The sequence below is a fragment of the Stigmatopora nigra genome, chromosome 16 (genome assembly GCF_051989575.1).
Source record: "Stigmatopora nigra isolate UIUO_SnigA chromosome 16, RoL_Snig_1.1, whole genome shotgun sequence".
Lineage (NCBI taxonomy): Eukaryota > Metazoa > Chordata > Actinopteri > Syngnathiformes > Syngnathidae > Stigmatopora > Stigmatopora nigra.
This window is the reverse complement of record NC_135523.1, coordinates 8069882-8358239: the sequence shown is the minus strand read 5'-3', so window position 1 is coordinate 8358239 and position 288358 is coordinate 8069882. Positions and strand designations below refer to the sequence as shown.

General features: G+C 37.4%; 18 protein-coding genes, 1 long non-coding RNA gene and 5 other non-coding genes across 35 annotated transcripts in view; 9 read left to right on the top strand and 15 right to left on the bottom strand.

Annotated features, from left to right (window-relative positions):
* The window catches only part of ctnnd2a (catenin (cadherin-associated protein), delta 2a), a 182764-nt gene extending 129775 nt beyond the window's left edge, over positions 1-52989 (bottom strand). For all 4 annotated transcript variants that reach the window (XM_077735923.1, XM_077735920.1, XM_077735921.1 and 1 more), the window contains exons 1-2: positions 52624-52989; positions 25167-25297 (exon numbers count right to left, since the gene is read on the bottom strand). In XM_077735923.1, the coding sequence (XP_077592049.1) occupies positions 25167-25295 (129 nt within the window). In that variant the 5' untranslated portion in view covers positions 25296-25297; positions 52624-52989. The remainder of the gene's footprint in view (positions 1-25166; positions 25298-52623) is intronic.
* Positions 52990-59784: 6795 nt separating this feature from the next.
* On the top strand, positions 59785-63718 carry LOC144209881 (uncharacterized). Its single transcript, XM_077736428.1, has 5 exons — positions 59785-59910; positions 61673-61801; positions 62468-62554; positions 62727-62846; positions 63184-63718. Exons 1-5 carry the CDS (start codon positions 59908-59910, stop codon positions 63373-63375), a joined length of 531 nt encoding a protein of 176 aa, XP_077592554.1. The 5' UTR covers positions 59785-59907; the 3' UTR covers positions 63376-63718.
* Positions 63719-65196: 1478 nt separating this feature from the next.
* On the bottom strand, positions 65197-73324 carry zc2hc1a (zinc finger, C2HC-type containing 1A). Of its 2 annotated transcripts, XM_077736387.1 has the most exons (10): positions 73194-73324; positions 72200-72273; positions 71963-72079; positions 70377-70400; positions 69944-70085; positions 68995-69134; positions 68010-68112; positions 67655-67730; positions 67463-67573; positions 65197-66707 (listed from the first exon to the last, which is right to left on the bottom strand). In XM_077736387.1, exons 1-10 carry the CDS (start codon positions 73207-73209, stop codon positions 66572-66574), a joined length of 939 nt encoding a protein of 312 aa, XP_077592513.1. In that variant the 5' UTR covers positions 73210-73324; the 3' UTR covers positions 65197-66571. The 2 variants fall into 2 exon arrangements, with proteins under 2 accessions (XP_077592513.1, XP_077592514.1); XM_077736388.1 differs by lacking the exon at positions 70377-70400.
* Positions 73325-78696: 5372 nt separating this feature from the next.
* On the top strand, positions 78697-79839 carry LOC144209693 (uncharacterized). Its single transcript, XR_013329203.1, has 2 exons — positions 78697-78955; positions 79036-79839. It is a non-coding gene; the product is annotated as an uncharacterized LOC144209693 (long non-coding RNA).
* A 361-nt stretch (positions 79840-80200) lies between these two features.
* On the bottom strand, positions 80201-89157 carry ercc3 (excision repair cross-complementation group 3). Its single transcript, XM_077736142.1, has 15 exons — positions 89013-89157; positions 88480-88682; positions 87623-87859; positions 86797-86846; positions 86585-86720; positions 85515-85685; positions 85200-85404; positions 83899-84213; positions 82937-83121; positions 82652-82854; positions 82475-82571; positions 81809-81926; positions 81601-81719; positions 80769-80918; positions 80201-80666 (listed from the first exon to the last, which is right to left on the bottom strand). The coding sequence occupies exons 1-15, from the start codon at positions 89038-89040 to the stop codon at positions 80532-80534; spliced, it is 2352 nt and encodes a 783-aa protein (XP_077592268.1). The 5' UTR covers positions 89041-89157; the 3' UTR covers positions 80201-80531.
* A 788-nt stretch (positions 89158-89945) lies between these two features.
* On the top strand, positions 89946-90110 carry LOC144210015 (U1 spliceosomal RNA). The gene has a single exon (XR_013329310.1). It is a non-coding gene; the product is annotated as a U1 spliceosomal RNA (small nuclear RNA).
* A 516-nt stretch (positions 90111-90626) lies between these two features.
* LOC144210017 (U2 spliceosomal RNA) lies at positions 90627-90817 on the top strand. Its single transcript, XR_013329312.1, has one exon. It is a non-coding gene; the product is annotated as a U2 spliceosomal RNA (small nuclear RNA).
* Positions 90818-92282: 1465 nt separating this feature from the next.
* LOC144210008 (U5 spliceosomal RNA) lies at positions 92283-92396 on the bottom strand. Its single transcript, XR_013329303.1, has one exon. It is a non-coding gene; the product is annotated as a U5 spliceosomal RNA (small nuclear RNA).
* Positions 92397-92823: 427 nt separating this feature from the next.
* LOC144210016 (U2 spliceosomal RNA) lies at positions 92824-93014 on the bottom strand. Its single transcript, XR_013329311.1, has one exon. It is a non-coding gene; the product is annotated as a U2 spliceosomal RNA (small nuclear RNA).
* A 516-nt stretch (positions 93015-93530) lies between these two features.
* On the bottom strand, positions 93531-93695 carry LOC144210014 (U1 spliceosomal RNA). The gene has a single exon (XR_013329309.1). It is a non-coding gene; the product is annotated as a U1 spliceosomal RNA (small nuclear RNA).
* An 801-nt stretch (positions 93696-94496) lies between these two features.
* On the bottom strand, positions 94497-98989 carry nsmce4a (NSE4A component of SMC5/6 complex). Of its 3 annotated transcripts, none has more exons than XM_077736085.1 (11): positions 98933-98989; positions 97912-98115; positions 97748-97828; positions 97329-97459; positions 97071-97219; positions 96438-96537; positions 96172-96262; positions 96009-96103; positions 95886-95934; positions 95711-95796; positions 94497-94704 (listed from the first exon to the last, which is right to left on the bottom strand). In XM_077736085.1, exons 2-11 carry the CDS (start codon positions 98105-98107, stop codon positions 94630-94632), a joined length of 1053 nt encoding a protein of 350 aa, XP_077592211.1. In that variant the 5' UTR covers positions 98108-98115; positions 98933-98989; the 3' UTR covers positions 94497-94629. The 3 variants fall into 3 exon arrangements, with proteins under 3 accessions (XP_077592211.1, XP_077592209.1, XP_077592210.1); XM_077736083.1 differs by having other exon boundaries at positions 97912-98149; positions 98795-98942; XM_077736084.1 differs by having other exon boundaries at positions 98795-98938.
* A 519-nt stretch (positions 98990-99508) lies between these two features.
* Positions 99509-105979, bottom strand: bco1 (beta-carotene oxygenase 1). Its single transcript, XM_077736024.1, has 11 exons — positions 105724-105979; positions 105481-105609; positions 105268-105397; positions 104762-104909; positions 104527-104677; positions 103204-103424; positions 102868-103125; positions 101877-101982; positions 101703-101797; positions 100218-100329; positions 99509-99829 (listed from the first exon to the last, which is right to left on the bottom strand). Exons 1-11 carry the CDS (start codon positions 105779-105781, stop codon positions 99675-99677), a joined length of 1563 nt encoding a protein of 520 aa, XP_077592150.1. The 5' UTR covers positions 105782-105979; the 3' UTR covers positions 99509-99674.
* A 3733-nt stretch (positions 105980-109712) lies between these two features.
* Positions 109713-122035, bottom strand: ppp1r16a (protein phosphatase 1, regulatory subunit 16A). The gene is made up of 11 exons (XM_077736463.1): positions 121867-122035; positions 116109-116921; positions 115107-115177; positions 113772-113917; positions 113547-113650; positions 113314-113438; positions 113106-113231; positions 112202-112277; positions 112007-112136; positions 111770-111923; positions 109713-110624 (listed from the first exon to the last, which is right to left on the bottom strand). The coding sequence occupies exons 2-11, from the start codon at positions 116350-116352 to the stop codon at positions 110109-110111; spliced, it is 1692 nt and encodes a 563-aa protein (XP_077592589.1). The 5' UTR covers positions 116353-116921; positions 121867-122035; the 3' UTR covers positions 109713-110108.
* A 2648-nt stretch (positions 122036-124683) lies between these two features.
* foxh1 (forkhead box H1) lies at positions 124684-128250 on the top strand. Its single transcript, XM_077735849.1, has 3 exons — positions 124684-125208; positions 125608-125712; positions 126743-128250. The coding sequence occupies exons 1-3, from the start codon at positions 124798-124800 to the stop codon at positions 127712-127714; spliced, it is 1488 nt and encodes a 495-aa protein (XP_077591975.1). The 5' UTR covers positions 124684-124797; the 3' UTR covers positions 127715-128250.
* Positions 128251-129444: 1194 nt separating this feature from the next.
* On the bottom strand, positions 129445-145703 carry oplah (5-oxoprolinase, ATP-hydrolysing). Its single transcript, XM_077735845.1, has 28 exons — positions 145174-145703; positions 143682-143870; positions 143157-143348; positions 142287-142401; positions 141280-141403; positions 140590-140785; positions 139571-139736; positions 139327-139465; positions 139055-139122; positions 138427-138602; positions 138009-138149; positions 137822-137934; positions 137528-137698; positions 137296-137433; positions 137089-137227; positions 136647-136759; positions 136111-136262; positions 135863-136023; positions 135689-135790; positions 135440-135614; positions 134776-134960; positions 134560-134706; positions 133846-133980; positions 133611-133760; positions 133371-133528; positions 131179-131339; positions 130993-131090; positions 129445-130211 (listed from the first exon to the last, which is right to left on the bottom strand). Exons 2-28 carry the CDS (start codon positions 143850-143852, stop codon positions 130059-130061), a joined length of 3939 nt encoding a protein of 1312 aa, XP_077591971.1. The 5' UTR covers positions 143853-143870; positions 145174-145703; the 3' UTR covers positions 129445-130058.
* A 477-nt stretch (positions 145704-146180) lies between these two features.
* shrprbck1r (sharpin and rbck1 related) lies at positions 146181-156697 on the bottom strand. Of its 2 annotated transcripts, none has more exons than XM_077735846.1 (14): positions 156101-156697; positions 155149-155323; positions 154513-154578; positions 154085-154226; positions 153155-153245; positions 152775-153066; positions 152616-152695; positions 151445-151615; positions 149776-149936; positions 149589-149700; positions 148756-148935; positions 148541-148639; positions 147553-147696; positions 146181-147116 (listed from the first exon to the last, which is right to left on the bottom strand). In XM_077735846.1, exons 1-14 carry the CDS (start codon positions 156377-156379, stop codon positions 147036-147038), a joined length of 2073 nt encoding a protein of 690 aa, XP_077591972.1. In that variant the 5' UTR covers positions 156380-156697; the 3' UTR covers positions 146181-147035. The 2 variants fall into 2 exon arrangements, with proteins under 2 accessions (XP_077591972.1, XP_077591973.1); XM_077735847.1 differs by having other exon boundaries at positions 152775-153033.
* A 3337-nt stretch (positions 156698-160034) lies between these two features.
* prlh2 (prolactin releasing hormone 2) lies at positions 160035-161438 on the top strand. Its single transcript, XM_077735869.1, has 3 exons — positions 160035-160073; positions 160767-160948; positions 161131-161438. Exons 2-3 carry the CDS (start codon positions 160789-160791, stop codon positions 161328-161330), a joined length of 360 nt encoding a protein of 119 aa, XP_077591995.1. The 5' UTR covers positions 160035-160073; positions 160767-160788; the 3' UTR covers positions 161331-161438.
* A 109-nt stretch (positions 161439-161547) lies between these two features.
* myripb (myosin VIIA and Rab interacting protein b) lies at positions 161548-252908 on the bottom strand. 3 transcript variants are annotated; one of them, XM_077735864.1, is made up of 19 exons: positions 252558-252908; positions 248585-248685; positions 235101-235239; positions 222600-222823; positions 200330-200551; positions 183029-183165; positions 175254-175340; positions 174371-174468; positions 173955-174035; positions 172416-172577; positions 170900-171068; positions 169765-170291; positions 168982-169116; positions 168072-168761; positions 166712-166900; positions 166466-166627; positions 165433-165528; positions 165273-165346; positions 161548-163300 (listed from the first exon to the last, which is right to left on the bottom strand). In XM_077735864.1, exons 4-18 carry the CDS (start codon positions 222707-222709, stop codon positions 165275-165277), a joined length of 2937 nt encoding a protein of 978 aa, XP_077591990.1. In that variant the 5' UTR covers positions 222710-222823; positions 235101-235239; positions 248585-248685; positions 252558-252908; the 3' UTR covers positions 161548-163300; positions 165273-165274. The 3 variants fall into 3 exon arrangements, with proteins under 3 accessions (XP_077591990.1, XP_077591989.1, XP_077591991.1); XM_077735863.1 differs by lacking the exons at positions 235101-235239; positions 248585-248685; positions 252558-252908 and adding an exon at positions 230621-230733; XM_077735865.1 differs by lacking the exons at positions 235101-235239; positions 248585-248685; positions 252558-252908 and adding an exon at positions 230036-230052.
* On the top strand, positions 239766-245293 carry LOC144209779 (uncharacterized). Its single transcript, XM_077736282.1, has 6 exons — positions 239766-239979; positions 242196-242243; positions 243588-243698; positions 244459-244575; positions 244756-244848; positions 244922-245293. Exons 1-6 carry the CDS (start codon positions 239857-239859, stop codon positions 244970-244972), a joined length of 543 nt encoding a protein of 180 aa, XP_077592408.1. The 5' UTR covers positions 239766-239856; the 3' UTR covers positions 244973-245293.
* LOC144209509 (sperm-associated antigen 16 protein-like) lies at positions 250572-252230 on the bottom strand. Its single transcript, XM_077735867.1, has one exon. It carries the CDS (start codon positions 251994-251996, stop codon positions 251046-251048), a length of 951 nt encoding a protein of 316 aa, XP_077591993.1. The 5' UTR covers positions 251997-252230; the 3' UTR covers positions 250572-251045.
* ndufb4 (NADH:ubiquinone oxidoreductase subunit B4) lies at positions 252548-254232 on the top strand. Its single transcript, XM_077735868.1, has 3 exons — positions 252548-252763; positions 253579-253722; positions 254092-254232. The coding sequence occupies exons 1-3, from the start codon at positions 252587-252589 to the stop codon at positions 254152-254154; spliced, it is 384 nt and encodes a 127-aa protein (XP_077591994.1). The 5' UTR covers positions 252548-252586; the 3' UTR covers positions 254155-254232.
* On the bottom strand, positions 254166-261589 carry hgd (homogentisate 1,2-dioxygenase). The gene is made up of 14 exons (XM_077735866.1): positions 261466-261589; positions 260482-260553; positions 260318-260406; positions 260150-260255; positions 259764-259823; positions 259589-259680; positions 259125-259159; positions 258922-259001; positions 258144-258243; positions 257916-258040; positions 256399-256503; positions 256181-256307; positions 254606-254787; positions 254166-254538 (listed from the first exon to the last, which is right to left on the bottom strand). The coding sequence occupies exons 1-14, from the start codon at positions 261478-261480 to the stop codon at positions 254395-254397; spliced, it is 1332 nt and encodes a 443-aa protein (XP_077591992.1). The 5' UTR covers positions 261481-261589; the 3' UTR covers positions 254166-254394.
* An 11353-nt stretch (positions 261590-272942) lies between these two features.
* Positions 272943-280769, top strand: arxa (aristaless related homeobox a). The gene is made up of 5 exons (XM_077736002.1): positions 272943-273289; positions 274112-274622; positions 275299-275344; positions 277691-278013; positions 278434-280769. The coding sequence occupies exons 1-5, from the start codon at positions 273112-273114 to the stop codon at positions 278693-278695; spliced, it is 1320 nt and encodes a 439-aa protein (XP_077592128.1). The 5' UTR covers positions 272943-273111; the 3' UTR covers positions 278696-280769.
* A 4159-nt stretch (positions 280770-284928) lies between these two features.
* Positions 284929-288358, bottom strand: part of pola1 (polymerase (DNA directed), alpha 1) — a 46005-nt gene continuing 42575 nt past the window's right edge. For all 3 annotated transcript variants that reach the window (XM_077736380.1, XM_077736381.1, XM_077736383.1), the window contains one exon: positions 284929-285667. In XM_077736380.1, the coding sequence (XP_077592506.1) occupies positions 285531-285667 (137 nt within the window). In that variant the 3' untranslated portion in view covers positions 284929-285530. The remainder of the gene's footprint in view (positions 285668-288358) is intronic.

The following is a 288358-nucleotide window of genomic DNA, read 5'->3' as shown; positions in this document are numbered from 1 at the left end:
GGCAGTCTGGGTTCGATCCTCACTTGAACGACAGTGTGATTATGAGAGTGAGTGATCATCTGGCTTACTGTGTACCCCTGCAACCCTTTTGAGACTGGGCGGTATGGGAGATGAATGAATAAATAAATAAATCCTGTAGAAGCCTATCAATGAAGTGTTTATTGTCTACTGGCCTATGGGACATTCTCAAAGGGCATCATGTCGAATGCGATCTAATTTAATGTTTGAAATTGATGGGTAATAAGTCTGCAGGTTTGTTTTTAACATAAAAATTAGCTCATTATAGTAAATCATATCATTTGTCTTCCATGACCGTGTTAAATTAGCAAAAGATGACGTGAAAGGTATTTAACTGCCTGACAGCACATATTGATTCAATTAAATTCTTTATATGGAGCAAGAAACTGAGCAGTATTGAAAAGACGAACAGTACTGTCCATTGCTAAAAACGATAGTAAGGTCTTCAAGGTCAAAACTCTTGAGGTATTTGATCAATGAAATTGTGTTTTAAAAGGTACGAGAAATTTCTACACTGGATTAAGGGGGGATCGATCGCGGTCTATTGCCCTTGGTCAATCGGGGGGAAATCACCGGCAGATCTACATCTATAGTATTTCACGGCAGCGTTACGGTTCATGCTCCCCGAATATGGATTCGGCCGCAGACAAAATGTCATTTGGAAAATGTCAACGCCTAAATGCCATTGCGGCTATGTATGTGTCCAAATTTGTGTCTCGGGGAGTGTGGCTGTGGGGGTGATCTCTCATACAATCACACGTACAGATAGCAGCACCCAGTGATGCATCCAGAATACGGCTATCATTTCTGCAGAAATGATTGGCTGCCAAGGACAGAAGGAACGGAGTGTCCAGAGAGCAAAGGGGTCTCAGTGAGAAGTTTAATTATTGAAGAATTAGCCAGTTTGATGAGTAAAGAGAAATTTAGTTATATTAGGGTAGGTAGGTTACTAATTTGGGGAGTTAGGAAAGGCCAGTGATGCGTAAGTAGACAAATATATGTTGCATGGGGTGAGATAGATAAGTTGACAGGGGAAAGTAAGGTATGATGGTGTTGAAAAAGATATAAATGTACATAGGTCGGCCGTACAGATGGGCATTTTACTAGTTATAAAGATTCAGTGGATAACTAAGTAACCAGATGTTTAGATAAATGACTGACAGGTAAGAAAGTTTTGAAAGTGAGTTGGTCGAATACATGTCTGGATGGTTGGGTAAGTCAGATATATTGAGGTATACTGAGAATGTTGTAAACATGGCCAACAGTTTCCATTGCCAATATGGCAGAAATGAACAGTTTGCACACAGCATGGCAGCGACAACCATAATAGTGCCATCACACAGGCTGTACTACATAATTATACTGAATTGAGTGGCGTGAAAGAGAGCATGTAAACAGTTCCCAACTTGCTTTTTGTGCAAACAGTAGGAAATTATGGTACCTTCTACTGGTACTACTTCCTTAGTTAAAAGCCAAAACAAATTTGAATAACTGGAATTGAGAGAAATTTTGTGGCACTTGGCAAGAAACATTGCATGGCTTGGTGGCTGCTGGAAGACAAGACACAATGAGGGAAAAATCCTGAACATAGCAGGGAACAATAAATAGTCCTAGTCCTTCATCTCTATGCTCTGATGTCATAGGACACTCTAGTTGCCCAAAAGGTCATTCATCCTCTGGTAATCAAAAGCACTCTTCTTGACAGATTAGCAATGGCCATAAAAACCACTGCCTGCAAATGCACTACAGTAAACATACTGTAGGGAAATGAAAATACTTTCTCAGCAAAAAAGTAATAAAATGATGGCTATTGAGTGGACTCTAAGCAGCAAATATGTAGTTTGAGCATGCTTGAAGGCTGCAATTAAATTGTGTCTAATATAAAAGCAGGACTTCAAAAAATGTGTAGGGATTCAAAGAGACAAGCCAATGGCAAACTTCTCTTGTTTGTAGGGCTGTGGAAATTGAGAACACACTCCAAAACTAACACGGCTCTGTTTGCTTTGAAAAGAAGAGGTCAAAGACAATGCAGGTTTAGAGTTGATCGTGTTAGTGCATGTATCTGTATAAATCTCAAGGTAACTGGTAGCTTGCAACCACTTTGCCCTCCGAGACACCCAGCCTTTGGCGAAACTTCCAATTGCGAGCATTTACTCTATCTGCTGTATGTTAAACTACTGCATATTTGCTTTGTGAGACAAGGCGGGCCATGTTGGTAAGTCTCCGCTCATGTGTGCTAGAGATATTATGCAGGTCCCCAAATCTAAACAAGAGCGACAGCTATGACAATGATAGAATTGCAGACAGGCCCTTCGGCGCAGCTTTCTATGATCGGTAAAGGGCTTAACAAGCATCCCTGCCAGCTCCTTTCTTTACAGTTCATTCACATTATTCAAATAAAGCATTCATGATTCACAAACAGGGATTTCTGAATGTATGTGTGTGGCCAACTCACCATAAAGCAAATCATCAAAATAGTAAATGCAAACAGATCAGAACAGTCTTTACCTGCAGATTCTGAAAAAACAGCTAAATTTCGACAATTACCACCATGTCCTGAGCAAACAAATAAAAAAAAAACACCCCCCCCTAATGCATAGATGACATATAATGTAAATGATCATAATAGTTTTACATATGAGCCAACCCAGTTAAAAATTTAATTTGTAATAAACACTGGAAAATATGTCAATTTAATTGCCATTTTTCCCATATGACAACACAGAGGATTAGAAAAAATAGAATGCAATATCACTAGACATTCATCTAAAATACAAATAGATAGATAGATTTAACTAATCAACAATTAATGATTGTAAAATTAATCAACAATTGACATTGATATTCAATGAACAATTTACAGAATTGTTCAGATTAGTTTAGATTGACATGTACATTCAACTCATGATTTACCAAATAGTTTCTATATTAAAAAAAAACCCTCCTCTTAGCCTTATTACAGAAAATATTTCTGATTTATGCAGTCATCAATGATAGAAGACTGACTACTCTTTTATATATATATATATATATATATATATATATATATATATATATATATATATATATATATATATATATATATATATATATATATTTTATATATATATATATATATATATATATATATATATTTTATATATATATATATATATATATATATATATATATATATATATATATATATATATATATATATATATATATATATATATATATATATATATATATATATAAAAGAGTAGTATGTATATGTATATGTATATATATATATATATATATATATATATATATATATATATATATATATATATATATATATATATATATATATATATATATATATATATATATATATATATATATATATATATATATATAAAATTGTATGTGTTTTATGGTTCGAGAGATTAGTACTGTCAGAGCATCAGGAATTGTACACAGTGTATTATTAACAAAGGTAACCTAAACGAAATTGACCTTAACAGTATAAAATCATGGTCCATTTAACATGTTTCCTAATCGTAGATCAAAAGCTTTAAACAATAGTAAAATTGCTGTTGTTAACTTGAATGGATAAATGTTTGCGAAACACAAGGAGACATTGTTGATGCTCAAAATGGAATAGTCTTTGAAATGCAACAGAGTAAACACAATTAATGCCCACAAATACATACATACACAGCATAGCTTTTCATAAACCATATGTACGCACTATATAATGTACAACAGTTGATGATAGTGCCGGCCTTTGAACGACGCGTCTCATTAGCAGGTTGTATCCACAAACAGATTTAATCTCTAAAGGCAAATAGAAATCTGGCGACTGTGCACTAATTGGCAAAAGAGAGGCTGTCGCCAAGTGGAAGGAAAACACTGTAACCATTTCATCTCATTAGAGAGTGAGAGTGCGAGAGAGAGAACAAACTGAAGAGATATTTTGACGAGAATGCCAGAAGAGAGGATGGATCTGAACTGGGGGAAGGCTGGAACGATAAGATAATGAAGAGAAAATGTGTATGCAAATTAATGGCGTACACAAAATCACAGACACAATCTGATGACAGCCTGTATGCATGATGGAAGTGTTGTATGGCATTTTGAATTAAGCAGTGGATGTTCACGACTGAACTGATTTTAACATACGTGTTAATTCCTCATCTTTGTTGTGTGCATCTAAAACCTCCACAGAAAAACCTTTATTTAATTACCTTACAGTCACATAAACCAAAACTAAGTATGTTTCACTCTCTTACGAAATTAATAGAATTCATATTGATGTTCATAACATTAGATAATAATCGTCGCTGAAGGGGGGTTACTTTTCGTCACAGCAAGTGAGTGAGTTCAATTGTATTATCATACATTGTTAACCACATTTTGCTTTTAATTACAATTCTTTGGCTGAATCATTTATTGCAGCTTGGCAAGTTTGGCTGTGCACTCCCTTGTTGTTTGGCACATTTCAATCAGACCTTTAATTATATAACACTTTTAATGCACATTTTTTTGTTTTTACATTGATGCATACATCATGGTTTATGTTTTGGGTTCTGATCATTCTTGTTTGTTCGTATGTCATGTTTGGGGGAGTGATTTGGTTTCATTCAGTTTTGTGTATCAGTGTGTCTCATCCTTGTATCCCTCAATTCATTTCAGATGTTGTTGCCTGCCTGTTGTTGTTGTTTTGACCAGTCAGATCATGTTACAATCTCCCACTACCCCCAGTGTAGCGGTTAATCCACTCCTGACTTTGGTGTGGGCATCATAAAATCATTTCCTGCTCATTGGCGCCATATTTTTGTGCAAATGGTTGTCGTCCCTGAATGTACGCACAACCAATGCCTGGCAACCAGTTTAGAGAGTAGTCGGCCTTCTACCGATGTCAGCTGGGATATAAGATCCAGTGCTCTGAAACCCTAAACAGGAGAAGTTGAGTTGAAAATGTATGAATAAATGGATTTACAAGTACCGTCTTTTTGGGGAAGGTTTTTTTTAAATAATATTATCTTTTTGGCGTTTACTTACACAATACATACTAAATATTTTTTACCTAGTGTTTTATAGTAGAAATACAGCAATAAAGCATGATCAAATTTAATTTGATAAGTCGCATTGAGTGTTTTATAATAGATATAATTCATAACCATTGTTAAAATGTGCATGATATATTATTCATTCATTTATCATCTGAATGACACATTCTCACAAGGATTGGAGGGGTTGCTGGAGCTTATTCTAGCAGACTTCAGATGAAAGGCTGACTAGAACCTAGACTGGTCGCCATTCACACGGCCAATCACATCACCACCAAGCAGGAATCGATCCCATGCTTGCCCGCACCAAGAGACAGGTGAGTGAACCACTACACCATCAGTTGGACATCAAACTTGAAGGATGATTAATAATCTACAAATATTTGAGAACAATTCAATGAGTCTGACATTATTTGTAAACCAGAGTAAACAGAGTTTCAATGCGCAATGCAAGTAATGATTAGCGGAATACAAAACATAGATTCATGGAAAATAAAAAATGCCATAAATAGCATCAGTCAAATTCTATTTTTGCTTAGCAAGATTGTATATCGCTCCAGTGTATGCTCAGTTTTATTTGGCATATACACGTGTGTGCGCGGGTGTTTGTGTATGTGTTTCTGTGTGCTTGTGAATGAGAAGTTCTTATCTGTCAAGTCATCTCATCCCTCCTGGCAATGCATCATTAGGCAAAAACGTGACACCTATACTGAATTATAGGACAGCAGGAGAAATAATGTGGGAAGAAAAAATGAGGTAGGGAGGGGAGAATATGGTTGGAAACATGCCTTGTGTGAATAAGAAGATATCATATGGGCTTTATGAAGCGAAATGAAGGGAAGCGAAGGGGAAGAAATAAGATTAGATCAACTAAACTCTAATGTCTGTGTAAAGGCATGGTTTTTAACGCATATTACATTTAACTTTTATTAGAGTCCAGTATCATTGTCGACAGAGTCTACAGAAGTGAAGTGTGCGATAGGGGTTACAGAAGGGATTGGTGTTAAAGTGGGATTGTACCAGGTCAGATGCGAGCCACTTTTTGTTAGCCATGGTGATAGACAGACTGATTGATGAAGTGAGACAGGAAGCTCCTTGGAATATGATGTTTGGAGATGATATTGAGATCTGCAGTGAGATCAGAGAGCAGGTAGAGGAAAACTTAGAGAAGTAGAGATCTGCTCTAGAAAAAAAAAAGATTGAAGGTGAGAAGGAACAGAATATGTCGGTGTAAATGAGAAAACCGCCATGTTACAAAGATGAGATTTTAAGCAGGTAGAGAACTTTAAGTATCCATGGTCAACAGTGCAGGCGGATGGAAAATCTGGATAGGAAGTGAACAACTGTGTGCAGGCAGGTTTGAACAGCTGGAAGAAAGTATCAGGTGGGTATATGATAAGAGATTCTCAGAGACAATGAAAGGAAAGGCCTACATCAGTGGTCTCCAAACTCCACCAGTTCACGAGTCACCTGGTGCCAGTCCGTTAGAGAGATAAATATTAAGCCTTTCAATCTCTACTTGAAATGAGAGAAGTTGTTATAATAATAATAATAATAATAATAATAATTAATAATTATATTTGAGACCTGTTTTTGTTTGTTTGATTTGGCGTCGTGGACGTCTTTTGTGCACCCTGCACAATGTTGTCTTAAATTGTCACCCTCCCCATTAGCCGATCTGGGAGAAAAAAAGAAAGATATTTACCGGTCCGCGGTGAGAAAAAGGTTGGAGACCGCCTGTCCCCAGGATAATGGGGTGGCCAGCTATGATGTATAGCTTGCAGACAGTAGCTCTAAAGAAAGGACAGGAGGTGGACCTAAAGGATGCGGTTGAGGTTCTCATTAGGAGTGACCAGGTTGAATGCGATTAGAAATGAGACAATAATTGGGAGAGGGAAGATTAAACATCTTGGAGAGAAGGTCAGCGAGACCAGACTTGGTTTGGACATGTCCAGAGAGATAGGGAGACCACCCCTCCCCTGAATGGCCAATGTGTAGTAGTAGAGTCTAGTTGTAGGATGCAATTATAATGGAAATACTATACACACAGTAGCATTTTGACCTTTTGTTGTATTGTATTGTAACATTTTTCAATTATAGTGTACTGTATACAGCGAGTGCCACACATAGTTGTGCAAATGCTTAATGTTGGTGGGTAAGCGGCTGTATTCAAGACAGCTACAGAATGAGTCAGAGAGTATTTAAAAGTGTTTTGTTGGCTGATTTAACCTGCAGGAATATACTACAGTTGGTTTAATGTGCACTGCTGCCAAGAAGGACAAAAATCCTCTCTGTGTCTCGTTTTTGGAAAGGCACCAAGGACTGACTCATTTGACTGTGCCAAGAATCACTGCTGTCAACGGCAATCAGGACCACAACTAAACTATCTCATGGCCCGCAATGTCTGAGAAAATAACTGTGTAAGGAGCTTGATTGTCTGGATTAAAATGGGTGCGAGCATTACCGGATATACAGTCTCGTCAACTGTTTAAAAGTTCAAGTGATGTATAAAACGCTGATTCTTAGCCAGTGGCGGGGAGAACCCTGAATCACATTTAGATATCATAGCATTGACCAATATGTTGGCCACATTAAATAAAAGGATCTGGCCTGGAAAAAAAATATGTACCTGATCAAATGTCTTTTTTTTTTAAGTAATGCCAATGGAGCAAACTTGACTAATGTCTATTTTTTTTAACTCTGAGTAATATTGCTTAAAGCCAAGCAAAACATCATATTACCTTGCAAGACCTAAGTTCATCTGGAATGGCTCCATTAAAACAGTCAAATTATTGAAATATACTTTATATTGCTTTTACACAGACAGTTGAGTCTTTGCAGTGACTTCTTGCACATCAAGTGTGAAATTGAACAACCAAGTAATTTGTTAAGTGCTTATTTCCGACAGTGAGTAAGCCAATCCATTGCAGGTGTCCATATAATTTACATAATCACTGACACACAATCAATTCCTCTCACCATGACTTGGTGGTCAAGTTCCTAATATGTCATTGATGAAAGATGTATACATATCAGCATTGGAACATACAGAGGAGCTTTCATGTCGAGACCATTTGCCAAGGTGGCAAAGACTTGTTTTAACAAACATTCAGTATTTACTTCTCATAACCATCACATACGTGTTGATATTTGGCATATTTGTGTGTGCGCAGTTTGACGTGCTTATCGACCAAAGGCCAATTTATACTTATGTTGATTCAAACCAGTAAATGTTCGTATTTATTGATGTTTTGTTCTATATGTAAAATATCTAAACAATAACTGCATGTAAAATACCCACCAACAGTTAGGTTTTACATGTAAATTATATCTTATGTGATCTTATGTCATACTTTTGTTCAGGGAAAACGAATACTAACTCGGCAATGACCTAAACATACAGAGATGTTTCACTGAGTGAAGAGCAAGGCAAGATATGCGTTAAAGAAGGATCGTGAGGTGTTGTTGAAGGGTAGCGTACAAAAAATGCCAATGCTGGATACAATGTGTCCCCTAGATTTGCCATGTGACACCATCCTTTATACTCAGCAGTTTAAAATGCTGAGCTCGCTTTATCCTCTCCACAATACACAGATACAAACTGACCATGAAATGCTATAAAATGCTCATGATACATCTAGCAACTGGCAGAATTGATACTTTCATTAAACCAAAATCTCACCAGTCCCAATGTACCCGCAGGCCAGAATAAACGGGCTGTGCAGCGAGCAGATGCTAAGACATGTGTGCAACAATCACAACAAATGTGATGTAAACCACAGTGCACATGTGCAGTTCCATTTCTGTATTTAATCTAGCCTGAGGCTACCTGAGCATGCAAAGCAGCATATATTACTGTGGCTCTTTCCCTAAACACAAATTAAATATTTCTTATGGGGGAAAAAATAACAACTGAGGAAACTAAAAATAAGCTACCAAAATCATTACTCTCTTAAATGCCTCACATTACAATGTAATCCAGAAATAGTGGACATCATCAGGCAAAAAATGTCAACACATCACCTTTGTGATTTGTGGAACTTGTTTTACGGCGCCTCATACGTCAAGAGACTGGCCGTTAGTTATTAGAGTATGTTCGTTATCGATCTGTGCTGTCAGACGATTAGTGGAAAATTATGGCTGGGGAATGAGCTTTTCAGTTCAAAACAGATTCCTCACAGCTTCAGGTCCGCTAACAAAACAAATACCACATAATTCCCAGATAAAAATACTATATTTTGAAGACAAGTCGCAGGAGCCAAAAAATACACAATGAAGAGAACTGTAGCCTAAACCTGACAAGGTCAAGCGGTGTTGAAAATGGATAGTTCTTAGTAAATATAAGCTGAATTGACAACTATATAAAATAGGAATAAAATATAATACCACTGCAATTCCTAAAAGGATAGTATGTTTTTCCTTTATAATTACTGTAAAAGAAGTCTTAAGACAAAGGGCCCAAATACAAGGAGTATGCATTACTAATATGAATTACAGGATGATGGATAATGGAAACTTAAAATGCATGAAAGCGCCCCAGTTCACTGCCAGGCCTGTTTTGGCATATTTTAAGTGACAGGAAAGGAACTCTAAGATGATAATCATATACTGTGATCCTTCACCACTTGGCGGCTTCAGTACATCACAATTTGTTTTTGCATTAAGAATAAAAAAAAGAAAATGAATGACATTCACATTGTTGTTTGGACAGAGCATAGCCTGTTTATATTCTACATAGTTATAATTTGCAATAGATATAATAATTTCCAAATGAAAGTATTATTAGAGGCTTGATTATGTTTGCCCACAGTTCTGCTTTTCACACTTATCTTCCCAATCCCATGTTACTGGAGGTGCCACAAGCAGCATCCATTCAGCCTGCTGTTATCTAATTGAGAGCTGGGCAGAAAGCATTGTAGCGTTTTGGCATTTGTTGCAAAGCAAGGGAAGAGGGCATGAGGGACAGACGTGTTAGTGAGCGATAGCATGGATAATAAAAGGCATATGGATATCTCATTTGAGTGAATCCAAGTATCCTAAAATTAGAAAACGTGACAACCTGTTCCAATACCTTCTCTTTTTGAGACAACAGTCTTTCTATCCGATATTATTTCTCCATATAGTGACTTTCTATTTTTGTCACTTCAGTCTTCTTATAAATCATTTTTGAACTTCCTGCCACCTTAGACCCGCGTTTCCTTTCATCCGTCCACTCATTTAGAGTCTCTTCTTTCTCTTTCACACGTAGCAACCTTCCATCAGAGCTTTTTTCATACCACCGGAGGCCTTTGACGCGTGTGCGTGTGGGTGTGTGTATGTTCAACACCACTCTGGGGAGAATCATGAGCGATAAAAGTCAGTATTCATTGGGGTGTGACAAGGAAGGAGAGGAAGTGAGGAAGATGACATGCAACAGATCTGCTTTTACACGCACACAGATGACTGTATTAGCATCGCCTTGAACTCAAGTACCTCAAGCTCAAAGCTAAAGGATAAAAGGAAGGACAGAAATGTCAAGACTTTGATAACAAATTTTATCCAGGTATTATAGCAACCTGTAAGCTCAAAGTGCAGTCAAGTAAGGCAAGAGAAACAAACAAACCGAAAATAACAAAAGAAAAAAAAAGGTTTGGAGCTGCTGTCTTACACAATTAAGTTGCCTGTGTGGCTGATTAAGATGTAGAGTGACATTTTGTACCATCTGGTGGTTTACCTGCAGCCACTTGAGCCTACATGCCAAACACTCACTCCTCCACAGTCACTCTGTCATCATCTCATCTTCCTCAATTATACGCACAATAACAGGATTCCCCTGGTGTTGCCTTACATTAGTCACGTTTCAGAGTATATCAATTGTGTTTCTCCTCATACATGTGATTTACTATGCGAAATGTTTAACAAAATTATTTTTTTCCAAATGTATTAGTCTTGTAAGCATAGGGACACTTATTTCTAAGTATAATGTGCCCTCTGTTGAGTTAATGTAATTTGAGTGACACTTGAGGCATTTTTAACAATGTCCTCAATGAAAATTAGATCTGTCTACAACAGAAGTGTTTTGAATTCATTGCTGAGACATTTTATTTTTAAAATTGTACTATCAGAAAAGCCGTCACAAGGTATAGTGGTTCACTCTGAATGTATTGAGTTGATGTTCTTTTCTTAAATTAAGCAACAACTTTAGAGTGTACATATACTGTACTTAGAGTGCAGGAACACAAACACTCAGTCCTTTCAAATGTAGCTTATCACCAATTTAGACAGGAACACCCAAGCCATCCACATTAGGAGCTACCACACAGGGACACGGACCCATTCTCTCCGAAGTGGAGAAAAAGCTGTGCAGACATTTCTCGTGATTTATCATGAGGAGGAATTGTGGCTAGGCACTCACAATTCTCCTGACAAAAATGTTGTGCACAATATAACCCGTTGTTCAACACTGCTAGCCATTTGGAATTCTTGAAGACAACCAATACCTCTTTGCAAGAACACAAGCCAGAACAAGTGCCCTTTAAACGTCTTCCTTCGCCATGAAAAGCTTTGTGGTAAAAAGTCTCGAGTGTCATTTAACATCCAAAGGTTTGCTGGAACATTCAGCAACTTTGTTCATTGTGGTGACTATGACAGACAGAGTTGTACCAGATGGTTTTCTTTCATGGTGATGAAACAGATGTCCATCATGAGTTGTACCGACTCACAAAGATGACAATGAAACTTGCCAAGATAAGAAAAGTTTGAATAATATTTGAACAATTAAGCTATGCCGAGTTTCTAGATCAGAAATTGGATGGTGGGCCATTTTCTTAATTTACACAATAGCTTCACAAATTACATTTTGTTTTGTCACATCATTAAGCTGCACTTTAAATTACTCCGCTACCATAAAAAAAATGTTATCCCAAGGAATGATGATGATAACAGAACCAGGACAGATAAATTTGGGTAATTTCTACAAGGGCATTAAACATGGTTTGCTAACATGGTTAAAATAGGAAAAAACCCTGGAGCAACTGACAATCAAAACTGAAAAAGCAGAAGTTGTTTCATAACCTCTCAAATCTTTTTGACACTTAAAATATCTCTCACCAAAAGGAAGTGTGATTAATACACTGACAAATATATGCAGTTTAAATGTGTTATTTTGTACGAGGGAAGAAAAATAAAGAAATGCCAGAATTTCTAGAAATTGGCAACTCATAGAACAGACAATATAAAAATGGTGGTATGGTGTTGTAGCCAATCCAATGTGTATTCCAGATTGCCTGTTCCACCTCAGGAAACTGGTAGTACCCATTGTCCAATGCACCTGTGGTAGAGTTTATCTGTGCGTGGGTTTAACTGACGTCAAAGTCATTACAGGGATAGCGCATTTATAAGCAGTGGCTGAAGCCCTGTCAAGTTGTCACTCAGTTGTTGCTATTGCTTTTCTTCTTGTGTACAATAATTTTGAAGTACTACTCCTCCATTGTTTCTGAACCAATCATCTTAAAACCTGATAGGTAATATGTAACATGAACAAAACCCTCACAGGCCCGGGTAGAACATGCAAACTCCACACAGGTAGAGTGACCTGGATTTAAACCCACGACACCAGAACTGTGAGGCAGACACGCTAACCACTCACCCCCTGAAAGCACATCCCTTATTCAAAACAATGTGTGAGTAAGCATGTGTAAATGCCTCGATGGATGTGCATGTTTACAAGTTTGAGACCATGTGGTGAAAATATGGACTTCTTGCTCTAATTGGATTTATTGTCCAGTGTGCTGGGGGAATGTCAAGTAAAATTCTTTCAGGGTGTTAATTAACAGAAATGCTTCAGTGACAGGGCTCTTCCCACAGCTGGCACATTAGCTGAGCATGCCAAGTGCACACCGTCTAACTAAAAACCTCATTCTGCATGATTTGTAAAAACGGGGGTACAATATGCATTGGTATGCTAACTAGAAGGCAATGGCAAGATACAAATATTTAATATAAATCTTCCAAAAGGTCAATCATGTAGTTTTATCCATCGCACATCAGTGGCTGTATGCCAAATGGAAAATAAATGCAAAAAATTAAGCTGGGTATCAAAGTGATTTAAATGATGTCCCTTGTTTATTTCTTAATTAAATTATCCAATTACTTTGTTGAATTCTTTCAATTGATCGATTTTTTATACAACATATGTACTGATAAACAAGAGTTCAATGTTTGATTGGATTATTGTGAGATTCTTGTTATTCTGACCGATTCTGTCAGCGTGTCAGGAGATTTGTGGTGGAACCAAAACAAGAAATCAATGCAGTTACGCTGCTTGTTAATACACAGATTTATTTGCTGAGCTGAAATTACGTACAAAAGAGGCAATCTTCTACCAATGCCTGATTAGGGGAATCAAGCAGTTTGTAGGCATGTATACGATTCATTTTCATCAATATGCTGGAATTATTTGTATTCATTATTCGCTCTGCTCAGCTTTCCTTTTTAGATAAATTGACCAATGGGCAAAAGCAAACTGCATATTTATCTGTCGTCAATGGTATCCAATTGCGCATCATTATTGTTATCTAATCATTAAAATGTATTAATCATAAAGACTGGAATGATTAGTTCAGTGAAGAATATTATAGGTCAAAGTGGGGCAAATAAAAGATACTGGGAGGCAATAGGGGTACACAAAATGACAGCAAAGTGTTGCAATTTTATGGGAAACATGAAGGGAGCAGAGGGAATAAAAGTTATAAAAAGGCAGTTCAACACAGAGTTTGTGAGGAAAGAAGACAAATTCCAGAAACAACAAGTACAAAAAGCAGATAGAATAAAAATGAGGTTAACTAAGAGGAAAAATAAGGGAAAGTGACAGACAAGTTACTGGGAGCTCACTCGAGTAGTAGTTCTAAAGATGACAGCAACATGGGGAGCAAAAGTTCTTTAGAAAGTTGTGGAAAAAGATAGAGAATGAATAAAATGTAAACTAACAAAAATAACAGCTCTAGAGAGAGCTCAAGGGCCAATGAAACAAGTGTACAGAAGAATGTTGAAACGGTAGATAATAAAAACAAGTTATTCAGAAAAATAAATAACAGAAAAGTGTGGAAAATGATTTTTTTCGGAGAAAGTCTGACAGTTTGAACTGGTTCTCGATGAATATAGAAAATATGTTTGAAAAGTTTTAACATGGAATAAAGTGAAGTTACCCATGATGTTCTTGATCAAAGGTCAGGATCTTTTGGCTGAGAGAACCATATGTGATTCATATTTGTAAAATTAGAAGTATTTTTGTCTGCATGATTTTGGTGCTTTTGGTGCAATTTTACAAAAAGATTTGTAATTCTTAAATAATATTGTTACACTGTTCTGAGCATCAATGAGTATGCATGCTCAAGGGACTGTAATCGATTTAAAAAAAATTATATGATTAAAGCGGCGCTCGAGGTAGTGTTGACTTAGCAGTGATGTGCCAACACGACATTCCTATTGGTGCATTCGGGATTCAGCTCTCTCATCAGTGATTTCTACATTTAACTTAGAAGTTAGGAAGTTATGCAGCCATTAAAATAGCCATTGGTCTCCTACCCCTGCTCTGGATGATGGAATCATTACACCTTAAATGAAGGAAGGAAAATATGTCTAAAAAGATATACTTTTGTATGGATGTGAAATATCATATTTTTTCTTCCATCAGGAAAAAGACTTTTTCCATGTAATGCAGGCCGCAAACAAAACCAATAACCAACAATAAGTGACAAAAACTAAATGTTATGAAATAACATTAATCAGCAGCCTGGTGGGCGAGTGGATAGCGTGTCGGCCACACAGCTCTGGGTCCTGGGTTCAAATACAGGTTGGTCCACCTGTGTGGAATTTGCACGTTCTCTCGGGCCTGCGTGGGTTTCCTCCGGGTATACCAGTCTCCTCCCACATTTCAAAAACAGGCATAGTAAGCTGATTGGACACTCTAAATTGCCCCTAGTTATGATTGAGCGAAAATGGTTGTCTTTCTCCTTGAGCCACCAATTCAGGGTGCCCGCCGCCTCTGGCCTGGAGTCAGCAGGGTTAGGTTCCAGCACCCCCCACGACCCTAATTAGTATAAAGCGGTTCATAAAATGAGATGAGATTAGATTAATCAACATTGCCTCCAAGCTACTGATGGTGATGGATTTCTACGCAGCGTAAAAATGGGCAAATGTATTTGAGACAATCACCATAGCGTAGCAATGACTTCACAGTAAACAACAAACTGAGCTCATTAACACTGGTTAGATGCGCATCTCTAGCAGGGCTGCGGCATGGTGCTTTCTCTGTGGGAATGTGTTATTAATTTAATAGAGTCAGAATACAGTGAGAAGTTGAATGATGAGTGGAGGGACAACATGGGAATTAAACAAGAAAGTGAAGGAAAACAAAAACTTGTTGCAAAAGAAAAAGATTGCCTGATCTCTTGTTTATTTCCCAGAAAAGTTAAATGACAGAAACATTCTTCATCAGCTAGTGTCTATGCTGTGAAGATGTCAACAGAGGCGGCCAGGCAAGTACATGTGAGCAATTTATCTATTTAGAATGCCAAAGGGAGCATATAAGCTATGGGCAGTATAAAATAGAAACAAAACAAGAAGGCAGTGATGGAATACCCAAATTCACCTTGAACCATGACACTATAGTTCAATTACTCTTTGCTATTTTACAAACAATTAAATAAAATTTACTGTAGTTTGTGCAATTAGGATTTGGGTTGTTTGCCAAGATGGAAAATCCCGATCTTCGGGTAAGAGAGCCAATGAGTCACACATGAAGCACACAAACAAAAAGAAAACAAAAAACTATTCAGAGCAACATTGTCCAAAAATAGTCGGTTTGTACTCGTGAGATGGTCAAGGTGTCATCACCAGCTGACTATAATTTCAGGAAGTGTATTCTTTATTCGCAGCTCAATACATGCTGGCCAAAATTGTGGCAAAATGTGTATTTTCTCCATTTTAACTAGTGGATTAAATTCAATGCAGTCTGGTTTTTCCCATTTAGTATGAAATAATAATGAAAAATAAATTGCAATCAAAATAAAAGGATGTATATTATACTAGTATGTTACCTTTAAAACAATTAAAAGAGGTTTGAAGCTTAATATTAAATCTTACGGAAAAAAAGAATGCTAAAACGGGCAAAACAAACTTGTAATTGAGAGCATGCTGTTTCTCAGCAGTTTAGTTTTTTCCGGAAGCAAAAATCAATAAAAAATCCAAACTTTGTCACAAAAACTCAGATTAAAATACATTCACTGACACAACCTATTGAGATCCACTACACGAGCTGCACAGTTTAGTTTGGATTTACACCTACATTCATTGCATATGTAAATTTTCATTTTTAACACGCAGTTCCTGAATTGGTGGTAACCTTATTTTTACGCCCTCTTTGGAACTTTCGAGCATCTCTCCTCCGAAAAATGTTGCTACACAATGAGCACATTTCTGCAAAACATGATTCTGCCCACATAAACCATCTATAATAACACTCGGGATAAATAAGTTTGCAGAGGCAAGCAGATGGCATGGCAAATATATTTCCTTAATGGCACTTTCCATCATAGCAACGTCTATCCATTTTGTCATTTTGGAATCAATAGGGAGAATGACAAGTCAATTTTGTAGTTTAAGTACTTGGTAAAGTTAGGATGTTTAGTATTTATGTTTGCGACTTTGGTGGAATAGGGAGCAGATGAAAATTCAAGATGTTCCAACCAGGCTCTGGGAATAAAAATAATTCACGTATGAAATTTATATTTTACAGATAATGCAAACCAGACATGGCCACGATAATCGAAAAACTGCAAAGACCACCCCTATTTTTACTAACATAGTACATGTTTTCTACTACAATTATCATAAAGTATATTTATTACATATTACAGTTATACACGTGAAAATAATGTAATATAAAAATATATCAATAATATATATAATTTAAAAGTTTGCATTATTCGCCACATCATTATTCTTTGACATTGCAACTTTGCTTCTTCCTCTGTGCCATTTAACCGATGAATTCCAAACTCGAATTCTAAATAAGTCAAATCGATATAAATTCGTATCTCTAGCTGTCATCTGCATGAAACATCTCTTGACTTTCTCATTCTGGCATCCAAACATGATTTAATTCCAGATTCTTTACGAAGGCTTTTCAGTACAACAAGTCAGTTAGACATTATCAGTAATCCTGCTCTTTGTCGGACTTAGGATTCGACTCATTTCAATTCTGTTGTTCTTACAAAGTTGATCAACAAGGGCTGGTATAGCGTCAGCGTTCAGACGGATGCAAGAATAAAGGTGGAGGCTAAGTGATTAGAAGAGTGATTGCTTCACAGGAGTCATGTGTAGCCCTAGAGCAGACCTGGGCAATTAATTCCACAAAGGGCCACAGTGGGTGCAGTTTTTCGTTCCAACCCATAAGAGGAAACCTTTCCACCAATCCAGTATCTTAGAAGTGCAATCAGTAGATTGCAGTCAGTTGCTTCTTGTTTCAGCAGAAATCTAATAATAGTTAAATTGTCTGGGCTGGATCGGTTGGAACAAAAACCTGCACCCACAGCGGCCCTCGAGAACCGGCTTTCCCAGGTCTGCCCTAGAGGCTAATAAGACAAAACCAGGTGGGGAAGCAATGCTAACCCACTGATAACACACAGTCAGACTTGCACTAGAATCATGCAGAGTTACATAATCGCACAGCTCTGTTTCACCTCCATGCAGACATATGGACACACAGTTGGCTTCAATTATGGCAAAAGTAATCACAGGTACACATCCTCCATCCCGCACATATTGTAACTTAGGGAGTTGTTTACAAGGAGCTTTTCCCAGGTCTTTGTGATTAAAACGGCCACAAAGCACTCCTGACACTCCATTACCCGGCATGCCTTGGGTAAAGCAATAGTGTACATATTGATTTCATGCCTCATTACATTTTCATGTCATAGTTCAGGCGAGTTCTACAGGATGCAATATCATTCGGCGATGACGAAGCATGAATGTGGGGGAGACGGCTGACAAATAACGAATGAATACCTTATTAATGCGTTTGGGACTGTTGCAGCATCATGCCTGGCAAGTTGTGCAGTGCTCTTGACCCAATTTATGCTTGCTTGAGGCTCCAGTGGAAATTGTAACCATTTTTTTCCACAAATAAATACTCTCATTTCAAACACCCAAACTTCAAACCTTACTTCAGCAAGTGAAGAATGACTATGTAATCTCAGAAAAATGCATATACTTGTTCCAAGTAAAATGTTACCTTTCTGTTTTTAGTTGAGTTTGCGTTCAACCAGATTGCCGCTTTAAATGTTAGGGTGCATTTCAGTTTAAAAATATTTCTGTCATCAGATTTGAGAAATTATCTTTGCCCTGTATATTGATGCTTAGCACAACATCGAAGACCAAACAAAAGTACCCAATTATTTTTTTCTGATAGCCTTACAATAAATACTACAAATTTAGTATATTAACTATATTAACAGAAGTATTTGCATCAGTGTGGGGAAATGTGTGATTTCTTTCTAAATGACTAGGTTTCTCAGACTGAAGGATATATTTTCAATGCAATCTGGGAAACATCTTATTCAAAATTCATAAAAAAAATAAGCACAAGCCTATAAGTGCTTGCCCACCTTTGTTTTAATGAGATCACAGATCACGCAAGAACATCTCTGCCCTAAAGGCTTGTTTTTATGCAGCTGGTTAGTAAAATAGAATCTGTATGTGATACTCTGTTTTAAATTTTAAGAAAAGGGTGTGTCACAGGTATAAAAAAATATATATAATAAAATCCTTGCGTGGACCAGACTCAACAAAACCCTGTCATTATCGTGGTGTAGGCCGTGTCATGCTTATTTAAACTGTTAGCAATGGCAGAAAAGGGGGACTAACGAAACTAACGAAAGCCTACCACCTACGCATTCTTATTCTGACTGTATGGTGTACAAACACATTTTGCTCATTCTGTTTTTGTTTTTTTTCTTCTTTAGAAAGTTTGTTTGAGAGCTTCTCAGCTAGCTTTTCCTGTACTGGGTCATTTATTTTTGCCGGAGAGTGTACAAACAGAAATGTGCTGGCATTCCATATTCACTTCAAAAAGTAAAGGGCAAGATTCATGTAGTTGGATTCAGACTTTAGCAGCTTTCTTTCTCTAGACTTCTTTAATTTATCTTCTCCATCATTATCTTTACTTCTATACACTGCATTTAGAGTGTCTTCGCCCACAGTTTGTTTAATTCAACTATGCTTTTGTTTAGGTAAAATAACATGTGAAGTGCCACTCTTAGTTCATTTAGTAGGAACCACATTGCTTTTTCACTGAGCAAAAAGATGTGAGAAGATATTGCTGTGGCACAGCTCATGCGTGAAAAACCATTACAAGTCACCTTGGCAGCATTTGTGTTGTTTAAAAGCCACTCAGTCTCGACCTGGGTTACTTCCCCAGCAATAGAATTGCGGCCAACGTTTATCAATGTATCGTGTGTCCTGAAAGCTTAGGGGAACACGCTGAAAGAAATAAAGTTTCTTCACTGCCATTGTAGCAGGTTTGACTACACAGTGAAAGCAAGAAATGTACATCTAGTATCTACTAATGTAACGGTAACCCTCTTCAACTATAGTGTATGGTCATTTTAAATAAAGAACTGACAATCAGCAGTCAAGAGAGTTGTTGTTGTGAGAGTTTGTGGAATAGGAAAGAATATATATTTCATTTAAAAGGCTAAACTGCAACAACAGAGACAGCCAAAAGACCAAGCAGCAATCTCAAGTACAGAATGTATGAGCTTGTGTGCACTGAACAAGACCTTGCTTCTGTCACTTACACAAACTCCAATCATTGGAGCCCCTTTGATGGTGGATTTGTGGATTATAGAAACTATCAGATCACATGCAACAAGCTTAGCAAGGAAATGAACCCAAGTGCGGTTTTAGTCATATGCAATAACAAAGACAAAATGCAGTTGTATAAAATATTCTGCAGTAGAATTTGTGAAACAACAACTGCAAATTAAAATAAGCCATGCAGGAATTAACTTATGACCACTATAACTAATTAAGTCTCGAAGAATTACAGTTGAGATAAAGTGTGCTCCTTCAGATTCTTCAATTGAGCAGATCATGTAATCAGCAAAGTGTCATAAAAACAGGAACATTTAACATACCTTACCAAACTATCAATGATTTTTCCTACCATCAATAAAGAACTAGTCAACAAAGTTTCATCACTCCAGCTTTCAACTACCAGTCACCTCACATTATTCTTATCTTCTTCTTTGGTGAGGATGGCCTTTAACAAAACACACTGATGATCATTGCAATCATAATTTGGTGTGAGTGAGGTTTTTGTGTGTCACAGGTTTCCAAAAATGTCACAATACTTTCTCACTAAAGCACTCTAATTTTGGGATAAATACCACAGCTAAGGCGTTTCCCCCTGTCCTTTGATGTCTTTGATTCCAATGACATTGTAACCACACAAATTGATCCACATTACCAAGATGCAATTAATCACTATTAAACACTTCATGGGTAATGTCATAAACATCCTAGTATGCAGCAATAAATTTGAAGGTGATAAAAGCACATCACCTTATCACTGAAAAACTTTCGGGGAAGAAGCCCTGCAGCATGTTAAGGAACACAGCTTTCTTTTCCAACTGATCATAACATTGGATAAAAAATCCATGCAGCATTACAATAAAGCAGGTTAGCAGCAGTTGGTCTGCTGGGGTTCCCCTGGGGCAACCTGAGAGCTGATGCAACATCCTGCAAAGCATCTCAAGAATCTAAATTGATTACAAACAGGATGAATGGGATAAGTTCACGGTGGACATTTTAGTTACAAATTTACAGATTAGATAAGGGGTCCAATAAAACGCTCACTAACCTATTTTCACCGGTATTGGAGCACTAAAAACTCAAAAATGGTAAACGGTGCCTAATAATGCAGCGCTGCGTACATCAAATTCTACCCTCTGGAAGTGATGTCAAAACAAGTGGCACTTTACCTGCCAGTCATCCTGTGAGTATAAGAGGAGCTTGCATCTGCCTGCACTGTAGTAAGATGAGTGAACCTCTACACCAGGGGTGGCCAACCAGTCAGAGACCAAGAGCCACATTTTTTACCGTGTTACCGCAAAGAGCCACATCACACAGATTTATTGTAAATGTCACACACCAGAATAGTAATGACATAAATTGACTCCTACAGTACTAACAGCACAGGCCAGTCATTATCAACAATGAACATTGTGTGCACTGTCTCACAAAGACAAACTCTCAGTTCAACCAAGTCCACAAACAAAAATATAATAATTTACAATAGCGTTTTTCTTTTACTATGCATGTTACTTAGTGGGACTTCTGTCATAAAATCAGAGCCTATTTTTGCGCAACATTCGCTCCTTGTGAGCTGTCATTTATTATGAATGGCTTTTAACTAGCGCGCCCACCACGTGGGTGTACACCTCGCTCTCCTATTGGCTGCTCCCGGCTGAGCACTCTCGCCTTGGTCTGCCTCGCAGGGGGTGTGGCTTTTTCAGCCGACGCTCGATCTTTGGGATACTTTTTGTGTGCGCGACGCCGTTCATTGTCGCTTCTGGTTCACGGGAGCTCTCCCACTCTGTTAAAAACGTTTACTCAAATGACCTTGCTCCTACTGGGAAACTTTGAGGTGTTTTCATCCCAAGCACATGCGCATTTGACGAAAATACCGTATTGAACTCAAGCGAAGCGCACACGCAAATAAAACACAAATACAAACTTTGATATGGACGTAAGAGCCGCATGAAACCGGGCAAAGAGCCGCATGCGGCTCGCGAGCCGCGGGTTGGCCACCCCTGCTCTACACCACAAGGTGGCCTAGTGGATAATTTATGTATATAAAAAAAAAAAAAAGGTAAAAGAGGGTAGTTGCATCTTAAAGTCACATTCTTAATTGTTGTTTTTAACTTTGAAAATCAGCTCCGAAACAGACAAGCTTACACTTTTAAGTCAGCACAAATTCTATGGCGTCTTTAAAGAAGATTTTTTTTTAAATATGGATTAGACGTATTTCTAAATGAGACTCCCTTTCACCACAACATAGTTTGCATTAATAATCAGAAACTGTTAATCTAATGGTAAGTACAAAATGTGATGATAAGTGTCATCATATTCTGATGGATGGGAATACATGAATTAAACATTAGATTGTGAAATTGATTGCTGATTAATCCTGTCGTGAAGAAATTGAGTGTATGTGTGTGTGTGTTTGTATATATATATATATATATATATATATATATATATATATATATATATATATATATATATATATATATATATATATATATATATATATATATATATATATATTTATTTATTTATTTATTTAGATAGATATTTAAATAGATATATATCATCTATCAACTGGGGTATGCTTCATTTGCCTGCAACCCTATAAAAGACATGCAATACATAAAATGGATGGATAGTTCCACTATATTTTCATATATTTTTAATCATCCTATCAGGTGCCCAAGGAAAGGCTTTCAAATGGGCATTCTCAATGTACATCAAGCAATTTGTGGTAAGTGCGCTAGCACAAGTCAGAGTAAATTGGATATTACTTCATGGTTTAATTAGAGTAAAAACATTTATTCCCTTTGAAGTTTTTATGCGGTGTATGCCAATTACTGAAACAGCATTCAGCTATACAATGAATGAGTCCAAGGCAAAGCACCAATCAACTAGTGCAATTAGTGCAAAAGCAACGTTTTTGTTTTTCCAGAGTGCAATTTAGGATTGTCAAATGCCTTTCGTTTCTAGCTCCTTGGTGTCTCAGAATGTTGCTTTTCCTCTTAAATTAGTTTTTTTAATTAATAAAAAATTCACACACACCAACACGCCGCTAAATGCCATAGTTGTTGACTTTTGCAGTACTCTCTTTCTAACCCATTCTGCCTCTTCCCAGGCACCACAAACCAACCTTGCCACTTGTCACGTTCCAGCTAGTTGGAAAAAGAATCACATGGAGTAATTACCTCGTTTTTATCGACTATTTCAATTATTGCTTGGCAACAGCTGGAGCCCAGTGTTTCCATCCATTATACTTGCACACTTCTTCAGCACATTTCAATCTTTATGTTCTTTCATGCACAGCAGTTCCTTAAATAACCATAATAAAATTATTGGTGTAACTATTTAGAAGGCATAAAGGTAAGATAAAATCAAGATCGCCTTATTTGGGGAATTTTGCAAAAGCCACACCACATACCAATGAGTGCTAAAGTACTACAATATCAAGCGGACCTGGATAATCTTAAAGTGGCACTAAAGTCTCTTTGTTATCATTATTATTATTATTACATAATTTTTCCTAACCTTGGATGCCACTTTACCAGGTTTTTGCTACAATCTATGTTCTAAGTGCACTAAATGTCATTTCCTAACCAAATTTAGTTGGTTCTTTTTTAAGCCCTTCTGCAAAAACAACTTTTTCATTAATATGCAGCTGACTGGAGGTAATTAGTATTCTACTTCTTGATCTAATTAGCCATTGTTGGAATAGATGTGCTGGTGGAAAACCTGTGGACGTATAAAGTGCGTAGTGACCGACACAGACGCAGACTGCATTCATCTTAAAAATGACAGCAAACATTTCTATTTTATGATTATCCAAAAATAACATTTTCCCTTCAGCGAGGTTTTGTACATGCGTGCACACAGATGGGTGTGTTAATTCAGGAGGCAAGCTATTGATTGTTATGACTTTCTGGTTACAAGAGTCTTACTTCTACTTAAAACATTCACTCACTTGACACCAACATCTTGCAGACGTCCAGAGCCTAAGGCCAGACAGCAAATAGCGGTACAGGGGTGGAGGTCATGGAAGAAAAATATGACAGTGACAGGAACTGGTCAAATGACCAAAGCATTGTAGCAAACCACAGCAAATGCACATGTATAGATTTAATAATGCTTCATTTCTAGTACGCTTAATGGCACACATCTTAGAACCAGGAAGTGACGACATCCTTTCTCAGTGCCCTCTTTGTCCATGCTCCACACCCACCAATATTGAAATGAAATTCAATTATTGGTGGGCGTGGAGGAAAACAGTCAGCTACATGCATACTAAAGCACAGTGTGATGCCACAAAGTGCCAAGTTTCAAAACCTACCATGTGCAAAATGAATTGGCAAAAGCAATCGAAATTTTAAAAAAAAATGTAGACCGATAATATGCTTCAACCTTGGTATACTCTCATTTTGACCTACACTAACCTGTGCATTAAATATGGAAAAAAATGGTAAATATGTTACATACTTTATATTCTCTCAAGATGGAACAACAAGCAAACAGAAGAAGCACGCCTTTGCTTCTCTTCACGCCCCATTACTACATATTCACTAAACTCAGACTGTGCGCTATTGCGTCTCACTTTTACCCAGGAAAAGACAGTCTTGACTGATGTGGTGATCATTATTCATGAAAACAGGAACAATGCATCAACCGCAAACACCCAAAGTTCTACACAAGACTGGCAGTTATGTTGGAACCTTTATCTATGATTTTATACATTTGTATAAATATTTCCTTAACTATAAATTATGGTTGTCGCATGACTGTGAAAATTAAAGTTTCTTTAACATTTTGACCATACAATTGTATAGTAATGACTTTGGTGGAGTTGGTACAGAAATAACTGAAGAATCAATAGGAGAAAACTGTTAAAGTGTTTTTGGGAAAGACACTGAGCCCTACCTTTCTCCAATCACACATTGCATGGCAGTCCACTGCACAGGAGTATGAGTGTCAATCTGAAAATGTAAGACTCAAAAAAGGTACGTGTAGCTAACTTAATATAAGATAAATAAGAAAATAAAAGATTTATGAAGAACAAAATCCAATTATTTTCGCTCAGCCATATCAACAGACAGCAAAATAAGCCTCTCACCATACATGTTTAAAGAATTTAGTCATTTTCTATTTTTTTGTGATTGACAACAACATTCAAGTTAGGGACCATATTTTCAGATTTAGACCAAAGTGTTTCATTTCCAGTGTAAATGCCTTATGAGGCCCAGTGTTGTGTATAACAGGAACTTGTACTACCTGCTCTTTGACTGATGCCAGGATGGAGGAGGTTGTCTCAGTCTCTGACCTGTCTCCATTAGAGGCAGACATCACCGGGGGAACCATGGCCCCCTTCTCCTGCTCGGTGGGTTGATCTGGCACCGGCATGGCTGAAATGATCAAAAAACATTAAAAGGTGCAGTTTAGAAAAATAAATAGATCATTAAGTGCATGTATTTGGATTGGTAAAAGGTAATGACTTTTCAGAGCTAAAGCAAGAGTAATTACTATAGGTAGCACCATTACTTTACCATGTTATCTTAATGATAACACCATAATGCAGATAAGGTACATTTCTATATTCAGCATAATGGTGTGTTCCATGATGTTTAAAATAGAAACCAAAGCCCCAAGTAATTGTAAAAACATAATTCAATAGTACTTTATCAATTTTTGGTTTGAATAAAATAATTAGTTCACAATCCAAATTAAGTAAGCTTAAAAAGGTTAAAAGGACATTTTTAAATCATTCTGTACCACCAAATCTCAAATCCTGACTGAATGTCATTAGTGTTCCTTGACTCGTAAAAATAAGATGGATGTATGACCATTTTAATGACTTGTGACAGTTATTCATTTTTAAAAAATGTAATGAATGATTACTAATCTTAAATCCTCAACCAGTGAGTGGATGGTGCAGTGGTTGCTTTTTCTGATCTTTGGTGTGGGCATCTTGGGATTGATTACCACTGGCAGTGTGATTGTCAGTACGAATGGTTGTGCTTCTCAATGTTTTCCCTGCGACTGACTGGAAACCAGTCTATTGTCGTTCTCCCGTGTGAACTGGGATAGGCTCCAGCACCCTCCTGCGACCCTTGTGTGAATAGGCAGAATGGAAAATGAATGATTTATTAGTCCTATTTTTTCCAGGTAAAAAAAATTGAGCTGCCAATAAAGCAGGCAGAAATATTTGACATGCAAGAAACACTGACATCTCACAAGTATAGAATTAGACGTTACCGGAAATCATATATTTTGCAAACTCCCTCCTATGTATTTCTCATGTATTCAAACATAAGGCTTCAAATTCAGATTGAATACCCATCTGACATTCACTAAATTATTTAGCTCATATTCAGCCACATCGTGCACGTGGATTTTCACGAACTGGTGAGTTTGTCATGTTTTAAAATTAGATTAGATTAGAATAGAACTTTATTTCATCCCGCATTCGGAAAATTTCTTGGTTGCAGTAGCAAGACACATACAACTCACACAAGATATTGTAGAGCTTGGTAAAAAAAAAAAACTGGAGCCCCACACAAGAAGTCCACAAGATGGGCTAAGTGGTCTTAAGTCGGCTATGGCAAAGTTGAACCCAGGATGCAGGGAAGAAAATTGCTGGAGCAAAACATGGGCTTTTAATGACAAAAACTATATATCCAGGTGACAAAATAAACAGGGGAAGAAACACAAACTGACAAAAGGCAAAAACATGACTTACTGGACGGTACACACAAATAAACTCAACACAGCTGGCTACGAGGAGAGGAAAACATACATACACAAACCTCCACACAAAAACCCAACAGAACGTGACAGAGCAATCAATTCATATTTTTGGAACTTCAGCCAAATCCCTGATTAAACACAGAAGACAAAGACAATACTGAGAGATAATTGTTACAATAGCTTGACGTCATTAGAATTCTAGGCTTTTTCCACACTTCAATATTAGAAAATGGAATGTGGTTTAAAACAGCACTAATTGGAAAGAACTGGCATTTATATTTAATGTTCTTTAAAAGCTTAATACAAACAATAAAAAAATTGGGAAGTAGGACAGCAAGTTTTACAGCAAAGAGGGGAGGAGTGGATATTGTCAATAGAGCAGAGTAAATAATGAGCCAGGTAAGTGCAGTCTTCCTGGGAGACTCATCAGTCCAATTACAATGTCTAATCTTGATTTTCAAGCCTGTGCCTACTTTTTGAGCAGAAATTGTTGGACTGTGTATTTTAAAGACAGTTTACACTTATTATTACAGTAAAAACACTTTTTAGCTTTTTAAAATGAAAAATACTGGTCGATGCACCAGCCACTCGGTCACCGAGCCGTGCAATGTCTAAATGTATGACAACTAGGACTTGCACCTATTTGACCTATTTCTGTGCACTTAGTACATTATTTTCCATCTCTTAACATGTTTTCTATGATTTCCTGACAACTCACGTCAGATATGAGGAAATATTTGTTCTGAATCTTCATGTTTTGTCTCATAACATGTTTTGTTTTGTCTGGTTGCTCATTTACTCGATATTTTAATAAAAACTCCCAGTAGAAAGGAGAAAAATACATTTCTGGCTTCCATTTTAGAGTGGCAGTGGGGCTCCTCTGTATTTATCTTGCTTTATCAGTTTTTTTCTCAAGTTGGCTATATCTTCTGTTTTGTTTCCAGGATCTGTCTTGTGTTGGCTGAAAGTCGATGCTTAATAGTTGAAGTAGTTTACTAAGGTCACATGGGACAGTTTAAACACCAGGTGATGTGTGCATGTTCCGCCTAACACATAACAACTCATGTGAAAGCTTTAATAAAAGCAACCGTTCAAATTTTGAATGTTGCAAGCTTTCCGTTTGGACTGTAGATCAGGCGCCATGTGGAATAGGCTTTGGATCTGGAATAAGACCGCAGTACGCCAATTAGTGACATCTAGTCAAGTTGTTTTGGGTTGATTGAAACCAAATTAACAAAGTTTATTTTTCTTTTTTTCCAATTATTTTATTAAAAGACTGAAAGAATCGGGGAATATAAATAGTAATACTTTCCATAATACTGTTCTTTAACTCACTCACTGCCAAACATCACGTTACAAGCTCCTTCTTTCAAGCGCAATAAATATTGTGATCCATTGGGACAGAATTTACATATGGTAAGATTAGATTCCCAACTTTCATCACAAGAAAATGTTTTCCACCATTTTAAATTCTTTAGTTATGAGGATTTGAACATCAGAAACAACACTGTTATATCTTTGGTAGTGAATGTGTTGACAAGCCAAGGCGCTGATAGTGAATAAACTGGATTTTTGGAACATTCAGCTAAGAAATGTATAATCAACAGTCCATTCCACATAGTGATTCACGTGAAGCAATTACTTATATCGAAAAATATAATTAGCTTAAGTAATAGTTCGATAGGCAGTGTGACATAATTTGCACCAGTTGATTCGATCTTCATTGAAGGAAAGTAATCCATTAACATAAACAACTCAAAAGGATTATAAGTCAAACATTGAGTCTATCTGTCAGGTAGTTTGCTAGCCATTGGATAGAGACAGCAGGCGAGGCAGGGTAGTGTCTGTAAATAAAAGATGCTGCTGAGGCAGCCTGCAGATGGATATTTTCACTCTGGCTGACAAACAGCGCTTCTGAGCTTGGCATCTCTACTCTATAAGAGGAAATGAGACACCACACTTTGGATCCTGAGCAAGCAAGACCCGGGCAAAGACAACACATGAGCAGAGGAGCGTCTCGGTGCTCAGCTGTTTATTAAACACATTCGCGAAGGAGTGGGACTTTTACTGACATTGAGTAACCACATTTTGAATAGCATGACTCATGGATATCTATTATAGCTCGAGTTTATCATCATGACACACCAACAACAGATGCAATTGCATGCAAACACACCGAATTGTCCAATTTCATCTCTTTGCAAAAGCGTTTACATCTAATAATGCACAGCATTGTGGGAAGTGATTATTTATTGAAAACTGTTGTGGTTGAAGCACTGACCAATATTGTTGCAAAAATTGCAAAGCTGGCATTTACAGAGGGGAAAAATGCAGTAACACATTTCCAATAAAGTGTCTCAATGCTGTGGTTTCCCAGAATGCTTCATACGACTACTATTGTCAGTACCTTCAACAAAATGGATGCACCATTTTCTGAGGAATACAATACAACAGGGCTTCATTTGAAACGAGGTTTGGGGCATATATAATTGCACTTGTGGAAATGTGTTGCTTCTTGTTAATCTGAACAGTGAATAGGCTTTAATAGAGGGCAGTGAGGGAGGGTTTAAGTAAATGCCATGGCGTTTTATGGCCAATGCAAAGTACCATTTTGATCGGCATTTGTTAGCCTGATAATGCAAGCAAAAAAGTACTGTTTTCCGGACTATAAATCAGAGTTTTTTTTAAGTTTTGCTGGTCCAACGACTTAAATACAGTAATATACCTTGATTTACGAGTGTGTGACTTCAGTGCAGGGAGGCTCAATTCCCGCTGGCAGCGGTACGATTGAGTGTGAATGGTCATCTGTCTGTCTGGGTGCCCTTTGGCTGACTGGCGACCAGTCTAGGATGTAACCTACATTTCGTAAACTGGGATAGGCTCAAGCAACCTGTCACAACCCACCACCCATAATTTCAAAGGAGATAATTCTATGAAAATTATTTGTTAATGCAATGCTTCTCAGTCATCATCTTGGTGTTTTTAACAATTAATAATAACTGTCTATTTTTGACTGTTGAGGAATTATTTTTTAATATTACCTGCAATGCTTCAGTCATTTTTTGTCTTTGTCTTAATTATAACTGCGTCTATCATTGACTGGTGAGGGTTTTTTTTAAATATTACCTGCGTTTAATACGGACTTCAACATCCTCAAGAGCTTACAATAATTATTGCTAACAAATGGATGATATGTTTGCAGCTTCAAAATGAAGCAACAATCCCTTTCATTTTAACAGCCAATTTTGCCAGCCAATCACTCGTGGTACCAAAGACTGTTGCTTTTCTCAAATGCTCCCATGACAACTGAGGCATACAAATGCCTCCCATGATTGATGGCTCTAATTTACCTCCATGTAATGTCTCATATTAAACCCTGAATAATGCATCATTTAGTTTGCACTCTGCAGAGATGAAGTGGGTGCACAATTGTATGCATGTGTAGGCAAGGACATAATATGCATGCTCTTCCATGCCAAAAGCTATAAATAGAATTTGGTATGACAAACTTACAGGAACAAGTGAAGCTCTGACAATGTGGTAGTGTTCTAAATTATATTCATTCATTCATTCATTTTCTGAACCATGTATCCTGAAATGGGTCACAGGGGTGCTGGAGCCAATCCCAGCTAACTACGGGCACCAGACAGGGGACAACCTGAATCAGTGGCCAGCCAATCGGAAGGTTCTAAATTATGATGAAACACATTTTCTGTGCATGGCAACCATGAGCTCTACCATAATAGGGAGGTAGCCTGCAGCACGCCCCCCACAACCCTTGAAGACAAGTGGTTCAGAAAAAGAATGTAATTATTGACCAAGACCTGAAATCTAACAACCATAAACAGATTATTACAAACTCTACTTATTACCACCGAAAAGCAAAAAATTAAGGGGCTTCCGGCTAAACAAGCTATGAAAAAATATTACATGCAATTATTTTTACCAGATTGAATTATTGCAAGAATTTAACACACAAACAAACAAAAAATCAATTAATTCAATTGCAGCTAACACAGAATACTGCTGGCAGAGTCCTCATCAATACAAGGAAAATTGACTGTATTATACCAGACATGAAATCACTTCACTGGCTTCTGGTAAGTCATTGACTATAAAATTTACAGCTGCTCTACAAAAGACTTGTTAACCTTGTACCAAAATACATCCTGGAATTGACTGATACCAGCCAGACACTTTAGCTCAGATGGAACTGATTTGTTGTGTGTTCCAAGAACAAATAATATTCAATTATTAGCCTTCTCAACGTTAGAACAAATTATCTGAAGATCCAAAATGTCCTCAAACGGTTATTTCCTTAAGAACTAAAAAAGAAGTTGGTTACTAGAGCATATCCCTAATTGCCCATACTGTTAAAATCGGCTACGCACAACTACTGCAGTTTCCTATTTTAATTGATTTTGTTTTTATCTCATCTGCATTTTTACTGGCCAGGCAAATTTTCTAACAGTCTGCTGAGGCATTCACAGCAGTTTGCCCACTTTGTCCTTTGTGTGATTTAATGTCTGGCTTGTATAGTGCAAAGTGGTCTGAGTAACGTAGCAAAGTCACTGCGACATTTTAGAGAATGTATAAGTGAAAGTGTCAGTTAACCCAAGATTGAGATTCTATCCTACACTGATCTCTGTCCTCACAGCAATGAAACTTGAATAAACAATTGGCCCCACAATGAAAGGAGAAAATAAAGATTAGAGTCGTCCCTCGATCATCGCGACTTTGATTATCACAAATTGTCGACAATCTTAACCCGGGAAAACATATTATTTTTCAAGTGAAAACCCTGCCACCAATTGAATGCCATAATTTAATAAACACAGAAGTCCCATGACAATCAGTCAAGTGCATATCTGTATCTTAATGTTTGTTTTTGTAATCACAGAGCTTTCTTGTTTTCATTTCCTTTCTCTGTTCAAATTGGAGCTGAAAGGTAACATAATATAATACAATTATAATAGACTATCGGTTTATTCATTTTACGTTCAGCTTAACCTCACACGCATTGTGGGGTGCTGGAGCCTTTCCCAGCCAACTATGGGCAGTAAGCGGCCGCCACTCTGAATTGGTCACCAGTTAATCAGACTGAAATAGAAGAATAGTTTACAGATACTAACCCAGTGCTACTTTGCTGCATATGGCAGAGACTGGGTGGCAATTGGCTAGACCAGGTCTGCAATTAATTACATGGTGCCTTCATTACCCCGCCAAAAAATGTGTCTTGTGTACTGTGGCTGTTTTAGTATTGTAGTATACCTTTGTAGAGTTCTATGCAACCTGTGCAAACAAGATACCCCAGACACATAACAATGTGGAAACAGAAATATAAGCAGGGATCTCCCTGTGTAGATGTTGAAAATGCATGTCAGGTTTTACAATCCCTCTGGAGGTGCGATAAGTCAGAGTAGAGCCCAGAAGAAACCCAAGGATGAGACTGGAGGTGGACGTGGCTCACGTCTCCTGCGGCCTTATATACTCATTGAGGAGGCGGCTCACACGCGGCTAAGATCTCATGCCTGAGGCCTGCTCCTCTTCTACGGCCTCAAAGCCGCACAACTTTCATTCGTCCAATCAATACCTGCAGCTACTACGGTCCTGTGATATGTTCAACTTTATTACTCTGAAGCCCAATGTTTATCAGAAGTCAACCAGTGCAAAATAGTAACGTTCAATTGCTTTCAGTACTGTGAAAATGCATATATTGTCTCTCACAGCCTTGAGTGTTCAATGTGCAACACAACGCATTTGCAGGCACAATGTGCTGCTTTCTGTGAAGCAGGTTGACCTAGATTGGGGTGTGCATTCACTGACAAGCTGGAGAAAGCATCAGCATAAAATGTCAGAAATATATTCCCCCACAGTCAAAAGCAGTAAAAATAATTCAAAACTTTCTTGTCCTTGTCAGAGAGCCCATTGTTAACATGCCTCCCAAAAGGATTTCCCCCACAATGTCACTTATTTTGACACTGGAGATATAAAGCAAAGAAATGTCTAGACAGACAGCATTGTGACTAGATTCTAAAACTGCATCCTCATAAAGACGGAATCCCTAAAACTTTTTTTTGCACTTGGGGAACGACCACACGTACATGAAAACAGTTACTATATATCACAGTGAGTAAGAAGTTGGTAAGAATGAATCCCTTGCATATTTTTCTTCTAAGAGTGGCTCCAGTTTTTTTACCTAGGTCTACAATGTCTTGTGTCTGTCTTGTTACTGCAACCAAGAAATTTCCCAAACATGGAATGAAATAAAATTCTATACTAATCTAAAATAAAAGCATCTAATGTGCATGAAATGATAAGGAATAAAACATGTCAATCAAGTAATTGAAAAATGAATTCTTTCATGTTAGAAGACAGACAACAGTTGTTTTTTTCTGTACTAATGCTTTTAATGTTGCCTGACCAACAATTCAGGGTGTCTCTCGCAAAATGCCCATCGTTCGCAAGAACAAGCTCCAGCACCCCCTGTGACTTTAATGAGGATAAGAGGTTCACAAAATGAATCAATGTTTTTAATGATACACTCCACAAAGTAAGCCAGTGATGAAAACAAAATGCTATATTATGAAGTACCATATATATTGGATGATTGGTTGGGACAAAAATAACCTGGATTGGAACCCAGAACCCCAAAGCTGTGAGGCCGACGTGCTAACCACTTGCACCATGTCAATTAAAAAAACATTTTGCTTCTTGACATTATGATAAATTATAAGTCTGCTAAGAGTTGAATTAAGAGTTGCAAGCATTAGTACCACTCAAGATCATATTTCTAAAGGCGCCCTTATACAAGGGCACAATAGGATAAAGCCCAGGAAGACATATCTGAAGCTCAGTTATCATGAAATGTGAATTTCAATCTGCTTCATTCAAAAATACATGAAAAGCTTGTACTGAACTCTATGGACCATTGTAAAAGCCAAATTGTTTCACACATAATTGTTATCTCCTTGTTTTGTTTCTAAAATCATCCTACAATCCAGTGCGCAGTTGGGAATAGGGGCTGCAGGGTCTCACGGATGTAATTGATCAGGTAAAAGGCAGTCTCTAAGTACCCATTTCACTATCAGGCCAGAGTAAAGCCCAGAAGAAACCCTGCTGCTGATGATGATGATGATGATCTGCCGAGTAATGCTGCTCATACCAAGTGTGTCAACGTTCCAAAGAGTAAACCTGTTCCATAGTCTGTCATGTAGAAGACGAGATGTGCCAAAAAAACACGTATTTGCAATGTCTGTTACAGATTTTTTTTTTGAAAAGGCTACTTATTAATTTGGATGGCCCAGTGGAGTTTATATATTCTCCCCTGGCGCCCTACGAATGGCTTGCTACCAATTCAGGGTGTCCCCCGCATAGTGCCCATATTTCGCTGAAATAGCCTACAGGAAAATGAAATAATATTAGTTTGCAAGGTAGAAACATTTCCAAACCTACTTTTGTGTTTTTGCTGCTTTTCTTTTTTAATGATTTGATTTGGTGATTCTTGTTGTGCAATTTATAACTATGCATTCCCTGTATCTGAATTCTCACCCTCTTGCTACTGTCACAATGAAATTTCCCGAATACGGGATGAATAAAGTTATCCAGTTCAACTCATTTGTCTATAGCTTGTCTTTGAAATGACCAAAATCGTATAAAACACACCATCAGTCTTCACTCATGGTGGTCTGAAATTTGAAAAAATAAAATTAAGTACCCACTACTGTCCATAGTTCTAAATAGACCAACAGGGAAACATTTATCGCCAACAATAATCCAATCACAGGGCACAATGAACCAGACAACCACTCACGTTTACAATCAATCCGCCAACAAGTGGGAATCAAACCCAAACTGCACGCCCCAAAATCAGGCACATGTCCCACTGCACTAATGTCTTGCTTATACAATAATTTGCAATACTTATTTAGTGAATAAACTATGAACTTCAATTGTATTTTTGTTCAAAACAAGAGCGTGATGTCAGCTGACGTGTCATTCCAGTGAACTGTCCAAGGTGCTGAACTTGTCTCCACTCTCCCTTTCCCTCTGAAATATCACTGCTTCGAGGCACATCAAGTGACAGTAGCCTCTTATGATACCCTCCAACACTTACACACCATAATATTTCATATTGGAGGGAATATATAAACAGCAAAAAACTGTTGCAATGCAAGTAAAAAATGAATATGACAATGAAAATAGCTTATTTCTTTGTAACACTTGAGCAGCAATTGAGGGTGCCTTGCCCCAGGCTTTCATAAACTGAACGCAGGAGTGGAGAAAGAAGTACAGCTTATTTCCTCCCGTTACCCTTATGGGATCCCCGAGGCCACATTTCCAAACCATCCTTGTCTTAACAAGAAAAGGTAACGGCATTCAAAATGGAAACTACTTTTGTATATCCTCGGTATTTAACCAGCAGGAAAACTGCTTTCCATTTTGAGTTTTTTTCCCCTGCTTTCCTATTACCAATTCAACCAACAAAAACATGTCTCACACAAATCCAACCAGCCTTCTTTGAACAGTTTCTGCCTCTGTTTTGTATAACACTTCTTATTCCTCCTCAAATTTCACCCTCCAATCTAGAATGTGATGTCACTCGCCGCCTCCACTAAATAAGTAGGGCAGCTCCTTGTACAGGGGGTGATCAGAACTGACAGGTCATTCTCCTAAACAAGCTGCATTAAAGAAGAAACTGGTTTGAACAAGCTGGAAAGTAAAATAGGGACAAGAAACTGAAAGGATGAATAGAAAATATTTCACTCACTGCTCCAGTTTACATCATCTTACCTATGAATATGCATCTCTTAACACACTGTTTCTAAATTCTTCACATAACAGTTGTTTAAAACACCAGTAAGGATGAAAACAACATCTAAGTGATGCCTTATTAGTTTTAATTGCAGGGAATCCAAAATAAATATTCATAAATTACAGTATAATCCACATTTAATGGATACAATACTTTAGTGGGCGAACCGCCAGATCGTTTCAATAATTATCACGTGTAATTCACCTGAGACATTTTTCAAATTTCAGTTTGCTTAAATGTGAAATTGATACTCCCGTTTATAGTTCATATGTGGCTTGTGTGAAATGTATCCTGGCAGTTTGTCAGTCGTGGAAGATGGGAGGGGCAGAGGCAGAATACCCCCGCTGTAAGCTCTGTGGGAGACACGCACATTTCATCCCTTACAGCCTTTGACATTTATAATACAAGCGTGATGAACACCTTGCATGACAGCACTCGCAAACACAGCAATCACAACCTGTTAAATGCAATTAAATACTATATGTAGGTAAGACTGCTAGAGGAATGATTTAAAAGTTCAAACCGTTGGGGTCCACAATTCATTTTTATCCATTCAATCTTCCTCCATCTATTTTTTAAACTTGCTTTTCCAACTGGGATTTATGAAAATGTATTGTACAACTAAAATACCAAATACTTACTTCATTTGCAAATTCTATTTCGGTGCCGTGACTCTAAATTTAGCCAAAAATGACATTTTATCTTAATATAAAGTTGGGAACATTTGTGTAGCTGATTATATAGATACAGCTTTCAATAAAAGGTTCATGATTACAATTATTTCACTGTACGACAATACAACAATTATCAATACATAAGACCAGTATATCAATCTACAATATTATATGCTACAAATATTAAATAGAAATAGATTTTTCTAGATGGAAAATATAATACAAATATTTTTTGCGCAGTTTCATTGACACATTTTGCCAAAAACTGTCTTTCTCACATAGCGTGCTAATATTTCAGTATTGAAACAATACACAGTAATCCCTCGAATATCACTGTTAATGTAGAGACATGGCCGCAATAATAGAAAAATTGTGAAGTAGAGTCACCCCTATAACTTATTTTTCTCATGAGTGCTGAATCTTAGTAGCAAGAGTGGAGGGGAGTTTCACCAAGTATTTTCACATTTTTAATAACCTTTTTTATTTAAACATTTTTATAAAATTGCGAAGAAGTGAATTTGCAATAATCGAAGGAAGCTGTATTGCAACATTTGTCAAAACAAATGAGTCTTTCTTAAAAGACACACATTTAGATTGCCATTTTTCAATAGCGAACTATTGTTTCCTATATTAAACAATGATAGTCTTAAAAGACTATCAAAAGTGATACCTAGTGGAGATATCAAAATATTCATTTATTTGTCTTCGAAACGCGCATCCTTGTTAGGGTTGTGGGGGTTGTGTCACACACTTTGAAAAATCCTCAATCTGAGGCAGATGCTTTCCATAATTTGGCCATCTCGCATACTATAGCTAACTAAAGCAACTAGAGTATTTGATATTTAACAAGGGACAAGCGACAGTAATTGATGGTGCATGTGATACCTAGAGCAAAGAATGTTGACAAGAGCACAGTGCATGTTGATGTTATTGCTACGCTTCTCCAGCTGCTCAGAGCACAAAATCTTCCTGCTGCTAGTGTTTGATCGCACCAAGGTGCCTTACATCTGGCAGAGGAGGGGAGGGAAGTGGTCCCAATGAAACCCTACCTCATCCTCACCCCCTCGCTCACTTGCTCATTTTATTTTCATGCTCCTTCCTCCTGCTGTGCAATGGTTCTCTTTATTTCTTTTTCCATTCTTTTTAAGTTCAGCCATCCTCTATTCCATGGAAACTGTTCTTAAGAGTATGTGCACTGAAATATATATGTGAGCGTGTCAGAGACTGGATGCTACTGGGCAGCCATTTCTGTTCTAATGCGGCCGCCCTTATCAGCTACTGAACACATCCTTCCAGAAGAGTCAGCAGCTGACTATGTGCGCTTGTGCGCAAGTGTGTGCGTCTGGTTGAATCGTAATTGCGACTGTTTGTTTGGCAACTCCTGAATAGATGTGTAACATCATGTGCAAGTATGTATGTGTCTGTCAGGGGCACTGTGAAACAGAGAGGGCGAGGGAGGAAGAACGACATGATTAAAGTCTCTCACTTTCCAGTCTCTGTCAGTCTGTCTGGGTTGAAAGCCCCTGGGTGTCAGTGGCATCTTCTGTGTTAATCTTTGTGTAATAACTGAATCATGGGCAAAACAATGGAGTTCTTTGACCATTGTCACAATCCAAAAGGCCTTGGGGCAGATGGTTTGACAATCGAACTGTTGAAGGAGTAAATGTGTTTTTGTACACACACTAACAGATGCTTCAAAGTGGAAGTCAGAAGCACGATGCAGAATATGATTGGACTAACAGGAGAGAGGATAGTCAGATGTGCCAGAGTCATGTTTAATCAACAAGTTGTCATTTAAATAAAGACCAGAAGATGAATAAGACCAAGATTAAAAGGACTTTTCTATAAGTTAACTTCTAGTAGTCCGGCTTTGCTTGGTTTAAAGCAGAAGAGGTTCCACAATTTGTGGTGGTCAATAATGTTTTCACATTGTGCACTTCATTCCATTCCATCTTTTCCAATTCCTACTAAAACTCATGGTTTATTGGTATGGTTATTGCAGAAAAACCTCAATCACACAAACATATGTTGAGACTGTACGGGAGTCAATTTCAATCTTCCTCTCCTAAGAAACTATGGTAAGCCAGTTAAAAGAATCAGCATGGATGTTCATGCTGTACTCACAGAAAAGTGTGAGAAAAAGTTCCAATAAGACTAATATCTGCAAAAGTCAGGCAGTTGTAGAGCTGGAAAAGTTGGTGTGGAGCCCAATGCTCAAAGGACTTTCACATAGTACTGTACATCACATTCTTGCTTTTCTTTCCTAAAACACTGAATGTGGATTTTTCCTCTGTCGATCTCTGCTCCTCAGGGAGGTAATGATGCTTTTAGTCTAGGTTATTACCACAAGAGGCATATGAGACCTTAGTGAGCTGTAAAGCTTCCTGATTTGACGCTGACCACCAGCAATGTGTCTAAGGTTTGCCTCTAAGAGATAGAAGGTAAAAGAGAAAGACATGAAAAGAAAAATGGATCAAGATGCAATGGATTATGACCTCAGTTAAATATTTAACTTCTATTTTTACTCGATAATTTAAAAAATAGTATGAAAAGAATTGAAGAAAAAACGTCGTGGTCACCAAACTGATTCATTTAATTGGACTTGTTCAGGGCCACATACAGCACTACTGATGATAAGACTTGCAGGTATTTTCACCCAAGCTCTCCTAACAAGATTTTTTGAACTCCAGATAGATCTCACACTGTTGATGGCATGCCACAGGAGCCAGCTTTAAGCCGATTTTCCCAGCTAATTCCACAGCTGTAGCCCAAAACCAACTCTGCGCACTCTTACGAAATTTGATATGATGTTCTTTTTCTAATTCTGCTCATTTGTTGACATAACTTTGTGTGTCAGACGGACACCCATCTTTTCTCGCCTCAATGACATTGCTGCCTCCTGAGGTCAAAAAATGCTGATCCTTCGTGATTTCACGTAGAATCCTATTCTTTTTTTCCCTGTTTATTTGACCTTTTTTAATATTTAAAAAAATAAATACATTTGCCCGAAGTCCAGGTGGGTTATTTTACTCTTGTGAATAGTGAGCATGCAAATTTAGGTTTATCCTATCTTACTGACAAAATAGTCACCGCAATATTTTTTCATTCTGTTGATAAAATACCCACAAATAACTCCTACTGTCATTAACTCGACATGAATAATACACAATAAACCCACGCAAAATTACACTTCAATTACATCTACAACACAGTCTCATTTGTGAGTGACAAATATCTCATTTATGTCCTCAGACTGCGGTTTGGACTGTAATTGGCTAGAGTGACATGAGACTGATTATTAGTAGCTTGTGTTGTTGTCCAATTTGTGCAGAGCTTGGTAATAAAATTCAAACAGGCGCAGCACAGTGGACTGAAGGCACCTTATTAACCTTGTGTTTGCAGGCTAACACTGGCACCCTGGCATATAATAACAACACTATTGATTGGGGTTTGACCAACAAAAGCGCCTGAGAGAATGAAGCAAGATGGGGATCATAGGTCACCACTATGTGTATACTGGCCTGTCATCCCCTCGCCACTCATGTATGACGGGGTGCTGCTATTCAATTAGCATTTCAAACATCCCCTTGAGAGGTCACTGTTCTGTAAAGATAGATCAGCTCCTTCCCCTGGAGGGCAACGTTAATTAGATCTCTCACACACTACCTTTTTGGTCCCCCTAAATTTATGGATTGTTTAATAGTGGCCAACTTTGGAGGGGGGCAGCTTCAGACTGAATTCATTCTTCACCTTCATCGATCACAATCAATATCTGCTGGCGTTATTATAAACTTGAGCTCCTGATCTTTGAGTTGCCATGGCAACAAGAGTGAACTTGCAAGTAGTTACCATGGATTCTGATCTAGGACTACAGGGCATTGATGGAACAATGGACTCTTATTGGGAACCTCTGACCCTCAATGTAGCCGAAAGTACATATAATAAAGACCAGAGAGAAATAGTGGGAGTACATTTTGCAGGGTGATTTCAGCCTTCACATTTGGGAAAGTCATTGGGTGTTACAAAGTTATAGGGCAAGCTTGCCCTGATCTTTGGAATTGTGCTATTAATTAAGAAATATCAATTTAACTATTGTAAGAACTAATGTCACTTATAGTATAGTGGTTTAGTTTCCACTCAGTGAAGTGGCTGGAAGTGACTAGCGACGAATCCAGAGTGGGTCAGCCTTTTGCCTAAAGTTGGTTGGAGTAGGCCAGTGTTTCCCAAACTTTTTTGACCTGCGGCACACTTTTTGCATTGAAAAAATCTCAAGGCACAGCACTAGGTGAAAATCTTCTAATTTAAAGCTATGTATCTATCTATTTCCCATGACACACCAAGCATCGCTCACAGCACACCTGGTTGGAAAACACTGGAGTAGGCTACAGCTCTCAACAACTACGAGAGGGTAGGGGATATAAAAAAATAAATGGACGGACAGATAACCACAAAATTTAGGCTGTTGGCAAATCTATGGATGTGTTGCATGTGAAGGCAAATCATGAGGAAAGGTTCTCTTTTTCTCTGTGGCCCACCAAAATAGAAATCTTCAAAAACAATGTGATGCAGTGTTCTCTCCCGCCTTTAAGACATGCGCATGATGTAAGACTTTGAAACACATGATGGCAGCCAAACACTTCCTGGTGCTCACGTTTGACTAGTAAATTTAGAATGCCCACAATATCAAAGTACGATACTCCCATCAGCTGTTATACACTTTGAACATTTGAGTCTGCAATAGAACAACAAACTTGCAATGCATACAGATGTACAAGATGTCTCACTGATGCATTCCATGACAACAATGCATTCACTTATAATTGCCTCTGGTATATTAACACAAGGTTTTGCAATTGTGGCATAAATTAGTATTAGCAACAGGGCTCAACAAGACCACCTTGCTGCCACATAACACGTAGCAGGATGACAGCAAAGCAAACCTGGGGCAAACAAATAATGGTTTATTTTATTTCCTGCCTTGTGCTAAATGAACCAATAATGGAACAGTTAAAGCTTACTTGGTTTTTCAATTATGATTTGGGAAAGTAAGATGATTTTTTTTCATTGACTCCCATAAAACAAAACACAGAAATAGGCTATTTTTGGTTTGCCTTTCATTATTCTTTTAAGTGGGACAAAAAATAATGGTTAAAAGGTACAAATGTCTATGTCACTGCACCTTTTGTCTTCAAATCGCAGTGTATTTTATTCGCAATTTAAAATGATGTCGAGATTGAGTGTTTAACAGCAAAAATTGACAATATGAACGGCAAACAGCCTACTGTTGAAATATTAAAGCCAAGCCTAGCCACACCAACAAGTGGTCATAAATGTTCATATTTTTTGCAGTCGGAATTTAACTTTGTTTTTAACTAATTCAAATTGCACAGCCCCAACATCGGGCATGTTTTAAGCAAATTAAGTAATATAACAAGTTTACCAGTTGTGTTCTCTGTGAAAAAGTTGTCACTGTTAAAAAGTGTTCTCCCATTATAAAACAGTGAAGATATTGTTAAAAAATATATAAATATGTTCCCACTTGAAATGAAAATTTGCTAGTGCTGAAAACAAATCAATCTTAATGTCGCCTCACATAATCGAATGTGTGCAACCATGGACAGAGACATCTCTGTTTGAGGGATTTGTTTCATCTATTTTTCACTTTCAGAATTCCAGTCTGCCATACTAAAGCCTCCACATTGTACATCTAATTGGCCTAAACAACAATGTGAGGTACAGCTGGCCTTGTGTTGAAAGCTAGTATTTTGTCAAGATATTTTCTATACAACTATCATTGATAGCCGTGTGGCTATAAAAGAACAAAATTAATTAGCTAAGACAAATCAAGCCCATTCATTCCTCGCCAAAAGAAACATAATAATAAGAAAAAATCATTTACCAAGTGATATTCAAAAAGTCGCTATGTTTTTTCAAAATTATATCAAGCTTTTTGTTTGCGTGACCAACAGAGTTAAGTAGGCTGATTGGACACTCTAAATTGCCCCTAGGTATGGGTGAGTGTGAATGGTTGTCCACCCAGCGAGAGTGGCTCAAGCACCCCCCTGTAACCCAAGTGAGGATAATGTGGTTTAAAAAATTGAGATATTTATATATAAATTCCTTCATATATTTATCTTTATATTTTTTATTTTTTTTGGAACTCCTATGCTTGCATTACAAAAGAGCTTAGTCTTTAGCCCGTACAATAGGTTTTTAAAATTCATGAGCTTTATAACTCGTAAGTTAAATGATATGCACATATCCACATGGTGATTGTGGTCAAAATTATAAATTATACAGTATAAACAAACAAGACACATATGCGTGAAATCAATGTTCACATTCCATCTTAGACCCAAGCAATTTTGGAAATATCACACGCAGTCAAGAGGCAATATCAAATATAATTTGGGAGACAGAAAGATGCTAAGTTCGTGACCACCGCTTTTTGCTTGGCACACAAACTGTCTAAAGTTGTCAAATTCTCACGGAATGTTGCACATCAGGATTGGGGTTGTCAACAGGAATTAGACAACTGTTCCTCATATGTCTAAAATAATTAGCAAGAATATAATGGTATACAATTCCATCCTTTACAACATTTCTTTTTTTTTTAAATGCCTCGTATATACATGAGCACAAAGAGCAGACCTTATTGAAAGGACATTAAACCACTGTCTTAATTTGAAGACAGCCTCCAATATCTTTCTTATTGGATATCAAGGTGGTGTCCTAAGACGCCCTATCTAGGGTGTAGTCTGCCTTTCGTCCGAAGACAGTTGGCTTAGTCTCTAGCAACCCCCGCAACTCTTTTGAGGATGGGTGATATAGAAGATGAATGAATGAATTAATGATATGAAGGTGTTTCCCCATGGTATGTTAAGGTTCTGAAACTGTTACAAAAATCTTGTTATCTTGGGTCAAAATGGTTCATCCAACTTTTTTTCAATAAATATGTGAGGTAAATGTACACTGTTTCTTTTAGCGAGGCTAAAAATAGAAACCGTGGATGACCAAGCAGGTGCAATCACTCCTCCAAGCCCGTGATGCAGGCTTCAGATCCGGCGACTTTACATTTAAAAGAGATGAGGCTTTATGAAATAATGATGTATTCTGTTTTTGGTTCCAGCCCACGCGTTTTTTTTACTTTTGGTTTCCTGCCCCTAGAATGATATGGAGAACCTGGCCTGCTGACTCTCATTTATGAATGAGGAAAAATGTGTATGGCGAATAACATGGAAGTGCTCTGACCACTGAAAACCAGAAGCAAATGGCTGGCTAACGATGATCACCAGGGGTTTGTCTAGTTCATTTTTACAGTCAATGCAAGATGTACCCAGCCTCCTGCTCAAGGCAATCTGGGCAGTACTCAAGCATCCCCACAACCCTCATGAGAAAAACTGAATGGATAATGAATGGAGGAAAACTTACATTCTCCAGCATCCATAGCACTGCACCCAAGCTTTGTCCTAAGGCTTTTGTAATATATAATTCAACACACACCAAGCATACCACAGTAAAACATGTACACTACCAGCATCAATATAAAAGTGAATGTCTTCATAACTCATTGCAACACAAAGGTTGAGACCAGAAGTAACCCACTTGCATTGTAAAACCAATCTGGCTGCACCATTCTTCAATTCTAACTCTTTTAAAAATAAATAAATAAATAAATACTTTGAATGACACTTGAAAAATAAACCATCAGCATTGAGCAATGGCGGCAAAACATGGCAGTATTTACATGATGGAGCATGACACCGCCTTTGTTAGCTCAGAGAAAATGAAATCAAATGGTGCCGACAGCAAGGGCCAAAACGGGCTGAAGCAGTAGACCAACGTCAACAGACATCAGTAAATAAATAACCTAATAAAACACTCAGCGGTGAAACATTGTTTTGCTGCTCTTTTCGCAGAGATGCAGACAACACTCTGGGCTAAATTACTTTCTCCTATAAGTAGTGGCCATTTTCCTTTTTTTGTCATTTGTTTCGTCAAGACGTATTCAGACTTGAGTATACAGCAAACATATATCTAACATCACAAGTGGAATTTCCTTAGGTTGTCAGTGGTTGACAATTGAAGAGGACTAGGAGTCAAAAGTGTGTAAAATAGCTAAACGAATTCAAAGCAGTGAAAGAGTGGTGAACATGTCTGCCTTGGAGTTCTGATGCCTCGGCTTTAAATTTTGCCAGCAAACAGTACACATTAATTATGTATGTATTGTTTGTGGCTGTGCACAAAGTAGGTGTCGCATCGAATAGGAAAGGTCGTTGAAGAGAAATTTCACACAGCAAAAGATTTTGGCAGACGTGCAGTAAACGGATGCTAGGGTAAAATAACAGCCCGGTATCTTAGCAACCTATGCAAAATTTGAGCAAGCTCGCAACCACCAAATTTTGTGTGATAAGGGCTTAAGATGCCCACAAGTATATAAGAAAGTCTGAATTATTCTTAATCTACACACATGTCCGATTTATTTCTATACGGTTTTGACAAGTTATGGTTGCAGTTTTTTTTTTTTTTTGGTAAGTATTAAAGATAGAAATTGTTAAATACTCACCAACAAATTACAGAGCACTAATTGGAGGAAAATCAATTTAGGGAAGTGTTTAAAGTCAGATGTGGTCTACACTTACAAAGAGTCACTATCAAGAACACCGTTCGCAGCAAAAAATAGTAACTCTCATGAAAAAACAACCTTAATAAACATTCCGGACGTAAAGTTCACTTGTTTTCAATGCGGCACACTGAAAAAACTATAATCTAATGGACCCATGCAAACAGACTGTTGCATCTTGTGTTTAACTAGGTCTACAATGTCTTGTGTGTCTTGTGTCTGTCTTGCTACTGCAACCAAGAAATATCCCGAATACAGGATAAAATAAAGTTCCAACCAACCAGCTAATCACTGACCATGAATAAAAAGACTGACCACTCTCACAAAGGCAGCTAAATTATAAGGATGACGATAATAAGTCATACATTTTAAGCACCATTCTACTCTTTTATTCTGCCAGGGAGAAGAAGTGCGAGCAACTGCCTTACAGGGATCCAAATGTTCTGTGTCTTCTCTATCTAAGGCCTTACTTTGATGCTAAATTAACTCAGGCACACCTGCTCACTGAGCCATTTATTAATGCAGCTCAGAAAGTCCGGTACGTGAGGACCAGATGTGACGCCGTGGCTGGAATAAAAACAGATACAATGTTCCATCTCACTGCAGTTCATGAATCTATGCGTTTTCAACACACCATATTCTGCTTTTCAAAGCATCCTTCTTTCCGATTGACGAGTGTTGCGTTTTTTCCATCGCAGTCTCTCTATTTTCCACCTCTGTGTCTTTCACTTTACACTCCATCTCCCCCATTATTTTCGCCTGTGAATTCCCTCTTCTGTCAGTTGCATCCTTAACCCAGTGTACCTTCACACTGTTTTGTCACTTCACATATTCCCCACCTCGCTCACCTTATTTTATTACGACCCTTTCTTTACTTCTTATTTTTTTGTTTCCTGGCTGATAGGTAGAGCTATAGGGAGGGTGAGAAGGGATGACAGGAGTCTGAGGCTAACTAAGAAAAGGATAGAGAATAAATTGTAGAAAATACAGCATCCTTGTCACTCTTCTGGAACCGTTCCAATGCTGACACACCGCTATATCCAAATACTATTGTCATTTATCACCACCATAAACAACACAATTTGAATACCATGAGGTTTTACAAACCTCCCCCACTGTAAAATTACCCCAATGGCTGAAATACAAAATAAAATGAAATAGTTTTTGGCCAAAGCATGATCATTTACACAAACCCGTTCTTTTAAAAATGACAAAAGAGTCCATTGCATTTGGAATGGGAAGCTTAAAAGCTCAAGGGCACTCAAAAGCACAAGAAAAGAAAAATCCCACTTAAGCTTACTTTTGACCAGCACATGAAATACGTAACACATGATTGAAGGGATTTAAAATTGTCTTATCCATCTTGAACACCTCCACCCCCCACCCATTTTACCTGTGACTTGATTCATAAATCCTATTTGGCATGTTATCTGCAGCCTCTGCAGTGTCAAGGCAAAATCTTTCATCGTTACATTTTGCGTGCCTATTTCTCAGGATAAGGATGACACATGTTAGAGTTGTAAAAAGTTTCACTACCCTTTTTGATTTTCACTGTGAAGTCGGCATATGTTGAGGTTACACTAAGATGCAACAGAATCTCCACTTTGGGCTGAACAATAGGTGAGCTAAAAAACTATCTTAGTGTTAGGGAACGTGTAAATAATTGCAAGATGTTAAAACATTGATATTAAATCATTCCCTGGTGATGCACAATGGCAGTTTAAACTTAAAATACAACAATTTGTTAGATTATCCAGCAAACATTATACTGTATAAAAGCATTTATAAGAAACAAGCAGAAATGCAGTAGTATTACAAGTAGAAAAACTTCGTAATTAATGGGTTTAGGGTTATTTTTTTGGTTTTAAAATAACTATTTCATGATATTTTTAAGAAGTTAGCATATATGTTTTTTTAAAATATTGTTTTAACTTGCGAGCCACAGTTTGAACATTGACACTGTTGAACGATTGAATATAGGAACATTCATTCGCAACACCGCTTGTCGCCGTCAGGGTCATGGGGCGCTGGAGCCTATCCTAGCTGACTTCGCACAAAAGGCAGACTACAACCTAAACCAGCTGCTAGTCAGTCGTCAATCTCACAGAAAAAGAAACATTCCCAATCACACTGCCACTGAGTGGAATCGATCCGACGCTGCCTACACCAAAGTCAGGCAAATGAACCATTACACCATTAAGTGGAGAAAATAGGAAGATTAAAACAGTAATAAATAAGAATTCAATTAACTTCTACTACACTTAAGAGTACCATGAAAACCGCATCCAAATGAATTATTGAAAAAAAACTGTTAAATACAAAATTGAAACACAAAGGAAAATACAACTGATACACCATTGTTGTCCTGTACTGTCACAGAGAGCGGCGGGTGAGCGGGGAAGGTGCCAAATAGCAGGAAAACAGGGAAGCCAAGGCAGGGTAGCGGTAACTCAAAACATTTAATTAAAGAAGCCACAAAACAAAGTGCAAACAAAGGCAGGGATCCAAAAATACAACGGTAAACCAAAAGCTAAGAAAACCAAGGAACCGTGGTAAGGCTTGGACGCACACCTAACACTGAAGACACAACGGGAATGTGACAACAAGTAAAAGGAATGGAGAATCACAACGACCAGTGAAACATGGGGAAAAATATAATAATAATATGTAATAGAATGAATCCAAACAAAATAAACCCCATAGGAACACTAACCTAACAAGTACTGTAAGGAAAAATATGAACGCTCTAGGCACCCTGTGCCATTTTTTGTGCATTAATCTAACTTTTTTTGGTGATAATAGAATCACAACATAATATAGCTGATAAAGAAAGGAAGCGGCCCAGTAAACGAGAGGATAGTGCGTTTGTAAAATGAATGAATGAAAGAAACTGTCTAGATACCTGTTATAAATAATAAAACCACTTTTCTTAATAATATTGGTTATTATGAACAGATGAATTTATTTTTCTTATTTGCACCTTTTAACCTACGCACTTCTATTGATCAAAAGCCCAGTGACAAGTTGACCATCCTTGTGTGGTGTAAACGATTCCTCTTGTCACTCAAAGGTGTTCCATGTACTTTAAACTTAAGCCCTTGAACTTAAAATTGAGAAGCCCAAAACTAATCATACCATCACTCTTGGAATACAACTCATCTCAAAATTGTACTGATCAAAGTGGATGTGAAAATTGGGATTTACCCGCCAGTATATTTACAGAAATCAGCTTTAACTTTGGGTCTTGCCTAATTATAATTTGGAACATCACAAAAGTACAGATGATCAAGCTTGAGTGGTTACTTTTAAAATGTGCTAATCAAAGAGACCTGTAGTACTTTCATTATATTTAATAAAGTATTCCTGTCATCATCATTTACAAAGAAACCACTAATGATTGCACATTAGTGACTCAAATGGCCACAATTACAAACAAGAGAGCCTATTATTAAAATCTGGGCCTATAGGACTGCCATGAAATATGCCTTATCGTGCAGAAAGGGGGAAAGAAGAATGATCGTACGGGTTTAATGACACGTAACGTGCTTAATCTTGTAAGATTTCTATTCTCACAGGAAACATTGTAAAAGTGTCCATTAGCAAGTGTACATTGTGTGTTTATTTTAAAAATGTCATCAAGCCAGCTGATCGTGCACCATTCATGACAAAAATGGTGAATAAGTGATGAGCATAGGAGGGCTGTCAACACATCAAAATACAATCAAAGCAACGGACAGGTTCACAGCTAGTGTCACTCCAATGTGGTCTACCTCTGACATTTGCTCAGATGAAAGAGAGAATATCAAATCTTAAATGGCCCACTTTGGGTTTTTCATCTTTTCTTTTGAACTATAAAGTCACAGTCATTCTGTAAATGCAGAAAAGAGGAGTGGCAATTTTGTAGAGTGAGTGAACGCTGAGATTCAATATTTCACATTCAAGTTAAAGTGCATTAAAACCTTGTATATTCATTCTTTTATAGCACTTAATGCTTTTCAGTGTAGCAAGGAGTGAAAAGCAGGCAAGAGCCTGGACAATTATCAACAACGGAATATTAGTTTACTGCAATTTCCAGGTGTTCAGGCGTTAAAATTACAAGGTATAAAAAACATTCGAGTGCATTGTTATTCCCTTCCAAAAAATCTAATCAATTTACAAGTGGTGAGGAACTTGGGCGATAACCATTCACATTTATCTTGTTTTTTTTTGTTGCAAAACATCAGTCATCTTTTAGATATACTATTTGGTTAAAAAGAATGATTATCATTCAAATTTCTTGTAGGTTTTAGAAAAAAAATGTGACCACAATTGAGTTGGATTTTGTATTGTTTTAGAAATGTAACTGATTGGGATATATTTGTACATAATTTCATACTAAATCAATTGAGGCACTGCCAATGGAATTAGATAGTAGTAGACTTTGCAATATCTGCAAATATTGTGTCAAACATTTATATTGTATTGTATATTGTCTTAAAACTGTCCCCCAAGCATAGAGCATTGCAGAATTGTTAACTACAATCAAACAACCAAGCATAAATAAGTGCTCTTTTTCCAAATTAATAACTTAACCATATACTAGTTTCTTTTTTAGCACCAAGAAGTAATTTAAAACATATTTGTTTGTAATAAATTTAAAACTGCATGAAAATAATATAATGCAGTACGATGATATTGGAATAAACTGTCACAATTCTCTGAAACAAACTATTTTTCATAGTTTTCATTTGATAAGAATACATTTGTGTACCTTGCCGCACACCTCCAAAATATCCAATAATAATAATAATAATAATAATAGCCTGGTTTTGCAGTCTTTGGTAATACCCGGTTGATGAAAACAGGAAATTAATACATAAAAAGAGATATCATGTTCTAATCTGTATTTTAAAAATATAGCCAAAATATAGCCATGCAGATCAAATATTACCTGTAATTACATGAATACTAATCAACACTAAAGAGCTATAAATCTAAACCAGACTAAAAGCACACACCATTAAAAGTCATATAAAATGATATATTAAAGGGGTATCCACTATTAAATAAACCGAATAACTGCCAGTGGCAGCTAGTGAAGTCACGGTGATCTGAACCTTAATTATCCTGGGTACTCCTTGGATTGGTTGCCAGCCAATCATTTAGGCATAAACGCTGCCCTTCACACGTAAGGACAATTTAGAGTCATTAAAGAACCTGACACACATGTTTTTTTTAAATATATGCTCACTACTCAGCCATTCCCTCATTTCTATAAAATAATGAAATAGATGATTCTGTACTTCTGAATTCTGACTGGCATTATTTGCAATTTGGGACATTGTGCCTGTGTATTACATCACGTTTCACCTGATATGTACATGTATAGACAGAAAAAAATCATAATTGGAATTGTCAGTGTTAGTTCCACATGATTGATTCTGGACCTCAGAGGGCAATCATTTCTGCAGATACCGTTTAATAACGGCGTATGTTGACTTTGTGCTGGAATGATGAGGAAAATGGGATGGAAATTTGGTCTGTAAAATAATAAGTACTCTTTACAAAGGAAAAATGAATTAGTCTTGTTCCCTTAAAAGGAAGGTCAAAACAGTCTCACTCCTCGCTCATTCTTCCATCTTACTTTCTCAATAATTCCCATGAAGAAAAAGACAGAAAGCAGTGTAATCTCATTTTGGCGCCAAGTCTTGACAGCTTCATGACAATAAGACCAAGTATGAAACACTCCCCATCTAAAGTATATAGCTCCAGGCAGACTAACTATTGATGCAAACTCCTCCCTGGTCATCAGCATCCTTCTTCCAGAGCCAGCTCATCATGGCTGCTTTTGGACTGTCGTCAGCACTCTATCCTTGTGGACGCCAGCCAGCAGCCGTGCTGGCGGATCAATAGGCCCTGGCGGCTAGCTTTGCCCCACCCCCTGTCTGAACTACAACACTATAAAGACTGCTGTATTGTGCCGCCACTGGATGGTGATTAAACATCCCACGCTGCTGTGTGAATTAGCCTAATCTATGTGTCCACAACGAAAGGACGTAGCTTCAAATGCCCACTGGAGAATGAATTGCTGGACTGAAGAGAAGCTCATTTTTAGGAAATTTACAATGGGGAGTTTCTGGGAAGGCTGTTGGATTAATGAGAAATAACAGTAAAATATGGATGCAAAACTTAAAGGGGACACCATTTTGGTTTTAGCTCATCCACTCATTAAAAGACAAGGATGAGCAAGTGACTAGTTCACATGTGTCAAAGTGGTGGCCCCGGGGCCAAATCTGGCCCGCTGCATTATTTTGTGTGGGCCGGGAAAGTAAATCCAGCGCCGGCTTTCTGTTTCAGGATCAAATTAAAATGCAGAGTATTTATGTATATTACATTTCCTGATTTTCCCCCTTTTCAATCAATAATTGTAATTTTTTAAATCATTTTTTCTGTTTTTAGTTCAAAAATCATTTAGTAAAATCTAAAAATACATTTTAAAAAAGCTAAAATAAACTTTGTTTTACATCTATAAAACAACTGAATATTTAGGGCTTTTAATTCAGTTATTTTAATCTATTTATTGAAAAAAATCTAAATGTTATATCTAAAATGGTCCGGCCCATGTGAAATCAAGTTGACGTTAAAGCGCCCCGCGAACCAACCCAAGTCTGACACCCTTGGACTAGTCTATCCCAGGTGATTTTGGGTGAGAAGCCATGGCGTGGCTAATCTTGGACATTTTGTAAGATTTGTTGAAAAAACTTCCGAATTTGACTGGAGTCATGCATTTAGTAAAAAAAAAATCTTATAAGAGCTCGGCGGGCATCAAAAGATACATTTTAGGCCAATGTTATGCTTTTTGAAACTCTTGAAAAAATGGAGCACTGTCACACGACATGCTGCTAGACCTACCATGACAAATGCAACATCATAACCTTGCAAGTTTGGCACATAGACAATGCAAAGAAATGCAATCAATGCTGATTTTAAGAAAATAAACCAATTTTCTCACAGACTAAAATTCATAGTTAAGTAACCCTACAATTGTGCATTTAACCCATGTTAGCCAAAACCACCCATATGCTTCCATTACATTTCCTAAATTGTAAAACCAGAGCATCTCAGAATGCATTTTTTGACCTTCAAGGATCCATTGTACTGCTAGACGTCCCTCAACAATTATTTTATGCAGCAGGGGAATAGAAATATCAAGAATTAGTCTCTATGCAAGTAGTACCACGCTCCATCCCATTTTTTGATGTTCAAAACACTTTTGCACTTCTCTTCCCAGCATGAACTTGACAGAGTTGAGTTCAATGCCATAGTGAGACCTTGGTGTATATAATCAAACCTTTTTCCCCTGCTTCCTGTATGATGATGCTGTCCATCATGCACCTGTCAAAGTGCTGACATGTAGTCGGTTGTGCATGTACCCACATCATGTCTAATAACACCACCTCCTCTGCTCCTACTCTTCCTCCAGCTCATCAGCAGATCTATTGCACGCCCTTGACAAACTGCCAGTGCAATCCTTCTCGTGCAAAATGTCTATTTATCATCCCAACTAAGGCAAAAGATGAGGGGGAAAAATCACTTCCTTCACCCATATAACTTAATGAATGCATGCAGAATGTTTAAATCCCAACTTCACTTTGTTTTAACAGCATCATCCAAATGTTCTTGCTTATTTTCTCTTGCTTAAAGCACCTTTACATACATTAAGTGACAATAGTTTGATGGAAGTATACATGTCATCACAGGATAATCCCATTTTTTTAATTATATATATTTTTAAATCATAAAAAGCTGCTTAATTAAATCCCACACCCTGCAAACCCCATTGTTCAAGGCGTTAACATACCTCCATATTCGCTTTTTCACGCAAATACTTACTTCAACGGGATCCTGGCCACCGGCGTCTCCTCGTGTCTCCTCCCGCCCCAGGTGAGCCTTTCCTCGGCGTCCAAAGGACAGCGTACTCGGCTCAAATCTAGGAGGAAACGCACGTGCGGTCGCCTCGTCCTTCTTCCGGGGCTTTGGTGACCGAAGCAGCGGGCATTTGTCTTCTACGAAAGGACTGGACCATTCACGGGGCACGGGTAGAAAAAGACGGGAGATCTGATGAAGAAAAGGCAGGTAGCTCGAGGTGGATCGGGCGGCGGAGAGCGGCGAAACACTGCGGCGACGGGCAGCTCGGGTAAGGAGGCACACAGCCGCTTTCTATCTCGCTCGTCCACTCACTGACGAGCGGACGCAATTACTCCAACCCTTTCAACCAGGTGGTGTGGTGCTCCTCCTGCAGGTTACATCTTAGTACTACAGGCAGGGTGTTTCCCCCCCCCCCCCGCCTGTCCGCGTTTGTTCATTGTTCGACACCGTGTGTGGGAGGCATCGTCCCGTGGGAGCATAACAGTGCTATTTCTGTAGGTATGGACTATCCTCTATTATTTTCTTCCTTTTCTTTTTTTTCATTAATTATGTGTTAACAGGAGGGATGCATTTCGGTGCAATTTGAAAAACGAAAGATCGTATTTATATTGCCCACATGGAGAATTGAATGACATCATCGTTTGTGCATTCATTCATTCATTTTCTGAATTGCTTATCTACACAAGGGTCGCGGGGGGTGCTGGAGCATATCCTAGTTTACTACAAGCACAGGGCAGGGGAAACCCTGAATCGATGACCAGCAAGGAGAGAGACTACCACTCATGCATACCTCATATTAGAGTACCTGGAGAAAACCCACCTAAGCCAGGGGAAAACCGACCTGGGATCGAACCTTCGAGCCTAGAACTGTGAGGCCACTCTGTTGTCAGCCCGTCCAACAATTATCGTTCGTGCATCAGCAATTAAATCCAAGTGCCTTTTCTGATATAAGGTCATTTTATTGGTCTAATTTGGAATGTGTTATATCAGAAAACATGGCAGATTACTGACATCAGTGATAATTAATTTGGTTTCCACCTTATTGTTATTTCTGCCTTTATTTTCTTGATTTCAACCACCTTTTTATTCTGACAAGTGTCGTGGGGGTGCTGGAGCCCATGCCATCTGACTTTGGGCATAGAGGTGGGGGACTCCCTAAATTGGTTGGCCAGCCAATCACAGGGCAAGAGGAGACATGCTCACACTCAAGGGCAATTACGAGTGTCCAATCAGCCTATGATGCATGTTTTTGAAATGTTGAAAGAAAACTGGAGTACCTGGAGAAAACCCATGCAGGCCCACGGAGTACATGCAAACTTCATACTAGTGGACTGACCTGGATTCGAACCCAGGACCCCAGAACTGTGACGTCCACATGTTAACCACTCATCTCTGGGACCATTAAGTCCTTTGTCTTCTTTTCATCCATTGTTTTGGTGCAAATGTTAGTTTTTGTTTTGTTTTAAATATTAGGGTCCCTGATGATGCAGTGGTTCTTCCCCGTGACTTTAGTGCAAGGCAGTATGGGTTCAATTCCCACTCAGTGGAAGTGTGATTGTGACTGAGGCATACTTAATTTTTTTTGTTGTGTTTTGGAGAGTGTTTTTAATGTGATTTCTGGAATGGTGGTCTTAAACTTTTGATCATTTGAAAAACTGCCTCGTTATATTCAATCAATTTGTTTTTCACTGTGCTTTTTTTGTCACATCCCCCTTCAGGCTTTTGCATATTTTAGCTCTACTTAAAACCTCATTTTAATCCAGACATACTATTGGTAAAATCTAGCTATTTTTCAGACACCCTTTAGATTTTGATCAGGACTTTTTGTACTATTATATATAATAATTTTTTGCATGCATGTATTCCATGGACAATACATGGTACACATAGTACAATAGCATATCACATATATCTTCAATTTCATTTAAAACGTGAGAGAATAATGTTCCACCCATGAACTCCTGTGAGGATAAGCAGCACATAAAATGAATATAAATCCATCAGAGGCGTATTTTAAAAGGATGTGAACTGATTAAAAAAGTTCAATTATTTCATCTTTTCCATTCATACATTTTCAGTGAACACAACCATTTAATCGTTGATGATAATTGATTTAACAACAAATGCATATGAAATCTGATAGCAATTTTGTCTTAAAAAAAGAGAATAACACTCAAATAAATTTGGTACAGTATTTGCAATCGAGGAGGTAGAATACAAATTGAAGCATTTATACCTCTTTAGCAGTTTTGTAGTCATTAAATAACTTTTTAGTTATGATAGTGCAAACGGTTGCATTGTTGCAAAATACTCGCTAGAGAGCGCTGCCTGTCTGAAATTCATTTGAGATGAAGTAGGCCTGTAGGAGACCTTTCATTCCTTTTCTGTACCACTTATAAGGCGTCACAAGTGTCGCGGGGGTGCTGGAGCCTATCCCAACTGACACTGAATTGGTGGCCAGCCAAGGAAGGCAGTCAAGCATTCACGCTCACACTCCGACCTAGGTGCATTTTGGAGTGTTTTGGGGATGTGGAAGGAAGCCGGAGTATCCGTAGAAAACCCACGCAAGCTCAGGGAGAACATGCAAACTCCACACAGAAAGGTTCAGACCCTGGGGTTGAACTCGTGACCTCAGAACTGTGACTCCAAAGTGCTAAACACGCCCACTGCACACAAATGAGACTGTCATCATACCAACTGCAATCTCTCATGGGGTTTTTATTATATAATTTGTGTAATACCACGCCTTTGAGAAACAGTAAATAGAGTACAGATGTTTGTATGTAGTGATGTCAAATATGTCCCTTATTTTCTTTGAATAGTTTGTTTTACATTAAAAAAGGAAACACAGAAATTGCATTCTAGAAAATGTATTTAATTTTCATTCACATTAAAAAATAAAACATTGAAAAGACAGAGGATAAATTAATTTCTATCCAACATAGTTTTATGCAAGTCATTAAAATCTGGATCAAACCTGTTCTTGCCCCAAAACAATAAATGAATAAAAATTAAAGAAAAAAAACACACCAGCATCTCCAGCTAAGAAATATTGCCTGATTTACTTACTGCACACATCAGAAAAGCTCACAAAAGTATTGCTGAGTCTTGATGTAAACCAGCCAGATTAAAAAAAAATGCCATTAAAAAGTGGGCCTTCTGATCCATTGCTCCTCTTACAATGAATAAAAGTTTCATGGGAAAACATTGAAACATTTTTTTCTTCCTTTTTTAAATGCTGCACATCAGAAGTTTGAAAAGAGACTAAAAATTTCTGTGGACAGATGAAAGCAAAGTTGAGCTACTTGGAATTAAAACTGCTATTCCAGGAAGAAAAGTGGCATGGCGACATGAAAACCTGATCCCAACTATGATTCATCTTAACGTGCCTTTCTGATCAGCACCAGGAATCCGTAGTCGCCTTTACTGCCAAAGGAAAGTTAATCATTCATATAAATTCCCCCTTACTTTTGCCCCTTGCACATAATTAGTGTGCTTTGTAATAAATAAAAAAACATTTGTTTGGATTGTATTGTTTTTGATAGATCACAATATTTGTCATGGGCAATTTACGCAAATGATTAAATGTTTTATTTACTTTGTTGTCCTCCACCACACACACACACACACACACACACACACACACACACACACACACACACACACACTGTAAGAAATGTTCAATGAACCCTTTAAAACAGGGGTGTCAGACTCGGGTTGGTTCGCGGGCCGTTGTTAATGTTAACTCAATTTCATGTGGGCCGGAAAATTTTAGATATAATATTTAGATTTTTTTATAAATAGATTAAAAGAACTGGATTAAAAACCCTGAATATTCAGTTTTTTTATAGATGTAAATCAAAGTTTATTTTAGCTTTTTTTTTAAATGTATTTTTCGATTTTACTAAATGATTTTTGAACTAAAAACTGAAAAAAATGATTTAAAAAATTACAATTATTGATTTGAAAGGGAGGAAATCACGAAATTTAATACACATCAATACTCTTCATTTTAATTTGTTCCTAAAACAGAAAGTCGGCACTCATGATTTACTTTTCCGGGCCACACAAAATGATGTGGCAGGCCAGATTTGGCCCCCGGGCCGCCACTTTGACACAGGTGGACTAGTCACTTGCTCATTCTTGTCTGAGTGGACAGACTGAATTCCAAATTGTGTCCCCTTTAAGTTTTGCATCCGTATTTTACTGTCATTTCTCATTAATCCAACAGCCTTATCAGAAACTCCCCATTGTGCTTTAAAATGTTTTGGGAAGGTTAGGGAAAATAACAAACAAAGTTATGTGCATTAAAAAAAAATATCCCAGTAAAGTAGACTAAAAACAATGGTCCTAAAGAATCAAGAACATTAGAGTCATTTAACGAGCAAACACCCACAAACAAGTTAGAAAATGACTATGTATAGCTATTTGGCCTTTACCAATATGTGTACACTGACTATTTTGGATACACATCATTTGACAAAGGGTATTATTCCTAGTTGAAAAAAAGGGGTTGAAAAAAATGTCATTGACGGGAAATACAATTCGGTAAATGGTCCGATTTTACAGGTATGTCGCAACTCCACTTTTGGGAAATAAACTCAGTATTGTAGCTTTCACTTACACATGCCGTGTTAGGCAATAAACAATTCCAGGATATGTGTTTTAAGTCCCACCCTTATGCCTATGTGTATGCATGTAGTGTGTGTAAGATTTGTATATTGATGACACCATTTTTTTTCCAGTCATTATAACACAACTCTAGGAAAAAAAATAATTTTGCTAAGACACAGAGGAAATTGTGTCTAAAGACCGCAACATAAACAATATGACGATGACTTCATTTTAAACAGGATATGTGGAAAATAAACAATCTTCTTAATGCTCTGGCACTTAAATAGGGGTGTCATTAAACAATGGAAAAATGAAACTATAAGCATTGACAATTGAATCAATCATCTACTATGAATGTCCTGCTAAGACACATCTCCACATAGTGTTGAAATGAATCATCACCTCATAATGTGCGTGAGGAAAGAATCAGGTGTGTTTGGCTATCAACATGGTAGCCTTCACATTATGAAGGATGTCATCAATTACATCACAAATAAGTCATAAAGCAAGAGTGTGTAATCGGAATGGTTCGCCGGCCGCTTTAACGTCAACATGATTTCACGTGGGCTGGACCATTTTGGATATAATATTTCATTTTTTTCTATAAATGGATTAAAAGAACTAGATTAAAAGTCCTGAATATTCAGTGTTTATTTTAGCTTTTCTAATCTATTTTTAAATTTTACAAAATGATTTTTGAACTAAAAACAGAAAAAAAAAAGATTAAAAAATGACAATCATTGATTTAAAAGGGGCAAAATCAGGACATGTAATATACATGTATACTCTTCATTTTAATTCGATCCTAAAACAGAAAGTCGGCACTCATGATTTACGTTCCCGGGCCACACAAAATGATGTGGCGGGCCAGATTGAGAGTCTGTGACTAATTTGTGATTTTACGCCACACTTGTAGGCCATACAAAAGTGTTCCGTAAAGTGATCCATTCATCATTAATAATACATAGTTGGCAACAAAATTATGAGCCCAACATTATGTCCCACGCTCTTGCCCGGAGTCAGCTGGGATAGGCTCCAGCTAATAAACAACCCCCCTTGGTTGCAGTAGGAAGACAGACACAGAAGACATTGTAGACCTAGGTAAAAAAAAAAAAAAAAAACTGGAGCCACACACAGGAAGTCCACAAGGTGGGGACCTTCTGCAGAATGACTGAGACAGGTTAAATGTGCAGAATTACTATTATTTCATCTTACAATCACCTAATATAATCACTTTACATTGTAAAGTGATTATATCAGGTGATTGTAAGATGAAATAATAGTAAAGTTGTAAAGTTTACAAGGTCAAATTAATTAACAAAGGACTTTAAATACCAATTTTCTAGTACATTTTAAACAACCCGATGTTTATTTATTTTATTTTTTTTATGGGGAAGCACAAATAAAATATGGTGCCTTCTCACAAGTGTGCAAATACCATCCAAAACACTGCACGGCCTGGGACCTCGAGAAATTTAGTTTTGTAAGAAGTGGGGGGAAAAAAGCATGGGTCAAAGGTGCCAATTCTTAAAAAAAAACCTGATCGTGGGGGGTTGTGATCCCAGCAACAATGAACATCAATGGGAAATCAGAGCGCATCCAATAGAAGAAGTGCTGGACGAGTGAAAATATGCTCTTTAGTGGATTAGGATACAACATTTACGGCCAAGGAAACTTTGGTAGGAGGAAGGTTAAAGGGTTATACTTTCCGAAAATGGTCAGAGTCATTTCCTGTGTCTGACTTCCTCCTCCTCCTGTCTGCCCCTTTCTGCCCTTTGGAGGGAATGTGATATACACCATTTTCATTTATCTGTATTATCAGTTGGGGACGTATTTGCATGATACAAGCGACTTTTATCACCATTTCTGGACCTACCTAAAATTCCTGTTTAGCTCCTAGTATTTCCAAGATGCCCTTGAATCAGGGGTTTCTAACTCTATTTTTAGGGCACATTGCAGTAATACCAACCCGAGTCTGACACCCCTGTTCTAGGGTGTAGAGCTGGGTTAAGCTCCGGCAACCCCTGCAAACCTTTCAAGGATGGGCTTTATGGGAGATGAATGAATGCATTAATGAATAATTAATAAGGCGAGCAATTAGCTAAGGTTGACAGGTATGCAAGACTAAATGTAAAAAAGAAAACATGTCTCTCAGAATGTCAGCTGGGATAGGCTCCAGCACCCCCCGCGAACCCTTATCATTCGGAAAATGAGTGAATCACTTGTAATGAAGCGTGCATCTTGTGACGCCATGTCACCTGTGCTATCTCGAACACTTGATAGGGGGCACAGGACTTGAAATATCTCCTTCCGAGAAGACATCCAAAACTGAAGGGCATTGAGAACATGACAATTTGTCATCTGTGATGTGTTTGCGGAGATTGCAATATGAGCACCAAGTGGAAACCGTGGCCGCGGAAGTAAAAAAAAAAATCACAAGCACAAGACGTGTTTGGAGCGTGAGGATTAAAAAAAAAGATCTCCCAAGCAAAGAAGAACGGGTCGTTCTCCGGATGGTGCAGCCAGAGGAAGCCACCTCTACCTGTCTTGGAGGAGGTACACTGACAACACGTGTGGACCGCAAGCTTCGACTTTTTTAAATAAACCGCGGTGAACATGAATGAAGAATGACCAATGGTAAGTTGAGGAGTGCAACTCACCGAGTGACTTTTTAAACTGGGAAAAAAACGACAAACTTTAGTAGCTCCAGCGCGACTGCCTGATCTCTTCAAGTGATTTGCGTTGACTGGAATGCCTCGTTTAGGACTGCCCATATGCCATTCAGAAGGAAAGTGAAATTAAATTTGCGCTTTATGTGTATTAGTAGATCACAAAAAAAACAGGTCTCGTTATGAATCATATTTAACCGAGACATAAACAGTATTTTTATCATACACAATGTTAGTACACTTTTATTATTATTATTACTCATCCCATCTCATTTTCTGAACCGCTTTATCCTCACTAGGGTCGCGGGGGTGCTGGAGCTTATCCCAGCTGACTTCAGGCCAGAGGTGAGGGACGCCCAAGCAATTGCAGGGCACAAGCAGACGGACATACATTCATACTCACACTGATACCTATGACTAATTTAGAGTGTCCAATCAGCCTACCATGCATGTTTCTGGAATGTGGGAGGAAACCAGAGTACCCAGAGAAAACCTAAACAGGCCCAGGAAGAACATGCAAACTCCATACAGGTGGACCAATCTGGATTTGAACCCAGGTGAAACCCACTGTGAAACCAATATGCTAACCACTCAACCACCAGGCCACCCTATTTTGAACACTACATCGTCAAAATATATGCTGGTGTGAAAATACACTATATTTATAAAAATGTGGTTCATTTTGAACCGCTTTCACTGGCCTCATACTAGTTAGGTAATACCTGCACAGACATTGGTCAAAAAGTTAGTAATAATGCTGAGTGTTGAATTTGAAATTGAATGTATTACTTTTATATCATGATTACCTGTTTAGAAGCAACTAATCCAACAAGGTGCTGCTGTATTTGTTTTGGAAGGGGGAGAACAGGGTTTGTTGTCCCATTGGTTAGTAGCTACATTTGCTACAACTCAAACACTAAATGGCGGTAAACACAATATCAGTATTGAAATTATCATGTTTGTAAACAAAAAAAAAGATCAAATGTGGAACCTTCTGGTGAAAAAGCTGCATCCCAAATGCACCAATAAGGATGTTGCATTGCCACACTGCTGTGGCGCCGACACTCCCTCTAGCGATGTTATAAAAAATGGGACCTCTCTTCCCTACTGTTTGTGTTGGTAAATGCACCAACATATCTGGATTTTCTATCTAGATAGGGAGCAATTTGAAAAATATTTCGACTCAACTTCCTCTTTTTGGTGATTAAAATTAGCTTTCGGATTCCAAAATTGCAAAAAATGTATGTCCTTTCATATTTAATTGAGGGTATTGATAACTCATTTTTATATGAAAGAAGCACATAGTAGGTAGTGAATTTTTTACATTTTCCCCAAAAAAGGGGATGCCACTACAGTAGTTTAAAAAAAATTGACATGGACATTCTTATTCACCAAAAAATAACTAGTTAAAAACCGATTTCAAATGTAAAACAACAACAAAAAATACTATTATGTTTTTTTTTCCAAAACTTTGTGAGAGGAACAATAACATGTGCGTAAATGCATTAAATGTGTGTATAAGTATCCTTTTTTTACATTTTGGGATTGCTTGTCACAGTATATCTCTGCTAGTTTTTTTTTAAATATATTTTAATCCATAGGTAGTAAATCCTCTTTAATTCATGGCAGGAAAATAAAAATAAAAAATGACAAAGGTTACGTACACCCGGTCTAAACAGGTTTTTGCCCACTGGATTAAAAAAAATATATATGTTTGTATCTCCTCCAAGCCTCTTCTGCACATCCCTCTTCTGCTTCTCCTGCTTCCACCATTGGCCACAAGCTGCAATAGCCAAAGGCCTCTTGCAGAACTTGCAGACGAGTACAGGGGAGTTGTGCGAACAGATCTCAACAACACGGTAAGAAAAATGTACAAAATAAATGTGCAAAACATTTTAGGAAGAGTGCATTGCACCAGTCATGTAGATATAAGAATGTTAACGTAAATATATACTTTGATAACTCGGATTGCTCCACTATTAGATTAGTTTTCTCCATTGATATTACTTGAAGACTGCAAATTACTTGCTTGCTAATAAGTCAAATTTTGCCAATCATTAATAAGGGGAGCATTTAGCCGAAATGGACAGGTATGTGAGAGATAATCTTGAAACATGGATAGTGGTTGTTGTGAGACAGCCAATTGAATTAACTTGAATGCTATTATTGTCATTATCTGAGATAGAATGGAAAGCTATAAAATGAAAGCCTAGTAGAGGGTAGCGATGTTCTAAAGTGAGAATCAATGCATTATTTTCAAAATAAAATAACGGATAAGGAAATACAACTTTTGGGGATTTCGTAACTTGGATCATTTTCGTATATTGAGCCATTTGTAAGTAGAGGTATGACTGTATATACACGTAATGTAATTTGTGGACTAATAATAGCCCACAACTAATGAATAACCCACGGAAACTACTTAGATATATGCATGCAATTCTTAAATATGTGCAATGGGAGATTACTGCATAAAGAACGCATTTAAAAATTAACATGACTGCTCTTTGTTTGTTCACAATAAGAGAGGAAGAATCTCTACTTGGGAGCGAAACGTGTCGTGCATTGAGGAGACACAAAGAGTGCAAAGCTGTACGACAAGAAACAACACAGTGAGTCACAGCTGGGAGTTGAAGTGAGATAAGATTCATGGTAGTCATCACTGTTTTATCCAAACACTCAAATTAACCAAAACGGTGATATAACTTAAACTATGCTTGCATTGTACTTGTTTTCATAATCATGACAAACTACTAATTACTCTCGTATACTTCTATTCTGCAGAATTTTGTTGCCACCTTACACAATTTGACCTGCGAAATGATGTCCATAAGACGTTTTTCTACACGGCAACTGGTCGAATCTATCCTTAACTCAATAGACTGCACTTGCTCATTAGAACTCGTAAGTCCAGATTCATTTCAATTTTGAATGTATTTTCAGTGAAATTAACAGTGTCGCTTAGATTGTTTCACAAGTAGAAATATCGATAGGAACCAAGGGAACTGTATTTATAATACACATTATTTTTAAGATAAAAATATTTCAATGTACAAGTCTAAAGAGGGTTAATTCTGAGTGTTATGCAAAATTGCAATGTTATGAGAATAGAGAGGGGTGATATTCAAAGAATAAATTTATGAGAATAAATACCGTGATGATGTTGGAATAATAGTGATTAAAGAATTGTAGAAACAATATTATTATATTATTACAAAGCTTATTGTATTGTGTTTTCCAGAGTGAAGATCATAAAAGAAAGAAAAAAAGGAGGACAGCAATGAAACAAAATGAAAGGCAGAAGAAAAAAAATAACAGGCAGACCCAAAGACATACAAGCTTGCAAAATTTCAAAACTTGCAAACTTTCTGCAATTCTATCAAGCATGACAAAGTGCTATGAGATGCTGAATTCACTGTTAGGGGACACCTGACAATAATGCTTGGGTTATTTTTAATACGAGTGACGTTTTCTCTACTTTTGGGTTTTTGTGCTCATGTATGGAAAACAACCGTTGTGAGCTACATAGATAACTTGGTGAAAAGTTCAAAGGCCATATATAATGGGTTGTTTTATGATCCAAAATGATTCTATTTGAACACTGACTAACTTGCTATCTAAATTATGAAACCACATTCCAATATAGTGGACGTGCAGGAAAAAGCTTATCAATGACAGCTGTTTAAGCAGTGCACAATCTGTTGCCAAAAACACGTTTACTCGACAGGTTTATCTAGCCAAATAGCCATTTAATTTTAGAGAATCCTCACGGTTTGTCAAACAAAAATGTGATAAAATTGACTGCAACTGTGTGAAATTTGGTGTTTTTTTTATAATGTAATTATATATATACATTAAATTAAATTATATATATAAATTTATATATAATTTAATAAACTATTTAATAGAAGAAAATAATTGCTCTGCTTCTCATGATGCATTACAGACAGAGATAAAAAGATAATAATTTCCCAATAATAGTGGCATGGCAATTTAGTAGGAAACCCATATTCCCAATAATGTGTATGACTGAAGTTTTTAAAAGCTAATTTTCCACGAATGGCTGCGTTTTAAAAGAGGCCCGAGTCTGTTCAGTGGTCAACATCGGCAAGGAGTTCTCATTTGATGTCTTCCTGATCGCTTCAGTTATGTCCAATTGTTCATTTACCGCATACTGTCTTGTACAATGTTGGGAATGATTTTTGGTTTGCTCACAAAAGTACTATAAGCACTATTTGTCTTAAAATATATATTTATAACAAACACCTTTTCTTTTTTTCTGCTTTCTTCAACAGACAATTTCAAACTGATGATTGCATAAAGGTTTATTTTGCAGGCCACACATAAAATAAGCTGCACAAAAATGAGCCTTTTGTAATCAGTATGTGCCCCCACATTAATGGCAATTTCATCATCAGCGCATGAAGAATGGAAATGGTCCTTATCAGTTACCTATGCAGTAAAAATGACTGTTACATCATTTTAGGTCAATGCCATTCTGTGGTCCACGTGCCTTTGACTGGAGTGTAACAGTAAAACAAGCAGCTGAGGCAGGAAATATGCACGTTGTGTCAAACCTAAAGCAAGAATTTGGGTTTACAAAGCAGTTCAAATGCATCAAAAGGTACATATCAAGCAATGTTAGAAGGTGCCGTTTAATACACAGGGTGACCAATAATAGTTCAATATTGATTGACAACCTTTCATAGTTTTGTTTCATTTGAAATTGGTAGGATTCCACTCAAAACATAATTTTCAGTGCAGTATATCCATCTTTGTAGTGTACTTTTGCACATAAAGCCAACAAACCATGTTACCGATAATTATGTACTTCATTTGAAACACTTTATAGTCGTTAGGTTAATACAGGGTGACCCCCCCCCCCCCCAAAAAAATACAAAATAAAATAAAACAAAAAACAGTAACCTTGTGCAAGTAAACATTCTGCCATTTTAGTAACCAGGGAAAATTTGGGACGAAATTGACACTAGGCCAGTTGAGATGTTGCAGGCATCAATGAGGAATGTTAACAGCAGATTTTAAGAATACATTTATACAGGAAGACAGTTTCAGAATATAATTTTGAACAACTGAAAATTCAATCGTTTCTTAAATGGAACATTTAAAAGGTTTCATTTACTATGAATCCATCACTCTTGGTTTTATTGGATTGTTTAAAAGTTCCTGTATTCTTATTTCTGTGTCGCCCTAACGCAACCTATGGGGGACAAGTCACCCCCCCCCCCCCAAAAAAAAAAAAAAAAAACATAAAAAAACAGTGCAAAATGTTTCGGTACAGATGGAAAAATAGGACATTCAATACAAAATGATCAGACTCACAACTAATCAGTAAAAAGGGGAGAAATAAATAAGTTAGAAAAGCAAAGTATTGGACACAGAGAATGCTACATTTTGGGGAATTTAACAGCATTAAAGGAAAAAAACAGACTTGATATCAGTCTATAAATTAAAAGTAATAAGAAAAAAACACAAAAATATGTATTGCAATTCCTCATGTATCAATCATATTGCCCCTATTGCGAGGAAAAAACTCCTGTGTGTAACGAGAGAAGGAATTATGACTGTTTACCACTATGCATGACTGAGGATTCAGCTTCAGGAAGTTCACAGCAGACATTATTTTTGCAAGAATCGATGTATCATTAGGCTATTCTTGTCGTCATCTTTTTGCTGTACTCATTCTAATGACATATTTTTCCATTGCAACCACTCAGTAGATATTGATAAATAAGAGTATGTGCTAACCAGTCTCACAGTTCTGTTCTTTAGATACTAGTTAATTTTGTGTGCATTTCTGGAGTGGATACCCCTCTTAGCATAAACATGCAGTGCCGTGAAAAAGAAATACTTTTAATTACCATATTTTCTCCCATATAAGCCGTATTTTTTTTTAAAAAAAGTGAATGATTTCCCTTAAGAATTTCCCTTCAAAGTAACACATTTGTACTCCCTATTAAAACCATTAATATGAAGGTCAAAATTGTCAGGGGCGGCTTATCCGCGAAAAATTGAAATTTTAAGGTTGAGGCTTATATGCGGGTATGGCTTTTATGCGAGTAAATACGGTATTCATCACCAATTTTCTAAAATGCTTGATTTTAGTTACTAGTGCTGTGTCTGGCATAACTTGTCAGCGTGAAGGGGGCAGTTGCTTTTTCACATACAGGCAAGATATGTATAGATTTATTTATATTTTTGCATTTTTTTTATTTCCTTGGGTTGTCTGTGCAAACTAAAATTGGTTTGATATAAACCTGTTTGCAATACATATGCAAAAAAAAACCAAAACAAAAGCGGCAAATACTTTTTCATGGCACTGTATATTAATGCACTATGACGTCAAAGCCAATAGATATAAGTAATTGAATAGCGCACAAAAGGAAAAATTGAGATCTGACACAAAGACCCCAATGATAGTCCATAACCACAACTGCAGTACTCTTGTTAAGTCAATTTGACAAATGTGTTAGCTGTTGAGTTTGGTTTTACATTATCACTTTGAATTATGGATGAAAATGTATGGAATGGACAAGTGATAACATGAATACATTTTCCCATACCTTAAATACTATGATCGACATATACATGTCATCTAATACATGTATATGTCACACACACAACCTTCGGATACCACACTCGCAGCAGAACTTTGCAGATTCTATGGGATATCTGGTCCCGCATGAGTGGCAAAACTTGCTTTTTATTTCCCCGTTGCCCACATCATTATTGCCATCAATGTCATTCCTGGAGATGTAAACAAAGCTAGATTAGAAACAATCTAAATCTACCTATTTAGGGTTATTGAGCATTTTGTCATTCATTCATTTTTTTGAACCGCTTATCCTCACAAGGGTCGCGGAGGATGCTGGAACCCATCCCAACTGACTTTGAGAATAGCTAGCGGGAATTGTGTCCAATTAGCCTATCATGCATGTTTTTGGAATGTGGGAGGAAACCGGAGTACCTGCAGGAAACCCACACAGGCCCAGGGAGAACATGCAAATTCCATACCGGTGGACCGACCTGGATTCGAACCCAGGACTGTGAGACCAAGCCGCCAATCCACTAATCTGCCAGGCTATCGTTATTGAACACCATATTTGAAAATTGTACTTCAAGTAATAAATATATTTACAAGCCGAGTTTACATCTGGTATGGACACAAAAAAAAATCTTAATATTTTGCATTATTGTCAAAAACTGGCAGGTTTCAACATCTTAGTGTCTGTCACTCAGTTGGGATAGGCTCCAGCACTCCCACGCCCTTTGTGAGGATATGTGGTTCAGAAAATGAATGCATTTTTAATACACAAATGTACTGATCACACAGGCACGAGAAGTTGAAAAATGACTTGAGTGTCACATTTCCAATTCATCTTTTAGGCTGAAATGTTTGCTTCTCTTTGAAACATATGTAACAGATATTAACACATGTAATACGGCACAATAACACAAGAGCAAAGTATAGTGCACCATTTGCTTCTGTGGAGTTGGCTCACCTCGTTATGCAATCATCTTCTTGTTTCTTCTTGTTAAGCGGAACTCTTCCGGGTATAGTGTTTCTCAAAGGATTGTATCCAGAACTCGCTACTCGGCTCCTATTTCCCACACTGGTGTATCGTAGTAGAGAAATGTAAGAAGAATAAAGTAAGGATGATTCCATATTTGAATTCTTCCATCAGTTTACTCACCCAGAAGCAGGGCTAATAATCCCAGATGGATTAGCTCTCACAGACGATGAAGGGGAAACCTTAGCAGAAGGCACTCCTAGAATAGGAAGAATGTTTAATTCTGTCCCATCTTATGCTACACTAGCTAATTACCTAGCTCCACTGAAATGCAACATTATAAGGCAGACCCGTTCAAATGCTCATTAACACAAGTTTTGAATCAATCATGTGACAGCAATCCAATCTATTTAGGTAGGTAGAAAAGTGAAGGCAAAGGGAGGCCCAACCCAATATTAGCAAGGTGTACCTAATAAAGAAGCCAGTGAGGGTATAACTAACTCAAACAGTGAGGGAAGAATCATATTGCATATTTTACCAGTTGTCGGGGCAAGGCTTGATTTCTGAGGTAGGCGGGATGAGGGTGAAGGGATCGTTGACACTGCAGAGTTGCCCTTTTTGATTGGAGTGGGTGGCTTGTACTGAAGAACCAGTTTGTATAAGGACATATTTCAGTTAAAAGGTACACACCCGTCCTTTTGATGCAATATTTGTAAATACTGGAGATACGCATGTTTGAAGATGAGTGGTATGTATTTTTATTTTATATATATATATATATATATATATATATATATATATATATATATATATATATATATATATATATATATATATATATATATATATATATATATATATATATATATATATATATATATATATATATATATATATATATATATATATATATATATATATATATATATATATATATATATATATATATATATATATATATATATATATATATATATATATATATATATATATATATATATATATATATATATATATATATATATATATATATATATATATATATATATATATATATATATATATATATATATATATATATATATATATATATATATATATATATATTTCTTTGAGTTTCCTAGATCTTTAAATTGCATTTTACAATCAGTCTAAAGACAGTCGTCAACTTACAACTTTTGCTAGTAACGTCTTTTCTACTTTATGACCACAAAAGTCATGAAGCATGATTTATGGCAGTCCAGCGCACTCCACGTTTTATCTTACAGGCTAGCGAAGAGCCATATGTACCCATCAAAAGATACATATGGCTCGTGAGCCATAGGTTCCTGACCGCTGAAAAAGCAGGTGATAAAGCATGTAAAACTTTACTACACAGTACAATATCTATAACACAGATCAACATGCGACCGGACTGTCGTGACCAAATGTAAGTTGACGGCTGATGATCATGAAACCTCTATATCTCCTGTTCTTTGGTTGCATTCAAAAAATAAACTTCACTCTCACTTGTTAAACCATACCTGTGTGCGAGTAGGTTTCTTCACATCAGCCAACTTGTTCCTGTTACCCATTCTGGCAGCCTGATCCCGGCAAAACTTGATGTGTCCTTGAGCTGCAGATTCGTTGAACCTCCTCTGACAATAAGGGCACTGGACTAGGTCTTAAAAGAGATTGAGATAAAAGCTGCATTTTTACCGTGTCATGGCAATCCAAAGTACATTTTAGTAGAATTTTAGCCAAGTTGCTATTTGGTTGCGATACTTATGGCCAATTATGATCTTTTTGGTAAATATTTATTCATTTTCCGCACCGCTTATCCAGCCATACCTTCGATCTTAGAACTGTCGGTTACGTGCCGCCCCTCTAGCAATTATATTTAAAAACTTGTATAGTGGTTACGATGTTTCATACTAAAATAAGACATTATTCAGTACAGTGCGCGCAGGGAAGAGAGAGAGAAAGAAAAAAAGACAATTCTTGGACGGCAACGCGTTCGTAACATAACACATAAACATAAATTTAACTTAAATGGTGGTGTTTAAGGTCCCCTTTTTCAGATGCTTGCTTTGCTTTCAAATTCATGTAAATTCTGCTATATTATCGACTCGGTCACGCTATCTCCCGCTAACTGTTTATCTTTTATCCTTATTAAAAGAAGGCTCTCCATCTCGTTATGAAAGTCACTGTGCAGCTTGGCAATTATGGTTAGTCTTTGGAAGAAAGGAAGTTATTTGTTACTTTGAAAATAGATGGCAAATTTAAACAAATAAAAATGTTTTTCCAATCCAATATCCTGTTTTGGGTGTTTTTTTCAGAGGGTTGGAACAAATTAATTTGTTTTTAATTCATTTTTATCGGAAACGTTCATTTGAGTTAAGAGAAAATCAACATATACGAGCTCAGAAAGCTCGTATCTCGGAGGTACCACTGTATGTCACAAGCGTTTCCAATGTGTAAGAAAGTACTTACCAGGGTCATATGAAGGAGGGGGCGGTGGGGGCAAAGGGGCACCTTCCTTTAAGGCCTTCATGCTGACTTTAGATGCCTTGATGGCCGTGAGTAAGTCCTCATGTTTCTTGCGCCAATTGGACGGCTTTTTTGGTGGCTCTGCCTGGAGGAGGCAACACAAAAGAGACGGTGACCACAGACAACAGCTTTCAAGTCTCACAATCTCTATTAATGATTACCCAACCATCAAAATTCCATTTGTTTGCATGGGAGCAGATCATAAACAAGGAAAGGCGTGTTTGTGGCACAGTAAGAATTTTCGATTCATGCAGCGGGAGAATTAAGCAAGCTTAAAGGAGCTACGAAAGAACGGAGGTCTTAAAAATGGTGAAGAAGTACAGCTTGGGGTGTTATTGTAATTTTAAACAAAACAACTAAAAGGAAATCAACTTACTTTCTTAGAAGATGAACTTTGTAACTGAAAATATAAAGTGTATTTGATGCAGTGTAGCAAGGAATTTCATGTTAAATATACATTTGACGCGGAGTTACATCAAGTGATGTTATTTTTTTCACCAAAACAATATTGTAACAAGTTCAGATATTTTTAGGAAACTGAACAATAAAGTGTAAATATTTTGCCAACATATTTTTCTTTGGTGGAGATCAGAATTATGCTAATTTATGATTAAAAGTTTTAGTTTAGTAAATCCATACTATTTTGTGGTTTATATTCACCTCATATTATCTTGCTGATTTCAAGAAGCAGACATTCAGTACATTTTACATACTGAAGAAAAAGAATATGTTTATGTCTAAATTTGGCAGTATATTGGACTATAATAATAGGGATGAATAAAGTTATCCAAACCAATCCAATCATGGGTTCAGACGTATTGTACTTTAAAGCACAGGTGTCAAAGTGGCGGCCCAGGGGCCAAATCTGGCCCGCCCCATCATTTTGTGTGGCCCGGCAAAGTAAATGATGAGTGCTGACTTTCTGTTTTAGGATCTAATTAAAATGAAGACTATAGATCTATATTAAATTTACTGATTTACCCCCTTTGAAATCAATAATTGCATTTTTTAATCAATTTCTTCTGTATTTTTATTTCAAAAATCATTTTTGTAAAAGCTAAAAAAAAACATTGTTTTGATCAATAAAAAACTGAATATTCAGAGTTTTTAATCCTGTTATAAAAAAAAATTACAAATATTATATCTAAAATGGTCTGGCCCACATGAAACAGAGTTGACGTTAATGCGGCCCGCAAACCAACCCGAGTCTGACAGCCTTGGGTTAGCGCGTCAACCTCGTGGTCCTGAAATTGAGGGTTCAATCCCAGGTTCGGACACACCTGTATGGAGTTTCCAGGTACTCCGTTTTCCTCCCACATTCCAAAAACATGCACAATAGGCTGGTTGAACAATCAAAATTGCCCCTGTGCATAAGTGTGAGCATGATCGTCTGTCTCTTTGTGCCTTTGGTTGGCTGGCATAGGCTCCAGCACCCCCAACCATTGTAAGGATAATCGAGATGGAAAATGAACAAATGAATAAAAATGGTTTATAGCTCTCGGTCAAAAAGGTTCCAGACCGCTGATTTATATCATTATCTCAGGTGTAACCATCACCATGGGAACGACATTTAAAAAAACATCACCAGCAACGTGACTTTCGTTGGTTCTGGCAAATTATAACTCTCACAATATGTTTTTAATCACTCACTTTATACAGTAGGTGATTGTTTTGGATAAAAAACATTCTTAACGACTTGATTTGTCAGATTTGTAATAACAAACATTGGTTTAAATTTATAAAGAAAGCAAATCATATTGATAAAAATGCCAAATATAGTCACATGTAATTTGTAGAATAATGACGCATGTGTTACACCATAGAAGAAAGAGTCATTAAAAAATGACTCCCTCCAGGGTGGTGAACACTGCAGTTTCTTGTTAAAGGTTATTTGGAGAGAATACTGTAGGAATCGAATTTTAAAAGTGTAATGTAGACTAATACCGCCAAGTTTGATCTTACCACTGGTTTTAGAGGTTTGAGAGTTGGGATTTCGGTGCCTGCTGCTCTCTGCCTGCTGGAATCAAAAACCTTCCTCCGTTTAGAAGTTGACTTCTGGCAGATTTTGGAATGCTTCTCCTGGAGAAACAAGACTATAAGCACACAAAACACCAAAACACCGCAACTTCCTCAACAAAATACCCATTACTATTATTATTATTTCGCATTTAGATCTTTTTGCAGCAATGGTGACTTTACCAAGACTTTCGGGAAGAACGTTCTTTTACAGGTGGCACACTGTGACCGTTCTTCAAGAGGGCTTGCCTCATCATCTGTGAATGAATAAAAGTGGATAAGAGTCAAATATCATTAAAAAAAAGACATTTCTTTTGCTGAGTCAAAAGCAACACTGTAATACACAATCACCAAAACCAACAAAGCTTCACAAGTTCTATTCCTCTATCTATTTCCTATACAGTGGTGTCAAACATATGGCTGTGGCCCACTAGGGGGTCCGATCCACCCTTAGGTTTGTTCTGACAGGCACTTTTTAGCTCGAATATACTATAATAATATGTAGTATGAATATACTGTACATAGGGTGGCCCGACGGCTGAGTGGTTAGCCCGTCAGCCTCACAGTAGGGCACCTGGGTTCAAATCCAGGTCGGCCTGCCTGGGTTTTCTCTGGGTACTCCGGTTTCCTCCCACATTCCAAAGACATGCATGGCAGGCTGATTGAACACTCTAAATTGCCCCTAGGCATGAGTGTGAGCATGAATGGTTGTTTTCCTCCTTGTGCCCTGCGACTGGCTGGCCACCAATACAGGGTGTCCCCCGCCTCTGGCCCAAAGTCAGCTGGGATAGGCCCTAGCACACCCCGCGACCCTAATGAGGATAAAGCGGTTCAGAAAATGAGTTGAGATCAGATGATTATAGCCCCATCTAAACACTAGTGCAAAAATGGTATTTTGATGACATATTAATATCATTTATTTATAATATTGTTGGCTGCGCTGAGCCTTGATCATTTGCTGATGTATAGAATTATAGTTGCTAAGAGTGGAAACTAGGGGCGCTCACCAATACAAACCCCGCAGCTAACGTTATACACGCAAAACGTCACCTAGCTTGGACAGGGGCGAGACACAAACAAAAAGATGTCCCTGACAAAAAGCAATTGAAGTATAAACCCAAACTTGCATACTGGATTTTAACATATAGGACAGACCAGGCGTCGTCATTTCGCTTACCACCGAATTCGGCCATCCTTAACGTTTGGTTAGTTGTTGTCAGATGCTTTTCTGATGTCCCAAAGCCAAGAGTGTGGTACTCGACGGGTGATGTAAAACGAAGATATCACATAGAGAGTGCTAGATGTAAAAGGTCGGAAGTCGGCAGCATAAGTAACAGAGGGCCGTCTTAAATCAGTAAATTTCTTGGGCAGAATATGATTTCTGCCTAGAAATACTGTTACTTTGCGAAATAACAACCAATTTTTGAACATTTGTATGTCGTTAAATTCCCAATCCATGTCTATTTCTATTTACACAGTCAGTTGACAAATGTTAGTGCATTTATTGAATGGCACTGACACAAAATGGCTAATAATAAAATACGTTTGATCTGGTGTGTTTACAGTGTGCGTCACGCATCTACCGCCCTATGGCTGCCATATATCTTTAATCCAAAATTGTTAACCCCTGATTGATTTGAATTTATTATCAAGATATCATTTTATTTAGAAGCCTCCTCTGTCCAAAATTCTTGCAACACTGCCAACGCATCAATGCGTTCAATCAAAAATCCTATTCATAGTGAAAAATATTGAACAAATGAGCTTTTTTACTCCTTGATGTTGTAATTTTAAATATGACATTTGACCCAACCCAAACATCTCCGTGGCAAAAATATAACTTTAAATACTATCTTCTAAAGGAAACAAAACTAAATTATTACTAGTTTGCTTTCACCACTCAACAAAATGCCAAGCATATTAAAAGACCATCGTCGGAATGAAAATGGTGAACTATCTTGACCCTATTGATCTTTGGACCGCCATCGGCAACTGGTTTGTACTCATGTATAATGCAACATAACCAGCAGAGGGGGCATAGGAGGCAACTCATCTTGCCGAGAAAAAAAATCATCTGTACGTATTCATTTTTGTGTGTCAAACAAACTTATGCCTGCAGTATGCTATCTTTTCTCTCCTCGTGAATGAGTACACAGATAATCCATTGTTTCTCTGTTTGGCATATTGTACACATATGTGTCTTGTGAATTGAGTGAGTAAGCAGCAGCTGCTATGAGAAGCTGTGGCATAACAACAGATCCACTGTTCTACCTAACTCACACGAAAAGAAACACGGACTCATGTACACTATATCCGTGAGAGGCGACAAGTAGTCTTTATTTTGAAACCTAAACCGGAAACACGTGTATTGCTGCACTGTCACCGTTACTTGACGCTAATTTACCTATTTCTAGAGCGTAACGAGAAATACGGAGGAATCTCGCCCGTCCACCTGATGTATTTCAACCTCCTTGCAAATATCTGGACGCCTTATTAAACTTAACAGGTAACCAATAATATTTTAAAATGTTTATCCGACGCAAAATCCCTCGACGTAAACAACGCAGGCTGTGTTTACTGGTTCTGCAAAGGGCCTTAACATTGCATACATGTCGGTATATTATTGCAATCAAAGTGCGCACAACTTATAATTATTGGCATGCACACGTTCATGTTTTAACATTTTAAATCTCTATTACGTTATTCTGCAACCACTTTGGAGAACAAAATGCTCAGGGTCTTGTTTCTTTTTTCAAATTCTTGCAAACAACAACAACAGCTGTTGAATGGTTCAATCAGTGTTTGTCCGTAAAATATTTAATAATATTTTTGTGTCTAAAAGTGTATTCTTACCGTATATGTGCTTACCAGTGTGTAATTTAAATTTCTTATATTTTGACATATTTATCTTGCCACAAATTTGATACATATTTAATTTAATCTTCACCTGTATCCTGAACATGCAAACAGCATTAAGTGTCAAATATTAAACATGCATATGTAAATCATAGTTGATTAAAGAAAGTTTGTTTTACTAAAGAGATCCTTTCCCACCTCTGTTTTAAAAATGTGCAAAAATTGAGTTAAAAACAGGAAAAAAAATGATGAGCTAATGTCCTATTTTTATTTCAGCATGCTTGGAGAATTCGATATGGAAGATCTACTTCACAGCGAACATTTTTAATTAAGTACAAAAGAGATTAGAAGCCGCGAGACCCTCTCCCATGCCAAGCATCCATCTTCTATAGAACCTTTCTTCATTAGAACTGCAGGAGAGCTAGAGATTTCTTTACAGTTGATGGCTTGAGCCTATTAGTAGACACAGATTCCCACACTCCAACATCTGGTAAATTGTCTTCCCATAAGGGTGGAAAGCTATTCTTGCAATATCTTTCAGGGACGTCAATTAATAGAGGTCATGAGCATAAAAAAGCTCTTATATTTCTAATAGGTTGAGGGGAAACTAAAGCATAAAATATATTTTGGAAAGGCAGCCTTTTTCTTAGGCGGCCTGGCGTTTGAGTGGTTAGCGCGTCGACCTCACAGTGGGGGATTTGGGTTCAAATCTAGGTTGGTCCACCTGTGTGGAGTTTATATGTTCTCCCCGGGTCTGTGTGGGTTTTCTCCGGGTACTCCGGTTTCCTCCCAAATTCCAAAGACATGCATTATAGGCTGATTCGAGGTGTCAGACATCAACTCGATTTCACGTGGGCCGGACCATTTCAGATATATTTATATATATATATATTTTTTTATAAATGGATTAAAATCCCTGAATATTCAGTTTTTTATAGATCTAAAACAATGTTTATTTTACCTTTTTTATATATATATTTTTAGATTTTACAAAATGATTTTTGAACTAAAAACAATGATGAAAAAAATGATTTAAAAATTACAATTATTGATTTAAAAGGGGGGAAATCAGGACATTTAATATGCATCTATACTCTTGATTTTAATTTGATTCTAAAACAGAAAGTCGGCACTCATGATTTACTTTCTCGGGCCACACAAAATAATGTGGCGGGCCAGATTTGGCCCCCGGGCCGCTACTTTGACACCTTTGCTCTAAATTGTCCCTAGGTATGATCGTGAACTTGATCTTTTGTCGTCTCCTCATGCCCTGCAATTGGTTGACCACCAATTGAAGGTGCCGTCCCTCTCGTGCCTGAAATTCAGCTGGGATGGTCTCCAGCACCCCCCGTGACCCTTGTGTGGATGAAGTGGTTTAGAAAATGAGATGAGAAAAATCCTCTTTTCTTTACTTTATCTTATCTTATTACTGACACGACCTCTGCGTCAAATTCTAACCAGCCCAGTTCTGCTTCTATACAAGCTGACAAGCCTCGTCACGAGTGCAAGCAGGTTTGAATTATGAAAACTTCCAAATGAATATTACATCGAGCACACCAGTAGCAAACGCACCAAGATGTCATCCACATCCAGAAAGGGCTTCATCCTAATATCATTTAAATAATCCTTCCATTGCTTCATTAACAAATTGAGCCTCTTATAAAAAAAAGTGCTACATATGCTGTAATATAATGTGACTACTCCTTATTCAACATCTAAGTGGTCTCATCCAATTTGATGCCAGTCAAAGTGTGGCAGCTGCGTGGGTCTCATTGCTCACTCATATGTTGAAAGAAAGAGCTGAAAATAGATGTCAATGCTTGTAGGTTGGTTTCAGTAGGCTGCAGACCTGTAAATGGCAAAAGAATGAGACAAACCCTATCGAGCATCTTTGTTTTTTTGCATAGGTTAAACCCAAGTCTACTGACTCACCACAAAGACACATCAGGGAGTAATTGAATGTCAACAAGTGGTGACACGACACTAACCATGCCTCATGCTAATTCCAAGTTTAAACACATTTTTCCTTGGGCATTTGGTTATCAGCTAAAGAACACTGATTGGTTCCCTTTTTAAAACAGTGTTTATTTTCCAGATCCCTTTTAGACTGATCTTTAAAGAGATTAATGGCAGATTAAGTCCTATAAAAAGAGATGGGTGGCCTCTATTAAGAGATTTTCTTTGCACAATGACAAAAGACGCGTCTCTATGACATCTGTCTTTCTTTTCTATTTGACAAGTTTGTGTAGGACCTGCCATGGTGAGGTGTGGCAGAGATGACGGATGTGGAGGCGACCTATGAGGACTTTATCACTTCTCGACGGTCCGGCCGAAGGAACGCCATTCACGACATCCCACCAGACTCCGGGGCGCCGGGACCCGCGGACCTGTCGACCAGCCTGGGACAGCTCAACATCAATAAACCAGGTAAAAGGGAAGAAAATAAATTTACAGCCTACATACAAATACACAGCTTTGATTGGTACTGTCAAAAAAGTATTTTTTTAAAGGGGATTTGTAGTTTTATCAGTCATTTTATTTTTCACAAATTAGTAGGTTTGGTCGCCTTTTTATTTTTATTTATCTATTTTAGAAATTACAGACTAGTCTTAATGTGTTGAAAATAACTTCAGAGCAGATTTCTTAACAATAATTTAATCACACTTTCCCTGTTTTATATCACCTATCATGCTTTGCTATCACATCATCAGAACTAAAAAAAAAACTCATCAAAAAGATTAATTAGTTAAGATTCTAATTGCCAAAAGTGGAACCTCTACTTACAAAATTATTTGGTTCCAGAACTTGTTTCGTAACTTGGATTATTTGTAATTTGAGCAATATATTATATGTAAATTTTCTAATTCATTCCACAGTGCCTAAATAAACTACCAACTAAACCTTTTGAAAATCAGCAGTGTCCCAATTAATATGAAACAGAAGCCTGCAAAAATTTGAGAAAATTATGAGAAACTGATGTATTAATGTTTTAAAATGAATAACACGCATGCAAAAACCTTTTCTATTGTGTAAGAAGGAAGCTAGTGTTAAGCAACAAACCAACCACATGAATACACATCAACAATTTCAAATTCTCATCTCATTTTCTGAACCTTGGATCTTGTTTTCGTATATTGGAACAATAATTTGGATACCAAAGGGTTTCATAACCTGGAAGTTTCGTATCTAAAAGTTAAATACCACTGCATGTATTAGAAGCATTTAATTTTGGAGTTTCCACAATAATTAAAAATTTGGATGTGTTGAATCTCATTAGATTGCACAGTTGTAACAAAAAGGCATATTAGTAGTTTACTATTAAAAACAAATGCAAGGGTGGGGCTTGGTTTCCTTCAAGAATAAGTCACAAGACATTCATGTGTCAGTTTCAACATCAATTGTGACTATAATTGTAGTCGACCCACAAATGCACTATCAATCAGAAATTCAGAATGACGTGTTTTGACATGCCGTTGCATATACAGTGAGTTTACTAAATATTTGAACACCTCATTATTTTGCAAGTTCCCCCACTTTCCCATTTTCATCATTGGTCCATTTCCACTATGAGAGATAATCTGAAAAGAAAAATAGAGAAATCACTGTCAGATTTTTTAAACAATTTTATTTGTGTGATACAGTTGCAAATACGTATTTGAACACCTGTCTCTCAGCTAGGATTCTGACCCTGTTAGTCCGCCTTTTAAAGTCCACCTCATGTATCATGAGATTGACAAGTCAATTTCCTTCTGTTATGCAGGTGATGAAGGTGAAGAAGACGCGGAAAAAACTAAGTCTTCTTCCCAAGAGGCAGGCCAATGAGAAGGCTGCTTCTTGAAAAAAAGATCTGCAGCAGCCTCTAAACTCATCGGGCTCCCCTGAAAGCACACATATTGCGTTTCATGGAGATACCCAGACAAAACGCTCTCTCCTGCCAACATCCTTCCATGAGCGCATTATTGCCATGGAGAGCTCTGCCTCAACTCTTCTCTGCATTCAGGCACGCTCCCATTTCCTTAAAAGGCCCCATTACCTAGCTCACCTTTCCTTCAGAGGCCTGTGGAGTCCTGTTAAAAGAAAACTGTAAGGGATATGGAAGGGAAAGGTAAGAAAGGTCTTGGGCCATTAAAGGTTACTAAGGGGATGCCTTAATCCCCTTTCAGGAAGGACTACACCTCTGCAGTGTTGAGGATTCCAATGCTGTTCTTATGAAGAAAACACTACAAGATGTTTACCCTAAAATACTTTGGAGTTTGTAGAGTAGTGTTCACCCCCACCCTACCTTTAAAAAAAAAAACACTGCCTGTTTGTTCTTGAATACACTCTCACTCATCCTTATTTCCTCTACTTAAGTAATCATTTACAGATCCATTTGGTTGACAAGGTGCATGATCTATTCCCGCTTTACATTTTGTAACTCATTCCCTGGTTTTCTGTCATTTTAAATTATGCAAATTGTAGCTTTTGGTACGTTCGTGTTTTTTTTTCTACTATTCCTTTAATGTGTTAGTGCTTTATTTGGACGAATCCAAAATGACACACTGCCGTTTAGCATTTATTGACATATCTCTGTATTTATATATATGGTGGTTAGAATAATGTGGAATACTGTCTGCACTTCAATTCACTTGTGTGCTGTTCTGTATATTTGTATAATCTACACATTATTTCCATTTTTTTTTTTGTTATTGAGGTTATTAACTGTGAAATTATCCTCAGAAACAACTGCCCAGGGATGTATTGTTGATGCATTCTCTCAAAATGGTTTACTAACAAACAATACCCATCAATCTGTGTTGAATTTACAATATATTTGTCAATATTTATTGATATGGTCTCAAGTAAATTTTCTCATTTTCCTTTTACCACATTATTATGGATGGTTTACCAACTACAATTTTGTAATTTTGTTTCAATGAACTCATAAATCTAATTAAAACAATACATTTTGAACAATGTAAATATGATATTTTTTGAGTCTGTAAATAATTCAAAGGAAAAGGATTGGTTTATTTTTTATTTTATCTCCCTTTTGAAACTGAAGAAAAACAATGGTGTCATCTTTGTTTCAAACAATGTCAATGTTGCCCTCTAGTGCTTACAATGATTCTAGTAGTATTACTTTTCACTGACAATTCAATTTGATATTTTAAACAAAACTATGATTTACGTTTGGGCATCTTTATTTTAGTTTTTAGAACCGGGGGGCCAAATGTCATATTGACCAGCACGTAAATAACATAAGTAAAATTAGAATTACTGCATAATTGATAATCTTATTGTAAGTTTTTAAAACCCGAGGATCTTCAATTCCAACAACATAATTTCAACAACATAATTTCAAGCAAAGCATTTCTTTCTGCCTCAGTTCATTTCAACTAACAGACTAACTTTGATTCCCATTAAGACTGACACCTACTGGCAAGTCAGTCTTAATTGAGGAAACATTAAAAAAAAAAAAACATGTCGAAAATGTCAAAGGAAGCCGAACTCGCCGCAGAAAACTGACACGAGTAAATGCACATCTCGGCAAGAGGGCTAAAGCACAGATTTCAACCACCAAACCTCAAAACTGTGAAGTACTGTGCTAACTACTGCATCTTCTTCACACCATTACCAAGAGGCAAAAGGTCAATTGTTGAATTTCTGGCCTGCCTATTTACTTCCTAAATCGCTTGAAAAGTGGATGAATGCCCTTGCCAAGCGATGGTGCTTTGCCTTTGCCCTGATATTCCATATAAACTGCGTCATCTGCACCAGACATGGAGCTCATGGTCCCTGTTCGCCTTGAGAACTAGGTTGAAAAGAAACAACAACAACAAAACAGTAAGAATGCATAGTAATGTAGTTATTACTAAGCTATATCACAGACATGTAATGTTTTGTCAGCACCCACCAGTGACTTTGATCCAACATCCCCTGACACATTTTCCTCCTCAGCATCCAAATCTGATGCAGACAAGACCTTTTGGAGGAGCTGTTGTTGCTCCTCCCTGGTGGAGAACATCAAATCTTCTTCCTCCATTCCTGCCAATTGTGTGATCACCTAAAAATGCAATAGAGTACTGTTAGACGGGATGAATGAACATTTGACATGACATTTTCCTTTCCAAAGTGGAACAATATATTATTTCATGCCACACATGGTAGTTATCTCCAATTTGCATAGGGGGCACAGCACCAACAACATTGAAAATGACAACACGACATTATTTACATGGAAAATGTATTAAAGCACCATAAAACCAGTACTCGGGTATATATAGTGATGTATTTTATGACTTGCTAATTGTTACCAATGCCTAACTTCTAGTCTTATAAAATGAATTTTAGAAAAAACCTTCAGTACTGGACAACCTCTGGCCTCAAAACAGTTTTGTGCTGTACACTGACCCTCCATTCTAATTTTTTTTATCATGAAAATAAACCTGTTTAGACTACAGTGACATCTATGCTTCGTGAAAACTGCAAGAATGATTTTGTATCAAAATCGTTAGGTTCCGATCTATCTACAGTAATCCCTCGAATATGGTGGCTTCAATTTTTGCGGCTTCATTAAATTGCAGATTTATATATTTTTTAAAGTTCATAAAATTGTAAAAGCCATGCTAAAATTCACATGTGGAAGCCACTCACTCTCCTGTCCTCCGCTTGCTACTAGGATTTAACACTGAAGTAAAAAAATAATAATAATAATTCAAATTTTGTGTTTTTTTCGATAACTGTACCTTAAAGCTGTAGCCTTGGTCCACTAAAAACCGTTGCCTCTTGGTAGAATAGGCCATTTCCTGGGTGTCCTGAGACACCAGTGAATAAAAAAAAGCATTGTATTCTTCTGCAACCATTCCTAAAAGGGCAGATAGGTGATGTAAGAGGTGAACTTTACTTGCATTTATGCATTGAAATGTATTCTTTCAGACAGTAAAATAAACAAACCTTTCTTGGCTCTTAAGACTCGTCCAAGTCTCTGGGCTTCCTGCCTTCTTGACCCACCATGAGAAGAGATTTGGATCAGAACATTGGCTTCTGGTAAGTCAAATGAAGTGTCGCCAACCTGTGGTGGTTAAGATACATTAATTAAATTAGTGGCGACATATAAAGCAAAATATTAGAAATGGTTATTCTCGACCACAAGTAGGGAACCTATGACTCGGGAGCCATGTGTGGCTCTTCGCTAACCTAAATTAGATTAAATTACATTTTAATATTTGTTAATACATTCATTTTTACTTTACTATGTACTTTAAACTTTTTACTTCAATAATGAGTGATGAGTATGTTAATACTTATGTCCTTTTTTTCTGTTTATAATTCATATTACTGTTAACGGATGCAGTTTTTTATATGTATCGTATCTTGGGCTGAACGGCCCATCTGTCAAATTTTTAAAGTCAATGTGGCCCCCGGGCCGAAAAGTTTTCCCACCCCTGACGTAGAGGCACTGATTCGTAAGTAGAGGTATGACCGTATGAATTGTTTATGGCTCTCTGTGTCAAAAAGGTTACCAACCCCTGTTCTAGATACATCATCAAAACATCTTACTTTAGATAATTGGTTGCATAAAGTTGCTGATTAAGACTTGAAATTATTGTACTGAATTACCTTGGAAATGAAAATAGTGTTAATCTTGGGGTTGTGTTTAAAGTTCTGCAAGATCTGCATACGTTCCCCTTGAGAAGTTGGACCATAGATGTAAGGCCTTGAGGAGACAAATACAGTGAGAAATATTTCAAAAACTGTATCACAAAAGTCATCTTTCTTTGGGCGGAAAATACATACTTGTTAAGACGAATTGCATATTCTTTCAAGGCAAAAACGTTATCCGCAAAGACAATGATCTTGTCATTCCGCCGCTCATGAAAGCGGATGAGGAACTGGCAAGCCCGGAACTTATTGGGATTCATAGTATAGAGCAAGATTCGCTTCTTTGTTTTGATGGCCACATATTCTCTGTAGAACTCTGGAGACATTGGGCACCAAACCTGTGACATCAACAGTATGTTGGTCATGATTTGGCTTGTATACATCATATGAAGCTCCTGCAAGTTGTTTGACTTTGTTTACCTCTGCACACTGGACTTTAGCTATGTATCCATTACTCTGCAACTCCATCCAGTTAGCTTCATAAAGCTTTGGCCCAATTAGGAAGTTGAGGTCCACAATCTTGTCATCCTCTCGAACTAAGGTTGCAGTAAGTCCCAGTTTGCAGTGTGCTTGCACGATAGTCAAGACACTTCGAAACATTTTGGCTAAGTGGGGCATATTTAAAGAAAAAAAACAGATCAGAAAATCAAATGAAATACAGGGGTTTTTTTTATGCTTGCCTACTAGAGCTGCAAGTAACGATAATTAATCTTATTAAATAATTGGACGATAATTTCAATGATTAATCGAGTGATCGGATAAATGGCACTTTTTTTGCAATTACCTTTCACAATTGAATACTAGTAATAAGCAATAATAAATCATGAAGAAGTTGTTTCAAGTAAAAATGAAGCCAAAATGAATGACTACTTCTTTCAGAAAAAAATGTTCTAATACATTAATACATTACAATAATTCTAAGTGTTAAATTAAATAAAAGTTGAGCATTTGTAACAAAAAATATCGCAGGCAAATCATACAAAATCTTTTGACTTCAAATTTCAAAAAGTGCTTTTCTTAAAACCAAGAAGGTAGCGGCAGTAAAAAAACATATAAATAAAATAAACTCAATGAAAAAAGTGCATGCATTACGTGGAACACTTAAAAATAACTAAATGCTCTCTAAATGAGGTCATTACGTGTCATTAGGCAACAATTTCAAAGTTTATTCAAACAGAGGAAAAATAGCATCGCCACATTTTGATTGACGGCAGATTGAAAGCAACAATTTGGCTTAAGATTCCCCCCTCGTGCATTTGAGTACATTAAGTGCATCCGCAAATAGTTAAAGCCAATAAGCAAATTAATTGGCAAAAAATGTAATTATATTTTTTATCGATTTTTATCGATCAGTTGTTGCAAGCTAATTGTTTAAAACTTACCTGGAATAGTGTGCACTTCATCAAGAATAATGAGCCCCCATTCTTGGCTTCTCATCCACTCCATCACCCTCTCAGCTTCCCAGGAACGCTTAGTAGTGTGCCCCAACATTGAGTAGGTGCTGATAGCCACTGAACAACCGATAGGCTTGTCCTTAGCATCGGAGGTAAAGCGGCAGATTTGGGAGTCATCGATAGTGGACCACATCTTGAACTGGGCTTTCCACTGTTCAACGGACACAGAAGAGTTACCTAACACTAGGCAACGTTTGCGTACTGTGCATGCTGCTGTCACGCCCACTAAAGATTTGCCTGCCCCTGGAAAACAGAGATGCAAACTAAATGAATTAGTGATTATTTCCTCTTTCCAAATAATACCATATTTTCCTGACGACAAGTTACACTTTTTTTCGAAGTTTAGCTGGGCCTGCTCCTAATACTTAAGTGCAACTTATATATGTTTCTTTTGATTATAGTTATTTGTTAACTGCTGTGTTAACAGATCCCTATTTAGCCTGTTGTTCTCCATGTCCTATAACATGTTTGTTCTTGGTTTCTGATTGAAAATGGAAAATTACCCTCCCAAAAGTGTGACTAAAGTTTAGTCTTTTGTGTATTTTTTGGCTTGTGTGACTTTTACTAAGGGGCGACTTATAGCTTGAAAAAAAAAAACAACAGAATGACTGATCTGTGGGTTCGGATAAATTCACTCCCATGGGCTTGTAAGTAGCATGCTGCCATTACCTCACCTGTAAAATGGATCCCAAATCAAAGTGAGAATGTAGAGTACAGCAATCCCTCGTTTATCACGGTTAATGTAGACAAGACATAAACGAAAAACGAAAAAACGAAAAATACGGTCACGCCTAATTTTACTGGACAGGGGAGTGGCTTCCGCTTGCTAGTTTCAGTGTGGATTTTCACATTTTTAGGAACTTTAAAAAATATATATATTTTATTTTTTACTTTACTAAAATCCACACTGTAGTGAGGGATTACTGTACATACGTTTCACTCATATCTTAATATGACATATTTACACTATCTACTGAATATATAATTGACAAATACGGACCGTCCATTCAAATTACTTATAATATATAATATACTATAATAAAATGCCATCAAATACATTGGCGGCCATAATAAAATGCCATCTAATATATTGGAGGCCACTTAATTAGTCAGTCTGATGCCTATTGTATGTATCAGTACGCAAAACACATTCAATTTAAAATTGTTGCACATGACAGAATTCTACATCATTCCATCCTTTCTTACTAACAGTAAATCTGTATTCTTACCACAGGGCAGCACGATAACTCCAGAGCGGGCGCGTCCATTGCCAAACATTTTGCGTAGACTTTTTTCCTGGTAGGGTCGCAGTACAGCAGTAGGTTTCAAGTCTATATTTATATCTGGGTTGACAGTATCATTCCTAAAGTCATACTCTGCAAGAAGCGGGTATTCCAGCTCAATGCAGCGCTTTTGTAGTGCTTCAATCATTTCCTAGCCAAAACCAAGATGATAATATTGTCAAATAACACTTACTGTGTTCAGATATAAACAAAGAAAAAAACAACAATGATCAGCTTTAACAGTTAAAATGTAAATGGCACCTGTTGAATCTCAAAAGACACTGTTTGCGTCTCTTCCTCCTCCTCCTCGTCCTTATCCATCTGCTCATAGTAGCTGAAAATGTCCTCGGGGACCTGTTGGTTTAAAGGTTGTCCATCTGTAGGCTGTTGCGATGTAGAAGCACCTCGTTTGTCGTCAATGGTCTTGGAGATCTATTGAAGAAATATGATAGTGTTAAGTATAAAAAACTATTAACTCAAACTTGGATGGGACAACATACATACTGTGGTACCTCGACATACAAGTGCCCCGACATAGGAGCAATTTAACAATACAAGTAACATTTAAAAATTTTTTTAACTTGAGATAAGAGACAGATTTTGATATACGAGCATACAGCGGATACGAGAGGCTGCTCATTGCATTTTATCAGTGTTTTTTTTTCCCGCCGCTAATACGAGAGGAGTACTACTTCCCGGACAAGTTGGCAAGTGGTTGTGCGTTATTCTATTGTGAGGACATTTGTGTGCATCCTTTTTCAGAATATTTTGATGGGAATACAAAAGCAAACTACCCTCGATAGGTTGCATCTGATAGTCAGGGTGGAGGCGGGGCAAATAGAGTCAACCCGATGGAGAAAGATATCAAATTTAAAACAAAATGAGAATTAAGTTTAGTGTAAGGTTAGGTTAAACTTATTTTTGAGTGTGTCTGCATCGTAATCCAAGTTCATTTAAATTTGTTTATGTTAATTTTGAGCGTGTTACTGTGCAAAACGTCCCCCCCTCTCTCCCCTTCACAAAATCTGTCTAATTTTAGTACTATTAAACACATTTTAGTACTATTAAACCACTAGTTATTTGTTATTTGTTAATAGATGGCGAATTAGAACAAATAAAAAAGTTTTTCCATTTTAATATCCTGTTCTGGGTGTTTTTTCAGAGGGTTGAAACGAATTAATTTGTTTTTAGTTAATTTCTAAGAGAAACGTTCATTTGAGTGACGAGTAAATCGACATACGAGCTCAGTCCTGGAACGAATTAAGCTTGTATCTCGAGGTAGCACTGTATTGTTTTTTTTTGGGCCAGAAAGTGTTAATTTTTGCCCATACCGCTGACTTGCTGTGAATGACCTCAGTAATGAGCTCGCCTTCGGTGCCATCGGGAGCATTGAGGCGACATATTCGAATCTTCTCGTCTTGCAGGAGACGCTGAATCACGTCAGGGAAGGTGCTTTCGACAAAATACCTGAAGACAGAAAGATAAATAAGCAAGGAAAAATGAAATACTAAAGAATGACAATAACATTTTGATGTAACTTTACCTATTACGCTTCAGCACCAGTTTGACTTTGCCATAGCTCACAGTGCAGAGCTGAGGGGGGAAAAATTCGAATTAAAGTGCTTTTATTGAAAAGATACAATAACAAATATAACTGAGTTCCAAAGAATAGCCAATTATATAATTTTTACATATATGTTGCACTGTATGTGAGTATTAAATATTTTCAGGTTCAAAATGAAAATATGAAAATGTGTCATACTCATCAAAGCGTGATTAGTTTTACGGTAAATTTAAACAGTAATCATCTTTAAGCAAGGTGACCTGAACTTTTTTTAAATGCCAAAATCTAAAACATGTTAAACTTAATTTACTTTTAAAAATAGCCACAAGGAAAATTCATATTTTTTCTTTTTGTGAGGCTGAAAATAGTAGATTATTTTACTTTATTTTTTTATGATTTAAAGATGACAGTCGAAATTTCTGCAAGTTTTATTATTCTTTAATTTTCATAGTGTAAGGAGGGAGTTATCTTTACTGTAAAACAGAAAATATAAAAATATTTTTAAATATAAAAAAATATTTTAAAAAATAAGATAACATAATTACTTTCATAATTGAATAACGAGGAAAGTAATGTATTTACTTATTCACTGATGTTTGAAAATTCAAATTTGAAAGAAAAAAGATGTGATAATTATCATAATTATCAATATCGACAGTTTTGTGTATCGTTATAACAATTTTGGTCATATCAGCCAATTGTCACAGTAAATAGGCATCTTAGTGAGCAAGAGTACAGAAGTGAAGTAAAAATAAATCATGAAATAGAGTAAATATACAAGTGTTGGTGCATTCCCAATACACACCTTGATAAACTGTACAATTCCATCAGGTACAGAAGTTTTGCTGAGTTTTTGAAGATACTCTACAATGTCAGAAGTCTGCAACCCCACACTGACAGCTGCATATAGTGAATACGCTGTTAACTTGTACTCGTGGACGTGGTTTGGCCTGCATACTGGCTCCGCAATGGCCACCAAAAAATCCTGGGCATACTTATATACTGGTGAAAATGCTTCTAGAAATATGTGTCCATCTGGAGCCTGCAGCAAAGGAAAATTCATTAAAACTTGATAAACAATTGATAATGTTGACCTTCATTTTATTCTGAAATAACAAATGACATGGCGGAGAATTGGTTAGTGCGTCAGGTTCACAGCTCGAGTCCTGGGTTCAATCCCATGTCGGTACACCTGTGTGGAGTTTGTGTGTTCTACCCGGGCCTGCGTGGGTTTTCTCCGGGTACTCCAGTTTCCTCACACATGCACGGTAGGCTGATTGGACACTTTAAATTGCTCCTAGGTATGTGTGTGTTCTTTTGAATTCATAATCTGAAATTGTAGGGTGAAGTGAGTGGTTATCATGTCAGCCTTACAGCTCTAAAGTCCTGGGTTCAAATCCAGGTCATGTCCACCTGTATGGAGTTTGCATGTTCTCCCAGGGCATACGTGGGTTTACTCCGGGTACTCTAGTTTCCTCCCACATTCCAAAGGCATGCATGAAAGGCTGATTAGGCACTCTAAATTGCCCCTAGAAATAAGTGTGTGCGTGAATGGTTGCCTGTCTCCTTGTCCCCCGCTGGGATAGGCTCCAGCACCCCCTGCGACCCTAATGAAGATAAAGCAGTTCAGAAAATGAATGAATAACAAATGAGATCTCTCACCACCCAGAGCGGTCGTGAGGAATGATCATTCTTCAGAAGCATCTGAATTCGATAATCTTTGGCCCCATATTCATCCAGTTTTGTGCTGGATTCATCCACTTGCTTCCCTGCTGCAGCAGGTATTCCATCCTGCTGCGACTTGCCACTCACCACCTCTTCTTCATCTTCCTCCTCATCGTAGGAACGCTTTTTGGACTTCTTCTCTGTTTATTCGAGTTTTTAAACACATAATTAATAATGAAGTAGAAATGTAAACATTGGCAAACAACCTGTAGTGTCTGTATGAAATACAATGAGACAATAAGCATCAACCGTAGAAGCAAAGTATACGAGAACTAAAGAAATATGAAACCTTAAATAAATCGCAGCGTTAAGTTAACAACATTATCATTATTCTGTTTTTTTTAATACAGTACAGATCTCTACAATCCAACACAATCAAGTGAAATGTGCACCATGAGTAAATACACCTTAGATTTTGGATCGAGCGTCCTAAACACTGTAAAATGACAAGCTGAAATAAAATATTTCACCTCGATCCCCTTTTTCCTTTTTACCCATTTAAGTTCCTGGGAAGTACTTTCCTCTCATAGAAGTAAATAGAGTAGAGCCAGTCAATTCCAGAGTCTTGCTACCTTGTCAGACTGTGATCACAACATTTTCTTGTTTGACTTGAATTGTGGTTGATCATCTGCTTTAAGTTACAATACCTCCCCCTATCGGACTGGAATCATGCATTGTGATATACAATCATATATACATACAAGGCTAGCAATCTTGAATTGTAGTCTGCGGTGTAATCAAAGCTGGCATCTTGAAACAGTGCAGCCAAATCGATGATAATCGACAGATTTGCAAATATATCATTTCATTCATTGTGTGAGCCGCTTACATACCTATATATATTAGTCTAATACACGTTATAAATTAACAATGTAATTTTATTTGGATTTATTTTAATATGCATGACCAAAAACTACATTTGACAGTTAAAATCAGATTTTAGAAGATTACAATCCCTTGCTTCCATATTAAGACATCTTCCTGATAATTGAAAACGAAATGTGAGATACGAAAACCCATTTGTAACCTGGAAATTTCGTAAGTAGAGGAATGGGTATACATGGAAATGTCAGTGATTTTGTATTCCCGTGCAAACAGAGAAAGAAGCGCAATGAGGGGCATGATTGCAGAGTAGCACTACTGACGGCCTGCCACTGATGAGCAGGAGCCTTTGGAAGAGCAGCAATGCATGATGGGATTATTTATTATAACTTAAAGATACCTTAAAGAAAGAAAATATCTGTTATTTGACGTAATGGTAGAACTATAACATTGTACTAGTTCTCGTTAGTATCCTATGAAGTGTGCGTTTATGTTTGTTTTATCACGATTATTGCCAATGAGCCCGCGACTGAAGATGTTGAGCACGCGAAACAAGAAGGTGCTGAATCTATGTACAACTCATACTTACCTGGCAGGGGAGACACCATGATCATGAAGGTGGTTCACCCAGGGCGAGGCTCAGCCATTGCACTCCCGGCTGTGCTGACCTTTGCGAATTCCCCAAATGTGGGAATCTCGACTGCATAATTTCTGGTAGTGGGGGACTGCGTTCGCGCTCTCCCCTGATCAAATGTTAATATATCCTATTATGGAATAGTTCAATAAAGGCCATTCCTACCTTCTTAGAATGAACGACTCAGTTGAATTGTGAGATGGTCAAATTCGCGACATACTAATGAAAATTTGTCATTGTTCATCACAAGTGCAGAAGGTAATGCGTTAATCAGGGGTTGTTGATTTGTTGTCATTTTTCCCAATTGTTGCTCAAATAAATGTCTTTTTGCTGCAAAAATGTTGGTTGCCAATCAGAGAACCATGGGGGTGCTGGTAAATTGGTTAGGGTAACTGCTACTTTCCTATTGGAACATTATCAGTCACATGACCTCAATGAGTGCACATTTTCGAAGCATTTGTTCCATTTAAATACAAAAAAGTAACACGGTTTTCCCTGTTATCAAACAGACTGTGTGTAGTTTTAGCTTTTCGTATAAAGTGTGTTTTTGTCATCATGTGTTCAGTGTAACCATTACTATAGATCGTAATGGCTGGATAGTAATGGTCCTTCCGCTCAATTTATGGATATCGCTTCTCGGCCTTTTGGCTAAGATCAAGTGTAGTATCTGTTCTTATCAGTTTAATATCTGATACGTCCCCTATCCGGGGACCATATATTAAATTGATTTTTGGAACTGGGAGATGGAATAGGGGCTTGCTCCGTCCACTCCACGCATCGACCTGGTATTGCAGTATTTCCAGGAACGGTGCACCCCTAACAGTGTTAATATACTTTACGTCCCTGAACAATGCACTATTTGACTTCAAGACGAAATTAATACAAGGCTTTTTTCTTTAAAAAACGACATAGTATAGTAAGGCTTTTTTCTTAAAAAAAACGACATAGTATAGTAAGGCTTTTTTCTCTTCAAAAACGACATAGTATAGTAAGGCTTTTTTCTTTAAAAAACGACATAGTATAGTAAGGCTTTTTTCTTTAAAAAACGACATAGTATAGTAAGGCATTTTTTCTTTAAAAAAACGACATAGTATAGTAAGGCTTTTTTCTTTAAAAAACGACATAGTATAGTAAGGCTTTTTTCTTTAAAAAAACGACATAGTATAGTAAGGATTTTTCTCTACATACATACATACATACATACATAGAAAAAAGCCTTACTATACTATGTCGTTTTTGAAGAGAAAAAGCCTTCCTATACTATGTCGTTTTTGAAGAGAAAAAGCCTTACTATACTATGTCGTTTTTTTAAGAAAAAAGCCTGACTTTACTATGTCGTTTTTGAAGAGAAAAAGCCTTACTATATTATGTCGTTTTTTTAAAGAAAAAAGCCTTACTATACTATGTCGTTTTTGAAGAGAAAAAGCCTTACTATACTATGTCGTTTTTTAAGAAAAAAAGCCTTACTATACTATGTCATTTTTGAAGAGAAAAAAGCCTTACTATACTATGTCGTTTTTTTAAGAAAAAAGCCTTACTATACTATGTCGTTTTTTAAAGAAAAAAGCCTTACTATACTATGTCGTTTTTTTTAAAGAAAAAAGCCTGACTATACTATGTTGTTTTTGAAGAGAAAAAAGCCTTACTATACTATGTCGTTTTTTTAAGAAAAAAGCCTTACTATACTATGTCGTTTTTGAAAAGAAAAAATGTATGTATGTGTGTATGTATGTGTATGCATTTGTATGTGTGTGTATGCATGTTTATGTATGTGTGTATGCATGTGCATGTACGTGTATGTATATGTGTGTGTATGCATGTGTATGTGTGTGTATGCATGTGCATGTATGTGTATGTATGTGTGTATGTATTTGTGTATGCATGTGTGTATGCATGTGCATGTATGTGTATGTATGTGTGTATACATGTGTGTATGTATGTGTGTATGCATGTGTATGTATGTGTGTATGCATGTGTATGTATGTGTGTATGCATGTGTATGCATGTGTATGAATGTGTACACACACATACATACACATACATGCACATATGTGTGTATGCATGTGCATGTATGTGTGTATGCATGTGTGTATGAATGTGTACACACATACATACACATACATGCACATGCATACACACATATGCACACTTGCATAAATTCACACATGTATACACATGTACGGAGAAATAAAAAATGTACAATGCACAGTCAAGTAATAGACGACAAGGAAGATTTTCCCTAAAATATAGAAGGACACATTGGTGTAATTTGACAATTAAGGGAGGCCCCGCTTTGGCAGGGCACCAAAAAATTGAATAAAACTCTTGTTGTTCCTCCCCACGGAAATCTTTAGTAAAAGGCGAAAGATTTATACGATTTGAAGAGAAACAAGAGTGTACTGAAGAAAGATGGACAGAACGAGCAAGGTCTATATCCGCAATAGTATTTTAACACAAAGGCTAACGCACTACTAACTGGTGGGCGACTCCAGTCCTTTGAGCAGCCAATCACGTTGCAGTAGCTGTATTATGCTGCCAATCACGTTACAGCTACAGTATTGGGCAGTCAGGGTATTGTAGTAGCGTTGTGATGTAAGATGAAGCAGCACATAATACTTTGTATGTCACACAATGTGTGTCTAACTAGGTTGGGTTTAATAATGGAAGTGTAGCACAATTAATAACAAAATCCAGATGACCGCATAGTATTTAGACTTATCAGAGATTATATTTCAAACACGAATAACTAAATGATTCCTATGTATTAATTTCGTCTTGAAGTCAAATAGTGCATTGTTCAGGGACTTAAAGTATATTAACACTGTTAGGGGTGCACCGTTCCTGGAAATACTGCAATACCAGGTCGATGCGTGGAGTGGACGGAGCAAGCCCCTATTCCATCTCCCAGTTCCAAAAATCAATTTAATATATGGTCCCCGGATAGGGGACGTATCAGATATTAAACTGATAAGAACAGATACTACACTTGATCTTAGCCAAAAGGCCGAGAAGCGATATCCATAAATTGAGCGGAAGGACCATTACTATCCAGCCATTACGATCTATAGTAATGGTTACACTGAACACATGATGACAAAAACACACTTTATACGAAAAGCTAAAACTACACACAGTCTGTTTGATAACAGGGAAAACCGTGTTACTTTTTTGTATTTAAATGGAACAAATGCTTCGAAAATGTGCACTCATTGAGGTCATGTGACTGATAATGTTCCAATAGGAAAGTAGCAGTTACCCTAACCAATTTACCAGCACCCCCATGGTTCTCTGATTGGCAACCAACATTTTTGCAGCAAAAAGACATTTATTTGAGCAACAATTGGGAAAAATGACAACAAATCAACAACCCCTGATTAACGCATTACCTTCTGCACTTGTGATGAACAATGACAAATTTTCATTAGTATGTCGCGAATTTGACCATCTCACAATTCAACTGAGTCGTTCATTCTAAGAAGGTAGGAATGGCCTTTATTGAACTATTCCATAATAGGATATATTAACATTTGATCAGGGGAGAGCGCGAACGCAGTCCCCCACTACCAGAAATTATGCAGTCGAGATTCCCACATTTGGGGAATTCGCAAAGGTCAGCACAGCCGGGAGTGCAATGGCTGAGCCTCGCCCTGGGTGAACCACCTTCATGATCATGGTGTCTCCCCTGCCAGGTAAGTATGAGTTGTACATAGATTCAGCACCTTCTTGTTTCGCGTGCTCAACATCTTCAGTCGCGGGCTCATTGGCAATAATCGTGATAAAACAAACATAAACGCACACTTCATAGGATACTAACGAGAACTAGTACAATGTTATAGTTCTACCATTACGTCAAATAACAGATATTTTCTTTCTTTAAGGTATCTTTAAGTTATAATAAATAATCCCATCATGCATTGCTGCTCTTCCAAAGGCTCCTGCTCATCAGTGGCAGGCCGTCAGTAGTGCTACGTGTGAATCAATCCAACCCTCAATAAGTATTTTATGTCTATAAAACCTTTACTGCAGCTACAGCTTCGACACGTAAAAATAATCAAGAAGAACCTCAAAAATTGATATATTATTTAAGAAAATACACATTTTACTCGACAAAATTATTCCCATTTATACACAAAATCCATCCTCCTTTCTTTCCTCAAGAAGATTTCATTTACTCTGATTACACATGCATTTCAGGTCCACCAACAAGTTATTTTCTATTGCTATCAAAGCTTTTTTAACAATAATTTGTTTATTACTGTATTGTTAAACCATTATTATGAATTATATATAAAATAGTTTAATAAGCCCTAACAATACCCCAGAACTTTACACAACAAGACAAGACAAAAACACTCATTAGGTATAGCCCCCCCTTGCCTAAACGTCACACCATGTAGTTTTGAACAAATGAGTTATCTGAGCAATTGACTGAGTATTAAATAATCTATGAACACAAAAAAAAAATCTAATCCAAGGTCAGTTAGTCTTCATGCATTGATAAAACTGATCCAATAATTTTATTTCATTTATTATGGAATTACAAAATGAACTTATTGACAACAACAATAAAACTTCACGTCAAACAAATGAAACACGAACCAAAAAAGGTTGAACCTCTGGAGACACAATGCTTAGTTGCTTTGTTGAATGGCTGTGATGACAGGCGGAATCATTGCATTCTTGATCTTCAACACGTCTATGATCTCCTTGAAATTTGAAAGGGAAAATAAACCATGATTCAAATCAAAGTGACTCATCTTTGTTTCAAGCACACACAGGCTAAGAACCGGGTCAAATCTCAACATTCACTTGCAAAATACTACATTTGTACTTTAAATACTATCTTTTTGGTGGTCAAGGCCAAACTACAGACTGGTTCAAAGAAACAGATAACATAATCATCATGATCCCATTGAAAGAATCCATTTGAATAAGCTAAAAAATAGAATATCATTTTTATGAGTAAATGTGGGTAAAATTGACCATACTTTCTCGCATATAAATCATATTTGTAACTCAATTTTTTTTGGACTAAACCAGGGGTATGCCTTATATGTGCATAAGACTTGCTATACTATTTTACACCACTAGATATCAGAAAAGTAACATTTCATGTTTTGCAGTAAGAAAACAACGATTACTAGATGAATTAATTTCTTATCATATTGACGCTAATAATGAGTCATACAGTATCTAAAAAATACCAAGATGATTTTTCTTAAGATTTTCCCTCCAAAGTAACACATTTGTATTTACATTTATTAAAACCACGAGTATGGAAGTGAAAATTGTGAATTTTATACGCGAGAAATTGGGGAATTCAAGGATTTTAAGGCAATTTTAAGGGCGTGGCTTATACGAGGGTGGCTAGTATGCGAGTAAATAGGGTATATGAAAAGCAGTATTTCAGGGATGTGCCCATCTGACATGGGCGCAGACATTTGATCAGCGCTCATAGTATTTTACAATTTTTCTACTATTTTCTCATTGGCTTATTATAGCCATTGAAATCTGAGTATTTCAGACTGCTCAATACTTGTCTATCATTGCGTAAGTGAATTTCTGAAGTCATAAAATAATTGCTGTGGCTTTATTTCAACATTTCCCCTTTATCAGATGTTTAAGAAACTCATGATACACAAACTTGTAGGTGTTGTATGTCCCTTTACGGTGTTGAAATCAGTGTTTGCAAAGATGATAAAACTTACTCACCCTCCAGATCTTTGGGCTCATTGAAAAAATGCTTGCATAGCGGCTTTGTGTTGCCGTTACATCTACAATCAGATCTTCCACAGGTGCTGAAAGATGCAACAAAAAACATCCCAAGTCTATAGTAATTGACTCTTTTCGTGGGCGATAAATGACAAATGAACACAATTCTCTTTACCTATATAAAGCAAATTGTTTTTATCCACGTTCATTTTTACCAATCCATCCTGAAAAGACAAGCAAAGCGTAATTGGGGGCAGTGCAGCCTTCATTTGGGTTCTTTGCTGCAGGGAAAACTCACCCGTATGAGAAATGACATGTGGAAAATGTTCTCTATTGTGCGTGAAAAGGAGTCGGGGTCAATAACAAACTTGTAATAAGGTATCTGTGACGATGCTGTGATTGAAGCAGAACCGAAGGGTTAAGGGTTAGCACAGGAAAACGATGTTCCACTGTAAACTCACGATAGGTTTGATGACTGTCCTTTAGGATGGACAGGATTCGATCCACTTCTTTCTCTGTGGCTTCCTGTTCGCTTCCTTCCACCTTTTTCAGCTGAAACATGTACAAAATCAGACTAACTCATGTCACAGGTTCTTAAACTAGTGAGAACAACATCTGCTTTCCATGTGTTTAAGTATAATATATCATAAAATAAGGTGGTGATAGAACAAAACACAAAACGACTTTTTTTTTTTAAATAGGAGGAGCAAGAATGTGTGATAGCTACCTGAACGGGCATGACCCTTTTTGCTTCCTTGCTTGGGATTTTCTTTTGTCGTGCTATCTTTTGCTTTGGAGGCGGAGGCTCAGAATGGAAGGAACCCAACCTAATGAGATACCCGAATCAGTGACAAGGTGTGCAAAAGTAGCAATAAACCAGTGGTAGAGAATCATGAAACATGGAGTGGTTGTTGTGAGTCAGCCAATTGAATGCTTGTAATGTAATGATACGAGATGCCCAGGAGAGGGTAGCGAAGTTCTAAAGTCAGAATCAATGCATCTGGGACAATATTTTCTAAATAAAAAAAAACGGATAAGGAAATGTATTTACTTTTTGGGGGATTTCATAACTTGGATATTTTTCGTATCTTGAGTCACTCATTTGCATATAAAAATACTTTAACCTGAAATTTTCCTAGAAGCATTCTTAAGTAGACGTCTGACTGTACCTAACGGTGGTAATGTGAAAAATACTCATTTGAAATCACCTCATCTACCCCTGAACATTAAATGGAAAAAAACTGTCCACTGAAATATAAGTCCATTTGATGAAAAATTGAAGTGCGAATTGTACTTAACGTCGTGTCTAATGGGCTAGAAAATAAGAACCCAGTGAGTAGGTTACTCACGCTGCACGCACATGTAGTGGAACGTTGGAGCTGTACAAAAACATTCTTCAGCTCTTTGAGCCAGTCTTTGCCAGGCGTCGCGGGGCAGGTAACCATTGACTCCATTTTCATTATTCTCTGCCTCTCCACGTTCAAGCCAATCAAAACCCATGAAGGAAAGCTGTGAGATGGATCAAATGAGCTGTCAGCTTAACTACATTATGTCTCGCAAATAAGATACAAGTTCAGCCAGGTGAACAATTGCATACATATAAAATGAAATCACTTACAAGGTGATCGGCATAGGGAAAAACGTCAAAGGAGTTGTCCTGCTCTCGCAACTGGTCAACTTTCGCCTGGTTAAGCTGTGCGGCCACAAAGACGACTTTGGAGTCCAGCACTGCTTCGCTTGTCTCTTTCACTGTCAAACACCAACAATTCTGTCAGTAGGGCTAGATCAGGGGTGGGCACACTTTTCGGCCCGGGGGCCACATTGACTTTAAAAATGTGACAGATGGGCCGGGTCAGCACAAGATACGATACATATAAAAAAGTGCATCCGTTAACAGTACATATGAAACATAAACAGAAATATAGGACTAAAGTATTAACATACTCATCACTCATCATTAAAGGAAAAAGTATAAAGTACAAAGCAAAGTAAAATGGAATGTATTAAGAAATATTAAAATGTAATTAAATGACATACCATTTTCAAAAAGTTCATCTGCCTCTTTCAAAACCTCAAAAAGTTGAGTGTTGGAAGGTGTCATCAAATCTTCTCGATTACCTAAAATTAAAATGGTACAAGCATAAGACAAATAGCAAATAGAGCAAGCCATCACCACCGCCAAGTCAACTTAGGTAACTCACGCTGGACTGAATCGATGAGATCTCTGTACTTGCTCCTGGTTTCCCTCCTCTGGGTCCTGATACATTCTTCCTGGTCTGTCGACCAAATGTTGGACCCTTGGAGACTCGATGGTTGCTCACTATTGTCCTGGGATAATTCAACGTTGTGCTGCTGGCTCGCTTGCTTGTTACGGGTCCGGCCTCTTACTGTCTCCATCCTTCAGTCTTTTTTTGCATGAGTAAAGATCAGAAACGAACACTGAAAGAGCAAAGGGTTTGTTTTGATTTTACTTTTAAAGTTTTAATTTAGTATTGAAACCCAGGTCGATCCACCTGTTCTACCGGGCATGTGTGGGTTTTCTCCGGGTACTCCAGTTTCCTCCCACATTCCAAAGACATGCATGTTAGGCTGATTGGACACTCTAAATTGCCCTTAGATATGAATGTGGGGGTGAATGGTTGTTTGTCTCCTTGTGCGCTGCAATGGGCTGGCCCAAAGTCAGCTGCAAAAGGCTCCAGCACCCTCCGCGACCCTAGTGAGGATAAAGCGGGTGAGAAATGAGACGAGTGTTTCATTTGCGAAGATCTGTTTGTACAAATCCTGTTCAATATTTGCAGGTTAACAAATAACAAGTAGGTCTCATCTCACTTTCTGAACCGCTTTATCCTCACTGGGGTCGTATTAAATTGTACTATCTAATTCCTAAAAATGTTTATCAACATGCATCAATTTCACATTCCAAGACATCAAACTCACTCATCCAAATCAAGTTAGATTTCTGCAAATGTTAATCATGTAAACACGAGATAGATGCTAGCACTAGCATGGCTATTCGTAGCAGTTTTACACACTCCTTCCCTCAGAAAGTGAACGTTTGTAGTTTTCTAGTTACAAGGTACATACTTTATGTCGCTTGGTGTCCAAATTCGGTCCGTAATGCTATTGCGAAAAGGCACGTCAAATATTTGTATTCTTAGTTCTAAATTATGGACATATTTGGCAGAGTATAGTACCACTGGAATACTTAGTTTTTCCTCTTACTTTTGTTTTGTTTTGTCGCGTACTTCCTGTTCTCGTTAATGTTAACAACAACATCCCGGTATTGACCTTCGAAATTAAAGCAGCTATTCTTGAACAGGAAGCATTGTCATGACTTACAAGAATAAAACGTAAAAACAAATTTAGATGAAACATCAAACACACTAAAAAAATAGTTTTATAATGTGTTCATGCTGGAAAAATCCTGTAATTGGTTAAAGACTTGCTGAGCAAAACAAACTATTTGCTGAACAATATTGAATGTGCTTTGTGGAGATGACCGGAAGATATTTTCATTTCCAACAATATAATTAATAATAATTATTATATTAATAATGAGAACAATAATAATGACACATTCGGGTACATTACACAATCACTTGGTGGTAGAGCAATCGATGAGGAAAACTATCAGTTTCAGTTTGTTTGTTTTTTGGAATGTATGGATTAAGTTTACACTTGTGATTTAATTTATTGATGTTTGTAATCTATAAAGACAATAACTGTCTGAGAGAAAAATAAACAAGAGATTGATAACTTGATACAAAAAGCCCAAAACAAAATTATCATCTCAAATGATGAAAGTTGGTGGGATTTATTATTTTACTCATGTGAAGCATGCTTTTTATTTCTGTGAAAATAAATGGAGCAAAAGCAATGTCAAAAAGATACATAAGTATAAAGAGGGTATTCAACATAATATATTTTTTCACTTCCCTGAATTGTTTTCGCTATATGAGATATACTAATTGTTTTGAGGGATAAAAAACCCATGCATGTCCTTATGGAGCTCAGTGTTCACGTATCCCCGAGCAACCTCCTTGAATGTTTTGCCATCGAGTATCAAGATGAAGTTAGACTGATCGGGATTGGCGTTGATTACAGATGTTAATACCACACCTAAAAAAGAACATAGCATGACAGTGAAGTAAAATGAGGAACAAAATGTCCTATACTCCTATACAAAAGTACTTATTGTTATGTTTGTTTCTCCACGCAAAGGGACATAGGATTGCATACATCTCTTGTAATACAGTGGTACCTTGACATAAGAGTGTCTCGGCCTACGAGCAATTCGAGATATGAGTAAAATTTTGAGCAAATATTTCTCTTGAGATACGAGACAAATTTTGACATATGAGCATCATTGGCACTGTCTTTCTGGTCGCAACTCCCTCGTGTGATGTCTCTACGAGCACTGGGCGGAGCATTGCATTTTTTCAATGTTTTATTTCCCATTAGTCAGTGCGAATGGAGAAGGGTTTGTTGTCAGGACAATAATGCTTACCGTCATCTTCTGCTTCACCATTGGGCCTGGGAACAAACACTGCCTCGGATGGCCAGCAGTTGTCTTCCTTCCAGGTCAACATTTGCTTAGTTTCTGTGTCAAACTTAGCAACCTACAATGAAATATAACATTAAAACTTGGACTTGCTATGACTGATAAAGTAGGGAGTACTTGGTCATGATCTAACTTTTAAAACCTTAACTCTTTAATGAAATGTAACAGTGGAAAACCATGAAACATTGAACATTTTACACAAAAAAGTCATTAGTTTCATATAAGTTTAGAAATGTATTTATAAATATGTGGTTGAGCTATTGGTTGAAATACTTTTCCTGTCATGTTTTAGTAAATTCGATCCGCCAAATATATGTATATAAAAACTTCATAGGGTAAGAACAATAATAAACTTGAAAGGGGGAAAAGGCATGCCACTATTAGAGATTTCACTGGCTGCTAGGGGACAGTTCCCACATTTGGGGGTTAAATAATAGTACAAAAAGTATTTTAAGTCCAAATAATATTAAATAGACACCATAAAAAGACTTTCCCTAAATTGCAGTTATTCCTCTATTGCTATCACCATTAACTACAACTAATGAGTTATTACTGTACCACAAAATGCCACATTACAGTAAATCCTATTTGCAAATATTTTGCATTTATTTTTGCTGAAAAATGTGTGACATCGTCAGATTATATTTTTTCGAGACCTCTCGGTATGTGGTTTCACTATACAGTAAAAAATATGTGGAATAAAAGAAATTTCAGTGCTAGATTGTGTACATTAAGAGTTTAAAATGAGTACTATTTGATTTTCCAATTAGTTTATTTTCTCTTTTTCTCCTCTCATTACTGGCAAATCACGTCAGGAAAATTTAACAATCAGCATTCATAAAATATATTCTTTTCACTTATGAAACAAGTATAGATTTTGAAACAGTCTATACGGAACAATTGAGTAATATTAAATTGAATTTTTGTGTAGATTAATTGAAATAATTATGACCTGGTGGCAGTAGGTACACAATTCAAATCCCCTCCAAGGATTTAGGCCTGATTTTATGGGAAATAACTATAAGAACTTTTGATGAAAAGGATGTTATGGCTTTTCAGTAGGAAGAATAAACATCATCCTGTTGACAGAAAATGATACATGGCCTTCTATGCATTCCTCTCTCTGACGTCAGAGTAGCAATTAAGACATACAGTCAGAATGAGAGGAAGCTCTTTAAACTACGACTAAATCCTAATGGACTTCCTTTCATCCCATTGTTCGTGTTAGCTCTGTGTGTGGCAATGCCAACAGAAGACGACCCATGGGTACAGAAACCAACTCTAAGCGGGATTTGTTTCTTGAACAATTTACAAACCGACATTTAACCATTTCCCACCTTGTGGTTTTCTCATTTATGCAGGTAGGAAAACAACATAGCAGAGAACAATACATTCTACGTTACTGGCAAGTACAAAGAATCCCCAATGTACCTCTTTTGTATGTGCCGATTCCTCGACAATGCAATTGTACACAAAGCGGTGTCTCTTTCCGTTCAAATCGTAATTAATCCGTGGCAGTTCTACCCCTATGGAAGGAGAAAAAAGACTTTTTTTTAGCAAAATAGATCACAAACAATTGGGATTGCTGTGAAGTTTCAAGTTTACCTTCACAGAGCACTTCTGGCTGGCATGTTAGTTTGCCTTCTTTCTCTTTCACAGCTGTGGCAGTGGTGAATGTACTTTTGACCATGTTTTCTCCAATGGCGGCACTCTGCAAAATGAGTACAGCTTATTATCCCATTCTAGCTCAAAGGATCATTCCAAAAATGGAGGATATTTGATATTCTACCCTTCATTTTTTAAAATATTCAACCTAGAAAAAACTGAAGAGAAAATTATTTCATCTTGAGAGCAAGTAGAATAAAAGATGGTAAATGTATTGGAGGGAGGGCTCAAGATCTCACGTGCTTTCTTTTTTTTCTTGGTGAAGACGTACTAAGATTGATACTCCTCTATTATTTGTGAATATGATTAAAAAGTCAGAAAGTTTTTTTCTCTGGGTCACATGTGTCAAAGTGGCGGCCCGGGGGCCGAATTTGGCCCGCCGCATCATTTAGTGTGGCCCGTGAAAGTAAATCATGAGTGTCGAGTTTCTGTTTTAGGATCAAATTAAAATGAAGAGTAGAGATGTATATTATATTTCCTGATTTTTTCCCTTTTAAATTAATAATTGTAATTTTTTAATCATTTTTTTTCGTGTTTTTAGTTCAAAAATCATTTTGTAAAATAAAAAAATATATTAAAAGAAGTTAAAATAAAAATTCCTCTTGATCTATAAAAATAACTGATTATCCAGGGCTTTTAATCCAGTTCTTTTAATCCATTTATAAAAAAAATCTAAATATTATATCTAAAATGGTCGGACCCACGTGAAATCAAGTTGACGTTAATGCGCCGTGTGTGACTAAATTATCAATAATAAAAAAAATGAAATAAAATTAATTTAAAATTGTTAACCTTGATCTGTTAGCTTAACAAATATAGCTTTTGATAGTTTTAATCATCAATAAATTTGTAGCAGAAAAATCTGCAAACAAAGACTAAGTTTTACAATTTGTTATGCCAAAAAGGAATAATTGTTATGCCGGCTTCTCACCTTGTTTGGTTGAACGGGAAGTGCGAATCTCTTATAACTTGGTTTGGAGTAGTTTGTGTCCCGAGAGCTGGGACTTTCCTTCATTTTGCTCAAGTAAAACATTTCGTAAAGGCCAACATCCTTGTAAGCGATGACGTCAAATATGACACAACCGTCGACTTCGAAAGCATTCACGTGATGGTACACAACCATGGCGTCCGTGTAGTATTTGGTCTCCACTACTTTGCCTGTTTTTCTGTCAATCAGATGGATCAGACTCTAAAAGGAATAAGCAACATTATTAAGATCATCCCACCCCTGATAGACTATAAGGCTTAAATTTAAAAACAGGCTCACATTTTCTTCAGGGCAATACTTCAAGCAGCTGGCCCAGTTGACTCCTCTCATGTAGGCCGTTGCCATCTTAAGAATATCCAATTTAAAGGGCTGCTCAATGAAGATGAAGTAGTTGTCCGTCATGCCGAAGCTGTGGTAATAGGATGGCGTCAAGAGGGAACGGCAGGGTATTGAACAGATCACCTCGGAACTCTTCAACACAGAGGCTTTCTTGTCCTTTTCTGAGGATCACAGCATCAACTCATTTTAAGGCGACTTGAACTTTATTTAAACGAAATTAAGTTACTCGACCCATTAAAGGGAGTAAAAATGAAAATATTTATAATATGTAACCTTCAGTCACTACCACGATAGCAATGTTTTTGTATATACCGTATTTTCAACACTATAAGGCGCACTTAAAAGTTGTACATTTTCTCCAAAATAGACATGGCGCCTTATAATCCAGTGCGCTTTATATATGGACCAATACTAAAATTATTATCACGATAAAATAAAATAAATCAGTCCATAAGGTAGACAATCCACAGCTCTCATAACTACGGAACGCAGCCTCAGATTCTATTTCTGGTGTGCAGTGACCGCTGGGATATAGAGTTATTGTGTCAATACACCCAGTATGACGGCGAACACGCTTATTTGTCACAGTCATTTCAAAGCAGTTGCGAGCGGCTAGTTATGCTACAATTTGCGATTCGGCTAACGTGTCTGCTTGCACGGTTGCCAAAGTTTTTTGCCAAAGCTGGCATCATCTCTGTGGAGCCACATGGCAATGACGGGGACTCTAAGAACGAAGAAAGGGGACCCGGCCTTTTCGATGACTCATTTGGACAATTGTTCAATTAGTTTTATTCTGATCATTTGGAATGTTTAATGTCCAATTCAGTGTATCATGCTGACTTTGACATCACTGACTTTTTCTTTCTACTGTCTTGAAATGGTAATGATAGCAGGCAGGGCTGTGCACATGTGGGAGATACACCACAAATAATAATTCAAATATGAAAAATCATACAGTTACAATTAAGCAACGTGAAAAAACTTGAAATTTAGATTTGATTTGATATTTAATTAGGTGATTAGAGGGGTTAGTCCAGACTTCTTTAATATTTTTTAAATTATTTTCCAATTTTTTTTAATATAAATTGGGTCTCATGGCAGTAAAATGTAAACAAAAACGTCATGTTCTAGTATTTAAATTTGAGATGTAAAACATTTTCCTATTCTGAAATGGCACCTGTTATCAAAAGTTCAAGTCTATCGCCTTTAAACAGCAGATAAGAATCCCACAAGTTAAATTGTAGGGACAAAGTCATCATTTACCTTTTGTAGAAACTGCAGGGACTTTGAACAGGATATACTTTGTTTTGCCCTTTTCCGCTATACATGTCCCCATGTTATAGGCATTACCCTCCTTGTCATAATGTGGATGAGACGAAGCCAAGTTCAAAGGAAGGTATTTCAAATAATCCACCTGGGGTAAACAGTTTGTACACTTAACACAACTCTCCATGCAAATAACATTTTTATTTTATTTGAAAAGTCAGATAAGACTTACTTTATCCTGAGTTTCCAGAGTGACAGGATCAATTTTGCGAATGTAGTTGGTTTCTGAGGTGGCATAATAATCCTGACCATATTTGATAAAATTGCTGGCACCATTGTCTGTGAAGTCAGGCACTGTGTGGTTGAGGAAGGTGATTGCCCTAGAAAGAAAAAAATATATAAATATATATAATAAACGGCAATATAAGAATAAAAATACTACAGAGAAATCACCTGAAAATAATTTACTTTAAACCAGCTCTGCATATCAACAAGTGGGTGTGATGAAGAGATATTATAAAAAAGCATGCAACAGTAATAGGAATGAATATGTGTGGTTTCTAAGAGGAAAAAAATGGATATTGACTTCTACCTAATATTCTGCTTTTGCAAAAAATGTTTTCTGGTAACCTAAGTACACTAACTGAATTGTTAGCAATCTACTTGGAGAGTTATAGGAAAGAAATGTGGATATTTTTGTTTTTACAAAAGGAGTTCAAAAGCAAGACTGACTCTTACTTGACAATGAAGTTTTTACTTGGGTCAGGATAAGCCATAGTTCCCATTTCAGACACCACAATTCTGTTGGACTCCATATTGGCTTTATAGGTATCCCCTCTTAGGAATCTGCTTCTGTGAGTCACTTCACCTATGACAGCATACAACCAACAAAAAACAGGCCAGTATTTATAAATTCATGCAAAATTCAAAAGTATACATGAGTAGACAAACCATCTTTAAAGCAGAAGCTGTGCATGATGGACATGCCATCAAACCAATGGTCATAGCTTGTTTCCCCCACTGAGAAGATCCCCGGGCCATTGCGTAGTAATGTGCCTTGTAACCAGGAGGGGATGCTCCCTGAAATTAGAGCAAAACCACTAAACACTTACTAATGCAATGTTTTTTTTTTAAAGAGCTGATCATACAGCATTAAGAACAAAAACAAACAAAAAAGCAACAATAAATATTTACCTTTCACTTCTGCTTTAAGAGGCTCTGGGCGCTCTGTTGCATTTTTGGAAAAGTCCATGTTGACTTGAAGTGAAGTCTTCTGATTGACTAGCCTGACATGCAAACCACTCCTTTTAAAGCTCCTTGCAAGAGGAGGGACGTGAGTGGGGTGGTTATCTAATCTACAAGTTAACCCTATCTATGTACTGAATTGTATTAAATTGCATGGGTCCCCTCGCCCAGTCGTCAGGGCTCGCTGTGGGTTGGAAGTGATCCAACATAAAAAAGGTTAACCAATGGGGTTTCTGCTAAAAACAAGCAGCACCTGACTGCAATGAATTCCAATATAAAGATCATGAAAATCACAATCAATCACATTGTCAATTTTGTTATACAGATAATGTAATCCAGACAGTGAAATTTGACATTTTTTACAACAATTTGTATATACTCACTCATGAAACAAAGTTTTTAAAAAGCATAATATTCAAGGGAGCTTAATTTACCAAATTGGACTATTTTTTTGGAGAAATGTAAAGAAATAGAATTAATATTTAGCCAAAAATTGTTCGTAAAACTGATGTGAAAGAAAAATAACCATACCTATATATATTACACCTTGCTATTATACAAGCAATGCACAAACTGTATATTAGACACATTTTCTGTACACAATGTAGATATATATACATATACATAGACAGTAGTCTGTAATCTGCCAAAAATCTGGGGTTGTTTTTCCCCCCCTAGCCTTTAAGATTAAATATTTGCAATTGTCACATTTAGGCTGTTGCTGCTGAGGGTTCAAACTGAAGGTTTTTCTTTTTAGAAATGTTACAATTAAAAAAAAATCGAAAACTTTTGTCAATTTAATAAACCCAATGTAATTTGTTTGAGGCAGCCCAGTGGATGTGAATGCATATATTTATTGAAAAGTAATCCAATGAGTATCTTTTATACTATTTATACTTTTTGGTTTCTCTTTTAAAAATATAAGCCGTTTAAGTCATACTCGTTTTTCCTACCAAAAAATAACCAAACAGAGTACTTTAAGACACAGATATGAACGAAAAATTTGATTTTAGTCTACGGTACAATGCTAACACACCGTATATATATTGTTGACAAATATTTAATGCATAGTATGTATATCAATATGTATGTCTAGTAGTTCCAACTACAAAATTACCAACATGGAACTTTTTTTAGGAATGTATAAAGTAATACTAATACAAAAAAGTATCACATCTCATTTGCAAGTCATTTTGAGATTCAATCAACAAGGTTGACAATCAACTCATTGAAAGAAAACAAAAAAATCTACCGCAAAAACTCACACTTTCCCAGATTTTCTTCACCCTTTTTAACCGTAAGGGAAGATAAGGTCACATCAACGCTGTGCACTTTGTCACATTTTAACACATTACTTTCTGGCTGAAATCATGCAGTTCCTAGAATTTGTATTTCTAGGAACTGAGGATGGAGATTATTGCTGTTTTTATTACTCAGAGTAATCAATCCTAAAGATGCCGCGATGAACAACCCTTTTACCAGTTGGCCTCCTTTGACATAAAGGCACATAGAAATGAAAACACTATCATAACGACCAACTTATCTTATTTTCTTTCCATGATTGCCATACATCTTTGTTTTACTTATAATCAAATGAGTTTAGTGCATCCACAAAACGTCTCACTTCACCTCATTGAACTTGCACTCAGACCTTAACCTTTGCACACACACGTGTGAGTCGTGTCCAATTTATTAGGGTTAGATTATACAAACGATTTTATAAGATAAAAATCAAAATATGAGCTACCTGGTGGCGCTGACTAGGATGAGCGGTGTTCAAATGGAATGAATGAAGACTGAAGGTTCAAATCAGTGCAGTCCGACAATTGCTTTATTAAGATAAAGTTTGAATGCGACTTTTGGTCAGCACTGCACCAATAAGATATAAAAAAAAAAACATATTCAAGCACATTCAATTGAAATTTTAGGACAGTTTTCTCCTACATGTGTTATGATAATGCATATACTACACAGTGTCTCTTGTGCCAATTTGAAAACAATTAGAAATATCATTAATCGCCATCTGGGAAAACTAAGAATTATCATTATGGAATCAGATGTTTTGATACATATCTGGTTCAGACTGTGGACATAAGTTTGAACGATGATTAGCAAGCTGGCCTTTGGTACAACAATCCTTTATTGCATGGGTGGCAAACACGTGGCTCTCGAGCTGCATGCGGCTCCTAGCCAGTATGAATGAATGAATTTGCTTCTTCTCCTATTTTGGCCTTGTTTCACGTTTCTCTTATTGTTATTCTTTCTTAAAACACACTCAAATTCATCAAGGCCCATTAAAAGAAAATAAATAAGTTAGGGGAAGAAATTGTTATGGTGAATAATATGGTTTTAATTGTGTGGTTTTGTGTGTATATGTGTCTGTTTTGGCAGGTGTGGTGTGGCTGTTCGACTCCCCCACTTTCAAATTTTGGCTCTTTTGTGTGTAACTTGTCCTCCCCCCTTCTTTTTTGCTAATTGTTCTAAGAATATATTATATTTATTTAATTTGAGTCGTCAATTATCCTTCATTATTGGATGCCCAGATTGTATGTGTTGGACTTATTTTTAGAATAAAAAAAAAATATATATATATATATATATATATATATATATATATATATATATATATATATATATATATATATATATATATATATATATATATATATATATATATATATATATATATATATATATATATATATATATATATATATTTTTTTTTTTAAACGATGCTAATTTAATGATCAACTGTATTTTTGTATGCTAATTTACATCAAGAAGTGGTTTTCATAATTTGGCACAATTGCTACTAGTGTTATGCAGGTGCGTTCTAGTGGTATGCAAAACAACACTTGACTAAATATTTGAGATATTCTACTGTCCATTCATTAAGTACAATTTAGTTATATTTAACTTTAAAGCACAAGGAATTTGGAATTTAATCTGGTTTTATTTCAGACATTAACATGCAATGATTTCAAGTCGTCATATTTGTAAACTCAATTGTTTAGACAACCAGTTCATCCAAATTTAATATTGGTACATTGGAGAGCTCAGTAATTTTTGAGGGGTGATTCATACTTGGCATTCTTTGTAGAGACTACTCATTAATAATTTATTTTTCATTCCGCTTATCCTTACAAGGGTCACGGGGGGTGCTGGAGCCCATCCCAGCTGACTTCGGACCAGAGGTAGGGAACACCCTGAATTGGTAGCCAGCCAATTACAGGGTACAAGGAGACAAACAACCATTCACGTTCACACTCATACGTACCTGGGGGTTATTTAGTGTTAAAGGGGGGAAATCGGCGTACCTGGAGAATACCCACATAAGCCTGGGGAGAAGATGCAAACTCGGCACAGAAGGGTTAGAACTGACTGGGATTGAATCCTTGATCTCAGAACTGTGAGAAAGACTCAGTAACCACCTGTCCGCTGGGAAGCCTGAAACTAATTAGCAGGTCAAAATCTGTGCGACCTCAATATTATGAACTTGAAAAGTTGCAAACAGAAAGAGCACTTGTTTGATTGACACGGTTGCTCATTGGGAAAAAAGTCACAGGAGTGAATAGAGTAACTGTATTCCATAGTGAGTCTTGTGATGAAGTTGGCAACTTTGAAAACACAAGATGTTACTCGTGGTCGTTGTTATTGGTACATGGCAAAATAAAAGCAGCATGTTTTCTTCAGATACCTCAAAAACCACAAACGGCTAACCGGGGATAGGCACGTTTCAGTTGGAGCTGTATGATGCTTTCCCTTTCCCAGCTAATGATGTTTTATAAATGTTTATAGAATTACATATTATTGTGAAACTATCAATGAATATACACATGGCTGAGTAAATTAAGTAAGTCTGTAGTTGTAAATTAACTCAGATTTTAGCAAAATCCTTTTACCAATTTCAGCATAAAATACAGACTGATTCAAAAATAAATTAAAAAAATCATGCAGATAACAGTCTTTATTTACAATGTTGTATGAATTGTGATTCTGTACAGTACAACAAAACTATCACATTGATTGATTGAGTCATCTTCCAGGCATAAAACGCTCAGTGACATTAACAACGTGAAAACTTGAGTCGGACAAGAACTCAGCACGTATCGTCATGTGTACAACTTAAAGATCACCGTTCCAATAAAAATAATTCACAAATTACTTTGTCATTCAGCTTCATGTTGACATCAACCTAAGGCTGTTGTGAAAAACAAAATGAGTGAAGAGATTGAAAAAAGTGGACCTTGAATGGGAGGAAAGTTTTTGAGGATAACGCTGGTTATACTATGAAGAATTCTCCATAATGTCTTTACCGGCAGTGTTAAATCTACCTACATCAATCCGCAGCAAGGCTCCTTGTTAGACTGGTCCTCCTCAGGAGCTCGTAGTTTCAATAGTGGAGGATCTCCACTAGCTGGGGTGAAGAACACCTGGCTAGGCAATGCAGCTACCTCTGAAACCCCCAACGGGAGAGTCTGCTGCGCCAATGGACTGGAAGTTATCTCTGAGGCAACGGAAGGGGTCTCCTCTTCGATGGGTGGAGTCAAAGGTGGCGCAGGTGCCGGGTATTTATTGAGCTTTGCTGCAGCCCGCTGCCGTTTCAGGTCAGCCAAAGTTTGATGAGATTTTTCCCGAGTCATATTGTCCGAGATTTCTTTCTCTGTGGGCTCTGATACTGGGTTTAGATGGTAGATGGCGCTACGTTCCATCCGACCTCCTTCGGTCCAGTTCTCTCCAGGCACAGAGGAGGCCAGAGAAACGTCAGTTCCTCCATTGCCTAGGCTTGAGACGGTATTAGTGATGGTTGCATTTGGTTCATTGGCTTGTGACGAGGTCCCGACTCCAGTCTGAACAGTATGAAATAAGTAGAGACATCACAATGCTACTTTTGGTGTAATGCAAGTGAGTCCAAACTATTCCTTAAAGGGTTGTAGTGTATGCCGTTTTTGTTTTTTGCAGCTCATCCATCAAGTACAGTTACCCAATGAAGTTCCTTCTGACTTTTTACAACACCCAATTGGTTAAAATTCATCTTCTTCATCATTTGGAATGAAAACTTGCACCTACTGCACACATGGTCTTATGTGCGTGTTTGTGCAATGCCATTTAAATCCTCAAATTATCATTTTCAAGTGTATTGTTCACATACACAATTAGTGGCTTTTTTTGAGCATTTACCTTTACTGTACTGAGGCAAGGGCAGACTTGGGTTGGTTCGCAGGCCGCTTTAACAACAACTTGATTTCACGTGGGCCGAACCATTTTAGATATAATATTTAGATTTTTCTTTTTTATAAATGGATTAAAAGAACTGGATTAAAACCCTGAATATTCCATTTTTTATGGATCTAAAACAAGCTTTTTCATATATTTTTAGATTTTACAAAATTATTTTTGGAACTAAAAACACAGGAAAATTGATTAAAATTTACAATTATTGTTTTAAAAGGGGGAATACCAGGAAATTTAATATACATCTATACTCTTCATTTTATTTTGATCCTAAAACAGAAAGTCAGCACTCATGATTTACTTTCACGGGCCACACAAAACGATGCGGTGGACCAGATTTAGCCCACGGGCCGCCACTTTGACACAGGTGCACTAAGGTATTTAAACTCGTTGCCCAAAAGAGAGGGCAATAGTAGATGTCTAATTCATTTTACTAGGAGGATTAAGTTTCAATACCATTGACAGAGCTTGACATCCAATCGATTAATTTTTTCAAGTAATTTGATTGCTGCCAGCCCCTTTCAGTCAAAATGAATTGGACATCTAATGCCTTCAAAGGCTGCCGATTTAATGTTCTCCCTCATGGCGGTATTTTGAGAGCCAAGTATCATTTTAAAATGGTCCTTGCTATAAAACGTTTTAGAACCCCTGCCAAGCGACAAATGCTGTACTCAGCAACCCCAAATTCGTAATGATGTGCAAAACACTCATACAGGGACAAACACCAAATTTCGATTTTTCATACAAATGATATGCTCACGTGTTGATGAAGTTCATGGTCGGTCAGACGGTCCTCGTCATCGTCTTGTGGTTCGGGTTGACGTCCCCTCTCTTGCCACACCATGGCCTCTTTGTGATGCTCCCGCTTGTACAAGCTGGAGCGCTCGTTCAAACTAACACGACGCACCACTTTCCTGCTTGAACGAGCAAAACAGAAGCACTCAATTTCTGATTCCCTTTTTTTTACCTCATTGCACGAATGCAAATCCACACTCACCCTCTGCTGCCGGTACTAGAGGCTCGTTTTTGCAAGGTGCCCTTTTGACGGTCCTGGCTTTTCATGATGGCGTCGTGCTTGTGCTTGAGGTCCATTAGTTTGGCTCTGACCTCCTCATCCATGCACACATCTTTAAAAAACCCAGATATTTCTTCATTAAAAACAAAAAACGAAACCAAAAATATATCATCATACCAAGAGGTGTCTCTTCTAGGACAGACTTTGCATCTAGGCTGGCTTCATGGGCCACCAACAGCTCCACCATCTGGATCTATGGTGCAGGCACAAATACACGATGAACCGTCGCCTCGCAAAGGGTTAGGGTTAAAAGGCCCGGTTGATCTTGATGAGTAATCACCCTTGACTTCTGCTTCCAACTGTCATTCCGGTCACAACTCCCTTGTGTAATGTCTCTACAAGCACTGAGTGGAGTGTTGCATTTTTTTAGTGTTTTTTTTTGTTCCCGTCGCTAATACGAGAAGAGTACTAGTTCCCGGGCAAGTTGGCAAGTGGTGGTGCGTTATCCTTTTGGGAGGATATTTGTGTGCATCATTTTTGGAATATATTGAAGGGAATACAAAAGCAAACAACCCTTGATAGGTTGCATCTGAAAGTCAGGGTGGGGACGGGTGCAAATAGAGCCAACCCGGGAGAAGAAAAGTATTTAAAAAATTTAAAAAATTAGAATTAAGTTTGGGGGAATGTTAGATTTTTTAGTGTCTGCATCATAATCCAAGTTCATTTAAATGTGTTTATATTATGTTACGAGCGTGTTGCCGTTCAAAATGACTCCCCCCCTCTGTCCATCTCTCCCTCCGCAAAATCCATCTAATTTTAGTACTATTAAACACATTTTAGAACTATTACACCAATAGTTATCTGTTACTTTGTTAATAGATGGCAAACTAGAACAAATAAAAATGTTTTTCTAATCCAATATCCTGTTTTTTGGTGTTTTTTCAGAGTGTTGGAACGAATTAATTCGTTTTTAGTTCATTGCTAAGGGGAAAAGTTCATTTGAGTTACGAGTAAATCGACATACAAGCTCAATCCCGGAACGAATTCAGCTCGTATCTCGAGGTACCACTGAAGTACTAACTTGTCCCCAGCAGGAAGCAGCATGTAATGGTGTCCAGCCATCACAGTCCTTTAACTCCACCTGAGCCTTGTGCTCCAGCAGCAGCTCCGCCACTGACAGGTACCCATTGGCAGATGCAATATGCAGCTGAAAAATATGTTCCAAAAGTGATACAATAGTAACTACTGATAAAAGAACTACGCTTTGGATTTGGGAGGGAAAAACTCACCAGTGTTGTTCCATTATCATCCTGACTGTTTAAATCAGTTCCATTCTGAACTAATGCTTTGATGTCAGCAAGCATTGTCCCCTCTTTAGCTCCTCTGCGTTCATCGATTTGGACCTCTGTTATCCCTGTAATAACAGACTTTCTGCTCAAATATACTTAGAATTTCAGTAGAACTCAAAACTAAATGTAACTTTAACCATTTATAAACATTCTATTTAATCCATTACACTGACCCTGTTCAGCCATGACCATCTCCAGGAGTTCAAGAGTGGCCTCATCCTCACAGAGGTCATAAGGCATGTTTCCATCTGCATTGACGGCAATCAGGTCGGCTCCACTGTAGAAATAATTCACACACAAAAACAAAGGAAGGAGGATTGGTATGCAAGAAATAAATTGGCGCTGCTTCAGTCAACTTTGAGAGCTATCTCACACCAAATGCTATTAGGCAAACTTACCCTTGAATAAGGATCTGAACTAGCCCAATGTGTCCACAAGTGGCAGCAGCATGCAGTGGTGTCCACAGCTCACTGTCACAGGCATTGACGCAGGCCCCTGCGTCCAGTAGGCACTGCACTACACCCACAAAGTCATCGATGCAGCACTGGGCAGACAGGAAAGGTGGACATTTGCATTGTAAGTATATGGCCCTTGATGCAAATGGGAAGTATGTGCATGCAAATCAACAAATAAGTACAACAACAATGGTATAAATATCCCAATGCAGTGGTATCTTTACTTACAAATGCCCCTACTTACAATTTTTTTTGTTCCAAAATACCAAAGAAATTCAAGTTACAAAAAGCACAAAGAAAAAAAAAAGGAAGTATTCCCTGAAATGCGCAAATAAATGGCTGGCACATCTTGCATATCAACACTTGGAAAAACATTTAAAGGGTTTAGTTGGTAAACTATTTTGGAATAAGTTCGAGACTTATATGTAAAATGCATCTCTAACTTATGAAAGATCCAAATTATGAAACCACTTGTGGAATGAATTAATTGTATAAATAGACATGCCACTGTATTTCAAAGAAGGAAAATTGTCAAAAGGATATAGCAGAATGACAAAGTACTTTTTCTTCTTCTCCCCACATAGGAGCCCATCAGATAAAAGTGATTTTTTATGACCTCGTCTTCCGAATTACAGGAAACTCAAAAGTAACACTGAGAAGGAGACCTTGTATTTGGATGATAAAGACAAATCAGAGCTTAGACAAAACAATGGAGAGTGCCAGATACTACTCAAGGGTAAATGTAAAGCATTTTCAAGGGCACATGAAAATTGTCACATCCGATTCAACTTGTTTATCAACTGTAGGTGAAATGTGCTCAAAATCAAAAGATGCCTTCCTAGCCTTCAAATGCAGGGTTTGCAAGTGGCTGAACCTAAATTGGAATGCAACAAGAGTCTATGCATGACTTTATGACTAGTAAAACTGTTTTTAATGACCATCACATTTAGTGACGCTTGCTAACTTCACTTGAGGTAGAAAAAAAATGCATTGGTTTAGTGTCCAATGCAACACATTCTAACTGGAAACGGTAAGATTAAAAACTAGCAAATGTGGGAAAGGTTTAACTTGCTTTGTTGGAGGTAATTGCATCTGGGTGTTTTCTTTTTATGTGTTAGTTGTATCATTTTACTGCTTCAGAACACTTGCAATACTTCCATTGCATTGTTATTTTCACTCTGTTTAAGCTTGAAACAGTTGCAAAGTCCAGATTCTTTACTATATTTAGGCATTCTATCCGACTAACTTACATTGCAACATTGAGTGGATTGTGTTTACCTGATGGAGAGCTGTCAGTCCGTCTTCATTGACCAGGTCAGGGCTCACGCCATTGTTAAGCAACTCCCTCACTAAAAGATAAACATGAATAGAGCGATAAATTTGACCTTAATGACATTGTAAGTCTGCATTACATTCTGCAAGTATATGAGATACAGAAAACACTTGAATTGAGTTATTGCTACTGAGGGTGTTTCAAGCCATTATTCGTTTTAGTTGGCAATCACATTTTGAAAGTACATTTTAAGAGATTTGTTTCTTTAATAAATATTTATATTATTTGAAAACCTAATTTGAAGCACCAATTTGATTATATTAAAATAGGAAAACTGCAGGAAAAGAAAATTTGGAACGTGCGAAGATAGTCTCTTATGACACTTAAGAGGCTTGTAAATGTGCAAGATAACAATGAACTTAAAAGCTTTACCTTTATTCTTAGCTGTGATCCTATTTCTGACAAACAACACTAAAGACAAAAGCGACCTGATAATTAAAGTTCAAGTCAATTGTGCATGTGTTGTTTAATATCTACCTTTTTACCAATGTTAGGTTATTAACAGATACCTAGAGAGTAATGATTGATGATAATGATGACAATGAATGATAATTTTTCTCCAAAATGGCGCCCTGTTCAAGCGGCAGCCAGTGGCAGTATCTCCCTAAATCCGTACTCGTATTCTTCTTTTCACGTTTTATTGTTTTTAATACTTTATTTTATATTTTATATTTGAGTGAAAGATCAAAAATCCTATTTAAACTTTGAAAGTTAAACCTGATCTTTTTTGTTTTCACATTTATTATCAACTCTTATCAAATGCAAATAAATAATTGTAATTGTAAAAAAACAGATTAAAACTAGCGCCAAACCTTTTTGTATTTTTGTTGATTAAAACCATTACAAATAGAAATGGGTAGACTTGACTATGACTGATTAAGCATATTCATCTAACAGACTAGTAGGGATGCAGAAAAGATCGAAATCGAAAGCATGCGCCTACTGACCCTCATCCAGGTCATTGCGCGAAGTTGCATCAAGAAGGGTGATGGCACTAGAGAAGTTGACTTTTCTTGTACGTTTCTTCTTATCTGCCTTAGCCTTTGAACTTCGCGCTGATTCCTTTTCCACATGGCTCCACACCTTTAACTGTTGAGCACGCCGCCTCTGCGCATGTTTGAGGCGTTCAGTGGCATTCAATCGGCCAATGGTGGCCATCTCAGCCAGCAACTCACTGTGGTCGGCCGCCATATTGCCACAACACAGTTACTAATCTTTCTGCTTTCCTTTGTTCAAGTTGTGTGCAAAAGCAGGTCTTTTAGACCATTGCATTGGTGCGAGAACTTCTCCCAAAAAAAGCACAAAATAACCTAAACTAAGAGTCTGAAACGTTGTACTACATCCAATGATTCAATCTTACGTGGCTGAATCGGATGGCTGATACATCCGTGTTTGCAGAAAGTAGCGACTTATAAAATGACTAAAGTGTCTATTTCCCATCTTTCAGATTGGAACTTTGCTCATAGCGGAAGAAAACCAAAAATGCATCCAAACCAAAAACTGTCAAGCTGAGGATTCCAAACAATTGTCAGTCCTTTTCTCCATGTCATTGGTGGGACAGTTGATGAATAATCCACGGTGTATTTACATTGTGCCGTTTGAGGTTTTGATCCATGTCGGTGGTGTCAGTTGATTGACAGGGTTTCTATAGCTGGTATTCAAACATTCACAGTGTCTACTGCAGTTGCTTTGGTGGTGACAGTTGATTATTCATCGCAGTTGGATACTTTTTGGGCTGGTCCTGACCAAAGGTCTTCTGGCTGCAACGAAAGGCAGAAACAATAAACTTAATTGGCTTGTTACAGTACAATGTATGAGCATTCTATTATCTTTAACTCTTGAGGTCCCTTCAAGCTTTCTCCTCTCCCGCATCCCTACCGAAAGAAACCCGAGACGGTGGGACACGTCATTAATGATTGACACACCTTGCTGGGCCAACATACATTTTCTAAGTGTCAGGCATACACAAGGTAAGACTTGAGGATGTGTGAACAGTTATGAAGTGGACTGCACTTAGTCTTGGACTTAAAACAGAACAACATTTTAGTAAAGCACTTTTTAGGCAAATTCTCATTAGCATGCAATGTCTGTCTGCCCTAAACACACACTTGGCTGTTTCTCAGCTACTTATATATTATTTAAAATCAGGCCTGTGAGCGCTGAGAGAGAGGTCAACTCGAAAAGGACAGTGAGAAACTGATGGCTTTGCTGGCTCATCCACCAAGCCCACCACTGGATGAAAACAGTGGCATTGGTATTACACAAATGTTTGGGTCATGTACTCTTTTGTGACATTCTATTTCAAGGATGGCCACTGGCTACCCTTGCACCCTTTGTTTCCACAATGTAAGGATTTCCTCAGTTTGAGGCAACAGCTTAACATACCACCCCTTGACTCACGGCCTACGGTAAGAACAAAGACTCCTTGGTTAAATGTTGTTATAAAATGGTGCTTTTCTGACAGGTAAATGAAAGAGTTTTCACAGTTCATATATGTAGTAAACAGGAAGAGTAGTAGTCATTTTGAGAGGAAAACTACGCAGTTAGTTGGTCAGTGGAAAAACGGTGTGTTTGTCATTACAAAGATTTAAAGGATGAAAGGATTGGAGAAACAAGAAAAATCCCCAAAGGAACGTTAACTGCTGAATTAGTTATGTAACTCAAGCCAGAAATGTTATGTTAATTTGAATGGTGGCGTAAGAAAAAAAAAGTTTTATTCTTCATTAAGCATCAGCATAATTTAAGCACCAGAATGTGTTGTTATGAATGACCAAAACAAAACAGAAATTCCTTCTAATGTTTCAAAAAAAATTTGAAATTCATAAACAGCTAAAAGCCTTTAATACATTGTGTTGTTACTCTATTTAAAGATAAATATGATCCGGTAAACCACCAAGCTTAAGTCAGCAATGACACCGAATAACCTCTCTGATAAGAGACTAATTACACGACCAAACGCAGCAAATGGCATTATGTCAGCCTTCTATTTGATACCGTTTAAACTCACTGGCAGATCATACCTGATGATTTGCAGGCACATTAGACGACTTATCAGTGTTGGTGTTTGATGGGTCACTGCTTGGCTTCAATAGGTGGCTAGTATTTAGGCTTGTTCATTACATTCAGAAATGTTGCAGAGTATAAATAGTGCATAGTCTGGCCAACATTAGCAAAATAGAAGCACAAGCCACTTAGATATTTTCTATCTAATCAGCACAATGGCCCTTACAAACAGACTTTAAAAATCTATGATTCAGTTTCTAACAAAGGTTGTTCGACAAAAAAGATCCATGACTCAACTAATACTCATAGAAGGCAGTATTTAGGCACCCTCAGGTTTCATACAAATCCGTGAATGGGTTCAAAATAAATCTTTAAGCCCTGCTCTGGCCATTTCGACATGTACTTACTCTATGAATAGTAATATAAAAAGAAACATGTCAGGGTGTTCAACAAATAATTATTTTGTGCTAAAAACACAAAATAAAACTAAGGCATGAAATATGTAACTTTTTTGCAAACGTGTAAAAGAATAATTTTAAAAATGAGTACTTGTGTTCTAATGTCGTTAAAATGTGAAAACGGCTGCTTTGCCAATGACCTTCCAATGCACTTTGATACCCTATCATTTGGTACTGAAATGTGATTCCTCAAATAAAGCCCGACTGTCATGTTAGACGTTACTTTGCCAAATTAGATAGATCAGACTTATGGAAAATATTTGCTCTATCACAAACATTCAACAGCTGTTTTAAGTAAGTGTAATTTCCAGACTTTAAAATGAGCAATGTGCCAGATTTGCAGTATCTATCAAATTGTATTAATATTTCAATAGACATTAAACAACACAATTATTTTATTTTACCCGACTCCCTATAAACTTGCTGAAGGCGATTTGGAGAGGACTGTCTTTTGTAAAACAAGGTAAATTATATCCCCTGAAAAGGGGGATAAAAATATCTTCTTTGGGCTTTGATAGAACTGGCTCTCGGGCGCCATCTGGCGGACAGATACAGGTTTTACGTCTCCCATTATAACGGCCGGGGGGAGACTTTTCACTGGAAGAGGGCAGTTTTTCACCAGAATTTGGTCATAAAAGCGAAGACCTAATGTCTAGCGTACACCCGAACATTGCTTCAGTTTTTTTTTTTGGTACAAAACTTTGCATGCTATTCTTGAATAAATAAGGTAGTTTGTAGGAAATGGAGTTCCAAACACAAAGGCATTTATTTTTGGTTTTTACCTCTTAACTATTTCAATACACTATTTCAATAAATGGATCTTTGTGAGTCTTTAATCTTTCTCTTAGAATACCTTTTCGCAAAATGCAAATCCTCTTAATGAATGTGAAACATTTTCAGTGGTACTTAAAGCCTTCATATAGTGCCCAAAAAAAGGATTTTACTGTTGGGCAAAATTATTCGGGGCCTAATGACTTCCTTTACTTGAATGATAGAATGGGAATTCATAAAAACTGATATTGTACCAAATATGTAGAGCCCACACACATACAGATATATGAACAAATATTCAGTGCCTGCTCAAAAATTCCTGGGTCAAACTGACATTTGTAGACTTTTTCCAGTATGTGGCTTGAACAGGAAAAGGAGTCTGGCACTGCACTGGAACATACACTTTCATTCAACAAGTGTAATGAATAGGGCACTATGAACACACTAACACACTGCTGAAGCTTTTATCGAGAGGGCGGGAGTTAAACTCCTAGTAATATAGCCCTGCTCAAATCCCAGGTTGGCTCAGGCCTTAAACATGGCAACTTTTGAGAAAAGGAAGGGGATTGTTAGGATTAGGAAATGGAATAGCACAATCATTGCGTACCACCTCATATCAACAATTGAACGAAACAAAGTTGAGTTCCGGGTAGATCATTCTTGAATTATCTTCTGGTGGGCTTATCTGTTCACAAAAATAGGAATAAAAAAAAACTGAGCAGGTTTGTTTGACTTGGCAGCAAATTGCTATCATAACTCCTGAAAATATAGTTACATTAAGAAACAAAATTGTGTTAGAAAGAGGAAGAATGATGTAAAAGGGTCATTGTAACCATTTCCTCCAAATTCCAAGTAAATCAATTAACAGCACACAAAAAAAATCAAAAACTAAAAAATCTGAAGAACAGTTTCTATTTAAATTACTTGCATAAAAAGAATAAAGACAAGCAAAACCTTTCGTAAGCTGAAAATGTTGTATCTAGACACATTTGTAAGTAGAGGTATGACTGTACTGTTGACAGAAAAGATGCTAACAGAAATGGAAACAAGGCCAACAAGTGCCAGTTTTATGATTGACAGTCGGCACAGACACGCCTACAGAATCTTAGTTCTAACAGAGCATGCCACATTTTCTCCCTTTTAAGGGCTTATTGAATGTACTCATTATTTTTTTTTACTCATTCAAGTTTGTCAGGCTTGTTTTACATTCTTTTCAAAAGTCTTGCTCTACAGGAATTCCACAAACAATGTGTTAATTATGTACAATGTAACGGATTGAGGAAAAGGGTACACAAGGCTAGGGGGGAAAAAACATGTACAAAAAAACTTCCTTTGGAACAGTATCAATCTTAAACCTTCAATAAAAAATGAATCATTAAAACTGAAATTCACTACAATCCACGTGATTTTATCATTAAATCTGCGTAGATCAAGGTCCACGTAACTTTAATACAATCTTAGAATGTAACCTGACCTTTACACTATTTCTTTCAAGGCCTGACACCATAAACACTGTCTAGTTGTTATGAGAACTCTGGAAGCTAATCTTTACAATAGTGTAAAATAGGCAAATTTGGACTGAATAGCACGTGGACTTTATGTATATCTATCTAGATAAGAATACGAAGGTGGTGTACATACTGTATGATTGTGAGCTTGCAGAGCCAGTTTGACAAGAATGCAAACATTTATGAGGTTTAACCCCCCCCCCCCCTCCAAAAGCCTTTTTTTAGAGTGACACACCAATTCAAACAAAAAGACAGGAAGCTTTTTATTAACCCAGATAAACATATTTGTATCTGTGATCAAGCTCAGAAAAGAATTTTGTTCTTTAAATATTTGAAAATGGTTGGCCGAGTATTTTCTGCAGCACTCCTCACAACAGCTGTCTTTAAAAAAAAACAATGAAAGTACATCTAATAAATAAACATGTGGTACATGTCTATTTTTGACTCCTATTATATTTACACACAGTGTAATGTTAGTTTTTATTTTGATGATGTTAAGTATGTCAATACGGTTTTCCAATGAAAAGTTAAATTACTCTCACGATGGAAGATCAATCGTGATGATGGCTAGACTTTTGTGTTAAACACAGTATTAATGTATAAAGAAAGGAGAAATTGATACATGCGTCTGAAGTAAGCGAATGGCTAAGCTAGCCTCAACAGGTGACTCATCAGTCAGGTGAAGTTGGGCGTTTATTCAAATTGCACAAAACCAGCAAATGTAAGAACTGTGCTTTCTCTTGGTCAACATCTGATTAACGCTAAATTTAATTTTAAAGTCCTTTTTTTGCCACGTTAGCATCCGCGAGACACAGGTTAGCTTCACGTTTCAGCAGTAAAGTCGTCCTCGCACAGGTAGCGGGGACGAAGTCGCACAAACGGTACAACCGCCGTTCAATACATTAATTCACTTTATAAAATTAGCCTACAAAGTAGGTGCCGGGAAAATCAACCTTGTCACTTACCTGAGTTGTTGGTCGTGTGTATGCTTAGATCTCCTGCGTGCAAGTGAATCAGCTGCAGCTTGGTGTTCTTACCACGGCCAGCCCCTCCAGGGAAATGCTTCACCATAACAACCGGACCTGGAAACTCTCCTCCTGTTGACCGTCTCCGCTAGAGGGCGACAAAGCTTCATGTGTGACACAGGATCGTATAGAATTATATATTTTTTCTTTTTCTGAATCGTTTACCCTCACAAGAGCCTATCCCAGCTGACTTCGGGAAACAGGCCTGGGACACCCTGAATTGGAGGCCAGCCAATCGCAGGGCACAAGGAGATAAACAAGCATTCACGCACACACTCATACACAGGGGCAATTTATAGAATGTTCAATCAGCCTATCATGCATGTCTTTGGAATGTGGGAGGATACCGGAGAACCCGGAGAAAACCTATACAGGCCCAGGGAGAACATGCAAACTCCACACAGCTGGACCGACCTGGATTTGAACCCAGCACCCCAGACCTGTGAGGCTGGAATGTCTATTGGCGTCAATGGCGGTTAATAAAAACTGTGGAAAATTATCTAGTGATTAACAACAAAAAGATTTTGAAAAATGAAATACAATCAAAGAAAACACTTGGAATTTACATTTAAAAATTCAAGTCGTCAAAAGTCACCATACTTACAACTAATTAAGGAAGGAAAATATTACCATCACTGAAGGCCTTAAATTAATTTCTCATCTCGAGGTGAGCAGGACAGTGGTTTCTCTGGACAGCTTTAAGGGGATTTGCCCAGATGCAATCAGTCAACAGTGTTGTTCAATAATAGACAATTCGTAGGGCTTGCCATTCCTCTCAGGCGTAGCTCACTAATCCAAGACAAATCCATTAGGCGACAATTCAGCACACAAAAAGACAGACTGACATTTTATATTTAAATCAGTGAGCACTTCATCATACATTCACATGAGTGATTAGTGTGTATTTTTTTTGTTTTCAATTTCACACAAAATGTGCATAAAATTTCACCATATCAGAAGGAAGACAATTTTCTGGATTTCTAAGCAAAATTAGGTTAGTTGACTACTAGGCCCATAATGCTGAATAAAACCTTGAAAAGTAATTTTAAAGAAGTTTAATAAAGGTCTTGGTAGCCAGAAAGAAATGTTTGAATGAAATTAAACACAACAAAACACAAAAAAAGAAAAAAACTTGTGAAATTATTGTCCAAATCTATGCTTGAGTGTGACGAAATATGGGACCAGAGTAGTAGTATGAAACCATACATGAAAAACCATGAAAAATGAATATAAAACTAGATGTTCATTGTCTTCCATTGTTTCTGACAAAGACTGCTTAGTGTTCATTTGTACAACAAATATTCAAATGTTTTAAATGATGGTTTTGTTGATTGGTGGCTGAATGTTTTTGGTTATTTTCCTTTCATCAAATAGATAGAGTACAAGATTATCCTCATCTGAGGTGTGAATGTCCTTCTTATCTGGGACACTTTGCAGCCTGTCAACTCTACAAAAACTCACAAATGCTGTTGAATGCCCCCCGAATGTCCTCACATGCTAAACAGCTTCTCTTTTCGGAGTGGCTCGTCAGTTTGCCAACGGGGTTTCTCCTAATCCAACTTGTTTTCACTGTCTTGCTGGGGGGAAGCAAGAGTTGGCACATTAGCACTACCTTAATTGGAACAAAAGATGTGCATTCCCGAAACTCACTTTCTGGTGAGAATGACAATGTCCACATGCTTGCAAAATCTACTGAAAGTCAAACTTTGTAGTCCTGCATTTCTTTCCTTTTAAGCATAAATTTTGCATCTGCTGATTGAGTCTGTTAAAATAAATCTGCATTTTATTCAAAGGGTGCTCTTTTTACAAATTTACTTGTGAAGAGGCAAAATCAAGTTTTATTTTTTTGGGATGAATTTAGTATATTCGGCTATTTATTTACTATTTGTATATTGCCTTTTAGAAATTGTTGATTGCATGAAGGCTTCTATAGAATTTCCAACTCAATACCCATCCTCTATTTCTAACCCTTTATAACAGGTGTGGGTCTATTATCATGTCTTAAGATATCACTTTTCAGCTATTAATTATTGAAAAATACTATTTATTTAAGTTCATAAAATGTGAAAAACGACGCTGAAACTCGCCACTCTTGCTACTAGGAAACTCAGCAATGGAAAAAAGTGTGATAGGGGTGACCCTACTTTGCGATTTTTTGATTATCACGTCCATGTCTGGTCTACATTAACCGCAATATTCGAGGGATTACTGCATATTAGAGACAAAAAGCCAATAATTTGAATTATGAGAATCAAAGAGCCACATTTTATGTCAAAAGCAGCATAAAAAATCAAATTTACCAAATTATTTTAAAATAAAATATTAGTTTTTAATTGGCCCTGATGAATTCGAGTGTATTTAAAAGAGAATAAGAGAAACAAGAAACGTAGCAAAGAGCCACAATATATAAAAAAATATGATAAGCACTGCATTTATTTTGCCTGGGAGCCACATGCAGCTCGAGAGCCACGTGTTTGCCACCTCCTGCTTTATAACAATCCTCCATCCAAACACACGAACCATGCGTAAATTGTTCCTAAACGCACCACCTTTACACGTGAAAACAACACTAAATGTATTTTTAATCATACAGATCATTGAGGTTTGCTGTTGCATGGACGACACCCTCTCCAACCCCCCGCGACGATCAGTCATCCTGCCCTGAGATAAGACGTCATTCCGTTCTCGATTACGCAGCGGGATTTACATGAAACTGTTAATTGTTTGCTCTTTAAATAGTCCGCCTGGAGCCAGCAGTCTGCTAAAAGTTAAGGACCGACCAACCAAGCAAGCAAGCAACTCTGACCGCCCACCCCCCAACCCCCATCGGACTATCTCTACCTCTCCGTCCTCGAACCCCGAACCATCAGCATGACAAAGCATTGGCCGGAGCACAACCTGATGGCACCACCCGCTCTTTCCCAGCTCGGGGTGCAGCACCTTGACCACTGGGACCCCCAGTCAACGACTCGAATGATCACCCAGCACCGGCTAGGGAGATTCGAGAAGCCCGCAATGGCGCACCAGCCGCAGGAGCACCCCGGGGGAGCTTTCCTGGAGGGACCCGGAGCACCCGAGCTGCCACACGGGAGCGCCCGCAACATCGATCCGAAAGCAGAAGCCGCTCCTCGGGGCGCGGGGAGCGCTGACCGGGAGACGAGCGGTGGAAGAGGGCGCAAGAAGAAAAACTATCAGCGTTACCCTAAACCACCTTACTCGTATCTTGCCATGATTGCCATGGTGATTCAACGCTCTCCAGAGAAAAAGCTGACTTTATCCGAGGTAAACAAGAGTGTCAAAAACATGCATGTGTTAAGTTGCTGCGTGTTTTATGTGTGTTTGACTTTAGCAAGTAGATAAAAGTGGCACTTTCTTCTTCTTCTTAAAAAAAAAAGAAAATCGAATTGTCCCTAATACTACTGTCAATATAGACAGAAAACAGCAAAAACTCTTTAACATTTAATTGACTGCCAGTCAGGCAATAATTAGAATTTCAGTGATAAACTTAAATTGCAATTTCAACTAGTTGCTGATATATATCTCAAAAGCTGGATAATATACAAAGCATGCTTCTCAACCGGTTCCCAATATGACATTTCCTTGAAAGTGCTTGTTAGTCATTGCCAAGTAAAAAATATATACCTCATTGAATTGACTGATGGTTTGTTGGTTTGGTTTCAGATTCTGAAGGAGATCAGCACCCTCTTTCCATTTTTCAAGGGGAATTACAAAGGCTGGAGGGATTCTGTGAGACACAACCTCTCTTCATATGACTGTTTTGTTAAGGTTTGTATGAATTAACAACTATATAAATCTCATTTTCGGAACCGTTTTATACTCACTAGGGTCGCGGGGGTGCTGGAGCCTATCCCAGCTGACTGCTAGCCAGAATTGGTGGCCAGCCAATTGCATGGCAAGAGGAGACAGACAATAATTCACGCTCACACTCATACCTAGGGGCAATTTAGAGTGTTCAATCAGAGTACCATGCATGTCTTTGGAATGTGGGAGGAAACCGGAGTGCCCGGAGAAAACCCACACAGGTGGACCGACCTGGATTTGAACCCAGGTCCCTCACATCAAATATATACTAAATATGAATACTAGATGTGAAATTAAACAATCATCATTACTTAATTGCTTACCTCTGTTAATGGAAAACATGTTTAAAATTATGTCAGGAGTTAGAAAAAATGGAGGGTAATCAAACTCAAGTTGATACCATGATAATAATTATGTCATTCAAATCTTGTCTTAAATTATGTCTTTGAGAAGTGACTTTTGATTGGAAGCATGACTATAATCGTGGTTATCGAATGACAAAACAACAGAGAAATTGACTTGTCATGCCATTGGTAATTAATAGTTCAGTGACATAATTTAGGAGCAATAAATCATGTGTCATTGGCTGAAGACATCATATCAAGTTAAAATCTTGACTTAGTGTCATTTCAACAAATGACTAGTCACTAGAATCTTTCACAAAATGAACGTTTATATAAAGTACAGTCAATCAAAAAGATCAAGATGTTCTCAACATGTTCTTCAAATAGAAACTTGGTTGAAATATTTAATGTAATTTTGATAACCACATGTTTAAATGATAAATTAATACACTTTTTAAAATTCAAAATCTAAAAGTGGCCAACTTTTTGCGATTTCCAGACATTTTAACGTGTTGAAACCCACTTAACTGAAACCACAGCCATCCTTCTTTGATAGATTTTCTACTAAAAACCCAAACTAGTTTGAAGCCTCTATTTGCTGGGGTTGTCATCTTTGAATATTCATTATCCATTCTTACTTCCACACACAGGTGTTAAAAGATCCCAGCAAGCCTCAGGGCAAAGGTAACTTCTGGGCCGTGGAGCTGAGCTGCGTTCCAATGGAGCTCTTAAAGAGACAGAACACGGCCGTGTCACGCCAGGATGAGACCATCTTTGCTCAAGATCTGGCCCCTTACATCATGCAGGGACACAAACCAGAATCTGTGCCAAGTCCACCCGCTGACCCAACGAACACCCTACCTCCCATGTGTCAAAGGAATACCTCCCCACCCCAAGAGGACTTGTTCCGACCCAAGCTTGATTCATCCTTTGCTATCGACTCTTTGCTGCACAGTCTTCACCCCAATAGTGGCTCGGGTGATGCGGACGTGGGCATGAGAGACTGTTGGGGCGAGCCCGAGCACCCTAAGTTATCGCCCCCCACCCGCCCCCGCTATGCATCTTCTGCCCGCAGTGTTTCCGCTAGCTCAGCTAGCCCGGCCTCTACCTCTTCGTCTTCATCAGAGGAAGACTGGAATGGAATGTCCCTACACGGGAAGCGTCTTCCACCTGACGGTCAAGCTGGAACAATCGGTTACGAGGAATATAAACCTCCGCTACATAAGTCAGCACGACGGGATGCTACTACAGCTCCGTGGGAGCTGCCCACTTCTTATGCAAAATACGCGCCACCCAATGCTGTCGCCCCGCCAAGCATGCGTTTTAACGGCGGGCCTCTGATGCCACTACATGGCGGACTTCCTCTTTACAGCTATGGGGGCACCCATGTGCCGCCTGGTCATTTTCTGAGCCCTACTTACTGGCCCATGCTTCCCAGCGGACGGGTTTCTGTTCAACCACCTCCCCTCATCATGGACTTGGACAATATGCTGCAGTCTGTGCCACCGAATAAAAGTGTGTTTGATGCACTAATGGCACCCAATCAAAGCACACATTACCAACCACCCAGTCAGTACACATTGCAGAATGGATCGTCCCTAAACCGGTACCATCAGTATTGACTGCTTTGAGCTATTGACTCTTAAACTGTCACTTCATTATACGCAAACCACAATGACATTCCGTCCACTTATGAACTACTCTCAAACATGACCTCAAGTTCATTAAAACTACTCATCAATGAAAAACCTACCTCAAATTGTACAACCAAGAATATCTACCTCAACTATACGGGGGAAAAACTTTCGCATATACCCCAGATCTAGCTTTACTGCCAGCCTTACGTACTTGCACTGTTTTTATTGGTAAGAGTTTCTATTTTAGACACCTGAATGTGTTTTGTGCAGAATTTTATCAATGTCTGAGAGAAACTGGGCAGTACAGTAATCCCTTGAATATTGCAGTAAATGTAAACCAGACAGGATAATCGAAAAAATTGCAAAGTAGGGTCATCCCTATTATGGCTATATCCTTGTAGCAAGAGTGGCTTCCACTTACGAGTTTCAGCGTGAATTTTTATGAACTTACAATATTTTTAAAAATAATTAATAGCGGGAAAAACGCAAAGTAGTGAATTTGTGATAAGTGAAGACGCAATAATCGGGGGATTACTGTAAAGAGTATATATTGTAATACAAACCTAGCGTGTTAAAAAAAATCAAACAATACATATACTGTATCAAGCTTTACATAATGCATCAAAATGAGCTATAATGGTCCTTTTCTAAATCATACTCAGGATATCCTTTTTACAAGGAAATATTGGACGACTTCTAGGGTGTATGAAGAATGTAATGGTGCTGAACAGCGTCAATAATAAAATACTTCTACATTCCAAAGGTTCAGGGGTTTGAAATGAACTTTTTTTTTGCCTTTGTGAAACTACAATAATTAACCCAGTGAAAACAAGTGCAGTAATTTTTGGCAGTATTTTGTCAAATAAGTCAAACAGTGCAGAAAATGTCAGTAGATTGCGGTGATATTAAATATTTTATGTAAACTGCACATTGTCCATAAAGAATTTGATTTCATTTAAATGAATTTAAATCATTGAAATGATCACTCTTGATGAAAAATGGATGCCAGTCCTATGCTAAAGATTTCATTTTGGTTAGGCCTGAATTAGTCATGTTCGGTGATACCACAGACAGCTCTTGCAAGCTTTGGACTGATAAACTAAATGAGATAATTCTGGGCAGGCTGAAAGGGGGGGGGGGGGGCGGGGGGGGGGTGTATGTCTCTAAACCGAGTAGTGTCACAGATGCTGTTTGAGCACAGCAATTGAGATCCATAAACATGGAAGTTATCTTTGATCAAGTGTCCATTGGCTCCGAATTGGAATTTGCTGTCCTTGCAAAGAAACCATCTGATTTACATCCAAAACCCAGCAGCCGTCAACCTCCTGCTGCTTCCTCCGCAGTGGTCGCTATCTCTTTATCAGCAACCTACGCATGCCTGCACTCCCTCACCATGTGTCCCCCCTGTATCATTCCCCACCCAAAAAGGGAGGGGAAACGACACTCCCCCCCCCATCCACCACACCCAAATACAAAACAATGCTGGGCAACACCTCAACGATCACTTACTCATTCAAATGTACGACTTTTCCTTGTTGCGCTTGATTTCAAGATTAACTGCAACATGCAACTATTCAAATGGAAGTTTAAGAGAGAAACTGGAATATTTTACCATCACTAAAAATTTAATCCTGGAAATTAAGATTATTTTTGAGGACAAAAATAATTGGTTGGTTTGAGGACAAGTTCAGGATTGCCTTACACAATCAAAAATATTCAAGTTGCTTAATTTTTTAATTTATTTTTTGGTGGATTGTCATTGAATGTTTAGTATGTTTTAGGTACAAAAAAAAGATAATGGTTACAAATAGTAATTTTTGTGTGGGTCTAGAAGTAAGGAATTATTTCAGGTCCATGTTGAAAATGAATAGGAGTGAATCTATTTAAAATGAATGATCAAGTTTTCATCAGATTTCAGTGGAACGGCACGTTTTTTTTTGGTAAAAGGTAAATGAGACCTTTGAAAACTATGATTTATTTTTAAATTAATGTAAACAGGATAAACACTGCTGGACTAAATCAGCCTTAACAATTTTTAGATTTTTTTCTCTGAATTTGAAGTACCTGTTTTGTTGTCATTCTTTCTTTGAAAGAATTCAAGTACAGTCACATTTGTTTACGTAGCCCTTTATCACAACTGAGTTGAAAGGTGCTTCTGAGGCCTATATTTGACAAAAAAGAAATGATATCGCCTTGATCTAAGTCTCCTAAATGGGGAAAGAAAACATCAAAACCCCAATTAAAGGAAAAAAAAGAGGAGACCGGGAGAAGGGACCATAGAACCTCCACCTTTGAACAGATAATCTGGTCATTCCTTAGATCAGCTCTGTCACACTCCCTCCTGTGCCATGCGGTATTCAAAGACACTGCCCCTCTCAGCGAAAGTCTCATTCAAACGTCTGCGCTTTGACTGGGGTTTTTCATTTGTTTCCTCCTCCTTCCCATACCCCCCTGCGCCAGGGGTGTATAGGCAGAACATATCCTATAGAGGGAACACAGACATACAAAATTGATTGAGATTATGGATTTGCAACTATAGGGCTGATCAATTCATTTGGATATTGTTCGGATTGGAAATGTGATACTGAACTGTTTTAATTCCAGAGTTGAACCAAATAAAATATATACACCGTAGTTTTCGGACTATAAGTCGCACCTGAGTTTAAGATGCAACATGCAAAGAATAAACGACGAAGAGTAAAAATAAATTGCAATGGAGTGAGTATGAATCCCATAATAGTGAGGGTAATTTCTGTTTTGATCAGAATTTATGTAAAATTATCTATATAAAAATGGATAACAAAAGGCGAAATAGGCAGAGAAAATGAAAATGGAAGTCGCATCGCAATATAAGTTGAATTTTTGGTAAGGTAATTCATTCATTCATTTTGCGGGGGGTGCAGGAGCCTATCCCATCTGATTCGGGCTAGGGGCAGGGGACACCCTGAATCGGTGGCAACAGTTCATGCGCACACACTCATACCTAGGGGCAATTTAGCGTCAGACCAGCCGACCATGCATGTTTTTGGAATGTGGGAGGAAACCGGAGTACCCAGGGAAAACCCATGTAGGCCCGGGGTGAACATGTAAACTCCACACAGGTGGGCTGATCTGGATTTGAACCGAAGACCTGAGGGCCGGGCCGCCAGGTAACAAAATTAACAAAATTATCACTTGAGTTGAAGTGGGTTGAAACAACAATCTAATACAAAGTCATGAATTTACATGTCAGTATAATATATGTATACATTTTTGTGTCATACCCCAGGTTCAAGGCTGACGCTGGTCTTTCCACCCAGATTGAGAATTCTACCATCACCTTTGTGAAGCAGGTTCAATCCTGCAGCACCAGCCTCACCCCCTAATTAGCAGAGAAAAAGACCATTAGTTTTAAGGAAATGTTCAATTCTTTTTTTTTACTATTTTCCAAGCAGGTTCGTAGTAGTTACCCTCAAGGCCATAGGGGCGCATGGCACGCCTCTCACTCAGTACAGACAGGACCACTTTGTCCCTAAATAACAGTTTACGAATCACACCGTCCCCTCCACGGTATTTTCCTGCACCTCCTGACAAGGGTCGCAGGGAGAAATGCTCCAAAATCACTGGGTACCTAATTGAGGAAAATAATCAATTAGTTTACTAATTTAACTGATTTAACTGAATTTGTCATTACAGTGTATATTCATATGTTGTTAATGCCTTCAACTGATGCAGAAACTTTTGCACAACTATTTTTTTGTTAAACAGTGGGACTTGTTAGAATATGTGGAATAAAATCATGTAAATGTGTTACTTTTTGGCGTTCTTTGCAAGGTACACCCAGAAAAATGTGTCACAAGTTTACACCCGGAAAATCCCAATAAAAAAATAGAAATTAAGTCACATATTATTTCTGAATGGCTTTGCTATAAAATAACATACCCAAATGTCACCTATTTCATTTACTATGTACTGCAAAACAGTGTATACTGCACTGTGTATGTGTCTATGGGGATTTGTATGTATAGGTTCAAGGACAGCAAGATAATGCAGATGACAGAAGAATGTCTATTTCCACATCTGCAAAGGCTGGTTGCCATTCCTCTCAAAAGGTACACAGTGCACACTGCATAGTGTCCCGATTCCGCTTGCGGAATGAGTGTTGAGACGGCGATATCTTGGAAACAATAGCAATAATGACTTTTTAGCTTGGGGGACAAGGTAATCTAGCAATTACTAGAATACAAAGCATGTGCTCAGTTCTTAAATGAAAATGGTCGGGTTTCATACATATAAACCAATAATAATTGAAAAGTAGTACACTTATATATATGTACTGTAGGAATACTTATACCAAAATGTGTGCTGTATAGTTTATATACATATAATGCAGAGATATCTGATTTGATTCTGGGTTTCTTCTGTATAATGCACATTGTTCTTAATGGAATTTGTTCAAAATACATAGACAAAAGATTTCTTTGGTGGCTCTGAAGCTTGATGTACTTTACTGCATGAGTATATTTAGCATTAACGAGTACTCTTGCTTAGCTTCGGTTATTTTGTCTATTTGCAAATAACTGAAGTAACGTTTTTCCCAAATTCCTGAAATGCATGTTATGGCAAATAAAGAATTTAGAGGCGGGAATTCATCAGAAGTCAGGGTTGGTGCAGGTGCATTTTTTTCACCCCATGTTATATCCGGTGAAAGCAAGGACAGACAACAGAATCTTCCTCTGTAACAGCTGGAGTGGAAGTTCTGGTTTGCGTCGACTGATTGTGACAATCAGAGACAGTTCTATTGTTACTCTGTCCCCTCTTCGATTACAATACGTTATAATTTTGTTTGTTTTCATGTACGTTCTGATTATTTGTATGAAAGTTTTTGCTTTGTTGTGTTCGTCTTCATTAAAGGTTTGAAAAAAAAAAAAATGAATAAAATTGTACTCTGTCCTGCATGCCCTCAGTTTGTCTAAACCCAAAATCCCAAATACTCTGATGGTGTCTGGTGTCACTCCTTTTTGACCGACGTGGCAAATACATTGACATTTTAATCATTACAAGTTGGTCCAAATGCTTAGCTCCGCCCAGTGTCACTCTGTCCTTTTGGACAAAAATACGGACCACATCTATTGGCCGAATCAAATCCTCCTGTTTAACACGGAATGGACATAAACATAAATCTGTTTATGTTCTTTCTAACTAAATAGTGTTAATACAACTATTAGGAATCTGATCATTTACCACATTTTATTGAAATTTACACTAGAAAAAATAAAATTTGCATGGAATGCATAGCGCTTTAGTATCTCCAAACAAATAAAATATGTTTAAATTAGTCAAGAAAATGACATATACTTCATAACACTATTTTATGTGTGTAGGCCTCTGTGCATTTGTGGCCCATATAGTGTGTTTTTACAGAACATTTTGTCACGAAAAGAAAATAACCATTGTATCCTATGGCTCTCAAACAATTACATTTAAAAATATGAGTTGTTTATGGCTCTCTATGTAAAAAAGAAGGAGGGGAAAAGGTAAAGGGGAAACATCTGTATAAGGCATTGTGAATCGTGGGCTGCACGCATGAGCGGCGGATCGGAACGACGCTGGCTGGAATCAGTGTACGTGGGAGTGGGGTTAAGTGTGGCCCATGTCTCACCTCTTTTCCAAAATCTCCGGGTCAGTGATGCGGGTATTGGTCATATGAGTGTGAACACCACTTCTGCCATTCCAGCTTGGACCTGCCCCAGCACCACCAGCGACAGTCTCGTAGTAGCCGACCTTTTCGCTGCCGAATGAAACGTTGTTCATGCATCCCTATTCACAACAACAAGGTTTTTAGCCAAGTAGAATCACTTTGGAAAATCAACAGGATCTTATCACGTCAAGTCATTCTCACCTGCGAGGCGGCGCAGACCTCAAATGCCTTGAAAATGACATCTACAACTCTCTGAGATGTGAGCACATTCCCACCAACCACAGCAGCATTCTCCGAGGGCTGCAGGATGGAACCTGGGGGGATGACGACTTTGATTGGGGCAAGACAGCCCTAAATGCGATTAGAGAGATTTTTTTTTAAAAAGTGTATTTTTTTTTTGGTGTTGAGGCTTCAGTCACAAGCCAAATTACCGGACCTGATTGAGTGGGATGTCCTGTCCAACCATGCAGCGCAAGCAATAAATGAGGGCTGAGAGGGTAATTGCTCGTGGAGCATTGCAGTTCCCCCAAACCTCTGTACCAGTCCCAGTGAAGTCAAAAACAGCTGTACCCTGCAATGGACATTAAATGGCAACATATATTCACACTGGAAATGATTCCACAATACAGTTTTAAGCAACCAATGGAAACGACCAATTGTAATTTTAGATGTTAGCAAATTCATATCACATAAAAATGCAACCATTGGAACATTTTGTCCCTCATCTTAGGTAAAAGATTTTATGGACACCGTTGTTTTACCTAAAACTAGCATGTTATTTTAGAATTTTTTTTAAAGTTGTAAAAACTGATGCAAAAAGCATCATTAGAAAAAAAAAAATACTAGCTGCTTTTTCACAGTACAGGCATATGATTTTGGAATGCAATACGTATAATTAACTGAATCGACACTAATCACACATAAAAAAAATCTTGTCATAATATTCCAAATTAAATTATCTAGAAAATTGGATTAAAACTGTGTTTTGTGTTATTTTACAAACAAAAATACTACAGGTACTGGCTCAATGAACTCCAATTGATCTAATTTATTAAAGTACCACTGAGGTAACAATGACGCTTGAACAAACAAGACTTTTTCATGTTTGTAAAAAAACATTGAAAAAAAACCTTACTGATGACATTATTACCTCAACTTCATTAATCTGGACCCGCAGTCTGATTGGAGTGCCATCATCCATGAAATCCTCCGCCTGCACATCCAAGGAGCCAGTCTGTTGTCGCCGACGGCTCGCAAAGTTTCTCAGCATGTCCTTCACTGCCAGTTCGGCATTACTCTACAATATACACATGCAACAACATTACTAGATATCTACACTTCTGTTTCTTAGTCCATTTATCATTACCTGAATATAGCTCATGTAGGCCTGAACTACAGCCAGCCCATAGCTGTCAATCAACTCTCCTACCAGCTGACTGCCTCTCCGGTTGGCTGCGACCTGAGCGCGCAAGTCTGACAGGTTGTCGTGGAGATTCCGAGTGCCTGAAGACTCTGGGTATTGGGCCGGGGCCATCAGAGCCTCGGTCACAGCTGCAGGAAAATAAGGCATACTTATTGTACTCATCTCATCTCATCTCATTTTTTGAACCGCTTTATCCGCATTGGGGTCACGGGGGATGCTGGAACCAATCCCAGCTGACTGCCGGCCAGAGGCAGGGGACACCCTGAACCGGTGGCCAGCAGGGCACAAGGAGATGGGCAACCATGCACACTCGCACCCATACCTAGGGGCAATTTATAATGTCCAATCAACCTACCATGCAAGTTTTTGGAATGTGGGAGGAAACCGGAGGAGAACATGCAAACTCCACACAGGTGAACCGACCTGGACTTGAACCCAGGACCACAGGGCTGTAAGGCCGACGCGCTAACCACTCACTCCACCGGGCCACCTACTTATTGTACTATTTTAGAAAATATTTTAACCTTACAATTCAATCCAATGGTATCTGTGGTCCCAATTTTTTTTCAAAAATACATAAAAAATGCTGAATCTTTTCTTGTCCTACCTTCTTCCTGGAAGACTCCACCTGTGACCAATTTGAAGGAAATGAACACAGCGCCCTCCTGTTGTAGAGAAGTGGAGTGTGGGGGCATGGAGCCTGGAGTGATGCCACCAATGTCTGCATGGTGGCCCCTACTGGCTACAAAGAATACTGGTCCACTAACACCTTTCCTAAACACCTAAAATAGAAGCAAGGGAACGTTTGACATTGGAAAAGATCAACAATGAAGAAGTAGAGCAAAAGATTCCTTACTGGAGTGATGACTGTGAGGTCAGGAAGGTGACTGCCCCCAGCACGTGGGTGGTTACTCAAAATCACATCTCCATCTTTTAATTTCCCCTGCAGAGATACGATCTAAACAGAAAAAAAACCCAAATAATTTGGTCAAAAATAAGTTAATAAAATCAGCCTGCAATCTTTTATCACCTGATACTGTACAGTCTCCTGCATGGCACCAAGATGGACAGGAATGTGGGGTGCATTAGACACCAAACCCCCATCTGGTCCAAATACAGCACAGGAGAAGTCGAGGCGCTCCTTGATGTTGGTGGAGATAGAAGTTCTCTGGAGAACTCTGCCCATTTGTTCTAAAGGATCATAAAGGGGGACCAAAACAAATAAGGATTTTGCATAAGTGACCTTGGAGGTCTTCATAGCCAATTTTGTGAACTAACCTGCAATGCTCATAAAGCGATGGGAGAAGATAGAGAGCTGTACTGTGTTAAGCTCCGTGCCTACTGCGCAGTTAGGGTCGGAGCCAACTGTCATGCGCACGTCACCCTCTTCAGTCAAATAGGCCTCACAGCACGGCTCCACAAGTATGGTACTGAGGAAGAATTACCATACCTGTCAACTTATACATTTCATGGCATATAACAACTTTTGTACAGGATTTTTTTTAAGATGCTTTTTTTCTAAAACCGATCTTGTTTCACCCATTTTGGGTCTAATCCGGATCTCCTCGGTCACTGGTAGCAGACGAAAACGTAATAGTCGTAAGCGAATAGCGGTTTTCAAAATTGAATTAATATTCAGCCACACTTCTTACATCATGGTTTAACTAATGATTTACTTGAAAGCGGCATTATATTCATCATTCCTATCATTAACTGTTTTCGGCATGATAACATGCTGTACAATGCACCAGAAAACACACTAAAAACAAAATTGAGCATTAAAGACAAAACCTTACTAACTTCAATGTCAGTACCTGTTCTTGTCAATGATGATGGCAGGTCCCTGGATGGCGTGACCACAGTGTAGTTCCTCCCACAAATACACAGCACTGTCATGGTAACCATCCTCAAAGTAACATTTGGTCATCTAGCAAGAAGAGCATAGATGACTCATGATGGTTATCAAGCTGGTTAGTTTTGTAATGTATTGAAAACTTTATGATATTAAGATAAACGTAATGTAAGGCAAGGTAGCCCGGTGACCGAGTGGTTAGCGCGTCGGCGTCTAATTTCTGGTGTCAGGTTGGGCCTCACTGTGGGGAGTTTGCATGTTTTCCCCGGGCTTGCGTGGATTTTCTCCGGGTACTCCGGTTTCCTCCCACATCCCCAAAACATAAATGGTAGACCGGTAGGTTTATGTTTGTATAAGCTATGAGGACATAGTTGTTTGCTTATTATGAAAGAAAGTCCAAGTACCGTAACTGGTTTGGCCTGACCGCGTCCCTTCTTATGTTTGCACATCAGTTTGATGCCCGACTTGCCACAGCCTCTCACTCTGATGTCATCTATCACAATAGGCCTCTCTGGGATTGTGAATCCAAACTCCTTTAGATACCTTGATAGGACCAAAGCCTTAGTTCCACATCACACAGTCACAAATGGTTGAACTCTTTATATACAAACCTCTGAGTAAAGGCAGTGCGGAAATCTCCAGCTTGACAAGTCTGTTCGTTTCGGGGGTAACCAGTTGCAGTCACCATTAGAGCACAGTCTGTGCCTTCATAACGCAGATGGAGAAAAATCTCAGTGGTTATTTGGCCACTGCAAAGTTAAGAAAGATGAATGTTACTTTCATGAAACAAGACTTTCTTGCAAAAAGCAAAAGAGTGTGAGGAAAAAAACTAGTGCTACTAACCTGTTGAACCCACGTACGCACAATGTGTCGTGGCAGCGTTTTGAGAGCGATTCTACTCTACAGTCAAGCTCGGCGAACGAGTTGGGTTCATATTTCAACGAGCAAGGCTCCTGAACTTCCTCCACAACGTCCGCGAGAGCAAGACCATAGGCTGAAAGCACACCACTGTACCTACACAGGCGAGCAAAAAAAAAAAAATACAATAAGACAAGTAATTGGAAACTAGCAATTAAAATCACAGGTGCTGAATGCAAAAAAAAAAAACCCAGCAAAACTCCTAGGTATTATTTTTACTTATGTATATAGACAGTCTTCATTCCAAGGGCTCGGGCGATTGCACATGCATGTTGTCCACCGGCACCGCCAAAACACGCCAATACATGTTGAGTTGTGTCGTGGCCCTTTGCCTAGAGTGCATATATGATATTTAATATTCATTGTATTAGACACTACTACAAAAACGTAGATTTTGCTTAAGTACCTGAGTGAGGGCTCGAATTGGCCGACACATGGCCTCGTTTGCCACTCTGATGAATCCCATGGCTACGTCCTCCAAAGTCATCTCAGATTGTTTTTTGGGCAAAGTAGAGTTTTTTGAGTGCTTTGTGCCATTTCCAGCAGCCTAAAAATATAAATGTATGAATGAATAAAAAAGAAAAAAATGAAAATGATGATTTTTAGTTCAAATTTCACTCACTGGCAAAAACAATGACCAAAGTCACTTGAGTCTAAGTCTGATTTTAAGGGTTAAGATTAGGCTAAGCATGTGCAAGCATCTTGATGGTTATATGATGATAATAATGTGTGTGCGTGAGACAAACAGCTTGCTGTAATACACAACTCAGCCAATACAATCATTGTTAACAGGTTCAATGATGTGAAGTAAACATAAAGATTACTTGTGATTGGTTAGACGATAAGTAGTGGTTGATCTCTTGGGTCATACGACGGAAATGACTCATAGTCTCCTCCTTGGATAGTGGTTCATTTTCGTTAGGACCAAAGATCTTGGGAAAGAACGAAGGGAGGAGGCGGCCTAAAGCTAAGTTAGCATCTGTCACAGTCAAAGGACCACCTAGGAAAATCAAGCAAATATTACATATTACATTATTTTTAGTTTAAGGCAGACAATGAGTGTTTAAACTTATGGACATTTTGGAGCTACTGAAAACAACAGCAAATTCGTGCACAAATTCCAACTTAATGTGCAAAAAAAATAATTCTTATACATAACAGAAATCTAAATATATCGTTGTGCTGAAATTGCTAGTAAGAACAATGAAATTCACATGACAAAAAAAGGGACTGGTTGATTCTACAGCTGAAACAAAATAAAAAGCATATGTAAGGAGGGGAAAAAAACAACAAAAATACAATCTTAAAATATATTTGTAATTTTCCTAGTACATGTAACTTGCCAGATATCCCCATTTCAAAATACTATGTGAAATGTTTCACAGGAATTCAGTTAATGACTGAAATAATACACATCACAATTAATAAAGCAATGGTGGTTATATCCATTACCCTTGCGATAGCAGGCCGGTCCTGGATGTGCCCCAGCAGATTCTGGTCCAACCATGAACATCGCTGACCTAAAGAACAAGGAAAGATGACAAACACCATTCATCAAAAACAGATGCCATTGTACCTATTTTTTACTGTACAGTATGCACAGAATCTTCATGTGGAGTGTCAAATGGAAAGATAGCAAACATACTCATACACAGCACTCAAGTAGGAGTACAAAAATCCTTAAAAACTGTGAATACTGCTAAAAAAATATTTATACTTAAGACCTGAAAGAGAGCTGTGAGCCTCCACCAGCTGCTACGGTATTGATGTCGAGCTGGGGTGCTTGCAGCGTGACTCCCGCTGTGGTTGCCTCGAACACATGTTCAAACTGACCCGCATAACGACTCACATCAGTGGACGTGCCTGCAAAAGTACAGAAGAGGGGAATTTTCTTTAGTGGACGTAAAGAAGTATCTTTTGTTGGAACACATTTTTTGGGGTATTTGTGAAGCAATACCAGAAACTTACCGCCCATATCAAAACCAATCACAGGCCTTTTCTCTATCTGGTTGTAAGAAGTGACAGCATAACCCACTACTCCACCAGCTGGTCCCGATAAGACTGCACGTGAACCACAGAAGTGCTGCATGGGAGTCAGACCACCGTCTGACTGCATAAACAGGACGTCGACATTCTGTTGACAAAAGGTCATTTAAAATGAACTCGTTGAAGGGAATAAAGGGAAAATTTCACAATTCTAATTTTGATGGAAAATGCAGAAAAGTCAATTATTGCTGAAAACAAAACAAAAAATAAGTAAACCAAAGTGAAAAACAATTCATTAAACCGAACTTCAATTTAAGTCTATATGCATTAAGTGTTCCATGCACGATTTGAATATTGGTCATCTAATGACAATGCAATGTGTAATAAGCAAGTGCACTAAACAGCATGGAAAGCTATACTACTGCCAGTGTTTTGCCCCCATACTTGACAATTCAAGTTAACGCAATTAATTTCAGCAAGTTAATTGTGTTTCTCTTGTTGACCTGAGGTGCAAATATACTCAAAACAACAACTGAAGAAAACTTGAAAATGTGAGTCGCCTCTACTCTAAACCTTTTTCACGTGTGTCATTACAAACAATCCTTCTGTCCAGGTTTTATACCTCTTCAATAATTTATGAATTAATATGCAAAGTAGTTCATATACTGCAGTTCTACCAATTCACAATACCCAACCACTTTCTTAAATATAGCATCTAGAAAGTGCACAACTGCTTTTTCATTGGCCTATTCAGGAGGCAGGACGCAGTACTATTTCTAGTACCTGGTCAGCATTCCACAGGCTAAACTTATGGAAGAGCACAGCTATAAACACACTTTTTGTGACTGCTTTCACAGACACAATGAGGCAAGTTGCTATTCCTGTTCCTGAGTCCGTTGCAAATATAATACAAATTTGACTTCTACGCTAAGAGCATAACTACTACTATATAGCCTGTATAATTTTAAATAAAGTACCCACACTGAATTAAAAGAGGATACCTTTAAAGCACCTTTGAAACCAGAGGTAAAGCCTTTAAGATACTCCCGGATTTTGGGGGTGAGGTACGCATCAGCGCAGACAGTGTAACCTCGAGGGACCGCCCTGACCATGGGCATGATCTCGGAGGACAGAGACACTTGGGTGAAGCCCAGTTGACGAGCAAGGGCACCCACAGCTTTTTCATGGTCGGACCACCTTAGAAGAAAAAAAGACAGTGAGGGAAAACTGTGAGTGACGAAGTACATAAATGCACAGGTGTCTGATTAAAGGAATCAAGGGGGGCTAGATATGAACCGACGCCAATGACGGCAAAAAAAAAACAACCCAAAAAAGTTCCAAGCAAAATAGAAATTATTATTATTATTATTAGAACAATTTCATACAACGATTAGCCAATATTGATCCATATGCGGGGCACATTAGCCTGTAAGGCGGACTACGGGTTTTCAAGAGAATTGAAGTCTTTGAGTTGCACTTTATAGTGTGGAAAATACGGCAGTTTCATACCTTTGGATGTAAAAGGATATGTTGCAAAATAAAGTATAACAGATGAAAACAAGTCATGTTTCTTTTCAACACAGCGCAGTATTCAATGAGATTTTTTTTTTTTACTTTGGAAGTTAGAATACATTCATTTGAATATTAGTGGATATGTGGCCTAAAATAAAATACTAAGAAACTGCACTGACGTGTAGGAATGAAGCAGAAGCACAGCCAGACTTGTGATTCCACGAGACAAGACTCCTCTAAGGTCCTTCTCCACAGTTTCCAGATTGAGCTCTTGCCACACTTCCAGACGGTCCCCCGTGCTGCCTGAGTATACACAGCAAAAAGGAAATATATACAGTAAAACACATTAATATGAGACATACAAAACCTATGACACTACCAATTTGGTACTTTTTTTATTCTCATTTGACTGAGACAGTTACAAAAGTAAATGAACTAAGGCGCTATTTTGATGCATCATCCTACTATCTTGTTAGAATCTGTACTTTACAATAACTCTTCATAACAAAATACTAACATACAGTAATCCCTCGATTATCACTACTTCAGTTATCGCGAATTCACTACTATGCAATTTCGTTCTGCTATCAATTATTCTATTATATATATATATATATATATATATATATATATATATATATATATATATATATATATATATATATATATATATATATATATATATATATATATATATATATATATATATATATATATATATATATATATATATATATATATATATATATATATATATATATATATATATATATATATATATATATATATATATATATATATATATATATATATATATATATATATATATATATTTTTAAAGTTCATAAAATGTGAAAATCTACACTGATACTCTTAAGCGGAAGTATTTTTTTTAATAAGGGTGACCCTACTTTGCGATTTTTCGATTATCGACATCAACAGTGCTATTTGAGGGATTACTGCTGTCTATCATGAAGAAAAAAATATTTTTGTAAATGACTATATTCCTTAATGAATACATTGTGTTCAAACAATTTATAATATAGTATCTGCAGCGACTTTCTCACCAAGTAGTATATCCATTCATCTATAAGCACATGCGTAAATAAGGGGCAATCTAATGTTATGGTATAATCAGGAAAGAGGGATGTGTGCACTATAAAAATATAAATAATAAAATAAAAACCTGTGACAACACGTTTGGGGGCTTTTCTGGGCAGCTTGCAGCCATCTTGCATGAGGACGACACGCTCATCCACCTCTATAACCTCTTCGTATAGGACGTCAGGCAAGGACACCTCCTGTAAATGCACTTAGGCATATTATACACGTAACTTATAATTGAACATTAAATGGCCCTAATATTTCAATGGATATGACTGCAATATGTTTTGGGGAAATATGTCTAATGTGGTTCTCAATTCTCCACTACCAATGTGGTTCTCAATAGTTAAATGGAGATTGTTCCCATTTTAAGACCTCGAAGAGTGATTTACTTTTGAGTTTCACTCATTAATTTACTGTGTGGTAAAATAACAATAGGAAGATGAACAATGTTGGCATCTTCGTGTTCACGTTGTGTAGCATGTGGGTCCATTGACCAGGCCAAAAATTGTGTCTTTACACCAATATGTTTGTCAATAAAATAACTGGAGGAATAAAATCATCTTTGTGGATGCTATTATCATTACCAGATGAAATAATATTTGTCAGTGCCATAGGGAGCAAAAAAAAAGTGAGTTTACTGCAAAAACAGATTGGCTTTTACATCCCATTAAAACTACAGCTCAATTGTATGCGTTTTTATTTATTTAGATATTTTTCTTCATTTTATCTGTAATGTGTTTTAACATGCATCTCCCAAAATGATTTCTCATTAACCTTCAAAGTGCACCCTCATAGATAAGCAACCAAGTGAACCATTAATGGTTCACTTGTTGGAGGGCAAACTCTAAGACAGTTCTTTGAATAATTATATAACAACATTTCCCCCAAAAGTTACTAAAGCTCTAAAAGACAATAATTGACTATTTATTATAGTTTGAGTTTTACCAACCAGGTCAAACAGTTTAGGCCTGGCTTGGGTTCCAATATGAAGCAGGTCTTTAAAGCCTTTGGTGACCAGCAAAGCTGTCCTTTCCCCTTCTCTCTCGAGGAGAGCGTTGGTGGCCACTGTGGTCCCCATTCGAATCCAGCCGATCAGAGAAGTGTCGACAGGCTTCTCCCGAGGGAAAGCGCGTCCCGTTTCCTGCCGGTGAAGGCAAAGACATCATACAAATTCGGTTAAAAATATTAAGGTAAAAAAATGGCATGAATATTTATAGGAAGGTCCAAACATGGGATTGAACCCTCAATTTCAAAACTGTGAAGCCAATACACTAACCACCTGACCACCGGGTCACTATGTGGCATTTAATACAATATAATTCCTAGTTATTTTATGACTTGCTCTATGTGTGTTGGCTAGAAAAAGCATCAGACCTTTCTTTCAATGAATATTAAAAAAAATGACAGTAATGTTTTAACATGTTAATGACTGTGGTTGTAGATCTCACAAAATATACTCCTAGATTGTGTTTACCTCTTCCAAGATTCTGCGGATGCCCTCGGTGGGGGCGTCTTTGTAGTTCTGGGGGTCACGGGAAAGCAATTTGAGAACCCTCTCCCGGCCATCTGGAAGACGAGCGAACACGTCCGTGAAGGTTCCTCCTCGATCGATGGCAAAGTCAAACTTTCCTTGAGTGAGGGCCATGTTTAGCAGTGAGGTCACCTGGAGTGTAATGGGAAAAGTACTTGCACAATGTAACGAAACTCAACTATGCATGGGCGTGACAATCTAAGAACAACACACAAGTTACGTATTACACTCCTCTATTCACTACCATTTTCATGCTTTAAAGCAGGTGTCTCAAACTCATTTTTTCTCACGGGCCAAGTCGTAGTTTCAATTTCATCCAGACGGCTGGTATATCTTCCAACTGGGCTGCCAAAATTAATTGATTAATGATTCGACAGCATCGGGCTGATAAATAGGTTATTTTTGGACATTATAATCTGCTCTTTGAGCCATTAAATAGCAAATATTCTCTTGTATTGGATATTTTACATGTATTTACAATTTTATAATCAGAAAAGAAAGCTAATATTAAGTCAAAATTGTGTTTTTTTGTTTTTTTTGTTTAATAGATAAAAAGTTAATATTGCATTTTTGAAAATCTGTTTATTAACAGTGAATAATAAAATAATAAAGAAGAAGCATTATTTAGATACTATTAAAGAAAATGCAATTATTGATTTAAAAAGGGGAAAAGTCAGTGACCCGGTGGTTGAGTGGTTAGTGTGTCGGACTCACATCTCTGGGATCCTGGGTTCATATACAGGTCACATCCACCTGTTAGGAGTTAGCATTTTCTCCAGTCCCCCCCCCCACACATTGCAAAAACATGCATGTTAGGCTGATTGGACACTCTAAATTGCCCTTTATGCCCTGCAATTGGCTGACCACCAATTCAGGTTGTTTCCCACCTCTGGTTGTAACTCAGCTGGGATTGGCTCCAGCACCCCCCGCGACCCTAATGAAGATAAAGCGGTTCAAAAGATGAGTTGAGAAAACCAAAGTCAGCACACATGATTTACTTTCTTGGGCCGCACAAAATGATGTGGCGGGCCAGATTTAGCCCCCTCTCCCCCAGTTTGACACCAGTGCTTTAAAGGCTGCAAGTTCAAATGACAGTAGGGTGTTAAATGTGATTTTTTGGGGGGTTATTTCTTGCGCAATGCATGTTACATATTTACAACGCTTTGACAGCTGAAGATCAATGGCAAAGTGGGGGCGACTGCAAGGATACTTGCAATGTCAGGGGTATATTGCATGAGGCTAAATTTTATGTTCTTCTACTTGTGTAGAAATGTTACACGTGTATTTAGTAGTTCTGTCTTTGTGCGAGGCACGAGGTTTAGATTTGATACTCGCTGTGGTGCTCGACTTTTTTTTTTATCCTGTTAGCATATCATGTCGGTTTCGATGCAATCGTCAGCCTAATCTAAGGAAAAAGAAAAGGATTTCAACTCACCACTTGTTAATTCTTTAAATCGTTGATGTGTGCAGCGTCTCCCGTCAAATGTCTTAACAGACTCACACGCCAAACGGTAGCTCCGCCCCTTCTATAGTATTAGTTGATTCCATCAACTGATCGCTAGAGGGCGGTTTTCAGCCGCTGTGATTTAAACGTAAATTGCTGAAGATGGTTCACTTTCCATATGCATAGTTTGCTCATTTCTGTGGAAGTCAAATCCAAACTGTGTTAATCTAAAAAAAGTCAACATTCCTGCCTTTGCAAGGAAGAAGCAGGCATTCCCTCCCCGCCCGTCCAATAATTCTTTTTCTCACCACTAGGTGAAAGCAGTTAACCCTTTCAGGGACAATGGTTACCACAGTGGACAGGCTCAACACCGTTACCCATTATTGGGCAAGTGACTGTTTTTGGTAATTAAGAACTAAAATATTAGTAAATTTCTTTTAAATTACTTGAACTTATTTTATTTTAATATTTAGTTTGATACAATTATGCATTTTAAAAATACAATCTTAGTATTAACTGTTAAACTAATGTAATTACAAGCAATACAAACCAAATATGCAGGCCCAGCAAATGAGTGTTTAGTGCGTCAGCCTCACAGTTATGGGATCCTGGGTTCGAATCCAGCTCAGTCCACCTGTGCAGTCTCCCAGGGCCTGCGTGGGTTTTCTACAGGTATTCTGGTGTCATCCCAGATCCTAAAAAAACAGTCAATTCACGGTGTCCCCTGCCCATAATTAGGGGATAGGTGCTGAGATAGGCTCCAGCACCCCCTGCGAATGAATTAATGAATGACAATTTATGCATGGAAAGGTTAAATGCAAAAGTAAATGCCCCTCTGCGATTGGCTGGCAATCAATTCAGGCTGTCCCTCGCCGACTGATTTCATTTGTTTTATGGAACATTTGAGTCTGAGAGGAATATAATAATTTAAAAAAATGTTTCCTATATGAACAAAATATTAAAATTTGTACGAATAATTTTCGAGTTAGGAGTACTACTCCAGTAAAGGGTATTTAATGAGCATCAAGGCACCACAGACGACATACAGCTATGATATTTGATTACATATTAAGACAGTGCAGTATTTTATATGGCTTTTCAGTGCAAGAGTCATGTGTTTCAAGAGGTACTGTACTGTGTATAGGGGTATCATTTTTTTTGTTATATAACGATAGCACTTGTTGAAAGTACCCAGTGTTTACAAGTGAAAATCATGCATTTAAAACAAACGATGGATCAAAAACTCACCGATACAGTTAAGTACTTCATCCATGTAATATATAAAACATTTTGGAGGGGATTATTAGCTTATCCAGTGTGTTTATATGAAATCATTATGCTACTCACCCAGAGCACAATGAGTTCCACATTTATCTTTTCTGCTTCTTCATCTCAAGTTACAGTCAAACATGTCAGACAGAGAGACTTAAGTTTCCATTCACGGGGCAGAAAATCAGATAATGGCATAATGCACACATGCTTAAAAACTTTTCCAAGGACAAAACTCGACATTGCACAAGGATTAACACCCTGATTGAGAGTTTGTGCACAGGTAAAAGGCCACTGTGGTGTAACGTATTGCATTGCATTACTTGGTCAAATACATCTGAAAGGCTACTTGTTGCAGAGAAAATCATCTTTGAAAGGCACAGCATGCAAGTCATTACTTCGTCAACATTTTGACATTATGTTGTACCACCAGTAGGAATTTCTTGTAACAAGCTAAAAGAAAAAATGATCTGGCTGATTCGAAAAAGTCAAGAATTTTTACCTTTCAGGGTCAATTTTTGGCTAAAATTGTTCTTTGAGCAGTTTCCAGGAACCATTTCCAGAGTAGAGCACTTTCGGACAACTCAGTGACAGTTTTGACATTGCGGGTGGCATTTTTGATGGTTGACATTGCAGCGGCATCCTCCACTGGTGTCACCAGGACCCTTAAAAACAATCATATACGTAAATATAGCTTCAATTGCTGTGCAAAAAATAATTCAGTATATACTTAATGAATAGTAGTTTATTTGATCAGAACCTTTCCAAAGAAAATATCACCTTTTTTGTTTAAAACCCAATTTGTAATCCACACTACAGAGATATTGATCATAAACAGAGAATCTTACAGTTTATAGTGGAACCAAAGTCGAGAAGTAGTATAAATACTTGGCCAGGAGAAAAAATTTCAGACCATTGGTCTCCTGAAGGAGAAACTGTATTTTCCTTTGAAAGGTTATGGTTCAATGATGACAAAGAAAAAAAAGTGACAACAGAGAATAAAAAAAAACAAAGAAACAAGTGTGGTTGTGCAGTACAAAAATGTACAGGCATTTTTAACACTGCATTGTGGAAACCCTTTAGAAGGTCAGGGCTAGTTACCTTTGGACCCCAACGTCGTCCTCTAGTGACCCAGCAGATCTCTGTTTGACATACGGTGCATCGCAGCCAATCACATCCATCCCTTTTTTGCACAATTATGCCACACTGAGGACAGTGCATCGCCTCCCCAGATTGCACAAGAGTCTATTGGTGAAACAAAGATAAGAGTTGCAGTAAATCAGCATTCCTCAATTTCAGAGGTAATCCACACCTTTCTTTAAAAAGAACCAAAAACAGCCTAGTCAGAAATAGGAGTTTGTGCAGGTCGGAATATTAACAAATATAGCATTGTTGACAGATTATACCAATTTCCTGCCAAACTGAGGGGGTTAACCTTTCGGAGTGATTGGTTGGAGTCTCGTGATCTGGCAACCCTGAGTTGAAGCGTGCCAATGGCCTATCATACAAGTGTCAAAGTGGAGGCCCAGGGGCCAAATGTGGCCCCCCGCATCATTTTGTGCGGCCCGATTAAGTAAATCATGAGTGCCGACTTTGTTTTTTTTAGGATCAAATTAAAATGAAAAGTATAGATGTATATTAAATTTGCTGATTTTCCCCCTTTCAAATCAATAATTGTAATTTTTTAATCAATTTTTTTCTGTTTTTAGTTCAAAACTAATTTTGTAAAATCTAAAAATATATAAAAACTGCTAAAATAAATATTGTTTTAGATCTATAAAAAACTGAATATTCAGGGCTTTTAATCCATTGCAAAAAAAAAATCTAAATATTATATCTAAAATTGTCCAGCCCACATAAAATCGAGTTGACGTTAATGTGGCCCACGAACCAACCCGAGTCAGAAACCCTTGGCATATCATGTTCATAATTGAGGGTCCTGGCTCATGTGAGGGAGGATTAAAATGTTAAGATTTAGATTTCTTTAATGGGCCGGTACCACAAGGTTTGTGGACCGGTGGTTGGGAACCGCTGCTGTAACTACTGTGATGTTTAAATACATGCTCATAATATTCTACGTTCAACAGACCTGAAGTAGATGTGTTGTCCTCCGTGCAGCGGAGTCGTTGATAGCGCGAGCTGCAAGATCATCCTGGTATTGCTTACAGTTCATTCCCTCATGAATAGCCTGACAAAGGCAATGTTTTGTGCAAATTAGATGTTGCACATCAATGACTCGTTTTCCAGCAATTCAACTTTTTTTTGTTGTTTCTTTTTTTAAGCATCATTTAGGGCATTTATTACCTTGCAAATGAGGCAGTTTTTCTTGGTGCAGACAGGGCAGGGAAACACATTGACGGTGTCCTCGTACACGCACCAGCCCGTGCAGTCCGCAGTGGCACAGTGATAACTGCCCTCACATCGGGACTCTGCCACGGACAGACTTCGCTGCAGCCAACGCTGGTAGTCCTCTGGTGAAACCAACTTAGAAAGTGGGGTAGGGTTATGGTGTTAAACGAGGCAGTAGTGCAGTGGAACCACCAAAGTTGAACATTGAAAAGTTATGTGATGTCACAGTTAGGCAGCTTACAGAAACTCTCACTTTAAATCGCAGCATTCGCTCCATTGTGAAATTAAAGTATGTATTTTTTGGACTATAAATTACACTTGAGTATAGTAATTCGCATCTGCCAAAGAATACACTATGAAGATAAATATTGAAGTTGCACTAGAGTAAAATTTGCATTTTTGGGAGGGCAATTTTTGAACCCAAGAGCAAACTATAGCCTAACAATAATAAAATAGAGAACAGCGGGCTAAATAGGCATTGTTTTTTCAGATAACTTCACCCAAAAAAACTTAATGTAAAGTTTTACTTGAGTAGTATTTGTAGCAGGCCCACCCAGGCCCCTAATGAAAAATGGTCACTGTGACTTATTTTGCTGTGCTACGTCACTTTTTCCCAAAAGAAATCCCTCGAATAAATGCGAGTGTTTCAATAGATTAAAATAATCTCGGATTGGGCATTACAGCATGTGAATGATCCAAGGTTAGTTTTATAAGACTATATTATAAAACCCTTAACACCCATCACCACTTAACTTCTGACAAATGATTTGTTTCTTGGATTCACTCACAGATTTGATCTCCCTCTCCTGTAAGGAGCATGTGCAGGCGTAAGTGTCATCTCTGTAGGGACATGACACTTCTGGCTCCTCACTCATCATAATGACAGTGCGTAAGCAGTCTCTAACAAAACACACAAGCATGTTAAAAATACAAAATTAAGTGTCTATGGAGACTCCCTCTCTTAATATTCCTTACTTGCAGAAGCAGTGTAGACATTCCCTGAGTACAGCGCCATCCCCTGGCTTTATCTCCGTATAGCAGATCCTGCAGTCGAAAGATTCTGGATTGGGGACCAAGTCCTGGCCGTCCATCAAAAGCAATTGGTTAAAATTCTGGAAGCGCTCCTCTTCCTTTGCCTGGTGCAATGAGGATTTCCAATGACAGCCATGTTAAGGTGAATAAATTACTGTCATAAATTACAGACAAATACATTTGTGTACATTATGCCTCATTTTCCGTATGACCGTTTTGTGTTCAATGTATTACCAGATAGAGGAAACAGTTATTCAAATTCAGTTCACCAATACAACTAGTATAAAGATTTAATAATTCAGATTGAGTTTTTGGTGGCAAAAGGTGGCAAAATTTTAAGGCCTTGGTATTTAAAGAAAATAAAAGTAAATTTTCAAAACAAACCCAACATCATATGCACACAAAATTGATCACAAAAAAAAATGCGATTCCTAAACTCTCACCATGTTATTGACCATTTCTTTGATGCAATTACTACTTCTTATTGAATATTTTGTTTCCACCTCTTGTAAGATGATGTAATTTATAATTTTAACTTAATATCTTTAGATTTTTTATATATTTTTTTCCTGAAAAAAATCTGCGAAGCTCTGAGTCCGAATAGCTGAAGCGCGAAGTAGCGAGGGAACACAGCATACATAGTCTAATATGGGGGAAATGGCAAAATTTGGTAGGTGTGTCTAACACAATCGGTTTCCATTGCAAAATCTGATAAAGTACCAAAATAAGACGTGACAACAGCATGCCAATAGTGACGCGCACACATTGGCTAATGAAAAAAAAAAAAACCTCAAGAATGTGTAGTCTTCTAGTTCACAAAATAAAACAGCCTTGCATCATCTTGACATTTTTGAGTCCATTCCATTGGATATCATAGTATTCCGGACTACATATAAGTTTGGGTTAACAGGCTTTTATTTCTTCTAAGGACACTGGCTGGAACAGATAAATATCAAGGAGAAATAAACATAGCTGTCCACTTTCTGCAATTTAATGTTCTCTTTGTATCCAGTTTCATGTTTATATGTACTCAATTTCTACCGATGCATTCTGTTCAAGAACATGTGATTCAGTGATGAAAACTTTAAAATCATTCAAACGTCATCTAATGTTGCCCTTAATACAATAAAAAGTTTTTGTACATATAAAAATAAGAAATCACCTTTCTAATGCCCAAGAACACATCTCCAAATGTCCTTTACTATTGAAGAAAGAAATCTCCATATCCCACACCAATATTGTCATAGAAAATGTTCAAGTTTTTTTGTATAAACCCCTAATCTGACATCCCGAATAAATGTTAGCCACCACTTTTAAATCCCTGTGCATTTTTTAGTGAACCTGGTCCAGGTTATTGAGTAGTATGTTGTTTTGAATGTCCGTACTCCGCTGCTCCTCTCTTCTCTTCTTCTCCTTCAAGAAAACGGGACAGAAGAGAAGAGAGTCAGCCTGAAGTTTGCCGCCTCACTACTTTTGGCTGATCATGTATTTTTGTCGCCAAATATGCAAGAGTAGACCTTGCAACGTTGATACTTGTACTTTCACAATTTCCTGCCGTTTCATTTTGTGGTTGGTGTGGTGTTGTATCCTCAGATAAGGAATGTGCTCCTACCTGTTGGTACTTTCTTATAGCTTCCTTCTCCTGCTGGAGCCGTCTGAGTTCCATTGAGTCTGGCTGGTATTCACCTGGAACAATGTAAGACTCGGGCCGATTTGTACCACAGATCTCGCAGCCAGGCCATGTTGGTTTGTTGATGTAAGTGCAAGAAGGACAAGGCCAACCCTGTGGGGATACAAGGTCAATTTCATTCATAATTTGTATCTGTTCATTTTCTGTATCCCATCAAATTGAAGCCAGCCCTCTCAAATATGTAAGTGCCTGTGTGGCATTCCCTGAGATGCATCTTCAAAAAATGAAAAAAAAACTCCCCTTGTATGCTAAGGGAACAAGACAATATTATACATTGGATTAATCTAATGAAAGTGCCAGTATGTCTCAGTGTAAAAATAATAATAATAAGAAAAGAGACTAAGATTATAAAAAGAGACTAAAGAGACTATATTTTTACTTTGACAGAGCAGTCAATACTGCTATTTGTAAAAAAGCCTAAAATAATCCATTCAACCCAGGAGCATAACCAGTAAAGCTGCAAATTAATTAATTAATGTTACCTATCTGTACAAAATTATTTAAAAAAATAATAGGGGTGACAAAAACAAGCAAGTTAGAATGTGGTTGTGCAAGTGTGCGCATCTGTTTTAACAAGAAACAGGCTGCGTTCCGGCGGCTTGAGGTCGATCCTAGGTCGCTCCTCCCATGTGGAGTTTGCATGTTCTCCCCCAGGCCTGCGTCGGTTTTCTCCAGGTACTCCGGTTTCCTCACAAATTCCAAAAAACATGCATGGTAGACTGATTGGACACTCTAAATTGCCCCTAGTTATAAGTGGGAAAGTGAGCGGTTGTCCGTCTTCTCGTGCCCTGTGATTGGCTGGCCACAAATTCAGGGTGTTCCCCGCCTCTGGCCCGAAGTCAGCTGGGATAAGTTCCAGCACCCCCCACGACTCTGAGGATAAAGCGGTTCAGAAAGTGAAATTTCAAAAAAAGGAGGTGTTCCAAATTAATTATCCCTTATGAATCGCCATAGTGGCAATAGGTTTTTGTTAGCATTGCCCTTGGAACTAAGACCCAAAAGCTCAATAGATTCTTACCTAATGTACATTTTACACAACACTAGTACTACTGATTTCCTTGGAATTGGAATTAGCATCTTTCTTGGGTCTTACCGGAGGAGAGGGGCTTGATTCAGGCAATTCCACATTATCATCAACAAGTGTTTGCTCAGCAACGTTTCTTCTCTGGGACCCTTTGCAGAGAAAAATGACAAACATCAATCCACCCGAATTGCAGTCATGACCCATCCAAAAATCTTTGTTTTTACTCACCTGCATCGCCGCTATTTAATCGAGGTGGCAAGGTGCTATAAAGCCTTTGTTCATGAGAATTCTGAGAAAAGGAAGGTGGACATGGAAGGGAACTGGAGAGGAGCGCGCTCTCTTGGTCCTGCTGGAGGAGTTGGCGGGTCAGGTTAGTGTGGCGTGCTGACAAGAGGTACACAAATGCTGTATCGCCATCCTGGTGGATGCCGTAGGAGGCCAGGGAGCGCTGACTAGTGCACAAGCACTGGCCAATCACCCAACGCTGCTGCAAAGGATGAAAGCCATACTCGAGAAACATCTGAAGTATTGGATATAAAGCAGTTCCAAGTAAAGAAAAAGCTTGAAAACTCAAAAACATGACCAAGAAAAAGAGAAAAAGGACAAACCTGCTGTTTCAAAGCTCCAGTAGTCATTGCAGGAGAAACTTTCATGGTGATGCAACATGATGAAGAAGAATCCTCGACTACAACTGCCAAACTGTTATGAGATAGCAGGAGACATTAGAGTAACTCTATCAACCAATCTGGTCAATACTGATACACACTATGTATACACCAGTAATATATATTTATATTTATTTATTAACGTACTTATTACCTATTTATTTATGTTTAAAATGTATTTTCCTGTGTCTGTATTCTCACCCTCTTGCTACTGTGACAGTGGAATTTCCTGAAAACGGAATGAATAAAGTTATCTAGTCTAATCTAATGCATTTAGACACAAATTTCAACCTTTCTTTTTATAAAAGCCCCCTTATTTCCAGCTAAAGACATCCTTCTCCCCTTCTCCTGTTATTTTTTAAAGGTATGTAGTACATGGAGTTATAGTTCAAATTGATGAAAATTTGACAGATTTGTTTCCAAAGTTAATCCCTTCAGAGTAAGTTCAATTCTGTGAAAGACAAATTCCAGAAATCTGACATCATTGGTGTGAAGTTTAAACATCTGAGACTCGCTTTTCCTGCTCCTTTGTATTCATAGTAATGATGGCTGCCTGCCAGCTGCTTTATCAGTCACACCTTGGCAAACAAGCTATTAAGCTCTGAACAAGTACATTCAGATTAACAAGGGGATAAAGATAACTCAAATATCATCAATAAAACCATGAGCTACTGCCCGAATTTGTCAACGTATCATAACAAACTGACAGCTTTTAAACGTCATGGATCTACATTTTCCTCTATGACAGCGTGTTATCAATACTTTTGCTATGGCTTTCGGTTGCCAACTAGTTTTAAAAAGGTGTTCTCCTGCTATTTTTTTATAATCGGTCCAGAGAAAAATCCCAACTATTTCTGTGAACAAGCAACCTACTTGATTTCAGGATTTTCAGATTGTCGTACAGAGGGCTGAATCTTCAGCACAGCGTTTTGTTCGGAAAGTTTGGCAGCGAACATAGAGGCCGACTTTATGTCTCCAGCTTCGATGGCTTGGCTTAGTTCGATGCATGCATCTTCTGTAAAATTCAACATACACACATTCAACCGGAAAGAAACACAGGCAGAATTTAAGATTAAAATAGAGAGAAAAGTATGAGAAGAGCAGAAAGCTATTTTAAAACTCAATGACCATGTGACCACATGAATAATAAAGTGATGATCAGTTTCACTTTCTGGAGCTATGTGGTAGATGAAATATATAAGATAAGATTGCATGGGCAAGGTTTTTCAAAGCCCCGAGAATGAAATTAGCAGAATGAATCTGAATATTCAGAGACATGATTTAAAATCTTCTGTACACACCTAACCGTGACAAAGATGAGACGCTCTCAAGTTGGAGACATTCTTCCTTGTATTTTGCAGCTGCCACTGAGAGACAAAAAAGTGAAGATAAAATAAAATAAAAAAAATATATATATATAATAATTTCATGTAAAGTTGCCGGACATCTTTTAATGGAAAACACATTTTCTTTGTTTAAAGACAAGAGATAATAGGACCAAATGGGGAAACATAATTGAACCTCCTAAGACCCATTCAGTGTCAACTTTTTTTCAATGGCGGTCACCTATTACTTAAAAAAAAGCCATAAAAGCACATTATTTGTACCAATACCAGCACATGTTGTCCCAAGTGGACAATAAATGTAGTGTACTAGGAGTCCTTCAGTCTGTTTTCCATATTTCCCTCATCTACCCAACGTGTATTGAATGATCAACTCATCAACAATCTGTCCAGAATCCTGATAACGATCCTGATTATTTGATTCCAATGAGTTGGGGGAGGGAGACATGGAAAACACACTGGATCGGGGGCCCTCGAAGACCACAGTTTGGCACTTTGAGGGAAGAAGGACAAAGGAAAATGCTTTGAAATGCGACAAAATGCATACAATATTCCAATGCAAGTCATTGCTGTATTAAACAGAGGATGACTGACCTTTGTGTGCTTCTGCCAGTGATGATGTCATAACCGTAGCCCACTGCTGAGCCTCCTGCTCACAGCGAAAGTTGAAACTGATGCAATCACGCGATGGGTCTGCCAGACTCAGCTGATGGCATTTTGGTGTTTTGACCTCATAATTCATAGATCTCAAGTCATACTCTGCGATATTCTGGAGAAAGAGAGTAAACAAGAGTAGAGTATTAAAGGAGAAGTTATACTATTTGCTCACCCTTGATAAATTAAATAGGAAGCCAAAGTTTTACTCAAGGAGAACAGACACATCCAATACCGCCTTATCATATTAAGTTTAGCAATTCTTCTCTGGGGCCACCCGGCGTATGAGTGGTTACCGCGCCGAACTCACAGTGGGGGACCTGGGTTCAACTCCAGGTCGGTCCACCTGTGTGGAGTTTGCATGGTCTCCTGCGTGGGTTTTCTCAGGGTACTTCGGTTTTCTCCCATATTCCAAAGACATACATGCTAGGCTGATTGTACAATCTAAATTGCCCAGGTATGAGTGTGAGCGTGAATGGTTGTTTGTCTCATTGTGCCTTGCGATTGGCCAATTGAGGCTGTGGCCCAAAGTTATCTGGGAAAGGCTCCAGCACCCCCCATGCCCCTAGTGAGCATAATGCGGATCAGAAACAGATGGAGATAATTGTTTTCTGTGCCAGAAAAAAAATAGTATAAGAACTACCTTCAGCTTTATGTAACTAAATAGCAACAGTGATTTTTTTTTGTTTACAAACTATGATGAGGTTTAGCCACTTGGAAGTGACGCTAATAGGGACTCATCAAAACACATTTAAATGGAGTATTTTTATTAAATAACATTGGTGGAATTTGACTTCAGACATTGGCAGGGACTTTGTTGACATTGAATTTTAGACCCCGAGCCATCTGATCATTGTATTTAAGCCACTTTTATTCCTGGCCGCAAACTTACCACGCATCTCCCGTTCTCGTGACAATCTTGGAGCAACAGACGGAATTCCCCGGACTTCCCCGGGTCCATACTGAGCTGCAGGCGAAGCGACTCGTTGCCAGCTTCGGGAAAACGAAGTGGTCTAATACCAGAGTGGCACAACGACACCCGAACCGACATGAGGACGGTTTGACAGCTGGGTCCTGGTCGTGAAGCTCCATTATATTCGACATGCGAAGGAGATGCGCGCCGATGCTTCACAACACTGGCGGCGGTACAACCGCCCAAACTCAGTGACATCGTGTCAAGGGACACATTTAGAAAAGAGAGACCGACAGAACGAGGATCCGGGTTTTCCCCACTTCAAATGTTGTTGCTCCAAGAATTAATCTTTCCTTTCAGACATACACCTGAACGTCAACAGTGGATATGTGTGCGTGGGCTGTCAAATTTCAGTTCCTCGACATCCCGATGATATATTTCCTTGCTATATATTGTAGCTCCGTTTGGGGAAAAAAATGGCTTGTGAATCCTCGTTGAATGCATTAAAAACTATGAAACAATTTCTCAGGTGAAGCTTGTTTCGATTCGTCGTTCATGCTCTACTTCTGCTTTGTCTTCTTCGGCTTGTTTACATGCAGTTGCGGCACAAGGTCAAATGTGCATACTGCTCTCTCTACCGGTGTGGTGTGGAACTACATTATGAATATGAATATGAATATATATATATATATATATATATATATATATATATATATATATATATATATATATATATATATATATATATATATATATATATATATATATATATATATATATATATATATATATATATATATATATATATATATATATATATATATATATATATATATATATATATATATATATATATATATATATATATATATATATATATATATATATATATATATATATATATATATATATATATATATATATATATATATATATATATATATATATATATATATATATATATATATATAGATATATAGATATATAGATATATAGATATATATATATATAGATATATATATATATATATATATATATATATATATATATATATATATATATATATATATATATATATATATATAGATATATATAGATATATATAGATATATATAGATATATATAGATATATATATAGATATATATATAGATATATATATAGATATATATATAGATATATAGATATATATATAGATATATAGATATAGATATAGATATAGATATATAGATATATATATATATATATATATATATATATATATATATATATATATATATATATATATATATATATATATATATATATATATATATATATATATATATATATATATATATATATATATATATATATATATATATATATATATATATATATATATATATATATATATATATATATATATATATATATATATATATATATATATATATATATATATATATATATATATATATATATATATATATATATATATATATATATATATATATATATATATATATATATATATATATATATATATATATATATATATATATATATATATATATATATATATATATATATATATATATATATATATATATATATATATATATATATATATATATATATATATATATATATATATATATATATATATATATATATATATATATATATATATATATATATATATATATATATACGTAACAGTCACATTTCATTTCATGACGGTTAATTGGCAGTATCGCCTTTCTTTCTCACCACAAAATCGCCTTTCTTTCTCACCACGAATTCACCTTGTATCAGTTGCACCTGCTCACCTCGGCTCCTGCGACAGCAGTTTTAAGATGACATTACTTCCAAAAAAATTCCAAGCTTAGTGCATAATAATAATAAAAAGCATAAAATACTATACCGTACTGATGAAGATTGAGAAAAAGATTTAGAAATACTGCAGTCTCCTTCAGAATTGTATTCCGTCTCGGATGGTTAAAAAAATGACAATTGTGTAGACAGATATACAATAATGACAATATACTAAATCAGGGGTAGGGAACCTATGGCTCGGGAACCACATGCGGCTCTTATGATGGGTGCATATAGCTCTGAGCTAAAATATGGAAACCAGTGGTAGGAAAGCCGAGTCCCGAACGCACCAATAGAAAGGTCACGTCGGGATTCTGACATTGATTTCATTGATACTCATTGAACTCATTAATATTCAGTGATTAGCAACAGCGTAACAACGTTGACGAAGGAATTCAGAGACGAATAAAATGACTGCAAAATGTCATTTATTTTGACTTTTAAATTGTGAGTATGGCTCATAAGGGAAAAACATTTGAAAATAGGAACTGTTTAAGGCTCTTTCTTTCAAAAAGGTTCCCGACCTCTGTACTAAATGAATAGTTCGATGAGATAGGCTCCAGCACACCCCTGAGCCTCGTGAGGATAAGCAGGATGTGCAAAGAATGATTGAATGTAGGTTTAGAAGTTAATTCCTCAACCATATACATTAGAAATTTGGAACCCATATGACGACTTAGAACATATTAAGAGGACTGTTTTGGGATGTGATTTTTTTTAGGTGACAAAGTGAATGCTTGGATAAAATTAAAGAACGTCTATATTGACCAAATAATCCAAACATTTTTGTTCAGTTTAAGAGGATGATCCAAACATGGTCAACAAGCCCACGCCATGTTTCAGGTAAAAATTATGAGCCAATTTACTAAATAGACTGTAGCAGGTACAAGCAATGAGTCAGAGCACAGAGTGTTCGCTTGGCCGAGTTGTGAATCAGTTACCAGGTTTTCTCAATCAATAGGACATTTTTCAATGGCTTGGAGAAATATTTTGGGAAGATGCTCATCTACTAGACATGACAATTCAATTCACAATTTCCAAAATAGACAGTTTGTAGACTTTAAAAAAAAAAGAAGAAATAAGATGTGATAAGAGAATCTCACTCTGAGGAGTCATTCCTTTTTTTCCATGATCTATCCCATACTGTGACTTCCATAGGTCACATCTGAGGTGCTATACAAAGGTGTAGTCATTCAATCAGGGGTTGATGACACATGTTGTTTATCAAGAGGCAAAACTGACGTACAGTATTAAGGCACAAAAGAATAAATGTCTTCAAATTGAATTATTTTTTGGTTTGTGTAGGATGGTAAATGTTAAAAATTCAGAAGTTAGGAAAAATTACAGATTCATATATTACCATAACTTTGTTTTGTCTGTTTTTAAGAGCCACAATGATTGTTTCAGGCCTTCATGTCATCCCATAAAAGCCCCGACCGCTAGATAATTGACAGCATATTCAAATTCTTTAAACTCTGAGCCTTGGAAAAATAAATGTAAAAAAAAAATATATATTTTGTATGTATTTTAATCAGGGAAAAATCTATCTATATGTTTGACCATGAAAGTTTAAATGTGCCGCAATCTGGAAAAAGATGTTTTTAATCATTGATTTATGATTACCCTCCATCAATTACCCATTAAGATCATAAAATAGTCATTCATTTTATAACTGATTGTGTCCTGCCTTGCCCCTGGCAATCTAAACGATTGATGAAGGTACCATGAAAAAGACACCCACCACAGTTGTGGATCACTGTTTGACAGAGACACACTTGAGGTGCTGGGTTTCCCTTGGTTGACTAATTTAAAGTTGTATCTTCACGTCATCAACTTGCTGATGGATGCCTCTGCTGCGTGACGGACGGCAGGACGACTCAAAAAGAACATGTCCATTTGCAAAGACTTGCAGGAGTGGGAAGGTAAGGGCACAGAGGTGGGGGGATGTGTCCTCTGTGTGTGTGGTTGGTGCGTGTGTGTGTTTATTCATCATCCAACAGGCACATGAGAAGCAGATATATAAGATGCTGGACACCTGCGTAGTTCTAACAACTACAGACCTCGCAAGTTGACCCCAGCCTTTTACCAAAGTTCAGGGTAAGCTTGTTTTATTTATTTTTGTTTTGAATTAAATATTGTAAAGTATTTTTAAATCAATTATTAGCAAATGAGCTGTAAAAAGAACATTTTACAACATTATTTTGTATTATATTTCATCTTTCTGTTTTATTCAATATTAAATAAGCCTTATTTCAACAGATTTCAAGATAATACTCATGCTATTCATGCTTATTTTATACTTTTCCTTATTCTTCAATCCTTGAGAAATATTCAATTATTGTTAAGATTTTTTTTATTGAAAAGCAGCCATTAAAAAAATGTATAAAATCCCTATTTTTGTAAAATGAAAGGGTTCGAAAATGGAAAAAAAATCTGTTGCTTTTAACACTTCTAATGTGTACGTCGATAAATATGGTGCTGTTTTTGCAGGATCCGAAAAATAATGATGGGATTATAGTACAAATTTAAGTTTAAAGTCAACTTTTTCAATTAAAGATCTGCTTCAGGTATAAATTATCAAAAGATAAAACAATCTAACATTTGGATTCCCTTTTATATGATAACAGTATTTGGAATCAAAACAAATGTGTGGCAATACATGGCATTTGAATTGTGTGGCAACAAGTGTCAAGGACTTCATGATTTAGTCACTAGATTTTTCCTACTTGTTTAAACATGCGAGGTGCATAAAAAGGTGACTGACCGTCTCCTTCGCTTTTCTTCTTGCAGTCCCTTCAACTGACTCTTCATCATGTTGACCGGGAAAGTGGTCGATGTTCAGGCGAGAAGCACGCTACCTGCATCACTGGCTTTTTTCCTCATCCTCCTTCTCACCTCTTGCATTCCAAGCACTGCACACAGCACCACAGTGGAGCAAGACTTCCACATTGTGCACAATATGGACAACAGAAGTAAGTTTAACTTGACTGAATTGGATTACTTATACATCAAATACTTGTTTCATAACCCATTGATGAAATTCAGATGTATTTACATGTTAGTGTAGAACTAAACTTGGTTCAAAAATGAAACCAATAGTTGTAATTAATGAAATTCAAATTTAAAATAATTCAAGCACCTTTTTGTTGTTCAGGTCCAGAGATAGACCCCTTCTGGTATGTCGGCCGTGGCGTTCGACCCATCGGGCGATTTGGAAAGCGACAGAATAGTATTGAGGAAATGGTTGGTGTACAGCCTGTCGTCAGGATGCTAGAGCTGCTCTTCGCCAGTCTCCAAAACAAGGGGAACCTGGAAAAGGTGCTGCAAGGGGAGAACAGGGACTGGCTGCCATGACAACATTCATCCATCCTATACATCAACCTACATAAACTCTTGTCCAATCCGGTTAAGGCTTTTCTGTTTCTCCTTGCTGATTGCTAATAAAATCAACCTGCAAATGTATCTGCATGTGTACAGTGCATATAAAAAACACCATTTATATTGATTAATAAATAAAAACTTAATACTAGTGATCAGGCTTAACTTTTGGTTGCAATGCACAACAGGTCCATGACATTTCAAGTTGCAAATTTTATTTCATTCATCATACATCTTTTTTTTTTTTTCAGGTGCAAAGTGGCACACATCAGTGTATTTTTTATACTTTTTTTTGCTTGGTAATATTTTTCCTCAACATGTCATATGGACTGCCACAAACAACAGCACATAAAGTGAATATGGCACTGTGCACAGTAAACTTTAAAACTCGTCAGTCACACTGGATTTAAATGGGAACAAAGTGATACTTTCGCAATGTCATTAGTATTAACATGGGACGACGTTCCATTAATTCCCGTGTGAACTCATGAGTGTCATACTACATTAAAAGATAGGCCATTTATGATTGGGCAATATACACCTATATACTATATTACATCCATTTTTCCATACATATACATACTATATATTAACAAATTCTGAGATGATTACAAAAATACAGGACACCGGTGATTGGACCCTTGTACTGTAACTGTGCTTCTCATAGCATTTGTACATCACAAACATGCTTTTATATATCGCGACTTGAAGAATGATAAAATAACACCAATGTGCAAAAACATATGAAAAGGTTTGCAAGGAAGAATCGCTAGCAAGTGCACCATTTCTTTTGTTCCCACCAGCCAGTCAGGAAATGAACCCTGCACTCGAAGATCGCTCATGGACAAAAGGGTCGACAATAAAAAAAGGAAAAGCCGTATTCTCACATTGAAACGAATTGTAATAGTCTAAGCCGGTTTGAAACATTGTCATCCGAGTTTTAATTCCAAATATACACTGAAAGCACTTGGAGTCATGTCTCACAGAAACCACTGAGGAGAAAATAAAGCTTTGTTATTTGCGATATGTATACAAAATGTTTTGAAAGTACAAAAATAAATTGTTTGTAACAAAAAGTGTGGTTTCATGACACTGGAGAAAGCAAAAAAAGCGTTTGAATGCTTTGTTTGTGACAAAAGTTTGGAACAGGAAGAGATCGTCGTTGAAATGAAAGGCCACTAAAGTTGAAAAGTGAGACCAAACTAAGAGGTAAAGAGAAGAAAGAGAGCAATGAATGGGTGGCTCGTGTTTCACGTTCACTCTAAAAGGTGAATGTCAGACAATCATGGTTCAATGTTCGATTCCCTAACATGATAGTGCTTACCCAATCAAGTTACAGTTGAATTCATCTGAAATATTTTGGTATATACTTTTTCTCTTAGTTGCATTAAAAAAAAAAAAAGGTGCTGCCACTCCAAGTTCATTCTTTTGTCACAGCAGTCTAAAAAGAACATATGAAAATCATACCTGTGAATGGGAAGTACCATCTGGTAGTTGTGGAAGTGCAACTGGACAATCCTTTACAAAAATCACAAAAGGGTCATAACAGTTGAAACACTGGCATGGGGAATAATGTCTCAATTGTTAATGACTTCATTGTATCTATCCTAATCATGGTATAGATGAATGTAGTGTGTACCATACGTACACATGTTGTTTTGAGAAGTTTTAAGGCAGAAACACAGACTGTCCACTCATTTTTGCTGTAGAGATCTTGTGATTGAAGTGAAAGGGCTGAGTGAATTGTGGGCCTCAACAGGGGCAGGTGGAGGCTCCTTTCTGTTGTGGAGCTGGGTCAAGGCACTGGATGAGGGGGGTGGTGAGGGGCGGTCTGTGCCCTTGTCCACAGGGCTCTGGTGTGTGTGTGGCCCTGAGAGACTTGTGCTGCTCTTCTTGATGACACTATGGCCAAAAGACTTTCACTGACTACTCTCGCTCCGTCTGATCTGAAATGTGACAATTTTAGTATGGTGTGATAAACAAAGAGCCTCGCCTTGAATGTGATTTAAACACATACAGTGGTACCTCGACATACGAGCAATTTGAGATAGGAGTACAATTTCGGGCAAATATTTGTCTTGAGATACGAGACAAATTTTGATATTCTGCATCGTAATCCAAGTTACTTTAAATTTGTTTATGTTATATTACGAGCGTGTTGCCGTGCAAAAAGTAACCTCCCCTCTTCCCCCGTCTCTCTGTCTGTCTCACTCTTCCTTCCGCGAAATCCGTCTAATTTTAGTACTATTAAACACATTTTAGTACTATTAAACACATTTTAGTTATTTGTTACCTTGTTAATAGATGGCAAATTAGAACAAATACAAATGTTTTTCCAATCCAATATCCTGCTTTGGGTGTTTTTTTAGAGGGTTGTAACAAATTAATTTGTTTTTAGTTCATTTCTATTGGAAGCGTTCATGTGAGTTATGAGTAAATTGACATACCAGCTCAGTCCCAGAATGGATTAAGCTTGTATCTCGAGGTATAAAGGTGTTAAAAATTAACAACACCGGAAATGTATTTAAACGGAAAATAACAGTTGTGAGGATTCTGTGTACTATCCCACAGCCGCAAAAAAAAGAACAAATTGTTTAAATAACAGTGAAGAGATTGCTGTCTTAGATGTTGTGTTCTCTTCTTGTTTCTTTCGACTTTCTAAAAAAGTCTAAAGTGAATCAGATTCTCATTTGAGTCTGATGCTGGTATAAAAAAAAACCTCTGGGTTGGGAGGCATTCAATGGTCTTAAAAGGAGACGACTTCTTGTTGTTTGATATAACACTGTTGGCCTCTTGTGTAAGTTTCCATTTGGCTCCTTTATATCTAATGGAGCTTTTCAGCTAATTACTCGGGTGGCCAGCAGATGTATTCACTTTTACTTCCATTCAGCAACCAAGCTTTAGTCTTCGCACAATAAGTGAAATGTGTGATATTAAGCAAAAGTGAATAAAGTCCCTTTCCCTGCCATACACTGACAGAAGAAACACGTGAACAAATGCACTTTAAGGAAGATCTTTTTTTTCTTTAAAATGATTCAATCTTTTTATGTAGTTATTTTTAAACTGGAATAAAGAACAAATCTGGTCACATAAGAGATTTATTTACATGGAAAATTGTTTCAGTATGAAATTGAATTATTTTTTGCTTCAATTAGTATGTCTTAATTTAGAGAGAAAATTATTAGTACTTTTTCAATTATTAGTTGTTAGGTAAATAAATAATGTTGAGGTGACTTTATTATTATTATTATTATTATCATCATTTTCAATAGATGAAATTGAAAAGCATATTTGTGGAGCATTTAATTTGCAGGATTATTTAACCTCTACCAAGGCAGTCCATGTACATCATGCGTGAAAAGGAGCTAAATAAAACCTGGGTATGTACCGTATTATTTCAAAGTTTAGGCGGGGGTACGATCTATACTCTGGTGCGATATATGTGAAATTATCAACCTCCCATTGGGGAATTGGTTTAAAAGTGACACAGAGGATGAAGATTTCATTGGATTTAGTGATTTGGAGTGAAACAGAGTTTGGTGAACTTGTAAGCATTTTCTTTATGCTAGAGTTGTCTGAATAACTCTTAATATGTCACGTTGTTACTGAAATTACCAGGCATGTCAGTCATGTAACGTTAGTATACCGTACACTTATTCAGCCTGTCTCTATTTTATTTTTATTTTTGAATTACCCTTCAAGATGAGATGTATGTTTTTGCTGTTGGATTTTATCAAATACATTTCGGCCAAAAAGGCGACTTATACTCAGGTGCGACATATAGTCCAGAAAATATCGTAAAAAGGCGACATATACTCGGGTGCGACTTATAGTCCGGAAAATATCGTAAAAAGGCGACTTATACTCAGGTGCGATTTATAGTCCAGAAAATATGGTAATGTAAATTGGAATACAAACCTTTATTTGGTATCTTTTAGTGGAGGAGCTGGCAGTTTCCTCCTCTGATGGCGTGAGGTGTCCAGAGTCTGTGGTTGCATTGTTAGTAAAACAAACATCATCATTACTAACACATTATGCATGTACAAATGTTGTAATGTATAGCTTTGTCATAATATACCTTTGCTGTTGGCTTGAACTTGGAGAAATGATTACAGACAGTCACATTTAATCCTGCAGTTTTAAGAGCTGATATCCTGGCCTCAATGTTGGATACCTACAAGTGAAAAATAAAATACAAGATATTTCATGAACTTATTAAAAAAAACTCTATATAATAAAATTTACAAACATTAAGAGTAAATATAAGTAAGATAACATAATATACTCCAAATACCAGCAACAGCGTACTCCAAGTTTCTAGCTAATGGCCAAGCTACTTCTAAGGGAAAACTCACACCCTTGAAACTAATAATGGGCAAATGTATCATGATCTTTTTTCATGCTCCTAAACATACAGCTCACTAAATTGCAAGATTTCCAATTCATCTTAGCACTATCTTAACTCTCCGATGTATAATTCACATCCTTATAAACAGGGCAATCATTTTTCTGTCAATATCCTTATCTTCATTGACAAGACGCCAAACGCTTGAAATACTTCAGTTGAAGCAGGATATTATCCTCGACGTTGAATGGGCACTTCACCCTTGACTGACGAAAACCCACTCCCTCAGATTTGGAGGTAATAATTCTGTTTCCAATAACTTGACTGCCAAGCACTTCAGCAAGAGTGCAAGATAATGGTTAAAATAATCCAACACAACCCCAATCTGTACACAAATATTTGCACAATAGTTAAGTCCCCAAACGGACAAGGCCTACAACGGCTCTGCTGGACCTAGGAAATTCTGATAAATACATTTATGAAAAGAAGCGGTGGGAAAACTGAAGGATTTGCGCACTCCACCACTCCCTAGAAACAAATCTGAATAACAGCCAGACCAAAGACTCCTTGTGATACAGAGACTATCACAGCTATCTGACATTCAACATATCAGGAGAAGTTCTCTCTAGCCAGGTATTGAATCACCATGGATTTGGTCCTTGGCAGCCTACCAAGCTTGAATACTTTCTGGTGTCCTGTTCCGCTAAATGTGGTTAACAAGAAAGAAAGACGGTATTTCTCCCAGAGTCCAATTCTCTTCCATTACCTGCATCTCAGATTGCTGGACCTGAGCAGCAGCAGTCGCCACCTGGTCCTCCAAAAAAGCCAGCTCTGTGTCTGTGGTCCCACTGCTGATATTCCGGGCGCACTGCTCCAAATCCCCCAGTGCCCCTTCGAGGCCATATACAGCGCCAGCAGCCAGGTAAACCTTAGAGGCGAGAATCGTTGAGAAACTGTTAGTGCAAAAAATAGCTTTACAAATTTGAGGTTAGATGAAGCACTTTGGATTTACATTTTCCTCCATTTTGGTGAGTCGCTGGTCTAGTTTCCGGGTCTCAGAGCTGCTTGAGATGGTTGACGCACACTGCGACTCCGAGGGCGTGGAGCCGTCTCCTCCTGCCTCGCTGATCAGCTCCTCAGTGGCGTTCAAAACCTTCAACACCTCAGTAGTGATGCTGCAAAGTGAGGCCGCCGAGAACTTCTGTTTTATTTGAGTGAAACACACGCAAGAACATCATGTTAGCAAGAACTCCTACAAGGACATTAGACAAAATACTCCCAGATTTCAGGATGCTTTCTAAAACATATTTACAATAATGGAGAGCATATTCCCAGTATAAATATTAACTAACTGTACTTCATAGCCTCTTCTTTCATGTTTTTTTAGCAAACATGGATGATATTAAAAAGTGTATACTATGAAAAAGTACACACAATCAATAAAAAATATCCTATACAAAGTAGATATATGTTTTCATGGTACACAGATGAGCTCGCACTCGCCAAACTATGAAAATCATGAATTAATGTATTACAAATTGAAAACTGGCCATCCCCCAAGAGGCAATTCAATAGATTACTGGGCCATTATTTACCATTTTTGCAGAGAATCGAGGGTATTTATTGACACGGATGTCAGATTTTCACTTGCTTTCTTCTCACAACGCACCGAGAATTATTTTACAAGGTAGAGTACCCAATGGCAAATACACATAACCCTTTAAAGAGTAGTCAAGATGCAAATAGAATGGCGGGTGGGGAATTTGAAACATAAACCTTCAAACTGTGGGGCATGCATTTTACAAATGCATTTGTTTAATATTCATGGTAATAATATTTTAAGATTGTGGCATATAAAAGTAATATAACATCAAATTGACAGCGATATGGCTTAAAACGGGTTTATCATTGCATGAGTGGGCTTGCAAATCTTTCACATTTTCCCATAAAACTTCAGTTTCATTTGGAATTTGTGAAAGAAATAAAAAGTCCTGACTCTGTCAGCCTTGTAAAAATATTAAAAAGTGCTGACTATAGTAGTTGGGGTAAGCATAGGTCATTGACGTCAAGGAAACGACGGAAGGATATATGACAATCACGACGATAACAGAATTCTGGTATGGTAGATAAAATAAAAGTGCATTAAAATATTTTCTTCCTGTGCTGAAACCTGCTCCTCCTTCTCCTCCTCCACGTCATTGAGTTTCATTTGCACACACAAGTGAGTCACAAAAAAAGCAAAATAGAGAACGTGGCTAAAGGGGGCCATCGTGAAGGTTATATCACACTAGTGATGGAAAAGAAACACGTGTAAAATAAGAAGGCAAGCAAGACATCAGGCTCACAATCCCTATTTTCAATCAACTCTTTACCTGGTTGTCAGATAGCACTCCCTCCTGGGAAGTTGGTGTAACAGCAGGTGAGTTGGCCACACTCTTCCATTCTGACATCTCCTTCTCCAATTCTCGTCTGTGTTGTCTCTTGTTTTTCTTTCGCTCTCCTCGTTTTTGCTCTTTATCAACTGCAGTCTCCTCTGAACTCCCGACCCGCTTCTCTGACCTTCTCTCCTTCACTCGGCCTTCCGCGCTTAGTGGCGGGCTTTTTATCAACCTCTCACTACTTGTCATCTCTTGGCCATTCACTTGACCGTCTGGTTCAGTCGCGTTCTCTCTCAATCTGACACTTGACTGGGGTTTCTTTCGGTCCGTGTCTTTCGGCGGCTTCGGTTTGGCACTTTCCACCTCAGTTTGTATATGAGAGGGCCACTCCTCCACGGATGAGTTGCTCTCTCTGCTGTGGGTGCGGCTCCTGACCAGTTTACTGATCCTGGACTGCAGTTCTTCCTTCAAAAAGTCTGCTGAGTCAGAAACTGGTCCTGTGTTGTAATGGGGCACCGGAGCAATAGGGTGGGTTGGAACAGGGCATCGTGGGTCGACTGAAATTGGGGCAACTTTATCCAAGTCTTGTGACTCTGGTGTGATGGCATCTAACGTGAAGGCATCTGGTGCTGCCGTGCTCATAGGCACAGCGTCAGGTACACCCTGATCTTCGTTTAAGTCCCTCTTGAGTATGTCATTGAGAAGAAAACCAAAGGGAAAAATGTTAACACACAAAATATTAGTTTAAGTCGCACTTTCACTAATTTTTACAGACTAAATGAATTTTAAAAATCATGTCAAAGGGTATAACTAAAAATAGATAATCAAGACTCACACAGAAATTGTGCATGTAATGTTACTACCAGCTTTGTTAAAAAAACCATGACACCGATGAATGTGTTACCTGAATGGACTGTGAGCAGTTCTGGCTCTCAGTCCTGCTCTCGTTTGATGAATCCCTCTTGCTTTTGCGGCGCCTCCGTGACCTTCTAACTGGGTCGTTTTGCCTTTCTTCAGCTTCACTGCTGTCCCCAGTCACCTGCAAAGGGCAAGAGATGGTGTTTACCAATCAGTATCTGCTAAACCAAATCTTTTTGGGGAAATTTGGATTGGATTGGATTGGATAACTTTATTCATCCCGTATTCGGGAAATTACATTCATTTGACTCAATTCACTAAAGAAGGGAAAGGCAGGAGTTGTACATAAGATCATAATAACAACAACAGCTAGTTGATATTTCAGTATTATGTATCTACATACACATGCTTAATGGCTAAATACATTGAACCTGTGCTGCAAAGCATTCTGCTGGGTGTCTGCCAATCTATCACAAACTATAGATAACATGCAAATTTACTTATATCATCACATTCACATTAGTAGCTTCTGTCAATGTTTGACAGAAACCTATTAAGAAAGGACAGTATTTTGGATATTCTATTGAATTATTATCTATTAATAGGGGTTAAAATTGTAAAAAAAAAAGTATTGCATGCATTCACTGGATTTTCTTATGGAGAAAATATACATTTATGAGACGAGTAAATTAATGTTACAAGCTTGGTCGTGGAACGAATAGTGGTCGTATCATGTCATGTTCATACGTTGTATTATTTCTGCTGGTTATACCGTATATGCTTTACTGAAATAAAATGTAAAATATTGAAAGTCATGAGGTATACCCACCTTGGGGTTAAAATTCACATCTAGTGCCCCCGAGACAAGCGGATATGGAGAGAGGTTTTGGTGAAGTTGTTGGTGATACAGTGGTTGGTGGTACGGGTGTAGGTGAGTTTCCGATGGTCCTTTCTTCCTCAGCAGGTTTTGAGGTGGTTTCCGAGGACACGAGGATCGTGCCGATGATGCCTCCGAGTCAGAATTGAGGGTTTCTGTGTTCGTGTACTGGCCCGATGAAGGGGAGGTCACGGGCAGGTGCTGCGTATACGTCCACTCGGGGTCATGCTGCGAGTCGGTGTAATAAGTCTCATCGGACATCTTGCGGCGGAACTGTTGTAATGCTGCTCCCCAGCTGCCTTGATCGTCGTCCTCGGAGTCAGAACCCATCTCGTCGTAAGCTGAGACAACACCAGATTCCTTCTCCAAGACGCTGAACACCAGGCTTTTCCTCTTGGTGAGGAGGCTTGGACGAGAAAGCTGAGAACTGTGGAGAGCTATCCAATTGCCGTCGGGACTTTGGAGAACTGATGATGCACCTGAAATAATTAGAGGAAAGATCGAGTAAATGAAATACTATGAAATACTGGAATTATTATCTTTTACAGAATACTTCTGGGTATAAAACACACCTCAAGAAGAAAAGTCGCACCAAATTATTTTGGGGGAAATGTAATCAAGTCCTGATTTTTCTTTAAGGTATCTCAACACTAACTCAGTGGCAATGAAAATTAAATATAATACCGTTATACAACTTGCACCTGCGTATAAGTTGCTGGCCCAGAAAATCTATAGAAATAAGTGATTAATTTTGGGGGAAAATACGCCTGCTGCCAATACTTGGGCTATAGCACCCCTTACCACACTTAAGGATAAGTAATACGGAAAATAATTGTCATAGTAACAATAAATGGGTGGTAGAAACATACATGACCTCCACTCATATCTCAATTCAATTCAAGGTAACATTTTAACATTTTACTAATGGAAAACCGTAATCCCTTTTCCTGAACAAAACAAAATACATTCTTATTCTAAAAAAATCAAGTCTTAAAAAAATTAAAACATTCCCCAGCAATCAGGACATGGAATAAATTCCAATAAATTTAAAGAAACCTGGTGGCATACAAGGAATAAATGTAATTACTGGTATTATCCAGACGGTCAACACTCTTCCAGGTGGGCAGCGATGTGGCTTTGGGCTCCCTCTTCAGAGAGGAGTACTCTTGAGAGCTGCCTCCCACACCCACAGACTCGTCCTGTGGAGGTTTTTCAGGAGAGTCGTCACTGGTGAGGGAGAAGGCTGAACGTGAGCGCTGAAAATACACACAAACACACAGGTACAAATGTACATGACGATCAACATGCCAGATTAGAATGGGAAGGCATACAATATTATTAGAATTAGCACTAAATTCTTCGGGGTAGCTCATTCCTATTTTTTTATGTATTTTTTAAATTTTGTCATTACTGGAATTCCATATAAATCCACTTGAAAGTTAAATTTTGAAACTCGGTGAAAATCAAAGAGCCTGAAAATTCTGAGCAGTAGATGGGGCTAAAAGCGAGTCAGTAAATCGCTAATAATTAGAAAGGTTCAGCAACTGGAAACAGATGCAATGCTGAGATATCTGTGAACATGCACCACAAAACAAGGATCCCAATGCGCATCTCTGCATGCAAGCGTGTCTAATTGAGTATGTTTGAAGTGAAGCTGATAAATGGAGGCTGTCCTGTGGTGCGCTGAGCTGCTGAGGAAAAATCCAAGCGCATTGCACACCACTTTGATCGCGACAGTGGGTGATGAAGCGAGGAGGCTCTGGGAGGCCTACTTTGATGATTTGTTCGAGTACAGGATGTTGACAACTGTCACTGCTGTCAAAAGTATGTAGTAAATATTACAATCAAGTGCGGGCTGCCTATTTATTTATTTCATTTTATTTTTGCCCTAATGACTCAGTAGTTGTGATTTAAATAATATGGAAAGTGAGATTAACAGATAAGGTTTTTCAGTGGTTAGCGCATCAGCCCCACTGTTCTGAGATCGAGGGTTTGATCACGGATTTGGACGTGGGTATTCTCCAATTATTTTAGTTGCGAAGGCTTTTTCCGGGAACTTCAGTTTCCTCCCACATTGCGAAATCATGCAGGGTAAGTTTCAGTGGTTAGCGTGTCAGCCCCACAGCTCTGGGGTCCTAGGCTCAAATCCAGGTCGGTCCACCTGTGTGGAGTTTGCATGTTCTCCCCGGGCCTGCTCCGGTTTCCTCCCACATTCCAAAGACATGCATGGTAGGCTGATTGGACACTATATTGCCCCTAGGTATGACTGTGAGCGTACATTTCTGTCTTTCTCTTTGTGCTCTGTGATTGGCTGGCCATCAATTGAGGATGTCCGCCACCTATGGCCGAAGTCAGCTGGGATAGCCTCCAGCAGCCCCCGCGGCCCTAGTGAGGATAAAGTGGTTTGGAATATGAATGGATGTATATATAAGTAATGTCTAAAATTCTTTAAACTGTATTTATTTAAATGTATTTCTGCCTCAGGTGTTGAAAAAAAATCCGAGAGGATACATTGTATACACATGCATGCTGGCTCCCTGTAAGCAATCATTCTAAATTGCGAACACTGTAATTAGTATGCTTGTGTGGAGACACTGACTAACCGAGAGGGTGAAGGACGTCTTGAGGGGGTCAGAAGATCCTTGTGAAGATGTTTGAGGGTGCGAAGGTGAAGTTTGATCACTGGTCTGATTCAAGGACTGAGATTGAGGCCAGACAAAGTCATATTCTGTCTGCATCTCTGAGCGCTTCCGCCTCTGGATGATCTAGTAAAAATTATAAAGTGCTTAAATTAATAAAAAAGGTTGATGAAAATATTTTTGGGAAAGTTTAATGATTTAAGATGAAGACGAAAGGAATTGGTAATAACAGACAGCTGCTTTAGATCACTCATTTTCCAAAATGTACAGGAACCATTCTCAAAAAGTATTGGCAAATGTTGAGGATTCAGACATTTCCCAAAATAGCAAAAGAAGACACCTGATTAGCTCATTATCCCCCATTTGTGAAACTCAGTGGCACTAGCAACTTTCTCTGAGGCTCGTTAATCTTTATGGATGAAGGATCTTGTAACAAAATGAACACAAAAAGCCAATTTAAAGAAAGTTCCAAGTACTAATCTAATTGGGAGCACATTTGATATAGAGCAAGGTTATGTCTCAAAATCCATTGAAAAAAAACCAAATGGTCAGTTGGGGGAATAAGTGGAATGATGTAGATTGTAGACTATGCAATTTCCAGACAAAAAGCCTATTAGGCATTATGAAACAAAAGCAAACTGGTAACAATTCACATCCAATTATTACAAATGTATTATTCACTTTCATTTGTTTAAAATGTGCTTTTAATGTTTTTTTGTCATCTTTTATCCTCTACATCTTTTTGGAAATAGAAATATAATAGAAATAGTTTCTTTAAAGGCTGGAAGTTTTAATGTGCTACATGGGAGTTTAGTGTATTTAAAAAAAATGTGTTGTTTATTCATAGAATGCAGTGAAGACACAAATATGTTGTAGGGGCAAAGAGAAAGAAAGAACAGGGGGAATACTGAGCAAAAATTGACTTGCAAAAATTGAAATATACATGCTACCTCATTGAAGTAGGGTTACTATCTGGATATGAGTATTTTTACCAAGCGGACACCATGTAGGGAGAGTATTTCGAAAAATATTTTTTTTGTGAGAGGATACGTTGACTGTGCAAGCAATATTAGTAATGTCTAGTGGGAAACCCAGTATTAGGACAAATCGCCTGTGAGTATCGCTGAAATAGACAATGAAGAGGAAAAAGGAATATAAGAGTCGCACTGGTGTGTAGGTTGTATTTTTAGGAGGGCAGTTTTATCTTATTAGAAACCAACAAACATGTTAAATTATCAGTAATGAAATGAAGAATAACTAGCTAAATAGGCAAATGTTAACATAAGAGTTTTTCAGATAATTATAACCTGAAATAATATAATAACATAACAGGCTATCGGATGGTCAGAGAAAAAAACACGACTTATAGTACATAAAATATGATATGATAACTGCATTCTATCCAGCAAATTTGCATTTTGATAGAATTGCGAACCGTTATTTGCTTTTCTACCCGTTAAAGAGTATTACATTAATAAACACGACCAAATGAGCAGAAAATACCTTTTGTACAATAGTTGTGGCAAGTTCTTCTATGAGTTCTTCTTTGTGGTCACGCAGATATCGAGCTTCATTCTGCTTCTCCTATGGATGCAAAAGTATAGACACTCATTACTACATCAATACTAGTAAAATATAACAATAACTAACTTGAAATCATTGCTTTGAAAAAATGTCAGCGTATGATTGATTTAGTATACTTATTAAGTGGCACTTAACGGAACAGTATTGATTTTCCTCAATTGGATGCTGTGTTATTGTACAGGTCATCCTTATGTTGTTTCCCATGGGTGTAAATGAAATGTGATTAAACTTATGTTAGCGATCCTTGCAATCATTTTAATGGTGGGAACAAACAATGGATTTTTACTGATAATCAAAGAGTGACAGAATAAAAAGGGAGAAGACGCAAGACTCACCAAACTGTCGCTGAACTCCTCTGCCTTAGCAATGGCTTCCTCTATGGCTTCCTCAGCAACACGCAAAGCGACTGTGAGTGTCTCAGCCATACTGTGTCCTGCGGCGACAAATAAAAAGAATAAGATTTCAATATTAAGATCAGTTATGGGTAAATATGGCAATCTGGCATAGTCTGCATTGAACAACAATTAAATGCCAATTGGAGGTACAATAAACCTGCAACATGAGCTTGAGAATGTGTATTAGTTTTCTGGTCCATTAAAAAGGCTCATATTTCTCACTGAATCTAATTTGTGAGTCATGAATATTTTGTATTCACATTTTGTTGGGTGGTGTGTTATAAAACCTATGCAATTCTAAATGGGTGCACTAGTTCAATAAAGGTTGGGAAACAATGAGTATTTGATGATTAAACACACAAATGTGTTATGAGGTCTTGCTTTGGAAATCCTCATTCATTTTGAGCAATTCAGTAAGCCCCACCAATATCCATTTGATGCATGAGTTAGAAGAATTTAAATATCACTTGCATACCTCTTTCTGCTTCTATTGGAAAACATTTTCCACATTTGAGGTTATTTGTTGCACTTTTAATTTACTTTGCAATACTTATTGCAAAAATCTGATCCAATTCAGGCAGCAGCTTTCGATCAAAATGCACAATGTGGTGTCGAGTCAGATAAGGTCTATTCTGACTTGATAGTGGCCTGTCTTTAAGCCAAGGTGGTGGATTCATGAGGTCTCTTTAAAATGGTTATTACTACTTTATGGATATTGCTAGGAAAGACTGTGCATTGAGCATAAAAGCTTCATGCCTTATTTCGGAAAGGGCATCAAATTCATGAATATGGGACATATCAATAAGGCAGTATATATACTCACCTTCACTCTGTTTGTAGAAAACCGAATCACTGCCACATATACTGCCATCGTTGTCATTGCCAAAACTTCCCTCGTGAACGCTGCTTTCTAAAGGGAAACACGATTTAAAGACAGAGTCAGACATTCAATCTGACATTCTTCCACAATAAAGCAAATACTGTGATTACATTTCAGCCTGTAAATAATATAGCATGGCAATGCTGCTGCACACATCCCTCCCTTTCTTAGTACCCTTGTCAACTGTATTCCAAATTTCACTTTTTTCCATTTTGACAAAATGACAGTGGTAATTCACCTGGCAATACATTCTTCCATCATAATAAGCACAGTCATTCATACAATACAGGACAGGTCTCTAGAGTCATCATGCAGGTAGAGCTTAAAAATGGGAAATACAAGAAATATTCATATCATATGAATACAAATGTGATGACAATGACAGCAACTCCTAAAAGTGACATGAATAACTTAAACTGGTTCCAAATTTTCTTTGAGCCTTTGAAAACACTTTCTTACGCGATATTTTTTTGGCAGCTGGCCCTCCATTCATTCCTTGAGGTGTAAAAAAATAAAAAATAAAAAAGGGGATGAATGGGAACTGTTCCAGAAGCAAAGAAATCTGCCATGGTGAACTATCCCTTTTTCAATTTCATCCTAAACTCTCAGACAAACATACAAATTCCAGAGGGAACACAGGAATCATATTTTGCAGTCATCATTGCTAACCAAAAACCAGGCAAGGCTTATTCTTGACTGATGTTTTTTCCCCCTGGAAATGGATTCTATTGTTGGAACTTGGTGTGATTCTGCATTCTTGGAGCCAGAAACAACACATCATGGCCCCAACTGTCACCCAGCCAAGAAAATTCATCAACAACTGCTGCTCTCCATTGACACGTTGTTTCTATTGGATGAGAACTCAGTCCTCCTAAGGGTGTTATTCTTGGGACAATATGTAATGAAGTCCCTTCATGGCAATAATACCCTTATGTTAGCCAACACGTATCACACATCCAGCAATCACAAAGATCTCCAAAACGCAACACATTTCTCTTATCAGATCAATTAATTCCATATACAACAATAACTTTCCTCCCTTTGCTATTACACATAGAATAATTACCTTTTCCCGAGCCCGGCAGAAAGTACAACATTAGGCTGGGAAGATTATTTGAAGCAGGGGAAAAAGGAAGTGCAAATAAGCATAAACACTATGTTCAGATTTGTTTTTCATTGAGGTAATCTATCATTGCAAATGTAACTGGTGTTGAAAATCATGTTGTAAAAATGTGAAATGTCTAGAAAATACACTTGGACAAAGCTTCATGAATAAGTTACATTGAGGGATTACAGTATTATGTCCACTGATTAAAGTAAACAACCAGATGGGATGTTGGATAAAAAATGTATATTTGAAGAGTGGTTCAACTCATTTCTCACTCAACTATTAAATAGTCTTAGACACGTCAGAGGGTTGTTGACGCATAATTTTTCAGCTTTCTGTTGACTGCAAAACAAGATAATGGGAAGTGAGATAGAAATACAGATGATGCACACTATTTCTGCCTTGTACTCATAAAAAATGTGACATCTACTACAGATTTGTCCTTAAATGCTACATATAATCTAATAGTCCTCAATATTTTCGGTGTCTGTTTTTCACTACTCAAAGAATATATCTCGGAAATGTAAACCACGGGGACAAAAATAAATACAAACATCCTTGAGCATAACTGTGCCTGTCAGTGACCAATGTTTTGGATGAATCGTAAAAATAAATCCAATAGAGACTCATTTTTCTACCGTGCTCTTCCAGCAGACCAGAGCTGATGGAAAATGTATATAATCACACAGGTTCATTTGAGTTACGAGTAAATTGACATTCGATCTCAGTCCCGGAACCAATTAAGCTCGTATCTCGAGGTACCACTGTATTAAGCTATTGACAAAAAGGTTTCTAACCTACTAGTTATGTTGCATTTTTCTTGTGTATTAGGAATCAGTACACCTCAGCACAAAGGTAATGGCCCTTTCACACTGCACTTAGCAATGTGTGCCATGGACCAATATATCCATTGTGTACGTGTATACTGCAGAGGTGAGTGTTATACATTAAATTGGAGAGGAGAAATTAGAAACAATCAACCAAGCACAACCATTAAGGGATTAAGAATAATAATATTGCATTTAGAAAACATGCTTCTATTATATTTTCGGAAAAGCAAGGGTTCTTTATAGGACATTCACACATAATGCTGAGCTTGCACCAAATTTCATGTAAAAAAACAAGCTGCAGAGTTTATTTGTAGTCTTTGCCATCGTTATTCCCACACTGTCCTGCGGTGTGCACTGTCTAGCCGCCTTATCAATGTTCATAGCCTAAACTAGGTGGCAGGTTATGCAATAATATTTTTGAATAAAAAGATTGTTGCTTCATTTCATTTCCATTTTACTAGGAGACTAGCTATCAACATCTTTTCCAACAAGTGGAGGCACGTAACCGTGCTTAAGTAAGACCATAATAGCTAGGCTTTGGAGCGTGTGAGCAGGTTAGTATGCCCACTTAGTGAGAACACGTACATCAGGATCCGCCCGCAAGAGCTGGATTAAGTGCCTCGGGAGGAAAGTCTGAGATTCGCTGCTAAAGCTGCTGCCTTCCCGACCCGGCCACAAATAATTTTTGACAAACTTGATGAATCATTTATATTCCCTAATCTTATTAAAGGAATCATCAAATATAGATAAATGACTGGATGTAAGAAAATCAACATTGAATTCCCATCACTGTCACTCACACAAGCGGCACGCCGCCACTCTTTTACCATTGCGGAAAGGAAAATGCCACATGGGCACATGATCCAATTTTCAAGTTAGCCAAGCCAAGTGAAAAGTAAAAAAGTGCATTGCCAGTCTTAGCCCAGATTTAAAATTAGTCTTGAAAATCACAGATGCCATGTCCGTGAGGCTAAATAGTAAAAGTATATTACAGACTGTTATCAACCTCAAGTTCAAAGCCTATGCCCATCTGACAGGACCCTTTTGAGGGCCCATTAAGGATGAAAGATACAATAAATTTAGGTAACATATTTGACACCTATGGCTTTGTTATAAAAGATTATAGGTATTAGATTAGCCTGCCAGCAGAGCAGATCTCGTTACTGCAGTATTTTATGCAAAATACAGAAACATTGGAGTAAAGAAAGACGAGTTCTAGCATGATTGGGATACAATTCCAAACTTTTGAAGTGAATACCAAAATTGTGTTGAATTCAATTGTTAAGTTGAATAATAATAGTAATAAAATACAAATATGTTCTTAAAAAGCTAATTGTTTAACTCTCAACATGCATTAATGACCATATTATATTACAAAAGACACGAGTCCTGTTCCTTTCTGGGTTAAAGGTTGAGTTTGATATGCAGAGAGAAAGTAGATTTTAAAAAAAGCAGAGCTATTTATGCAAAACATTCAGAAACACCAAGAGCATTGCGATGAACTGGAACGCAGCAGAAAAAGTCCAGCCGCTCCCTTTTCATTTGTAATGGAGCATCTGGCAGAAAATGTCTTTTTAACAATACATTCACAAGATGAACTGACTGAATCTCTGCCAACAACAAAAACCAATGAGGAAAGTAAACTAGTCAGTAATCAAATTTTTATCTTTGCACCAGAGCTTGTCTGTTATTCTGCTGAAGCGATGTCACTTCAACTCACCTTCTTCTAAATCCACCTCAAAAAGGACCATGGACCACTTCTACATTGTAGCAACCATTGTTAACTGATAGGCTCCATCAACATTTACCATAGACCCATTGTCGCAACACCTATTTCTGCAATTACTTTAAATGTTACATCACACCATATGTAGTAAACCCCAGATAAAGATTTTAGTATTTATTCTGAACAGTACAGTCGGACTGATAAAATATTTAAAACTACACTACATTGTTCAATTGCTATTTGAAATCAAACTTAGATTTTTACAGAGCATTTTAGAGTCTTAAATGAAGACAAAACTTGTATTGGGTATTATGTACCTTAGTATCTTTACAGCATTCATTGTAAATAGTAGTCATCAATCTGTTTTTGTGATACAACAGATTGGATGAGGAAGAATAATTAACCGGTCCCCTGACAAGAAAAACTTTAAAGGTTTGGTCTATCCTTCTCTACTGGCTGTTGATAAGTCAAAAAAGTCCCAATATGCCTGTAATTCATTCTAACAGTGAATGTCAAGTGAGCATGATCAGCTGGTGAAGGTCGTAGTTTCAGTTCGCCATCCTCTCATGTCCACGTCCCCAAACATGCACGAGCAGTCTTTTTGTCCAATTATTGCACCAACTGTCACATTCATTGCCGACATTTAGGAGACTCTGGGCTTCTTTTTAACATTCTGTTCCTCACACACAATAAATACTTTGAGGGACAAAGCTTTCAGCTGAAAGAACACAGACAAGAGAAATGAGGACGTGTCTAATGATACGTCTAAGCAAGGGAAGAAAATCATTTCAAGCCTTTTCATTCGGTTCCTACTTGTACGTTTGGGACATAATTAAGCTTAAAAATGTGGCTTTACTGGCTAGTTTCCTTCTTGGTGAAATATTTTTCCCCAGCACAATATAACCGACAATGCATGTGATTTCCTACCAAAGGAGTTGATGTTGTTCAGCATTGTAGTAAGCCCTAACAAATATCAAATGTGTGTTAAATCTGAGTTTCATGTATAATTTGGATTTTTTTAGGGGGGGGGGTGATTAACAAAATGTAAATCAGGCCTTTAAAGTGTTCATATTTGACAAACCTGTAAGAAAAAGGAACAATTCCTATGCTATATCTTGAGACAATCTGACATTTTCAGTTAGTATCTTTGACATAATGCAATTTTTAAAAAGTTTTTACTTATTTTAAACATTTTTGCCTTCTATCTCAGAAGGTGCCTGCAATTTTTCGCTTCATTTTAGTATACAAGGTCAGATTTTGACATTTTCTTACTTGCCATATCACCAATGGGGGAGATGGAGAAGCCTCTAACAGATTTTGCCAATATAGGACAACAAACGCAAATGTCAGGCGAAAAGTGGGACAACGATAATCCCTCTTTGAAATGAATGGGATTCCAGTGAGGGAGAGGGGAAAAAAATCCATCCATCCAAAGAGTCAAATCACATTATCATCTCATGGAAAATTCTGTGACGAGCATTTTACCTAAGTAAAAGAGGTGTGACATGAGCCAAAAAAAAATCTAAAAAGAAGCTTATAGATATTCTAAATTTAAAGATGATGAAACTTGGAAAAAGTAGGGCAAAATGCACTTTTCTCCAGGATTCTTACTCAGTCTAATAAGTCCTCAAATAAACTTGTTTTGAACTCTTTCATTATTTTTTTAATATGCTGTGGAACATTACATGCTGTGAGATGAGAAGGTCAACTCAATATTGGTACTTTCATGTGGAACAAAAGAAAGTAGCAGATTCTGTCTACTTAGCATAAAATCAACCAATTTACTTGAATTTTTAGTTCACGCATACTATTAAAAACAGTAAAAGAAAAGAGCATTTCTCCCAGGCCCACAAGAAAGCTAAAATATTCAGAATATATACATTACTGAAGGCGCCTGATTGTGTCGTGTTTACTCGCCTGACTTCGGTGCGGGCAGGCACGAGCTCAATTCCCACTGGTGGCGTTATGCGTGGGAGTGTGAATGGTCATCTGACTATGGCTGACTGCTGACCAATCCACGGTGTACACTGCAGCAAAGTCAGCTGGGATAGGTTCCAGCAATCCCCCTTATGAGGATGTGCAGTATGGAAGATGAATGAATATACAATACTGCAGTTAGATGTACTTTAATTCAAATAAGCTTTATCCTGAAAAATAATACTCTAAATTATGGATATCAAATTGATTTTTTTTTTGTCGCAACCATATGCTAGTTACAGTTCCGTTAGTCAGGGTTCCATTGAAAAAGTTGAGATCTTTACTTTTTAAATATTAATATTTTCTATTATTTATTTAAACTATTTATCATTGCTGATATTTTCTATTATTATGTACTATCAATAATAAATTATACTTTTACGTCGCATTTGGGTCTGTGGAGGATTTCCTCTTTTTTATATCTTTTTGTTGCTTTGTTGTAATGTTGCGTGCTAGGTATTTACTTAACATTTTGATGTTAACTATAAGTATGTGAAACTCCTGTTAACAAAGACACTGTAAATAAAAAATGTGACTTGATTTTGGTATTTTAGCACGAAACAATTGATTGTGGTGACAAAGTCAATGTGTACTGCATTGTGTACACATGTTTTGAGCAATTGGCTCATAACTATTTCCAGTTTGTTTACTTACTTATTTTACTGCAGCAGGAAAAAATGCTTCAATAAATGTGTGGTCAATAAACCTTGGTCTCGGTCTGCAGAAGGTCCCCACCTTGTGGACTACCTGTGTGCGGCTCTAGTTCTTTTACCTAGATCTACAATGGCTTGTGTGTCTTAAGTCTATGTTGCTATTGCAACCAAGAAATTTGCGAATGCGGGATGAAATAAAGTTCTAATCTAATTTAATTTAATATAATATAATATAATATAATATAATATTGTTACATCATCTTTGTTGCCAAAATTTCAGAATGCTCTTTTATGATGTCATCCCAGATGCTTAGAATAATGGACTTTCATTCAAATAGAGCAACACCTCAGGAATGCAAAGCATTCTCTTACAAATGTATTGGTGAAGTTTGACAAATTTCTTATGGGATACTTTTTCATCACCGAGGGACTGCTTCATCTTCTCAAAATCAATTGTTTGGAGGCATAAAATGTCGACGGAATTGATGAGGGCCGAGAGAGCGGCGGGTATTTTACATCACATCGCATGTCAACAGAAAAAGTGTGATCTTCAGCAAACCACAGAAGAGTAACAGAAGACAGCTTTTCATGTACTAAATTCTCAGTAGGAGGAGATAAGACTAATGTGATACCTGCAAACAAATTGGGATTTTTAGAACGATAAAGGTGATAGTCATCTTTGATTAGTTCTGCTTTGGATTTTAATTTCCTCCATCAGTAGGTAAAACCTAAGATTGTGCTTAAGATAACCAAGGAACAAAAAAAGGGATTAAAAGATATGTTTGTAATATGAAATAGAAAAGGGAATTGAGCCAAAATGGCGATTTGGTCGGGAGGCTCGATGTGAATGAAGCCGCAATTGGCTGCTTTACCAGAAGTCCCCTTTCTAGGAGTAGTCCTCGAATTTGATTTGAAAAAATAAATAAAATAAAATAAAAATGTTGGTCCTAATGTCAAAAAATGAATGTAAAATGTTTCTAATTAGATATTAATTTGTACTTCTACCATAACCAACATGGAGTCACAGACAATTATAATAATAAAAAGTCCTTTCATGGCTAAATTCTCTCGACAAAATGTCTCACAATCACTCAGTTGTTCTAAACCTTCCTCTCATCCAGTTTAGCCCAGAGTCTGACCTGATTTATCCCCTCGGTACTCCCAACATCTCTTTAATCCCACCCACTAAGGTTAGAAATAATGCCCTGTGAAGACAAGCCGAGCATGTTGCCGGCCAGGTCAAAACAATGCGGTCAGGAGCAAAGGCAGAATGGATAAAAGCTGTCTCGCAAGAAGAGCGAATCACTGAGGACAAATAAGATGGATGCAGCAGGTGTTAGTCACTGGGACTTGGCTGCAGGGAAGCCATCACCAAACATACAAATGCACCCTTAACACACGCACACAGGAAAGTATGAGGTTACCTGGGAGATCAGATAGTGCTCCTCTCTCTATAATGTGCTTCCGATATAAAGTCTTCAAAACCTTGGCGCTGCCAAATCGCTTGAAGCGTCTCTTTACGTTGGTGTAATACCATTCCAGGGACTGTGTCCTCAATACCCTGCAGACAAATGAAAGCGACAATGTTGTTAGCTCAAACTGCAAAATAGGCTGACTTTTAATACTAACAGCTTCGACAGGGATGTGTGAGAACACAAGTGTCAAATTTAAGTTTTTAACCACTGATTTCATGTATTTCACAAATAAAATTTCGGTCGATGATGTTGAAGAATAATAACTATATTTCCCTTGGTTTTTTTTAATTATTGCATGTAAATGAATACATTTGAAAATTGTTAAAATAAAATGAAGACAATAGTTAGTGTTCAACTCTGAATCATTTATGCCTGAAAAAAATAAAGACAACATTTTTCCCCTTTGTTTTGCTTGAAAATGTAAATGAAAGATACAAAAGAAAAACTAAGCAAAAAATAAAATTTGGAAAATAATGTTTTTTGACTAGAAGAAAAAAAGTGTATATTTACACTTTTTTAATATAAAATATATACAAAATGAAAAATAGAGAATACTAGCCATTGAGAGGCACATAATGGGGCGTTTGTACAATTTCTAGGTCAACAAGGTCTCTAAATGGTTTATCAAAAGTGTTAATAATTAAAATACTCATTAGTTCATTTCATAATAAAATGATTTCCATTTAGTCAATAACTCCTAGCAATCATTGTTAGCAGGCATAATTTCCCCCAAAGGAACTCGGAACTACAATGCGGCCGTCTACAAAGATGAGTTTGACACCCTTGTCAATACGTCTGCTTGAAATCCATTTTGTAGGAAGTCTTTTGCAATGCCTGTGGGCTTGTGATATACATTAACAGAGCTACACTTTGTCTGCTTTTTGACAAGCAGTAGTTGGTCAGCAAAATACTTTTATAGGCAGTAAATTTGTCACCATTAGCGCCGTAGCAGACGGAATGAGAGCAGAACGTTGCCGGCTCACAGACTGCTGCGTTATCAAAGACAGCTTGTATCAATAATGTCCTGCCCCTATGCTTCTATGTAAATGTAGTTAATGTAGTCATTGGTCTTTTAAAATGAAAATTGGAAATGTGACATTTTAATCATAAGTGACAAAATACTTGTCAGTTGGACGGCTTTGACTTTTGAGAATGTTATAGTCCTCAAAGTGAACACTTGCGGACTTGATGAAAAATAATTCACATTCAATCCATAATTTTGATTATTCAATGATCATTACCCTCTTTACTTAATACCCAATACAGGAAATGTATTAAACAAGGGTAGAGTGCTTCACTACCGCAAGGACAGCAGTTCTCTTTTGAGAAAGCAGTCAGTATTGCATCACATTGTGAAATCTGGTCTCAGTCAACAACATTCTAAAACTATTTTACATGGTAACTTTTAACTATGCGTAGGGATAAAAGACGAAAATGCTATGTGGAAAAGCAACCCTTTCTTTTTCCCAGAAAGAAAGACCCTGTAGTTTCTATTACATGCATCAACTTGCTACTTATGACTCAATTGAAAATTGGACATAAACCCTCACCCTTCAAATTTAAAATGAGCTATAATACTAAAACATAAAATTTCTGGGTCAAGTTACCTGTCCTAGTTTCAAATCTTAAAAATATTTTTCAAATGCAAATAAGTCCATGCTCCTAAAATATTTTTTGTTACACCTCTACACTAAACAAATGAGAACATTTAAAAAAAAAAAAAAACATTAGGATAAATGTGCTTTAGCCCACTACAGGCTGAAGGCTGTGCGTGCATGTCTTCTACTGGATAACAAATAACCTAGAAGCAACACAGGCGCCAATAAGTTAGCATTTAAGTAGTCAGCCCTGACATGGAAGCAGTAAATAAAAATCCGGGTCCAGGGGTAGTTTTAAGATGGTCGACGAGTCGGACTTGAGAGGTTTACAGCCTGTATCAAGAAGATTATGCCAAGTATTATAAATTGTAAATATATTTTGTAATGTTTTTTTTTCTTACCAATATTCTGTAGAATGAGCTAATGAAGCTTTTAACAGTATATTACCTATTACTGCTAAACATGTCTTATAGGAACTTCCATAAAGTATGAATATCCAGTATATATATATAGCTAAATGTGTATACATTTTAATTTATATGTATTCTCAATGGGAAGCACCATGCATTGAAATGGGCTTTCATGGCATCAATTGGCAAAGGGCAAACACGTGAAAGAAGCAGGAAAAAATAAGCAACCACTTTAAAAGTTACCAGAGTGGCCCTGAGGGTTGCAAGGGTTAACACATGGAATGCACTTCCCCTTTTAAACAGAAATCCTTCTTTTCAGTAGCTTTACAATTGTCTGCATCTTTCTATTTAATAGCCTCAGTGCTTTAATTTTCTGCCTCCGGCTCAGGAGTTTCTGGTATGTACAATGTAAGCAGCTATATAAGGGAGCAAATTGCTGGCATATTAAAGGGCTGCAATGCCCTCAATCTAAAGAGGAGAAAAATAATGCTAATTTCAGTATGATTAAAATTAGCAAGGAAAGCACAAGGATTTAGAAGAAAGGGTGAGAGAGAGCTCTCAATGAATGAAGCATGACATCGCTTCCCTGGAGTGGCTTGGTTTAAAAAAAGAGCAAGAAGAGGAGAGAGTTGAAGCTTTCACGTGTGTACACGCTACACAAGCTTATGAGGGGGCTGCGTAAAGCAACTGGGAGAGTCCCATGTTCTGAGCTCCTGCATGAATAAATAAAAAGGGATTCCTATGGATGCTCCTCTGTCTCTCCGGGAATCACTCATTAGAGTGGCTGTCTTGCTGGGATACCCAATACTCGGTGTCCTTGGAGCTATTCTGTCTTCTAAATGAACTCCAATGAGCTATATTTAAGGGAAATTTAATAAAATGTTTGTCAGAGGTTCTCCTTCAGGAGCAATAGAAGGGTTAAAAATTCACATTAACACTGTGCTGGGAAATGTAACCAAAATGATAGTAAATGATGTATTGTGCTCAATACCTTGAAACATTACTATCAATTTGAATCATATACAATATGACATCGACATATGAGCAATTTGAGATACAAGTAAAATTTTGAGCAAATATTTATCTTGAGATACGAGACAAGTTTTGATATATGAGCAGAAAGCGGACATGAGAGGCTGCTCATAAGAACATGATGGGTAATATCTCTCTCCTCGCAACTCCCTCATGTAATGATGTCTCTGTGGTTGCAACTTCTTCGTGTAATGTCTCTACGAGCACTGGGTGGAATGTTGCATTTTTTTCCCAGTTCGTCAGCGTGAATGTTGTATATACTACTTTTTGTTGGCAAGTGGTCGTACGTTATCCTATTGTGAGGACATGTGTGCATCACTTTTGGATTATTTTTGAAGGGAATACAAAAGCAAACAAAACTCGACAGGTTGCATCTAAAAGTCAGGGTGGGAGCAGGGCAAATAGAGCCAAACAAGGAGAAAGGTAACAAAATCTAAAACAAAATAAGAATTAAGTTTAGTGTAATTAGATCAAATTTATTTTGGGCGTCTCTGCATGGTTGTCCAAGTTCATTTAAATTTGTTTATGCTATGTTACAAGCTTGTTGCCGTGCAAAAATGTCATATGAAATAGTCCACAGGATAGGAAATTTATCTTCTCATCATCAGCACTAAGATATAACAACTACTAAATTCTTCTATGGCTTGCCTGTGTTTTTTCAAGGTAGTGGCATATGATGTTTGGCCACTGCACTAAAAAGGCTGGGTTATTTATTCCGAGCTGCCAAAATAAGCTGTCCGACAGAGGACAAGGTGATAGGTCAAATGCTAAAAAGCAGATACAATTTTCTCTCAAAGCCACTGCAGCTTCTCACTCTTGTAAGGGAATCGTTTTAAATAAAGCATTTGGCACCAAGCGGCAAACACGTCACTCATAGCGACGAGACCAAATTGTGACCTTTCTGGGAAGCCGCTAGAATCTTGATCTCCTCTCCCTGGCTCTAAGATTGCCTTTCCCATAGAGAGAAAACCGAATGACGAGCAAGGCTTTCTGCATTATGGATGGATGAGAGTGAGGAAAGCGATTTTGCATGCGTGCTATCCTGCTTTTTATAAGGAATTCTACACAGACGCATTAGTTTTACTTACCTATGTCATAAAAATGTCCACATTTAGGAGGAAGAACACCTGGCAACAGTTAAGCAATTTTCAAATCAAACTTTATTATAAAACCCCAAGCTGCTTCATGCCTTTCGGATAAACTGATGGATTAATTTCCAGAGTATACTCATACCACACTAGCAGAATACGAAATGTAAAACCAGTTAAAACTGTGCTAGTAAGTAAGGCAAGTAAGGACGCATACAACAAAGTGACATAATTTGCTGAGCCGCAGCGAGCGCCACATGCAATTTGGAAGCTGAAACATCTGGCTAGGCAGAGCTCTGCAGAAACTCAGTTTTGTGGGAAATCTAGTTTTGCGATAATAGCTTGAGTTATGTTTACCACCATGACTGTCAGTGTGGATTAAAAGACCTGTGGCTCCCTCTTCCCAGGTTGCACATATCAATGGGGGCTTTAAACGGACAAAACACACATAGTTGGCTGGGATAAGCTGCAACACCCCATGCGGTAGCGAAAATGAATAAATGTGTTTGGCATGTACAACTGCCTCGAAGCTTATTGTTTTGCATTTCAGCCCCAATATTCATGTGTTGTCAAGTGCAAAACAAAATTCATAGAAAAAAACAGTTCTGTAAAGATTATTCAGTCAAGAAAGTACTGTACTGCACACAGTGCAATATTTATCGTGACCGTTATATTGATCAGGAGTCATGTTGAAGTGCAAGCTGTCGTTTCACAATGGACTACGCTGTTAGCTGACTGATGACAAAAGTGATGAAACAGTAGATTGAAGGTCAAACCGAATCAAGCTCGGACACTGGGGGCATTGTGTAATTGTCACAGCCAATCCATAATGAGTCTTTTTAGGCAATTAGACAAATTACACCCATAATTGCGTACTAAATTGAATGTTCTTTTCAAATGCTATCAGTGCATTTGATAGATGTTTGGATTATTGTGGTTGTACTTCATAGCATAGTGTTAAGTGAGCAATGAATGAAAAGGAGAGAGAGGTCAGAGGAGGGCAAAAGAGAGCAGAAATGGGAGAGGTGCTTTGTAAATGTCAACGCAGTGACTGGCAACATAAAAGGCAGGGTGAAATCGTTTAAATTCCTTTAAAGATATTTTTAGCAGTACTTCCCCGACAATCTCTAATGGTCAAGTCGGAGAAACTGTTCTGGCCTGATAAATCTGGAGCTTTGAAAAAGGTATTTTATATTGCTTTCGCAAAGAGGATCACAGAACAGCTCCAATTTTGGCAACCGGAAGACTTATCAGATAGGAAAAGTTTAACCTTTTTGTCAACCTGCGGTTACGACATGTCTGAGCTCTAGAAGGCATTCTTTAAAATGCTTTTTTTCCCCCCATCCATCTGGCTGTTTTGGCGGATATCCTCATTCTTTGCAGTGACAATTTAATTTTCAAATTGTGCTTTGGGTTTTGACACAGACTAACAGGCATGCCAAAACTGCAATTTCAGCCATAATTACAACTGATTGGTTACATTAGCAATGATCATTAGTCGAATCTTTTTGCAGTAGTTATGACAAAAAAATACCGTATTCATTTATGATTTGGATTGATAGAAAGAAGGAACGCACTTATAGAAATAGTTCTGCAACCAAAAAATAACTGTAGTAGTACTCTTGTGACTATAAATCAAAACTTTCCCAATAAAATAACCTGAAATTGTGACCCACATTTTTCACATCCTTTGAGAGCATTTGTATGGCAGAAAAAGCTGCAAGGCAAGCCAATAAAGTGAGCCATATCATCGCACTCCAACCAAATATGGTTCAAATGACAGTTAAAACAAGCCTTTAGATGCCCTTAGACACAGGACCATAAAGTTGGTCACACAAGCCAAATCAAGAGGCTAGATCACAGCAGCCTTTGTTCTTAGTGTAAGGAAAATTATACATGCTATGTCCAATTTAGTAGTAACATGAATAATTGTGCGCTTACAAGGCCATAAAAATGTCTCGTCTCCATCAACACTCCACATAATGGCAAAATACCATAGCAAAATCACCAATAATTTGCAAATCTACACTCTCGGTTTAAGCATGCTCCTTTCAATCATCAACAAATAGCTATTACAAGTGCCGTACTATATGCCATAGCATTGCAATCTATTATATTTCGTTCATTGAAAACAACAGATCACCACAAATAGTCAATAATTATGAGGATAAGTGAGGTATGCATTCCTCAACAATAATCTACGACAGTGATAGCTCAATGTAAAACTAAACCTGTCATAATTTTATGAAAAAAATACTGTTTATTGGAAAGTTGGTAAGCCTTTAGTTCCCCAAAAACACAATGATGTGAGACGTGATTGCACGCAATGGCAGACTAATTGGCACTGAGTCAAAACCACTCAGGCACACCATTGGACACAAAATTTCATACTATGGCTGAGAGTTCCACAGTCAATTTGACAAGATCAGAGGAGATGGTTCCAAAACAATTAGGAACTACTGCAGTTGATTCGTGAGGTTACGCAAACATAAGCAATTTCGGCCTTGATGCACATGTACCCATCCTGCCTTCTTGATTTAATACACCATCAAAATCAAAAATTATTCAACGAAAACTACTGATACATCTGAAATCTCCAAGCAGAACCAAACATGTTACAACTTTCCACTAATTTATGTTTGTGATTTTTGTTTCTTGTCACTGGTTTATAAAGCTAATAGGTGTGTGGCAATACCCATGTGAATCATCACTCATCCGATTTTCTGATTCTGGCATACGAGATTGGTATCTGTTGTTATGATTCTGTTCCCAATTTAAAAATGACAGGAAATAAAAGCTCCACAATTTCTTAAGATTCCAAAAGGATTTAGCCACATTTGTTTATAACAACGCAAAATGAGATCCAGCAGGCAAATTCATACAGCAAGTTAACATATAATTTTAAAGGCTTACCACTAGAACTGTCGCTTCTTTGGTTTGGCATAATGACACCCTTGTTTTGTATGTTACGTGACCAGAAAGCGTATTCGGGGCATCACTTTGACAGATGCTTTAGAAAACGGTGTGTTCACTGCACCGTATGACAGCAGGGTTCAGGGCACCCTCATCGGAGTGACGGTAACTGTGAGCATTCCTTTAAGCCATCACATGAGCTATGATCCAGAGAAACATCTCGCTACACAGCCTGGGAGACAGGGCGTGGGAGAGTGATGGTGATGATGAGTCTCTAAGAAAACATATACGCACGTACACAATAATCCCTCTATCATCCATCCTTCCCATTCCTTGCATGTATTCACACAGCATTTTGCCTCCAAAGACAGATGGCAAGAATCAGAGGGCGAATTTGTCAAAATATGACATTCTATTGCAGTCAAAGACATCAATGTCAAATGCTCCAGAAAGTGAAAGAATTAAAACTGTTTGGGTGAAGAAAACAAAAATACGATGTTAAAGTGCCACTGTCTGTAAGACCATTATAAAATAGTTTGCGCATACATTTTCAATGACTATTATCTTTTGTGTTCCATATTATCAATTGTAATGTTCACACACACAAGCACTCATACAATATAATTATCATACTAACAAATAACAGTCTACAATATTCAAATAATAACATCTTTCTCCTTTTTACAGTCAACTTGGCAAATAAAGATCGTGCATTTCAGCTTCAGCTTGTGTCGTTGAAATAGGACAAAAAGATACCAATGTTTTGTGCCAAGAGTCCAAAGTAGATGTTGATTGATTGATCCTTCAATGTTTTTGATCGTGACACTGATATTTTGTGTGACTTTTCAATAGCCCGTGTATGAAGAAGGGCAGGGGGAATGCACTCATGTTCACTCTTGTACGCATCTCTCTATTTTACTCTTTGGTGTCCGACCCAACTTTTCTTTTAATAACAGACTTGTTTCAATGAGGATTATGCCTATGGAGGCAAAATTCTCCTTTGGCAGACCATCACGAACAATTGTCCTCTTTGACTTTGGCTTAGATCGTTGCTTTTTGAATTTATCTTTTCTTCACACCTTTGGTCACAAAGGGTACTCATGGCCTTGTTCCTAGCTGGTTACATCATTCTTGTTAAAATGAAACCTATAGTTAATAGTGTAGTTGTTCAAATAAATATATTTTTTTTAGAAAACTGTAGCTTTTCATGATACAAACAAAGTGGCCTTGCACAGATGGCCACAGTTTGAATCTCACTTGCAATTATGATGGGAACCCTTCGAGTGGAAGAAGGGTGCTGCTATGGACTCAAGCAGTGCGAGTATCAGATTGCCTTGGGAGAAAGTAACCATACAGATGAAAACCTACACCATCCATCAACTGAGCGCCATTTGACACTCTCGACCCAATCACAAAAGGAACACTGCAATTTTCTATATGGAGTGAGAAGTAGGAAAGAAATCTTGTTGGCGGAATACAATTTCTCAGCCAGCATATGTGGTGAACTCAGTTTTATCCTTTAATTATACTTGTCATTTTGTAAAAAGCTCAACCTAACTCTTGCTGATTCATATGCGACATAAAATTATGCACAATAATAACAGCAAAGTGCAAAGATCACACAGTTTGCATGCTGAGATAAACATAGGAGTTCAGTGTGAAATTCTCCGCAAGTTAACTAGTTTAAAACCACTTGGACTCTGCCTATTCTTTGGCCTGCTCGCTTTCATGTCAACTAGCATGTGTGAGCAAACATCATATAGCTGCCCAAAGCAGGGAAACGCTGCATTATTCATAGAAGTGCTGTCATAGTGAGCAATTGCAGCCATAAAAAGAAGAGGCGACACTGGTCGCATGGACACATCTCACCCGGAGTCTGGGCTGAAATACTTTTCATTAAATCAGTTCTTAGAGTGATAGGTGCAATGTGGTAGGGATGTGTGGCTATATTATTATGCACACCACTACGATTAAGATCCAGTACAATTGTATCATAAATTAATTCTATTGACAGACACTACATGGAAGTTAGTTCAATTATTGGAGCATGGTAAAGCACATCTTCATTGTGAATCGGTTTGGCTCCGAGATTTAGGGTAGGGAAAAAGGGTATAAGTATATTGCAATGATGAGATTTGAGAACTAATCCATACAGTAACGTTAACGAGGTTGCAACAAATATGGGTATTGTTTTACAGATCTCAACCCTCTGACTTCCACTCATAAGATTCTGTTAGTATGTAACTACTGATGTACTGTTTTCAAAAAGCTGGCTTATTTAAAAAAGATGAATGCTGTTAATTATAAAATTATAAATGGATAATATTATTTGGAATTAATGTATGTTTAACCAAGTGGGAATTGTAATTTAGAGGGATGCAGTGAAAGCTGCATACATATAATGACCAATGAGTATATACAAACACATGCCACCTCACAGGATATAATTTAAATCATAGAAGACTTCAGGGAGTAGCTTAAGTTGCATGCAATCGTGTCTGACAAATGTACTAATTGTTCTCCCTAGAGTGTCTTTTCACATCTTCGGTAAATTTAATGTAGGCATTAATGTCTGTTTAAGTAAGCCCATATTTCCACCCGTGTTTCAAGTGTCTGTAAATTTATAGTCCCAATGCTCTGTACATGTAGCCAGGATTTCTTCACCAGTCCCTTTTAGAAGACACCCACCCAAGCAGTTCAACAGTCGCATTTTCACACACCCCAAGATTGAATCCCCCTTTCACATAATTACAAAAGCTTTCTTATGAAATGAGCACAACAGCAACAATCACTGAATACAAACTAGTCTGTGGTTTATGTGTGATACAACATCTGAAGGCAGAAAATTACCAGGTCAACTTCAATCCGCTTTAGTCTCTTACATACTACAATACATGACCACAATCTAGGTCAAATAAAGAAGTAGGCAGTTGTTTTGGGGAGTAAACACAGACTGATTCATAGAAAAGAAATTATTGCTAAAGCACAAGAAATTAGATAATTGTACCTGATTAAAGATTAATTTTGAAATAAGGGACCAGAAAAAAAATCATATTCAACATGCGAACACCTATGACAATAATAATGGGTTATTACATAAATACTCAGAGATGTACTACAGTTTATATTATTTTGTTCATTCATGAGGAAAAATTACAGCTACAGTGAGCAGGGCCCGTTTTACAAGAAATAAAAATCTTCCTTATTTTGACAGGTAAGTCTTTTCTCAACCAGGGTGGTCATTATTACAGTAAAGCAGACCAATTATTCAAAAATATTGTAGAACGCTTTGGTAAAAATGCTCAATGCTCATTAATGCCTGGCTAATGTCCCAAAATCATTCATTTTTGGCTGATGTGTAGGGTATTTAAAAAAAATTGAACCCCTCCAAAAAAATAAAGAAGAGTATTTTTCTTTTGAGATTCTTAGTCATCCAACTCAAGATAATTAAAAAACACACACAGATGCTTCTTCGAAAATGGAAAGGCAAGCCAACTCTAGTGAGGACTGAATTTTCCAAATTTTGAATGGTATGAAAGTAGGAGGAATAAAAAATGAAACTTTTACAATCAATAATACTCAACTTTCATGGTCAGAGTAGAGAGTACCTGAAAAAAATATCACTGTACTCCAGTCGATGGACAAAAAGAAGCATATGGGAAGATGGCCAGCACAGAGCTGCATATCCCAGGAGAGTTGGGTCCTAACGCATACTTAATAGCATCACGATCTTTTAAACTTAATGAGATCAAACAACTCTCAGCACTCAAGCGGAAAATCGCTGAGAAACTCCGGCTGGCCTCACTGCAGCAAAGCCTCATTTTAAATACTGCAAAACTGCAGAGGAGGTGCAATGAGACAAAAGCCCAGGGCCATGCGCAAGCATACATGTTGGTGAGCGAATACACCCAAATTAGTGTGTGCAAACCATATGAATTCCTGCAGTAGTATAAACACATCCGCATAATTTTCTAACTGTTGTTTATTTCAACAACAACAAAAATCAAAAGAATAAAGACTAGAACAGTTGGCATAATGAAAATATTCGGGCATGTGTAAAGTCTATAAAGACATGTTTTGATGAGTAGAACTTGTCCTTAAACTGAAACATAGTAGTTCATACATTTGGATAACAGCAATGTACTTGTTACCACACACAACTCAAAGCAAAGTGCTTTAAAATCTGTCATCCATTTCCTTACAGTCCCAATATTTTTGTCTTTTGAGTTATTTTTTTCTACCTTAACATGCTGCTTCTAAAAATCTAATGGAAAGAAATACACTTCACTCTCATGAGAGCAGAATTTCAAGTAGATGAAGGAAGGAAGGATGTTTAATGATATGAAAATTGCTGCCAGTGGGTTAGTACTTCTTGAGAGGCAAAGAATTAATACAACATCCACGTATTATAGCCAAAGAAATAGTGTACGCCTGTACGGCATTATAACCCATTTCAAAAAAGACAAACAGATTGGCTCGCCAATAGAGAAAAAATGTAATGTTTGGTTGGAATGTCTTTGCTGCGGCATTGTTTCGATGAACTTCCGCAGTGTCAAGATTTATTTTTATCCAGTGTTGTATTAATTTTTCATAAGGTTGTCCCGATCACATATTTTGCAGCCGAGTTAGAGTCCGAGTCACCTGGTTTTAAGGTTGAGGAGCAGTCGGCAGTGGACATCTAGATAAAAATAATGAGTTTAGAAATGATTCACTTTAAAACTTATATTAAAAAACATCTATAATATTATAGCTCCACTTGATGTGCCAATATCACATCTTTGAAATGATCAAGATGATCAAATAATCTTTTGTGCAAAATAGTCGCTCTCATAGCAACTTAAATTGCCTATTCAAATAATTTTTACAGAATATTTCTTTACACACGAGCCACATTAAAAGCTTTCTTAGCCAAATGTGTTTCTCTGCCTATTGTGATTTTACTAGCATTAAGTGAGTTGTGGATAATGCAATTTATTTGTAGTACATTAAAAACTCATGATTTATCATTTCCATTAGACAGCTTTGAATAGGATTAAGCTTTCCCACCAGAATGTCAAGAGGTCCACACATCTATCATCTGGATTCATGAGCTCTTCTGGAGTGACAAGGCCTTCCAGAGCAACATGAAATCTTTGAAAAGCGTTTTGTAGTTGTTGCCGTTACACTAATAAATGCCTGAAATGGTTTTATGAACATCAATATTATTTTGGAACTATAAAGGGAAGCGTGCCTAAGTCCTTTCCCGACAGTGGAAAACAGGTTCTTTCTGCAATCCCTCTAAAGAACATTAAAACCATTTTTTTTTTGCTTCTGTTCTGACCCGCTGGTCATTTTACAGCATAAACCGCTTTAAGAATCATGAGATTTCCAATCGCTAGCCTAAGCACTACCAGCCACAAATTCATATGGATCAGGTTGCGCGTGCCGGTCAGTTACTGTACCAAGAATAACCATCCGATCGCAGACCAGGAATGCAGCGACTGGGTTTACTAATGGACTTGGATTTATTGTACAGAAAATGTGGATGCTGGTGCAATCAGCTTCTGTAGAGACAAGAATGCCTCAAAACAAAATCTGCCAAATGTCAAATTATTTGCATAGTATGAATGTCAAACTTCTCACACCCACAAGAACGGTCACTCTTTGTGTTTGTGAGTACACGCCCACTTGTTTACATGGGCATCAGTGATTTATCACCAGCTACACACCCCTCTCCACTATCATTGAGCACAGGAGCCATAACAGCAATAGACAAGAACAAAGAAGGAATCGACCTCTTGCTGAAACACAAAAAGGACAAAGGCATATTGCTTCCATGTTGACAGCCAATTAGCTTTGAGCAATGCCTTTCATACTGCGCAGGTAATTTGGATACTGACTGTTTTAATAAAAAAAAAAAGCTAAGTATTTTAATTGGAAGATTGCACTTGGCAGGGTAAGAGAAAATCTATGATTTACTTCTGCTGTCTTTTTTTAATTTTCATTGAGAGTACAGTAATGGCAAAAACTGCATCCAAAAAAAATTAATTAAACAATTACAATATTTGTACTCTACATTGACATTGAAACTAAATGTTCCATTATTTAATACATATCAGACCAGAAGTCATCAAACATTCACTATTTTGCCAGTAAAATTCCAGATAGGTGTAGCAAAATCACTTCAGACCAATTGTGAAGGATCTCTGTTGAAGTATATACGTATTACTTTTTAAAAATAGTATATATCCGTATATATATATATATATATATATATATATATATATATATATATATATATATATATATATATATATATATATATATATATATATATATATATCCGTATATATATATATATATATATATATATATATATATATATATATATATATATATATATATATACATATACATATATAAAAATGTATTTTCATGTGTCTGTATGTTCACCCTCTTGCTACTGTAACAATGAAATTTCCCGAATACTGGATGAATATCTATCTAACCTAAGTCAACCTGCCATGACATAAAATTCTTGATGAACTCATGATTGTTTGGCAAAGTTGCACGCTGAAGGCTATGGAGAATAAAGCTGCAGTAGAAACTGAGGAGCTGCATTGTTTGCTTACTTTGCTCCATCCAAGCAGGTGTAAATAGCCTTAGAGTAAAATCACTAGGCAAGCAAACGGTGGGACAGAGACATGTAAATTATTCAAGTGAAGAAGTGGGCGGTGGCGGCTGCTTAGTGGTGCTTTAGAGCACAGCCTCCCTTCGAGAATGCAGTCTTGCTCGCTGATGCTGATAAAAATACTCCCTAAAGAATGACCAAAAAAAGACTATCCTAACTTTGATAGTACCAAGAGAGTTTACCAGGGGTGCATGAGACAAAAGAACACATACAACTGTCGGCGATTCCTATAGAGATTCTATAATACATGCTGCAATGTGCAGACAAGCGAAAAAAATGGATGCGAAAACTTCAACAGTAGCTACTAAAAAAGCATTATTTAGTCTCATTCTTTTGAACAAAATTAAACCTTTGGGCTCTTCTGGGTTTTATCTCTCTTAATCATTTAACACTTCCCAGGCCACTTTTAACTTAAGGTCTTAAAGGGGAACAGGTGGGTAGTCCTAATTTTTCACAAAAAATGATGTGGCATGTGTGTGCTGTTGGTGATTGATTTGATTTTATAATTGCTCTAGTCTGGTTCTCTTGAAGTTGTCTAGAGTTTGTTGATTGCTTGATAAGTACTTGCCTATTAACATATTTTAGGTATTTTTTATTTAAAAATTATTTTAAAAATAGGAAAAGGGATTATTGATTTTTTTAGAATAATTTTAATAAAAGAAATGAGAACAAAAAGGAAAAGTCTTTAGTCAGTTTTATCTTTTCTATTAGTCTGTATTTGATTCTATTCTTTTTTTAATCAAGGAAAAACAAAAATAGTTTTCATTTATATATTTGCCATGAAAAGCAGTTTTATTTTAGGAACAATATTTCTTAATAAATAGGGAAATATATTTGTATCTATGTAATTCACATTTGTATTTCATCCAATATATAACCATATTTTTTAAATAGAAAATAAGAGAAAAAATGTCTAATTTCCATAATCCTTAATAAAATGATTATCTTTATAAAGAATCAAAATGAGATAATTCTAAACACCTGCTTTTGCCCTGTAAAACAATTTTAGATGTGCCGACTAATTGCAAGAATAATTGGTGATTATTCGGTCAAAGTAATCGTTTGTAGTAGCCCTAATGTGTTCATATATCTTTCGTCATGAATGTGAAGTGGTCAGAGCATATAAACCACAAACAATTATTCAAAGCAAATACTCAGTGTGTCAAATAAGAGTCACAAAAGATATAGTACATTGATTACTGGTGTCACAAAAGATATAGTACATTGATTTTTTTTCTGACTAATTAGGTAAAGGCTTTAACCTAATGAGTGTGTGAATGTTTGTAATGATTGCAACTCCACTTTTGATGAGGGATCGCACTAGTGCAACTGAGATTAATAACGGACAGCTGGGGGGAGGAGGCGAGAGAGAAAAAGTGGAGGCTAGAGAGAAAGTCAGAGAGGTAGAGAGACACCATTTGGCCTGTTCCATTGAGAATTGGATTTGCATTTGGATGCTGCAGAATGCCATGAGGATATTACAGAGGGAAGGTGGGAATTGGCAATGGAGGGTTATTATTATCTTTTTTTAAATATCCTCAATCTTTTGATAGCAATGTGTACAGATGTGCTATGCCCGTGAATACTCTATGCAGATGCACAAATTCACTGCCTAAAAAAATGTAAATCCTGGTCCATGTCTGACATATTTGACAGAAAAATAAACAATTGCCCTTTCGCAAAAAATCCACTCCTCTTAGTGATAGCTGCTAAGCCAACAGGCGCCGTGGATACATATGTCAGCGAGTTTTAAATGATTTATTTTGCCAGTAATATATGTAGTGGTGGGTTATATACAGAAAATGAAAAAACTAACAAGCTATGGAGGCAAGGGAAGACAGGTTCAACTCAAGCATGAAAATGGTAGGGTGCTCAGGTGTACGCTCACAAAATGAAACATAACTAAATAAAATACCATATTTCCCAGACTATGTCACACTTGAGTATAAGCCACATCAGCCTATGAATAGAAAAGGAAAAATTACAGAGCCGGACAGGAAAATAAGTCGCAGTTTTCGGAGGACAATGTTTTATATGATAAGATAACTTGAAATTATCTTTTTATTATAAACCCTAACAGTAGATGTATCCAATTTAACTATGCCAGAGGGACACCTCCTAATTATGGATGGGGGCAGCTTGTTGATCCTCTCTGAAGATTTGGTAAAGTTGTACGTAAGATTCAAATTCAAAACCACAAATGACTCAAATAAAACAATAAGCTATAAGATAATTTGATGGAGCATGCTCGCTCAATGTCGTTGCTAACATTTATGTTTGATATAGAATATCTATTTTGAGGGCAGAATTTGCACATGGTCAATTTGTTAATATATTACTACATTTTAACACACCCTCCAAAATATTAACCATATAACACAATGTCATTTAATTACAATAAAAAGCCTAATTCTAGCCATATTTCTAAAATTGCTAATCTGAATCCAAATATTTTTCAGAGTAGACAGTCTAGACAAGCTGTAAATTGCCATTTCTGATGACACTAAACCCCCAGTGAGAGTAATTCATGCTAAGAGCAGATTTAAAGCTGCTTAATGCACTAATGATAAGTGCTACATGTATGATGGTGGTCGATGCTCTTGTTGTGACATCCGTACCATCTGTGATATAGTCTAAACCCTTAATGAGGACATTTCTGAGTCCCTGGGAAGCTCAATGTTCATAGATACCAATGGAGGTATATGTGACGGGAGGAACTAAACCTTGCCTACCTCATTCAAATATCATCGAATTTCCTTGCTTTCTTATACCTTTTCACAGACATATCCCTTGTGTCTCATACCGGCAGAAGGGAAGTCAAGCTACCTCTGTACATTGAAAAATCAATCAAAGTTGAAAAGAGGCAGTGTCAGGCAACGGAGAAATAAAATTGATGAAATTGGGCCAAGTGGAGGGGCAACACATTTTTCGACAGCAACCTGCACACATTAACCTCTCTGATTGGACTTACCTTTTGAAATAAACTGCAATAAGTATGATTAGTAATCAGCAATGAACAATATTTTACCAACCTGCCTTTGATGGCGCCTTATTAACATATGAATCGCCCCACTTTGATGCAACAGTACATACTTCCAATACCCCTCCCTTCCAATGGAAAAATCCTTTTTCATTCAGTAATAAGTGCGGGTACTAATACCCAATGGCAATGCAGATACCCACAAATAAACCTCAAATTTTGAAAATATTAGCATATTTAAGGTCTAAATGTTCACTGCATTTACAGTTCAAATCAGAAAAATCACTAAATCCTATCCAAAATATTCCCTTGCTTTTTTTGCACAGGTTTAAAAAAAAAGTCACAGCAAAATATGATCAAGCTTGAACAGCTGGGACCTTTAAAGTCACCTCTACAACATGTCATTTTACCCCAACACATTGCCCTCTGTGAGCATCCCTCCATCCATCCATCCAGAAATACCTCAATTCTACCTCTAGTTAAAAAAATACCGAGCATGAACTCCCATTCATTCCCCTGGCAAATCTCTGCTCAGAAGTGTATGTTCACAAGTACTAACCTGCCCTTCTGACACGCAGAGCACAGCCAGGCTTTGTCCTTCTTGTTGTAGATACAGCAAGCCTTGCACACGTTGTACTGGCAGTCCAGACACTCGCGTTTGGGGTTGAGCAGGAAGGTGAAGGGCGCACAGCAACGAATGCAGCAGTGCTCGTTGAAACGATGCTGCTTGGACAGGATGGAGCATCTGCTGCCTTCTTCCACCAGCTCTTGCTTCATCTCACTAGAGTTGAGCGAGCGAGCAAAAGAGAGAGAGAGAGACAGCGGGAGAACGAGAGAGGGGGTTAAGATAGAGAGAAACAGAGCAGGGGGGGAGGGATGAGAGCATCTGGTCAAGTGGTTAAATATGACCGTAAAGTGGAATAATAGAGAAATTAAAAATGCATAAAAAAGGGGACACACCATAGGGGGAGTAGGGGGAATTCACATCTTCATATATGTTTTTCCTTTTTGTGTAACAATGGCTCACGTTTCGATTTAAAAGACTCCGCCATGCTGTGTTTGCCCACTGCAGTCAGAGCATCCTCAAACTGTAGAATGAGCCTTCTTAATCAATTACAGCATAGGCAGGATGAGAGACTGATATTCCGGGGGCATAAATAATGGTGCTTTGAAGGTCATTGGCACAAAGCTTACACTTGGGAGTGCTTGACAGGATTACAAAAAAAAATGCGCTAAAATGAGGATAGTATGAAAATGCAGCTGGCATAAATAATGTTTTTTTTTCTGTACGCACGCTCGGCAATTATATTAATCTCTGAAACTCATCATTCATTACTGATCTTAAACTGAAATCTATGTACTAAAAGGATATTTGCTAGAGGGGTGGAAGTTGGTTTTAATAAAAGGTTCACATACTGCTTGTCCAAACATTTAACTGATGTGCTGAGTTGTTAAAGACTGGGAATAGAGAGCCATTCAGCATGTCTAACTGACGGTGCGTGCATGTGTTTGGGGTGGTTCGGGGGCTGCAATCTTCAATAAATCATAAAGGTTGCGCCTCAACAGCACCTGCCCCAACGCACTGATTGCTTTTCTTATGCATCATTAGATGCGGAATATTAACAAGATAAGAAAGCCATTTCATGGACTGTATCAGGAAGTGTGGGGCTTCAATATATACTGTACCAACTAGTAATGTTCCGATCTGATACTAGTTTCGGATTTGGTCACAAGATTGTATCTAGTCCTCTAGTCCTGTCTGATTTCAGTACTATTATGGTATTAGTCTGCTGTAAATCAAACAACTGTTGAGTGAGACGACATCTCTTTAGAGACTAATAACAGTCACAGACCATTGTGTAATATAATAAACAAAGCATTTCTTGACATGAATACCAACAAAGTAGTTCATGATTTACTAGTACATTATATTTTGTAGTGGTCAAGAAAAATAGGCATAGAATTGGTATTGGCAAAAGATGTCTTGAAAAAAATCGAATTGGATCGGAAATCCAAAAATTTGTATCAGTATTTAACATATGTACATTTGAGAAGTAGTTAGTATGTTGCACCAGTCAATACTGTGAAAAACACATACATAAAACATTAAGAAATATATGTAGTATGTGAGCATGTCTGCCTTTTTAAAGGGTAATAAATTACTTGTCTTGTACAGCACTTGCAGTAGCTGTAAATTAGATTCTCATATAAAATATTATTTAGCAGTATCAGACATGCACAGTGGCTTGTCAAGTACTTGCCTATTAACATGCAGCCAGTCAGCCAATGCTAACGTCCGTGCAGTTGGAAATATTTATGGATGGTCATTAAAGGAGAGCTAGAGCATTTGAAATGGACAAAGTGAAGTAATGGTGGCAGTCTCTATTGTTGCTCATGAACTTTGTACTTTGGCTTAAAAGCTATCATGCGAGAGCCCTTTAAAGCCTCATGACCATGCAAATTCAAAAGGCTTAGGTACTTCTCCCAGCTTCCTTTTTTGATTGTTTGGCAGACTATGTTTGTATGAAATACAATTTGATGTCTCATGTATTCAATACAGGTACGCTGTCCATGGTGCTGAATTTTGATGTTTCTTTTTAGTTTGCCGCATCTATTTGTTTGGCCTCGAAATGTAATTGTAGATTCTACATTGCTGCATTCATGTTCATATAAATCTTATTGAGCATTTTTTAGCTGTTCCTACTTTTTGTTTCATTTCATTATAAATTAGATTTTTTGTTTAGTTTTAAAGTATACTATTTACACAATCCGCATTTTACATGTAGGATGCAAGAACACATCATGATGACTTAACTCACTTAATCATGCTCTACAAAGGTAATTTATTAGTGCAGGTGGTGTGACCCACATTTTAAAGCATCAAAGTTCTACTTAATCCAGTTGAATTTCTAAAAGTTGTTGCAACAGTAAATTATTTGCAGGATTATCCACAAATAATTTTACAGTAGTAAATATACATAAGGGCTTTGGACTGAGTCAATTTCCCTGTGGAGCATGAAAATCAAGATTTAAAGTTACTTTTGACAAACTTTCATTAACAAAAGGCTGATTTTTTTTCTTTATTTTCCATGTTATTGCATTTCAAGAACCATAACATTTCAATGTATGTTACCTATTTACATTCTACCATCTGAAATGCATTTATTCTTCCTTAGATATACCTTAAAAGGTACTTGGCCGAAAGGTATGATCATACAGTAAATTGCACACAGATAACAAATCCATGTTTATGTTTAAAACTGGCTACTACAGTGATATGGTTTGAGTTGTAATGGGGCAATTTTTGGCAGTGCAATTAAAATGTATAGTAATGCTAATGGATTATTAATAATAATAAATGGTATCATAGTCCAGCTAGAGTCCCAAAGGGAGATGAACCATGGGGATTTACCAGTCTTTGAATGTGCCTGCTGCTGCGTGCGTGCATGTGCTTCTGTGCGTGTGTGAGTTTAGTTGTGTTTCCAATTGATGTTGGAGACTAAATACTTTGAGGTACAACAGGAGAGAAAAAAATGCACTTTTGTAATTGTGCACTGATTGTGAGCTCTCCAAAGGCTAATTTGGAGCAATTTCAGCATGAATTTGCACTGTGAACCTGCGGCAAAAGCGCATACAATTTCCAAAAAAATACCCTTAGGAGGCTCCAAATGAGAGGGTTCTTAAGTGTTCAATCCATTTCAATAACAATTTACGCTGTAAACTGCTTTTTTTTATAAAAGTGGGAAACTGAAACCAGTTAAAAATAATTAGCAGGTCGCTTTCATGAAAGCTGAAATGTTTTTTACCGTTTTAGCTGGAATAGAACTAAGAACCAAAAAGTAAAGAATAATCCCGTCATGCACACATAACCTTATCATGGATGTTGAAATAATTGATTTTAACAAATTTTACAGAACACCTGCATTCCTTATTATAGATAGTCACCAGTGAGGTTGGCTTCTGTCTGCCCAGCCTTTCTTTGTCTTGGGCCATGTGGACACCATGTAGTCTATCTTTTATTCCCACAATAAATAGAGAAGCAGTGCTGCAAACTAGGCAGCTTTCCGCCACAAACCATCGATTTTCTGAGTGTTTTTTTTTCAGCTAAGACGGGTGTAAATAAACCTGACTTCAGATCGATCACTGAATATCCCAGTGACATACCGCATTAATACATAACTCTATATTTAATTTTGCTAGTATATGACTGCAAAAGAGATATAAAGTGCTGTCACAGTTGCATTGGTTGGACAAGAGATGGAATACAGGAACATTTTGAATAGAAAGTCGTTTTTGGAAGTCTTTCTAGGGAATGTTTTGAAGACTGTGGTTGAATGTTAGCAACCAAATTGTGGTATAGATGGCCTACTGCCATTGGGATAGGCTCTAACATCTCCATGACCTATGTAAGGAAGGATCCATGGAATGGAAAATTAATGAACCTTCAGAAGTTCACCCGGGAAGATCTGAGAGATGATGATATTTCTGAGAACAGTTGTTCAAGTTTTTTTTTCAGACATTCGTCTCATGTCAAGATGATTCATAGAAAACACGGAGGAAAGGGAGGGGGAGGCTTGTAGCCTAAGGGTGCCTACCTTCAGAAGATAATGACTTTATACGAAGACATCTGAGAATTTTGTTTACGTTTTCCTCAAACTGACATTCCACAATGGTTGTCTAATTAATTCAATTTTGGAATGACTTATGTCTTTCAAATTGTGGTTTCTGGTTAAAGGAATTGGGGAGATGATATTTCAGACAGCTTGCAATGCTAATATTTAAAAAAAAAAAAACTATTAAAAAACACACAAACACACAAATCAATGTGCTTCTTCTATCAGCATTTCAATTTATGCCCGAAACCAGAGATGTCCAAAATAAAGCCCACTTTCCAGTTTTTACGGCCTGCAGCAGTGATGAAAATATTATTGAATATTCTATGACACAGGTGTCACTGTGTGGAGTATGTATGTTCCTGCCTGGTTTCCTCCCATATCCACAATGCCCCAATTAATTTCGGAAAATAGAGGTATCACTGTAAATACATTTTAAAAACTCGATTCTAATTCTGTTTTACAAATGAGAGTGGCAAAATGACTCATCCTTTGAGTTTGGACACCTGCCCGAAAAATAGACATAACAACTCCCTACATTATACTATTTACATAAGGGCAGTGACAGAAACAGCTTATGAAAATCATGCATGTGAATCCATTCAGAACCTGCTAATCAGTCCTCCATCACACCTGTGCATTGCACTGGATCCATCACTTGCCTCCATTTAAAATGTGTGACGGACTTGGAATTGGGTTTGCAATTGGGTCACACGAAACTGAAATTTCTCACAATGCACAGCAAGTTTAGAGCGCAGAAATCATTGAAAGCAAGGCATACATTTCCACGGGGTATAAAATGACGAGTAATAAGAAAACATGAGCAGCCTTAAAATCAATGTAATAATTACGAAACTTATATTAGAAAACATGAAGTGTTCTTTTGTAATTTTGCAACGGTTGAGAAGCATCACAAAAGCCGATGTAATCATTCTACTTTAGTCTGAACTGTCTCTCACCTCGAGCTGAAAAAGTTTACAGAGAAAATGTGGCTAATTTCTACACTATACATAATTAATCATATTCATATCATTTTTTTTGCTTTGCCCTCAATGTTCTTGATTCATGCGGTGCATGAATAAAGAGCTAAATATTTTACATTGGCTCATATTTCCTATTTTTCTTCACCGTCTTTTATGCCATGTCTCCAAATTCAAAGTGACCACATCACTGCATCATTCCACAAACACCTAAACCTTGCCTTTAAAGTCAAATAGTTCCTTCAGCATGTCAAAGATAAGATATTTTGTCAGCAGTTGTCAAGAATCTCAAGAGGCACACTTCACTTCTCTGCACAGTTCATAAAGCACACAAACACACAGTTCCTCATCATCGTTATACAGGTTCTGCATCACAACAATCCTGCAGGCTTTATAGCACACTAAGCCATATGGCAGCTTTGTGAAGACACTGGAAAAAAAAGATGTATAAATATGAGCAGGGTTGTGTGCATGTACAAACACACCCGGTGTAAACTAGGGACATTTTGAAAGGCGGCACAAGCCTAGGGATTCATAAAAACCATCTGGGTTAATACAGCAATGCATGAAATGCAGTATCCAATTTTATAACCTCAATGACCTTAAAAGTTTCACGCAAACCCAAGGGATAGTATATTTATATTTCATTTTTTTAGATAAGGCACTTGTACAGTAGTACCTCGACATACGAGTGCCTCGACATACGAGCAATTTGAGATACCAGTACAATTTTGAGCAAAAACATTTTTTTATGTTATGTTATGAGTGCATTGCCTTTTATGTGTTTTATTAAAAAGACATGGCACAAAACTACTTTCTAAATTATATTTATAGGAAAAAAATATCTAATGCCATGATGCAAGGAGACTCAAATGGTATCTAGATATAGAAAATAAATGAGGATGAGACCTTGCGATATGTGTCAAGTGTTTTTAATACAAGGAGCTTGAAGCTGGGGGCAAAGAATTTTTCAAAATATATAAATAACAACACTTAGATCAGCACGCCATTTAGAAGCCCTGGGGTTAGTAATCATGGGCCTGCTCATTAAGGCATATAAAGTCAAAAAAGTTTTAGCTGCTTCAGTAGTTGGTTAATTGCCTTTCAGCGACAGTTAGTGTTTCACCATTGCTATAAGCACAACTGCAATTTATATTCTGCTCGGCCAAAATGAAATCCTATACTTTCTCATTGGCACAAAAATCCATCAGTGTATTATGTTCTCTTTTTTAACTACTACAGCAAATAAATCTTATAAATTTAGGGACTTTTTCCTCAGGCGAACATTAGCCAACCAGCCCCTCAAAAATGAACCTTCACTGAGAAACAATTCTAATCAAATGTGTATTCTGCTGACAAGGTATTGCAATCAGAGTAGCCTGCCTGGCATAAGCATTATCCCATAGAAAAATGAGAGATAAGGCGCTAGAAGAAAATAATGTGCAATCACAGCAAAGTAAAATCATTTAGAAAAGAACGGATTAGGTCTCGCATTTTGGATAATAATGTTTTGACCCCTAAATTACTTGAGAGAGAACGTGCTCCCAATTTAATTTGTGCATCACATCCGTATGATGGGCACATTCAGGGTGTAGAAAGCCAACTGCAGCAATCCTTGGGATTTAGTTTGTCTCAAGACAGAATGAGTGGAAAATTCTGGGATTATTTTTGTTTATATTTTTTTGATTGAATGGATTTGAGGCATTAGGGTTGGATACTGCAGAAAGAAGTACTTGCATCCTTTAATCCAATTCAATAGAAAAAGCCTCATGACTTTTAAAATATTAAACATTTAAAGTTTCTTTTCAAGTGGATTTTAAAAGTTGAAGTGCATTTTTTCCTTTTACTTTGAAGACTGGGATTAAAAGAATGTTGCAAATCTCTCAAACACTGTCATCATGCCCCTCCTTTCATAATGACATTACCTGCAATAGCTTGGCGCATTGTTTTCAAGGTACACAGTGAGCTGCAGGCTACAAGTGTGGGGTATGAGAGGATGTGCTGCGGTATATTACAAGGAGGAGACCTGTGATAGCCGCCAGGGAACAAGAGGCTATTTCTGTGGCAGGAAAGAAGAAGAGATCACAAATGTGCAACGTTCACTGAATTCCTGAGTGGGAAAGCCACACAGCAGAGAAAGACTGCACAAAATATGAAAATATTATTACTTCCAAATGGGATGCAAGCCATTCTATAATGCTGGTAAAGTTTGAGATTCTTATCTAAGAAAAAAATCCATAGTTTGCAAGTTATGTGACGGGAAATTGTTTTATTCTCAATGTCAGACATTTGACTGTAAAGAAAATGTTATGTCTTCTTAGGAGTGGCAATTATAAAACATTTTTTGGATGGATACAGTCGAATAGCAAAAAAAGACTATTTAAACAAGAGATTTCAGATATTGTGTTGGATGTTTGTTGCTATGTAAATCAGCTTTTTTTGCTGTTGTTGCACTGAGTGGTTTGAAGTAAAACGATTAGTTGGGAGCATGCAAGAATGACTTTTTGGCATTTGTTTGTGAGGAAGCGGTTGTTGAAGGTTGACAGAGTGCAAACCTTGGCTAAATCAGTATCAAATAGTGTCTAACCAACAACATGACATGTTAGGTATGGAAATATAAGATACAAGCATTGCACACTTAGAATTCCTTTGAGCAACTCAGTCAGCGTCAACCTTGATGCAAGATTCTCTGATCAGTTTGATAGGAACTAGAACATTTTAGGTTCACTTTTCACCGCAGAACAAAATGCATATAGGGAGTTTGTCCGTGAAATCACCTGCACCCGACATATATGACGACATCATCACGTCATCAATGTTTATGGAAGTAAATATGACACTTTTGGGAGATTTCTGCTCGCGTTTTTATGTAAACTTTGAGGATTTCACTACTGGAGTCAACAATTTCTCAACCTGATGGCTTCGTTTGTAGATTTTTTTGTTCCTTTTTCCGACATTTACTTATTTTGTTAGTTGTTTTGTGAAACAATGGTGACGTATTTTATGTGTTGATGATGTATAGATTGAAATTGTACAGAAAGCCTTAATAATGCAGAGGCATCGGATACATAGCTGAATTGGAAATTACCTTCATTATGAATGTAGCTTAATTCTCATAACTATTTCTTTATGAACAATACCTATGATAAATGACTTGATTTTTGCTGGAGAACTTGAACTTGGTGAACCCATGTACTTAGAACTTGCATGATAACCAAGTACAAGTGGCAAATCAATACAGTCCACAAAGGAGCATGGTCTCTACTGTGCATAGCAAATGCCCCAATAGAGGATAGATACTTAGTCGTACTAGTCAGTGTGGTCTCATTTCTTATAGAACTTAAGAAGAACTTGGATTAAAAGAAAAAAGAAAAAGCAATTTGTAGACAAACTGTGTGGAAATGCTTTCATAATGATGGATTATTGTAGAGATTAAATTGAAATGTGAAAGCTGTGAAGAGGCAAAGATGTGAACTTTGTGTTTGAAAGTGTTAAATAAGATTTTTTGGTGTAAAACTTTGGTGATTTTCTTCCAGGGCAGAGAGTCAACATGATACCCAATGAGGATTTGTTTGTGGGTCAGGACTCGGGTTATATAATGTGAATGAAAGACAATTGGAAGTTTTTTGTGAGTCTGTTAACATTGACCTAGGGAGTCAAATGAGTCCAAAGTGTTCAATGTAACCTTTTTAAATGGAATTACTCTCCCACAAAATAGCTTTTTAAGAGACGCGGGAAAAATGGCTTGAAGCAGAAACGCATGAAATCGATCGAATTTTTGTGTGTGTGTGTGTGTGTGTGTGTGTGGTTCTGGTGGTAGTTTCAAATGTTCAATGAAAGCCGGTGTAGATTTTATGTGGGTTCACAAATGAAGGGGTGAGTCTGAGCTGAAAGTTAATAAGAATGAATAAAGAATATTTGTGTGTTAACTAAAAGACTTGATCTGGCTGGACATTAATGAAGCAGAAAATAGATCTGGTCCGTATTTTTATCGAAGAGGATGGCTAGACGAAGAGACAAGTATATAGAACAACGCCTTTTCAGAGCTGCCAACCTCTGTGTACCCCATTTAAGGAGTACCTTTGCCCATTTCCGGAGTGAATGCGTTTCACGCAAAATCGATATGTGCTAATGTCGCACAAGACAAATCATTCAACAGAACTTGTAACTCGGATGAATCACAATGCACTCTTGTTACCGAATTCTTCAGATTTACAGTGCAGTTGAATCGAGATGGCGGAAGCCGTACCGATGGTGTGAATTTCCAGACATTTAGATTAGAAATTTGGTACTTTTATGGAATGGTTGCTTCAAAAAATTAAAGGGACAATTTGCGTTTGCGTTGCATTTCCGGATAAACTCCTGAAATTCTGTTGTGGTCTGCGTATTGAATATAATGGCAACCTATTTGCTGCGGCGGACGGAGCGGATTCAGTAGGTTTTAAGAGTTGGTCAATGAAAACGTGAATTAAATGAACAAAGTTACTGTTTACCATGAGAAATGTATGTTTTTTTGGTCAGAAATTGGGAGTTTTTAAGGAGCTATTAATTTTTGAAATAGGAAAATTACAGCAGTATGACACATGAATTTTGGAAATATTTGGGAGATTGAACCGTTTGATTTGAGCGTACAATATGTTCAACAGAGGAAACCATCACACCTTATCAAAGCTTTCTCACAAAAATAAATGCTTAATGTTTGCTTTGTTGATTGCATTTACAAAAAAAGTGTTTATGTAAGTTGGTCACAATAATAAATCCAATTGATAATCTATATTTTGCACCAATTATATTTTTTGTTAAATGTTGTTTGAAAAGGAAAGGTTTTCTATTTTATGTCGAGAAGCACATAGCTCAGAAATTTCAGGTTTCTACTCAAAGTACGAACAAGCTCTAGAATATAACCATAAAGCCCCATTAAGATGACTATGAAATGCGTATCTAACCAACTTTCTCATAATAGCCAATGTGAGTCGCAGTGAATGCCTCTCATATTCAAGTGTCCTCGGTTAAGCCAAATAGAACTACTCGTGGATTCGTTCACCACACACAAAAACATATGCAGTATCCAGGCAGCTCCCGCCACAGGGAGTTAGTTCAGGCTTCTCCGTTGAAAACCATTCAGCATTATTAAATTATCAGGATATGTAGCTGTGGATGTAAGCATTTTTTTTCTCTGACTAAATGGAAGAAAATGAGCCTCTGGAATTAAACAAAGTGGCTCATGACACATAATTAAATAAGCAAAAAAAATACAGTGATCAATCAAATAGGACACTTATTATCCAAATTGTAGCTAATTTAGTATCCTGAAAGTGTATGCTTTGATGTATTTTAAATGAAAAGTAAAGCTCCTTTGGCCTGGGGAAATTTACAATATTTTGTCCTACCAATCATTTAATGTTTGCGAGATGGTGCAAAGCCGCCCATTCTTGCTCTAGCGCTCCAACCCATATGTCGCAGAATAACAATAGAACTGACAATTCAGGCAGGGTAGCCTGAGCCAGAAAGATTGTCAGCTTTTGAGCTGAAGTATAAAAGCAGATTTAAACCATCAATAATGCACAATTCAGCTGCAATTATTTTCTCCACTGTGCTGCATTTATTGCAGCGATTTGGTACGACCTGTTTTCTTCAATTTGAGGGTTAGTCTGCAGGGTTTTGTCTGCAGCTGCAGACCAAAAACGTCCCTGGCCAGTCGACTTGTCAATAACTCATTTTAATGAAGCATCCGACACCCTGACAGTGATGACAAGGACTGACATGATCACTCATCCAGCCGCCTCATTGGCAACATGACATTGACTCATAGGGTACATTGTGGGATGTTGTCAAAATGTGATGAAATACATTAAATCCAAAGATGGTATGGGCGTTAAAAGCTAAAAAAAATGTAATAAACTGTGGGGTTAGTTTATTTGTGCAGTTAATTTTAATTCCTTGAGGCAAAATGAAGGTTTATATGGCATTGTTCAACCACAATCTTTATGTGGTGATAACTCCTTGTTATAGGGGGAATGGGATGTTTTTACCTTATATGGTGATTCATCATGATTAACAAGGTGGGTGGGCAACACAACAGTGTTGCAACATTTTCCCAAGAAAAAAAAACAGTGCCATCTTGCTTCTCACACATACTTTGACACACGTATACGCAGAGCTTATGAATGAGCCCAGATCCTGGCATGCAGAGAGACTTGGCAGCTCTAAAGCCAGCATGGGGTGGCGGCGTGTTTACTCCAGCAAAAGAAAGAGTGCAAACCTCGAATCTTAACCTTTCACTTCTGTGGCAGCTATTTATCTCAATATCGGAAAACTTCCCCCACGGTATTGGAAATGATACCAACTGAACGATGGACAGATAAAAAGATCAAGTGCATTTTCCATTTTATTCGGTCACAAACTTAAGCTGTCTAGAGAGGGCATTATAACATTATAGAAGCGAGGGAACATATCCAAACTGCTTTGAGAAAATAGCTTCATTACTTGTTTTCTTTTTTTTAAATTTTATTCCAGATTTGATGGTGGGATGGTGTGTTAGAGTGACTGTTAAAAATAGACACAAATGATTCCTTCCACAACTTAGCATTGGCATTGCCACAGGAACCAACCAGTTCCCATTAATTGAAAAACAAGTAATTGTTTTCTATTCTAGGCACCACAATAAACCCAGGAACCAAAAAGTACCTACTTATTGAAAATACATAAATTGTTTCCATGCAAGACAACAAATGGAAGACTATCGCCATTGAAACCATTGGAAAAGAAACAACAAAATGCTTACACAGTCTGGACCTAGGTGGAACACTTCAAAAAATAGTGTAATACTACTGTCATTTATATAGATCAACACTTTTATAAAAAGTATAAATAAAAATACATGTTTTTTGTCATGACTAATACCATTATAGAGAAAACCATTTTAGATGTGACTTAATGTAATTTTTCCGTCACATTTGATTTACTAAATGATGTATTATGGTAAATACCAGGCTTCCATTCACACACACCACAGTAATGAGACAAAATGTGACTGTTGTAGTATCTTCTCTTAAAGCCAAATAAAGGTCAACAGTTTGGAATCAGAAGCCACAGAATCCAGGCAAGAGCTTGCATTAAAGTTAATTATAAGACGGTTTTAAATGCCGAGTTGAAACATAGGAGAGACATAACTCATTGGTTGACAGATTTTATTTTGAGATACTAATTTGAGTTTCTGCATTTTAGGTTTTGTTGTGGTAAACACAACAAACACATCCCTTATGGGTCGTCTGTTTGCGCAAGTGTAATTTAAGTTGATATTTATGTACTAGGGAGGCCCAGCAGCTGAGTGGTAAGCGTGTTGGCCTCACAGTTCCGGGGTCCTATGTTCGATCCCAGGTTGATCCTCTGTAGAGTTTGAATGTTCTACCTGAGCTTGCATGGGTTTTCTACGGGTACTCCAGTTTCTTTCCATATTGCAAAAACATGCACAGTAGGCTGGTTGAACGCTCTAAATTTTCCTTAGGTATGAGTGTGAGCGTAAATGGTTGTCCATCTCCTGGGGCCGTGCGATTAGCTGGCGCCAATTTAGGGTGCCCCCCGCCTGGTGCTTGAAATCAGCTGGGATAGGTTCCAGGACCCCCTGCGACCGTTGTGAGGATAAGCGTTTCAGAAAATGAATGAATGTATGTAGTCATTGTTGATATGATAATGCAAAAGGACCACTCACGGTCTGGTGGGTTTTACTGAACAAATCCTCATTTGGATGTTAATCTCTATATTAGGCTTTGCTGCAGAGCCATGATACGTTAGAGTGTATCAACTGTCAACTTTAATCTGATTTTTTTGGTTTATGTAATGTTAATAGCCAGTGAATCTTGACAATAAAACCAAAAGGAGTTGGTACATCACAGCAGAAGCAGCTATAATGTATTATAGCAATTGGAAATAAGTGATTATACTATGTACGGTATGCTTATTTTTTAATAGCTGGTAAACACAGCAAAAATTGAACACACTGTTAATCGTCCATTGTTTATTTCCCGTACTGCTTATCCTTACAAGACAAGGGTCGCAAGGGTGCTGATGCCTATCCCAGCTTCCTATGGGCAGTAGGTAGGGGACACTCTGAATCAGTGGCCAGCCAATCGTAGGACACAAGAAGATAGATAACCATTCACACTCCCACTCAATTAATTGTCCATTAGAGTGGAAATAATTATGCATTGGTATTTCAAAAGGTTTTGCCAAAATTATTTACCTGTGTTTTTCAAGTATCATTATGGAGCCTCGTTTGTAACATTAGAAATAACATCTTAAATCATGTGATACTATTTTTTAGTTGGAGTGAACAGTAGATTTTTAGGGCGATATATCATTAGATGATATATCACAAAACAAAACATCACAATATGCCAGAATATGTCTTGTAAGAAAGGTCAATCAGATTTTTTTAATGATTTAGTTTATTATTTTGAGTTTTGCATTAAGTATTGTAATTTTAATCCATTATATATCTTAATGTAAAATCAGGATATTAGCCTAGAAAGTGGCTTGATAAATGGAAGGTCTTGCAAGGACTTAAAATGAACTTAAAAGGCGGAAGAATAAAAACAAGTTCATGATTCATAATTGGGAAAAGAAAATAACTCGGCTTTTTGTACAAAGCTCAAGGCCGTGCCAGAAGTACACTTCAAGTGTTATGCAACGCCTTTTTTGCATGTACTGGTATTCAGATATAAAATGGTCTTTATTTTCTTGTTTCTTTTATGAGATACATATTTTCAAATTCCTCCTAACATTAGTAGTTTTATTTTTGTAACTTCATTGGGATGATGTGTATAATTAATCATCAAAATGCTCATTAAGTGTTTTTCTAATGTTTTTCTAATGGCAAACATTTAGCATTTCCAAATCTAATAAAGTGTTAGTGCTATTCTAACAATAGATTCACATTGTGGTTTGAAGTTTTCAGCAGTGTAATTGGAATAATGTTTGTGTACAATAATTCATCAAAATGCTCACCAAGTTTTTATTTTTCAGTAAGAGGCATTATCTACACCAAATAGTTGACAAGTTCCTTAGGTGCCAACGGCAAATATTCAGCGTTTTCCAAACTAATAAAGAGTTTGTGTTCCTCTATCAATACATTGACATTGTGGTTTGGATTTGGCAGCAGTTTAGTGCTGCACTGCATCATACTGATAGCAGTTTGTATTGTAAAATCAATACCACGCCCTTCCGATCCATCAAAATTGAGCTTTGATTTATGTTCAAATAAAATGTCATAGAACTCATTAGATTCTGCACATGTACCTCATGAAGTGACTAGTGAGTCTTTACAGAAAAGGAGGACTGTCTTTTCGCTGTGTTAATTTATTGGTGCATATTATTTCTCCCAGTGAAGGGCAAGCAGATAAGAAGCAAGTGAGTTTGATGCTCTGTTCCATTTTGTTGCACACCTCACTGCCACACAAGTCTAATCGAATCAGCACAAATAATTGTATAAGCAGCCAATTTAAATCTACACAACTCATTGAGCACTTCTCTGAATTAGTGTTTAACCAGAATGAATGAATACAAGACAAGTTAATAGTTGTCCTAATGTTTTCATGACCACTCCCGAAAAACAACTGTATGCTATTAATATTATGCTTTTAAATGCAATTGTTAAATCACAAAAATTTAAACTTGTCTTCTCTGTATGGGGGCTTACTTTTAAACATTCTGGGTCTACTTGTATAGAGCTAATGCCAATATTGCCCATGACAATGACATAATACATTCATCCATTCATCTTCCATACCGACTATCCTCGAAAGGTTTGCGGGGATGATAGACAAGCCAATAAGTAAAGAATACCGGGTGCAATAACGCTAAAGTCCAGAGGAGGGCATAGGAAGCATTAAATAGCATTTGTAATGCTGAACAAGGCTCAATTGATTTCAAATTTAATTACAATGCTGAGAGAAAAAGGGCAAGTGGCCTTTAGCTGTATAAGCAAGATAGTGTCAAAAATGTTGCATATAAAAGGCAAAAGACAAAGTTTCGAAATGCTGTTAGCACAAATTGATAATGGTATGTTACAAAAAGGGCATTTTACTCATTTGTCACCTTTTTTTGTCATTTGATGAATCCCCTGGGAAAAAAAGTAGACCAAAAAGGTGATGGCCAGTACAGGGAGACCATAAAACTGGGGAACTGTGCTTCCTGTGGGTCTTTGCAAAAAGGTTCAAAAATTGTACCCAGGTGGGAGAAAGAAAATGTTTTCATTCAAGAACTCAATTGCTATTTCTTAGTAAAAGACAACTAGCAACTGTGTTGTAACTATCAACATCAAATTTTGATAATGCATTTAAGGGAAACACACTTTTTCTGACGATCTCAGCAGCTAAACTAAATGACTTTCAGCTGAGGTTATATAAATGTTTTTACACATTTTCCACAGAAGAACCTTGCTTAATTTGCTTTACCATGTGTGAAGACAACCAATTAAACTCTAACAGTTCTAGAGTGTTTTAGGGTCATTGAGCTAAAAATACTCAGAGTATCATGGCATGAAAAAAAAATGAACCATAGGAAAATCTTTACAAAAATAAAGATGAGAAATGCAGGAGCTTTTGGCCCATTGTTAAATGTTGGTTTTCCACCCCCTCTACTACTACTACTACTACTACTACTACTACATTTGTGCTTATTCTGGATAGATGAAAATGACAGGATGGAATGGGGCTACTGTACATTTAATTGCGACTGAAGATGAGTGATGGTTATCTTAAACAACCAATAAGTCAAGAATTGTATCCCGTCTGTGTCTAAATGATGTCCTTCACCTGACCACAGCTACAGATGGAGAGCTCGGCAGAAATTCAACACAGAGCTGTACCACACAAGAAATGTAGACGTTTCTGGATGTTAATGATAGACTAAAATATTTAGATTACATGTGTTTAAACATTTGAACAAAGAAAGGGATTATACAGAAACCCTCCAACTGAGGATACTGAGCTAATAATAGAGGAGGGTGTTTTTGTTTACAAAGGAAATTAAGCTGATTTTAGTATATAGTCAACATTACAAAAATGGTTGTCTTTTCTTTCTAATTCAAGCGAATTCCAGACTACACTCTATACTGGTTGCAAGTCAGTCATAGAGCACACAAAGACGACAACAAATAACACTCAATCCCACCACCAAGAACTGGGAATCGATCCCACACTTCCTGCACCAAATTCTGGTTAAAGAACCACTATACCTCTTAGATCTAATTTCCTAAACAGCAAATCTATGTCACCAAATGGATTAAGCCAGCACATTAACACGCAAAATAGAAAGTCAAGGAAAAAGAAAAGAAAGAATTTCACAGGAAGACAAAGTATCAGGTGGCATGGATGTCTCTGACAGGCGAGCAGAAGCGAACCCACAAGTGTGTTTTGTGCACAGTCATCACCACAGTTTGGCCCAGGTTTCAAATGGTCTGATTGTCTGACACAGCAAAAAGTGGAGGATCACTACTGCAGCGTCAATCTCATCCATCCTGGCAGTGTTCCTGGCATAAGAGTGAATTGGACGGAAGAAAAAAAGATGGAGAGAGGAGGTGTTCTGCTGGAGGGTTGGTACATTTTGAGAGCACACATTTTGTCTTTCAGTCCCAAACACAACCATGATCATCATACACAGTAAAGCAGGAAGGACTCTCCCTAGGAAATAATGACTCATCATTCGACATCATGATAAAGATGCAGCAGTTTTAGTTTATGTCTATGATTTTATATATGTATACTTAAAGCAAATCACTTTTGTGTGTGCACTAAATCATGCAAAGAGACTGATGACAACATCGAAGGATGACGGACCCATTGAATTTGGCAAGTGTCAATAACAGCAATATTTGTACAAGAATAATGATTCTCTAATCTGTGGGAGGAGGACTTGGACTAAAACTTCAATAAATAGTTTTTTAAAATGATTTAAATCAAGCAGAGAGGAGCTATTTTCATTGACCAATAGAAAGTGGACCACATACTGTCCAAATTAACATGGAAGAGGTCATTAATCCAAAACTAAATACAATGGAGGGATTACACTCGAGGTTTTGTAAAACATTTTATTTTCCACATGATTAGTGATATGGAAATGTAAGGCCAAAAAGTAGCCAAAGCATGTTAGTGAGTATTGGAATGGAGAGTGCACCTGCACGCCCAGTTAACTACTGCGGGAGTTTTACTCCCATTACCTATTTAAGTTTAATTATATTAAACATCATCAAGTAGAAGCCATTTCAAACACTAATTAGAAATTTCACAGTCTGAAGCAACCGTAAGGCTGACCTCGACTAGCCCTGAGAAATTACAAAGTAAAATGGACTTGAGGACTTTGTATAACAGGCCGAATATTATCTTCTTTCGTCGATTTCTAAATGCTAAAAAAATGATGGAATGTTGTCGTTTATTCATTCAGTTTTCAAACGTTTTAGCCTTTCAAGTGTCAGGGTTGGTGGTGCTGGATCCTATCCAATCCTGTGGGCTGACCCTATACTGTTGGCAGTAGACAGGGGACACCCTGAATTGGTTGCCAGCCAATCATAGGGCAGAATGAAACAGGCTCATACTGAGACCAAGGTACAATTTGGAGTGTTCAACTAGCCTACCATGCATGTTTTAACTCCAATATGTACGATGGTAGGTGTTGTATACAACACCCTAGTCTGTACGATAAGATGTATAGCAACTATCTGGCCTGGGATTAAAACTTTTTTTGAAGGTTATTTTTATTTTACAAAGAAAAAGGCTAGCTACAGATTGTGGCTCAGTAGAAAATCAGTGAGTTGACAGTGCATCCTGAATGAAAATTACAGATTGGCTTTTTTTGAAGCAATTGCGGGTAATAATCAACCAGTGAACATCCCAAAATGAGATAATCAGGCTCTACTATTCCGCAATTTGTGTTCACACAGATATGCGATGACATCATACACACTTCCACTTTAAAAAACTAGCCACATGACTCAGACAAATAACCCGTACCAGAACAGCAGTTAATCCCCACTAATGGAAAGTTGTGAGCAGTTGCTCACAACTGAAACCAAACCAGATCTATCCTAGCTTGGATTATATGAAAGTACATGGAAAGAACATGTCGTCTACTCTACATGAATGGGAGATTAGCCACTTTATGAGTGTTTACGTGCATCAGTGGTCACAATCTTACAGTTTTTGCACTACATTATTTCCTTATGTCAGACTACTACACTTGTAAATGAACGGTATAAAGGCTTTAGAAATGTAACTTGTATCCAAGAAAAAGTGAATTAAACAGGAAAATTTGAACCACAAAAAAAAATGTTAATTGCTTTTGCACATAACACAAGCTAAGTGAAGGTCAATCGGTTTTGCATTCACGGTGACATTGAATCCTTAATTCCCTCCTGGCTTCACTATTTCTTTTCTTTCATGAATTAATTTCACTCATCTGCTTATGCCTTCAGTAGAGCTAAATACAAGAAAGAAGACAGAGGCAAATACCCTTGGACGCATGAGTCATATTTAACTTAAATGGATGAATCTGACTCAGATTAACCTCTAAATGCTTTAAACGTATTTCTCCAATTTAAAGCCAATGTTCATTGGATTAGTCTTAGAATAAACTGAGCACCAGATGGTTTGATAAAGGCAGCAGATGTGGATGAAAATGCTATATCATGCAGAACCTACCAACCTTAGCATCTGGATAAAGTAGTGACCCTAAAGGGAGTTTAATATACACGCTAATCAGTATAATTTTGTTGTATGCATTATAGCAGGCACACAAGATTAACTTTTCATAAAATGTCTGTTATCCTTCCTGAAAAGACTTTTTTCTTACAAACAGAAAATTGCGACCAAAATGGGTTGAGGGGCAAGATTACAAATCTGCCTTCAGTGTGGAACCCCACTGACAGTGAGTCAACTAGCGCTTCTGGCAGCTTCTCGACTATTTCTATCGATAATGATTTTCCAGTCAGATCTTCCCGCACCCCTTTGGGAGCACCGTTTGCTAACCAGTCTCACGCGTTGTCCTATGAGCGTCCTGTTGTTATTTATTGAGCTTCCCTAAATTGATGACAGAATGTGCAAAGGCCAGGGATTGAGCAGCTCAGACTCTCGCTAGAACCACGGAGGGATACTTTGACAGTAGACACAAAATTACAATCAATTCAAAGGGTAAGAGTTATGCGCGCATCAATATCATTTACCATATATTTGCTGCATAAAGTACTAGCGTCGTCTGTAATTGACGGACAATTTTTCTTGCTTTAAAATGCTTTATTTCTATAGTATCAGCATGAGGTAGACGTGGCTAGGAGGTTCAAGTACAACGCAAGATTCCTCAGCCACGAGCTTCAGAAATTTGAAAGCACACCTTGTTATGTCTTAGCCAACTGAGTGAGGTAAAAATGGTTATGTGCCTTGTCTGATACACGACCAATCTCAAGTGTCTAAACTGCTTCCACTACCCTTTGAATTCAGAGTTTGGATGCCACAAGAATACTTGGGCCTTCTTAGAATAAACTGGCAGAACGCTGTAAGGGAATTGCGACAAGCAGTTCCCAATGATGGTCCTCCTTGCATGTTTTTCCTCTATATTTCTGCATGCTTTTATGGATGTCTAAACAGCAAACGTGACAAAAAGTTACCCAAGAAAACACATCCAGAAGAATGACAATTATTTTTACCCTTTCATTTCTCACAAAAATATAACTATAACAAAAAAAAATATATAAAATCACATTCACAGCAATTGGGTTCGTCTATAAATAACAAGAAAGTGAGTGGAGAGGAGGTCGTATTGGAGAGTGGGTTAACAAAACAGCTCTCATTATAACCATGGCAACAAGTCAGCAATACCAAAAGGATGTCATAAATCAGGAAATTAGTTAGCATAGTTATTTCATAGTAATTAATTATATATTTTTCTTGATTATCATATTAATTAATTGTATGGCTCTCATGTAAATTCCAACTAGACAAACGTTCAATTACTACTACTGCATTTGGTACTTTGGTTCAATTTCATGTAAAATATTTCCCAAAGTTGAAATCATCATTTAAACTATTCAAGAGTCGTGGTCAGTTGTCATCATATGATAGAAAGTTATTTACAATGTATATTCATTATGACTGTTGTGTTTTTATTTCTTATAATGACGAATGGGTGAAATAAAAGCATTAAAATCCATGTCTGGGTCTTATTTACTTTTCCATGAATCCTTCAACTGGGTAATTGACAACTCTGCATGGTTAACTTTATTGAGGCAAGAAAAGCAAATATCGCCCATGCAAGGAGAAAAGCAGCCCAAAGGGAGCTAAATACCTGCTGAAACACTCAAGCACATAACACTTCGTTATAAAACATATCTGCTCATGTACCGCTGCCAATTTTGTTTCCATTGGTTAGTCCCTTACAAGAAGTCCATTTTGCAAGAACACCAGGTACAAAGACTTGGGACACTGAATACATCAACCATGTGAAAGGACCTAATCTATGGGAGCGTTTACAGACCAGCAATTTAGCTGAAAAACATCTTAACTTTGAAACTGATTCTGGGAAAAACGAATTAGGGTTTAAGCAGAAGTGGCTTCTCTTGTGGTTTCTTTCTTGTGTCAAGATTTTAGCACTTCAAACAAAATGACCAAAGCCATCCTCCCCAAAAAGCAAGAAACTAAACTAATGAACAGCATCCAAATATTGAGAAAAAGACATCAAATTTCCAAAAGGGATTAGCTGATGCTGGGGTCTGGTTGGTAGTCAAGGGAACATATTTGAGTTTGGGAAAATTATAGTGTCCAACCAAAACTTGAGAACTGCAAATTACATTCTGGAGCTCCTATGACAATATAGCCGTTTAATGCTAAGCCACCCTCACAAAGCTGCTAAGACATTGCATGGAGACACCCACTAATGACCGCATATTTGGCAGAACCCCATGTGGGATTGCTGTCAAAAAAGAACCTCCTTCCAAATCCAGCCTGACATAAGGAGAGAAAAACAAGAGTGACGGTAAGGACCAACAACTCCTCATATGTCAAGTAAGAAGCTGTGACAACAATGGGGAGGATTGTCCTAACCAAATTGACACCAAACAAGAGAAAAAAAGCACAGTAGCTCTTTTATTTTTGTGACGATAATCATAATATTAAATAACTACTACTGTTATTCATGTGTTTCCTTTTTCTGGTCTAGCTATCCTCAAAAGTAGGCCACGCACTAAGAGATAAGACAACTCCCTCTGACCACTATAGAAAGTAATGAATAATAAGTCCTGCTGAAATTTTAACAGGCATATTTATATTTATAAATTTGCCTTCAAAACTGCTGGGCCATATGAAATAAATAAAATAACAATAATCAACGAAAGACATCCTCACCATTGGCAGGCAGTCTATTTTCAGCCTCACAAAAAGAAATTATCTTCCCCACATATGGCCATTTCAAATTTAAAAAAAAAGGTTGGATGAACTTGACCCATTTCAAGCCTAGTTAAGATTTTTTTGCTTTTTGTAACGTTTTCAGAACATTTACATAAAATGGGGTAATTCCTTTAAAGCAAGTAAGAAGAGTATAATTGCAGGCTGTCTTTATTTCTCTTATTGGCTTCCCTTGACATCTTGCTCTATGTTAAACAATCAGTAACCAATTCTGGGACGAGTTGTTTTAATGTTAGAGAATTAAGATTAATGTGGACTGATGTCTTGAACATAACATGCACTACTGAGTCAATTGTGTTTGCTCTCAGTCTCCCTGACGAGCATTAAATAGTACAGAGAAAGTACACGACAGGGAGACTTTATTTGGATCTTTTAGTGGGTAGGCTCGGTGTTGTCCTGCATCTCATAATCGCTTATTTTGGCTGTGTTATTGTACTTTCCCTTTCATGCTCTTTTTGTGCGGCTCTATTGCTATCACTGCTAATTTGGCAATTGTTCCTCACCATCGTCTTCGTCTCCTGAATGTTGGTCTTGAACTAGCGCATCAGCGGCCCTGTTCTTTTTGGCATTTGTGTTTTAGGAATTTTGAATTGTCCCCTTTCAGATCATTTAAACTTGAAATTTTAAAAAAAGGAATAAATTTTTTCTTTACTCTGCTGGGATTCATCATAATTTTGTGGTTTTATTTTTATTTTTTAAGTATGCTAATTGTATTTCTAGTATGTGATCAAATAATTGAATTTTCCAATGTATTTGGGGAAAAATGGGGCCAGGGGTTGTCTGCCTACCTGAGCCGAACTTCCTCCTTCTTCCTTAGCTTCATATCCCGCTGGACAACTTTTAGGACATGTTCAGCCTCATCATCCGTCAAGCCAGACAAGTCCAGCCTCCGGCCCATCTTTCCTGCCCCTGCCACACTCGACTGCTGGTGGTCCACCACAGGATGATGGTGACAAAGGGGATGAGGAAGAGGAGGAGGAGAGGCACTTCTATACTGTCGGCTGGTACAAACCTGGAGAAAGACAAATGGTTAGAAAGGTTTACATCGATTTAGTTAGCATTTGTTCAATATCTTTTTAAAAATGCTTCTTGGAACTACAGATCCAGTTTTTAGAAATACAGGTCCTAAAATGCTCTGCAATACTTGCTAGAAAAAAAATGCTTCATTTGAAGTTATATAACATTATACATTTGTGAGTTTGTTATTAATCAACCAAATCACTATATTCTTCTCCAATTCGTTATGTAATCAGGTAAAACAACCGAAACCATGGTAACATTTTGAATGCGGAGTTTAGTGTTCTATGCTACTATTAGTGATTTCACAACCGATCCTCAGAATCAGTACCAGCACTTGATACGGCTATTTTTGGAGAATTGGACATTATTGGATTTGTTCACAAGATGGGATCAGATCAATTATTCAAATGTTTTCAGTACCATTATGATTGTTGGCTGTTGTAAATCAAACCACTAGAAACAAACACACCCACTGTATGGGACTAAGTACTCTCAAACTAATGGTAGGAAAGAAAATATGGTAGACAGAAACAAGATAACAGATAAAACTATTTTCAGTGGCAAAATTTCTGATAATGCACTTGTGCTTATTTCATTCAAATCTTCAGCCTGTTGAGATATTTTTTAGGTTGGTGGGAAGAACGATTAAGGGAAATGTCGGAAGAAATTGAAAAAAAAGGATGACTCCACGCACCCAGAAAGCAGGCAAAGAGATAGATGAGCCCATGTCCAGAAGTAGAAGGTCCATTAACCACAGTGTCCAAACAAGATGGGAGTGCACTTGCAAAGTGATGATGACTCAGAAGGCCAGACAATTATGCTTGATCTATTATTGGGCTGCTTCATCGACTAAGTGCTTCCCTTACACGCATTTACTATACGATATCAATCATTCCATGAATTGTCCCACCTCTGAGGACACCAAACACCAAGTTCGTCCACCTCAAAAAGAGATTTTAAAAATGAAACATGTTGACTAAATTGTATTTTTCAACTTTTTAAGCCTCCTCCCCATTCATTTTTTATTAAGTCATTAGCCACTAATAGACTGTGGAGCATCTCAGCACTGTAGTTAAATTGCTTTGACCAAGCAATGTCATTTTGCAAAGCAAGCATCTCTAAATATTGTTTCTTACGCCATCATCCTATTTCAAACTAACAGATTAGACCACCGGGAGCTTGTGTGAGTCATGTGTTTCGGTTAGGAGAGTATTAACATAATGGCAAACCTACAAGGACATTCACGTGCATATGTAAGCAGTAAGATGGCTTTTGTCACTTTGTTAGCTACGACGCTGATAAAAGCGACAACATCTTGGCATCAGGCAGAACGCGGTGTAAAATGAGGACGGTCACGGTTGCATTCACGCAAGCTTCTCGCTCAGCCGCTGTGATGAGAGACTTTGCCCTTTGCCTCGGGAAAAGGCCAACTCCGACAGTCATATTTCACAACTGTTACCCTCAGCGACATGTGTATATTCCCAGCAAGCAAACACAACAAAGCTGGTAAATTCCAGAATAAAGCTCAGCAGCTCATCATGTCATAAAAATATTCTTTTCAAATAGGACAATCTGTCTGAGTGTTTTGAACTCAAGGAGGTCAATTAATGATTTAGCGTAAGATGTTGATTCTGGTTCTTCTTTTGAGGACTATTTATTGAGGGTATTAAAGTCTTTGAGTTCCAGAAGGCATAACATTTTAGTAATGTCATGACACTATCAATTAGGGCTGGATAATTTAAGATGGAGATCAACACAAATAAATAAAAAACACCATACGTCAATCGAAGTGATCACCAATAATATTTAAGTGACAAAACACAGTGGAGAGCCATATTGAGTATATTTTGACATACAGTCAATACTCTCTCTGAAAAGAATCCAATGTTGTTACTCACAATGTTTACAGTCTTCCCTCGATTATCGCGACTTCCCTTCTTCGTGATTTTTTTCTGCTAAGAATTATTTTTTTTAAATATATATACATGTTGATAAAAATGTGAAAATCCCCGCTGTAACTCATAAGCGGAAGCCACCCTACTTTGACCCTACTTTCTTGATTTTTCAATTATCGCTGTCTATACATGTCTGGTCTACATTAACCGTGGCATTCGATGGATTACTGTATTTCACACACACACACATACACAAATGCCCCAGGAACATTTTGATTTCAAATGCAATACAATACAACTAAATGCTAAAAAAAAAATCAAGTTTGAACGAATAAAAAAGCGATCTTTTTGCGGGATCGCCCATCCCTATTCTCTCGAGGCTGTGATCTTCCAAACAATAACACTAGACTGTTGTTTTTGGGTTGGATTTTTCATCTGTTACCATCGATGTTTCTTAGCATTGCTACTTTAATAGATGGTCATCACTCATGGATACTGTTATCAATCCCCAAGTGAAGTACTGGATACACAGCAGCCACCAAGAGTAATGAGAGGACCAAGCAGTCCAGCAAAGTACAGTCACCATGACAACATGAAAAGATCATTCAAGCTGAAAGAAGGGATAGAAAGTCTGACAACTTATTCAAATGAGGGTAAAGATTGTGTACAACAGGTTTGAGAAAGATGGTTTTCCATAGATGTATTATTGTAAATTCTGTGCAGAATGAGGGAACCATGTCACAATAAAATGTGTGGTTGGGGCAAGGTGGTATTATTGCTCATTTTTGTGTATAAAAGTGCATGTAATCCAACCTGCATCTCCATCACTGACATTGTTATTAATGTTAGGCTAATGCATTTTATTCCATACAGTATACTATACACATTAAGCACACAATTCAGAATGCTGCTGTTTTAAGTTTTGACTACATGAAAAACTAGTGCAAAAACACTCAGGACAAATATTTTGGAATGTGAATAAATCCCATCATTGCGGTTGAAAAGGGATTCTAACAAAATACCAGTGGCGAGCCAGGAAAAGATTGAATTATGTTAGAGTTTTCATTTTGTAAGGTTTCAGATGTCTTCCAGAATCTGGAGGTTGTTTTAACATTAAGCAAAACTGGCTTCTGAAAGGATCAAGTACTGAAATGGAATTCTCTCTCCAATTGTAAAACACTCAACAAGCTTGATGCCTGATTTCAGGGTTCCCAAACCAGGCCAGCACAAATTAATATACTTTTAGATCATACTTACAGAATTAACACACATACCTGAGGGACAGCTAAAATGAGGTCATGCAGAGGCCGAAAAGGAGGTGAAGTTGTTAAAGGCTTTAACTAATGGGGAATTCACACAAAAACACAACCTTAAGCCAAAGAACACCAAGCATGACAAAATAGCAGGTGCAGCCAAGCATTAAATGAACTGCTTGTTTTGAGCGTCTAAGTTGGGTCAGCTGGCAAACGTTGCAGGGCGGTAGCGCAAAAGGACGATTTGATACTTTCAGTAAAATGATGTTTTGGCAGAAGGGTGAAATGACTCACTTATTTGAGAAACAGGAATTGTCCCACCTTGGCAATTTAGAAATGAGACACCTAGTTGATTTTGAAAAGCATAATTGCATAAGTGCATAATTAACCATTCCTCACTCCAATTGTGCCACCTTTCATGTAATATTATGACGCTTATGGGAACTGTAAAATATAATTGGACAAACCCTTTGTAATATCACCCATAGCATTAACCCGTAAATTCACCTGACAGTTTTATTTGTAATCTGGGTGGTGCATAAAACATTGAAATACTCACATTTCTACCTTTATGACCAGATCATGTCAACTACAACTGGATTTTAGGGAATAACCATTGGTAAACCAACCATAACTACAGCAATTTGTGAATGATCTATTGTTGTAATAAAAAGTTACAATGTGATCAAGCAGATGTTGAACTAGATTGTTTTAATATTTTCATTTTCTGTGTGGTTTTTCAAACCATTTTCCATAGTAGAAACTGTCTACCAAGTACTGCGCAAAAGTGATGCAGAATCCTTAACTTTAGAGACCGGTATGTTATTCAACTCATTGTAACCATGACATGATACCCACCTTGGAGTCATTCACCGGCTTGAATAATTCCTTAAATTCTTAAATTCCAGGTTCTTTAACTCCCTTCTCGAACCTCTCAGGAGAAATACTTTCAAACACATTGGTAGCAGCGAGATCCGTCAAGTCACCTCCCAAATATTAATTAGCTGCAAATACACCTTGGCCTACGCTATCCTCTTGATATTACACACTGTTGCTGAGGAATACAAATTTGACTCAAATGAACTATAATTTTAGGTCAATGCACTGTTACGGCCACAGTCACAATACAAACAAAATCTACTCAATGTTAGATAAGAATAAGAAGGCATCCTATATCACAATTGAAAATATTAGATTCATTCATCTTCCATACCACACGTCCTTGAAAGGATTGCAGAGGATGCCAGAGCCTACCCCAGCTGACATCGTGCAAAAGGCAGACTTCCCTCTAGACTGGTCGCTAGTCAGGCGTAGAGCACACTGAAAGACAAGTGACCATACGCACTCTGAATCATACCGCCACAAGTGGGAATTGAGCCTGTGCCTGCTCGCATCGAAGTCAGGAGAATGAACCTCTACACCAGGGGTGGACAACTTCGGTCCTTCAGTGCCATTATCCAGTCTGTTTTCCATATCTCCCTCCACCAACACACCTAAATCAAATAATCAGGATCGGTATCAAGCTTCTGGACCGCTTGCTGATGAGTTTATCATTTGATTCAGGTGTAGCGGAGGAGGGAGATATGGAAAACAGACCGGATAGCGGCTCCCAAGGACCGGAGTTGGCCACCCCTTCTCTACACTATCAGGCAGCCTGGCTGGTCACAACTTTGTTAAAGAACATCGCTCTACACTAAAAAAAAAGACAATAAAATCATTGGTTTACTTCAAATGTAGTTTGACCTGTTATTAGGTCTATTTTACTGATATTGCATCAATAATGCACCTTGAACATTCGATACCACCCGCCAATAATCACGAAAAAACAAAAGCAGTAAAAGACTAAGTGACAAATATCTAGTAAAATATGTCACAGCATTAATTCTGCTCATTCAGATATAGACAGGATGTCTGCAGCTTCTCCAGATATAAAAAGATCAAGTGTAAAAACAAGTATTGGACATGGGACATTTGCTTTCTTTGCCTAAAGATTTCCATGTAGTCCGATATCATTTGCTCCTGAAAAAGCATCAAAAGAGCTAGCCTCCCTTTCCTTCTACCCTACAAATAAAGACGAAATGAAGAAAGAAAAAAACGGAAAGTCCCCCAGTTACAGTTTCAAACATTCGCATGCAGATTTGGACAAGACTATTAATATCAAACGAGGAGTGTTAGGGGAATTATGGTCCTTATTATGGGAATTGTAAATGGACATCATTACGGGAATTTTTACATTACAAAGCACAGACACGCAAGGGATTAGGATGTCACACATCCTCCATAATTATTACTAATCACAATAGGTCCCCAAGTAATATTAATCCCATGCAAATAGGTATTTGGATCAGTGTGGCGAGGCTAACAAATTCGGTTTGATAGCATTTGCATTTAGCAGCATACAAATAAAGGTTGCTTACCAGAATAAAGAAATCTAACAATACTTGAAAACCTGTAAGTACAATCAACTGAGACAGAGGGCTCATTTACCACACTAATTTAAGATTATACATGATTTTTGCACATGACCACAGTAGACATTCAACTAAGACAAACTAAGACTGTACTAAACTCACTGTTGAATGAGGTGCATCAAGGACTTTTGATGCATTAGATGTCCAAAGACCACACCTAATGTGCCAAAGAGGCACAAGTGTCCAGAAATCGCACATCCAGCAGCACTTATAACTGAAAGTTTTAACATGGAGCGTCAATGAAAGTAACTCATTTGAAGCCAGCCTGCGGTGGCCATATTTCACTTACTGCAGCATTTTAAATCTTGGTAAATGTTCATTGATTCCATTCATTTACCCTTGACTTTTTAGTGTCAGGTCTAACTTTATGACCTCTTAGGTCAAAGACAGAGCACTAATTATTTCTATTTACATTTATTTGGCATCATTCACATAATTCCCTAACCACAAACTAAACTGTCAGGCATTGCTACCTGAAATCAGTTCTGTATCCATAGGATTTGCCTTGATAATTAACGAAAATTCCTCAGTTTATATTTTCATCACATTATTGATTAAAAAACAAACACTTTAAAAACTCCTATTTCCCCTTCTTCCTCATATTTTGCCTCACTATCACTCAGAAAGACATTTGATGAAAGTCACTACCACTTACCGTATTTACTCGCATATAAGTCACCCCGTGTTTAAGCCGCAGCTTTAAAATTGCCTTTAGATCATTGAGTTTTACAATTTTGGGGGTATAAGCCACCCCTTGATTCACAATTTTCGCCTACATATACATGGTTTTAATAAAGAGTACAAATGTTATATTTAGAAGGGAAACTTGAGAAAAATCATCACACATTTCTGATATACTGTATGAATCAAAAGCACATTATTAGGGTCAATATCATAAGGAATTAATTCATCCAGTAGTGGTTTTTTTCTTACTGCAAAACAGAAAATAACCAACAAATAGTAAATGTTACTTTGCCGATATCTACTGGTGAAAGAGTTTAGCAAACCTTGTGCGCATATAACATTTTACGTTTACATCAAGAGTGTTGTTGTGAAAAAGAAATCATGCCTGTTGTTTTTATTATTATACCCACCAAGGAGGTTATGCCACATGCTTCTGTTACTTCCTTTCTATTTATTTTTGGTCTAGTCAGCGTGTCTGTCGAAAGGATTAAACAAACACCGATTTCCACAAAACTTGATGAATGGCGGCATGAGTCAAGAAAGAATGTAATCAGGTTTGGTGCAGGTCATTAGCAAAAGCACCAGCCGAACTTAATTTACACTCATAACAACAGACAAATCTGCTTAATGGAATGCATAACAAAGAATACACTTATTAAAAAATGCTTGTTTTATGAAATGAGACAATTCACAACATGCTTGCTTTAACCCCCACTTGATAATGTTAAGTGATGTTATCAGATATAAGAAATTGTAGTGAACCTTTTTTTTTTAAATTCACAATACACACTGTGATTTGAAAAAGCAATGCAAAACAAATAGATACTTGCTGATCTTATAGCATGGTGTATTGTTACTATCAAGTGATGTCAAGATTATTGTCAACAGGTAAACAGCTTACCACAACTGTGTGCCTTGTTCACCTAAAACCTCCACAAACACGCCGTGCACCGGATTTTCAGCTTGCATTCCTGAGGGATGAAGGTTTATTCTTCCGAAACAAAACATGACTTTGTTTCTCACAAATGCCTTATCTCAATTTAGAAGGCAATTTTAAAAAAAATCTATCAGATTGCTCACTTTAAAATCCCCATCTCTTCCATTGCATCTCGACTACATCAACCACCACAGCATACGCATTCAAATGCAATTTTATCACTCCCCCCTCGCTAAATGTCGCATTGTTATCTTACTTTTTAAAAAGCAAAATCATGCATTTGATGCACATTATCGTTAGCAACGAGAACGTGAAAGATCGGCGTGATTTTAGCACCTGGAGAAGAAGAAAAAAGGTGCTCGATAGAACCTCAAACAAACAAAAAGTAAAATCATCAGCATCTGATATCAGCTGGAAAATCTACATGCAAATCTGCAAATAAAGACAATCGGAGTTTGCGTTTCAGCCATGCTAAGCGACACAATAACACACCTATCTATATATATATATATGCTTCCATAGCACGATGACTTGTTGTGCATCACTTACACGGGATCAGCCGGTACCGGTGGACCACCAGTCTCAGTCCCCGTTTCTTCTTCCCGGCAACTGTTAACTTCTACTATACACCTGTGTGCCCCCCTCTTCGGAGAAAAAAAAAAGCCCAATCTTCCCCTTTTCGCTCCCCTCCCTCCCTATTTACTCCCCCAGCGAGGCAGACGCCTGCAGATCTGAATGGGTGATCACGAGGTTTGTATTACGCAGAGGAAAGGGGGAGAGGCAGGGGAGGTGAGGTGAGCGTGGGGGCTGGCATACAAACTGTTTACCGGTTCGATGAGTGGTTGTGCGCGATAAACGGGTTCAAAAGCACGATGGCGATTGGTCAGGAGGGGGCTGATGTCAGGGATGTTGGCACCTGTCCTCCAAAATGTTGCCACTGGGGGAGGAGGGATGCTCCATTCAGAAGACTGCATCAGTGCCAATGGTATAATAGTAAAGGGGAAAACAACTCAATTGATCCGACACAGATGTGTTATTTTTACATTATCTAAATATGGATATTAATCCCAGGGTAAATGGGGAGATATGCTGAATATCAATGGGATCAATTTGCATGGATAAATCAGTGCCATCAAGTCTGATGCAAGTATTTTGTAATGCAAAAATCAGGCAGACTGGCAGTTGAGTGGTTAGAGCGTCGGACTCACGGTGTGGGACCTGGGTTTGAATCCAGGTCGGTCCTCCTATGTGGAGTTTGCATGTTCTCCCTAGGCCTGTGTGGGTTTTCTCCGGGGAGTCCGGTTTCCTCCCACATTTCAAAGACATGCATGGTGGGCTGATTCAACACCCTAAATTGCACCTAGGTACGAGTGTGGGTGTGAATGGTTGTTTTTCTCCTTGAGTCCGCTGGGATATGCTCCAGCACCCCCAAGACCCTAGTGAGGATAAAGCGGTTCAGAAAATGAGATGAGAGATGAGAAAATTATGTTGAAGCCACCTCGTGGGCGGGCAGGATTCTTACTGGTGTCATTATGATTGTGAGTGTAGATGGTTGTTTGTCGCTGTGTGCCCTAAAGCTGACTGGCGACCAGTCTAGAGAGTAGTCTACCTTTCGCCTGAAGACAACTAGGTTAGGCAGCAGCAACTCCCGATACTCTTTTGACGATGCTTGGCATGGAAAATGAAAAAGTGAAAAAAAATCAAGTTGAAATTCAAGCAAAACCTAAAATGAAGTAGAACATGGCTAAAAAAATACAGTCATCCAGAAATGTTTTTTTCCTCAGGTCTTTGTTAAATAAATATTATGTGCTTATTGATTATGCTGCATCATTTCTCAAGTTAAGTCCTGAGTCATCTCTTAAGTCATGTCATTATGTCACAATATATCCAAAATCTAAAGTCCATTCCAAATCAGTTTCTTGGTCAGTTTTTCCAGTAGAAAATACTAAAGATGATTGCTTGGGAAGCACACTGTATAGGGAAAAAAAGGCAATGTAATCCTTTTGCTGTCATAAATTAATGTGTTTAGTGTTGTAATGGTTATGTTAATGTCCTTAATGTTATAGTAGGAGAGTTTATGTGCAAAGTATAAAAAAAATGAAAAAAAACTCACAGCACCAGTCAGAATTTGTCTTGGAAAAAATAGCTCATACTGAATACTATAGCTTTCTGTATATTTACACTTGTTTTTCTAATTTAAACAAATCTTTGCAGTCCTACTCAACTGCAACTGGCAACCGTTTGGTCAAACTAAAGCATAATCAAAACAGAAAAGACATTTAAAATTGGTCAATATCCACATAGCCAACTGTCTTGTATCACTTTCAAACACAGACGAATGAACAAGGCCAATTGTGTATCATTAATCCTCTTGGTCACAAGCACATTTCTGCAAACTTACAGCAACTTTTGCTCACAAATAGATTGTGTTGTAAATCTTATTAAGGACTTTATGCTCTGCTGCTGAGTCACTTAAAATATGAAACTGTATTTGACCCTATGAGGGGACACATTATCTGAGGTAAAGAACCCAAAGCCGTGACAAATCCTACTTCTATTTATGTGGGTAACATTCAAATTAACACCCACTTTTACCTGCTGAGAAGAAGATATATACTAGTATATATCTACTATACTGCTGATGTGTTTGAACGCATCCTGAGACTGTGTTTTTTCTTGTCTCTGTTTATCTTCGATTCTCCCAAAACAAAAAATGAGTGTATGGTGTTGTAGGTACAAGATGAAGACACAAAGTAAACAGCTAACACTGAAATTCTGCCTTTTTTCCCCAAACATTGGGCCACTATACTTATGTACCTTATTCTAACTCAGTGGCTATAAACATTCAATTCATTGGACCTGGAACAACTGGCAGTAATTGCTTACGTTTCAATGCCATTGGGAGCAATTTATGTTCCATCCTTCATGACTGAGAGGGATTTTTAATGAACAGCAACCCAAGCTTGTTCTTCATAATGACTGACTGGAAGTATTGTTTCAGCATCATCTATTGCTGTTAATGGCAGTCAATGAGTTAATGTTGGCCCCAAAGGTGATCCTCAGAGAGCCAAGATTTTTTTCTTGTTGTAAAATGTTTGCGATCCACCGTCCTAATGACTACATTTGTAGGCACTCCAGTCTTGTGTAAGAGGAAGTTCTCCTTCATCTGTGACATTCATAAAACCACTCACGGTAGTAATCCCACTCTGTATTGATGTATATGCAGCAGTTGGTGATAGTGGTGATGTCCTTTTTTTTCTCATGGAAGGCTGTGAAAGAGCTTTTTAAAAGCTGAATGTCTTTCTCTGAAGACTGAAACTGAAATTCTTTGCTCCATCAAAGTACATTTTATCTCTCGTTAGGATACAATTAAGAAATCCGATTTTTGCCTTCTCGTGTCTTTTGCTGCTCTTCAATGTCATTCAGTAATCTTAATTACATTTTTGATTAGTTCAGTCAGTAAAACATGATAATATGATGTGTGCTGTTAATTTGAGTCTTCCAATAGCCTATTTTTAAAGCCTCATATCTTCATTCATTCATTTTCTGAACCGCTCACTAGGGTTGCAGGGGGTGCTGGAGCCTGTCCCAGCTGACTTCAGGGCAGAGATTTCAATCAGATCTACCATGCATGCTTTTGGAATGCGGGAGGAAACCCGAGTACCCAGAGAAAACCCACACAGGCCTCGGGAGAACAAGCAAACTCCACACAGGTGGACTGACCTGGATTTGAACCCAGGACCCCAGAGCTGTGGATGCATTAACCATTCAAGCCACCGGGCTGCCCTCATATCTTCAGTATTGTCAAAAAAAGGAAGACGGAAAAAAAGTGTGTCTATTTGTTGCTTCCAAGTTGACTTGAGTGGCCATTACAGTGTGGGAAACAGTGCACAAAATAATTTGCCATGAGTCATCATGATCTTCTCTGCAACTATTCATAGGGAGGGTAGAATATACAAGTATTTGCTTCTTTATAATAGAACTCAATTCAACCATGGGTTGGCTAGGACTATTTTTGGCATAGTGTAACTGATCAGAAGCTGTCAGGCAAACTGCCTGCCATCTCAAGCAGACACATCTATTGTTTTGTGATTGTTTGTTTTGATTGGTCTTATGTTTATTTGCCAGTTAGACACAAGTCACCACTAGAACTTAGCGGTTTGCCAAGACTGTTGTTGTGTGAAACACAATTACAGTGTTGGAGAATTGAGAAGAATTATACAAATATGATGAGGAGCTTTGGATTTATTTTCAAACCTCTTATCTCAATGGGTGGACTTGCAGGGAAAAAATGAGGGTTTGTTATGCCAGAGTTTACTGCTGTGTCAGCCAAAACAAACCGACTTGAGGTCCTATATTTTGTGCAGTACAATACATGATTCATAACAATCATATTTCAAGCGAAAATGTGTAGCAATCAAATTCCTAGAAATCATTGGCATCCTCAAAGACTGGTGGTCGTGCCAATTTAACTTTCCATTTCATCTGATTAAAAAAGTACTCAATTTTTGAATAAATCAGAAGTCAACCCGCATCCAAATAAATCACATATTTTTCCACAAAAGGATTTTTACTGTACAATTCCTTTCTGGATTGTGTTAGAAGCAAAAAGCTCCCACTCAGCCAGAAAGCCCTGTCTGACTCACCTCCTACTAATTGTTTTTCTTCCAATGAGGAAAACCAACAGCATATTGTGTGGTTACTCTCCATTCAGGCTATATTAGTCATACAAACTCCTAACACTGGTATTGTCCGTACTTTCGGAGTCGTAAACAGTGAGTAAATCTGTCTACTTCTCTTTCGCAATAGTTTAAAAGTGCAAATGTGCGTCTTCCAGGATTTACAACATTCACATTTTATGTTAACTGATCTTTACAGCAGCTTGCAAAACAAATTGGGCAATACAAATACAACGAATCTGATGCTAAGACCTAAAACCACTCTAATAAATAAAAAGACACAACCCAAAAGAGCATGTTGGTCATGCAAATGTTTTAAAGACATTAAAAAAGAGAATGATTCAGCGCACCTGAGTGTGGAATAATCCTCATGTACCGCCACCACAGGAAGCAAGACCTCACCCGTTTTCATCCGCACGCATCTTCCTGCTCTCCCAGCCTTCAGCGGCACTGTTTGAATACAACTGCTTGCTGCCATGGTAACCGAATCTGAGAGACGATGGGATATCAATGAGAGATAGGGAGAGGCCATGACACGCTACATGTGACGCTTGCTTGTGACGTCATTCTCAGAAAGACAAATTGGCTTTAATTAAAAGATTATTGCTTAAATCACTGCTTCATTAACCTTTTCGGCTTGCATGTCAATGGTTGACTTACACATCCGCACGACTATTAATAGTCAAGACTGAAGCTCCAGTTTTTTTAAATCTCTCTCAAAATGAATTACATTTCAAACCATTGAATTTATATTCCAGTCTATAATTAACATTTTTTTTCCCAAATATTGTCTAACCCCGAAAAATGTATTATTCTTTATTGCAGGGGTCTCCAAACCTTTCAAACCCTCTAAAGGTCCTATTTGGAGACCCCTATTTTATAGTCTATCGCAGGAGTGGGCAAATTTTTCGGCCCGGGGGCAACATTGACTTTAAAAAATTGACAGGTGGGGCGGGTCAGCACAAGATAGGATACATATAAAAAAGTGCATCCGTTAACAGTACATATGAAACAGAAACAGAAAAAAAGGACTAAAGTATTAACATACTCATCACTCATCATTAAAGTAAAAAGTATATAGCACAAAGTAAAGTAAAAAGGAATGTATCAAGAAATATTAAAATGTAATTTTAAAAAAGATAGAGGGTCTGTAAAACACAAAAAACAAATAAGAGTGGACAAAGCTACTCCCACTGGCTTCCGGTGACGGCGCCATCTTGGAAAAAAAAAACATTATTTGGACAACGTCGGCGGGCCGGATAAAAAAAACCCTAACGTGCTGGATGTGGCCCGCGGGCCGTAGTTTGCCCATGTCTGGTCTATCGTCTCATCACAGTAGAGTTGTAATTTTCCAGCCGCTTTAAAATGTGAAATGCGCAGCCCAGACGGCGCAATTCCAAAAGTGTTTCACTTTCTTATTTCAGGCTGTAATACCACAGCTTATGACCCACTTCCGGCCTTTCACAGCATATGATTGCTTTGCCTATCCTATTTTAAACCATTCTGTGCTATAGAGAACCCCCCTCCAGTCATTTCACTTCAAATCAAATTGAATTTTCCACAAAAAAGACATGCTTTGCTCCAGCAGTGTTTGTCACTAGATGATATAAGGCATGGATATTTTGTGTTATTTAAGGTAACTTTAAGTGCTTAGACAACCATTATTTCAATGACAAGCAATCACGCTGTTGCACTCTTTAATGTGAATGCATTTAACTTCCCTTTCAACCCAAACATGTAATTACATTTCTGATGGCATGGAGAAAGGTGTTTTAAACCATATCATTATTTGCGTAACAATGTAAGAGCTCTAACTGTAATTGCCATGCAAACTACTTGAATAAATGTATTTTTTTTATTTTCTGAATGAGGGCTTATGATCCAGAAGGTATTTTAAAACTGTTAGGTATTCGAAAAATGTATATATTTCTATATATTTATTGTATTTTCTTTTTATTCAATGATAGAATGACATCTATGTGACATACTATAAATACCTTTAAAGTACTATAGTAGTTTTTTTGCTTTATGAAGTAGACATCTGTCTTCCCTGGTTAGTGTGACTACTCATTCATTCATTATCCGACCCGCTAATCAGTCAAAAGGAATGCAGGGGTGCAAGAGCCTATCCCAGTCAACAACGGGCAGAGTACACACTGAATTGGCTAAAGTAACTTTTATACTCAAGTTTAACGATAAAGTACAATAAGGTATTAAGAATCAACAATTATGAACAAAACTAGTCATGCAAGATATTTGTAATAAAATGTTTCTAAAATGTATTTTTGATAATAAGGGTAAAGCACATATTAATGAACACATATACATACACATATATACACATACAGAGACATACATATACACACATACATGTACATAGACACATATACACACGTATACACACACACATACGTATACACATATACACGTATATACATATACATATATAAATATGTATGTATGTAGTAAAAATGTACGATTGTAGCCGTGGGCGAATAAATGACTAATACTAAATAAAAATAAATCATTTATCATAAAACGACCGGAACCAAACCCCCATTTAAAAATGACCAAATTCATTACTCAATTCCCCTCTTAGTCATTCCCCTACATTCAAAATGACAAGGTATAAAACATTTGCAAATGTCCCTAAAGTGAGGAAAAGGTCTGTCTGGAATTAATAATTAGTAATGAAGAACATGTTTAAACTAATTCAAAACATCCATTATTTTTTGAGTCATGTCTCTTATGAGCCAGCTGCCCGTCTCCTAAATCATTGCCAAACAGCTGTGTTGTGTCTACCCAAACTTAACAAATACGTACAGGACACATCATTGTGTCCCACTTGGCCTGTCATCTCATCTTTGGTCAGAGGAGGCAAGTTTTGACGTCAGACAATGCCAACCACAAAGCATCATCCAGCTAAATGAAAGCCACTCATTGGTGAACAACATTGGGAAACAGAAGGGGATTTTCACAACTTTAGGCGCTTCAGTGAATATTTCTGATAAGACATTTCACTGGCTTGTCTTGGGATGGACTCACCGTAAACGCAAACCACGTCGCTTTGATTTCAACATATCAAACAAACACAGGCTACACGGCTGAAATGATCCGCTTAGTGAAATCACAGAGTATCTTTCCTCCTGAGTGCCTTCTGGCTCAACTGCCAAGAACAACCGAAGCTCACAAGGTCATTTTTCTCTTTCGTTTCTCAACTCCAGACTTAAGCACCCCCCTTGCTCATCCACTCAACATTTCAGCAGTTGTGCCCATGCTTGGGAGAGAATTGGGAGAATAGTTCTCACACAACTTTTAGGTCCTTTTGGGAAAATGTGGGGGTTGTTAAATACCACATCTTTCACTCATATGTTTGGAAACTGTAGTAAAGTGTATGAGTGTCTAAACGTAGGGAGGAAAGAAAACCTATTGCATCCCAAAAGTAGCATGTGTTTCCGATACCAGCAGGAATGAATTCCTCTATGACTAAGTGCTGAAGGCTTGAAGACATTAGGCTCCTCTCCCACCGAGTCAGTCCTTCCACTGTGTAAAACACCTTTAGACAAGCTACCTATTCATGCACTGGCTACCCGGGTGCAGGAGATGCATTCTTTCTGCCTGGCAACATTATAAAAACAAGAAAAATCTCGCACATAAGGTGAGGTAAATGCTTCCTCATTGTAACCAGTTTAACGCTTTATGGTTATGGGGCTTCCTGATGTGAAATTCAGCTGCAAACTCATTCACATACGTTTAAGGAAGGAAAATGAACAGTTTTTTTCTTTTTTTCAATTGTTTAGCCAGTGGTGCCAAAACGTTTTGCTTTTGGAACATTTGCAGCCAGTCGTCCATTTGTTCCAGGCAAAATGTGTTTTGGGCTTTTTTGGTTCATTTTACAAAGGCAAGGATTACTGATTGTGGCTCAATGAAGTCCAATTTATTCATTCAGTAAATTACACACTGAGGTGATAGAGAGATTTTAATCCAAATCTGCTGTCAGTTGTCTTTTGCCATGTTAGGGTTTTTTTTTAAACTAGCAGGATCTGTTATTTCTAAAGAAAAATATTTTTGTAAAACTACACTACATAAGTGCCTATTTTATAAAAAATGGTCAAATCTTGACAATGTATAAAATATGAAAAAAACAGTTATGACTTATGTTTATTTCACACCATTATTTTTTCTACCCATATGGCTAAATGTGTACGTGAAAAAAGTGACATAAGCATTAGGTAAACTGTAGAGAGAAAAAAATGGTTGTATTCAAGAAAAACAAACTAGTTTTGGTTTCCATGGCCAAAAAAAGACTTAAAAGAGCTCTAAGAATGAAAGCAAAATTTTCACATTGTTGCTCAGGGTCTAAGATTTGTATAATATTTATATTATTTTCTAGATTTGCAAAGATGTTTAGGTCCATTGTGGAGAAAAAAAATGGTTTTATTAAAGAAAAACAGACTAGTTTTGGATTCCATGGCCAAAAGGACTTAAAAAAATTCTCAGAACGAAAGACAAATTTTCACTGTTACTCAATGTCTGAAATGTATTTCACATTTACATTATTTTCTAGATTTGCAAAGAAAAAAACATCATTCAGAATCAAATCTTATGTCACTGAATTCAAATAATTCAATTTTTAAAAGCAAGAAAACTTATTGGGCTCCTTTTTATGAAATTTAGGGTTCGAGAAGCCTAAATTCTTTGTAAAAACAATATAGGATGTCTGTATGTTTAAAAATGACCCATAGACCAAAATGTTGTACTTAAAACATAAGTTTTTTCCTTTTGTACGCAGTTTGTTCTTTTGGGCATCATTCCCACTTGATAGACAAAGTGGAAAATACTATTTCAACTCATCTTTTGGTGGATGAGGTCGGGAAGGGTGACGGTGGTCATCGTGGGGCTGCTATAGACGATGTCTTACATGTTTATGCACAACCGCAAGCTATTGGCTGAAGGCATGGAGCGCCTGGCTTGCGGTCAGCTGCATGTCTGTACGAAGCTGGCATGGACGCATGTTTCCTCGCATCTGGTCCTCATTAGAGGAGCCGAGAGTATAAATGAAAGGAGCTGACAGAGGCTGGGAACACTCGACTTCCAGACTGGATCATGGGCTTTACTGTGTGGCTGTGTTTGCTCTGCCTGCAGGCGAGCCTGCTGTGTCATGCGCTTGACTGCTCTGGAGGAAGCCGGGCCGATCTGTGCGCCAAAGCACAGACGGCCGAGGAGCAGGTAGGACTCTTCTTCTAATAGATGATGTCCAGTTGGGAGAACTGTCAAGATCTTTCATCATCAAAGTGTACTTGAAGCTAAATTCAAGAAACACTTCTGTCGAAAAGATCTAATAATTCCTTGCACGCTTGACTGATGCATATCGTAATTATGTTCTGAATTTAACTTTCTTAAAACAAGTCGCACAGTCAAAGAAGTTATTTCAAAGAAAATGAAGTTTAAAATGCTAAATCGACATAATACAAAATATATTAAATCATTTAATCTGAAATAGGTCGTTTAGAATCATCTTAATTCTCTTTTTTATTGGATCCAGAGCAAAGGTTGGTAACTGTTGTATGATGTATTCTAAATATTAAGGTGATAAAAGATATTGGAATGGTTGACTCTTGTATTACTGCATACAACAACTTATTGATACTTAATGTGTTACAATAAAGTTAGTATGTCATAGTGTCCCGGTGGCTTGAGTAGTTTGCGTGTCGGCCTTATACCTCTGGGGACCTGGGTTTAAATCCGGCTGGGTCTACCTGTGTGGCGTTTGCATGTTTTCTCTGGTCCTCCCTCCGGGGGTTTTCTCTGGGTACTCCAGTTTCCTCCCGAATTTCAAAAACATGCATAGTAGGCTGATTGGACCCTTTAAATTAGCCCTAAGTATAAGTGTGAGCGTGAATGTTCATCTGTCTCCTTGTGCCCTGCGATTGGCTGGTCACCAATTCAGGGTGTCCCCTGCCGCTGACCCAAAGTCAGCTGGGATAGGCTCCAGCACCCCCAAGATTCTAGTGAGGATAAGCGGTTCCAAAAATGAATGAATGTCATTTCTAAAGTCAATAACTCATGGCATATTTAGGGTTCTAAATTAAGTTAAAAACAGATGAACAAATTTGAGGTTTAAACTTTGAAGGAGACTTTTTTGTGTAGTCAATTTCATCCAAAACATCAATTGCGCAAACCAAATATTGCATGCCAGATACTCTCACATGCAGTATCACCTCATAAATGCTCTTCAATTTCTTTGTGTCCAGACACAATTCAAAATCCTGCAAGAAAGAATTCCGATAGACAATGCATCTTACTTCTCACAATTCATGTTGTTTTTTTGTTATGTTTTTAACTGTGACTCTATGGAAAAAGGCAGATGTGTGTCTATGTGTATGACAGCAGCGGTCAAATGTGCTTCAAGATTGCAGTAGACAAAATAACCCTGAACAGCAATGACATATAATTAGATTGCCTGACTGCAACAGCATCTCATTGTAATGGTTTTTGCAGCCATAATACCCAAAACACCCAAAATAAATCCAGTATGGAACAAAAATCCTTCTGTGTTCCTTTGTTTTTGTTTCATGTGGCCGCAGGCAGTTTGACTTCAAACGTGCGGTTAAGCATTTTTCTACGGAAAATCGAAGTGCTTTGTCCATAATAATCTTCCTCATCTGGACTATGGATTATACAAATGCAGGAGTTGAATAGAATAGTCTACCCCATGGAATTTTCATTGGGGAAAAACTTTGTTCTATCTAGGGAAGTTTGTGAAACATAGTGTGCACTTTTTCTGCTTATTATATTAGCAGTTACAGCTTTGAATATTGCAGTAATGCACTTGCTGCAGGCAGAATACGGTATGACGTAACGTCAATTTAAATTGGCTCCCTCAAAAGTCATTAGGATGTAAAATGCAATGAAACTGAAAAAGGCGTTTTTGCACTCTGACTCATAATGCATGTAGCAGAATGTGACATGATGGATTTGAGCCTGTTAAAAGGCTGAAGAAATGGCCATATGGGAAAAGCTGAATACTCAATATGATCATTTTTGGTTTTGTCACAAGCAGGAAAAAAATATGGCTTCAACATTGTGTCCTATTCTACCTTTCTGTAAACTAAACACATCACTAAAAAATATCCCATCTCGACATAAATGCTTCAATAAATGTCAATTTTTAGGCAATATTACGACAGGTTTTTAGTTTTTTTTATACCAAATTGCAATTCTAATTTTATAGGTTATATAAAATGTTATGTAATATTACACACTAAGATCGCAGGAACCCCCCCTCCCCCCCCCAACCCCCCCGTCAAAATGCATTGGACTAACTAACAATGGTTAATAATGAAAATTATATTATTCGGTGGAAATGACTATGTAATTATTGTTACAAAATATTACTATATTAAATGAACATTTATTAATGTAATTTCTCATTCTATTCTCAGACAGGTGATCGGGCCCTGCAAGAACTGATGCCTGCTCATGAAAAACAGGTATGTCCATTTTTTAGAAGCATCTTATTGCACGCAAGTAGTAGTGCTCTAAGGAAAAGCCCTATTTTGTGAGGAAGGCAGCAGCTGTGAAACAAGGAAAATGAAATTAAGTGCAGCCTGGTTGCTGATTTTAATCTGCCATGTACTATGAAATTCAAAATAGCTCCATGTTTTTTTTTTTTTTTTATTCGAGGCTATTGAGATCAGATCAGTGATACATATTGCAGTGTAATAAAGTCATAGCGGTGTGACCATGGAAACATGGAGGAGCCCAGATGAGCAATCTGGCTTCATGGCTCTTCAGGAACACAGAATGACATGCTGCATGTGTCCGTGCCAAATCTCCACATGGAGAAAAAGTGATAAGAAATGGATACAATTAATGCAAGGGTGTCAGACTCGGGTTGGTTCTTGGGCCGCTTTAACGTCAACTTGATTTCACGTGGGCCGGACCATTTTAGATATAATATTTAGACTTCTTTTCTTATAAATGGATTAAAAGAACTGGATTAAAATTCCTGAATATTCAGTTTTGTATAGATCTAAAACAATGTTTATTTTAGCTTTTTGAAATTATATTTTTCGATTTAACCAAATTATTTTTGAACTAAAAACACAGAAAATTTGATTTAAAAAATTACAATTGTTGATTTAAAAAGGGGAAAATCCGGAAATTTAATACACATCTGTACTCTTCATTTTAATTTGATCCTAAAACAGAAAGTCGGCACTCATGATTTACTTTCCCGGCCCACACAAAATGATGCGGGAGGCCAGATTTGGCCCCCGGGCCGCCACTTTGACACAGGTGGTCTAGAGTAATCACATTAGCCCAGCTAATAAGCACATGGCCAGTGTTTTATTCGTATTTGATCTAAGGTTAAAGGCATTGAAGTGATATCAAAATAAGAAATATACTATGTTTATTCAGCTCTAAAAATGAATTAATGTAGCCAAGAACTTGTAGTTTTAGTATAAGAGACTAACCGCAAAGTCTAAACCGGAAAGCTGTTTCCTTCATGCTGACAGGCCATTAGTTATGGCACACAGGCAGGATCGATAAATTGTCCTTGTTTATGTTCAGATCAATAAGAAATGCAGGAAAGCATGTTTATGACCATTTGACTGGATGCATGGTGTCAGGTCTGTTAATAAAACCAAGGAATGCAAATTCTGATTTAAATTGGGTTGTCATTCTGGGCAGTAAAACTCCAGGAAAGATTACTTTGTGTATATCTGCACCCCTGCAAAAAGCCTGCCCATGTCTCCAGTATTAAAAAAATAAAATAAACACAATCATTTTGGTTCTTAATGGCGATAATGATTGACTCTTTTCTCTTTAAGGTTCCACTCAGGCATAAAAGACAGTTGGAGAGGAGGGGCCACGCCCACTTAGGTCACACTAACCTTCCTGGAGCAATATCTGTCAAGGGCTTTCCCAACAGTTTCATCCAGGTAAATTATAAATTACAGAAATGGTTTGGAAACTGTGTTTTTGTCTAATGGGCTCTTTGCACAAAATGCCTTGACATCACATTCGCTAGATATCTAGGATTTAAATTTCCTCCCATCACGCCCATTCATATACTCAAGTTTGACTTTCTTAAAGATTTTCGCCACCCTTGTAAGGGTAAACAGCTAGGAAAATGAATGAATAGAGTGACATTGTTTTAACATTTAACAAAAAAGGCCCTGCATCAAATTCAGACTCATCTTTTTGAGTACTTCTTAATAAACCAGACACGGCTGCATGTTTACATTCCATGTCAGTCAAACTTTGACACCAATTATAAACACATATTTCTAAAACACTTAAAAGGTTTGTTGATATCTTCTTGTTAATCACTAGAAATGCTCTTTAAAAGTATACTATACTACTAGTATTACTATCACCACACAAATTCTACCACCAAATTGGATTTTTAACAAACTCTATTTACAATTTATATAGAGTGCAAGTACACAATTTGGAAGAATAAAAGATTTATACTTTAAGGTACAAGTATGGAAGCGGATACATATTTTTTTTAATCTAACCGGATGACATTTTTCAAAGCCGATTTACGACTTTAATGGGCAAGCCCTATAAACACAATACTAGTATTAATGGCATTTTCTTAGAGAGCAAAAGATGGAATAGCTTCTGACAAGTGTAGGAGTTTTCATCCAAAAATCCCATTGTTATGTCAACACCCCCTATCCCCCCTACCCATAGGCTGACAGGTCCAGACGACACTTGGCTCAAGCAGCAAATAAGAAGAAGAACAAGAGGAAATCTCGCGTTGGTTCCTTTTCCCTCCTTAGCAACGATAAGAAATCCAACCCCCTACAGGTAAGTCTCCATGACAACCCCCAAGCAGACAAACAGCTGGGGCTAAAAGCCTGTTGTGAAGGCTGGATCAATGTGCAACAAGCACTGATCGCACACAGGCCTTGTGAAAAGGATTGAAATTTCAGACCAATCATTGCAAGACAATAGTAAAAAAAAATATAAATATAATTTCTCCTCCAGGTGATCCGAGCAAGGAGACAGGTTAAGAATGAGCAAAAACAACCTAAAAAGGTTTTACATCCCTTTATGCATCCTGGGGGTTTATCTCTCATGGTGAGTCATTTTCCAATGTCATTTTTGCCTTCATAAAACACCCTATCTTATAAAGTGTGTATTTTCTGTCCAGGGAAAGGCACCAAGAGTGGAAGTCATACCCGTAAAGGAACCAACAGCATAAAGCATTGTCATTATAATTATTGTTATCTTGACCAGCACAGGAAAAGATGTGCGCAGGTATTAGAAGGAAAACATATAGACGAATAGACGAACTTGGTTGGTTTGATTGTTTTGTCTGTTATTATTGTTTGATCTGTATGATAGTCTATGAATTAGCATTTCTTTGCTAAGGTTCAAATATGTATATGCCTGCATGCTATGAAACATTGATCAGAAGGTGCAGAAGGCATTGTTGTCTATTATTATTGTATTTTTAGATATTGAGGGGTATATTTTTGCAGAAATGTTGTGTTGTGTTATTAAATGATATTTCAATAAAAAAAATGAGAAAGGTGTGTGTATAAGTCCCTGAATTCAGTTTGTTTTATTCTAAATCTGGAGAGTACACTCAGTGTACCAGTGTAAGACATTTTCTATCATTTCCTAATGCTGTGTCATCTTTCCCTTTCCTCTTCTTGGAATAATACCTTACATTTCTCATCTTCAAAACTGCCTGGGGCTTACTCATAAAAAGAAATATCAATGGTTTCTGTCTCCAATTACAGATGGCTATGCTGCAGGTACCCATAATGGTTTGAAAAGTGGGTAAAGGGGCCTATGAACTGCAAATAGGATGTTTGTGTGAGTAAAAAAAAAGACAGAGTAACCAAACTCAACATGTAGATTAGACCATCTGTTTCATGCATCATAATACATCTCTTTAACCATCTCATGTCACTTTTAATTCACTTGGCCACAAAATGGAAACTGTGCGGCTCAAAACAGCAGATTAGGCTGGAGTGCTTCTGCAGGACATTGACGTCAATGTGCACACATAACCAGCGCTTGGACAACAACGCTGCCTATTTACAGCGTCAGGGTGAGCTGAGATTCAATAAATCACCAAATGAGTGATGGGTTGGAAATAAAAGCTCCAAGACTGATTTAACAAATTGTCTCAAAAGAAAACCCCAGTGGGTGAGGCAATCTGACTAAGAGAATGAATATATTGTGAGCCAATCCAAATGAACTACATGAGTCATTTACTAATTAAATGATGCAACTATTAGGATGTTTTTGAGACTTTATTGAGCCAAGTGAGGGAATAATGCAGCACAGTATTTCAAGGGAACATGTTAATGGTATTGACTATGTGCCTTCTGGGTAAATATACGTGAGTTGATGACCTATTCGTCACACTACCTGCATTAACAGGATGTGAGCGGTTGTCTTGGTGACAAACAAACCAGGGATGTCAAAATCATTGATGTTCTACCAAAAACCAAGGTCATGTCATTTCTTTTTACAAGCATTAAGAACAATGGTTTCCTTTCACTCTTTTTTTTTTCATGACTGAAACTCTCCTGAAAAAGTAAGAGAAATTGTACTAAAAGAGGAATCAATGAAATATTTGTTCCTTACAAACTAGAAATCGTTACAATGACATAGATTCTATTATAACTGAATGCGTTGCAATCGCAGAAATTAAACACGAAAAAAATAAAAATAAAAATTAGAAAAAAATCACTTTACGTTTGACGTATACGAGCATACAGCGGAGGCGAGAGACATGCTCATAAGAACATCATGGGCACCGTCTTTCTGGTCGCAACTTCCTCATGTAAGGTCTCTATGAGCACTGGGCGGAGCGTTGCAATTTTTCAGTGTTTTTTTTTCCCTGGTAGTCAGTGCGGATGGTGTATATACTACTTGTTGGCAAGTAGTCGTGCATTATCCTATTGTGAGGACATTTGTGTGCATTATTTTGGGCATATTTTGAAGGGAATAGAAAAGCAAACAACCCTCAATAGGTTGCATCTGAAAGTCAGGGTAGAGGCGGGGCAAAATAGAGCCAACCCGGGAGAAGGTATCAAAATTTAAAAATTAATTAGAATTAAGTTTAGTGTAAAATTAGATTAATGTATTTTTGAGTGTCTGCATCATAATCCTAGTTTATTTAAATTTGTTTATGTTATGTCACAAGGGATGAGTAGCAAAATATTCTACAATAATAAATCAAATATTTTCAAAACTAGAGTAAATTTTTAACTTATTTGTATTCGAATGCATGTTAGCCAGAAGAACAGTTCTATGTAGTATTATCCATATGTTTTGTTATGGCAAAAGCAACAACAAAATAAGCCCCAAAATGCAAGGCTGCGTCTGGAAAACTCTTCATGATGTACGTCTCATGACCAAATGCAACAAAAAAGACACGAACCACAAAACTACTACATTTTTGTGGACAGTGGGTGCAAATGAAGCCATTCCAGGATGGAGCAAAAGCTACAAAGGGGCCATGGTGTCATGTGTAGTGATGCCACAGCAGTTAAACCTTAGTTGACGAGGTAGAGTCCTGCAATAGGCATGCATAATTTAAAATGTTCCTGTGCGGCATGGATGCACATAGTTAGCGGGCTTTACGGTCAATGTCCTTTGCAGGACCTAGAAACCACCGTTTAGTGTTGACGAGAACCTCCCATCATAAACAACATACAATTGGGGACGAAGATTAAAGTCTCCACCAAGCCGCGTCATCTCTGAAGCTGAAATGTTGTGATCGTTCGCCAAACCGTTGGGTTTGCGGTATTTTAAGCCAGCTAGTTAACATCTCCGAGCTGCCACCATGACAGCTCTTATTGAATGATGGCAGCAGGGATAAGAGTCATCTGTCCTTCTTGGAGCTCCATGAAAATGGAAAGCTAAACCAACCCCAGTGGCAGTATGCAATCAAAATCTTACTTTCATTTAACTTGCGATCAAAGTGAAGAATGTTTTAGCGCATTGCCTGTGTGATTTTGTGGTGATTGACACTCAAGACAAGGTCTTCCCTTCCCAGTGTCCCCATCGTGGATCTTTCTCATCTATTTTCATCCGACCGCATACTGTGACCACGCTGGATTCGCCTCTTTCGCCTGTTTTATTTTTTTCTTTAGTCCTGCCGCCTCCGATTGAACCAGACACACAAGAGCTACTGTTCTCAACCCTCACCCATTTCTAGTCGCCGAAACGGAGGCATCCCAAAATTGCCCCGGGTCGGCCAAAACCATTCTACAAGTGATGTCACTGCAGCATCAATCATAATATTCTGATGAAAGCATAAAACAAGAGACGGAGTGTTCTGTTGGCTTGAAATGTGTAACTCCTCTGCATACTGACCTTAAGGCATAGATGCGTGTGGGAGTTCTTTTCATTACATCTCAAACAAATCATTTGTTTGCCAGTTTCAAATATAAATTCTGACTGTTTCTGTTGCTTAAATGCCACATTTTAATATAACTGCCAGTGTGATTTAAAATAGACACAAGAGTATGCACTAATAAATAAAACACCTATTTATTTATGACTAAAATGACTTTTTCTGTGTCTGTATTCTCACCTTCTTGCTACTGTGACAATGAAATTTCCTGAATATGGGGTGAATAAAGTTATCTAATCTAGTATAATATTTGGTATTCTGACACAATGCATTGCAGCAATACTTAATGTACTAAAATAAACAGGCATCTTTTTGGCATACTACAAACTCAAAATATGACCAATACACAGATATTTAAATGATAAAATGTAATTTGTTATACACATCCCCAAATAAATTCCTCTCCATTTTTAAAAACAAACAATATCACCTTACCATTGGGCTACCATTGGCTGAAAATTGTTGACTGTGGTCTTCTTTCATCTATTTTGTCAATTCTCCTTTGTTTTGTTGAAGAAGAAGAAAACACCTTTAACCTGTGGAATGAATTGCTGGATTAACCACAACTGAATATACTTATCCAATAAGGAACATCTCCCAATGCCCTCTTCATAAAATTATCTCAATTATTCTGTGGAAGAGTGATTTTAAAATCATTAATCATGAAGACTTTATGAGAATGTGGGCAAAACATACAAATCTGATGCAGGAGTAGAGATTTAAATCAAATACACAGTTTTGATCATCTTTCATTTGTGGAAAAATATATATATAATTAGGTTTTGCTGTCTATACAATTTATAACTGAAATTTAGATCATACAGTAAAATGACACTAATGTGGCTGCGGGTGGGCCAGAGAAAAAAAACTAGCAGGAAGGAACTTTGAGCATGGCAAGCAAGGCCGGAATCCCACTGACCGTGAGGTATTTCAGGCGGAGCCACAAAAGTCAAACACTTCCTACAGACAGGAAGCATGAGGGTAAAATGAGACAAACATGGGAGGTCAGCTTGGGTGGTACAAAACATACTTCTAGTCTCCTTTAACCACCACCTCACTGACTTGTTTTATGCCACGTGCAAAAAAATGACCAAGTCTTAATGTGCCGTTGCTGAAAACAAAGGTGGAACATTAAATTCCTATAACATTCCTTAAAGCAAAGAAACTCACTGAATCGTTGAGTCGGGAAATATTATAAACAAAAAAGAAGCTTGCGCACACTGTTAAGTCTACAAGCCACTTCAAGGACCTCGGATGTAGAACTATATTGGGGCTATAGCCACAAAAAAAATAAAAAAGGCTCTGGATTTTTCAGCTTTACTTGCCCTTGAAGGCGTTTTAATGAAGCAGCAATGTCAAATCTTGTTATTTAACTGAGAAAAAAAACAGCTTGCAGCACTTGTTCATGTTTGTATCAGTTTTTATTTACAGTGCACCAAGCAATGGAGGAGGAAAAAAATCATTTCAAATAGTGACCAAAGAGCTGGAACATGAATAATTCAAGAAGTTAAATATCTCCCTGACCACTGTGTTGACAGGCTTAAGACTTGTTGGCAAAGGGAAGTATGAACTCTCTGTGAATCTTGATTCCTAACTGCAAAGCGGGTGGCACTTCAAATGTCCTGGAGGGAAATCAATCATTTGGCCAGCCTTTACAGCAATGCAGCTTTCAAAGCACTCTATCAGCATCTCTGTTACCAAGGCAGCAATGGCTGCATAGACGTTTAGCCACGCATATAAAGCACTTAACCATAACATGATTGAGTGGTGGGTTGTGCAGAGGTCTAAACCGGAGTACCCAAGAAAGAGCCATATAGGCCAAAGGAGAACATGCAACCTCCACACCGGAAGGTCGAAACCCACTCGGACTGTTTAAAGTAAAATGTTCTTATTCCAGGGACATTTATTACAATATAAAATTGAAGTTTGGTTTGAAAAGATCAGATGAAAATATAGAAATATTAACGATATACAGAAGCGAAATATGCAGGATTTAAATTATTATCGAATTTTAGTTCATTTTGGTGTACTAGTACTATGAATTTGACTTGGACAGCCACTACAGGTTATAATTATGCTGTTTCCTGGTACAGTTCGCCCTCTAGTGGTTTTCTTAAGAAAATACAACGTTGAAAAAGATAATATTTCATCAGGAAATGGGCATTTCTGTGCCTTATGGGGATTAAATTTGCAGCCTTCGTCCAGGGGCAGGGATGGTGAACAAGTTAAAAGAGCCAACATCTTAAACTGATAGATGTCAAAGAGCCACAATTTATATCAGCAGCATAAAATAAAAACAATCTGCCAAATTATTTCATAAATAAAATGTTTTATTGTTTTTAATGGGCCCTGATGATTTTTAATATTTCAAGAGACAATACAAATAAGAGAAACATGAAGCAAGGTAAAGAACCTAAGTATATACAAAATATGATAAGAGGCAAAGTGCCGCATTTATTTTGTCTAGTAGCCGAATGCGGCTCGAGAGCCACATGTTCGACACGCCTGGTTCAGGGTAAAGTAAAATAATACATGTCCATGCTTGCAGCGCGTCACCCTCACAGTGGGAGTCCTAGGTTCAAATCCAGGTCGGTCCACCTGTGTGGAGTTTGCATGTTCTCGTCGGGCCTATGTGGGTTTTCTCCAGGTACTCCGGTTTCCTCCCACGTTCCATAAACAAACGTAGAAAGCTGATCAGGCGTTCTAAATTGCCCTGAGGTATGTTTAGGAGTGTGAATGGTTGTTTGTCTCCTTGTGCCCTGCGATTGGCTGGCCACCAATTCAGGGACTCCCCACCTCTGGCACAAAGTCAGCTGGGATATGCTCCAGCACCCCCTGCAACCCAAGTTATGAGAAAGTGGTTCAGAAAATGAGATGTCAATGATTGCCTCCTCTTTCAAGTATTGGGAGATTTGCTGCAACACAACCTAAAAGTGCTATTCCCAGATGTGCTGTTTTTCTGGGCCCTATCTCCTTGTGCGTTGAGGGTGCTTGGTTGACTCTGAATAAGGTTCATCAGCTTGTCCCTCCCCAGGGCAGCCCGCATGGTCTGCTCTACAACAGCCTGAAACCTGTCGTCCATCCTCCTGACTGTGGGTTCGAACGTGTGGCATTGAGTTTTGAGACGCCTGGCGTCCTCCACGAGGCGGTTCCTCTGCTGGCAGGTGCGTTTGCGTTCCAACCACATGGCGTCCCGGGCTTTCTGCGCCTTGGCCAGTGTGTCGGCCGATTCGGATGCTGCCGCTTGGTATTCCTGCCTCTCCCGTATCGCGTTCCTCAGTTCATTGTGCAAACGCAAGTTCTGGACATACACATCCGGGACCTCAAAGATCCGTTTGGTATTCAGAATGCCCTTCTGCATCATCTCCGTCCACTCCGTTTGAAAAGAGTCGAGAGTGGCGGTCATCTTCATTTGACTGAGGAAATTACGTGTAAAATCGTCCGCAGTGACGTGCAGTTCGGAGGCGATGGTGGTCGTGTCGCAACCGGAAGAGCTCTGTGCTTTTCTGTCACTTTTCACCGTCGTTTCTAAATCTTCTTCTCCTTCTGTCAAACTACCCTCTTCTGCATCGTCTTCATCAGGATCACGATTCTCATCTTCTTTCTCGTGGTCATCTGCACGATCTTTATCTTCACCAGCATCGTGATCGTCCCCAACATCAACGGGATCATCACCTTCAACGTTCTCATCTTTGCTATTTTCAACATTTTCACCATCAACTGCATGATCAACGGCATGTTTATCATCGCCATCATCATGGTCTTCTGGGTCCAAAACTTCCTCTTGGTCTTTCTTATCGTCTGTGCTCATAGTTGGAATGAGAGGTGCCTTCTTTTTATGCTTCATCGTGAACAACCAATATATAAATCCGCTAAGAAAATGGGGCGACGTAATTACGTGTCGTGTTTTATGTGTAAATATACAAACCAGGTGACGTGCACGTTATGAACGCGTCACCGATAGTATTTTTCACCACTTGTTGTTATTGTTGTAATGTATGTCTCCATGGAGATAATAGACATCACGTATATACATTAGATATCTAGCCGTGGTGTCGGCCGGGTAAGTATCTATCCGCCATTTTGTGTCGGGATAATTTTCCACCGAAAGCTTTGAAATTGCTGATTTACGAACAGATTGTTTTTCTCGATTGTACTATACTATTATTTTATTAAAATCGCAATAATTCGGCTGAATTTTGAGAAGAAATATCGACAACAAGTCCACGCGAGAATTCAGTGACAAGCCAAACCACGAATTATAGTAACTTAGAATAGCATCTTATATATTTAGGGACATTTAGTACAAAATATCACAATGGTTATTCTTGTTTGTATAAATAAAAAAATAATAAAAAATAATAAATCAAAAACAATAATAATTTTTAAAAACACGAGATTTGCTTACCTCGCGAGTCCAGCAGCAAGCAAACTGTCATGGCGAACTACCGAGAGTCGCCCTTGGCCACACGGCCCAAAACATTGGACCCAAATGAATATTTTAATCTTTCTCCAGAGTATCGAAAGGCCGAGGAAGCCAGGGCGGCACTGCGGGCGAATCTGAAGAGGCAGTATCAAGTCCAACTCAACAACCCGCATCGAAAAGAGCTCATTGTAAGTGCTAAGTTAACAATGTCACCCTTGTAGAGACAGTGGTGCTGGCATGCTAAAATATATTCATAGAAACCTAATTTACGACGATCCGCACGTTAATGTAATGTTTTTCGGACACTCGGCCAAAACGTGCCAGCAACGACGGGTGTACGTATTATCTCCAAATTTCGCTGTTTCGGTTTATTAGTCAGACAAAAAAAATGACACCGCTGATTGGCGGAGCCATAGCGGTGACGACTGGAACATAAATTGCCTTCACCTGGACAGTAGTTATAATGAAGTTTTAAAAATAATATATAAACGCGATGATGGCCGACATCGGGAAGTAAATTGTTTTTTTTCTCATCTGAATATAAAAGCAGTACTGGCTCTTGGGTTCAAATCCGGAGCGGTCCACCAGTGTTTGCATATTCTCCCTGGGCCTGTGTGGGTTTTCTCACAAGTACTCTGGTATCCTCCCACATTCCAAAAATATGCATTTTAGCCTGGTTGGAAACTCTAAATTGCGCCTTGGTGAGCATAAATGGATGTCTGTCTCCTCGATCCCTGCAATTGGCTGGCCATCATTTCAGGTTGTCCCCTCAGATTGGATAGGCTCCAGCACCCTCCGCGACCCTTGTGAGGATAAAGCGCTTCAGAACATGAATATTTTAAGATGCTTGTCACCACTTTTAGGGAGTACTTGCTTTTATTTAACTGTATAATCATGATGACATATTTAAAAAATGAAATTGTGTTTTTGCAATTTATTAAGAAAGATAATTATCACTTATATATGCACGTTGTCTCAAAAACGTTCTTTTATTGTGCAACAGGATGATCCTGCCTTGACGCGCTGGGTGCATGCCCGTGGCAACCCCTACCCACACTTCAGGGCCACCAACAAGACATCTCTGATGGGTGCCGTGTTTGGGGTTTTTCCACTCTTCTTCTTCTATTATGTCTTCAAGACAGATCGGGTATGTACACAAGTATTTTATTATGGTCTTGGTTCCTGTGTGTGTCAATAAATGTTTAGAATTCAATGGCAACATGAGTTTTAATAGTCATTTTGTAATTATTGTAATTCAGTGTTCTAATAATATTCTTTGTTTTAATTAGTGGCAATTTTCCCATTTCACAAAATCTCAACTAGAGTAATACATCCTGGAAATACCCATTCTAAAGTGGTTTGTATGATAATTTTTATCCTATTTAATGGACCACTCAGATGATCTTGTAAAAAGTTGAATAAAATTTAGAAGAATTTAATGAAAGACTCAATAAAATTCAGCATGAATATCAATCTGTATGTGCCCAACCTATATTTTGTCTGTTCCATTACACAGGATAGACGAGAGCAGCGTATTAAAGATGGAACTCTGGTACGCAAGTTCGCTTTGTCATCGTAAACTCAGCTGTATAAAGACCAACCTGTTTATCATTTTGATGTCATTATTAAAGAAATAAACTATACTGTCAAAATCAAATGTGTGGATTTTGTATGTTTATCTTATTCTAAAGAATACACAAGGGCAGTATCAGGCATGAATTAGGTATCCAATAATTGTTTTGTTGTCCCAAATTTCTTACAGGAAATCCGACAATAGATATTTTCAAATGCAATATTTTTGGACCGAATCTTGAGTTAATTAGTGTTTACTGGGCTTCCAATTGGGATTAAAATGGCTCCGCAGGTCCTCCCAACACTGATAGTAACTGTGGTCGAGCTTCTGGCACGTCTCAAGACCCCACTTGGTCACAGCCATACTCAAGGATGACTCGAACATGAATGCCTGCAAGACGCACAATGTCAGATGATTGGTTGTTTTATACAAGGCGGTAATGAAATCTGAGTTTTACCATGGTTCCTTCTGCCACTCTCTCTGGTTTTAGTTCAGCTATGCTGTTCTTCTCAAAACATTCGGCATCAGGACCGTGTGGGGTCATGACACTGTGGAGACTGGCACCTCCTGGTTGGAAACCTTCCTCTTTGGCTTCATAGTGGCCTTTTATCAGCCCCATGAATTCACTCATGCAGTTACCTTGAAACACAAGCAAGTGGTGCTATTGTACAACCAATGTGCAAAAAGTGGCTCAATAAGATTATGATTCACTATACATATATATACATATAAATAGATACAGTGAAGTATTTATATTATATACACATACATATATTTATATATATATACACATACATACATCTATATAGACACATATATCTATATATACACACATACATACATCTATATAGACACATCTATATATACACATGCATACATATATCTATATATACACATACATATATCTATATAGACACATACATACATATATCTATATATCTATATACACACACACATGCATATATCTATATATACATATATATATATATATATATATATATATATATCTATATATACATATATATATATATATATATATATATATATATATATATATATATATATATATATATATATATATATATATATATATATATATATATATATATATATATATATATATATATATATATATATATATATATATATATATATATATCTATATATACATATATATATATATATATATATATATATATATATATATATATATATATATATATATATATATATATATATATATATATATATATATATATATATATATATATATATATATATATATATATATATATATATATATATATATATATATATATATATATATATATATATATATATATATATATATATATATATATATATATATATCTATATATATCTATATATATCTATATATATCTATATATATCTATATATATCTATATATATCTATATATATCTATATATATCTATATATATCTATATATATCTATATATATCTATATATATATATATATCTATATATCTATATATCTATATATATATATATATATATATATATATATATATATATATATATATATATATATATATATATATATATATATATATATATATATATATATATATATATATATATATATATATATATATATATATATATATATATATATATATATATATATATATATATATATATATATATATATATATATATATATATATATATATATATATATATATATATATATATATATATATATATATATATATATATATACACACATGCATATATATAAATATACATATATACACATATAATATACATGTAGAAAGATAGAGTATGGGGCCTGGGGAGAACATGCAAACTCCACACAGGTGGACTGACCTGGATTTGAACCCAGGACCCCAAGGCTCTGAGGCCGACACGCTAACCACTCGCACTACCGGGCTGCCGGTGGCATTGTGGTGATAGAGATATTGTTCAGATTTCAGTAATGCTAATTACTATCTCGTCTCATATTTTGTCATTATAAATGTTAAGCCTTACGGTGATAATAAGGTGGACGCAAGGTGTGGTCAGCCACGCCCCAGCGCGGGGGGAAGATGACAAAGTCAGCAATGGCCACGCCAGGTTTGGTGGATTTGGCTGTCAACACAGTAAAGATGGACGGATCCTACACCGTATAAGGATGAGAAATTGAACTCATGAGAAGACGCTAGTAAAGATTAGAATTATTTAAAAACGTAGACATAAATTAAACTCACTGCATGGTCAAAGGCCACACAGTTAATGACCATGAAGTTGGCGAGGTTGTACTTGTACGGTGTGTAGTTACCATGCCAGGCGACCACGTTAAAGGGGGAGAAATCCTATTGAAACATAGAAAAAAAATACCAATTCAACCAATAACAAAGTAGACAACTAACAAAAATAGGAATTGAGCTTTTCACAGACAGAACGAACAATGAATGATGTCATTGTACTCTGGAATGATCATAATGAAAAGGTTTTGTTAAATAAGGTGGGCTTGGGCATCTTTTCAATTTCGCTAGTTCTTTGTGAGACAAGTTTTCAGGTATTACTCGGTAATTGGCATCAAAATCAAACTTTCACAAACTTTCATCATTTTGACACTCACTGCAGTGCAGTTAAGGGGTTGATGAATAGGGGTGGATTGGGGGGGGGGGCTGAAGTATTTCAGTAACAGTTGGTGCAGAGCTCTTTCTTTATCTTGATTGTTAAAAAAAAGAGCAATTTTGTGACGTTCCTCTGTTCTGATAATGTGACTGCGAAAAAAAAAAAGAAATAAAGCGCCTGCTCCAAAATCAATATAGTTCATTTCAACTCAAGCTGTCTTCTTAGTGACCTTGACACTCTTTACACACACATTACCTTGTATGCTTCCACATACTGAAAATAAGCCATTGCACATAGTTCATTACATAACGTAGATCAACTAAATAAACATACACGTGGACTATGCTACTGCACTCAAGAATTTCTGGTCAACCGGGTGCAGAATTATTCTTTCGGTGTTTTTTCTCGATTCGATTAAAATGAAAAGTGGAAGTGAATTGCATGCGCACACAAGAAAGAAAACAAACATATTGGCCCAGTCAAGCAAATAATAAGTTAATTTGAGCAATTTTGGTGCCCGACGGGGGGGGCAAAACAACAGGAAAAAAATGCACTTGGATGAGACCTCCCTTCCCGCACCTCCCAACCCATTTTCTTTCCTCCCGTCTCGGCTCACGCGGCAGGCTTCGAGAAACAGAAGTTGCCACCTTTAACTCTTTGGGAGGAAAAAACGGCAAAAAAACTTAAAATATTTAGCCTGAGTGATGTTCCCTATAGTTACTATCCATCTCTCTATCATAAATTCCAAGTAAAACCAATTATACGCCTAATAACATATTCAAAGGAGATTGTTCGTGTATGGGAGTGAATTCTCGGACTGAAATATGTTGAAATTATCGCTTAACTAGAATTGTTTTTCTCTTGGCTACTCATGAACGCTTTAACTAATTATGAGTGATTAAGATGGATAATTGAGGTGGAAACATTTTGAAATTAAATCGTCGGGGATGGTAAATCAATCAGTGGCGGCAAATGCACCACACGCCTTCCTTGGACAGTTTCCTCGCTGTTAGTCATTGTCGCGCTTCACTGGTGTTTACTGAAGCGAATACAAACCACAAATGTGGTAATAGGGCAGATATTCCTTACGCGTCACCTCAGACACTTTTGAAGTACAAGGACACACAAAAAGCACACAAAACACCTGTTGGCAAGCGAAGAGTCTCCCTTGGTACTTATTGATGACGGTGTAACCCGTGGACACTTGGCGATCTTCGTACCATGCCACTGGACACAAGAAGTCTCTTGGGTTGGCCAGACCGTTAGCACCTGCAAAAACGCCCACAATTACATATATTTCCCATATTTTGATTGTTTTAGAGCTTTATTGCAACTATTTGTAATTGTGATAGTGTACAAATTACACACTCACCTATGGGCCCCAGATCAGGAAGTTCAAAATGGGCTCCATAGACTTCCAAGATATAACCTCTGGTTTCCCCAAACACGTCCACGCTGAACCGCATCCCTTGCTAGAAAAAAACAGATTAAATTGGGGAGAGTAGTCAAATTATATGTTATGAGTGATTATTACATTACAAAGGTAGTTAGAGACTTTTTGCATGGCTACGCACTCGTAACATAACATAAACTTGGATTACGATGTGGACACACTCAAAAATAAGTTAATCTAACATTACACTAAACTTAATTTCAATTTTGTTTTACATTTTGATACCTTTCTTCTCACCGATTGGCTCTATTTGCCCCGCCTCCACCCTGACTTTCAGATGCAACCTATAAAGGGTTGTTTGCTTTTGTATTCCCTTTAAAATATTTCCAAAATGATGCACACAAACGTCCTCACCATAGGATAACGCACGACAACTTGCCAACGAGAAATAGTACATACGCCATTCGCACCGACTAACGAGAAAAAAAACACTGAAAAAAATGCAACGCTCCGCCCAGCACTCATAGAGACAGTACACGTATGCTCCTATTTCAAAATTTGTCTTGTATCTCAAGATAAATATCTGCCCGAAATTTTATTTGTATCTCAAATTGCTCTTGTATGTCGGGGCACTCATATGTCAAGGTCCCACTGTAAATACTTCATATCAACAACAGTTTTAGCTATTTTTTAAATGTTCCAATTTTGTCCTATTGAGTATTACAGTGGACTGCAGACAGAAACAAGAAAAACATACCTGAATGACACATATCTCGTTGGGCTTGACCATCATCTTGCCAAACTCTGAAGTGATCAAGAGCTCACCTTGCTGTGGCACTAAAGAGGCAAACAGTAGACGGAAGAGTAAAAATATAGAGGGATAAAATGCACTCAGAATGTGACCAGTGAGTTTTTCTTGTGCCGGATAATGGTGTAAACATCACTTTTTATTTTGCTCACCGATCAAAAAGTCTCCATCAGAGTTATTGAAGCATCTGAATCACAGGAAAAGAGAAACAATATTATCTTCTGTTTTTCCAATTAATATTAAGCTTTTAGGCTGTACAGTTAAATGTATTCCATAAATGGCAGGTCAAATTAATCTATACAACAGATAGTATTCTAACAAGCAAATGTATTTCATGAGTAAATCAAAACAATGATATATATATATATATATATATATATATATATATATATATATATATATATATATATATATATATATATATATATATATATATATATATATATATATATATATATATATATATATATATATATATATATATATATATATATATATATATATGTATATATATATATAAATAAATTTAATGCATTATTTCTGTCATTACAGAAAAGAAGATATGATGGCTTGTATCTCAATAATAAACTTTAAATGCCCATAAGTATATTCTTACTTGTTAAGCATTGACGTGTTGCAGGTGTACACATGGATACCTATACCGTTGCGGGATTTAGCATCCCCACCACCACAGATGGTGTGCAGACCCTGCAAAAATCCACATATGACAATCACGCTAAAAGATTTGATTTTAAAATATACCATTAAAAATGAGAAAGAGATGAACTCACAGCCACAAAGTCAACTATCTTCTCTGTAGATTTTGGGATTGAAAATGGCCGCCATCGCAACTGCAAGAGGACAACAAAGCACGAAATTTATCACAACACATCCATATTCAAAATGTCCAAAGAATAACATTTTTAAATTTGATCTTGACATTTTCATATTATTATTGGTTTATGCATTATTATTTCTTATTTATATTATATTTGTTGAATTAAGGCCCGTTGGTTGAGTGGTTAGTGCATCGCCCTCACAGTTCTGGGGATAAGGGTTCCATAGTAGTTGGCTGCAATCATTTTGAGGATAAACAGTACGGAAAATGAATGAATGAATTGAATTTTGATGCTCGTCCCAAACAAATTAACAGACCACTGTGGACCACATAGGTTACCTGGTTGGGATTGGGCTCCACTTCATCCCACTTGTCTGTCAAATTCCCACAGGGTTCAGAGATAAATGGTTTATGCTTGACGGACGGAAGAATGCGATAAAGCCAACTGTAAACAAGCACTATTATCAAAGATGAATCCTTAATTGGACAAATGGGAAGTGGAAATACCTCCTCTTATTGGCTGGTCGCGGGCAGGTGAAGGCGGAGCCGGAGAGTTGTTCAGCATAGAGGCCGTACGGACACACCTGAGGGTTGTTCTTTCAACACAAAAAAAGAGGATTTAAAAAGCTAAATTCCATTTTGCATGTTAACAAAACATCAACAAATCCTACCTGTCCTTCAGGTAAAGAACCAGGACATCGAGGGTCTTCTGAGGAGAATTCATTCCCAAACCCACACAAATACTGCAAAACAGACAAGCAAGACACACACTCATCATGCAGTTTCATTGTAATGCCGAATAAATGTGTTCACGCTGGTTATAATTAAATTTGAAGGCTCGCCATTAAGTGTTTTTCTTAATTGATGTTACATTGATTCATATTAGATTTGTGATAAAACAAAGCGCAGTTATCCATTCCTAGAAAGAGGCTAATTGAAGCGCTATCTACCAGTATACACTTTTTATAGATGTTTCATGTGATGTTTTTTTAAAGAGACAACTTATGCAGCTGTCTTTGACCACTGGTATGTATAAAAATCTTGCTTAGTCATAGTTAGTGGGCATATTTTTCCATGTTTCTGTCGCGTCATGTTTTGTGTTATAACAATTTCAGTTTACCGTATTCGTCAGCAAAGCAAATAATTCCAAGGTATCAATGACAATTAATAATATATCTGAATTTACATTGTACATATAGCTCAAGTTGTCAGATAAAGACAGGACAATACATAGAGGAAACTGCAGTCTAAACTGAAAGAGGCTAAATCTATATATAATATTTTGAAGGTAATGTTTTTTTGTAGGTTTACGGCAGGGAAATTACTTTAGTTTGGCACTTCAAGTTAAAGTTTAACATCCCCAGGTCACATCTGGGCAGCTGCTGAATGCTGCATCCTGATTGGTCAGGAGCAACACCGCCCGTCTCTCAGACTCTGGATATTCTTGCATTTTTGTTGTACATTTAACTTGATTAGACAGTGAGGCAAAAAAATGGCAACTGAAGTGGTACAATTATTTCTCCATTTTTGCAAATTCTCTAAATGCCAGGGAGTTTTTGTACATATTATATAAAAGGCATTCAAATAACTTGGCAAAGTCACTTCTCTAAAAAGAAAAAGAAACATGTTTTTGAATGCAATAAATATTGTCTTACCTTGAGACCAGCCATTCTGGTGTCTTTCCTCAAATGTTACACAAGGTATAAATGAATAACTCAATTTGCATTCTCCTGGAGCAAACTCCGCTGCCTGCTCGTAGTGCTCGGACGAGGGGGCTGGATTTATTCTCTTAGTCAATATGGCTTCAATTAGACCCCTACACAGAATGTATGACGCAATGAAAAAGGGACTTGGAAATATTGAATTGAATTGAATGTTTTTTTGTATTATGAGATGTCAAGCTTCACCACAAAGTGCACAAATATCAACAACAAACAAACGGACAGATAAATAATCAATAAATAATCAATAAATGATAAATTAATGAATAAGTCATAAACACAATAGATGAGTAAGTAGTCAACATGAATAAGTGGTCACAAAAGTATATAATTGAACTTTCCTTGAATTTCTTATTTGTCTTGGCTGTTATGGTCCTTTTAGCGCTGGCCAGACAGCATCAGGTTGAAGAGGTGAATGTGTATTGTCTTTTATGATACTATTTGCCCTTCTGAGGCACCGGGATTTGTAGATGGTGGGCAGGGGAGGTAGGGGAATACTGCCATGACAAATAACACATGAGAATTTATCAATAAAGCGGTTAAAATTGCCCAAGCACTTTTAGCAGAATGCAACTGTGACGGCTGTGAGTTGGAAAACAATTGATCATGTAATTTACATGCTTTTTTAAAGGCCCTAATTGTAGGATATCTTAATGAGGGTAAACATGTGGCTTCAATAAAAATGGAAGCCAACAATAATGTTAACTACACTCAATAGGAATAAAAACCTAACATTTTTTTCGGATGAGCAGATGGACTTAATATAGTATTGAATTTTAACCATTTTAATCCAAGTTAACATTTATTAAATTTTGTAACATTTTCAGAACATTTGCATAAAATGGGAAAACTCCTTTATATCAAGTGGGAAACCAATAACAGGCTGTCTGTCCTCAAATGAGGAAAGTGTGTTAAAAATGTTAGTGATTAGGTTTGTATTGAACTAAGTGAATACTACATACACCTGATATTCTTCATAAACAGATAATACTGCTTAATTTCCAGCCTACTGTAAATAATATACAACTCTCTTCAAAATACTCCTAACAATAGCACATTTGTGCAATATTAAGTATTACATTTAAAATAATATCTCTCAAAGTATGAGTCCAAATCACTTTTAGATTGGATCTTATTAAACTGTGCAAGTGTACCTAAGATTGTTGGCCAGAGATAAGAGCACACCAAGGACAACTGATTTGTGCTAAACAACAACATGCAGGGCTGGAAAAAGGTTATGCATAAGGCCATTTTTTTCTATTTATCTTTAAAATAGATGGTGGAAGCAGGGTCTACCCCAGGAGCACGTATCAAACTGAATCAATTTCGTCTTTTCCATTCATGCCTGGCTTGTCTATTTGTTTCTTTTTGCAAGTGTTGTTCGGAAGGGCAAATGAAGGCAATTCTCCTAGCGAGGCACAAATAAACTCGCCGTGGCAGAAGTAACGCTTCCCTTGGCGAGGCATGCAGTCAGGCCCGGGGCTCCCCGCTGGCAGGCAGTTAAGGTGCTATGCGAGGCGAGAAAGCCCAAATGGCGGCCAAATATCCTATCCCCATTCCCGGAAATTGATCTGCAGCTTGCACGGCGAAAGAAAATAGGCGATTTTAATTTCATCTCTGACTCTTATGATAGAAATCTCCAGTATTTGTGTGCAATTTGAATGGTTCCCATGTCTCTAAAGAGAGACAACGAAAACTGTTGAGAAATAGACCTCTATCTATGTATGCATTAATGGCCCAAAAATGCTTTGTCGTGAGATGCCTGCTGAACTGAAAGGCTCAACGGTAAATAATACACTTGCCTGCCGCAGTGTCTCAATATGCAGAAACAAGCAAAAACATGCACATAATTTCACCTTGACTCCTATATACAAAACTTTGTCAAAGTCTTATGCCAACAAAAAGCTTTGTTGTGTTAATTGCGTTTGTCACTGTGATATTAGGATAATAAAACTGGAAATTGGAGTTTTTTCATAGAAAGGTAGTTGCAATGTCTGCCACTCTCTTGTTCCATGTAATCTTAGGACATATTGGATTGGATTGGTCAAGAATATACAGTGTCACTCTTCCAAGCTTATCCGCACAGTACCTCAGTAGTCTGGAGCTGAAGACAACAGTAGCAGAGTAGAAGCCCTCGACTCCGTTTCCGGCCTGGTAAGCGCCGACAGCTCTTCCATCTTATCCCATGATGGAATGGTTGGTCTGAAGTGTTGTTTTTTTTTTCTCCCAGCACTTTTGTCCAGCTCTGGAAATTAGGAAAGTCTATAGTTAGCAATTTTTTTTTTTTTTGCATGTAGGAACATATTGTATATGACAAAACGGTCTGGGTGGGATAAGATTGTAAAATATTTACTGGTTACATTATTTTTGCATCTGAGCGGCATAGGATCAGCACCGGCAACAAATTCTGAAAAAAAATGGAATCTGGCCGGACGTGAAAAAAATCAACATTGGAAAATCCTTTTTTTTTTTTCCTTAAACATTTTTAAGCCTATTCCGAAATGACCTACTAAAGTCAAGCTGTTCCACAATATAGATCCAGAAGTTTTCCTGTTAGGAAATCTAACATCAATGTTTTTTTTTTTAAAAGACATATCTCATATTTTTCTGATTCATTACAAAAAACATTACATTTGAACATGACCTTGTAGACCTTTGTGTCTATAGCTAATCCATCCATACCAAACCTAAATCACTCTTCATCGACGTTGGCCTCATCTCGTGTCATGTTATTTACCGTGAATTCTTGATCCAACACAGAATAGCATAGATAATTGTAATTGCAGTAGGGTTACTCACTGCTTGCAGTTGAAATGTTCAATTAGCCCTGACGCAAGACACCCATTGCCTACTTCCGTACCCAAATTTGACAGCTCCATTTAACACTGATTAGATTTGCAAGGACAAGCGCACCCTCTCAGTGTCTACACGCCACTCTCGGTGAGTATCTTTTGAATCCTATCGATGGTCTAATGTTATGCAAATGATTTAATATGAAGATAAAAGAGTATTGCGCGGCGTGGCGCTCTCTTGGTTCAAAAGCCTTGTGTTTCCAGGACGATAGTCCTAACAAGAAGGACGCTATTTGGGGGTCATTAAACAATGACCTCCCCGACACAGCTCCCACTGCCATGCGCCGCCTGCCTTGCGTCGGCCATTAAAACGACTTACACCCACATCGCGATGTGCACGGCAAATGCCTTTTAGTGCCAGCTCCCTGTTTCTTACACATCACAGTGTCACAGAATAGAAAATTACACTCTCCTCCCACAGAGAAAATTGCTTTGGAATTGCTTGGTTATAAAGATGTGCCTTAAAGAGAGAGGGGTGCTCACAATAAAAAACACACAATTACCGAAGCACTCAAAGGAGTTTTTTTTTTAAGTTAATCAAAGGATTTAGCGATTATTGATGTCAGTCATGTTGTATTTGTGGTTTCTGATTAGAAATAGCTCTAGTTTCATTTCATTTTATATGTATTTTTTGAAGTCACAATAGTGAATAGCATTTAGGTTGTAAGCCGTTACTTGGAAAGTCAAATGATACATAGTTTTTTTCATTAATTAAAAACAAATAGAAACTGTTGAAAGGGAGAGGAACAAGTGGGAAATGGAAAAGACATGTAAAATAATTTAAATCCCTACTCTAGAATGACCCAATTACACATTGTCTGTGCACTTGTGATTTAGCCAGAAATAGGTTAAGTCATTTTTACTATTTTTTTTGTTTTACATACCTAAAACATGATATAATTCATCCAGGTTATATACAATGTGCTTTACAACAATATATAACGAAAGTCATCATTTTTTACATATATTCATGGATACAATTTTGACGGATGTGATTAATTGTGTTTGCATATTCTTCCGAGGCTTGTGTGGGTTTTCTCCAGGTACAGGACCACTCTAAATTACCCTTAGATATATGAGTGTGCGCATGAATGGTTTTCGGTCTCCTTGTGCTCTGCGATTGGCTGGCCACCAATTCAGGGTATTTCCTGCCTGGTTCTCGTAGTTGGCTAGCATAGGCTCCAGCACCCCCCTGTGACCTTTGTTTAAAAAAATGAATGGATGAATGAATGACGAATATATACCACATGCATACACGTGAACAGGAATCCCAATGAATGAATAATATCATCTATTTTACTTCGGTTCAATTTCAGCTTGCGGAAGATGAATGAATAAAACTGGTCACTAAGCTAATATGTAATTTTTGTGTATGTAAATTTCTTATTTTAAAGAAAAGAGAAAACTGACATATTAAGTTTTAAACAAATTTTTCACTAAAACAACAAAATCTGGGGAAAAATTACTTTTCAATGAATATTTGTTTCTATTTTTAACTTTTAAAATGAAAATAAATGATTTTTGTGGTATTTATTTTAAGATCTACAAAGAAGTCGCATGTTTTGTCAGGTTTTTAATCCTCGTCCGCAAGAAAAACGCAACGACATCAAAAATCATTGATTTATATAGTATTTTCTAATTTTAAACCCCCATATAAATACAACAATGCTACCAGTTTTACATTTATCACGAAACAATATGTCTTCACCCCATATTTTGCCTTGCAGGGCCACCTAAAAATGATGTGGAAAACCCCTCATCTGTCCCCGAAGCCTTACATTTTCCACCTATTTCCTTTGCTATAGACTTAATAGAACATTTCCATAGGTTTTCCCTTGAAGTGAACAATTTCCATACAAGTAGAAAGTGTTTGCAAGCAAACAAAAACACTTGTTTTGTCCCTGCTCCCCTTCTACAACATGTACGTCAATCATGTGGAGTCTTCCCGCTGTTAGCGTGCACATGAAGCAACACACGTTGGTCCCCAGTACTTTCATTAGATCATATGCGGCCTCAACTTTGGGGGTGTAGCTCAACAACCTCTCAGACCAATTTGAACTAGTGGGGGTGGCTCTTCGTTCCTGGCCTACACGTCTTAGGATCCACAGCGGGGGGGCGTCACAGCTCCGCCATCTATATTGGATTTGGGTCTTTCCCATCGACAGGGCTACACACCCCACAGAGAGGAAGTGCCTTAAAACAATATGTTGTCACGATACATGCACAACTACACACGCAGTCAATCTTCTAGTCGCACTCCCTCACAGCAAGGAGGTTCTAACGACATACTTTGCGTCCCAGCAGGATTACACCTAGGTCAAGGTATATAGACATTTGCAGAGAGGATATTTTCAGGCTTTCAGGGGAATGTAGACGCAACATTGTTTTTATTCACATGGATGATATCTAGTTTAGGACCAATGTGTAAAATCCATTTTTGATCACATTAAAACGTGTAAGAAAAAAAGAGCATTTACATAAAACTCAGACAAGGTCAGGCTCTTAATTTAGTCTAATCAACAGACATTTGCATGGTGCTGTTCGCTCAAGGTATTGCCGCTAAGTGAATAAAAGGACTTCTTCACACTCAAGAGGAAGAAAGGGGGGGCACTCTGGTTTTGATAAGCTGGCATCATAACTGATTTGCATATATTACTTTGATTATCTCATTACTCGGATGATTCCCGACAAGTTTTTTTTTTTTTTTTTTTTTTTTTAACACCGGCGCAATTGAATTAAAATGAAGGGGCGCAATCAATAAAAGGGCAACACAACTGTGAAAACACAAAAGCGGCCCTAGGTTTGGACGGTCAATCGGCGATGATAATGATATATACGACCTCTTCATTTCAGAAGCAAGTGACTGGATTCATGTGATCATGAGAGTAATCAGAGGAGACAAACGCAAGCGTGAAATCGTCTCTTTCTTTCGGCTCACCTTTTAACCGGTCATGAATACAAGCAGGCATCTTACGTGCGCCCCAAGGATAATGGCGCTTGCGTCTTTCCTATAATTTAATCCATCTGTGGAATGATGAGGTCATGCGTGAAGACACCATTTTGTAGTAGTTGGGCCACAACAGGCTTTAATGGTGTCATTACTCCCTTGCCCACATACTCAGAAATGTTGGTGTGCAACCTTAATGAAAGAAAAGAACATAACTCAAATAAAAACAAAAACATTGAATAATATTTTTGGGAAAATAAAGCAAAATTTGGCATTGTTTGTATTTGAGTTTTCACTGAATAATTAGCAAAAATAACGTAGATCAGGACCGAACAAAAACGTCGAAAAAGATTGAAAATATTTTGAGCATTGGAATACATTCAAGCAAGATGTATACTCTAATTCATATCCGTGTTTCTTAAAGAAAAAGACAATACTACCTTACCTACTTACTGGTCTAGTGGAAGGAATCTGATTTAATAGATTGAAAAAAAACAAAAAAAATCATTTGACAAATGTATAATAGTGGAGAAAAATGTCAACAAAAGGCAGCAAGTGGCCACCTGACATTTTCTCATTGCCAATCTTTTTTTAGTCAATCAAAGGTGAGATTACTAAATTATTATGTCATTAATACCCATTAACACATGCAATTGTGCTCGATGGACATCACATAATAGCTGAGCCTATAAACTGTCTTTTTTTAAACATTATTTTGAACATTGGCAGAGATCTATAAAATTAACAATCTCCATACGTAAATATTTTGAGCAACTGTCTTTAATGTTATTTATTGTAGTTATCCTGCGCTATAAATTTGAGATTTTTCCCTGATTAAAAACAGTCCGAGTGGTTTTGTCACCAATTCTCTTATGTTTGAAAAAACATTCACTCTCTTGTGTGCTAATGGGAGAAGCTATAATGCTCAATGGTACACATTTCTGCCATTTTTCAAGAGGGTTAGCGATTCTAAAAAATACACCAAAAAAGGATTGTCCTATGATGATTATACATCAAATTTTGATGACAAATTAAACCAGTCTGGTAATATAAGCGATGACGAAAAACCGAGAACAACATTCAAGGAAATTAAAGGTGAACATCAAGGTCAATGTATATCAGTGATAGATGGCACATGTGTTATGGACTTTAAATGTATTTTCTTTGTCATCTTTTCTCACAGACGCCATTTTACCCTGTGACGTCCCATTTTAAGGTCATATGCATGATTGATTCTGGTTTAAAGCGAGCCGCAACCATCGAGAAAGGATACAAGACACATCATTGAATTGGGCATGCTAGAAACAAATATAATTATTTCAATCTCACAATTTTTAAAAAATAATTTTCACACGGTTATCACCTGCCTATATATGGCACTAGCTATCAACCTATAATTCCTGCTAAATAGTTTGCAATAAATATAATTCGTGAATCATTTCATTTATAAACTTAAAAACATTGCCCAATATATTTCTGTCCCAATACGCTTCAATCCACAATACCCATGACGACTCATGATGTAATTGCACGCACAAATAAATCCAAATAAAACAAAACTGCAATCCTACTCAATCTTTTCGTCACGCCTTCTTCTTCCTCACTATAAATAAAAAGCTATACAGTAGCCCCATTGACTGACATATTACGTCATTTATTAGGTCTTTCTATAAGGGGCAAATGATTAAGTCGGTTGAATGAAATTAGAGACCTTTGTTTCCGATCAGAGTGCATTATGGTTGCAAATTACACATGATGGTTACGTGCCTTTGTTGTTTCACTCCACGCCTGCATGTCGCTCTCGACTCGATGCTAACAAAGTCATTAAATTGACTCCCTCTCGCATTCATTATGCGTCCTGTTAATAACCGCAAATTAACTTTGCCAACGTGCGCCTCCAAAAGGCCTCCCTCTCCTCCTCCTAACACACTCACACCTCCCTCTGCCTCCATTCTCTCATCCGTTTCCTGTTTTGGCACCAAGTGTCTAATGATGTCAGATCTAGAGGCCGAAAGGAGATATGATGTCATAGACAATTATCCAATTGGACCAATGACAAGAGCTTGTTTATTTCTCTTCTTATTAACTGTTTGTACCCGATTTTTTTGCCACATCTATGTCACATATATACTACACATATTTACATACATATATACATGCATATATACTACACATATATACATGCATATATACTACACATATATACATGCATATATACTACACATATATACATGCATATATACTACACATATTTACATACATATATACATGCATATATACTACACATATTTACATACATATATACATGCATATATACTACACATATATACATACATATATGCATACATATATACATACATATATACATACATACATATATACATACATATATACTACACATATATACATACATATATACATAAATACATACATACATACATATATACTACACATATAAATACATACATAAATACATGCATATATATACATACACATATATACATACATATATATACATACATACATAAATACATGCATATATATACATACACATATATACATACACTTATATACATAAATACATACACATATATACATACATACACATACAGTACCTTTAGATATTACTGATATTCCCTCCAGTAGATGGCGCCAGTTGAATTGTGTGCGGGGCAAACACTTTCAGATCACCTGAAATCCCACATAGGAAAATTTACTGATCAATCACAAAATTAGGGAGACCATATATATCAGCAAAAAGGATGTACTCTAAAAGTAAGCCATTTTAACATATAGCTAGAACAAATAAGTCCATAGGAAAGGGTCAGTTCTACCATTGTGCAGGTTTATCATCTACGTATTCCATTGCAAAAACCTGATGTTGCATGATCTAAAGCTCAAGTCTTCATAATATTAGGAAGCCAGTGCCTCCATCCATGCGTCTCTTGGCCACCTGCAGGCAGACCAAACTATAGAGCAAATTTGAAATGTGAAAATTGCACGCAGGCAGACTATTCCTTTCTCCTCTAATGTATGCGCGTAATTAGTGCATTTAAACAAAGCACGGATGTCCTGCTGCTCCAAATGGCGGCTGACATCTCTTCTTCAGCAGGGTTAATAACAGTGCGCGCATAAATGAATCAAATTGTGGCCCGCAAATTACAGAGCGACTCTAAATACCCGTCTGCATAACGCACGTCTGCTTGAGACCGCCAAGAACATTTTCCAGGCCTATTGTTATTACGCTCATTACATTGATTTGCCAGCAAATAAACAAGCTCGGAAGTTTAGAACTTGTGAATCATTTGAATGTGACACCAGCAGGCCTATTAAGAGAATTTAGGCAAAAAAAATAATAATAAAATACATTCACTTTCATTTCAGTTCTGTCTAGGGAAACAAATTAGAATTACAGTAATCCCTCGAATATCACGGTTCATGTAGACCAGACAGGGCAGCGATAACGGAAAAATCGCAAAGTAGGATCAGCCCTATTATAACGACTTATTTTTCAGTGCGGAATCCTAGTAGTAAGCGTAAGACAGGGGATTGGCTTCCGCTTGCGAGTTTCAGCATGGATTTTCACATTTTTATGAACTTAAACAAAATCTTGTAATAATTAATAGCAGAAAAAAAATGAATTTGCGATAAGTGAAGTCGTGATATGGTCTACTTCACAATAAAAACCAGACCTTAACTCATCTCAGCAATCATGAGAATATAAAAATATGATCTGAAATAAGTGGAGAATTGGGAATTAGGAGCTATTTTCTGGACATTGTGCCTTCTTTTTTCTGTTATGGACAGATCGGAGGGAATGAAGAAAGAAAGAGGGCAGAGTAAATTGCAGCTTGCTCAAGTTTTTTGGATTGAATTCTGAAAATGATCCTTTTAACAGTGATGGGCTTTGAGGCGAGGATAGGGGTCACACGCCATTCACAGCGGGTTAAATAGACTTTCATTTAAAATTACATTCTCCATCTAAGGCCCCAACGCCCTCCCTCCGTCACCACCAACCGTGGCGAAGTCTCTGCGTTCAATCCCAGCTTCCCTTGCGGTGCCTCATCACCCTCACTTTATTATCAGTAAGCATGCAGTGATAGACAGGCAGCACATACACGACATACTCATGCAGGTAGACTGTATATAAATGAAATTATTCATGTCAAAGAATAATGACATGATGTACTTTCACTCCAGTTAGACAAAAAAAAGGTATCATTGTAATAAAAAACATCATTATTTACACATTTATATTCGGAAACACAAAATATTATTGTTCCATATGCCCCGCTAACTAATGAACCTTCTTTATATGCATTGTTTCTTAAATAATTATTCACATTATTGCTGACACTTAACATTTAAATGTAAATCATACGATTCTAGTATTTTGGAGAATAGCAGTTTTTGTTGTTAAAGAATATATTGATCGAATATGCAATTTGTGTGGATCATAAATATGAATAGTACATATGTATTTGTGTGCGCATATAATACACTTTAGAAATGGTTAAAAAAAGGGGCGTGGCAATAAATATACACAAGATTAAAACATGAAACAATTCAATGTTATATCTTAAAATAATTAAAAAGCCAAAAACACACTACTTTACCAAGCCCGTCTTGGAGAAATACAGTATACCATTATTGATAAACATTTTGACATTTTAAATGTATTATAATGAGAAGGGCCCAATTACGTTGGTCCCACTTGCTTGGATGAGATTGGTATTGCACGTGTTTTGGTATTTTTTTATGTAAGGAGAAGCACAGTGGATAAAAGTTGGAAAAGTCACGAGAGGAAGAAAGAAAAATGTTTGCGGGAGTACCTGGAAACTTGCTAGCGGAAATTCTCCCAAAAATGACGTGGAATGGCGTCCCACCTTACAACTACATTGGATCAGCGCGGCCATCGTGTATTGCCAAGTCTTAACGTCACGACAGAAAAAAATAAGTGTTCCGGGATCACCTGGAGCAAATTATTGCGAAAATGACGTTTGTTAATGACGTAGAAAGACCTGCAAACGTACAACCAATCAACCACGCATTGCATTTAGGGCACATTATGTAAAAACAACGATTCGTACATCAACTCTGCTTTCAGCTCTAACAAATAAAAGATTGGATTTACACATTTAAAGAAGATGAAGAAATTAAATCATTCGTCTATTAGCATCCGACAGCCATTTCTAGCCACCATGAAAAAAATTCAACTCTCTACGATGCACGGTTTGGACAAACGTAACTGGAGAATTTTAACATAACCACACGAACACAGACTCACACATCCACCCACAAATCACGCCTTATACAGATTATAGATGACCATTATTAAACAATTGATAAATAGTTATGAGCCCAGTTCAATCAACAATATTTTTTTATCAAATACTAATCGGAATAAACCTGTTTTTTTGTACAGGAATCTTCTCAAAAAGATGAATCCCAATGAGCAAATAATAACAACAAAGGTTCATTCCACGTGTTACAAAGCAATCCATGTCTGATTTTGTCACCCTCCCCTCAAATTAACCTTAATGTAAAATATATAAAGCGGCTCCCCGACTCTCCCTCGACACACACGCGCTAAGCCTGTCAACCAATCAGGACGCGCCTCCACCGTTCCAGCACGTGTGCCCAAGTGGGTGTGCGTGTGTATGTGTGTGTGGGTGTGTGTGGGTGAGTGAGTGAGTGAGGGTGAAAGAAGCAACAAGGCGAAAAGCGACCCCCGTCTTGTCCACGGTAGACGACATACCAAGTGGCCGGAGAAGAGTCGACATGAGCGGCCACTTTGACGACGACGTCCCCCTGGAGAGGGTGGAAAGGAAGGGTAGCAAATCCCCCACGCTGCTCTCCTCCTATTGCATTGACAGTATTCTGGGCCGCCGCAGTCCGTGTCGGGTCCGACTAATAGGATCCCTCCCCGGGAGAGGGGAGCTCGACAAGGCGACCGTGGGTGAGTTTATGCGGGTTGAATTGAAGTGGGAAATTCTGATTGACTTTTGCGTCTAATTTTATTCCATTGCTTAACTTGTCTATTTATTATGCGGCATTGAGAGGACAAAAAGTTTTACGTGGCATTGTGATTATTTGAGATTCTGGATTTTATTTAATATATATATTTTTTTTTCTTATGCAAGTTGTTCCTAAGTGTGCAATATTAGGAAAAAAAATACACAAGACGTATTGATGTTTACATTTTTTTGTAGGGACTACCTGTCAAGTTATTAAAATGTTGGAAACTGTGAAATGTATATATATTAGTATATGTATATTGCCATTTTGGTGCCATAATGGCGAGTGTAGCATTTTTGTGTATTTGATTACAAACACACACAAAAATGTAATCTTGATTTAATTAGGCTGCAATAATGCAGTTTTTTTGTATTGATGGTGGCTAAAATACAAATTTAGACGTATTAGCTCTCCATTTATTTGTGCAATTCAAGAATTAATGTACAATTATATTGACTTTTTGTTATTTGACCACATGCAAAATGAAATGAGGCCAACACTATTGTTTTGCTCACATAGGGTTGAAGCAAAATGCAAAATAAATTTAACAAACATCATAAAATTAGCTTTGATTTTGACTGCATTTATGACTGAAAACCTCTAAAATGTAAATTAAATTGGTATGTTTTTATGCTTTGTTAGATTGCTCTAAAAAATGGGTCACTATGACCTCTGGTTTCAAGTTGAAACAGATGAGTTATTGGCAGAAAAGTGCTATTAATCTCGATTAAATCACCGGATAAACATCATTTTTTCCCCTCAGGGTCGACCAAAGAGCTTTCCCTAAGCGCTGACATGCACTTGCCCCCGAAACTGCGTCGCCTTTACGGGCCGGGAGGCAAGCTGGAGCGTGAGCGGCTCCTCCTGGAAGGTGCCACCGAGAATCTCAAGATCATCCAGGCACCGCAGGTGAGCATCAGCCGCAGCAAGTCATACCGGGAAAACGCCTCCCTGAGCCGGGCTGAGGGCGAACGAAGCCCCGGCGAGGGATCGGACGACAGCGCATTGAAGTTCGACCAAGACGCCGTAAAGACAGAGGAGGAAGAAGCGGCCGCAAATCTCTCGCCTAAAGACGAGGAAAGAGAGAACTCCAACGCCGGGGATGGGGACGTGAGGGACGGGGAAGATAGCGTGTGTCTATCGGCGGGCAGCGACTCGGAGGAAGGCATGATGAAACGGAAGCAGAGACGATATCGGACTACCTTCACGAGTTATCAACTGGAGGAGCTGGAAAGGGCTTTTCAGAAGACTCACTACCCCGATGTCTTCACCAGGTAACGCCATAAAAATATTGCGCTTTGTTGGACTAATAACAGGCATTCGATAGGAGTTTTTGCCCTAAAAATAAAAAAAAAAACTTTTTTTTTGTAATTCCAGTCGGACTATTTGAAGTATATTAGCGCAGATAAATAAATGAATACATATTTTGATGGAATACAATAATTTTTCTACCCCTGCAAATTAAATTTGAAATCACAATGAGTCACAACATTAAGAATTACGGCAATTTGACGCGTCACTATTTATTATAGGCCAATTGGGCAATAACGCAATGGAATATTTTGCAAGTTTTTAATGTTTTTTTTATTGGCATTATATTATTCATATTTTCACTGTCTACTGAAGGGATCTTAAATTGCTTTTGTGCGTGGCAGACTCGTTTGGATGTCATTATTCCAACCATTATGTTGTTACAGTGACAGGTCTGGGATTGCAGAAAAAAAAGGAAAAAAAATAAATGTAACAATCACTAGGCCTATTTCCACCTATTGCAGACAGGAAAAATAGAACGTGTGTGATGATGTCTTTTAGTTCTCGCAAGTAGGATAAAACGAGGAAAAATGAAAAGAATCGAGGCTATTTTAGCCGTCTGTATTGTTGTCAAGACAGGACAAAACAACTCAAAACGCTTATTTTCTTCTGCTTTATCCTGTTTTTTTTTTTCTTCAGGGAAGAGCTGGCCATGCGTTTGGATCTGACCGAAGCCCGAGTACAAGTACGTATTTTTATCTCCTATATTTGGTTGTCCTTTGCATTTTTTGGACGTCATTATGTTCTACAACTGGTTATGTATTTTATACGGTACTTATTTAACTCTTTGGCTGCCATTGGGAGAAACCAACTTAGATGGACTGTAAAGGTTGGTAGCAATGCTAGATGTCCTAGTTTAAATGAATTAGACATCTAAAGGAATAAAAAAAGAGCCAGTCCTTCTAGGATAGATGAATTGGATTTCTATAGTTGCTAATGGTATGAATTTAATATTATTTTGTTATATATTTCCATATTTATGTTCATTATCATAAATATAAATATCGTCATTAATATGTGCTGTTCTTTATTAAATAAATTAAACTCATTCATTAAGTTTAAATAAATATCAAAAATCTTCATACACATTTTTTATTAATTCCTAAGTATACATAACATTTAGATATTTTTTAAAATACACTAATTAATAATGATATAAAATACATGTGTGCATCTAATGGGCTCATGTAATGTGGGTCAAACTTTATGAATATTATTATGTGGCTCATGTTATTCAGATCTTTATGAGTTATCTACAAAAGTTTTGCCCTTTTTTCAAAATAAAAAATAAGCAAATATGCATTATAGAGAACATTATAAACTGTCTATAAAAATATCACAAACTAAAACATTACGACAATATAATAAAAATACAATTACGTCATTCATAAATCTATAGCCAGAAAAAATATGAAAAACACATCTAAGCGAAAGTCCCCTTTATTCCAATTTCTATCCAACGAATACCAAAATTGAGCACCTTTCTACTTTTCACAGGTGTTTCAAAATGAAACTCATTATTTTTTTTGGACACTACCTGCGTCATTCAGGCATGCAATTAGCAATTCCGGTTATTGCCGCGTTATCTCGGTGCGTGATCACATTTTAGCGGCAATTAAACGATATCATAAAACGTTGTATTGGTGCACGAGCAAACACATTGGCAGTGTTTGGATTCCCATCAAGAAGGGAAAGTGGGGAGTGCGCGGGGGGGCTGGACAACAGCGTGGGGGGTAATGCTATTTGATTTCCTATTCCGTGATTGCAGTTAGACCTGCATTGATCCCATGCTTTGCACTTGGGAGGGAATAAGAGGCCATTAAAGGTGTTTGCTCCGGCCCCCCTTCCTCCCATCAGACCACTCTGGTGCTCTGAAAGCGTGTCCAAAGCGGGGGCTCATAACCACAGAGACAGTTCAAACACGGCTTGAGGGTCAATGGCCGCCGGTGATACAACAGATGTCTCTTTAGGGGGCTGGAGGTGAACAAATCACTTAGCGGGCGCCATCAGGAGGTGATAAAAACTCATAAATTCCCCAGGGGCTGTGTAATGCTAAACAGGCCTCTGGGAATAGTGAGTACGTACGTACGCAATACAGTTCCCGTCGCTCAATGGCTTCGGCCTTGTTGACATTTTGCTCTTTGCCGAGAGTGGGTGCGTGGGAAAGTTAAATACTCCCACTCTGCCTAACGTCGCGTTGAAGAATTTCATTTAAAGCGCATTAATTGTCATTGGAAGCAGTTCAGTGGCAATTTTGGGGGTCTTAAGTCAACAGAGGTTTTAATGACCTCCCTCCTACCTTGAGCCTGCCGACAAAAATCAGGGTTTAATTAGTGCTGGGCTGTTCGTTGGCATGGTTTACCTTGCGTGTAATTGCCGTATTTTCTAGTCGTACACCTGAAAAGGACAACAGAAAGGTAATTAATTAATTAAGTGTTCTTATGTAAGCGTGTTAAACATATCTGGATCACCGTGTTTTTTTTTTAAATAGAAAATGTGACATTTACAATTAGATGAGAGGTTAAGTCATCATTTGTTTAAAAATCATTTTCTGTTTGCAGTTATGAATGATATTTGTGGAATTTTGGTTTCAATCGCATTAATGGAAATTCAATTGCACAATTGAAAGGGAAATTTTTCCATTAACAACATTGTTAATGTAAACTCATTGACTAGCATTACTCTTCACCATTTATAGAGTAAAAGTAAATTTTTGGGCAATTGAGAATACCATTTTATCATTAAAAATACAATTCTTTAAGGAATTAGCAAAATTATAAATGAATACAATTCTAATAACAACACTAATCAAATTAAAATGACTAATACCACTCTAAATGGAAAAAAAATAAAACTCTTACATGCAATTGACAGTATAAACGCCCAATCCATTTTAAGTAAGATGACTTTACTATAAAGAATTGGAACAATATTTCTTCTTTTTACCAACTTTCACACCACCAACCCCGCAAATGATATACACGTACCTATGTAGCGAAGAAATTAAACTCCACCCCCTGCATCTTTCCAGGTGTGGTTTCAGAATCGCAGGGCCAAGTGGAGAAAGCGTGAGAAGGCGGGGGTACAAGCCCACCCGGGAGGCCTGCCCTTCCCCGGCCCTCTAGCGGCAGGTCATCCTCTCAGCCACTACCTGGAGGGGTCCCCCTTCCCGCCTCACCCGCACCCAGCCTTGGAGTCGGCGTGGACAGCGGCCGCCGCCGCCTTCCCCGGCCTGGCCCCGCCTCACCACAACGGCTCGGCGCCACCCCTCGCCACATCGCTGGGTTTGGGCACTTTCCTGGGCACGGCCGCTATGTTTCGCCACCCGGCTTTCATCGGGCCCACTTTTGGCAGGTAAGCTCCACCCACCTGTTCACTTCACTTTTTGCCAAAGTCCCCCTTTTTAAACCCGAGGCAATTTTCACTCCAGCTAATGAGTGATGCTTCCACACATTGCTATTTATCTCGGGGTGTCTGATTAAAAATGTGTTGCACTGCTAACCATTCGCAGTGTGGTGTGTAATCACTGCCAAATGTCTTAATAAATTAACCAAATGTGTGATCCTGCAAAACAAGCTGTGAAGAGGGCTGACATTGCAAACACCACATGTCACAATTAGCTCCTCATTTGCCACGAGGGACACTGAAAGCCTTAATTAACAGTAAATGTGTCTTCTGCCATCATCATCATCATCTTTTTTTGTTCCAATGTCAAAAGGATATTCAGCTCGCTATTGAAAGATGAATTCAAAGCAAATCTTTTTGCACACGCAGGCTCTTTTCCAATATGGGTCCTCTGACCAGTGCTTCCACCGCAGCAGCGCTCCTGCGGCAACCCGCCCCCCCAGTTGACAGCTCTCACGCGGGGGCCATCCTCCCAGACCCCAATCCCACTTCCACCCCCTCGTCCGCTGCCGCCGCGGACCGCCGGGCCTCCAGTATCGCCGCCCTGCGCCTCAAGGCCAAGGAACACTCGGCCCAGCTCACACAGATCAACATCCTCCCCCCTGGCGTCGCAGGGAAGGAGGTGTGCTGAAAAAAAAAAAATTAAAGCCCCCTTTTCCCAATCTACGATTCCTCAACCTCTCTTGCCCAGCAAAAAAAAAAAAAAAACACTCCAAATATAGGAGCCCTTTTACAGCTCAGAAAAAATCCAACAACTCCACCCCCTAAGACCACCCCCCACGTCCCACCCCCAACAAAGTAGCACGACCAAAGTCACAAACACTGAATAAAAAAAGTGGACACGCTGAACATGGGTAAAAATGTCACACTTTTTGGCAACAATAATCTAATGAGAGACAAAATAAGAATTGTATTAAACAAGGAGAAACACTAAAGTGAATGGGATGTAATTTGGGGGAAATTTAAGTGCTTTAACAACATTGTGCTAATACATTTAAGAAAATTTACCTTCAACATTAAAGTATAAAAACCCAAAAGATAATTCAATAGAATGCTGGGTAATATGGAAACATCTTGGAAGATAATTTCACGATAAAATCATTTGGTTTTTGACTATTATATGGAAAAACTATGCGTTTTATTTTGTTTGGACTTTAGCAGACCAGACCCGAATGTGAGATGTATCACAACTATCCAATGTAAACACAAAACCCATAGTAGTATACATATTTTTGCACAAATATAAAAAAACTGTGGTTCAACTTCAACAAGTACATTAAGCAAGCATAATATAAATAATGAGTAATTAATAGTAATGTAAGAAATCAGTTTGACCATGTTGTGTGCATAAAAATCCTTGTTTTGTTTTGTTAAACACTGCTAATTCAAATTTTAATTGTTTTGAATGCATCATCAAGCTCACAGTTTGTCATAGGATTGAGAATAACTGTTCACTGTAATTCTCAGCATGCATTGACTTTTACTCGCCAGTTGTGGTCACTTACCACATAATTACTGCATTTTCATTATTTTATTTCTGCACCATGGTTTGGGTCATATAGCAATTTATAACACCCCACTTTTTAAAAAGTTGTTTTTTAATTCTGAGACATATAATGGCTCATTCGCACTGTTGCTGATGAAAATATTAACATCAAAATGGCATTTACAGTCAACATAACTGCCTATGTTGTTATTTTTACATTTTTAACAATTATGTGAAGGTGGGGAAGATTATTATTGTTTTTGCAATATTAATAGATTGTCATATCATCCAGCATTAATTGAATTGGAAGATTATATTAGTTTTAGTGGAATCTAACTGATTATTTTCATACAGTTCTTGTTGTGAATCTCATTAGATTTGGCCATGACTTAACTTCAACTAAGGCAATGAACATTTTCCCCCTTTTGACCATATATACGTGCCCATTTCTTGACTAGTTACCCTTAACATAAACTCTTAAAATCCATTGGCGTTCATAAGAATCTAATTTATTTAACACAAACATTAATTCTGCTTATCTGGGACCTTTTTAGTCATGCATGTGGAAAAAAAGGGCTCATTTTTCAAAGTTTGGTTAAGATACAGTGGTTGAAATACATCTAAAATGTGAGATATTGAAAAGAAAATAATTAAAATAATAAATCATGAATCCTACAAACGCAGTAATGAGGACTAACTAGGCCATTGTTGAAAATAGCCCACCCCCTGGTCAGCCACCCACCCAGAACCAAAGGAAAAGGGTCCACAGACCTGACTCAAGTCTTCTCTGCAAGTATTGCTGATATCCCACCGCTCACCTGTCCTCAGGTAACTGAGATTGACCCTCAGGACAAGAGAGCCTCGTCGGGAAATCTGCAAAGACTGCGTGAAAGAAAGCTGTACATATTATGTCAAGAGGGAGGACAACATTCACCAAGAAAAGTGATCCATTTCCAAAACAAAAGTTGGTGTATATTTCAGAAGACGGAAGTTTTGATAAGTTGCACTCAGTGTAGCATGTGAAAAAATGTCTTCTTGTGTAGGACCCCACCTGTGTTTTATCAATTCTTAGACTTTTAGATCATTATTTATGTCCAAACATCATCGCTTATGAACTGAGAAGTCTAATCTGGGTTAAATGAGCTTCATGAAATGAGTTTTTTTTGGGCATTCAGGACTGAAGTTATGTGAAATATTAAAGAAATATTAATGAAAGGTTTTACAGAGAGAGATTGAGTTTTTTGTTTTTTAAAGGAAATTTTGGTTTGCGGCAACATGATAAAGAAGTAAAAAAAAAATGGGTGACATATTTCCATCACGTCTCCCCTTGAGGCGAGTTGACAAAATAGAGAGCATATATTCATGAACTTAATCCCCACCATGTGAATGAAGGCACAAAGGCGAGGGGTTTTCAATTAGATCCCTCACTTTAGCTGGGCGGGCGGCGACAAAACTTCCTTGAAATAAGGCTTAGAACCACTAAATTGGTTTTAACATCTGTAATGCCATGTCGCTGGAAGTGAGTCCTCTTTGTCATTAATGAAGTAACAAACCACTTCATCAGTCGGCTTTCATGCATATACACCTCGCACGGTTAAATCCTCCCCAAATCCACCCAGTTCTCCCCCTCCCTCCCCCCCAAAGAGGATCTCACTTGATGTGGGGACTATTACAGCAATCAATGCGCCATTCTCCTCCGTTTGACCCATCTTTGGTACCCGTGTAAATCGCGTGAAATTACCCTGAGGATTAATTTAGGCCCTCTTTTGATTGAATGCCACCGCGAAAAAGGCTCTTTTTCATTGGGTAGACTAGTTTTACAGGTCCGACACCTGTTAATCACTCAATTTACTCCAAACAAGAGGGAATCAGTAGACAGAAAAAAATAAAAAATAAAGAGGTTGGGAAGGGGGCTATTTATGTTGGGCAAATTACTTGGCTTGCTTTTAAATATTCAGGGGACACACCTGCAAAAAAGTGACATTTTGATTTTTTTATATGGAAAAAAATGTTTTCTGAGATGGTTTGATGAGGTTTTGTTGAAAATTAGATTTTTCCTCTCAAATTGGCAAAAAAAAATGTTTTTCTCATTTTTAGGGGTGTATGTGTGAGCAGATGACCTGCTGATTAAAGTGTTCTTTGCAGTGTAAAATGACTGGAAAATGGGGTCAGTTGTGGCGGAGTTGCTATTAGAAGTTACATTTTTACGATTTTTTCATCCAAAATGCACCATGGGGATTCGATACTAAATTCATGAATATTTTAATTTTTAAATTCTAAAAGGAAGCATTCTTAAATTATAAAATTTCTAATGATTAGCAGCAGCTGCAGGCTGGCTAATGACTACCTTGACCAATTGGGAATCCCTTTTTACAGACATTGATCTCACAACCTGTCTCTTATTTTTAAACTGTATACTACAAGCAAAAGAAGTTTGCAAAATGGGAGCCATCGATTGGCAATCCTTTCGTTTGCACTCAAAAACTGAAGAAAAAAGGCTTGGCGTCACAACAGCAAGAATTCTAACACCCAAAAAGACCCTTGTGAGGAGTGCTTCAGGAAATATTGACATAGCTTTGCCTTATAGTAAGTAATTTAGTGCTAAAATTAATGCAAAATCCTAAAAACAGGACTTACCATCAATAAATACATTTTGACACAAACAGTACCACATAGATTGTACTCAAAGGCACATATTCTTTATCCTATGTGAAGAACTGAAATAAATCAAGTTTCCTAAGAATATGTGAGCGAGCAAATCTTTCATATATACATGTGTACTGTATTTTTCGGACTATAAGTCCCACCAAACAAATGATGCACAATGAAGAGGAAAAAGTATATATAAGTTGCATTTTAGGGAGGGCAATTTTTTTAAAAACATAAACAAACATACATTCAAGTAAAAATTGTTAAATTTTGTCCAGTGTTTTTAAACTATAGCCTAAAAAACTCCAACAATACAGGCTTTCGGTGGTCAAAAAGGGGAAAAATTCAGTATAAGTATAAGTCGCCCTTGAGTATTAGTCGCAGGCTATAAAAAAACTATAAAACCATTAAAAAAGTACTAGTAATAGTCTGGAGAATACGGTATATTGTACTGCATCAGGACATCACATGCGCAATAACCAGCACAAATTCTAAACACTTTGTTAAATCCCATAAATATAACAGTGCTAATTTTCTCTTTAAATAAAAAGGCATAAACATGCGAATTTCCAATGACGTCAACAGTAAACAATGATTTGAGATATGAACATTCCGAGTAATCACAGAGACAATAGTTATTTTTCTTGTGTTTATGAAGTTTTTATTTCATCCTCCACTGAATAGGGCCATTGTTAACATAACGCAATACATTTTGTTAACCAAACATTTCATTATAAAAAAAAGAATACTGCAGGTAAAAAAAAAAAAATCAAACAAACAAAAAAAATGGAGCTTTTCAACCTCCCCATCGTACCATCACGTGACGTGCAGGTGTCCCTCCCAATAGATGCTTTCCTTGCCTTAACCCACACACTTGTGGACTTGATTTGGCCCCTGATTTGGATTCTTGGGCCCTCATTTCTCCCACCACGTCCCTCGCAGAGAGAATAGGCCCAATCACTCCACGGTTTGTCGGCTCAGTCCTAACTCACTCACTCACTCACTGACTCACTGGGAGAGTAGGCCGAATGGGCTTTGATGAACTGCACCCGCTCCCCTGGCCCCGTGAAAGAGCTGAATAGCGGGGGCTACGGCACTCGGCTCCCCTCTCGGGTTGCCCCTTAATTCCTCGTCTCCCTTGCTCTCATCCAATTAGCTCCGTGTATTAAGCGGTTTATCGTCTCATAACCGCCCTTTCAGCTCCAACAAGGGAGACACTTTGCAATAGGACCGGCTCTCCTTTTGACACCCTCTCGGCTGCTTGTAGTTCCAGCGCACTATGAATAACGGCCGGAGAATGGAGGACTAATTCCCTCATCAAAGCCTACCTTGTTCATTGCTGGTCAAAACGACAAGCAATAAAGCTTAACACCACAATACAAAGAGACTTGTTCGACCTTATTAGCTTAGCGGGGTCGAATTAATGCGATGGACTCCATTTGACTGGTTTACGGCGGACGGGGACAAAACAAGGCCTTCGCTGCTTGTGTGAAAGGCAGGCCGCTGTTAAGAGGGGTAGATGGTTAACTCGAAATATATAACATGTAAATATGCAACACACTTATTTATTACCTTTTTATTTAGGTCTAAAATGTATTTTCCTGTGTCTGTATTCTCACCCTGTTGCTACTGTGAAAGTGGAATTTCCCAAATAAATAAAGTTATCTAATTTAATCTAATATTAGATTAAATTAGATAACTTATTATATATATAGTATTTTTTTTTTAATTTTATATATATATATATATATATATATATATATATATATATATATATATATATATATATATATATATATATATATATATATATATATATATATATATATATACACACATATATATACATACATATATACATATATATATATACATATATACATACTAAAAATACACAGATGTGGATGATATATTGAAATATATCAAGTTTACCGGCCTTTGCCGATTACAAATGTTTCAAGCATACCAGCAACAGCAGGACAGATTTGGAATGGAAAAACAATTGACTATATTAACAAAGGTTTTCTTGGGGAAAATACAAACACATTAAATGGACTGAATGTAAACTACAAGGTATACACAGTTGATTTTTCACGAGTTAGGTCTCTTTTTACAGCAGTGGTGGTGTGAAATATACATTCTGCGGTCCGGAAGAGGTTTGGTAGGGGGGTCCGATCCGGGCCACGGTATTGTTCTGCCCGATCATGCGATTCATGCACGCTCATCTTTCAATGTCATTGACAGCTCTAGACATCCAATCCATTCGCCCCTTCTAGTCCAAATGAATAGGACACCTAGCACCGTGAATGGCGGTATGTAAGTGAACTTTCCAGGAATGCCGAATTTACAAGAGAGAATATTAACTAAATGTATGGATTTGTCATAATTACAGATAAAATAGGGTATTTAAGGGGAGCATTACTGTTAAGTGTTATGCTCACTCATTGACACAATATTTCTTTCCATACAGTTGTAGTGATGAAGTTAGCTTTATCTCGATAATACTACCAGACTACTAATACTACAACACCCACATATTTATTATTATTGTGGTGAAGATGGTGCTAATTAATCAAGAGATCTTAAAATCAAAATAAACACTTAATCACTTGTGCATAATCAATCTAATATAATTGATGCCCGAGTAGCATTATTTACTAAACGTTGTGACCAGTCAGAGTATGATAGAGACAGTAGCATCTAACAATATTAAATAAGAAGATAAATGCTACATTTATTACTTTTTATTATTTCCGTATCAAAGACAATCCCAACAATATAAAAACAACAATACAAATGACTTTAGTAATTACGATACTAAAAGGAAACTGACAAGCGTTAAGAACAATGTGAAGTGAGAATTTGCCATGTGAGTGGCCGCGAATTGGGGCAGGAGTGAGGAGGAGTGAAAATGGATAAAAACGGTTAAACAGAGGCTGCGCCGGAGAAGATTTACTGTTCGATATGGAGACAAAAGAGAAGAGGGACCCCTCACCCAAGTCAACTCCTGAATTCTTTGTCATTCTAGCTTGTGACTCACACACACACTGGGCATGAATGGAGGTAATCAGAACAAGTGATCATTGCATTCAGGCATCCAGTAAGTCCAACTGTCCGGGGTCACTATCATTTACTAATTAGAGTCTTATAGACCATATTGAACTTTCCCTAGAAATAGGTGATTTTTGAAGACATACCTGGGAGAGAAGATACTTCCTCAAGAATGTCATTAACACATTTAATCCCCTATCCTTCTTCATTTTGGGGGTTCAAGACAACATGGAACGTGTCATTAATTGGCCGCAAAATATTATTCAATACTTATCTATTCTTACTTCAAGGCAGAGAAGGCTTGAAAGAGTTTGGCCAGGTTAATATCCGAGTAGCCACTGGTCGAGAGGACTTTATCTGGCACTTCTTTCAACTTGCGGTAAACCTCCTTTTCTTTGTTCCAACGTCCAACACGAGCTAAAAAAAAGGTGCAAAAAAAAACTCAAATAAGGAAATGTTGGTTACCTTCAATTGGTTCAAAGGAAATAAGGAGAAGATGGTAAATATTATATTTCACATCACCTAGGGTCAGTTTCCCCATTTCCCTACAACAGCTAAACATTGAGGGTCAAAAAAGAGATCACGGAATCAAGTCCAAGCAGAGCGCTAAGTTGATAGTTTGTTGGTTATCCCCTCAGGTGGGCTGCAGAACAATAATACCATCTAAAATGGGATGGTCACCATTTGCCAAATCTTACCAGCGATACAGTGAGTGAGGCGATTGCATCAAGTGTCATTAAACCCAGTAATAACACACTATTGGACCCAAGAGCTAGAGTATAATGGTGCAGCTGAAGAAGCTGAAAAGAACACAATTAAAGACTTTTCTTGCATCATTGTACAGTATATCTAAAGGCCTTTCATTTTATTTTGAGTCGCATATTCTCTGGAGGGTTCACGGGGATGCTATAGCCTAAGACAACTAGCTATTGGGAGGAGGTAAGAGGTAGGATCCACCCTGGTTGTTAGCCAATCACAGGAAACAAGGTCTAGAGCACAGGTGTCAAAGTGGCGGCCTGGGGGCCAAATCTGGCCCGCCGCATCATTTTGTGTGGCCCGGGAAAGTAAATCATGAGTGCCGACTTTCTGTTTTAGGATCAAATTAAAATGAAAAGTATAGATGTATATTAAATTTCCTGATTTTGCCCCTACTAAATTGATAATTGTTATTTTTTAATCCATATTTTCTTGGTTTTTAGTTCAAAAATCATTTTGGAAAAATCTAAAAATATATTTAAAAAAAGCTAAAATAAACATTGTTTTAGACATAAAAACCTGAATATTCAGGGCCTTTAATCCAGTTGATTTAATCCATTTATAAAAAAAAATTAAAAAAAATATTTAAAATGGTCCGGCCCACATGAAATCGAGTTAACGTTAAAACGGCCCGCAAACCAACCCGAGTCTGATAGCCTTGGTCTAGAGAATTTAGAATCCGCAATAAAATGGATATACAATGCAATACCATGCATGTTCTTAGTATGTGAGAGGAAACCAGAGTATCCGGAGAAAACAGCAATCCTTATCATTGTTCATTGGGGTCTTTCCTTTATCACTTTTTTGTGATGTTAAAGTTTGTTTCCATGGTAATTGCTTTTATTCTGGACCCAGCTAAACGGCCAAGCTTTTTACTTTGTGAAAAGAGGAAAGTGAAAAAGGCAAAGATCCTCCCGGCCCAGAAATATAGACAAGGACTAGAGGCATAGACGTCGTAAAGTGGAAACGTTGTAGGTCGAGGACATCGTAATCTAAGGACAGCCTGTACTCTTTTTTTATGTTTTGGTTACCAAGACTGTTCATTAAACACATTACCACAGAATAACAACTTCAACGTGAGACACTGAAGTAGGTAATGGGGTTTATAGATGATGTACTGTAAACACACACACCTGGCTCAATTGTCCATATGACCATATTTCCTGTCTTGTCCTTCCTTCCTGCTACATTAGTAGCTGCTATATAAATAGAAGCCTACCAAGTGGCCATAAGGAAAAATAGGTTATACACTTACACGTGCGTATGTGCACGTCTATTCGTGTGGTTGACTTCATTGGCAGAAGGTATCACAAGAACATATTCATGCTAACAGGGACATTTGATGGTAGGGGAGAAGACACAAACGAGTCTATTTATCTAGGTAATAGATGGGGGTGGGTGTGATGATGCATGATCAAGCGAAAGCAATCATGTCATCATTTCTAAAAAGGTAGAAAATCATCCATCTCTCTCACCCCACCATTGCTCTTCCTCTACTCTTTTTTTTATGATGCTACCTCAATCACCATCAATGTGTAGATTTGAAAAAAAGGAGGATTAAAAGAGGAATAAAAATACAATCGGGAACAGAGCGGACATGTATGAGTAGAAAAGTTTGGCTCGAATAATCTCCACTAAGGAGAGAAATCATAAAGTCAAGTTAAAATGTATTAATTGATGGAAAAATTAGTTTGGACAACGGTTTTTTTGGCAGTTTGTTCATATTTAGGTGGAAAAAACTGATTGTTTGACAGAAACATTGTATACTAATGTGTATCTATTTAGGCCTGCCACACTAAATTCCACCACAACAGACACTGAATGGTTACATTGATTAGATTTTTGTGATTAGTATTAATAGATGGCGGACTAATGACCATCAGCTTTGCCGCGATTAGCCATTTTTATCCTAAATGCGCACCCTTTTAGTATTGCAGATGTAATGGCCGATCAAAAATATTTTGTTTTGAGAAGTTTCAACTATGTATTCAAGAAAATGTGTGTATGTGTATGTATGTATCTTATTTTATTTAAGTCTCACTAGTCTTACTAAATACCATATATTTTTTACTTATTACTATAAGGCAAACCAGAGTATAAGTCGCATCAGCTAGAGAATACATTTGTCACCTGTTTGGTCGGATTTTTATATTTTATTTTTTATCAGAAACCAACAACAAACATAGGTTAAGTGAAAAGGAAAACATTTGGTTAAATAGGCATCTGTTAACATAACAGTTTTTTAGATAAATTGCCTCAAACCAACAACATAATATTCTTTTAGTATTCAGAGAGAAATAAAAGCATATATGTATATTAATCGTATTAGTTGCAGGCCTAGCTAAAGTACAA

Excerpts from the sequence above, each read along its gene's own strand:
- LOC144209881 (XM_077736428.1), top strand. Across the intron at positions 61,802-62,467 it reads GAACAGATCTCAACAACACG|AGAGGAAGAATCTCTACTTG; the intron begins GTAAGAAAAATG and ends GTTCACAATAAG. Across the intron at positions 62,555-62,726 it reads GTACGACAAGAAACAACACA|AATTTTGTTGCCACCTTACA; the intron begins GTGAGTCACAGC and ends TCTATTCTGCAG.
- zc2hc1a (XM_077736387.1), bottom strand. Across the intron at positions 69,135-69,943 it reads CCCTCCTTCATATGACCCTG|ACCTAGTCCAGTGCCCTTAT; the intron begins GTAAGTACTTTC and ends ATCTCTTTTAAG. Across the intron at positions 67,731-68,009 it reads AAGCCTTGCCCCGACAACTG|GAGTGCCTTCTGCTAAGGTT; the intron begins GTAAAATATGCA and ends TTCCTATTCTAG.
- ercc3 (XM_077736142.1), bottom strand. The coding sequence starts at position 89,040 with ATGGGTAAAAAGGAAAAAGGGGATCGAG. Across the intron at positions 88,683-89,012 it reads AAAGGAAAAAGGGGATCGAG|AGAAGAAGTCCAAAAAGCGT; the intron begins GTGAAATATTTT and ends TCGAATAAACAG. Across the intron at positions 82,572-82,651 it reads TATGCAATTCGTCTTAACAA|GCCTTACATCTATGGTCCAA; the intron begins GTATGTATTTTC and ends TGTCTCCTCAAG.
- nsmce4a (XM_077736085.1), bottom strand. The coding sequence starts at position 98,107 with ATGGAGACAGTAAGAGGCCGGACCCGTAACAAGCAAGCGAGCCAGCAG. Across the intron at positions 97,460-97,747 it reads AGATGAACTTTTTGAAAATG|TGAAAGAGACAAGCGAAGCA; the intron begins GTATGTCATTTA and ends GGTGTTTGACAG. Across the intron at positions 95,935-96,008 it reads ACATGTCATTTCTCATACGG|GATGGATTGGTAAAAATGAA; the intron begins GTGAGTTTTCCC and ends TTGTCTTTTCAG.
- bco1 (XM_077736024.1), bottom strand. The coding sequence starts at position 105,781 with ATGGACTTTTCCAAAAATGCAACAGAGCGCCCAGAGCCTCTTAAAGCA. Across the intron at positions 105,610-105,723 it reads TCTTAAAGCAGAAGTGAAAG|GGAGCATCCCCTCCTGGTTA; the intron begins GTAAATATTTAT and ends CTCTAATTTCAG. Across the intron at positions 99,830-100,217 it reads TGGTGAAGCAGAAGATGACG|GTGTGGTATTAACATCTGTA; the intron begins GTAAGCATTATT and ends GTTCTTTTTTAG.
- ppp1r16a (XM_077736463.1), bottom strand. The coding sequence starts at position 116,352 with ATGGCGGCCGACCACAGTGAGTTGCTGGCTGAGATGGCCACCATTGGC. Across the intron at positions 113,918-115,106 it reads GACTGACAGCTCTCCATCAG|TGCTGCATCGATGACTTTGT; the intron begins GTAAACACAATC and ends CTGTCTGCCCAG. Across the intron at positions 113,232-113,313 it reads ATGATAATGGAACAACACTG|CTGCATATTGCATCTGCCAA; the intron begins GTGAGTTTTTCC and ends CATATTTTTCAG.
- foxh1 (XM_077735849.1), top strand. The coding sequence starts at position 124,798 with ATGACAAAGCATTGGCCGGAGCACAACCTGATGGCACCACCCGCTCTT. Across the intron at positions 125,209-125,607 it reads AAAAGCTGACTTTATCCGAG|ATTCTGAAGGAGATCAGCAC; the intron begins GTAAACAAGAGT and ends GTTTGGTTTCAG. Across the intron at positions 125,713-126,742 it reads CATATGACTGTTTTGTTAAG|GTGTTAAAAGATCCCAGCAA; the intron begins GTTTGTATGAAT and ends TTCCACACACAG.
- oplah (XM_077735845.1), bottom strand. The coding sequence starts at position 143,852 with ATGGCCCTCACTCAAGGAAAGTTTGACTTTGCCATCGATCGAGGAGGA. Across the intron at positions 140,786-141,279 it reads CTTCTGCTTCATTCCTACAC|GTGGTCCGACCATGAAAAAG; the intron begins GTCAGTGCAGTT and ends TTTTCTTCTAAG. Across the intron at positions 138,150-138,426 it reads TATCGTCTAACCAATCACAA|GCTGCTGGAAATGGCACAAA; the intron begins GTAATCTTTATG and ends TTATATTTTTAG.
- shrprbck1r (XM_077735846.1), bottom strand. The coding sequence starts at position 156,379 with ATGTCACTGAGTTTGGGCGGTTGTACCGCCGCCAGTGTTGTGAAGCAT. Across the intron at positions 151,616-152,615 it reads AATCAAGCCCCTCTCCTCCG|GGTTGGCCTTGTCCTTCTTG; the intron begins GTAAGACCCAAG and ends GTATCCCCACAG. Across the intron at positions 147,117-147,552 it reads GACGACGTTGGGGTCCAAAG|GGTCCTGGTGACACCAGTGG; the intron begins GTAACTAGCCCT and ends ATTGTTTTTAAG.
- prlh2 (XM_077735869.1), top strand. The coding sequence starts at position 160,789 with ATGTTGACCGGGAAAGTGGTCGATGTTCAGGCGAGAAGCACGCTACCT. Across the intron at positions 160,949-161,130 it reads GCACAATATGGACAACAGAA|GTCCAGAGATAGACCCCTTC; the intron begins GTAAGTTTAACT and ends TTTGTTGTTCAG.
- myripb (XM_077735864.1), bottom strand. The coding sequence starts at position 222,709 with ATGGGCCGGAGGCTGGACTTGTCTGGCTTGACGGATGATGAGGCTGAA. Across the intron at positions 168,762-168,981 it reads ACTGCTCACAGTCCATTCAG|AGGGACTTAAACGAAGATCA; the intron begins GTAACACATTCA and ends GACATACTCAAG. Across the intron at positions 165,529-166,465 it reads TCCAGCAATCTGAGATGCAG|GTATCCAACATTGAGGCCAG; the intron begins GTAATGGAAGAG and ends TTTCACTTGTAG.
- LOC144209779 (XM_077736282.1), top strand. The coding sequence starts at position 239,857 with ATGGGCTTTACTGTGTGGCTGTGTTTGCTCTGCCTGCAGGCGAGCCTG. Across the intron at positions 242,244-243,587 it reads TGCCTGCTCATGAAAAACAG|GTTCCACTCAGGCATAAAAG; the intron begins GTATGTCCATTT and ends TTTCTCTTTAAG. Across the intron at positions 244,849-244,921 it reads CTGGGGGTTTATCTCTCATG|GGAAAGGCACCAAGAGTGGA; the intron begins GTGAGTCATTTT and ends TTTTCTGTCCAG.
- LOC144209509 (XM_077735867.1), bottom strand. The coding sequence starts at position 251,996 with ATGAAGCATAAAAAGAAGGCACCTCTCATTCCAACTATGAGCACAGAC.
- ndufb4 (XM_077735868.1), top strand. The coding sequence starts at position 252,587 with ATGGCGAACTACCGAGAGTCGCCCTTGGCCACACGGCCCAAAACATTG. Across the intron at positions 252,764-253,578 it reads CGCATCGAAAAGAGCTCATT|GATGATCCTGCCTTGACGCG; the intron begins GTAAGTGCTAAG and ends ATTGTGCAACAG. Across the intron at positions 253,723-254,091 it reads ATGTCTTCAAGACAGATCGG|GATAGACGAGAGCAGCGTAT; the intron begins GTATGTACACAA and ends TCCATTACACAG.
- hgd (XM_077735866.1), bottom strand. Across the intron at positions 259,002-259,124 it reads TGATGGAGACTTTTTGATCG|TGCCACAGCAAGGTGAGCTC; the intron begins GTGAGCAAAATA and ends TTGCCTCTTTAG. Across the intron at positions 258,244-258,921 it reads ACGAGATATGTGTCATTCAG|CAAGGGATGCGGTTCAGCGT; the intron begins GTATGTTTTTCT and ends GTTTTTTTCTAG.
- arxa (XM_077736002.1), top strand. The coding sequence starts at position 273,112 with ATGAGCGGCCACTTTGACGACGACGTCCCCCTGGAGAGGGTGGAAAGG. Across the intron at positions 273,290-274,111 it reads GCTCGACAAGGCGACCGTGG|GGTCGACCAAAGAGCTTTCC; the intron begins GTGAGTTTATGC and ends TTTTCCCCTCAG. Across the intron at positions 275,345-277,690 it reads TGACCGAAGCCCGAGTACAA|GTGTGGTTTCAGAATCGCAG; the intron begins GTACGTATTTTT and ends GCATCTTTCCAG.